This window comes from Daphnia pulex, chromosome 10 (genome assembly GCF_021134715.1).
Source record: "Daphnia pulex isolate KAP4 chromosome 10, ASM2113471v1".
In the NCBI taxonomy this organism is placed as follows: Eukaryota; Metazoa; Arthropoda; class Branchiopoda; order Diplostraca; family Daphniidae; genus Daphnia; species Daphnia pulex.
The window spans coordinates 3,926,323-4,177,173 of NC_060026.1; the positions used below are offsets into that span (position 1 = coordinate 3,926,323).

The 250,851-nt window shown below is 40.8% G+C and overlaps 40 protein-coding genes, 3 long non-coding RNA genes and 1 pseudogene across 76 annotated transcripts; 18 read left to right on the forward strand and 26 right to left on the reverse strand.

Moving 5' to 3' along the window:
• Window positions 1-6,756: 6,756 nt before the first annotated feature.
• Window positions 6,757-9,182, reverse strand: LOC124204910. The gene is made up of 2 exons (XR_006879160.1): window positions 9,144-9,182; window positions 6,757-7,002 (listed from the first exon to the last, which is right to left on the reverse strand). It is a non-coding gene; the product is annotated as an uncharacterized LOC124204910 (long non-coding RNA).
• Window positions 9,183-14,814: 5,632 nt separating this feature from the next.
• Window positions 14,815-15,436, reverse strand: LOC124204901 (histone H3). The gene has a single exon (XM_046602137.1). It carries the CDS (start codon window positions 15,394-15,396, stop codon window positions 14,986-14,988), a length of 411 nt encoding a protein of 136 aa, XP_046458093.1. The 5' UTR covers window positions 15,397-15,436; the 3' UTR covers window positions 14,815-14,985.
• A 202-nt stretch (window positions 15,437-15,638) lies between these two features.
• Window positions 15,639-16,068, forward strand: LOC124204903 (histone H4). Its single transcript, XM_046602140.1, has one exon. The coding sequence runs from the start codon at window positions 15,683-15,685 to the stop codon at window positions 15,992-15,994; it is 312 nt and encodes a 103-aa protein (XP_046458096.1). The 5' UTR covers window positions 15,639-15,682; the 3' UTR covers window positions 15,995-16,068.
• Window positions 16,069-16,774: 706 nt separating this feature from the next.
• Window positions 16,775-17,264, reverse strand: LOC124204906 (histone H2B.3). Its single transcript, XM_046602143.1, has one exon. The coding sequence runs from the start codon at window positions 17,201-17,203 to the stop codon at window positions 16,832-16,834; it is 372 nt and encodes a 123-aa protein (XP_046458099.1). The 5' UTR covers window positions 17,204-17,264; the 3' UTR covers window positions 16,775-16,831.
• Window positions 17,265-17,358: 94 nt separating this feature from the next.
• On the forward strand, window positions 17,359-18,624 carry LOC124204904 (histone H2A). The gene is made up of 2 exons (XM_046602141.1): window positions 17,359-17,531; window positions 17,591-18,624. The coding sequence occupies exon 2, from the start codon at window positions 17,621-17,623 to the stop codon at window positions 17,999-18,001; it is 381 nt and encodes a 126-aa protein (XP_046458097.1). The 5' UTR covers window positions 17,359-17,531; window positions 17,591-17,620; the 3' UTR covers window positions 18,002-18,624.
• Window positions 18,625-22,721: 4,097 nt separating this feature from the next.
• Window positions 22,722-23,205, reverse strand: LOC124204909. The gene is made up of 3 exons (XR_006879159.1): window positions 23,107-23,205; window positions 22,845-23,026; window positions 22,722-22,780 (listed from the first exon to the last, which is right to left on the reverse strand). It is a non-coding gene; the product is annotated as an uncharacterized LOC124204909 (long non-coding RNA).
• A 3,047-nt stretch (window positions 23,206-26,252) lies between these two features.
• LOC124204911 lies at window positions 26,253-27,439 on the reverse strand. Its single transcript, XR_006879161.1, has 2 exons — window positions 27,116-27,439; window positions 26,253-26,999 (listed from the first exon to the last, which is right to left on the reverse strand). It is a non-coding gene; the product is annotated as an uncharacterized LOC124204911 (long non-coding RNA).
• Window positions 27,440-28,565: 1,126 nt separating this feature from the next.
• Window positions 28,566-29,881, reverse strand: LOC124204905 (histone H2A). The gene is made up of 2 exons (XM_046602142.1): window positions 29,719-29,881; window positions 28,566-29,659 (listed from the first exon to the last, which is right to left on the reverse strand). The coding sequence occupies exon 2, from the start codon at window positions 29,627-29,629 to the stop codon at window positions 29,249-29,251; it is 381 nt and encodes a 126-aa protein (XP_046458098.1). The 5' UTR covers window positions 29,630-29,659; window positions 29,719-29,881; the 3' UTR covers window positions 28,566-29,248.
• Window positions 29,882-29,968: 87 nt separating this feature from the next.
• On the forward strand, window positions 29,969-30,501 carry LOC124204900 (histone H2B.3-like). The gene has a single exon (XM_046602136.1). It carries the CDS (start codon window positions 30,034-30,036, stop codon window positions 30,484-30,486), a length of 453 nt encoding a protein of 150 aa, XP_046458092.1. The 5' UTR covers window positions 29,969-30,033; the 3' UTR covers window positions 30,487-30,501.
• A 646-nt stretch (window positions 30,502-31,147) lies between these two features.
• LOC124204907 (histone H4) lies at window positions 31,148-31,624 on the reverse strand. The gene has a single exon (XM_046602144.1). It carries the CDS (start codon window positions 31,531-31,533, stop codon window positions 31,222-31,224), a length of 312 nt encoding a protein of 103 aa, XP_046458100.1. The 5' UTR covers window positions 31,534-31,624; the 3' UTR covers window positions 31,148-31,221.
• Window positions 31,625-31,794: 170 nt separating this feature from the next.
• Window positions 31,795-32,280, forward strand: LOC124204902 (histone H3). The gene has a single exon (XM_046602138.1). It carries the CDS (start codon window positions 31,833-31,835, stop codon window positions 32,241-32,243), a length of 411 nt encoding a protein of 136 aa, XP_046458094.1. The 5' UTR covers window positions 31,795-31,832; the 3' UTR covers window positions 32,244-32,280.
• A 1,455-nt stretch (window positions 32,281-33,735) lies between these two features.
• Window positions 33,736-34,252, reverse strand: LOC124204899 (heat shock protein HSP 90-beta-like). Its single transcript, XM_046602135.1, is given in 2 exon segments — window positions 33,736-34,149; window positions 34,152-34,252. Coding segments are annotated over 2 exon segments (480 nt in total). The 5' UTR covers window positions 34,233-34,252; the 3' UTR covers window positions 33,736-33,750.
• Window positions 34,253-34,296: 44 nt separating this feature from the next.
• LOC124205427 lies at window positions 34,297-36,403 on the reverse strand (annotated as a pseudogene).
• A 1,827-nt stretch (window positions 36,404-38,230) lies between these two features.
• On the reverse strand, window positions 38,231-39,114 carry LOC124204898 (extensin-like). Its single transcript, XM_046602134.1, has 2 exons — window positions 39,049-39,114; window positions 38,231-38,966 (listed from the first exon to the last, which is right to left on the reverse strand). The coding sequence occupies exons 1-2, from the start codon at window positions 39,064-39,066 to the stop codon at window positions 38,364-38,366; spliced, it is 621 nt and encodes a 206-aa protein (XP_046458090.1). The 5' UTR covers window positions 39,067-39,114; the 3' UTR covers window positions 38,231-38,363.
• A 3,374-nt stretch (window positions 39,115-42,488) lies between these two features.
• LOC124204912 (gonadotropin-releasing hormone receptor-like) lies at window positions 42,489-53,653 on the reverse strand. Of its 3 annotated transcripts, none has more exons than XM_046602145.1 (13): window positions 53,515-53,631; window positions 47,077-47,258; window positions 45,740-46,285; window positions 45,602-45,627; window positions 45,416-45,506; window positions 44,717-44,749; window positions 44,529-44,642; window positions 44,295-44,416; window positions 44,159-44,220; window positions 43,824-44,013; window positions 43,621-43,717; window positions 43,381-43,526; window positions 42,489-43,047 (listed from the first exon to the last, which is right to left on the reverse strand). In XM_046602145.1, the coding sequence occupies exons 3-13, from the start codon at window positions 45,983-45,985 to the stop codon at window positions 42,855-42,857; spliced, it is 1,320 nt and encodes a 439-aa protein (XP_046458101.1). In that variant the 5' UTR covers window positions 45,986-46,285; window positions 47,077-47,258; window positions 53,515-53,631; the 3' UTR covers window positions 42,489-42,854. The 3 variants fall into 3 exon arrangements, with proteins under 3 accessions (XP_046458101.1, XP_046458102.1, XP_046458103.1); XM_046602146.1 differs by having other exon boundaries at window positions 42,510-43,047; window positions 47,077-47,187; window positions 53,515-53,653; XM_046602147.1 differs by having other exon boundaries at window positions 42,510-43,047; window positions 43,824-44,010.
• Window positions 52,723-53,856, forward strand: LOC124204914 (mpv17-like protein 2). Its single transcript, XM_046602149.1, has 4 exons — window positions 52,723-53,017; window positions 53,086-53,232; window positions 53,306-53,459; window positions 53,530-53,856. Exons 1-4 carry the CDS (start codon window positions 52,912-52,914, stop codon window positions 53,717-53,719), a joined length of 597 nt encoding a protein of 198 aa, XP_046458105.1. The 5' UTR covers window positions 52,723-52,911; the 3' UTR covers window positions 53,720-53,856.
• A 339-nt stretch (window positions 53,857-54,195) lies between these two features.
• LOC124204913 (anamorsin homolog) lies at window positions 54,196-55,648 on the reverse strand. Its single transcript, XM_046602148.1, has 4 exons — window positions 55,323-55,648; window positions 54,869-55,255; window positions 54,684-54,805; window positions 54,196-54,620 (listed from the first exon to the last, which is right to left on the reverse strand). The coding sequence occupies exons 1-4, from the start codon at window positions 55,492-55,494 to the stop codon at window positions 54,507-54,509; spliced, it is 795 nt and encodes a 264-aa protein (XP_046458104.1). The 5' UTR covers window positions 55,495-55,648; the 3' UTR covers window positions 54,196-54,506.
• A 3,705-nt stretch (window positions 55,649-59,353) lies between these two features.
• LOC124204915 (probable sodium/potassium/calcium exchanger CG1090) lies at window positions 59,354-62,195 on the reverse strand. Of its 2 annotated transcripts, none has more exons than XR_006879162.1 (9): window positions 62,015-62,195; window positions 61,637-61,699; window positions 61,344-61,571; window positions 61,167-61,267; window positions 60,804-61,089; window positions 60,629-60,730; window positions 60,435-60,568; window positions 60,225-60,365; window positions 59,354-60,151 (listed from the first exon to the last, which is right to left on the reverse strand). XR_006879162.1 is itself a non-coding variant. In XM_046602150.1 (9 exons), the coding sequence occupies exons 5-9, from the start codon at window positions 60,916-60,918 to the stop codon at window positions 60,126-60,128; spliced, it is 513 nt and encodes a 170-aa protein (XP_046458106.1). In that variant the 5' UTR covers window positions 60,919-61,089; window positions 61,167-61,267; window positions 61,344-61,571; window positions 61,637-61,699; window positions 62,015-62,153; the 3' UTR covers window positions 59,354-60,125. The 2 variants fall into 2 exon arrangements, 1 of the variants encoding a protein (XP_046458106.1); XM_046602150.1 differs by having other exon boundaries at window positions 60,440-60,568; window positions 62,015-62,153.
• Window positions 62,196-63,444: 1,249 nt separating this feature from the next.
• LOC124204916 (inactive phospholipase C-like protein 1) lies at window positions 63,445-86,420 on the forward strand. Of its 4 annotated transcripts, none has more exons than XM_046602153.1 (20): window positions 63,447-64,748; window positions 68,361-68,510; window positions 71,320-71,619; window positions 75,995-76,215; window positions 76,684-76,860; window positions 77,378-77,471; window positions 79,368-79,571; window positions 79,727-79,844; window positions 80,273-80,435; window positions 80,534-80,729; window positions 81,649-81,831; window positions 82,019-82,197; window positions 82,329-82,437; window positions 82,503-82,679; window positions 82,772-82,869; window positions 82,962-83,051; window positions 83,315-83,500; window positions 84,085-84,438; window positions 84,521-84,831; window positions 86,034-86,420. In XM_046602153.1, exons 1-20 carry the CDS (start codon window positions 64,454-64,456, stop codon window positions 86,077-86,079), a joined length of 3,651 nt encoding a protein of 1,216 aa, XP_046458109.1. In that variant the 5' UTR covers window positions 63,447-64,453; the 3' UTR covers window positions 86,080-86,420. The 4 variants fall into 4 exon arrangements, with proteins under 4 accessions (XP_046458108.1, XP_046458109.1, XP_046458107.1 ...); XM_046602151.1 differs by lacking the exon at window positions 86,034-86,420 and adding an exon at window positions 85,129-85,404 and having other exon boundaries at window positions 63,448-64,748; window positions 84,521-85,018; XM_046602152.1 differs by lacking the exon at window positions 86,034-86,420 and having other exon boundaries at window positions 63,445-64,748; window positions 82,965-83,051; window positions 84,521-85,404.
• Window positions 86,421-90,675: 4,255 nt separating this feature from the next.
• LOC124204919 (probable arginine--tRNA ligase, mitochondrial) lies at window positions 90,676-93,000 on the reverse strand. The gene is made up of 4 exons (XM_046602161.1): window positions 92,657-93,000; window positions 91,237-92,595; window positions 90,947-91,179; window positions 90,676-90,879 (listed from the first exon to the last, which is right to left on the reverse strand). The coding sequence occupies exons 1-4, from the start codon at window positions 92,714-92,716 to the stop codon at window positions 90,729-90,731; spliced, it is 1,803 nt and encodes a 600-aa protein (XP_046458117.1). The 5' UTR covers window positions 92,717-93,000; the 3' UTR covers window positions 90,676-90,728.
• Window positions 93,001-93,058: 58 nt separating this feature from the next.
• On the forward strand, window positions 93,059-98,533 carry LOC124204917 (phosphatidylinositol-binding clathrin assembly protein LAP-like). Of its 6 annotated transcripts, none has more exons than XM_046602155.1 (14): window positions 93,059-93,416; window positions 94,253-94,395; window positions 94,467-94,542; window positions 94,724-94,744; window positions 95,021-95,123; window positions 95,265-95,473; window positions 95,624-95,772; window positions 95,856-95,944; window positions 96,018-96,187; window positions 96,263-96,577; window positions 96,910-97,263; window positions 97,494-97,677; window positions 97,740-97,959; window positions 98,070-98,533. In XM_046602155.1, the coding sequence occupies exons 1-14, from the start codon at window positions 93,287-93,289 to the stop codon at window positions 98,229-98,231; spliced, it is 2,325 nt and encodes a 774-aa protein (XP_046458111.1). In that variant the 5' UTR covers window positions 93,059-93,286; the 3' UTR covers window positions 98,232-98,533. The 6 variants fall into 6 exon arrangements, with proteins under 6 accessions (XP_046458111.1, XP_046458114.1, XP_046458112.1 ...); XM_046602158.1 differs by having other exon boundaries at window positions 93,062-93,416; window positions 97,102-97,263; XM_046602156.1 differs by having other exon boundaries at window positions 93,062-93,416; window positions 94,724-94,732.
• A 374-nt stretch (window positions 98,534-98,907) lies between these two features.
• Window positions 98,908-102,878, reverse strand: LOC124204920 (superoxide dismutase [Cu-Zn] 2-like). The gene is made up of 5 exons (XM_046602162.1): window positions 102,779-102,878; window positions 101,814-102,061; window positions 100,638-100,733; window positions 100,430-100,570; window positions 98,908-100,357 (listed from the first exon to the last, which is right to left on the reverse strand). Exons 1-5 carry the CDS (start codon window positions 102,834-102,836, stop codon window positions 100,145-100,147), a joined length of 756 nt encoding a protein of 251 aa, XP_046458118.1. The 5' UTR covers window positions 102,837-102,878; the 3' UTR covers window positions 98,908-100,144.
• Window positions 102,879-105,237: 2,359 nt separating this feature from the next.
• Window positions 105,238-119,998, forward strand: LOC124204923 (LIX1-like protein). Of its 2 annotated transcripts, none has more exons than XM_046602167.1 (5): window positions 105,238-105,812; window positions 115,433-115,596; window positions 117,731-117,871; window positions 118,677-118,934; window positions 119,102-119,998. In XM_046602167.1, the coding sequence occupies exons 1-5, from the start codon at window positions 105,482-105,484 to the stop codon at window positions 119,258-119,260; spliced, it is 1,053 nt and encodes a 350-aa protein (XP_046458123.1). In that variant the 5' UTR covers window positions 105,238-105,481; the 3' UTR covers window positions 119,261-119,998. The 2 variants fall into 2 exon arrangements, with proteins under 2 accessions (XP_046458123.1, XP_046458124.1); XM_046602168.1 differs by lacking the exon at window positions 105,238-105,812 and adding an exon at window positions 113,878-114,506.
• Window positions 119,999-122,708: 2,710 nt separating this feature from the next.
• LOC124204922 (sterol carrier protein 2-like) lies at window positions 122,709-125,488 on the reverse strand. The gene is made up of 9 exons (XM_046602166.1): window positions 125,209-125,488; window positions 125,016-125,145; window positions 124,749-124,942; window positions 124,500-124,693; window positions 124,203-124,437; window positions 123,889-124,144; window positions 123,559-123,707; window positions 123,090-123,294; window positions 122,709-123,024 (listed from the first exon to the last, which is right to left on the reverse strand). Exons 1-9 carry the CDS (start codon window positions 125,260-125,262, stop codon window positions 122,843-122,845), a joined length of 1,599 nt encoding a protein of 532 aa, XP_046458122.1. The 5' UTR covers window positions 125,263-125,488; the 3' UTR covers window positions 122,709-122,842.
• A 251-nt stretch (window positions 125,489-125,739) lies between these two features.
• LOC124204921 (nipped-B-like protein B) lies at window positions 125,740-135,723 on the forward strand. Of its 3 annotated transcripts, none has more exons than XM_046602163.1 (25): window positions 125,740-125,877; window positions 126,684-126,852; window positions 126,920-127,103; window positions 127,176-127,440; window positions 127,499-128,106; window positions 128,170-128,668; window positions 128,752-128,851; window positions 128,917-129,168; window positions 129,233-129,446; window positions 129,534-129,786; window positions 129,873-130,019; window positions 130,088-130,426; window positions 130,516-131,049; window positions 131,115-131,387; window positions 131,456-131,644; window positions 131,711-131,939; window positions 132,004-132,539; window positions 132,620-132,721; window positions 132,785-132,856; window positions 132,925-132,996; window positions 133,059-133,271; window positions 133,340-133,554; window positions 133,617-133,890; window positions 133,975-134,359; window positions 134,426-135,723. In XM_046602163.1, exons 2-25 carry the CDS (start codon window positions 126,789-126,791, stop codon window positions 134,845-134,847), a joined length of 6,441 nt encoding a protein of 2,146 aa, XP_046458119.1. In that variant the 5' UTR covers window positions 125,740-125,877; window positions 126,684-126,788; the 3' UTR covers window positions 134,848-135,723. The 3 variants fall into 3 exon arrangements, with proteins under 3 accessions (XP_046458119.1, XP_046458120.1, XP_046458121.1); XM_046602164.1 differs by having other exon boundaries at window positions 125,842-125,980; XM_046602165.1 differs by lacking the exon at window positions 125,740-125,877 and adding an exon at window positions 126,038-126,508.
• Window positions 135,724-136,062: 339 nt separating this feature from the next.
• On the forward strand, window positions 136,063-137,456 carry LOC124204925 (39S ribosomal protein L2, mitochondrial-like). The gene is made up of 5 exons (XM_046602169.1): window positions 136,063-136,468; window positions 136,527-136,775; window positions 136,841-136,901; window positions 136,961-137,221; window positions 137,289-137,456. The coding sequence occupies exons 1-5, from the start codon at window positions 136,195-136,197 to the stop codon at window positions 137,389-137,391; spliced, it is 948 nt and encodes a 315-aa protein (XP_046458125.1). The 5' UTR covers window positions 136,063-136,194; the 3' UTR covers window positions 137,392-137,456.
• Window positions 137,457-137,462: 6 nt separating this feature from the next.
• LOC124204926 lies at window positions 137,463-138,780 on the reverse strand. The gene is made up of 6 exons (XM_046602170.1): window positions 138,585-138,780; window positions 138,424-138,489; window positions 138,259-138,337; window positions 138,042-138,190; window positions 137,843-137,963; window positions 137,463-137,776 (listed from the first exon to the last, which is right to left on the reverse strand). Exons 1-6 carry the CDS (start codon window positions 138,661-138,663, stop codon window positions 137,545-137,547), a joined length of 726 nt encoding a protein of 241 aa, XP_046458126.1. The 5' UTR covers window positions 138,664-138,780; the 3' UTR covers window positions 137,463-137,544.
• A 568-nt stretch (window positions 138,781-139,348) lies between these two features.
• Window positions 139,349-140,933, reverse strand: LOC124204927 (phospholipase A2-like). 2 transcript variants are annotated; one of them, XM_046602171.1, is made up of 6 exons: window positions 140,507-140,933; window positions 140,277-140,437; window positions 140,051-140,210; window positions 139,785-139,934; window positions 139,624-139,726; window positions 139,349-139,550 (listed from the first exon to the last, which is right to left on the reverse strand). In XM_046602171.1, the coding sequence occupies exons 1-6, from the start codon at window positions 140,677-140,679 to the stop codon at window positions 139,548-139,550; spliced, it is 750 nt and encodes a 249-aa protein (XP_046458127.1). In that variant the 5' UTR covers window positions 140,680-140,933; the 3' UTR covers window positions 139,349-139,547. The 2 variants fall into 2 exon arrangements, with proteins under 2 accessions (XP_046458127.1, XP_046458128.1); XM_046602172.1 differs by having other exon boundaries at window positions 140,277-140,424; window positions 140,507-140,625.
• Window positions 140,934-142,326: 1,393 nt separating this feature from the next.
• On the forward strand, window positions 142,327-148,045 carry LOC124204928 (sodium- and chloride-dependent betaine transporter-like). 4 transcript variants are annotated; one of them, XR_006879167.1, is made up of 16 exons: window positions 142,354-143,038; window positions 143,106-143,295; window positions 144,286-144,530; window positions 144,602-144,630; window positions 144,717-144,822; window positions 144,896-145,051; window positions 145,165-145,285; window positions 145,349-145,476; window positions 145,543-145,682; window positions 145,767-145,995; window positions 146,138-146,250; window positions 146,315-146,458; window positions 146,557-146,757; window positions 146,839-147,015; window positions 147,088-147,660; window positions 147,720-148,045. XR_006879167.1 is itself a non-coding variant. In XM_046602174.1 (15 exons), exons 1-15 carry the CDS (start codon window positions 142,651-142,653, stop codon window positions 147,415-147,417), a joined length of 2,697 nt encoding a protein of 898 aa, XP_046458130.1. In that variant the 5' UTR covers window positions 142,327-142,650; the 3' UTR covers window positions 147,418-148,045. The 4 variants fall into 4 exon arrangements, 2 of the variants coding, with proteins under 2 accessions (XP_046458130.1, XP_046458129.1); XR_006879166.1 differs by having other exon boundaries at window positions 142,360-143,038; window positions 146,315-146,473; XM_046602174.1 differs by having other exon boundaries at window positions 142,327-143,038; window positions 147,088-148,045.
• On the reverse strand, window positions 147,836-151,131 carry LOC124204930 (protein tyrosine phosphatase domain-containing protein 1-like). 2 transcript variants are annotated; one of them, XM_046602176.1, is made up of 11 exons: window positions 150,588-151,131; window positions 150,027-150,107; window positions 149,844-149,959; window positions 149,645-149,767; window positions 149,446-149,573; window positions 149,315-149,370; window positions 149,131-149,248; window positions 148,904-149,066; window positions 148,728-148,834; window positions 148,377-148,646; window positions 147,836-148,310 (listed from the first exon to the last, which is right to left on the reverse strand). In XM_046602176.1, exons 1-11 carry the CDS (start codon window positions 150,908-150,910, stop codon window positions 148,035-148,037), a joined length of 1,761 nt encoding a protein of 586 aa, XP_046458132.1. In that variant the 5' UTR covers window positions 150,911-151,131; the 3' UTR covers window positions 147,836-148,034. The 2 variants fall into 2 exon arrangements, with proteins under 2 accessions (XP_046458132.1, XP_046458131.1); XM_046602175.1 differs by having other exon boundaries at window positions 149,131-149,370.
• A 971-nt stretch (window positions 151,132-152,102) lies between these two features.
• On the forward strand, window positions 152,103-152,747 carry LOC124205967 (copper-metallothionein-like). Its single transcript, XM_046603568.1, has 3 exons — window positions 152,103-152,219; window positions 152,361-152,459; window positions 152,530-152,747. The coding sequence occupies exons 1-3, from the start codon at window positions 152,135-152,137 to the stop codon at window positions 152,601-152,603; spliced, it is 258 nt and encodes an 85-aa protein (XP_046459524.1). The 5' UTR covers window positions 152,103-152,134; the 3' UTR covers window positions 152,604-152,747.
• Window positions 152,748-153,163: 416 nt separating this feature from the next.
• On the forward strand, window positions 153,164-154,918 carry LOC124205964 (developmentally-regulated GTP-binding protein 2-like). The gene is made up of 8 exons (XM_046603566.1): window positions 153,164-153,329; window positions 153,400-153,560; window positions 153,620-153,790; window positions 153,857-154,000; window positions 154,066-154,173; window positions 154,236-154,595; window positions 154,656-154,718; window positions 154,784-154,918. Exons 1-8 carry the CDS (start codon window positions 153,266-153,268, stop codon window positions 154,805-154,807), a joined length of 1,095 nt encoding a protein of 364 aa, XP_046459522.1. The 5' UTR covers window positions 153,164-153,265; the 3' UTR covers window positions 154,808-154,918.
• Window positions 154,919-155,149: 231 nt separating this feature from the next.
• LOC124205965 lies at window positions 155,150-159,048 on the forward strand. Its single transcript, XM_046603567.1, has 7 exons — window positions 155,150-155,775; window positions 155,843-156,010; window positions 156,073-156,198; window positions 156,270-157,231; window positions 157,439-157,653; window positions 157,919-158,006; window positions 158,132-159,048. The coding sequence occupies exons 4-7, from the start codon at window positions 157,078-157,080 to the stop codon at window positions 158,635-158,637; spliced, it is 963 nt and encodes a 320-aa protein (XP_046459523.1). The 5' UTR covers window positions 155,150-155,775; window positions 155,843-156,010; window positions 156,073-156,198; window positions 156,270-157,077; the 3' UTR covers window positions 158,638-159,048.
• Window positions 157,650-165,925, reverse strand: LOC124205963 (homeobox protein prospero-like). The gene is made up of 3 exons (XM_046603565.1): window positions 165,211-165,925; window positions 160,692-162,065; window positions 157,650-160,584 (listed from the first exon to the last, which is right to left on the reverse strand). The coding sequence occupies exons 2-3, from the start codon at window positions 161,928-161,930 to the stop codon at window positions 160,309-160,311; spliced, it is 1,515 nt and encodes a 504-aa protein (XP_046459521.1). The 5' UTR covers window positions 161,931-162,065; window positions 165,211-165,925; the 3' UTR covers window positions 157,650-160,308.
• Window positions 165,926-173,009: 7,084 nt separating this feature from the next.
• LOC124204227 lies at window positions 173,010-181,823 on the reverse strand. Of its 2 annotated transcripts, XM_046601272.1 has the most exons (8): window positions 180,999-181,823; window positions 180,026-180,055; window positions 176,091-176,287; window positions 175,855-176,015; window positions 175,550-175,739; window positions 175,289-175,391; window positions 174,732-174,835; window positions 173,010-174,624 (listed from the first exon to the last, which is right to left on the reverse strand). In XM_046601272.1, exons 1-8 carry the CDS (start codon window positions 181,379-181,381, stop codon window positions 174,029-174,031), a joined length of 1,764 nt encoding a protein of 587 aa, XP_046457228.1. In that variant the 5' UTR covers window positions 181,382-181,823; the 3' UTR covers window positions 173,010-174,028. The 2 variants fall into 2 exon arrangements, with proteins under 2 accessions (XP_046457228.1, XP_046457229.1); XM_046601273.1 differs by lacking the exon at window positions 180,026-180,055.
• A 12,175-nt stretch (window positions 181,824-193,998) lies between these two features.
• Window positions 193,999-196,447, reverse strand: LOC124206344 (lipoamide acyltransferase component of branched-chain alpha-keto acid dehydrogenase complex, mitochondrial-like). 2 transcript variants are annotated; one of them, XM_046604145.1, is made up of 9 exons: window positions 196,227-196,447; window positions 195,963-196,150; window positions 195,713-195,897; window positions 195,511-195,647; window positions 195,165-195,446; window positions 194,890-195,098; window positions 194,628-194,820; window positions 194,474-194,545; window positions 193,999-194,410 (listed from the first exon to the last, which is right to left on the reverse strand). In XM_046604145.1, the coding sequence occupies exons 1-9, from the start codon at window positions 196,284-196,286 to the stop codon at window positions 194,243-194,245; spliced, it is 1,494 nt and encodes a 497-aa protein (XP_046460101.1). In that variant the 5' UTR covers window positions 196,287-196,447; the 3' UTR covers window positions 193,999-194,242. The 2 variants fall into 2 exon arrangements, with proteins under 2 accessions (XP_046460101.1, XP_046460100.1); XM_046604144.1 differs by having other exon boundaries at window positions 195,511-195,650; window positions 196,227-196,366.
• A 17-nt stretch (window positions 196,448-196,464) lies between these two features.
• Window positions 196,465-199,225, reverse strand: LOC124206343 (pumilio homolog 3-like). Its single transcript, XM_046604143.1, has 5 exons — window positions 198,244-199,225; window positions 197,948-198,178; window positions 197,668-197,878; window positions 197,420-197,601; window positions 196,465-197,348 (listed from the first exon to the last, which is right to left on the reverse strand). Exons 1-5 carry the CDS (start codon window positions 198,889-198,891, stop codon window positions 196,524-196,526), a joined length of 2,097 nt encoding a protein of 698 aa, XP_046460099.1. The 5' UTR covers window positions 198,892-199,225; the 3' UTR covers window positions 196,465-196,523.
• A 693-nt stretch (window positions 199,226-199,918) lies between these two features.
• On the reverse strand, window positions 199,919-203,478 carry LOC124203454. Of its 2 annotated transcripts, XM_046600127.1 has the most exons (5): window positions 202,062-203,477; window positions 201,604-201,998; window positions 200,838-200,995; window positions 200,407-200,777; window positions 199,919-200,341 (listed from the first exon to the last, which is right to left on the reverse strand). In XM_046600127.1, exons 1-5 carry the CDS (start codon window positions 203,245-203,247, stop codon window positions 200,253-200,255), a joined length of 2,199 nt encoding a protein of 732 aa, XP_046456083.1. In that variant the 5' UTR covers window positions 203,248-203,477; the 3' UTR covers window positions 199,919-200,252. The 2 variants fall into 2 exon arrangements, with proteins under 2 accessions (XP_046456083.1, XP_046456082.1); XM_046600126.1 differs by having other exon boundaries at window positions 201,604-203,478.
• Window positions 203,479-204,709: 1,231 nt separating this feature from the next.
• On the forward strand, window positions 204,710-206,546 carry LOC124203456 (ADP-ribosylation factor-like protein 6). The gene is made up of 3 exons (XM_046600130.1): window positions 204,710-204,959; window positions 205,022-205,278; window positions 206,205-206,546. Exons 1-3 carry the CDS (start codon window positions 204,782-204,784, stop codon window positions 206,337-206,339), a joined length of 570 nt encoding a protein of 189 aa, XP_046456086.1. The 5' UTR covers window positions 204,710-204,781; the 3' UTR covers window positions 206,340-206,546.
• Window positions 206,547-206,639: 93 nt separating this feature from the next.
• Window positions 206,640-209,080, reverse strand: LOC124203455 (rab GDP dissociation inhibitor beta-like). Its single transcript, XM_046600128.1, has 8 exons — window positions 208,929-209,080; window positions 208,561-208,721; window positions 208,315-208,493; window positions 207,979-208,248; window positions 207,686-207,909; window positions 207,518-207,629; window positions 207,310-207,454; window positions 206,640-207,241 (listed from the first exon to the last, which is right to left on the reverse strand). Exons 1-8 carry the CDS (start codon window positions 208,971-208,973, stop codon window positions 207,046-207,048), a joined length of 1,332 nt encoding a protein of 443 aa, XP_046456084.1. The 5' UTR covers window positions 208,974-209,080; the 3' UTR covers window positions 206,640-207,045.
• A 1,312-nt stretch (window positions 209,081-210,392) lies between these two features.
• On the forward strand, window positions 210,393-214,185 carry LOC124205050. Of its 2 annotated transcripts, none has more exons than XM_046602353.1 (7): window positions 210,393-210,557; window positions 211,290-211,376; window positions 211,441-211,616; window positions 212,327-212,609; window positions 213,200-213,338; window positions 213,419-213,603; window positions 213,673-214,185. In XM_046602353.1, the coding sequence occupies exons 2-7, from the start codon at window positions 211,311-211,313 to the stop codon at window positions 213,769-213,771; spliced, it is 948 nt and encodes a 315-aa protein (XP_046458309.1). In that variant the 5' UTR covers window positions 210,393-210,557; window positions 211,290-211,310; the 3' UTR covers window positions 213,772-214,185. The 2 variants fall into 2 exon arrangements, with proteins under 2 accessions (XP_046458309.1, XP_046458310.1); XM_046602354.1 differs by having other exon boundaries at window positions 211,444-211,616.
• Window positions 214,186-214,590: 405 nt separating this feature from the next.
• Window positions 214,591-216,774, reverse strand: LOC124205049 (ankyrin repeat, SAM and basic leucine zipper domain-containing protein 1-like). The gene is made up of 7 exons (XM_046602352.1): window positions 216,490-216,774; window positions 215,986-216,429; window positions 215,562-215,924; window positions 215,391-215,491; window positions 215,184-215,307; window positions 215,011-215,112; window positions 214,591-214,943 (listed from the first exon to the last, which is right to left on the reverse strand). Exons 1-7 carry the CDS (start codon window positions 216,616-216,618, stop codon window positions 214,740-214,742), a joined length of 1,467 nt encoding a protein of 488 aa, XP_046458308.1. The 5' UTR covers window positions 216,619-216,774; the 3' UTR covers window positions 214,591-214,739.
• A 573-nt stretch (window positions 216,775-217,347) lies between these two features.
• Window positions 217,348-236,100, forward strand: LOC124205048 (membrane-associated guanylate kinase, WW and PDZ domain-containing protein 1-like). 11 transcript variants are annotated; one of them, XM_046602344.1, is made up of 17 exons: window positions 217,349-217,830; window positions 219,189-219,777; window positions 225,774-226,007; window positions 226,962-227,499; window positions 227,568-228,025; window positions 228,659-228,850; window positions 229,166-229,474; window positions 229,623-229,873; window positions 230,020-230,222; window positions 230,360-230,875; window positions 230,941-231,632; window positions 231,760-232,100; window positions 232,543-232,616; window positions 233,331-233,394; window positions 233,562-233,738; window positions 233,923-234,058; window positions 234,188-236,100. In XM_046602344.1, the coding sequence occupies exons 2-17, from the start codon at window positions 219,282-219,284 to the stop codon at window positions 234,634-234,636; spliced, it is 5,130 nt and encodes a 1,709-aa protein (XP_046458300.1). In that variant the 5' UTR covers window positions 217,349-217,830; window positions 219,189-219,281; the 3' UTR covers window positions 234,637-236,100. The 11 variants fall into 11 exon arrangements, with proteins under 11 accessions (XP_046458305.1, XP_046458300.1, XP_046458303.1 ...); XM_046602347.1 differs by having other exon boundaries at window positions 227,568-227,992; XM_046602346.1 differs by having other exon boundaries at window positions 217,349-217,599.
• Window positions 236,101-241,061: 4,961 nt separating this feature from the next.
• LOC124205055 lies at window positions 241,062-249,130 on the forward strand. Its single transcript, XM_046602361.1, has 4 exons — window positions 241,062-241,327; window positions 246,559-247,415; window positions 247,645-247,900; window positions 248,011-249,130. Exons 2-4 carry the CDS (start codon window positions 246,772-246,774, stop codon window positions 248,326-248,328), a joined length of 1,218 nt encoding a protein of 405 aa, XP_046458317.1. The 5' UTR covers window positions 241,062-241,327; window positions 246,559-246,771; the 3' UTR covers window positions 248,329-249,130.
• Window positions 249,131-250,851: the final 1,721 nt, after the last annotated feature.

A 250,851-nucleotide genomic window follows, 5' to 3' on the forward strand; every position in this document is an offset into this window, starting at 1 on the left:
ACTGGTTTTTTTTCGGGCCGATAGAGAAATTGACATTAAAAAGTTTGGCCGCCCTCAAACGTGCCGTTCCAGCTCGTCCGTGTACATCGAAAAGAGCATTATAGACCATAGAGAGGGGAGGAGGGGGGAGATAGAAAACCCCTCGATTGCGCAAGTCGCGAAACGCGGTGAGGGACCGATTAGAGCGCCACCATCGACTGATTCCAGCGCCTCTCCGGCTGCTGGGATCCCTTGCTCGTCCCTGACCATCACTGCAGCTCCAATATACACTACACACCCGCCCTGATCTATTGCCGGAACGCTTTTCCTATCCCCCCATGTACACACACACCCACCCACCGCTCGTGTGTGTGTGTGTAGGTGCCGCCTCATAGTTCGGCCTGCTGTGTGTGTGCTGTGCTGCTGCCTATAGAGAGAACGTGCTGAGTTTGTCTGTGTGTGTGCGTGCGCTTCGTCTTGCCATGGCGACGACGTCCATGGCGGCTGTTTCATCCGTTCCGTACTGATGCCACCTGACGTGTGTCCACCATTGGCCGGCCGCTATTTTCCAGCATCGCTGTTTCTTTAACTCGTTCAATTCTAAATCAATCAATTCTCGTTTTTCCATCCCGTGCTCACAAAAGAACCTCAAACCGGCCCGTCCGGAAAGAGAAAAAGAAAAAGAAGAGAGAACACACAGTGAACATCAACAAAAAAAAAAAGTGCTGGGCAGATTGAAAAAAGGAAGAGGAGAAAAGTTTCCTGGGGACGTGAAGTTCTTTTCTGGGTCCGGCAGCAGCATCGAATTCCACAGAAGAGAAGAGAGACGGACCGAATCTTTTTGACTATTCATAAGGTTTGGGCGGTTGCTCCTGCTCGTCCCTCGCTGTGTGTCTATGCATATCTAAAGGAAGAGCGGGTGTGTGCTGCTGCTGCTGTGGTTGCCGTGCCGTTCCCGGATCTTTTTTAGTGCTGGTGTAAGAGCGTCCGCCATCCAGAAGCCAAACAACCAGCGCCCTGCTGCTGCTGGCCGCCATTTATTCTCTTTTTGGCTCCTTTAGATATCCTCGCGGTCCCTAAAGTCCCGGCTCCTCCCCTTTTGCTGTTTTGAGCGGCGACCCAGCACGTTGCTGGGCAGCACCTTTGTTGACCTTTTTATAGAGGATCAAGGCAAAAGAACAAGGCAACGGCCTGTTGAACAACAAGCAACAACAAAAACAAGCGAAAAAGTCAGCTAGGAGCAGCACCACACTGTCATCATGTTGTTGGGCCGACACAGTTGCCGGCGGACCGCCTCCTCCTATTATTACTTGTTGACTGTTTGTTCTTCTTTGATCCTTGCTGTGACTCTGGTCGTTAACTTTTGCCCAGCTGGGGCCAACCCGGACGCCAAGCGTCTCTACGACGATCTGCTGAGTCATTACAACCGTCTAATTCGCCCCGTTAGCAACAACAGCGAAGTAGTTACCGTCCGTCTCGGTCTCCATCTGTCACAGCTGATCGATTTGGTGAGTTTTTCTTCATCCGCCCTTTACAATTTCGACTTGTTTTATTTGATTTTTATTTTATTTGATACCGGGGATAGAAATGTCTAAACGAAATGGAGACCTCGTATATAGAAAAAGACTTGTACGATAGCTACAAAAGAAAAGAGATGGGGGGAATATATCTATCTAACATCGATCCGGGGCGAGCTGATGATGCAGCTCCCTGCTATATACGCTGGATGTTCCTTTTTCTATGGAAGGATTTCGCTTGACTTGGTTACACACATTTTCCTATCCTTTGACTGGCATACACAAAATGGCGGCTCCGTGTCATCTTTCTCCTTCTTCGCTGGTAAGAAAGAAGAAGAAGAAAAAGACATTCAGCCAGCGATTCAGACAAACATGAAGAGCACATCTGTCGAAATAGAAGAGCGTATAGAAGAGCCAATATCTATATATCGCGAAATCACTTGAACAACCCGCCAAAAGTTAAATTCGCTGGAAATAAAATCCAGAAAAAGGGAACTATTTGAATATATATTACAGAAGAGAGCTGCTGATGGACGCTGGGCGCTTTTCTTTGAAGATTGAAGAACGTTTTCCAATTAATTCGGTTTTAAAAAATCATTAATTTCCCGCGGAAGCGCGCGCTCGATGGTACATAAAAACAAATCAACTTAATTTGATTTTTATTCTTTTTACATCAATTGATCAAAAGGCGAAAATGTTCGCGGAACGAGACGTTCTCAGCACATAGCGGCAACGTTGCGCTCTCCTTTTAATAACTTTTGGGAGCTCACGACACGAGAAGGAGGTCTCCCGCCGAGCCAAGAGGAGCTATATAGGGAAAAGAAAAATCAATAGAAAAAAAAAGGGGGGGGGGAAATAATACACCAGAATTGCCAATTTGACAATGTCTTTTCTCTCTCTTTTCTTGACGCTCTTTTCTTCTTCTTCCTTTTTTTTTTTGTTGGGTGGGGTTATATGATGTGTCCCGTTTTCTTCTTCTTCTTCTTCTGGTCTGCTGGGGGAAGGAGAGCCTTTTGAATGCCTGCGCTTTTATATATACAATGGGCCGAGACGTCAAGAACGCCAAAGGAGAGCCGGGGAACAAAAAAAAAACTCAAAGAGAATAGCTCATACATACATATCCTATCAAAGTCGGGAGGGAATTCCCAAATAGCTTTTAGATGTATATTGAGTAATATATATATACACCCGATGGCCATCGAAATTGCAGTTAGATTAGAGGCTATCGATTTCTTGTATCTCTTTTGTCAACTATCAAGTAATATAACGATGATGATTGATGGAACTCCGACCATTATCGTAATAAATAAATTTGATTCAAGCCCTGACACCGCAGCCACAGGCCTATTTAGAGTCTTTCAAAATTCTGTTAATGTGGTGGGCTCTATTATGCGGATAGAAATTCGGTCAAGCGACGGCACCACTCGAAATGAACATAGATTTGATTACTCGCGTTAATGAACACTAAAGAAACTTATGCAAGAAATCTGTTTTTCAAAAATTTGTTGTGCAACGCCAGCATATAAAGCATAATATTCGTGATTTGTTACGTTGTAGGGAATCACCTACATCAGAATAGATGGGACGTTTTATATTTCGACATAATTTCGATACCGCGTGCAACATAATAATTTCACAGATATCAAAACTCTGAATCAGAATCTGGTCGGGAATTTTATCAAGCCTACTTCCATGTTGGGGCAAATAAGCGATAATCTTAACTATCAGTTCTGATGTAGTAGTTGATATAATCTGTAATTTACCGCAGAAAACTGTCCTATAAAGTGACGGAGAATGCCAATGTTTGATTAACATATTTCATCCTAAAGAATTCCATCAAATCGAATCGCACTAATTAAATCCCAGCTTAAAAGCAGCAAAAATTCCTAGTAAAATCCCCCAAAAATCAAGTTCATTTAATTGAAATCAAATCCGACGCTCGATTCATCTATAAAGATCCCTCATTATGATAGGAGTTGACTCAATTTCTTACACAACACTCAAGGCGAACGGCGCAACTACAAATTCTGGCAACTGGTAGGAAATAAAAGACGAATTCACTTCGTGAAAACACGTGCATGAACTCAAAGTTGATCGACGTGGTATTCTGTTGTTGGAACCCCGACAAGTAATCGTAATAAATAAATAAGATTCAAGCCCTAATACCGCGACGTAATACCGTAGCCACATGCCTATTAAGAGTCTTTCAAAATTCTGCTGATGTGGCGGGATCTATTATATGATGCGAATCAAAAATCGGTCAAGCGACGACACACTCGGAATTATTTCTCTAATTTTTTCTCGCGTTAATGAACACTAAAAAAACTTATGAAATCAATCTGAATGTCAAAAATTTGTTGTGCAACGCTAGCAAATATAGAACACAAATTCGTGATTCGTTGGGTATTTTTACATCACCTACATCGGTGAAGATAGACTCCTTATATTTAGACACAACTTCATCTCTAATGTGGAAGGAAATTATCACAGTGTTTGATTGTGATACAGTTGTAACCCAATGCGCCGCCAGATGCATAGGATTGATGAGGAATCTGTTTCATTAAACTTACCACGTTACATCTCAGATTGCATCACAAATTCTCCCTATGAAATATTTAAAATATAATCAAATTGAATACTCAATTTATTTTTCGTACAATGTCAATGTCGATAAACATATTCCGTCCTATAAAAATCCATTAAGTCACATCGCACTAATTAAATTCCTGCCGAAGAGCAACAAACAGTTCTCGCATATTTCCCTCCAAAATCAAGTTCATTTTCTTGATAAAAATTCCGACGCTCGATTCATCGTCATCCTTGTAAAGATCCCTCAAATATCCTATCAAAGTAGTTGACGCAATTTCTTACACAACACCAAGGCGAACGCCGCAACTACAAATTCTGGCAACTGGTAGGAAATAAAAGACGGATTCACTTCGTGAAAACACGTGCATGAACTCAAAGTTGATCGACGTGGAATTCTATTGTTGGAACCCCGACAAGTATATTCGTAATAAATAAATTGGATATTCAAAACCTGATAACCCAACCGTAGTCACAGGCGCAGAGTCTTTCAAGATTCTGCTGTAGCGGGATCTATTGTGAAACGACGACACACTCGGAAGGACGCAGATTTTATTTCTCGTGTAAATGAACACTCAAGTAACTGGTGAGGAGAAACTGTTTTTCATTAACTTGTTGTGCAACGCTCGTAACTAAAGGTTTAATCATCGTGATACATTAAGCATGAATTGCGTCATTTATTTCGTTGGAGGATGTCAATATATTTTGACATTTCATTTTTCAATTTTGACTTTGAATCGTTCACAATTATCTGGGGCAGCGTGCAGAAAGTGCTTGATGTAATGTCTGCACATTAACCACAGCGCCATTAATGTCGGGACACAACATTAATTCATAATTATGAACTACTTCGTTTTCACTACAAGAAGAAGCCCTATTATTAGAGTCAATTGGCTATTCCAATACTCTATAACTTATTCAATCCTATGATATTGTATAAATCGCTTCCCACCAGTTTTAATCCCTGCCGAAGGGCAGTAAAAAATTCTTGCAAAATCCCATAAAAATCATGTTCATTTAATCGAAATCAACTCCAAGTTCGATTCATTATCATTCCGATCGGCCGCTCTATTTAAAACAGAAAAAAAATGGGCGGGTGGAGGTGGGCTGTAGGGTGTTCTGGAGTAGGCCTAGATGGATCTTATCTACTACGTAATTAAACCCGATTAAACCCAAGTTAATCAATAAACAAAGTGAGGCCTAAATCAAATGCTCGGGATTAAATCCTATCAAAGTTGGGAGGGAAAAAAGGGAATTCCCAAATGGCTTTTAGATGTATAGAAAGTAGGCCTAATATAGTATAGAATTATGCATACCCGATAGCCATCAAAATTGCAGTTAGACTACATAGGCTACCGATTTTTGTATCTCTTTTTTTTTTCCAACCATCAAGTCACATAACAAGAAATCGAAGGCCTAAACAAAGACAGTCGGTCTGGTCGTATTCGATATTTTGTTTGCCGAGGGTCAACATCATCAGATGGAAACAAAAGGAGCGGCTCTCTGCTGCTGCTCCTCTATATAAATGTGGATATTATAATACAATGTCTTTATATTATACCGACAATCTTCGGGGTTTGAAGGGGGGGGGGGGACACGCTGGATCAACATTGATACAGTCGCAAGTGCGCAGAGTGCACAGCAGCAGCAGCACTGGCCCGCGTCCTTTTATCTAATAACATTCCAGTCTGCTGCGTTATAGACTCTGCTGCTGTCTAAACTGACTCGAGATAATACTATAAGACGCTAGTATAAGCTATTCAACGCTGGCCAACCGGTAGCGGGAGAAACATTTTGGTGGATCGCCAACCACAGCACCCAAGGTCTATAATAGCAACAACAACGTCAGACACTTTTTCTTCTCTGCAGTGGCAGGCATTGGATTATTTGATGGATGACACAATCAATGGCCGAATAAGAGAGAAAAAGGTGATTTTTTCACGATTTTTTCCAAGATCTTTCCAAAATAGGGAAAGAAAAAAACAGAACCGGACACGCAGCTCCTTATTTTTTTGTTCTGTAGAGTCGCAACAGTGAAACTTGAAACTTCATTGAAAACGACAAAGTGACTCGAGCTGCCAGTAATTTTGTTCCGTGGGTGACGTTATTCTTCTTCTTCTTCCCCCCTTTACGTATAGAGTCTGATGTGGCGTGCAACGTGAGGAGGACTCAATTGGGAGCGAGCAATGCGTGTGTCTCCCGTTCGAATGCTAATCAATTTCAAAAGTCATTCGTATATTAGTATAGGAGCCACAGCTGAGAGGCAGCCAACACGATAAGGGAGTGGCGTTATTACTGTCTCGCAATAAACTCAACGAAAATCTCGCAGCTCTATAGACACCAGCCGTATCTCCCGTCGATTTGTTTTCCCAAATTTTCACCAAATTTCTTTCCCCCCTTTTAGTTTTTTTCTTTTTTCGTCTGATAATTCCAAGAAACGGGTGCCGATTAAATCAGCAGGGAGTTAATCATCGACTGGCATCATTTGCGCCCAGTTGCAGCATGTGTGCGCACTTTCGAATGCTGTTTGAAGCCCCCCGCTCGTAAATCTACATGCGCTGATGATGTCAGCCGACTAATTATAACAATCTCACGTGACCCCCTTATTTTATTCTCCCAATGGGGCCGAGTATGGTCGATCAACAAAAAAAGGAAAAAAATAAAACAAAACGTCTTGGAGGAATTCCAAACCAATTTATTTGACGGGTCCCCCTTTTTATAGATCGTAATAACCGCTGCTGGCTGGCCGGTTGATGAATGGGCCAATTCTGTATATTCCCTTATTTTTTTTCCCTTGAAATCCATTTGACCTTTTGCCTCCCCACATCAGCCGTCCGTTTATCTCAATACTGTGCACTTGATTTAACCGCTCTCTCCGTCGATGACTCTCTGGAGATCAATCTTCTACAATCTTGGAACTCTCAAAAAAAGGAAAAAAAAAGGAAAAACGGATATTATAAGGAACGACTCGATGGAGAGACTATAGCGCTACTGGGTCTTCTGGGAGAAAGTGCAATGGGGACCCAGCAGCAGCAAAGGGGGGCTCCAGAACACACAGACAGTGGTCAAGTTGCTGTGTGTGTGTAGCCGAGAAACTCGGAGATATCTCAGTCAAGTCATCGGAAAAGTCAGAATATGGGCGCGGTCAAACAGAAGCGATATATGTATGGGCTATCTATACATCCATATGGATACACACACACGCAGATGTGTATCCTTATTAGACGTTTCTAGCTATAGCTCCCATACAGCGATGTATATATAACGGGCGGGGTCGCTGTAAAAAGATGAACATCGCACCCCGGCAGCAGCAACAACAGTCCAGCAGCCAGCCCAAATATATTCAAGAGAGGATATACTATACAGCAATCAGCCCCAGTCTTTTCCTCTCGGCACAACCAACACCGGAGGGACTACCACTTATATCTTTATCCCCTTTTTTCTTCTACTTCTTCTTCTTCTTCTTCCAGCGCAATAGATGCGCATCGATGACTTTGACCCGACTCCTCCCCTTTCTGTATAGACTCCAGTGGGGCCTTTGTGACCGGCTATTTAAAAGAGGACCAGCACAAGACACATATCACCGAATGTGATATGAAAGAGAGAGTGGGAAAAGATGCTGCTGCTGCGGTTAGGAGAAATCAAAAACTCACGGGACCGATCAATACATCAGGCCCATTCATTCATTTGACGAGAGAGGGATGGGACAGATAGGACAGATATTGGACTCATCTTCCTTCTATGTGGTGGTGAGAGAGAGAAAAAGAGAATCGGAAGTCGCCAGAGTCGTAAAAATGTAGAGAGATATATAAATACGACCTCATCAATCATTTTCTTATTTCTCCGGGGCGCCCAGCAAGAACAACGTTGACGTATATATATACACGGCATTGATGGCCCAAAGGATATGGAGAGAGAATATAAGCAAAAAGAGACTAGGGAGAGAGAGAAAAAAAAAAGATAATTGATTGCCATTTGACACCTCCAAAAACCAGCGAGTTTCTCATCTTTAAACAGCCAGAAAAGATGAAGAGGACAACTTGGAACACAGAACAAGGGAATTAGGAGAAGAGGAATTTTTCTTTTAACAACAACACACACACACACAAACCCCTGGGTAAAAAGAAAAAAAGAAACGTCGACGTCGTTCCGCCCCATTCTCAGCAGCCCACTCATTTCCGTGTGCTATGGCGCCAGGCCGGAGAAATTACACTCTCATCTCCTCTCATACCCTGGGCAGCAAACGAAAAAAGAGAAAAAGATTTTTCTTTTCTGTTTTAACCGAGGTTTTAACCCTTCGCGACGATGAGAGAGAAGAAAAAACATATGTTTAACCTAAACACACACAGCAGGCAAGTGCCACATAGAGCGGATAACACGTGTTAAGAGATTCCCTCGTTAAGAAAAAAAGGAGAAAAAATCATCTAGCGAGACCCTGCCACATTGTAAATATTAGGCCAAGGCGTTACGGGCCACCGAACAAGCGTCTCTCTCTTCTCTCTATAACTAAACTATCCATCTATTATTGCGTAAAAGTATATACAAGAGAGACACTGTCATCTGAATATACACATGTCCGTCCGCTCTCACTGTCTTCCCCTCTCATTCATTCATCTTTGGGCTGATGTGTAATAAATAAAGATCGGATGCATCCGCATAGTTACATCCATATGTGGGTGGAACAAAAAAAGGAGGCCTGAAAAAAAGAGGATCGCCACAAGACACCGGAGATGATCCTGCTGTGCGTCCCTCTTGGTCAAAAAGTTGTCTAGTTGCACTTTGCTTCAAGTGATCAAATAATTTTTTTAATTCGATTGTTGACTCACAGAAAAAGTTGTGAGGGAAAAAAACAAAACAAGCCTGATAGTGATCTGCAGTCGTTCTACAAATGAGTTTTTGAATAAACCCTAACTGAGTAAAACAAAAAGGGCAAGAGAAAACAATTCCTGTCAACGGCCTAGCTCAGGAATAATCGTACTTGGTAGGCCCCTACTGTGCAACGATTTAGAATCAACGCCACTCAATAGTCAGAAAAGAAGGATAGAGATTTTGGTTTCCTACCTTTAAGCCTGGGAAATACAGCCAGGCTTCCACATGTATTCCATCCGCTGAAAAGTTGAATCCAACACCAGGAAGGATAGGGAAAAGGGTGTCCTCGTGAATACACCCACACTCGCATGGGCATACACGAGGACATTGAAAGAAAGGGGAAAAGGAGATCCGTAGCTCGGCCATAGGGAGGTTATCCAATCAAGTGGGATGCTGTTTATCTAAATAAAAAATTTAAAAAAAGGGTTACGAAAAATATCTGCAGAAACAATAAGTCAGAAAAAAGTTGAAATTAAGACAGCCGGTAAACCATAAATAAATTAACAGGAGAATTTCAGGTTTTGATGCAATACACTTATGCAAGTCATGCATCATTCAAATACCTAGCAGGTAACAGGTTAACAAAAGTTACGAAAAACATTACCCAAGTGATGAGATGAGATTGTTGCTGACGACAGGCCAATCCACCACCACAAGCAGAAACTGGCATATTCTGTAGTTATGATGGCTGGCTCAGGCCTCGAATCTGTACAAAGGAAAAGGTTACTGTACAGAAAGGTTATAGCTGTACAGAGCAAACATACTGCCATGCATCAAAAGCAGTGAGCTTACAACTTACATCATAAAAGTTAGTCAGAAACTAACTTGACTCTTCTATTCAAGCTCTCATAATCGTTCTAATTGTATTCATAGTTTAATTTACCTGTAAAACAGCATGGAGTGGATATTAACTATTAAGCGATTCCATAGAGAGAATCGACCACGAATTCACGCGACCACATTTTTGGAATTTTAACAGCAGACGACACTAATCGGTCTAATTAATTAGCTATGCCTAAGTATCGATAGAAATGATTTAAAATCGATTCTCCCGCCTAAATTCAAACCGCTCATAAAAGATAAAGCGGTTTTCTTATCCACATTATTTAAATATTTAATAGATTTCGTCTCATCAAGTTACACAGAGCCCCCTTACCAAATAATTTGCACGAAACCCTCAGATATTATAATTCCTTTTAGACCGAAACAGTTAAAATATAAAATCCTTCAGGGCCCTCTTGGGAAGCCAAGAGGGAATAATGATTATTCTCAATGGCAGAGACGGAATGAACCTCCATATTGAGACTCTGAGTATATAAACTCTGACATTTGGACTTTTGGACTTTGTATAGGTCTGGGTCGGGTCTCTCGATTATAGCATAGGACCGCAGCAGCAGCAGCCAAGAGTCGTATTATATAGACTAGTGCGTTCTATATTTATTAGAGATCTTCAGCAGGGGTCCGGTTCGGTTTTATTTTTTGGGTTAACTCTCAGACGACCGAGTTAGTTGATGGAATTGGTTAAACAAACGTTAGTAAAATGACACCGAACAAAGTCTGTCGATATTTTTACTCACTGGGGGTCCAAAAACCACCGAGTCGCATGTAAATGATGTACGAAGCCCAAACGCGCTCATCTTGCAAAAACTTTCTGACTTTCACCTCTCGTTCCTTATTAGACCAGTGTGTGTGTGTAACTGGTGGGTGATGTTGGGACACTTTTTTGGGGGTGTCAAGAACCAGCAAGAGCAGGTCCGAATATAAATCGACTGCGTGTCAAAGGGGCGGTGTGGGCGAGCCCAGATTTATGTGTGGAGGCGACCAAGAAGAAGAAGAAGTCACGAGCGCACACACATCCATAGACAAACACGCAATAACTATGTGTGGAACCGTCTGTGGCTGTACAGCTCCTATACAGGGCAATTGATACCATCTTAATAAAATGTTATCTCTGTCTACATGTCTATAGGGAACGATCGCAGCACGAGGACGGGATAAAAATGTTTGTTGACGACAGAGGATGGCCGGATCGGATTTTTTTCGATGAAAAGTTGGTCATAAAAATAATCAGCTTAGGCGCATGTAAATATACGCAGCGCTAGACCAATTATACATCAGCCAGCATAGGGCAATAAGTGCGTGGAAAGCGCGGGGAGACAGTTTTCCTCGTATCCAGCACGCCCGTAAAAGGTTATCAATATACAAAGGGGCTTGATAGACTATACGGGGGGGAAATGATAAACACATTGCAGCTTATTATATACACACACACATGTATAGTATATAGAGGAACGACATGCCTATATGCCAGTATGCGTGCTGCCGTTTGGGAGGTATATTTAATATCGCATCATCAAACATGAAAACGTATAGACATCCAAACACCAGCAGCCACTGCTGGCCAGATCCTGTTTCCTGTTGAACATTGGACACACACACACACAAAACAAACGAGAACTAGTTTGATTTCTTTATTTTTTCTTATATTCCTCATACTATACGCTGGCTGCTGATTAGGCGATACATGCTGTGTTATTAAAATATAAGGGACTATCGTCAACTGCAATTTGAAAATTTAATTTCATCAGTCTGTTGGTTAATTAATCAAATAAGATATTTTCTCGTCTGGAGAGATATTAGAGCTGTGCATATACTGCGATCCTTATACAATGCAGCTAATAAAACCAACAGGTCAGGCATCCGGGTCAAATTATAATTCTGAGAAAAAAAGTAATCTAAAATTTTATCGTCAATAAAAAAGATGTGGATCCCATTTGAGGGTGGTTAGCTAGCTAGCGAAGACCACATCACATTGTATATGTTGAGCTTTTCTTTTTTCCAGGGGGAATAAGGGAAGCTCATCGCGCACACTGAAGCAGTTAGCATTTCTGTGTGTGTGCTGCATGCTGGGGGGAGAGTAGAAGAAGAAGAAGAGATTAAAAATAAAAGGATTGGATTTCTCCGTCAATATAAGACGCGTCCTCACACGGAGTCGCGGGACCGTGGCGAGATAGTGCCACACATAATACGACGTTGGCACTAAATAATAATAATAATAATATTAAATCCCCTGATAAAAAAGAAAAAAAAAAAAAAAAAAACTTTCATCTTCTCCCAATCATCACAGCATAGCATATAGCGTTCCGCGTTTATAAATAAATGTTATTTAGTTAGTAAAAAATAAAATATGTGCGCGGTCCGGTCAAACTCGTGTCTGGTTGCGGCGAGATGATGAACGAGCGCGAGTATATATATGCATGTATAAAAATGTGTGATGTCTGGGACGGGACCCGTGACCCCCTTATACCCCCGTATGATCAACTTATATAGTGGAGCGATAGCCTTGGGTAATTGAGGGCAATGCTGCTGGCGCACTAAAGGGGAAACATATAAGAGAGAAATCAAAAAAATAAAATCATCACTCGACGTCCCGACCCGAGACGGACGCAATCAATAACACACTGGCAAGTAAATGTAGTCCCTATGTGCTTGCACACTCGGTGCCCTTTGTGTCGCGGGGGTCAACTGGTTTCTGCTCAAATGGATAAATGGATAATCGTGTATTTACAACAGATAGATGTACACACAAAAACCAAAGCAGCTGCGCTTATATAGAAATGTGTTGGCGATCGAGTGAAACAAGAGGAGACTCAAACTGGTGAGAGATGAGATGCTGGTGGGACTTGTTCGTTATTTCCCATCGGGGCGGAACCAGATTAAAACGTTTCGTCTCGTTTCCAGGAAACGTCATCACGAAGCGCTTGCGTCGTCGCTTCTCCGGCCAAAACTTATGAATTATATTCCAGAAAAGTGTTGGCGCTCTATAATATCAGTTTCGAGATTGCACGCATGTAATTATATTGGCTGGGGCTGGGGCTGAGCCAGCACAGCAGCATCTGCTCTTGCTGACTCTCATCCGCGTCTGTGATGTGCGTAGATCGTTAGACGTCAATAATAAATATCTATCTATCGTTCGATATTATAATTATCTTCACGTTTTTTTCCGTTTGTTGACCGAATTCTTAGATTTTTCCAGATAATTCTCGGTATTAAACAAGTTGCACACGGACGCACGTTCACCGTATTGGTTTCGCTTTCGTTTTGGATTTCGTCGAACCGATTTCTCGTACCGACCTCGTTACTAACCTCGTTACTAACGCCAGCAGTTGACACCAGAATAAAAAATGTCGCCCAATTAATTATTTGCGCATTATACATGAATCGAATATACGTTAACAAAGCCAAAAGGCCTGTGAAGTATATTGCGGGTGGATGTTGCTGAGGTTTCCGTTGATGAATGGCGCCGGGGTTGGGCCTAGTCGGACACATTTGTCCGTCTTCTGGCGCCCGCCGATCTCCTCCCACTGCCATGTCCCATGGTCCCCATCGTGCGCTGGCTCTCTTTTCACCCATAATCCTTTTTCCCTAGTCCCATCAGCCAAAAAGAATAAGATATAGTCCTCCTCTATTCTGTATATATATTTAACTGCTGCTTTCGGTAGTGACTGGGATATACAATGTTTTGTCAATTGAATTATTATACAGCTCCGCTTTTTTTTTCGTCCCCTTGCTGTCTCTACGGTAATGAGCCGGCCACAAAGAAGGGACGGGGCCAAGCAATAAGCAACACACAGCAAGAAAATAGGAGAGAGGAAAAAAAAGGGAAAATGAGGTTATTGATTGGGGTCGGAAGTGTCACAAGTGTTAAAAGAAGAAAGGTTCGACGCTGACTTGTTTGCATTCCACATAACATTTAGGCCCCGCGTGTAAAAAATCACGAATAGTTTTTTCTTTTTTTTAGAAAGAGATGGTAAAAACTATTCGGATGTTGTGTAACAGTGGCGCAGCTCCGGTGATAATAAATTATATATTTTTCGGGAAATGCTCAACATTTTTCCCTGTGTGTTGTGCGGGGCCTAAAGAATCTCCCGCTGCTGAAGAAATAACTGACAGCCCAGCAGCAGCAAATTCATCTCTTCGATGGGAGTTTTTTTTTTTTTTTTTTTCTGCGCCGGGCGCATATTTGACGGGAGGAGACGGTGCCCCCATTAGCGCACACATGCTGTGTATATATAGGGCTGATGGGGCCTGCTGGCCTACCCCTTCATTAGGTCTCATAATACTATATGATATATATATATAATACTATATGTCTAACATCTATTTACTTGCATTTGTTGCGATTGTATTTGTTCGAGACAAAGTTGCCTACCAGCAATGCTGCTTTATTCTTCTTCCAAACATTTTCGAGGAATCAATAAAGATCGCCAAAAAGTTTTATTTAAAAAGCTTTGCCAGTGAGAAGGAATTTTACTTTTACTAACTGTCTTATTCTCAGCTATATATGTTATTCACAGTCTCTACAAATAGGTTTTTGAAGGGTCGCGCCATAAAAAATGTTGGATGAGCTTGAAATGTTGGCCACCAGGTGGCTGGTTTTGTTTACTTGGTCCTGTCGTCTGTGTTCTTGCATGGTTTCTGTTTTTAAAATTTAAAAATTGTTTTTCTTATCTGTTTCTAGGAATATGGAAACAATTAGTAAGGGATTTGGAATGTGGTTGTGAATTTGAATAAAAGTGTTGGGATTGAAAAATAAGTGCTGAGGACCGCAAGGATAAACCGACTGCCAGATTTTGTTTGCTCATCAGGTTTGTTCAAAGTTTTCAGTTTCCCATGATACTAATTTGCAGTCTATACTGTTTACATGGTTTGGGCTTTACTTATTTGGGTGCAGTTCTAAAATAGGGCATGATTTAATATCTTTCCTTGTTTACCAAAATTTAGCAGTTTTCCAGTGCACATTGACACCATCGAAAAGGTTATGCTTGTGAAATTCTGGCATTTAGAAAGAAACCGTGGTTAGTGATGATTAGAGTATTCTTTATTTTAGGCCATTCCCATCAATCTTTGACGGTAAGAAAGATTTACAAGAATATTGAAATGAAAACAATGGTTGATTGGTAATTTTTTTCTTTAGTAAATGGTGGCCCTGAAAAGGGCCGATTGGTAAGTCAAAAGGGATTTTAAAAGTCGCTTAGGCACGTTCACCACGAATACGGCGAGCGAGCTGGATGTCTTTTGGCATGATGGTGACTCGCTTGGCGTGGATGGCGCACAAGTTGGTGTCTTCGAAAAGACCCACCAAGTAAGCCTCGCTGGCCTCCTGCAGGGCCATGACGGCCGAGCTCTGGAAACGCAAGTCGGTCTTGAAATCCTGGGCGATTTCTCTGACCAAGCGCTGGAATGGCAACTTGCGGATCAGAAGCTCGGTCGACTTTTGGTAGCGACGGATCTCACGAAGGGCGACGGTGCCGGGACGATAACGATGGGGTTTCTTGACTCCTCCTGTGGCCGGGGCACTTTTGCGAGCGGCTTTGGTGGCCAACTGTTTGCGGGGCGCCTTGCCACCGGTGGATTTACGAGCGGTCTGCTTGGTACGGGCCATGTCGAACGACTGAAAGTTGAGAATAGGATATAGTAGAGGGATGATGGGTTTATATAGGGCTGAGGGGAGACGTTGAGGAATGTATGGGATCTCTTTTTCAGCAATTGGTTGTTGGGTAAAGTGGGAGGGAAGTTGGGGAATACAAAGCTTGGGCTTTGTTGACCTGAGTTGGGGTGGCTGTTGTTAAGCTCAACCAATGCGGATGGATTTCCCACCGAAAAGGGGCCCTGGTGCAAACATTCGACATTCAGTTTGTTGTCAAACTTGTTCTGAAACCCATTTGAAAATGACTGGTCGCGGCAAAGGAGGAAAAGGACTCGGCAAGGGAGGCGCCAAACGTCATCGCAAAGTTTTGCGTGACAACATCCAGGGAATCACCAAGCCGGCCATCCGTCGTCTTGCCCGTCGTGGTGGTGTCAAGCGAATCTCTGGTCTCATCTACGAGGAGACCCGTGGTGTGTTGAAGGTGTTCCTTGAGAACGTGATTCGTGACGCCGTCACCTACACTGAACACGCCAAGAGGAAGACGGTGACGGCCATGGACGTCGTCTACGCATTGAAACGCCAGGGCCGCACTCTGTACGGTTTCGGCGGTTAAATCTGACTTTAGTAGTCAAACTCTGATCTTTCAATCCAATCGGCCCTTTTCAGGGCCACCATTTACTTAAAGAAAAAGATTTCTCAACCACTTAAACCATATTCTTAAAGTTGACTTTCTATTAACATGAATAACAAAAACAATCCGATTTGATACAGGTCTTTGGAGCAATACGTCCTAACTATTAAAGTATTAAGTAAGTGTTCGTGCATCATAGAAAATATTTTTCTAGATATTAAAGCTGGTATGAAACGCATTTCACTGTTTTCAGCCGAATAACATGAATCGGAAAATATCCAGATGCTTCTCAGATTTTACGGAGTATAATTTTTTGATACATCCTACTTAAATTTTCGTCAATTTCTGAAGTTGTTCTTAGCTACTGCAAAATTATTTCGTCACTATCGGTCGAACTTCATCTGAATCACCATTTGAATGAAATGAAAACGCTGTGGCATAGATCAAAACTGTTTTGATATGTTGATTTTTTAACGCTTTCTTTCAACTTCTACTTTTAAATGAAAAAAAACTGTGAATCCGAAATATTTAATAACTTTTCGTCGTATCTAACGATTTGCTTAATGTAAAAGTTACTCTATTGCTACGGAGACGAATTTCGTGATCGATTTTTCTCTCTATTCAACGCATTGTTCCGAAATACCTTAGAAGAGCGTACTATGTCTAGATACAAAGCGTTAAGTTCCGTCATAAAAATTGGGTCGAGTTTTGGACTGGATTAGAAAAATGCCAAAAGCAGTTAATTTGTTTTCATTTCTTGAATATTTTGGTGGCCCTGAAAAGGGCCGTTTGGTTTGTAGAGAGACCAAGAGGAACAATCTACTTGGTGCTGGTGTACTTGGTGACTGCCTTGGTGCCTTCAGACACGGCGTGCTTGGCCAACTCACCGGGCAAGAGCAGACGGACGGCCGTCTGGATTTCCCGGCTGGTGATGGTCGAACGCTTGTTGTAGTGGGCAAGACGGGACGACTCTCCAGCGATGCGCTCGAAAATGTCGTTGACGAAGCTGTTCATGATGGTCATGGCTTTGGAGGAGATGCCAGTGTCGGGGTGGACCTGCTTCAAGACTTTGTAGATGTAAATGGCGTAGCTCTCCTTCCTCTTGCGCTTCTTCTTCTTGTCGCCCTTGGCGATGTTCTTCTGGGCCTTGCCGGCCTTCTTCGCTGCTTTACCGCTAACCTTGGGGGGCATTCTGAGACTTGGAGTAAATCTGAGATTACTAGGCAAATACCAGTGACGGTTGTTAGTCTGGCGAGGGTATTTATTTCATATCTTGTTCACCCTCTTTACCTGACAGAAGCAAATTCTTCCGACCCGAGGACCAATAGGGTGGGACCCCAGCAGTGGGACCCAGCAGTGGGACAGATGTTCCGTGTTCCAGCGCAGAAGGAGGAGGAGCTTCTGGTAGTTAACACAATCTTCCTTGTGTTACACGAAATAATGGCGGGAATATGTTTTACAGCTGCCCTTCCGATTGGTTTAAAATGGTCTCACTGTGTTCACCATCAATCCGATCCTGGTGAGTATATAAGCCTCAACATCTTTTTCAAACTTTATCATTTCGTTCCTTGATTTTAGGAACCGCGTTCACTTACTCTACATCTCAACATGTCTGGCCGTGGCAAAGGAGGCAAAGTCAAGGGAAAGTCAAAGACCCGTTCCAGCAGGGCCGGACTTCAATTCCCCGTCGGTCGTATCCACCGAATGCTCCGCAAAGGATCGTATGCTGAGCGCGTCGGTGCCGGTGCCCCCGTCTACTTGGCTGCCGTCATGGAGTACTTGGCCGCTGAGGTCCTCGAGTTAGCCGGTAACGCCGCCCGTGACAACAAGAAGACCCGCATCATCCCTCGTCACTTGCAATTGGCCATCCGCAACGACGAAGAGTTGAACAAACTTCTCTCCGGTGTCACCATCGCTCAGGGTGGTGTCTTGCCCAACATCCAGGCCGTTCTCTTGCCCAAGAAGACCGACAAACCCGCCAAGGCTTAAACTTCTCCCGTCCTTAAATAAACGGCCCTTTTCAGGGCCACCAATTTATTTTGAAAAAAGAATTTGCTTAGTGCTACATTTCGTACATATCAATTAGGTTTTGGCAATGATTACTTGCGCAAATTTTCTGATTTATCGCAAGGTGGCACTCTTGAATTGTTTTGATTCAACCTAAATTGTCTGCTGGTATTTCGTTTGTCCAACTGTGAGAGAAAAACATTTCTTATGATATTTCGATGAAATGGATGTATTTTACATGTTATTTTCGTATAAATTCATTTTTTTTCTTTTCTGTTCTTTTTAACTCTTCTCTTTTTTTCTGATCCACCTTGTTCAAATTCATGCAACCTTGCCCACTCCCCCTCAACTCCAGTCCAAAATATTCAAAATGGTCGCCGCCTGGATTGCTGGTGGAAGCGATTCTCATGATAATTCTTATCTCAGTGATTCGGTAATTGTTACATTTTTCGTGGATTGTTCTATGATAGCACTATTAGAGTATCTGTCTGTCTGGTATTTCATTTTTACCATAACACTTTGCGACCAACTTGAAAAAGAAATTGGATGGCTGTAAAGTGTAAAGAAGAGTTTACTTCATATGAGATATTTTTGGTCTTTATTCTTAAAGTTGGGTTAGTTAAACTTTAAATTGTTTAATAGATGACACACTATTTAGATTCTCATTTCATTCTTGACCTAATATTTTCAGGTAATATCTTCAACTTAAGGTTTCGTGTGTCATGGGTGCTTGTGACAATAAAGATGAAATTGTCCAATTCAAGCTTGTGTCTTACAAAACTAAGAAAATTCTATTTGCAAGGTAGTTGTTTTGATTAACATTTATTTTTATTAGTGTGATATTTAAGATGGTAATGCATAATTAGGTAGAAAACCTTTCTGACAAAACATGGTTTTCCAGTTGTTGCTGAATGGATTGTTTTCGGGTTAGTTCCCATGTCTAAAGACAAATCCTAGCCCACAACTCACCAAGAGGATACTTTCGACATATTTATGTCGATACTTTGTATGCAGAGGTACTGTGCAATGTTTATTAATTATTTTTCAATTACCATTGTAGAGTTGAACCTACAGACGGGCCGGCCAGTTTGCATGTTCTTCACGCTTGAAGGGAACATATCGTGTAAAACTGTAAATGCGGTGTTGTAGAGGTTGGGTGAGAATGAAACGTGTTGCATCATTATCAAGCAGGTATTCAATAGCCATTTGGTATTCATTTTGATATTGGTTTTTGTAGACCCATCCCCAGCAACGTCAACCTAAAGAAGGAAAGGCCAGTTTGCATTTCCTTCACGCTCGAAGGTCACGGAGATCTTAAAGTAAAACGTGTCATGCGACGGGGGAGAGGTTGGGTGAGGACGACACGTGTTGCATCATTATCAAGCAGGTACAATAGCCGTAAGGCTTAAGAGAGGGGTCAGGGTGAGAAAAAGTCGTATAAAAGGAGAGAGAAAAGGCGTCGGAAATCAGTCGAGTGAGCATCTCCGACACGGCAAGAACTGCTGTGCACTATTTGTCACTAAATCGCAATCATGAGTAAATATTCTGTTACTTGTGTTTTTGTATTAATTTCTATTGTTTTTTGTCAGTTATTATTGCATATTAATGTTCAAATTATTTATTGTCTAGTCAATTATGGCGTTGTGCTGCTGTTTGTTGTTGTACACCACCACCAAGACTACAATTTATGCTGCCCGAGCTGCATCACCAAAGAGCCCTAGTACTACATCGTGATTCCATTTTTTTAAAGCAAAATCCATTGGGTTTTAATTTTGATATTGTTTTTTGCAGACCCATCCCCAGCAACGTCAACCTGCAGAAGGAAAGGCCAGTTTGTATGTCGTTCACTTTCAAAGGTCACGGAGATCATTACGTAAAACTGTCAATGCGGTGGTGTAGAGGTTGGGTGAGAACGGGAAGCGTTTGCCTCATTTTCAAGCAGGTAAATAGCCGCAAGGCTTAAGAGAGGGGTCAGGGTGAGAAAAAGTAGTTTAAAAGGAGAGAGAAAAGGCCAAAAAAATCAGTTGAGTGAGCATCTCTGACACGGCAACAACTGCTGTACACTATTTGTCACCAACTGCATTCTCGAACGTAATACCAGTTCGCAACCAAATGGTAAATTTTATTATGTTTTTACATAGTTTTGTATCATTTTTCACTTTATTATTTTTTCTCTTTGTTAATATGTCGGTTATTTTTGAAAATTAATGTTCAAATTATGTACCGTCTAGTTAACTATGGCGTCGTGCTGCTGTTGGTTGTTGTATCCTTGATGGTTGGGTCGACCACTGGTGTACCGATGTTTCGTGGGTATGGTTGATACCAAACCGCAACGCCGCCGTCTAACACAACAACAACGTGCGCAACAACCGCATACTTCACTACCAAGGCCGCTGAGTATTACACCACAACCTGTGATGTCCCGAACTACTTCACCGAAGCCTCAAAGTATAATTCTGCCTCGAGTTACACCACCAAGGCAGCGGAGTACTACACCACCAAGGCAGCGGAGTACTACAACCACCAAGGCAGCGGAGTACTACACCACCAAGGCAGCGGAGTACTACACCACCAAGGCAGCGGAGTACTACACCACCAAGGCAGCGGAGTACTACACCACCAAGGCAGCGGAGTACTACACCACCAAGGCAGCGGAGTACTACACCACCAAGGCAGCGGAGACACCACAAACTACGATTCCGCAATTTTCTACATGAAAATTTCTAAATACTCGAGCCGAAATTTCTGTCAGGTTATTTATATTTGTCGGTTATTTTATGATCATTGGTCACTGGAAATTAATTATTGATCTTAAAAGAGAAAATTAAAGTTTTAATACGGGTAATTCTTTTGTAATACTTTTGTTAGTAACTTCAAGTTTGTCAACTTTGCGTCAGTTGTCTATTGGTGTTGGATTTCTTCAAGACCGGTATGCTGAATTGTGAATTGTTTATTTTATGGTTTAGAGGTGACTACTGCCTTATTCATATGGACATGTTCTTGTGGTTCGACGATGATATTTCAAGGATTAGTTACGAAAGACACTTGTAACTGTAGATTTTATCATCTTATAAGTAATGGGGAAGTGACTGACCTTTGTAAAAATGAAAGACTTTGAAATTGAGAGAAATATATTGATACAATTCATAAACAAAACTTGGTATAAATTAGAAACAATGTACAAAAAACTTATAAAAAGAATTGTGTTATATTGTCCCACCTCCTCCCACAATTCCTCCACAATTTATAGTCAGATACATACATACACATATACACGATACACATATACATACACTTAAGTTAACCCATTAACTGCCACGCCATACAACCCGTAAGTTACTCTCTACTAATCTACGCGCCACGTCTGAAGGATCCATGACCAAGTGGGACTTTCCATTGCTGACAAGTCCGTGCTGAAAAGGGGGAACTATGGTGAATTGCCTAAAACAGGCGCCTTGCGGCAAATTTTGGGCTTGGCGACTCTCCGACCCCGCGGCTTGTAAACCACGAGACCAAACAGCGTGGCCCGTGCTAAGGAACTAGGGGAAAACAAAGGCGTGGCAGACAACGGGTTAACTAACACTAACACAAACATATTACCAACAACAAATGATGATCCACGCTGACATTTTGGAGATACCAGCGACGTTTTAGTGTCCATCTTCTCGACGTTTCCTCTCATTACCTGAATAGAATAAAGAGAAAACAATTCTTATTAAGTGACATGCCAATTAAAGTAACATAATAGTCACATAATACATATAGGCTCATTGTTCTGGTTTTTTGCTCGAAACTTTAAAGGCGCGCTTTAAATTGCTTAAAATCTACCTAACAATATTGAGAACTGTTCACAGAACAAAGCTCACATGCTAGTCTTCAAAAAAAATTCCGGAAGTAGACCGGAAGTAACCACAGCGCCTCAACCATTGAGCTGTCGTCAAATTAAACCACATATTCGTGATCTCCATGAAATTTGGGGTCGATTAGATGTGATTTAAACGAAATCCAAAATTTGGCCAAAATCGAGAATTTTCCTGAACTGTTCAGGAAAATTTTCGAAACCGGAAGTACGCGTACGTAAAAAAGATAACATGAACTTTACCACAAATTTGACGAGGATTACGAATATGTGGTTCTTTTGCTCCTCGAATGAATATTTACTGAACTACTGACTGAAATGAGCAAACCGGAAGTAGAAAAAAAAGAGCAATTATCGAAAATTTTACAAGTGAGCTTTGTTACAGGAATAGCAATCGTCAGTTATTACTTAATATTTCAACAAAATAACTGCCAATAAATGTTTAAATAGACGTGCAAAGTAACTGAAAATGACTGTTATGACAGCTGCAAATTATCAAAAAGCCATCTAGCGTTAGAAAAAGAAACGTCCAAGTAAAACTTCGTTGGCGCGTAAGAAGGGTCTGATTTTGAAAACTATTACACAGACAGAGTCTAACGCAACTAGACTATTAGTAGATAACCTACGAAAATAAGTCAATTGTTGGGTACCTGGGCCTAATCCCTTGGTGAGTGACTGCAGGTGCGTAACAGCGGACGGAAGCGATCACTGAAGTGGTCCAGAAACTCGCCAGTGAAGTAAAACAAATTGTGTTTAGAAGCAGTAAAGTTAGATGAGCGTGCGTCGCGAAGATAACGATGGACGTTGACGTGGAAGTCCCTCTTCCGTCATGGACAAAGGTCAGCATTGGCACAAGAATCTCCGGGCCAGGACCACACGATTCCATAAAGAAACTGTGTGCTCTGTAAAATAAAATGTTTTACATTAATAAAAATACAACAAAGAATAAAGCATATCAATCTTTACCTTTTCTAAGAAGCACACTTCAATTATCATGATGAAAAAACCGTAAAAATGGAAATAACAGGAACAAACAGTCTTACTCCTCATGTATAGATAAATTTCCTGATGCTAAGGAAAGTGTCATAATGTATTACAGTAGCATGGTGATAGGTGTTTCACTTCACACTCTTCATGTCACTGAAACTCTAAGTGGAAATGGGACAAGGAAATTCTCTACGTTATTTTCAAATTTACACAAATTTACCTGTGACAAATAAAACTTTACCTATCTCTTAGCTGGGTTGCCTTCTAAACACAAATAAAAACAGCCATAACAACAAACATGCTATTGCAGGGTACTCCATAAAAATTCCGAGATTCAGAAAAGATCCTATGGTTCAATAATACCTATGTTACATGAAAATCTGAATTGTAATGGACTGATAGTAGTAATGGGAAAATACCTTAACTCGGCAAATTTGTATTCCACTATATGTGAGCTTGAAACATGAGTTTTAGGTTTTGACATCATTATGGGTCTATTGGATGGAAATTGACTGAGCGCTAAGTCAACTTGTTGGAATGACTGACAGTATGCATCTAAAATTTGAAGAAATAAGTTGGTACAGTATAAAAATTATAAAATTAGGTCAAGATAAACCTACATAAGATATGAAGTTAAATTCGGTACTTGAAATCACAGGAATTTAAGTATAAATTAGCAACCAACTATTTCGCCCAACCTCGTTTCACGATGTAACAACAAGGACGACACTAGCGACATCTGGTAATAAGTTTTGAATCCTAAATTCCTAAAGCGACAACTTAAGATTCAAAACTTATTACCAGATGTCGCTAGTGTCTCCCATGTTGTTGGTGAAACGAGGCGAAATGAGCGAAACAAGTTGTTGCTAATTTATACTTATATTCCTGTGATTTCAATTACCAAATTGAACTTCGTAACATATGTAGGTTTATCTTACATAGTTTCCTTATTTTTATTCTGTATCATTTTATTTCTTCAAATATTAGATGCATACTGTCAGTCATTCCAACAAGTTGACTTAGCGCTCAGTCAATTTCCATCCAATAGACCCATAATGGTGTCAAAACCTAAAACTCATGTTTCAAGCTCACATATAGTGGAATACAAATTTGCCGAGTTAAGGTATTTTCCCATTACTACTATCAGTCCATTACAATTCAGATTTTCATGTAACATTGGTATTATTGAACCATAGGATCTTTTCTGAATCTCGGAATTTTTATGGAGTACCCTGCAATAGCATGTTTGTTGTTATGGCTGTTTTTATTTGTGTTTAGAAGGCAACCCAGCTAAGAGATAGGTAAAGTTTTATTTGTCACAGGTAAATTTGTGTAAATTTGAAAATAACGTAGAGAATTTCCTTGTCCCATTTCCACTTAGAGTTTCAGTGACATGAAGAGTGTGAAGTGAAACACCTATCACCATGCTACTGTAATACATTATGACACTTTCCTTAGCATCAGGAAATTTATCTATACATGAGGAGTAAGACTGTTTGTTCCTGTTATTTCCATTTTTACGGTTTTTTCATCATGATAATTGAAGTGTGCTTCTTAGAAAAGGTAAAGATTGATATGCTTTATTCTTTGTTGTATTTTTATTAATGTAAAACATTTTATTTTACAGAGCACACAGTTTCTTTATGGAATCGTGTGGTCCTGGCCCGGAGATTCTTGTGCCAATGCTGACCTTTGTCCATGACGGAAGAGGGACTTCCACGTCAACGTCCATCGTTATCTTCGCGACGCACGCTCATCTAACTTTACTGCTTCTAAACACAATTTGTTTTACTTCACTGGCGAGTTTCTGGACCACTTCAGTGATCGCTTCCGTCCGCTGTTACGCACCTGCAGTCACTCACCAAGGGATTAGGCCCAGGTACCCAACAATTGACTTATTTTCGTAGGTTATCTACTAATAGTCTAGTTGCGTTAGACTCTGTCTGTGTAATAGTTTTCAAAATCAGACCCTTCTTACGCGCCAACGAAGTTTTACTTGGACGTTTCTTTTTCTAACGCTAGATGGCTTTTTGATAATTTGCAGCTGTCATAACAGTCATTTTCAGTTACTTTGCACGTCTATTTAAACATTTATTGGCAGTTATTTTGTTGAAATATTAAGTAATAACTGACGATTGCTATTCCTGTAACAAAGCTCACTTGTAAAATTTTCGATAATTGCTCTTTTTTTTCTACTTCCGGTTTGCTCATTTCAGTCAGTAGTTCAGTAAATATTCATTCGAGGAGCAAAAGAACCACATATTCGTAATCCTCGTCAAATTTGTGGTAAAGTTCATGTTATCTTTTTTACGTACGCGTACTTCCGGTTTCGAAAATTTTCCTGAACAGTTCAGGAAAATTCTCGATTTTGGCCAAATTTTGGATTTCGTTTAAATCACATCTAATCGACCCCAAATTTCATGGAGATCACGAATATGTGGTTTAATTTGACGACAGCTCAATGGTTGAGGCGCTGTGGTTACTTCCGGTCTACTTCCGGAATTTTTTTTGAAGACTAGCATGTGAGCTTTGTTCTGTGAACAGTTCTCAATATTGTTAGGTAGATTTTAAGCAATTTAAAGCGCGCCTTTAAAGTTTCGAGCAAAAAAACCAGAACAATGAGCCTATATGTATTATGTGACTATTATGTTACTTTAATTGGCATGTCACTTAATAAGAATTGTTTTCTCTTTATTCTATTCAGGTAATGAGAGGAAACGTCGAGAAGATGGACACTAAAACGTCGCTGGTATCTCCAAAATGTCAGCGTGGATCATCATTTGTTGTTGGTAATATGTTTGTGTTAGTGTTAGTTAACCCGTTGTCTGCCACGCCTTTGTTTTCCCCTAGTTCCTTAGCACGGGCCACGCTGTTTGGTCTCGTGGTTTACAAGCCGCGGGGTCGGAGAGTCGCCAAGCCCAAAATTTGCCGCAAGGCGCCTGTTTTAGGCAATTCACCATAGTTCCCCCTTTTCAGCACGGACTTGTCAGCAATGGAAAGTCCCACTTGGTCATGGATCCTTCAGACGTGGCGCGTAGATTAGTAGAGAGTAACTTACGGGTTGTATGGCGTGGCAGTTAATGGGTTAACTTAAGTGTATGTATATGTGTATCGTGTATATGTGTATGTATGTATCTGACTATAAATTGTGGAGGAATTGTGGGAGGAGGTGGGACAATATAACACAATTCTTTTTATAAGTTTTTTGTACATTGTTTCTAATTTATACCAAGTTTTGTTTATGAATTGTATCAATATATTTCTCTCAATTTCAAAGTCTTTCATTTTTACAAAGGTCAGTCACTTCCCCATTACTTATAAGATGATAAAATCTACAGTTACAAGTGTCTTTCGTAACTAATCCTTGAAATATCATCGTCGAACCACAAGAACATGTCCATATGAATAAGGCAGTAGTCACCTCTAAACCATAAAATAAACAATTCACAATTCAGCATACCGGTCTTGAAGAAATCCAACACCAATAGACAACTGACGCAAAGTTGACAAACTTGAAGTTACTAACAAAAGTATTACAAAAGAATTACCCGTATTAAAACTTTAATTTTCTCTTTTAAGATCAATAATTAATTTCCAGTGACCAATGATCATAAAATAACCGACAAATATAAATAACCTGACAGAAATTTCGGCTCGAGTATTTAGAAATTTTCATGTAGAAAATTGCGGAATCGTAGTTTGTGGTGTCTCCGCTGCCTTGGTGGTGTAGTACTCCGCTGCCTTGGTGGTGTAGTACTCCGCTGCCTTGGTGGTGTAGTACTCCGCTGCCTTGGTGGTGTAGTACTCCGCTGCCTTGGTGGTGTAGTACTCCGCTGCCTTGGTGGTTGTAGTACTCCGCTGCCTTGGTGGTGTAGTACTCCGCTGCCTTGGTGGTGTAACTCGAGGCAGAATTATACTTTGAGGCTTCGGTGAAGTAGTTCGGGACATCACAGGTTGTGGTGTAATACTCAGCGGCCTTGGTAGTGAAGTATGCGGTTGTTGCGCACGTTGTTGTTGTGTTAGACGGCGGCGTTGCGGTTTGGTATCAACCATACCCACGAAACATCGGTACACCAGTGGTCGACCCAACCATCAAGGATACAACAACCAACAGCAGCACGACGCCATAGTTAACTAGACGGTACATAATTTGAACATTAATTTTCAAAAATAACCGACATATTAACAAAGAGAAAAAATAATAAAGTGAAAAATGATACAAAACTATGTAAAAACATAATAAAATTTACCATTTGGTTGCGAACTGGTATTACGTTCGAGAATGCAGTTGGTGACAAATAGTGTACAGCAGTTGTTGCCGTGTCAGAGATGCTCACTCAACTGATTTTTTTGGCCTTTTCTCTCTCCTTTTAAACTACTTTTTCTCACCCTGACCCCTCTCTTAAGCCTTGCGGCTATTTACCTGCTTGAAAATGAGGCAAACGCTTCCCGTTCTCACCCAACCTCTACACCACCGCATTGACAGTTTTACGTAATGATCTCCGTGACCTTTGAAAGTGAACGACATACAAACTGGCCTTTCCTTCTGCAGGTTGGCGTTGCTGGGGATGGGTCTGCAAAAAACAATATCAAAATTAAAACCCAATGGATTTTGCTTTAAAAAAATGGAATCACGATGTAGTACTAGGGCTCTTTGGTGATGCAGCTCGGGCAGCATAAATTGTAGTCTTGGTGGTGGTGTACAACAACAAACAGCAGCACAACGCCATAATTGACTAGACAATAAATAATTTGAACATTAATATGCAATAATAACTGACAAAAAACAATAGAAATTAATACAAAAACACAAGTAACAGAATATTTACTCATGATTGCGATTTAGTGACAAATAGTGCACAGCAGTTCTTGCCGTGTCGGAGATGCTCACTCGACTGATTTCCGACGCCTTTTCTCTCTCCTTTTATACGACTTTTTCTCACCCTGACCCCTCTCTTAAGCCTTACGGCTATTGTACCTGCTTGATAATGATGCAACACGTGTCGTCCTCACCCAACCTCTCCCCCGTCGCATGACACGTTTTACTTTAAGATCTCCGTGACCTTCGAGCGTGAAGGAAATGCAAACTGGCCTTTCCTTCTTTAGGTTGACGTTGCTGGGGATGGGTCTACAAAAACCAATATCAAAATGAATACCAAATGGCTATTGAATACCTGCTTGATAATGATGCAACACGTTTCATTCTCACCCAACCTCTACAACACCGCATTTACAGTTTTACACGATATGTTCCCTTCAAGCGTGAAGAACATGCAAACTGGCCGGCCCGTCTGTAGGTTCAACTCTACAATGGTAATTGAAAAATAATTAATAAACATTGCACAGTACCTCTGCATACAAAGTATCGACATAAATATGTCGAAAGTATCCTCTTGGTGAGTTGTGGGCTAGGATTTGTCTTTAGACATGGGAACTAACCCGAAAACAATCCATTCAGCAACAACTGGAAAACCATGTTTTGTCAGAAAGGTTTTCTACCTAATTATGCATTACCATCTTAAATATCACACTAATAAAAATAAATGTTAATCAAAACAACTACCTTGCAAATAGAATTTTCTTAGTTTTGTAAGACACAAGCTTGAATTGGACAATTTCATCTTTATTGTCACAAGCACCCATGACACACGAAACCTTAAGTTGAAGATATTACCTGAAAATATTAGGTCAAGAATGAAATGAGAATCTAAATAGTGTGTCATCTATTAAACAATTTAAAGTTTAACTAACCCAACTTTAAGAATAAAGACCAAAAATATCTCATATGAAGTAAACTCTTCTTTACACTTTACAGCCATCCAATTTCTTTTTCAAGTTGGTCGCAAAGTGTTATGGTAAAAATGAAATACCAGACAGACAGATACTCTAATAGTGCTATCATAGAACAATCCACGAAAAATGTAACAATTACCGAATCACTGAGATAAGAATTATCATGAGAATCGCTTCCACCAGCAATCCAGGCGGCGACCATTTTGAATATTTTGGACTGGAGTTGAGGGGGAGTGGGCAAGGTTGCATGAATTTGAACAAGGTGGATCAGAAAAAAAGAGAAGAGTTAAAAAGAACAGAAAAGAAAAAAAATGAATTTATACGAAAATAACATGTAAAATACATCCATTTCATCGAAATATCATAAGAAATGTTTTTCTCTCACAGTTGGACAAACGAAATACCAGCAGACAATTTAGGTTGAATCAAAACAATTCAAGAGTGCCACCTTGCGATAAATCAGAAAATTTGCGCAAGTAATCATTGCCAAAACCTAATTGATATGTACGAAATGTAGCACTAAGCAAATTCTTTTTTCAAAATAAATTGGTGGCCCTGAAAAGGGCCGTTTATTTAAGGACGGGAGAAGTTTAAGCCTTGGCGGGTTTGTCGGTCTTCTTGGGCAAGAGAACGGCCTGGATGTTGGGCAAGACACCACCCTGAGCGATGGTGACACCGGAGAGAAGTTTGTTCAACTCTTCGTCGTTGCGGATGGCCAATTGCAAGTGACGAGGGATGATGCGGGTCTTCTTGTTGTCACGGGCGGCGTTACCGGCTAACTCGAGGACCTCAGCGGCCAAGTACTCCATGACGGCAGCCAAGTAGACGGGGGCACCGGCACCGACGCGCTCAGCATACGATCCTTTGCGGAGCATTCGGTGGATACGACCGACGGGGAATTGAAGTCCGGCCCTGCTGGAACGGGTCTTTGACTTTCCCTTGACTTTGCCTCCTTTGCCACGGCCAGACATGTTGAGATGTAGAGTAAGTGAACGCGGTTCCTAAAATCAAGGAACGAAATGATAAAGTTTGAAAAAGATGTTGAGGCTTATATACTCACCAGGATCGGATTGATGGTGAACACAGTGAGACCATTTTAAACCAATCGGAAGGGCAGCTGTAAAACATATTCCCGCCATTATTTCGTGTAACACAAGGAAGATTGTGTTAACTACCAGAAGCTCCTCCTCCTTCTGCGCTGGAACACGGAACATCTGTCCCACTGCTGGGGTCCCACCCTATTGGTCCTCGGGTCGGAAGAATTTGCTTCTGTCAGGTAAAGAGGGTGAACAAGATATGAAATAAATACCCTCGCCAGACTAACAACCGTCACTGGTATTTGCCTAGTAATCTCAGATTTACTCCAAGTCTCAGAATGCCCCCCAAGGTTAGCGGTAAAGCAGCGAAGAAGGCCGGCAAGGCCCAGAAGAACATCGCCAAGGGCGACAAGAAGAAGAAGCGCAAGAGGAAGGAGAGCTACGCCATTTACATCTACAAAGTCTTGAAGCAGGTCCACCCCGACACTGGCATCTCCTCCAAAGCCATGACCATCATGAACAGCTTCGTCAACGACATTTTCGAGCGCATCGCTGGAGAGTCGTCCCGTCTTGCCCACTACAACAAGCGTTCGACCATCACCAGCCGGGAAATCCAGACGGCCGTCCGTCTGCTCTTGCCCGGTGAGTTGGCCAAGCACGCCGTGTCTGAAGGCACCAAGGCAGTCACCAAAGTACACCAGCACCAAGTAGATTGTTCCTCTTGGTCTCTCTACAAACCAAACGGCCCTTTTCAGGGCCACCAAAATATTCAAGAAATGAAAACAAATTAACTGCTTTTGGCATTTTTCTAATCCAGTCCAAAACTCGACCCAATTTTTATGACGGAACTTAACGCTTTGTATCTAGACATAGTACGCTCTTCTAAGGTATTTCGGAACAATGCGTTGAATAGAGAGAAAAATCGATCACGAAATTCGTCTCCGTAGCAATAGAGTAACTTTTACATTAAGCAAATCGTTAGATACGACGAAAAGTTATTAAATATTTCGGATTCACAGTTTTTTTTCATTTAAAAGTAGAAGTTGAAAGAAAGCGTTAAAAAATCAACATATCATAACAGTTTTGATCTATGCCACAGCGTTTTCATTTCATTCAAATAGTGATTCAGATGAAGATCGACCGATAGTGACAAAATAATTTTGCAGTAGCACAACTCCAGAAATTGATGTATCAAAAAATTATACTCCGTAAAATCTGAGAAGCATCTGGATATTTTCCGATTCATGTTATTCGGCTGAAAACAGTGAAATGCGTTTCATACCAGCTTTAATATCTAGAAAAATATTTTCTATGATGCACGAACACTTACTTAATACTTTAATAGTTAGGACGTATTGCTCCAAAGACCTGTATCAAATCGGATTGTTTTTGTTATTCATGTTAATAGAAAGTCAACTTTAAGAATATGGTTTAAGTGGTTGAGAAATCTTTTTCTTTAAGTAAATGGTGGCCCTGAAAAGGGCCGATTGGATTGAAAGATCAGAGTTTGACTACTAAAGTCAGATTTAACCGCCGAAACCGTACAGAGTGCGGCCCTGGCGTTTCAATGCGTAGACGACGTCCATGGCCGTCACCGTCTTCCTCTTGGCGTGTTCAGTGTAGGTGACGGCGTCACGAATCACGTTCTCAAGGAACACCTTCAACACACCACGGGTCTCCTCGTAGATGAGACCAGAGATTCGCTTGACACCACCACGACGGGCAAGACGACGGATGGCCGGCTTGGTGATTCCCTGGATGTTGTCACGCAAAACTTTGCGATGACGTTTGGCGCCTCCCTTGCCGAGTCCTTTTCCTCCTTTGCCGCGACCAGTCATTTTGGAATGAGTTTCAGAGATTTGAGCAAATACTGAATGATTAAGCTATCTAAAAGTACAAAGTTTATATACCCCTCCAGACCCCTCGAACGGAACGCCCATTGGTTGAACCTTTGCCAAGCCATCTCTCTGACAAAGAGAAATTCCGTTAGAAATTTTTTCCCTCCCATTTTTTGAACTAGCCAATCCCTAGCCGTAAACCTTACTTAGTTCCTCAACGTCCGTCTACTTCCTACATATACCAACCGCTTTTCTGTTCGTTTGTTCGATTAATTCGAAAATTTTATCAGTTTTTCGAAATGGCCCGTACTAAGCAGACCGCTCGCAAATCCACCGGTGGCAAGGCGCCCCGCAAACAGTTGGCCACCAAAGCCGCTCGCAAAAGTGCCCCGGCCACAGGAGGAGTCAAGAAACCCCATCGTTATCGTCCCGGCACCGTCGCCCTTCGTGAGATCCGTCGCTACCAAAAGTCGACCGAGCTTCTGATCCGCAAGTTGCCATTCCAGCGCTTGGTCAGAGAAATCGCCCAGGATTTCAAGACCGACTTGCGTTTCCAGAGCTCGGCCGTCATGGCCCTGCAGGAGGCCAGCGAGGCTTACTTGGTGGGTCTTTTCGAAGACACCAACTTGTGCGCCATCCACGCCAAGCGAGTCACCATCATGCCAAAAGACATCCAGCTCGCTCGCCGTATTCGTGGTGAACGTGCCTAAGCGACCTAATACTCCTTGATTTACCAATCGGCCCTTTTCAGGGCCACCATTTACTAAAGCAAAGATTATCAACCACCCATGTTTTTCATTTCAATACTATTGTAAATCTTTCTTGCCGTCACAGATTGTTGTAAAGGCAATGGCCTTTACAATAAAGAATAGCAAATAGCCTACTCTTACTTATCACTAACTACTGGTTCCTTCTGAATGTCTTTCCTTATCGATGATTTCAATGTGCCAATGAAAACTGCTACAATTTTTTGCTAAACAAGAACAAACATTGAATCATTATGCACTATTTTTGAACCAAATAAATAGACCGCAAACCATTTAAACAGTGGGAATCTGAAAATTTTTGAACCAACCTGGTTTGTGGTTTGCAAACAAGATCTGGCTGTCGGTTTATTCACGTGATCTTGTGATCGTCGCCACTCATTCTTTCGATCCAAACACTTTATTTAAATTCACAACCACATTTCAAACTCCTAATTATTTGTTTCAATATTATTCCCAGATACAAATAAGAATACGGTAGCATTTTTTAAAACAAGAACACAGACGACTATCAAATCTACAGTCTACACCACACAAGAAGGCGAAGTAAACAAAACAAGCCACCTGGTGGCCAATATTTAGAGCTCATTCAACATTTTTGACGGCGCGACCTCTCAAAAACCGATTTGCACAAAAACGAATTGTGCCTCGCGCCTAGCGTCGCCAGTTTCCCTCCGGGACTTTTGGTGTTTAACTTAAATGAGGAAGTGTGCATAATAAATTTTTGGGGGTTAGGGGTAAGGTTATATATAGGTTAAGTATTTTTTCGCGCAATGTAGGGTGTGCTCGGCGCTTATTATAGACATAATTTTTTTTTGTGTAACTATAATCCAGGAGCACGCCTAACTATTTTTTTTTTTCGGTTACCTTTTGACCAGTTTCACAACTTGTATCATTTGGATCCCTATCATGTTGGGATTGAAGTCATTTAATGCAACTTTAAAGCCGGACTATCTAGGCAACACATTTTGTTTTCTAATGAAGAGAGGCAGAATTTTCTTCAACTCACTTATAGATTAGCGAAGTGTGATTTATGGATCAACTTAGTTGAGTAGCCTAGTGAATTTCTTACGAAGCATTCTAAGCCGCATTCTAATTTATGCAACCAACTCAGCGGATTATCCTCCACGAATAACCAATTCCATTCGTCATCATTTTTCTAAAATCATTTCTCATGACCAAAATGTTAAGCTCTATGTACCGCTTTTCTATTCGAAACTCGGTGTCGTTGGATAGCTGTCACAAGCAGGGGTATGGAGAGAAATCGAACAAAGTTTTTATACGCAAACCGCGATTGGTTGTATTAAATTCCAACTCTTAACAAGTAGTTATACAATTCCAGGAATGAGGGAGCAACGCAATGAAGTAAAGCAATGATTTTAAGACAATAAGACTAGTTTTATCATATGAATGCCCTCATTCCAGTTCGCAAAAACGATGAAATAAGAACAATTTAGAGAAACGGAGTTTGTGTTTCATAACAGTATTTGACACGTTTAATCGCCTTTCTCCAGCGAGAAGCATTTTCATCATTCTCCAATGGCGACATCTCTTCTTCGGCTTTGGCTTCCTCACCACCAGCAGGGACATCATCTTCATCGATACCCAAACCCAATTTGATCATGCGGTAGATGCGAGAAGCATGGACGTCTGGCTCTTCCAGGGAGAAACCAGATGACAGCAGAGAGGTTTCAAACAGCAACATGAACAAATCCTTGACGGCTTTGTCGTTCTTGTCAGCCTCTGCTTTGACGCGCAGGGCTTCGACGATGGGATGGTCGAAGTTGATTTCCAAGTGCTTCTTGGCGGCCATGTAATCCATGGTGGAGGTATCCCTCAAAGCCTGAGCCTTCACTTCATGATACGCTCCATGTTGGCGGTCCAGCCGTACTGGGAGGTGACGATACAGCAGGGAGACTTGAAAATGACGACCATCTCGACTTTCTTGTCCGTTTCTTGTGGCAAAAATAAAAGAATTTCAATATGGAACATGGAAAACTTACATGAAACTGAAATACCCGATGATGGAGAACATGAAGACTAGGATGAGAGCCAAAACGGCAGTGAGAACGATGGACCTGCCGTTTCGCGTCACTGAGCGGATGACGTTGAGCAGCGTCTCCTCGCGGTAGACAACGTCAAATAAAGGACGGAGAAGAAGAAGGGATGGGTGCTGAGTCCGAGGAAGCAAAAGATGAGGTGAACGCCGTGGTAGACAATCTCCGTGTCCGTGCAGATTTTTCTGACGCTCCGCTGGAATGTCCCGGCGTTGCCCATGATGCTCAGCAGATGGACGCCCTTCAACACTACCGTGGCGGTGCCGAGGAGCATCAGTGTGGGTTGAGGGCCGGCTGAGTAAATAAGCCGGAGGATGACTGTCATGATGACGGTCCTTATACCCGACGGTTTGGGTAACATGATGGCCACAGCGGCGGATAGGAGCATGACGGCCCAGATGAGACCTGAATTAATAAAGGGAAAAGATCGTTGAAAAGATGGAAATGGGAGTTACTATTCCAAGTTGGGCAGACCTGAGAGGTGAGTGCCAGGATCAGGAGCCGGTCCGCCAGTGTCAAAAGGGTAAAAGAAGGCGACAATCAAGTTGATAATGACGGCCAAATTGAAGAGGATTTGACTCCAGATGAACATGTGCGAGCTGACCCAAAAGAGGAACGGCTGTCCGTGCAATTTCTTCTGCCATTTCATCTCGTCAAACATGTCGTCGACTCCTTCGAAGAAGGCGGCCACTTTCGATCCCTGGTCGTCGCGCTCCGCCGTGTGGAAGACGCGCACTTTCGTGTCGTTGGTCAAATACTCGCACATTTCCGGAATGGGGAAGACAATCTGCTCCATCGTCCGGTCGTGACGGACAATTTCGATTTGCGCCGTGTGATTGGCGTAGTACTGCACGGCCACATCACCACTGACTCCGTCCACTGGCGGCGGTTTCATCAGGGCGGCCAATTCTTTGTTGTGCTGCGCCAATTGGTGGCACAAAATGTAAATGTTCTGGCCGCCTCTTCTCCACCGACCAACTTTTGGTGATAGGCTTTGCAGGTAACGTCCACCAATTGGCGAGGATTCATGTTGTACAGGATCCTTTCCGCCTTCTCGCTGTCGCCACGACTCTCCATGACAGCCAGCAACAATTTGGAAGCGTTGTGTTTCAACTCTAAAACAAGATTTATTCTCCGTTGTCCTAAATAATTGATCAAATAATTATTAGAATCAAATGGAATGAAAGGAAACTGTTACCTAATGGATTGATGTCGGTAAGAAGAAGATCCGTGATGATGTCCAGTCCATTCGACTCGTGAGTGGCGATGCAGTTCTGGATTTCGTGACAAGGCCCTTGGCACTATTCCTTCAATGTTTCCAGGGTTCAGTTGATGAGGGCGACGTTGTGCTCATTAATGTAGAGACCTTCAAGTGGAGGATAATCTTGGTTCCTCTACTCATGTGTTCTCCGTGATCAGGCTTGATGGTGAAAGAACAACCAGCTGACGATTCCCAAACGTACTGCTCATCATCATTGTGCTTGGAATGAACTGTCACCTTGTCGGCAACCAGGTAAGCAGAGTAGAAACCCACACCAAACTGACAAATCACTGAGATGTCAGCTCCAGCAAAAGGCTTCCATGTAAGCTTTAGTTCCAGACTTGGCAATAGTACCCAAGTTGTTAACCAAATCAGCCTTGATCATGCCGATACCACTAAAGAGAAACAGAACATTCAAATTCATGTACAAATAGGAGGAACTAAATTTCTCAACTGACGTATCCATGAGAGTGAGAGTATGGTCATTCTTGTTGGGGACAATCTTGATTTCAAGATCCTTGCCGCTGTCCAACTTGCTTGAGTCAGTCAGGGATTCATAACGGATCTTGTCTAGGGCATCTGAGGAGTTGTAAATCAACTAAAAGGTGTTGATAATTAAGCTCATAAGCTGAGCACTCTCGTCCTGGAATGTGAAAGTCTCGGCTTCCATTTGAACTTCTCCAGGCATCTAAAAAGGAAAAGTAAAATATTTCAGTAAGAAAAGTTTGTCAATTGTGGTAGATCACACTAAAAAATTGAAATTCTACATATCTATGTACTTGAGGCATACCTACCAAAAAATGTGTAAATAACCAATTTGTTTGTCTAAACACGAAGGATTTATTATTTTAAGTTTATTATTGTTAAACGTAAACAAATAAACCGGACGCTTTTTTGATCACATTGAGTGGGGACTGGGGATCTACATGTATAGTGTATACAAGGCCGCCAGCCCAGACAGCCGTAAAAACTACTACCGAACTCACTTCTAGTAGGCCTGCAAACTAGCTTCTTGGGTTGACGCGCTTCAAGCCGGGAAAATGAGCCCCAATGTGGCGCATCTAGCGGCATAAAATAAAGATTAGTGCGTCTTTGGCGGGAATAGCGGTGGCCATCGAAAGCTAGTGGCGCGTCTTTGGCGACTGCGATTTTACAGGGAAAACGCTGTGTAAAAACACAGATACCCCTGGAAATTACATCTATCTGAAAGAGATTTCTGCGAGCAATCTATGTCTATAAAAAGTGAAGGCACTTTGCGTAACATTTCCGTACGTTTCGTGTTGAAGAATACAACCTTTTTTCGTACGTTTGAATAGCGATTTGTATCGTAGCGGTGGCGTGTCGAAACTGAGCCTCCTTCGACTGTGACTAGAATCCCTACGGGAAATTGCTCTCTCGTTTCCGCTTTTACGAAGAGAAGCGAAAAGAAATAAGAGGGATTCAGAGACTTATCCCTTACAACGAATTTTTACATTCGATACTTGATCTCACAGTCATTGATTTAGTTCTGATTTCTTTGATTGTCTTTTCCTTTGGCTTTCAAATTTCTGGTGGCGAAAAAAGTGACAGGGTTATTCTTCTCTTGTCTTTGTCCAACTTGTAGAAATTTAAAGTTTTTTTGACTACGTAAACTTTTTGCTGAAATGCCCCACCCTAGATGGCGAAATCATCGAGCTATGCGTTCGACTCATGCGGTATAGTATATAGTCAATCTTCGGACCATGCTACGGACTGAGCAACGGAATTCATAGCTTGAAGATTACCGGTTCATAGTTACGACCGTTTATAGCGGTTTAACGAACACGCTAGTGTCAGCTAGTGTAGCCTATGCTCATTTTTCTCTCCCCACCCGACTAGGTCGGATAGAAGTCGCGCCGAGGTACTACCGGTTCAATTTAATGAAAAACAAAAAGGCATTACACATACACAACTATGATTAAATGAGCCCGAGCGTGCTCTTTATTTCATTATTATTATACATTAAACACTATTAACCCATTACAAAAATGTGTGTATTCCTAAGTTGTTTACAATTGGAATTAGCATTACAACTTGTTTACTACCTTTCCATTTTCTGTGAAATGTGGCACGATTGGCTGGCTATAGTGATACCACCGTTCTACGTAGTAATATTTTTAAATATCAATGTAATCTTTTAATTTCTGTAATTTTCCATCTGGACACATAGGGCTCGAAACTCAATTGGACAAAACCCCGAAAAGCAAAGATCTACTCTATTGTACCTGAGAGGTTAATTGAATTTCATTGGGCTTGGTCCAGTTAATAATAATCTACCCACGATTAGATAACGATAACGTCAGGACAAAATGAAGAAGCATGTGCCGAAGATTACTTTTTCATTTGACAAGTATGATAAATAAGCCTATTGGACTCTTTCCAGGAAATTTGATAACCCCCCGCAGTTGCTACATAGAGCTTTATTAATTGCTGCAGACTCTCCTCAGTGTGAAACTCATATGTCATATTTGATCGTTTAACTCTTGTTTACAATTTTGCACTCAATGACTCACTTCACGTTTCACGCGGTTAAACTCCAATTTTCTTAGTCCGAAATTAACTCGAGACCCTTGAGTATATTTCAGTTATACCTCAAGGAGCACAGTTTTATGAAAACTTTCAGAAATGAATCAGATTCTTTACATCGGTGAATTTGTCTAGGAAATGCAATATTTATTACTTTAAACAACACCCTCGAAATAATTATAAAGAAGACGAAGTGGAAGTTTCCTAGTTGGACTGGTCATCGCTCTTGCTATCGCTAGTCGATTCTGTCGACGGGGCAGCATCGCTCAATTCCGTCTCGACATGTTTGGCTGCTGGTGGATCCGCTTCAGTCGGCTTCAAGTCTTCCTGTGTTGGAACAGGAACGCTTTCCTCCTGCTGTTGAGGCTCGCTGGCGGGAAGCTGTTGAGCTTGTGGTGGATGCATTGGAGCCGGTGCTGCTGGCGCATACTGCGGCGGCTGATACGGCGGCGGAGGAGCCATGTAGCTTTGCGGAGCCGGAGCGTAAGGCGATGGCGGAGGAGCGTAGGCTGGAGGTGAGTATGAAGGTGGCGGATAAGATGGGGGTGAATAAGATGGAGGTGGGTAAGACGGAGGTGAGTAAGACGGAGGTGCGTAAGACGGAGGTGCGTAAGACGGAGGTGGAGGACCGGGATAAGGATTTTGCTGCGGCATTCCGACTACTGTCGGTACGGGTTGATCAACGAGGCCCACCAAAACGATACTCGGGAATTTGGGTTTTTTAGGACCATCGAAAAATGAGCGACGATCACGTCCGACAACTCCAGCTTCCGAGGTAGAAATCAAGACTCCGCCCAAAAAGGCAACCTTTAATATTAAAAGGAATAAATGAACAACTGTTATTTTGATCGGACGAATAGACAAAGTAAGAAATAATTGAGTATGTTACCAATAAGAAGAACTTCATGGTGCTCTGCAGGGTTCTGAATAATGTTTCAAGTGCAGTGAGCTGAGTGGTTATGCTTACTCCAGCGTTCAACCGAGCTTATATATTAGTAGCCAGTGTGGTTCGGAAGTTCATCCTTGAATTCACCCGACTAATGAACCCTTTGATTGACTTCTGAGAAAAATCATTTCATCTATAGTTCCAGAGAAAATTGTTGATTAATCTTTGTAACTTGTACGAAAACTGTATCACCTTGCAAAGTATTGCACACAAGTCCCAAGGGTATCTTAGCCCTATGGGAAAACAATTTTCCTGGAAGCTATTATCCACCAATTGGAAATTGATTCGTTAAAAACGTTAGCTTAGCCTCCTTAGAACTGGTAGCTAGGCTAATATTGTTAATGATGATAAAGTCGCCGATAATAAAAGCTTTAAACCATTTTTCCTTATTCTATGCCTCCTCAATAACACGTTAATTAATATTTTAGTATAATCGTTTCAAAACTTAAAGGCAGAATATGAAAGGGGTGGTGTCGTTGGAGTGGTGTATTCATATTAACCATTTCGAATGTTATCTTTGTTATGCAAATGCAGCAAGCTAAAAAAGCTGTTTTGAACTAGCAGAAGTCAAAAGTTACCAAAAAATTATTGGTAGCTAAACATCCATTCATAAGGATAAGTTTCTTGCTGGTACTCAACGTACTCAATACACTCAGCAGAAACATATAACTTTGAACTTACACGATGATGCCTAATCAGAATTCATTACGTAACATCTTGAAGGCGTTGCTTATTACCTTTCTCTTTTGACGTTGATAATAATCTAGTTTAAGTTTTGACGATCGATCGCACTCGTCGTGTACGCCGCTGGGTTCGGTTGGGTTGCACATATGGACCACGCCCACATTTCCCTTGACAAGTTCGTTACGAAATTGAATTTAAACTAATATGGCCTGTTGAGCTGTCCAGCTGTCTGTGATGCGTGTGACTGTGACCTGTTCGGAGCAGTTCATTTTAATTTCGTTTCTAGACCCTGCTGCTGTGCTACTCATCTGCTAGCTTTTATTGGTTGTGTACGAACTCTTCAGATTGCGACAAATTAATCCGTGGACTGTGCACAGTTCTTTGTGTAAAGCAGCTGATAGCTCGCGACCTCAATGTCCAGTCTGAATCTATAGCTGCTGTTGCTCATTGTTTCATTTCTCCACTATTTGACCTGGTTCATCGTCATCAAGAGTTTTACAAATAATAATAGCCAAAGACCATTTTAAAAAGCATAGTGGCTTGAAGCCTTGAAAGCATTCGCCGTTCATTTGAGGTCTTGAGCAAATACATGTACAGCACAGCAAACATCCATATTTAATCTATACTGCTGTACAATATCGTATGCTGCATCCTCTGCTTGAGAACCTTATTTACGATCAAATATAGATATTATCCAATTATTAAAATATTATCCACGAAAGCAAAAATTTCATTTCGAATTGAACCCCCAACAAGTCGACGAGCATTTTTGTAAGCTATTGTCGTTTACTTTTCCCATGTATATTATTGAAATCCTCCTCCCCTCCCTACTCTACCGGGTACCAACAACTTTAATTTTTAAAAATTATTCCGTCCATTTAAAAGAACACTGTATTTTATTGCAGAACTTTCGAGATCTAATACATACTGCATAAGCTTTGGTAATAATGCGCTGTGTAGATTTTTGGAATCGAGTGACGTGCGAAAATTCACGAACGCTCTATATATATACGACAGATCAAATGCAGTCAGAGAAGGGCCGTTATTGTATCTGCTCCAACCCCTTTCTTTTATCCGGCAGCTTTTCTTGACCTATTTTTGGCATTCGATTTTGTTCGTGTGATTCACGTGAATTATTCAGTAAAAGTCATGGTGTTTCAAACTGTGCGTGCTGTTGCGTATATTTTAGCAAAACCGCCTCGTCGATAGACAATGCTAAACAGAATCAAACCAAATCCTAGCTCTATACTGCTGCTGAGGAAACGAATAGAGGAAATGAGATGTTTTACAAGGAAATTGCACGGACGTATATGTGTGTTGAAGCTTGATGAAATTGTGGCTTAATTAAATTACGAATATAAGAATTCCGTCTTATTATTTGCGTGTGTAAAAAAACGTAAAAAAATCACCCACCATTGTTCTTTTTATACATCATTATACTAACACGGCACCTTATAATTACCCACCTGTGTATTATTTAGGAGAAGCGCAAACTTTTGGCAGGAAAATGTATCTGCTCCCCAATACAGCAATGGATCAGACGAACTTATTCCTTAGGCCCGTAGTGGCCCAAATAAAGATATTGGGAAACCGTGTCCTTCGCTGCTCTTCGCGATGTACGTGAGTGGCTTTGATTGATTTCCGGGAATCAAATCTCAGCACGCGCAACTCAAATGATCAATCGGCGTATACTAATTCAAAATAGCTAAATAGTATAGTCAATAACACAGGCCGGCTTTTGATTGTTCACATTGTTCAGTTATTTTCTTGAGGTTGGGAATGACACGTTTGGCGAGATATAAAATCAATTGACAAAAATGCGTGAGCAAGCGCTTATATCACAGTTCTCCGAATTTGTGTTAATACATTTTTTTAAAATTTCAGTGTAGTTAATTAGTTATACAGCGTTTCTGCGTTTTTTATTTTTTGGTTCTGTTTCAGCCCCCTGTTCCGTATTTTATGTCAAGAAGCCGAATAGAAAAAAAAATGTTTCCGTCGCCTATAATAGCTTAGTTAAAGGCTATTATTTCTTTCAGAGAAGATTACGAACCGCTGTTTTAATCCCTAAATAGATACATTTTCGTATATGTTGGATTGCTACTGATTGCCATGTATCGTTAATTGGGTTGTCTGTTTCAGAGCTCCAAACAATATTTCATTTTCGCGTGACTTTACTCCCGTCGACTCCGTCGACTCCCACATACTTTCCATTTATTTTGATATCCTTTTCTTAGCATGACCTATTCAAACGAAAATTCGACTAGATAATTCATAATCAGTTTATAGTTCTCTTGTGACAAAAGCTCAGACATTCGCAGACTTTGCTCGTTCGTGCATTACGTATAAAGACAAGTTTTTCTTCAACTTCACCTTTTCAATGTATCCGAGACGAGAAATGACGACACAAACGAGGATCAAGACCTTTGCTCTAGCTGTGTCTTTCGAAATATAATGGGTCTAGGTGGCCTGAAGCTGGAGAGCTGTAGTTTGACGACAATGAATAGAACTAGCTCATCAATTGGGATTTTAAAATGATAATACGAAACAGCAGAAATCGTACATATACAACTTTTCCCCTTTGTCAAAAATTCATCCTACGCTTTGATCAAAGCCTATACATCTCGCGATATTTGAATATTTCTTTGAAAGTTGCTCTTTTTCACAAACTTGTTGTAGTGACGCAAGTCACGCAACGGAAGTTATAGACAAAAAAACAGTGTATAATATATAGTTCGTCAAATATATCAGTTGTACAGCATCAGCAATATTTTTCAACTAAATTTTGTACAACGAAATGGAAATAAAACCAGTTGTTGAGCAAACAAAATTTGACCATGGAAGCATAAGAAGAGCACCATACACACACACATGTACTGTATATATATAGACAAGAGTCGCATCGGCTTTGCGTCAATATTACATAGCGATGGACCCAAATGGATTCGATGGAATAGATTTGAACTGGGATAAATCAGAGCATTTCAAACAAAGTTCAACATTTTTCTGGGAGTGCGTGGTGGGATGATAGGTATGTATACCGAGACAATAAAAAAATCAGCTGCAAATCAGAAGCTAGTTGTGGACGTCCGATATCGGCATGGATGTGGGCGATTTTGACGATGTAACGAGCAGTGCTTGTGCGTCATGTGAATCGAGGCGGAGTCCACCGGCTCCGGATGTACCTCAACAGCATTGTCGGCAGCTGGTTCTGCTGTGCGACGCCTTTGTCCGACTATTAGTCCCGCTCGTACACTATCTCTATGGCAACAGAGTAATACGGTATAGTTGATTAAAAATGAATGCCCAAATCTAATAGAATATTTAGCAACGCGCAACATGATCTAGCGATGTGATTTTTATTTTCTCCTCTGTCTAAAATTTGTTCAGAGGACATTTGTAACAAATCATAAAAATTGAGTAATATAATAAAAATTGACCAAACAAGATTAAAAAAACAGAATCATGGACTGACATAGATAAATAAAATATGTTCAGTGGAAAAGTGATCAATACCTCAATAAAAAGTATGTAATCAAAATTGAGGAGTCAAAAGTTAAGGTGCAGAATAGCATGAGCAGACAGAAGACTTACGTAAAGGCAGTGGAGAAGGAGCCGGGAAGCTTTCGACTTCTGCCGATATTGGGCTGCCATAGATGGAAAGCGCCATAGATGAGAGGATTGACAAGTGAATTGCTCATGCCAAAAAAGAATATAGCCGACTGCATGTCCTCGCCCAACTTGAATGGAGAACACCAAAAAATATAATAAGGAAATCATTGAACCCAAAAAGGGAGCATCAAATAGAAATGCTGTAACTAACAGAAATGTCACCTTATCGTCAGGATTGAGAAAGATGAAAGTGATCATCATGAAGTAATACGGAGCCCAGCAGATGACGAATGCTGTAACGATGATGATAGAAATTCGCCTGTCAAGATTTTTAAAAAAAGAAGAAGAAGAAGAAGAAGGAAACACGCTGAGATGAACATCGAGATAATGTATGTAACGTCAAAAATATGCTTCCGTCATCGTACAGCGATTTCATTTTTGCCCGTTTGAAGATGTTGTTGCGTCGCCTGTTAAAGCTCGTGTGCTGGTATCGCTGTGGAGAATGCTGGCGATGTTGCTGATCTCTCGTTCGGAAATGAGACACGGTGCTCTCGGCCGGCCAGCGCTCCATCGACGGATGTGGCGCGCGGATGACGAATGCGCGCTCTTTTTCTACTTTGGTTCAAGTCAAATGTAATGAGAAGAAAAATACAAGAGCTTTGACTTTGACTGTAGGCTACTCGCTCGTTTTCTTTGGATAATGATGTGATATTATATTTTGAAGTAGCATGCAGAATGCAGAGACAATTTTAAGACATACTTGCAATTGTGCAGAAGATGCAGACGTAGCAACCAATCAGGACTATTAATGGGATAACAAACCTTGTAAGACGATAATGATAAGTGTTGTTTTCTTTTTTTCTATTTTAAGATTAAATCGCAAAATTGGAGCTTACATGGTGAGGAGACTGAAGACGGTGTACAGCTGCTCCTGCCATTCTTCGGTGTAAAAACCGTAGGTTACGCATTGATAAAACAATTCGCGGAACGGCCCTCTCAACACACGGAAAATGAGGAGCTTGAAATTATAGGAAAGAGCGAAAATACGAAAACAGAAGAATCAATGTTGAGTTGATTGATGGATTTGACTGATCATTGTCTTATTAATAATAACGGCGTGACGAACTCACCTGAGGAGAAGCTAACACGGCGCTAAGTATCCAAGCGACGCAGATTGGCTTTAAACACGATCGATGGCTTATCGGTCGACGGATGGCTCTCAGGCGGTCAAATCCTATCAGGACCTATATGTGGAGAAATTAACATAAGTTCACAGTTTAAGTTCCTCATCAGTGATGGGTGTGCAGGTTTAACTTACCATCGTTGAGGTCGAAAGATACAAGCTGAAAACCTGTTTGTTCATAACAGCAAATTTTATCCGGTATACGTTCGCAATAACATAAATAACATTTTAATAATTCACATATGTGAAAAAAAACGTGTATAGGGAAGTGTTCAACCAAAATTGAGCTAATAATCCCAGCAGAATAAAATCTATACCTATATAGCCCTTTAGACTTTTAGCTATATAGTGCCACATATGAAAAGATTCCAAGAAAAGAAACCGAACCTTGCAAGTAATTTCATTAGTTGAAATGAAAGCATACGACTATATATCTGCCAGCCATATGTTTCTAAAAGGAATACAAAAGCATCCCTTTCGCTATATTAGATGTTCAAATGGGTTATTGGGTTCTTTTTTTTATACCGAGAATATATAAGAGGAAAAGGAAAGTGCAGGCTGTTGTAAAGATCTCTTAGACATCCCACATCGTCCTATTCTAAGTCTCCAAAATACTGAACATCTTGTTGCTATATAGCTTATAGAAAGAAAAGAGCTATAGGATTCTAATTCTAATGAAAAGAGATTTGTTTCATGTCATCAAATGCTATGCAAGTGTATAGTCCTTATAGAGGTAACGAAACCTATATAGCCAGACTATATATCCTATAATATACGGTATACACTCTCGTTCGATTCATACGTCACAGCACGAAAGCCATTAATGGAATATACCTGGGAAAATTTGAAAGTTTTACACAGGAATTGTCCTCCCTTCCATTCGACGGTGTAAGTCCAAGCGGCTTCGCCAGATAAGCACCACACGCTGAATATACAATCACGTGGATGCATTACTGTGTTATCCAATTTGTATATCCTATAATGACACATTAAACATTGATTCAAGAGAGACTTACTTACCTTACCAAAAGGTCCGAGATGGCCAACTGTGCACGGCAGTCATGTAATTTGTTAGTAATAGAATTCGCATAGTATAATAGCGTATGTGCAGCAGTATTATCTATATAGGTAACAGATGACTGAAACTGAACTAAATACCTGAAAAAGGAGAGTGTACAGCGAGCTGCTGGTGCCCTTCTTCGATACGGCGATGCTAATTAGAGTCGCCAAGTTTCCAATCAGAGAAGCGACGGCCATGACGCACAGGACGGTCGCCTTTACCGAGGCGCTCGTAGTCAAAGTCGGAGCTTCTTCCAGCAGTGAAGAATTCTCGCGGAAATCCTTTGATGTTATGACATATGGAATGAGGATGTTCGGGTCGCTTTGATTGATGAACGCGGTCATTTGTCAGTTGTTTGAACCATGTATCGATCGAACTATATGATGTATGGATTGTATAGATTCCGCTGTCAATAAAGCGAAGTTTAGGTCACAAAATAACTGGTTTTCGTTGATGCTGCATCATTGGTCATGACGATTGGTCGAGTCTTTGAACCTTTTCCGTGGTGATGAATATCACAATGTAATAATGGCGACGATGACAGCAGACAAAAGGCAAACGAGGTTTAGCTAGTGATTTATAGCGATCAATTCAGCTCGTTGATTGCTCCAAAACATGCACAGCAGCCCTCTATAAATGGATGTCTATATAAAGAATGGAAATCAATTAAAATGTTTACAAGCTGCTGAAAAATGAAGAGTGATATTTTATCACATCACATTATAGACCCAATAATAATAGCCTGGGTCGTCGACAAATTTTTCACACGCTATATACATCATGTTCGAATGTGTCAATCTTCAGAATATTATAGGATTTGACATGTAAACTATATGTGGGGCATTCTGTAATATGGTCTATGAAACGAGCGCAACCTATCTCAGGCGACCGGTATTACATCATATACAGTTTCCTCAGCTTATCTCTTGTTAGAATCGATTCGAAAAGTTTGTAAGCCATCAAAGAATTATTATTTCCTTGTAGCGCTACATCAATTTTTTCTTGTTATGTTGTATATAACATAATAGCCTATAGGCTATTAAGTTTTCCAAAAAAAAACATTTTTGTTGTTGTTTTTAAATGAGAGTCACGGTCTGAATGTTGGTTGCCAACAGTTTACAGGCTATTTATATAGGCCAAGTGAATGGCTTGTTTGTCAACTACCAGAGATATATTGCATTTCTAATGTGACATATAATCGTTATAAACGACAAATAACTTAGTTTCTTTGATATACATATATAAATAGAGAAGTTGTAGCAGACAGGAAATGCTATCACAGATTTTTATTTTCCTGCTACGTTATTCAATATCAAATTGATGGCAATAAAAACTCATCCGAAAACTCATTTCGATCAACTTGCGGGTCGTAGTATTTGTATCGATTTTCTAACGTTCGATGATTTTATTTGAAAGAAAGATTAAATTTATTTACCTGGCCAAGTGAACTTGAAATTATTTGATGTGTGGAGAAATCAAAGGACGAAGGAAAACAGTCAGATGAACACACTCGACTGATTTTGGTTGTTATTTTTCCACGGAGACACTTGATGAATGAACAGAAGTGAACAACGTATTATTCTTTCTGAAATCCGGATATCTCTTTTTTTCCACAGTCTGTGCTGCCACACGGTTCCACGGTCGGCGAGTTTGGATCGAGTTATAATATAAAAGTTTGGATTAGATACTGAAACGAAATAAAGGCCAGCCAAACATGAAGGCGGCAGTCTGTGACGGCCGGTGTAAAATAAAATGGGGGCACAGTGTATCATAGAGAGAGAACCGCACTGCTCGACCCGATCGTATAGAGTTGTCGCTAGGTATAGCCGATCTGGAGCTGATGAACTATCGCTCTTATTTACTTCCCCAGATACCCCTTGCGTATTATTTCCTCACTTTTAGCGCATGTCCGCAGCACCCAGCACGCCTTATATAGTATGCTGCTGACAACAGTTCTTTTATAGCTTGTGCGCAGATTATATGTCACGACTTATTGGCACACATCAACTGTGACATGTAAAGCGTAGGCTGTATTGGATATGTCAAGAATTAAAATGTCTTATCATTTACTTGCCATAACAGAGCTTATTTACTTATAGAGCTCAAAACGGTTAGAGTGTCTAGCAAAGACAAGTTCCTTTTTGTCCTTCAGAAAATATGCCTGCATGCATATTTTGAAATAATTCAAGAAGATTGAAAAAGGCCTATACATACGTACATCAAAAGGTTTTTTGAATACAAAGAATCCACAACAAAGATTTTGTATTATTTCTTGTCGATATTGTTGGTGCGGTTCAAAATGGAACAAAATTGTTTTGAAATAACCGCACGTTTTGCAGATTTCGATTTTAATTTTATGCAACGGCGGAAATCTACCGAGAAAATCCGCGATAACCAGCATATAAACCACCAGCAGGCAATTAGTTTGTACATTGTTTTCCAATATGGTTGTATATTGTTGTCAGGGTGGCTCTGATGGCAGAAATTTCTAATTATGTTGAAAATCTATCATTTGGAATTTTTTTTTTTTTTTGTTTTTTCATTCATAATATTAACCATTAACTTTTCCCGTCAAAATTATAAATAAACAGGTAAGCTTGACATGAATGTATCCGACATTTCTCCCTCGACGTCGTCTATATAGGCCTACCTGTCTACTCTTACGTAACAGAACATACACCCATCCATTTTACCCGTGAAATTAAACGACCACGTATAGTTTGCATGCGTATGTATGTAGGCCGTATGCTACGTGGGCCTAATCCATAATTGTGTAGCCTATGGAATCTAAATTGACGATAACGTTTGTGTTATTTTATTTAGGACAGGTCTACATGCAGGCAATGCTATATAAATGCTTTGCTCAGATGCTCACTCGCTGATGTTACGCCCTTTTGAAACTAATTAGTTGGCAACATTGTTGCTTATATAGGGTAATAGCTGAATCTCTCCCTGGTGCTTTTGCCCGCTAGAACGCAGGCCTCGCCTGTCCTTACTTGATATCATGTAAAACTAAAACAGTAAAATCATTTCATTTCAATTTTGTATTTATTTTTTTTTGATTGGATTTGTAAATAAATCATTTTGGCGAATTTTCTTTATCACTCGTCCCTCTAGTATTGGCCTATATATGTTACTACGCCTGCCTTTTCTCAAAAATTTTAATTTTAATGAAGTACAACATCAAATGTCCAATTATTGGTTCGCGAGTGAAATGGAATTAGCTAGAATTCAGGGAATTGCATGTCATAGACAAACGAATTCCTTTTGATATCCCGTATAGTAGTGAATGATATGGACCGAGCCGGAAGTTCCGAGTTGACGTCCTATACGAGCTTACAGCACAACTACCTTGATATGCTCAGGACCGGGGAAAAAAAGGAATCAACTTCCGTCGAGAGCATCTGTTCATCGATCGGCTAGATGTGCCGAGATGTGCTATGTTGGAGATCTGATTTTTCAGCCCAATAATTTTTCATCCGATTTTTCCTGCTATTCACATAGTTAATCCCGCTCCTGCCTTAAAAACTTAAATATCTGAAGTTTGCTTCTGAAACGTATAAGTATAATATATACAGCAGCCATGTAACATGCGGGATCATGCTGAATCATCGGTCGAATCTCCAACTGAAACCGACGGTCTCCAAGAATAACTCAAATCAACAAAAGCGGAACCGGATGCTGTATAACAATAGTGTTGTTTGTTTTTGTACACTCCACAAAATTAATTTTCTCGCTGTCTAGGTAAATATTACTAGCTGTCGAGAAGTTTCTAAATATAGTTCTCAATAATGTTCACACTCAAAAAAAAAAGAAAGCAAACAAAAAAAAAAAAAAAACATTTTTGAGATTTGCCAAACCTCCAATCCCGTGCTGGTATAATAGGCAATCGCTTTGAGCTCACGGGCACGAAAAATAAGGAAGCGGAAGGATGCAATAGAAAAAGTAAAGCATGTACGAAAGCATATACTTAGAGTCATACGCACCCCAGAGATGATATTGGTATGATTATTATTTGCCTAGCATGATAAGGCGCAAAGTCCAATTTACAATTCACACTATTTTTTTAAATTTTAATCGTGACCACATATACACTTTTCCAGTGCATTCCATCTGTGAAATCATCGACTATGTATTGTCTGTTAACTACAGTATATTTTATCTGTATTTCGTTTTCATATTGCAATAAAGTATTTGCATCATTCGAAAATATTTTAGTTCCTAGTGGCCCCGATTTCTTTTGTACAATGTAGAAATATAATTAGCTCATATTGACACGTTAGAAAACGGTCCAGTATTTTTTATGCGTCCGTTATCAACATCAAAGTTCGCCGTTGATGATGAGTATAATAAGTAATAACGCGCTCAATAATAGCCTATTCCCTTCTCTCGGATGAGAATTGTTCGTGTAAAAGATTTGCCATGCGTAAAGGCTCCTACAACACGTACAACACGAAGCATGTCTATATGCCGCGGTATGCCAACAATTATCCTATTATTTTATACGAGTCAAGCAGAGATACAGAGAAATGACAAGGATTCAGGATGAAACCTTTTTGACGTAATTGGTCAGGTTGTTGTAGGACGCTGGCCGCTCAATAAAAAAAAAGATACATCACACCAGCAAATTCTTTCACAGAGATAATTGACCATTATCGATTAACGCTTCTGGCGCTGATGTATTGCATTTAATACGTATAATATACAAGAGCCAGACAAGAGCCAAAGCGTTTTGACAACTCTGCTGAATCAAATTTGTACACAGCAGAATCCCCAGAGGGTCGCATAGAGAGTACATATAGAACAAGTTATTCTGGGAATTTTGCAGAAGATTGCAATGAGGAATGAACCCTTATACCCTGTTGGGTCGACAAACTCTCTTGGCTGGGCAACCATGAATGAAAGTCAGCATTACTTCCCAGCAGCACAGTGTGAACCATACAAAAAGAAGAGAGACTATTTCCGCCGTTGTTGTACAATATCGGTTCGATCGATCACACATCGCTCGGTTTCATTATAAATCTCTTGCGCAGTCGTGCGTTTCGCACAAAAACCGTGCAATAAACTGGGTCAAGGCACGCGGATATACTAATGTATATACGATAACATACACGCGCTTTGCTGTAAATTTGACATTGAGAGGGCGATGTATTTATAGGAGCGCGCGTAAAACTCGTACGCGTTATTTTATAGCGCGTTTCTAATGTTTCAAAGGTCAACGTCGTCCCAGTAGGAAATATAGCCCAGCTTACAGACGAGGGCTCTGTTATTTGAAGCCAATTGGGCTGCTAACACATGATATAGATCATTTCTCTCGAGGCTCTTCTATTTAAACGAACGCAATTGAGCTCTGCCCACTTGCGTATAGTATAATGGTCAAGCGTCGAGCTTCGCTCCTCTTTCAGACAATCCAGCCCACCAGGTAACTTTAGACTCACTAGAATGGCCTGGGATTGTCACACTATATTTTAATCAGCAGTAATCACCATGACGAAAGCTCTTTTCCTGGTAGATGAAGACTCTTTCCTGGAGAAGAAAGAGACGTTTCAAAATTATTTTTTAATATTTCCAAGGCTGAACTTCTAAGTAACTTCGTATGCACACTCTTTCCACGTACAGGGTGTGGGAGTTGAAATATGTATAGAGTGCATGCGCTGACTCGCCATAGTCGTTATTATTTTAATCATCGTCATCAGGATGTATAAGTACCCTCCAGAATCCAGATGCTTCCTTGTGAGGAAAGTTGAACGCATACACGCGCGAGCTGATGCTGGTCTTCTCGAAGGAAAACTTGTTCAAGAAGTGAGAGATCATCGCAGGAAAAAGTTCAAGAGTTTTTCTATCTACTATTAATTTCTTCTTCAGCAGTATTGCTGGTGGGCGATCCAGCACTTTTATTTTTGCTGTCGCGGATCGTTAATTATCTCGCCCGGATGGTGGAGAGTTTTTGATCAAACAAGTTAGAAATAAGGGACCATCATTTTAGGTAACTACAGCAATAATTTAACTATTTATTATTTTTTGAAATTCTGAAAACGTGTAGGCCTCTTTCGGGTATTTTGAAACGCCTAAACGGCAGAGAAGCAGATTACAGTTGCTTAAAATGGGGCATCATTTCTAGAAAAAAGAAATAAAGTATGGCGACTGGGACGGAACGATTCCCTCGTCTCAGCTGCGGCTGTATAATCTTTTGCAGCGCAATAGTAGCGCAGATGAATCTGGCAGCTTATAGATAAGGCCTGCGAATGTTTCTCTTTAAAAATAAATAAAATGTATCTTATTAGGTTAGCCTTATTTGAGAAAACTCCACCTGCTCATTTCACATGAGATATATGCATAATCTTTATGAAAAAAAAATAACTATAATATTTGAATAGTGGACTTAATAACAGCTAGTCATGCTTATTTATTTCTATTGCAATTTTCGCCCACGGCCGCTTTCAACCGACAGGAATCACATTTTGGGTTGGCTTTATTCATGTACCCTGTGTATGTGGCGGTGAACTGTGAGTCTGTGAACTCAATGACATCAAGAATTTCGGGTGATTTTACATTTTAACTAATAGATATCTTAAGACGTTCTCAGAATTCTCTTCAATTTCAGCGCCGCTTGAAACTTGTAGTTGATTAAATTTCGCTCAACGCTTGAGCGCGATCGAAGCTCATCATCAATTTCATCATCATATTAGTGGCTGCGTAAGTTCTGCGTGTTTTGCTGTGGAATTCTAAAACCAACAAACAAATTGGTTTGCTTAATTCCTTTTGTCAATCACTCTTAAGTCCTTTGTCTTAATAAGTCCCAAGTCCACGTAATATGTATACGTGTAACAAAGTCTGTAGTCTACGGTTAATCTCGTGTATAATCTGAAATTGCTGTGCATCATTGTTTCTTTTTCATATATCATTTTTACGCCACAATCAAAACATCTTCGGCGATTATGTAGTAAACTAGTATAGTAACTATTAAGTAAGTTAAGCGGTATTTGGAAGGAAAAACCGTCCGTTTCACGGTTTTACACGAGTCCCTCTATTTTTCAGTTCGTTCACTACTCGTTGGTTATTGGCGTCTGCCCACTCCACTCTGAAAGCTGTCTGCTAACTTTATAAACACACAAAACGTGAAACGTGGTTGTTGTTAGTTTGTGAATAAGTAGATTGCATCGAGCCAGACTGTCAGAGCCACCGACTTTATTGGATCTGTTTAAATAGTTGTAAATAGAGAAATGTTTCACATCTCGTTTTAACGAAGAGTCCATCGCTAAGGTTAGGAATGCTAGTGAAATCGTTCGCGCTATCCTTAGCTCGTTTAAAATGGAAGACGATAGTTCAAACAAGCAAAGTCGCCGGGAAAACCTTGTTTGGCAGATACTTGTTGGGTAAATAACGGTTTATACTTTCCAAATATTGAAAAGTAATAATAAGAACTTGTTTATGATGATACTAGTTACAAATGTAACAATATCCACTACCCTTAGCGGTGTTGGAGACGCCTTGCAGCAACAATATGAAATTGTAACTGGTGATAAACCTAACCTGACTTGGGATAAGAATAGAACACTAGATATGTCAGCAACTGGAACTGTAGTAGGAGGTTATTACCGAAGCATTTCTATTTATTCCTTTTTTTTTTTTAACTTAAATTGTTATTGTTGTTCTCACACTAGTAATTTGCCACTTCTGGTACAATTGGCTTGACCAAAGATTACCTGGAAAAGCTTTTAAAATAATAGCAAAGAAACTATTGGTGGACCAAATATTTTTCTCCCCATTCCTCATTGCTGTGTTTTTTGGAACAGTTGGTGTTCTGGAACACATGAGGTACTTTGTACAGGATATTTGAATTTTTATAATTTTTAAATTAAAAAAAAATTACCTTTGTATTTAACAGCACTGAAGAAGTATTAGAAGAAATCAAGTCTAAAGCATGGAGGCTTTATGCAGCTGAATGGATAGTCTGGCCTCCAGCACAATTAATTAACTTCTACCTACTGCCAACCAGATTTAGAGTATTGTATGACAACACTATATCACTTGGCTATGATGTCTACACTAGTTATGTCAAACATGACAAAGGCTGATTTTATCTCTTGATTACTGTGGGACCAACAGGAATATATATAGTGCATATACCGACTTGAGCAATGAGCAACTATGTAATCAATTACGCCTTATCGTTATCATTACAAATCAGGGTTCAATTGCCTTACTGACAGTAGGGATTTTGTTTTATATTTTAAATGCCGCGGCATCCCAATGTGGGCATGCGCAAGGGATGTCATCTCCAAGATAGCGCCGTAATTAAAATTATTAAACAGAATAAATCTACACATAGTCGAATCAGTTATTGTTAATCTAACACTTCTAGAATTGACTCAACTCAAGAATGAACTAAATGCTCTGGATTAGCCTTAAAAAATCAAGCGAGCAATCAGTTATACCGAACTAGTTCATCTATGATGTAGGAGTTAAAAGAATGCGTTGTAAACAAAATTTTAATCTTACTTAATAGAAAATCGCATTTATCAAGTTATGCAACATTTTATAAAAGAAAAGCTTGATGAAAAAGTGTATATTTAAAAATCACCTGCATTTCATAGCACTGAAGAAGTATTCAAAGAAATCAAATATAAAGAATGAAGGCTGCCGAATGCACAGTTTGGCCTCAAGCTTAATTCATTTCTACTTACTGCCAACTAGATTTAGAGTTTTGTATGACAACACTATATCACTTGGTTACGACGCCTACAAATAGTTAGGCCAAACATGACAAAAGCTGGTTTTATTTTTGATTACTTTGGGACCAACAGATACATATTTAGTGCATTTACCGACTTGAGCAACCATGTAATTAGTTACTCATTTTCTTTACAAATCAGGGTTTAATTGCCTTTCTGAGAGTTGGATTTTTTCTCCTGGTTTAAAAGCCGGCATCCCAAGGTATGGACAACTTGCGCAACGGAAGGCATCTCCAAGATAGCACTATAATTAAATTAAATAAATAAAATAAATGTACACATAGCAAATAAATTGTTGCAATCTTACACTGCCACATGATGAGGTTGCAGAAGTTGTTGTTGTCTTTACTGCCTGACCTGCTCCTAGCTCTTCAGCTAGTCCACATGAGCAATCCTTGCAAGCCTTGCGCTTCCCAGTTGTTCCACACACTAGAAAAAATAGTATTAGAGATTAAATTTGACAATTTACATAAATAGAAAATAAATAATTACCTCTCAAGGATTCAGCATCAGGTTTTATCAAATCTGACTCATCCAGCAAATCATCTTCATTGATTAGCTCAACTTGGTCATCTACGAGGGCATCTGAAAGTGTCCATACAGAAGGTTTAGCAAATGAAAGTTTGGATGATGATCCCACTTCAAAATTTGGTGTTTGTGCAGAGAAGATACTGTTTGAAGAATCAACAGTTATGTTGCAAAATCCAGCAAGTTTGAGATTTGCTGAAATTTTAAGGTCAGTCAGCTCTTTTCCGCAGACAATCCCACTTGGTTTCATAATTCTAATGACTTCAGATAGGAGATCAAATGAGTGTGATGTAGCATGTGGTTCAAATAAATTGGAAAGAACCACACTAAAGGTAGATTTCGGGTGACCAGCTAATCAAAAACAAAAGATTTTGATTAAAGTTTGAAAACTACTCGAAAGAAAAATGAAGCAACTTACACACAACAAGCCGTTCAAAATGTTCCACAACTACACGATTACACTGTTGACTGGAAAGTTCTTGAGAAAATTTTTGCACGTCTTCTGGGGAGCTACCTGGGCCCCATAAAATGAGAACCGTGGCATCCTTGAGTCTACTAACAACTTCGGGCGGTATTATGGATATCGACATCTTTTCCTATGACTGTTTACTTAGAAATTTATAACTAGCCAAAAAGGCAAAAACTCTCTTTATTTATGGTGAGATGTGCTGCGACTGACAAAGACAGACTGTCGATGTTTGCAACAGTAATCCGTGGATTTGGAATGTGCAATGTCATGTGTGTTCTTATCTGGTCACGCCTATTGCACTCCGGAGTCCGGAGCGCTCTAGTGTCAAAAGTGGCTATTGCACTCCGGAGTCCGGAGTCCTCTAGCGTCAAAAGTGGCTATTGCACTCCGGAAAGGAAATATGAAGTCATTTATGGCGACGAATGGCAAATAACGACTGATTCTGTGTTTTGACTGGTTTTGAATTCATTAAAAATTCAATTAAGGGTAAGAAATAAATTTGCAATATATTTATAACAATCAAATATATTTGAATTTCATTAATAAACACAAATAGCCATTAGCCAATATAAAAGATGGGACTTAGTTAGTATTGTTAACTTAGCTAGAGTCGGAGAGTCCACCATTGAATCAGTACCTTAGATTCAAATTGCAAATAAACAGGAATAAAGTAGAATTTATAAACATATCAATTCAGGGTGATGTTTCTTGATAAACATTTCAACTTCTTGCTCTATTCTTCTCGGCGTTTGAACCCAAAGCAACCCATCATCAAAGGACAAGGCGCTTCCATATTCCACTCTTAAAGGATCTTTGATTGACGCCGCCATATGTGGCAATTCTTTCCTCTCTTAAATCAATTACTTTTTCATTGTCAGTTCATTCATGTGATGACAAAGCACCGAGTGAAACTGAACACGAAAATACCAAGTATTTTTTCGCACTCACAATTCAGTTAAAATGTCTTTTGATATTCTCACTATAATAAAGGAAACTGCATGTTAACTTAGTTATGTATTGTTTTGTTTCAAGATATGAAAGACGTGTCTAGCTATTAGTTTATTGGAATAAGGGACACGGACATTGAATGGTTTATAGCGTGAAATCAGCTGAATCACACGTTACGTGTCAATCAGCAGAAATAGTGAGTTGCTGGTCAATGCGTTTCAAGGTCACAAACAACCCCTCGAACTCGAAGCCCCGTTCTGAGAACTCCGGCTCGACCTTCAGGCAAGCAAGGGGGCGACAGAGGGTGACTCACTATGGCGTGTGTTTATAGCGTGTTTAACAACCTAAATTTATACTTTGAATAGAATGATCTCTGTGTAATATAGCTGAATCACACGTTACGTGTGAATCAATCAGCAGAAATAGTGAGTTGCTGGTCAATGCGTTTAAAGGTCACAAAGAACCCCTCGAAGCCCCGTTCTGAGAATTCCGGCTCGACCTTCAGGCAAGTAAGGGGGTGTCAGAGGGTGACTCACTATGTCGTGTGTTTATAGCGTGTTTAACAACCTGTCTAAATCCTTACTTTGAATATAATGATCTCTGTGTAATATAAACTGCAATGAATCCTTTTGGTGATATTGATATCGAGGCTTATGAAGAATTTTGTGTGAGTAGGAATTGTGGTAACACCTTAGCAAATAGAGCAAGAAGTTTAAATTGTTAACAAGAAATATCACCCTGAATTGATATGTTTTATAAATTCTCCTTTATTCCTGTTGCGAGACACTTAACTATATTTACAATTTGAATTTTAAGGTACTGATTCAATGTTGGACATAGTACTTTATCTAAGTTAACAATAACTAAATATAAATTCCATCTTACTACTATCATTATCCGACTATTTGTATTTATTAGTGAAATTCAAATATATTTGATTGTTATTTATTTTGAATTCAAATAAAAACCATTCAAATTTCAAAACACAGAAACAGAATGCCATTCGCCGCCAAATGAAAGTACTACATGTTTCCTTTCCGGAGTGCAATAGCCACTTTTGACGCTAGAGGACTCCGGACTCCGGAGTGCAATAGCCACTTTTGACACTAGAGCGCTCCGGACTCCGGAGTGCAATAGATTTTACCTTCTTATCTTATGGCCAGCGAAGCGACTGGAAAAATCCTGACCTCTGGCGACAGTCTGGAAAAGCAGCTTATTATTTGTCATAAACATTTTCGAACGAATAACAAGGAACTTTGCTTTATGATCCTCTATCTTCGGTTGACATTGTTTTCCCCCCTCGCATGGTCCTAGTAACAGTGTGTGTAACACACAGGGAGTGGACGTGATGACTTGGCGAAATAAGAAATAGCACACATTTATTTACTCGAGATACAATCTTTATATTTATAACCAAGTCAAAAGTCGCACTGCGATATGCGATTTTGTGCGTTTGGCCGTTTGACTATCGCTTCTAAACTATCACTCTTTTTGTTGTGTAATATGGCAGTGACGTAATCACACCAATTAAATTTTTCAAGAAATGGAGAAAATGAAACAACGTGAGTTGTCACTGAGTCGTTAATTAAGGAAATGTAGACTGTACGGATCTAATTATTAGGTGGCCCAGCTGACTTTATATCTAAACCCCCATGTGTTTTATTAAACCAACTTAAATGTCATTATTTTCAACGATGACTTTATAGTTTATACTGTGCATGTTTCAACCTAAATTTTAAGCCCGGCTGCTTAATTGTTGAAGTATAGACTTGCGATCTCCATTCCATCAACACTTTTAATGAATACCAAAAGTAAAAGCCAAAGGGGAGTGGGGGCCAAATGTCGAATGAATACATTAGGTCTGACATTTCACACGTTGAGTCGCTCTATAGGACAAAAGCTATTTTTGGCGCTACGCCCATCTAATATTATCGAAAGACTTGCAAAGGTTCAACAGTATAGTGGTGGTACCAACAAATCGACTTGCGCTATATCCCCCCAGATGATATTTCATTTCACGTTCGTTTCATCAGCCGCGTGTGCACTGTGCACTGTGTGTGTGTGTTGAACTTGGATCGATTTGGCACACGTCGCCGCCATCGGAAGCGACACAATAGTCGGCCCGACGAGTTCCACACACACACAATCATTCTGCGCTGTGCATCATCACTTTTCCATATCAATAATTCAATTAATCTAAATCATTCGTCAGTGTCTCTCCCCCTCTCTATAGCAGCCTGTACATCTATTTCCTGTTATTGTTGCGCGCGTGTGACGATTGTTGATGCACATTTGATTTCACGTGACCAAAATCGATCGACTTCTCTGTTTCACGGGCGTGAATGTATCCATCCATCCATCCGTCCATCCATCCATTCCTATATTGTATATCGCATATTGATTATGAAACATGTGGCCACTGCCTAAAAGATATCCATTGCAGTCTTCTTTTTTTTACGTTTGATTTAATTTAATTTTCGTAGCTTAAAGTGTTCGTTCTCACTATCGTACATGTTTAAAAAAATTGAATACATAAATAAATAACTTTAATGGCATTAAGTTAAGTTTATTTCTTTTTATTCTCTTAATTTAATGTTTTTCCTCAACTCATGTTTGGGCAAAGTTATAGCCGCCGGGTAATACTTTTTCTCTCTATTCTGTTTTTCACCCGTGACCCTCTTTTAGAATATGCCCACTGGCGAATTCCTTTTATTCTCCATTTCTTGTCTGGCCAAGGTTATAGCCGCGGGGTATAACCTCTTCCCACTATTCCGTTTCTCCCCCGTCACCCTTTTTCAAGAATATGCCCTCTGGCGATTTCCGTTTTCCTTCATTTCGTGTCTGGCCAAGGTTATGGCCGCCGGGTATAACCTCTTTTTTCTATTCCGTTTCTCCCCCGTCACCCTTTTCCTAGAATTTGCCCTCTGGCGATTTCCGATTCAAAGGCGAATAACCATTTTCAGCATTCTCCGTCTTTATACATTTGTGGCGAAACTATTTGTTTTTAATTGATTATTCCTCAAAACCACACATCTGACAGACGGTTGATTTATTAGCTTGAGTTGCTACTAACACGGAGTAGTACATTCAGCCTAAAATTAAGAAATGCGCTAGATTTTTCAGGTGATAAACATGCGTATTGTATGTAAAATAGGGTGATGAACGGTTATGTTAAATGAGAAAAGTGGAAATGAAAAATCAACATCGATTGCAGCTCACCGCTCGACGAACGTCAAAATTTTGCTGGTGTATACTTTGATTCGGAATTGTAAGTAGTGATTTACGATAAACAAGGTTTCACGGTGAAATAGATTGCGAAATATAACATTGAAATAAACAAAAGAGGAAAATGGAAAGCAACCTTACTTATTTAACATCAACAAATTGGCACACGTCGAGACACCGAAATACGAATCAAATGTAAACAAACAAAAGGACGATGGCGGACCATCGCAAAATAATAAACAAAATTTTAAACCACACAATAAATGAACTATAACTGTATAATTATTTTGAATGTAAACATCGTTGCAGTAACATCTGTATAGATTACTAGAATAAAAATTTTGAGCTCTACCAAGGACCATATATGTGCGGCCGAGAGCTGAACAGCTTGTAAGCTAGATAGTGCGAATTGTATATCAGCTTTATTCCATGTGGAATCCAGGTTACCATGAATTGATTCCCTATAAATACTGCATGACTGGAGTTGCCAAGAAGATGATATTTGTTGGTGTAAGATGGTCACCTAGAATAGATGCGCTTCATTTCTCATAATTCACTGTCACATTCCGGCTGGTTAAACTAGCCAAAGATGTTCATCTCGTACACTAGAGTAAAATTTATGAATAGGTTAATACAAAATTCAGCGTTAGTTGGAATAAAACCTAATTTTTAACGTACTAGAAGCGATGATCATGAAGAACAAATACCACCCCAGAAGGGCAACTCCGTATTTGCTATCCAGCTTCCAGCCATTCAGATGAGTGGCGCCCAACAAGAAAACAATGGTTGACAGCAATGATAGGGTTGAATATGTTAATCCTGCATTTGTAACAGAACAATATTTCATGGTTCCGTAAACGTGAGCAATGGCGAAAGTGTCGGTGTTACAGTATCTTTGCTGATGACTCGAACTACACTTCCCGGATCGACGCCCATTTGAAGAAACCAAGGTAGCCCCGGACAAATGAGAATATCGAAAACGTTGCTGCCGCTGGCGTTGGATGTAGCCATGTCACCGTAACCTGAAGACAACGAATGATTACTATTTGTATCAAATTTTCCTTTTATTCACTAATTTCCACCTTCTCTGGCGACAGCCAAACTGGTTAGAATGTCAGGAATACTGACACCAGCAGCCACAAACGTCAATCCCATCACAGTATCCGGAATTCCCATAGTGAAACCTGACCACAAAATAGTAAATTACTGTACCGTCTAATAAATACAAACATATTTGATTGAGTAAATATTACTAACCAATAATAGTGATCATCCAGACTATGACGTAGGAAAAGATGGGAATCCAGAGCATGCTGATGAGAAAAGAAACAAGGAACCAGCTGCCCCATTTTTCTAAACGGCAGTTAGGCATCGTGTTGTAAGCAGCAGCACGCAATGGCAGGCAGATCCAGTCTAGAAATTCTATTGGTGGCGAAAATAGCTCTTCCTCCTCCTCTTTAATCTTGCTTATCGAATGGCCGGAAGTGCCGCTAGCGTCACATGAAGATGGCAGAGCCAATCACGCCACTTGTTTTATGTCATCCTGTAACAAAATACATAGATCAGTTACATTAGTATTTCACTCTGATGAAAGAACCCGAGAAATTCATTCGACACTACCTTGGCTATGAATACTCCAATCACTGCAGTTGCAAGTACTGTAGCGGATGAACTAGCTGCCATATGCATATTCAACACGTCGTCCACTTCGGGTAACATACCTATTAATATCGATCGTAAAGAATAAAAGAATTTTAATCATGTGAAAAAGAAAATGGTGAATGAAAAAGGCCTTACTTTCGGTTTCGCAGTAAGCCCGAAATCGATGGAGATATTGATTGTAGGGCATTATAGCGTGTGTTTTGGCACAAAATCAAAAATTTCATTGAAAAGTGTTAAAGGGAAAGAAACACTATTCTCAGAAACTCTACAGAAAAGTGTTGGGAAAAGGAACACAATTCGCAGAAACTCTACAGAAAAGTGTGGAAGGGAAATGGGAGGAAGATTATAACAAAAAAGGCTCGCCTAATGAAAGCAAAGAGAAATATGAATAAGAAATTTTGATTTATGAATAAAAACTAGAAACATACTCAAAAGAATCGATTGGATCGACTGCTCACTGGTTGCATGTACATCTGTGATCATGGGGCCAACTGCAAAGCAAAACAATTAAACTATATGAGTGAATTATACCATAGAATCAAGTTGTATAAGCCATCAGCTGTTATCAAAGTAGGACAGAAAAACACCAAAGAGAAATCGGCCATATTAGTTACTCTCTCTACCAGCTATGGCGGACACAAAACTTAGTATTAAATTCAAGTCAACAATTTGACTAATACAAATCACAAATTTTATGAAACAATGAAAAAGAAGAATTCGGGGATGCAAGAACAACCGATATTTCAACAAATAAGCCGTAAATTATGTAGATGAGAGCAAATAATATTGTACAAATCTTCACTCACCGGTGTTGGAGTCCTTAGAAGAAATTTCTGATCCGCCATTACTCATTCCTTTCGTACAAATGCGTCATTCCGTTACAGCGTCTCACCCGCCACCCTTTTCAAGAAAATGCCCTCTGGCGATTTCCTTTTTCCCTCAGTTCATGTCTGGACAAGGTTATAGCCGCCGGGTATAACCTTTTCCCTCTATTCCGTTTCTCACCCGTTCGTCACCTCCCTCTAGAATTTGCCCTCAGGCGATTTCCGATCTAAAGGCGACCTAATAACGGTTTTGATCGTTTTATGTCTTTTCGCCAGACAAAAATATTTTGAGGTATAAAAAAGCTATTGGAGTGACCAACATAAATTAAGAGTTACTGTAAATGAAGAGTAACTTAATTCATGTATGAGTAACTTAATAAATATAGAGTTACTTGAATCATTTAGAGTTACAAAAAGTAATAAGAGTTACTCTTATAAAATAGAGTAACTCTACTTTATAAGAGTTACTCTATGTAATAAGAGTAACTCTATAATAAGAGTTACAATTCTAATATAGAGTGACTTAAATAAATGTAGAGTTACAATTGCAATAAGAGTTACAATTCTAATATAGAGTGACTTGAATAAATGTAGAGTTACAATTGCAATAAGAGTTACAATTCTAATGTAGAGTGACTTAAATAAATGTAGAGTTACAAAAAGGAATAAGAGTTACAATTCTAATGTAGAGTGACTTAAATAAATGTAGAGTTACAATTACAATAAGAGTTACAATTGCAATAAGAGTTACAATTGCAATAAGAGTTACAATTCTAATGTAGAGTGACTTAAATAAATGTAGAGTTACAATTACAATAAGAGTTACAATTGCAATAAGAGTTACAATTGTAATGTAGAGTGACTTAAATAAATGTAGAGTTACAATTACAATAAGAGTTACAATTGCAATAAGAGTTACAATTGCAATAAGAGTTACAATTGTAATGTAGAGTGACTTAAATAAATGTAGAGTTACAATTACAATAAGAGTTACAATTGCAATAAGAGTTACAATTGCAATATAGAGTGACTTAAATAAATGTAGAGTTACAAAAAGGAATAAGAGTTACAATTCTAATGTAGAGTGACTTAAATAAACGTAGAGTAACTCTATAATTGTAGAGTTACTAAAATTTTACAGAGTGACTTAAAAAAATGTAGAGTTACATGTGAAGAGTACCATGATTCATTTAGAGTAACTCTAAAATGAATCAAGAGTAACTACATTCAATTATTAATTTACCGATCAAAATGTTATATGCATTCCTTCTTGATCGCGGAGGCTTGATGCGATTGATTCGCCTCGTTAGATGGCGTTCCGATCGCAACTCGAGAGGCGTTTATAGTGAGAACGAAACCGCGACCGACTAGTTTTTCACAGCCAAGAAAAGTAAAAAAAAAGTCGGGAGCCGAGCGGCCCTGCCGCCCAGTTGCGGCTTCTCCGCTGGATCGTCAGGACGTGGACGCAACGCAATCTGCCAGCCGAATGACAACACAAGACAACGGCGAAGCCCGGACGGTTGGATAGTTGTTCAAACTTTTCTCATCTGGAATCCAGTTCAGTGCCGCCGCCGCCTCCGCCGGATTATACATTCCAGTTCCGCTGCTCCCGAGCTGATGTGTTCAGTCTGACAGGGCTTTTCTCTATACACACACAGAGACACGCTGGGGTTATATATCATCGATCGGAACGGCGGACGGGCCAAACTGAAGCTGCAGAAAACCCAAACAGGACGGCCAACTGAAGCCCAGCAGCTCAGTCTTCTCTTGCAAGCGCGTGCCGCCAGTCGAAACAACTAGCAGTTGCGTGTTGGTCGTCGTCGTCGTTTGTGTGTGTGTGTGTCTACGAACTTGCGCCTGTGCGGACCCCCACTCTGTCTGTGTGTGTTGGTGTTTTGTGTGTAGGCTATGTGTGTGTTAGAATGTGACTGTTTGCAGTCGACAAGAAGGATCCGCACCGGATATTGAACCGGAAACCTCTCTCTCTCCCCTCCTAGTCGCCCCAATAAGTAATAAGTGGCAAAGAAATACCAGACAAAAGGTTTTTTTCTTATTTAACTAGGTCGTTTGGCTATTACGGAAAGTGATGTAATTTTAGATTGGAAAAAGAAAAAAAAAACGAGATTACGTACACAGCCAACGAGATTTTTCCGATCATCTCCACGTTGCCAGCAGATGCCTATAGATGCAATTGCCAAATGCTCTGCCGGTTTGTGACATTGGGGCCGACATTTCTAATTGGATTATTCTTTTGACTGGGTCTTCAAGTTGATGAGGACGAGCTAAAAGGTCAACAATTTCCCATCGCCTCGCCCAAAGTGTGTAGCGATTAAAGAACTCTGACAAACTCCATCCTAAAAAAGAGACTGGAACCAACAAACAAACTACCAAAAAAAGAAAAACCAAAATTAAATTTCCAACATGGAATCGACGCTGTCGGTAGATAAAAGCCGGCCAGCCGTGCAGCAGCAGCAACAGCCGAAACAGCCGAAACAAGTCGAATTAGCCGAATCTGAAGACGTCAGTCATAACAGCCTCGTCAACGAGTCTGGCAGTTATGAGCGTCATGGCTCTTCATCATCTGGGCAACAGCTGGGCGCCCAGCAGCTTCCTCTCGAGCCCGGGCTACTCGTCTCGTACCAAGTCAAAGCCACCAAATCGGTTCTCTTTGACACCCGTTCCACGACTCACGCTCACAACAAAAAAGTCCAATCAGGTAAGAATCGAAATTTTGATTATTCCCAACCGACCAAAGTTTTTGATTATGTAATTTAGGCAGAAACTATATGACGTATATTAAACAAATTTACAACGCCAAGTCCAGATCCTCTTTAGTTTTGTTTAGGGGGTCGTTAACTCTTGTTATACACTTTGTACTACGCGATACTTAATATTATAAAGAGACTTGTCGTTGTTATTTTTAATACCGATCGTATGACGGCCAGCAGAGCTGGACTGAGTAAGACGAGACTTTCACAACATTTTGAGCTTTGCGATATTATAGTGAAACGAAACCGGATTTTTTTTTTGTTCGAAACGAGAATGTCCTTGCGTGTCTTTTGACAGGATTGCGGAAGAAGAACAGTTAAATGATCGTAACAATAACACGGTCACAGACATAAAATGCCAAGCAAGTTCCTTTTTGTTTGGTTTTTTCACGACCTGGGGGGAAATAATCGAATCGATTTCTTTTTGTTTTTGTGGCGGCTGTTGGGATGGATGTAATATCTAGGCTATATACACGGTGGTATAGTGGTGGTGGCCATTGTGTATCGCTTTTGATGAGAAGTGCTAAGCCACACAGCACGGCGGGCGACGGCTACAGCTATAGTCCTAACCGACCCAAATATAAAGAGGCGCTGATTGAGTCGCACACTGTTAGACGTAGCTGGAGCTGAAGTGTACCTTAGGGCTGTTGGATCCAGTGTGTCCTATAGTACACAGTTTCATCATTTATGCTCAGGCAGCCTCCCGTGGATAATTGAAAGACTCAGCATGCTCAGTAATCCCAAGTCTCTCTTTCCAGCTGTGTGTCGTGTGAGTGGCTCTGACTCTCCTTTTTATTATTATTTTTCCTTTTTTTGTTGTTGTTGGTCCACCACAAAACAAAAGGATCAATAGGCGCAACAACAAAAAATAAAACCCGACGCTGGATATAGTCACAGTCTATAATCAAGACCTTTTTTTTCCTGTTTCTTATATTCTCCAGCGCTCTGCTGGCTGTAGGACACTGTGTGTGTCATCTCTTTGATGAAATCTAACGCGTTCCTGGCGTCAATATCTCTCTCGGCTCTGATTTCATTTGCCGAAGCTATTATTGCGCGAGGTAAGGCAAACGTGAGCTGTTTAATGTGTGTGTTAATCTGCGTGTCTTTATACGCCGCACTTTCTAGCAAAGGGGAACTCGCCAGTTGTTATAGTGGCGCAATACGTTAATTTATACACTCGGCGGGGATTAGCACGCGTCGAAATATTATTCCGTTTTACAACGATTCTGTAAGAAATTTGAAGACGAAATTCAGACAAAATTTTCCATTAAACTTTAACTTTAGATTAAATTATTTATCCAATTATCTATGTATATCATAGCTCAGGATTATTTATGCACCGGGAAACAAACATGTCTTCCGTAATTGAAGCCCTACTAGAAATTCAAATAACACGGAATGCTGCAAGGAATGCCGGAACCTATATATTCAAATCCATGACGTGATTCCACAAAATAGTATTTGAAATATCAAATATTACATTTGAATACTATTTCCGCAAACGTGAAATTCTATATCTGATAGATATTCTGACGATCTGTGAAAAAACAATCTCAAAATACCACATCCCGTTTGTTTCGGGAGAATCTATAAAGAAATCGACTATATTTGGTAAAAGACAAAGTGGCAAAAGTGGAATGCATAAGTCATCATGATGGCATTGTGGGAGCTCGTCTTTTTGACAGCGCACGTATATGATTGATTAATATAGCCCCAGTTGTTGTTTTCTTTTTTCCTTCCAACCAAAGTCACTTCAAAAATTGCACGAGAGTTTTTAAGTTTTCGTGCGCTATAGCTAAAAATACCGTCTAGGTTATATATACTGCTGTTGTGCAGTATATTAGATGCGTTAGGGTGGTACTATAGGATATGTAATCCGTTATGGTAACATTGAAACGTATTGGCATTTTCTATAGTCTATCCTGTTTATGGATCGATTTTGGATTGCCCTTGGGCATTGCCTTTAGGTTCCCAGCTTGTACCGGTACAACATCGTGTGCTGCTATTACACATCTTATTTTAACAAGGAAGTCATCCAGCCGTCCTTCCCCCAGACACGGTTTGTCCCCCGTGAACGCGGCTGCGAACAACATCTGCGCGTGTTGCAAACTGTTTTACAGTTTTATACAGCAACAGTCAGGCGAGCGGGGGAAAAAAAACTTGTCTAGACCATTACGCATTCAAAACAGTTAGAAATTCCAGGACAATGTACGCGTGATGTTGGTCTTTAAAATTTGTTCCTGTCGTGTGCAGTTCAAAGTTTTCGCATTGTCATTTGAAATTTTAAAAAAAGAAGGTGTCGGTATTGTACCCAAGGAACTACAACAGGACTTTATAACCCAACTGATGAAATTTTATCTTCTTTTATGGTCATCCAACCATTTTTAAAACTGCTTACTCGTTGAAAAATATCTAGTTTTGCCGATATCTATAGTTTTTTCGTGTTACTATTCGGTTGATTTCGTTCTATTTCGTTTTATTTTATTTTATAACCCAATCATTTTGATTGAATCTTGATTTTATTTTTAAAATAAATTCAATTTACTCGATTTGTGTCGATTGTTGACTCATTTTCGCAATCTGGCAAAACCGACCACCACAAATTGCAGACCACAATTTAGCGAACGACACTTGAAATTGGAAGTTTGGAACTATTTTTTTGTGTATGATTAAGTAAAACCCGAGAATGAGTTTAAAGCATGGAATGGTAAGTTGAGTTGATTGCTGATTGAAGAAAATAAAATAAACTAGAAATTGTAGATAAAACTTAAAAGGAAATAAGTTTGTGCATGCACAAGTGACAACTATTTTGGCGGGTATTTTTGTCAACCTGAATTTTGTTAACCTGAGTGTGAATTATATTTTTCTGAGCTGGAAAACATATAGCTTTCTTTCTAATCAAAGGCCAGGCTTAGGTTACTCTGGGTATGAATTAGAAGAAAACTTGGAAGGAAAGGCCGAACTCAGTTCAGGCATCTCAGGGTTTTTCATGAACAACATCCAGCACGTGAACAGGCTCATCAAAGTCACTTGGTGGTTCTCAATGGTGAAGCAACTCAAAAATTTAGAACTACGTAAAGTTTTTCTTGTTTAAGGCAATAAACTACATTATCTCATTTGGTTAGTTTTTTCGATCAAACCATGTTATTTAATTTAGTTCTAGGCTACTTAGTTTCTTTCAATCCAACAACCCTACTACTGACAAGGCTTATTTAGTTACCCGGCTTGTCTGAACTGAAGAAAAAAAAGTATTTCGATATTCAGTCGCGAATCGGAGACATCGGAGAGTTCTCGAAATCAATGGGCGCTGCACATTCCACCGCGTATTTTTCAAGTCTAAAAGGAAATCTTTCGTCAAATATCTACAAAATGAAATTGAAAGAGTGAAAAGTGTTTTCATCTCCTCTCTCTCACATATTGGAAAAAATCTTAGATTTCAATACGTTTATTTGTAAGATTTACCCGTCTTTGATGTTGAGATGCAAGGTTATGTTTGAATGCTACTTTGGAAAAAAAAAGTTGACAATCTTTTTATTTTGTGTGTGTGTCTCTTTATGCAGTGGCCGACTGTTGGCGCTGGATGGTGCGCGGAAGCAATCTCGTCAAAGTTCGACCCAACGGTCGTACTTACAATCGCTTCTTTTCACTCGACGAGGACCTCTCTTGCATCCGCTGGGTCCCCACCAGCAAGAAAGCATCAAAAGCAACCGGTATGTGACACGACCAATTTGTTTGGTTATTTCTTCTCTTCCACAATTTCGCAATATCCCCACGTCCCGGGTTTTTCGTCAAATATGTAAATTGCTTCTAGCTCTTTTCTTTAATTAAATATCGCCCATCCAGTCCCGCCCAGGAGGATTTATCTACGTAAATTGCCTACAGCGTCTAAACATGGCTGCCGGGGAGTCGTAGTATAATACAGACGCAATATATAATACCGTTCCTAGTCGTACTGTACCCAAGAAATAACATTTTTTTCTTCTTCTTTATTCTTCAAATTTCTGTATAGTGTCAGACGCGTTAGCATTTATGTTGCGAATCACTTGCGGCAGTTCCATCAAGTGCAGTGCTCCCTGCGGGGTAGTAGCCGAGCTGTTTGACGAAGCCGGCGATGCGGAACAAATAACTTACAAATTGAGGATGTAATGAAGGAGAGTCCCTGATGCCTGCCACAGACCACTCACAAGGAAATTGATCATCGGGCTACTTTACTTAATGCTATTACCGTTTATCAACAAATGATTTCCAACTAACTACCAGCTCGTCTTATCGATTAGAGCGTTGCCCATCGACCGATCATTTCGATCCGCACAAGTTCGGCTCAATTCCAAGTTTTTCGATCCGTTTTTCGTAGTAAGTGTGTACGTCAACGCCGGCGGGAGTCATAAATAGTTAACTTCATACGATGGTGGATATCAAATCTAAATATTTCAGCGCTAGGCAATATCGTGAGAAATGTCTATAGATATAAACGCAGTAGCGTAACTTTTCACTATAGAAACAAGAGCTGATGTATAGGTGCGCGGGGTCATTGTGTCTATGCCACTTTGCAATTCTGTTCAAAGCTTATTCGTTCAAGTTTTATACACGAAAATGTTGGCCGCCCCGAAAGTTTGTTGTTCTTTAGAAAACACCTCCCCAATGAGATGCTCGGTGAAAAGGGAACAATGATGTTGAATGTCCCTTTTGTTTATGTTCTTGGTGTATAGTTGACGCATGCGTTGTGCTGGCCAGCATCGATTCCCATCATCGATATGTACAATGACGAAAGCGATATCGACACTACCAATTCGGACGTCATCAAATATTCATTGAAACTATTATTATTGCAGTGCTGTATAGTTTTATTACTATTTCTTTACTTCATCCGGAGAATGTAGTACTACGCTGCAAATGAGTAAAATTAACTAGACTCTTATTTTAATTTTTTAAAAGAAAATTTTTGTCAAACTTTTAGAGATTAAAGGAGTCGTGAAACGAAGCCTGTTGAGCCTTTTTTGCATCGTCGAACGAGTTCGGTATTCGGCGCAGTAAAACTTTGATCCTTTTCCAGAGGTTTCCGTCATCCATAGATAAAGTTCGGTGCCTTTGTCATTCAGTCGCTTGTACTTGGACGCGATTATCGACTGCATCATCTCGGATGGAAGAAGAAATTGAAATGTGCCACAGTATCCTAACATAAAAGGGAAAAAAAGAAATCGATATTTCTTTTTTTCGAGAGATTTGCGGTACGCCGAACTCAACTTCTTTTGGTCGGATTTCAACATTTTTGACGTATTAATTCATTTTTGATTTGTGTACATAGAAAAGGAATCGATATCCTTTGGGACGTACGCAGCGCTCATCCCTTTTAAGAAATACATTCAATGAAAAAAGCTCTCCCATATGTATGCCAACATCAACGCCAAAGTTTCACGATTGGCCAGTCAGGTCGGTCAGGTATCCATCCAAAAGGGAGGGGGGGGGAGATCCAGGATCCTCCCAGGCTATCATAATTTTATAATACTCTTTGGCGACGACCTTTTGAAGCCGACAACAAACCAAAGCCCTTTAATAGACAGCACACAGGGTCTATAGCGAAAATGTGCGGAAATCAAGACCTTCAGTTTCAAGATGAAGCCACAGAAGGAAAAATGGGTGGGTCGAAAGTGAGGGGGGCAGGGTTGGGGGATGTCTTCACGCACGCACGAAGAGAAGAGAATATCGCGCAGATCGATATATGGAACTGGTGCAGTGGGGGGGAAACTACTACCAACTATACTCCTATGCCAGCCCAAAACTAACAACTTTCCTATATACACACATCTACTAGACGAGCAAGCCCCGGCTGACAGAGATTTGGATCTAGACTAATGAGCTGTGTGTGTTTCGGACCCCCTCTGCGGCAGACGACAGTCAAATGTTTTCCGCTCCGGGGGAATCAGTATATACAGACAGGCTTGCATTTGAAATGTTCGCGCGCAGCTGATGGAGTTTGATAAGCCTCCCAACTTACAAAAAAAAAGAAAAAAAATGTTTTATAAGACGTCGGAAAACTTGTAATTTCGCATGGACGGTCTCGGCTTTCTTAAATAATTTTCTCGACTGGCTGATGGGGGGGTTTTGTCGCCAAGTGCGACAAAGTTATTTATTTTTTTTTTCTTTTTCGAAAATAAAATCAATATGGCGTCGATACAGTATTGATCGAGGTTTATATGAAAAGAAAAAGAAAACAAAACAATCTTTGGTGGAAATATGATAGCGCGTTTCTTTTTTGTTTAGCCGGCTTTTAATAAGCCTCGCTCAAGGGTATAGTCTGATAGATTATTCCTCTATAGTTGTTTGTTTTGGGAGAAGTCGAGCTGCGATTTTTTTGATCCTTTAATGTTCATATATCGATCCAGTCCTATAAGTTGTATTTTTATTATCACAGTCTTGGGAGGGGTTGAATGACCGGTGCTGGAAGAGATTGGAGACGGGACCACCAGTATAATCCATTTGATTTGGAATTGACGTTTTTCCTTTCTATTTTTTTTTCAGTTCCGATTTCGAGCATCCGTGAAGTGCGCTCCGTTCACACGTCGGAGGTTCTAGGACAAGGGACTTCATCGGTGCCGACGTCGGGCGCAGGTGCCGCCGCCGCTGCCGCCGCCGCTTCGGCCACTTCGTCGGCTTCTTCTGTTTCGGGCGTCGGCGTCGGCTGCGGCGCTTCGTCGCTCGACTGGACCTTTTCCGTCATCCACGGCGACGATTTCTCCTCTCTGGATCTCATTGCGTCTTCAGCTGAAGAGGCCACCATCTGGGTCACCGGCCTCAATGCCCTCCTCGGCACCCACTTATGTAAATATCAGACGTTACTTTTTCATCTTCCTTTTATTTTATGATGTGCCGATATATTCTTCAGCGTTTTGGCTGGGTTATATTCTCAGTTCTTCTCTCTTTCCACTCTTAGTATTAAGCCGAGCGCGCTCGTTGGTTTCATTAAGTCTTTTTTCTTTGAACTTTCTTCAAGATAGGATAAGACTATCCCGCGAGAGTGCCAACTTTGAAGAGAATAGAGATAACAAGTAGCCGATGAAACTTGCCCAAGTCGATAACATTTTTTTGACAATGATTTATAAAGAGCGGGCGGACGGACGGAAAGGCAAGCGGCAATCCATAAATATAGTCCCGCAAAACTTAAGATGTTTTCGCCACCCAGATATCAAAAAAAGTTTACAGCTTTGAGATTCGTAGTACTACTTCAAGAAGTCCATACTATTATATTTATGTAAGCGGGACTTGGATATGTCTGTAATGAAACGGAAGGTAATCAAAAAGGATTTGGTCGCCCATCTCAATCACGTAAATATCCTACCGTATAGCTGCAGGCGGCAACAGTGGTATATTTCGGTGATCAAGTTGCGTCCGTGTCGATGTATAGATTTTTAAATATTGATGTTGAGATATACTTTTTTGCTTATAGAGTCAATCCTTTTTTAATTATATGGACAGCAGATCAGGATTGCGGATCTTGGGAGAGATTAAACCCATGACGATTAAGCTGCGCCCTGAATATTTACTCGGCAGTCGGGAACTGATGTACGCTGAACTCTTGCAACATGTAAATTCGTTTAGATATTCAAATGATCCCTCGGGAGGCCAAGGATTTTTTTTATTTTTTTTTTGGTCTTTCCATGAAAGTTGTACATGCTCTGAATTGTTAAACTCTGTTCAACCCAGGCCTTTGATATTTCGTGTTAACTATACAACGGATCAATGATTGCAGAATGGGATTGCGCGATGGCGGTTATACAAGATTAAAGTTGTGGATAATGAACTTATCTACAATAGAGGTTCAGAATTGATTATCTTGCGCTATGGTGGAGCGGTTTGCGTGTTTTTTGTAATGGTCCAATTCCGTAAATGTCGGGATTGATTTTTTTCTTTTACGCGCGGTCGGAGTGTAGAGGATGCATTATCGCCTACACGGTTTCTCTCATCCCCGCGACCCGTCCGTCCGTCCCTATATACTCTTTTATATCGATGTAAGAACTGCCCGGGCTATTTTTAGAAACTGGGGGGGTCGCGCGGACGTGGGCATCCATATGCATGCTTTTTACGTACGTCCGAACGGTAACACAGAAAAGAAAAGAAACGACGTTGGACGCTCGGGTCCGTCTAGAGTTGCGGTAGTTAGACTAGCTACTACTGTATATTTCAAACGATAATATCTTAATTTCCAAATTGTCTTCTTTTCACCAAGACACTCGGCTGCTGTGGGGAAAGAAAAAAGAAAGTTGTAACGCACAAATCGTCGTGCCTATAGTTATTTTACATGTAAAATGGGCGCCGTATAATATTGAAACCAACCCAAGGCGGAATCATCCGTCATTCTCTATGGATCACCAACAACCAAAAAGAATGAAAAAAGGCTATTAATATTATTTTTCAAGGCGAAAGACCCAGTTTTTTATTTTGTTGTTGTTGACGGTTTTAGTCCTACACATAACGGGCCTTTTTATAGAATGTACGCATATAAGATATATGTGTGTGTGTGTGTGATGGATGCTACACACTGTGTGGATTGGTATATAGGCTATATGTGTCATTGTCTGTGCCTGACAACCCGAACCGGCTTGCTGGCAATAAGTCTTCCGCCTTACGAAATCCGAAAAGTGTTTTTCTATTTCTATTTTTTTGTTATTAGTATAGTTTCCATTTTGTATTATATTTTAATCTAGCCCACTATTGTATACTTTTTTGGGGTATAGAGTATAAGGGCAACCCGAACCGCATGATGTACATTAGTTGCGTGGTTCCTTTGGGACGAGAAGGGGGGCAACGCCTACGTACAAGAACTCTTTTTGGTTGTTGTTGTTGTTGTTTCGGTTGTTATAATGCAGGGAACTGTGTGTGTGGTTCAAAGGCGGCAATATTTAGGCTTATATATCTTTTCATGCCTCGTAGGATATCCAGCAATCGATGAGCTTGCATGGCAGCCCGAACCTAATGCCCGTCATACAGCACTCTCTAGCTCTCTCTCTCACTCACACAGACAACAACATAACACGCATATATACCTACTGCTGTGTGTACATCCCCCACGGTCGTGTATGGCCCACTTCCAAGCCGGCTTGGGCCACAAGATGTGTAACGTCTAAGCTATTTTGGGAAAGAAAAGAAATGAAGAAAAATAAAATCAAAAAGAGAAGAGTCCCCCGCTTCAAGTCTCTCACTCTCTGTTGTATTTATATCTATAGTATCTCTACGATTCGCGATAGTTACTACAACAACAACAACAACACAAAATAGAGACATATCCAAAAGAAAGGGAATACCATAATAGAAGAAGAAGAAAAAAGAGACTTTTTTGAATTGCACCAGCAGCAACCGTGCGCACTTCCTATTTTGTTTTTCCTTCCTTTTTATTTGGGAGGAGATGAGAATTCTTTACGTGTATGTAGACTTTTTCTTCTTCTTCTTTCTTTTGTGTATATACACAACATATACAGGGGGGTATTGGCTGTATATGACCGTATAGCTCATATAATCTTTCGTTGTATTTGGGATAGAAAACGGCGGATGATTTTATCTGGAAGGAAAGAAAAAAGAGGAAAGAAAGAAAAACCGTATTCTTGATATTTACAGAAAGTCTATCTAGCCTGGGCGCTCTCTCTGGTATATATAGAGAGAGTGGGCATGAGAAAAGGAACAGATGATGTAGCAGCATAACATGTATTATACAACGGGGGGGTCTATCATACATAGACGCGGCATATGTACGTGCTGTGTTGCCTTTGACGTTTGCCAGGAAAGCTCATCAGTAGAAATGCAATAGATCCTTCTTATATTCTTACATGTATAGTATACCAGCAGCGAACACGTATAATATACAACCAGATTAGTCTATACACACATATGCGGGGATATAGGATTTATTCGCGAATAAGGTATATGTCGCCCGAAACTTTGGATATGCCAGACGATTGTGCCCGTGAACTTTTGAGGGGGGGCCGGTTCATACGTTCCAGCCATAGCGCCAGCTGATTCACGCCTCTGCTATATAATAGTCATTGCAGTATATAACTCTGGGGTTTTCCCCAACAACAACTGTGGCCGTATAGAACCTTGTGGAATAACCTTTTGGCGGATTGATGTGACGTTTCTTTATATATTCGAGTTGAGTTTGCAGCGATTGATCGTCAATCGCCAACAAACCCAAATACAAGCGGGGCACGCGAGCATATCGAATTGCTTATTCACGGAGAATACACTTTTTGGTATTTTACCGAGGTACAAAGCCGAGCTATAAGACTTGAGTACTACTCGAGCAGCGCGACGGCGACGGCGGCGGCAGTGGTTTGACTTTTTGTGATCAATACGAGAATAGCAGAAGAAGAAGAAGAAGAAGAGACAACTGCATGTGCTGCTGCCGCTGTGCCTTTCCAGATTCGCATGCCTAGTAGCAAACGTGCGGCGGCAATCAACGACGTCACTGAGCTGAAAAAAAAAATTTTTCGGAAGAACACACGGGTTTCTTTTCTTTTTTTTCTGAGGCACGCGGTAGCTACACATCTTTAATGCAAAGAAAAGGATGAATACGTAAAATATGGAAAATATATTTATATATAACATTGTTGAGTGAATTGCCAAAAATTCCTGGAATTTTCTTTTTTTTTCTGCTGCGTGAGTAAAAAAAGGAAACAGAATTTTAGACTGAAACCTTTTAAAATCATCTTTCATCGCAGTTATTCTGGTTTTAGGCAATCGACGGGCAAACTTTCTCGTTTAATTTGTCTTTCCTCTGAGATGAAGCATGGAAACCTTGTTCGCTTTTTTCCCCCCCGTTCCAATGCAATTTTCGTTATGATTCAATCATGTTAGAGAGTTACCAAAGTGTGAAATCAATAATCTGATTTTTTTTCGGGGGAGCCCTCCCCCATATGCAATTACGGATAGACGGTAGGACTAAAAATAGAAGTGATTGCATCAATAATTTCCCCCCATACGCTGTTAGCTGATTAAATTTGATCTCTCTAGTACGTTCTTTTTTATCAAAGATCTATGGCACTAACTGAAATTTAGTCGGAGTGGTTTTTTTCTTTCATTCTGGTTCTGCTGGCGGAGTAAAGAAAAGGAGGAAAAAATGGATCGAACGATTTGGATCTATATTGTAGCTACTATATGTGCTTTTCGTTTCTTTCTTTCTCTTTTGATTGCGCAACACACACAGCGCCGAATGCGCTGGGCGAAACGGATGTGCTGCGAGAGCGCTGGCTGCGAGAGGCTTTCGAGAGAGCCGTTTCGGATACTTCGGCCTCTATCAATGAGATCGACAATACCGACGAGACATCTTCCAACGCCTTACTCAACCTAGACCAAGATGCTGCCATGGCTCTCCTGAAAGAGATCAACGCCGACTTGGCTGCCAGCCGAATACGTCAGAAAATGGCGGTAAAAAAAAGATCTTTTTTTTTTCTCCTTTTATTTCTTTAGTTTTTACGATAACATTTCGGCATTTGACTTGATGCGACATATAAAGCGATATTGTGCACTGGCTATATAGATCGAGTCGTTTTTATTTTTTATTCTTTTCTAAATTGAATGAAGAAAAAATTCCAAATAATTGGTCTATTACGTTATTTTTTTTTTAATAAAAATTTAATCTTTTGATGTAGACTCCAACGATTTCTCCATGACATTTCCAGTATTTTTTAAAATTTTTTTTAAAGATTAAAAAGTCGTTATACATACTCTGGTGTTTAACCCGCTCAGTTTAAAGAACCAATTTCACATGTCAAATGTCGAATGACGTATTTTTTTATTTTTAATGGCATTATTCTATGACATACTGTAGATCAAAGGAAATAATCACGGCATCGAGTTCTTTGTTGTGTGTGTGTGTGTTTTTTGTGTCCACAGGAGTTTGACTCGATGAAATCTCCCGCCGATCGCGGGCGGATCAATAGCGACGAGTTTGTCACCATGTTCCAAGAGATGGCCACCCGGCCGGAAATCTATTTCCTTCTCATACGCTTCGCCAATCGTGATTATTTCACAGCCGACGACTTTCTCCACTTTCTCGAGTGTGAACAAGCGGTAAAATTTCAAACGATTAATTTTTGACATTGTTCTTCTTTCCGCCTACCAACCCACCCCCGAGATTCATCTTTTGACGAATGTTGTGCAACAACTTTGAATTCATTTCTCCTTCTGGCATCGCCCGGTGTTGGCCAAAGTCCTATTTGCCACTTGAACAAAACTCACGTCACTGACAGATTGTAGAGACCTGTATTTCACCAGTGCATATAGTTTCTCTTTTGGCTCGTTATTGAATTTCCTGGGAATCATTATTGATGACAGCTGTAGAAATGATTTCGCCAAACGGAGAGACTCAATCTCCCGTGTTTGGCGTCACTATCAAACTTTTTTAACAACTTGCTAGCGGGCGACACGAATGGTCAAATGTTGTCCGACTTGTCCCAGAAGCACACTGGCATATTCGTGTGTGTGTTCCTATTGAGCGAAATGATAGTTGTCTAGTTGATCAGTCTAATTGCCATCATTATTATATTCGTTCTTTTTTGCCTTCTTCTTTCTTACCGATCGTTAACAGATGACGGGCGTGACGTTGGAAAAATGCTGTCAATTGATCCAGCTCTATGAGCCGTCGTCGGAAGCCAGAGCAGACAATCAACTATTGCTTGACGGTAAGTCCAAAGTCGCTCCCTAATGAAAGTGAAAATAGAATCTAGAAACGAGCGATCGATCACACACCCAAATGATCATGGGGGGAAGGAAGGAGGAGCTCATTATATCCTTCTATATGTTGTATTGTCCAAGAGGTCAGCCAAGTACGTTTCTATAAATAGAAATAAGGAGAGGATTATTTTGTCAAATTACATTTAATAGACTTATGTACCGACATAGACTTTTATAGTCACTCCCGGGAGATTAATAGATTTTATTTGTGTTTTATTGTTCACCTCAGAGGGGTTTGTTTTATTCCGGTGGCTTGTTTTGTTTTGCCCCAAAGGGACTGTGAATGATTGTTGCGCACCCCAGTGAATATAACACAAGGCAAAAATTCCCAAGTAGTCGCTAAAGGGCAGTCAAGTAGGCATATCTACTAACTGCCAACACGTCATATCTCCCCGTGTCCAGTGCGTTGGATGCATCATGCATGTATCAACCATTCATCGTTTTATCCCCAGCTTATACTAGCAGACTAGCTGCTAGCTGCTGTCGAGGGAGAGCTAAAAGGGCCTCCACAAACAGAATTATGAATGCAATTGTCTTTATTTATGGCCAATTGTTATTGCAGTGTCAATGTTTGTGTGTGTATGCACAGGATTGGGGGGAGGCCGTTATTCTCAGAGTGGTTGTCCGTATAAATGAATGAACATGTTAGTCTGCGCTTTTGTATCCTCATCGCTCGTTACAGTAATTGCTCGGCAAATGGGGGGAGTTGTTCTAGAAAGGCGGGATAATTCACTTCCATCTATTATTACGTCAAAAGTAGAGCTACTCAAAATAGCGGAGAAGAATTCCCAACTTGGCCGTCCATTAATGCCATACATTCGACTGTATGAAAGAAGACAAGAAAAGGAAGAAACACATAGAAAGACATTTGGATCACAACAATTGCCGGCCGGAAAAAAACAAAACAAACAAATAATATGATTGACTTGGTGAATAAAGTGTGAAAGGCCCGGCGACGCGTGCCGGAATCAACTACTTGGCATTGCGGAAAATCTAAACGATCAATCAAAGTCAGAGAAAAATATTCCCGTTAAAAGCCCCCCACCGTGTGTTGCCACTGGCGCAAATAGCGGAATTCATTGATCCGTCTCCGCTACAAGTGTCAAAATGTGTCAGACGTATCCAAATGCTGTTGCAAATAATAATGACCGAATTTTAATTAGATGTGTCTAGACACACACTGTGGACGCCTTCCTTTCTTATAGTCTGGCGAGGGGGGAAATAAGTTGAGCCTCAAATTATTTCCATTATTTTAAAATTGTCAACTCGTGAAAAAAAGAGAAAAAGGGAAAGTTTTGCTGGTGCTTCTCGGTAAAAGGTATTATAACAATACTCATTAGCCTGTAGCCCGTCTTTCGTGTGCTGTGACGCCAAGTTTTCACTCACGCAAGTCTCTCCGCGCGGCTTGGCCTTGTGACCCGGAGCTTCAACGCAACACGAAAAAAAAAGAGAAATAAATAATTAGATGTCGAGAAACCCAAGTTGAGCGAGCGCCGCAGTAATTGCAACATCTTGTCATTAAAGCGCACAGCACAGAACAGCGCTCGTCGCATTTTTTTCTTATTCCGTCGAGCTGGATTTTTGTTTTGTTTTAGAAAGAGAAATTATTTTGACGAGGGCCGAGAAATTGGCCATCAACTGGGCTGGGCGCAGCGCCTTTGTTTTCATCACACTCTTAATTATTTTGTTATTAAAAAAAAAAAACAAATAACAAGAGACAATCATGTACTTTTATAATGGGCTGTCTGTCTGCCTGCCAACGTGAATGTCATTTACAGAAGCTCATTTATTTTTTGTTTGTTTTTTGTTTGTATTTCTAATATTTCAATTTTTGTGTCTGAAAGGAATGACGCGCTTTCTACTGTCGGAAGAGGGTGACATTTTTCATCCGCTGCAGATGCACGTCCACCAGGACATGACTTTCCCCATGTGCCATTACTTCATTTCATCGTCGCATAATACCTATCTGTTGGAGGACCAACTGAGGGGACCTTCGTCGGTGGAAGGCTACGCTCGCGCTCTCCAGAGCGGATGCCGCTGCATCAAAAGTATGACGAGAGAAAACAACAGCTAGAGCTGGCTGTGCTTTCACTTTTGATTTGGTTTTGAATAATATTTTCGGCACCGCCAACTGCTGCTGCAAGTGACGCGTCGCCTTTCCGGACGCTATTGTCACCGTGTGTTTTCTTTGTATTGTTTTCAGTCGACGTGTGGGACGGTCCCGAAACGCCCATTGTCTATCACGGTAACACATTGACTACCAAAATCGCCTTCTCCGATGTAGTGTCTGTCATCGCCCAATTCGCCTTCGAAGCCTCCAAGTCAGTATCATCCATTTTTCAGATTCAAATGTCCCATATCTATAGTTTAGACATTTTGGACGGGTGCACAATTGTTTAATCTAGTTTTATCGTGTTACTTTTCGGTTTTATTCGGTTGATTTAGTTCTATTTAGTTTTATTATTTTTTTTAACCCAAGAAATTTTATTAAACATTCTTTTTTTAAGGCAATTAAAAATTCAATAAAATTCAATAACTTTTTTGGATGATATAAATAATATGGATGATAAAATAAATATATAAATTGATTAGACTAAATAAATATCATGTAGTTAACTCGTCTTGTTAAATGAAAAAAAAAAACGACTTTATTTCTTTTCTTAAGTTTTTTTTTTTTTTTAAACTAAATTATTAAAATTTTAGTTTTAACACTGATGCCATTGTCTTTAATTTTCTCTCATCAAATAAGGTATCCACTTTTCGTCCACTTGGAGAACCACTGTTCAATATCGCAACAGAAAACTGCCGCCCGGATCATAACCGAACTCTTTGGATCAGCCCTTCTGAGAGCCTGCGACAAGCCTCTGACTTCAACCAGTCCGGAAGATCTCGTTGGCAAAATCATCATTTTCGTACATATATAACATTTCCCGTCGACTGTCCGAGTTTTAAGAATAGCAACTCACATAAATGATTCTCTATTTTATTTGATCGACATCGCCCAAAACAGGGCAAGAAATTCGGGAGCGATCAGATGGAAGACGGCGGAGAAGTGACGGACGAGGACGAAGGAGCCGAAACGAACCGGACCCGAGCCGGGCGGGTGGGGCAAGCCTCGCGTCGGCTGCGGATTTGTCGCGAGCTATCTGATCTGATTGCCTTGAATCGTGGCAGCAGCATTAAATTACCCAGCAGTCGCGACAAAAGTAAGAAAAAAAAAAACCTTTTCTTTTTATATTCGTTCATTCTCGTGAGAGATTTACGACGTTTTAAAACCAAGTCGTGCGTGTGTCTCGATAAAAACCCTCCTCTTATTGCGCATTAATGGAGTCGTTACGGTCGTTATACGTATACACTTGCAGTTAATTCATGGACCGGCGACGAGTTTATGGACTTTTTTTTTTCCTTCCTCGTCCTCTTCGGTGCCGTATATAGTTTTTTATTTAGTATAACAAAACTTCTTTACGTTATAAATATATCTATACTATATGACCTACATTCACGCCCACACACATAGAACAATAAATATAAAGAGTCGGGTTCCCCCCCCAAGGGGGAGAATATAAGAGAGCTATAGGCGGTCTTTCATCGACTATGGGTGTGTAATGGCGTCACGTCGATATTTTTCGTGTGTGTGTCAGTTCTAATGAACACGGGGAAAAACATTCAAGTATCAAGGGAGCTGTCTCGGGCGAGGTACAAGCCCGAGCTGCGAGTACTACTACTACTACGCAGAGCCCAGCCAAATTCTGGGACTTTAGATATTCCCTCCATGTACAGCACTCGCTTCCTAGAACGTTGTAGTAATCAGAAAGGTCAAAGTTATATATCTGCGACTATATCATCTGACTTTATAGCCGTGTAGTATAAGTAGTACTAGACTGGATGCGCAGCTCTCGCCAGAATATTACGTACAGAATTCAAATGTCAACATGTTATCTATGTATGTACAGGGAGCAATTGATTGTCTATGCAAAGCCATTTAAGAATCTGCTAGAATAACTTTGTGCACTTGTGTGCGCGGGCGGAATAAGAATATATATGTAGGGTAAAATAATCCTGATAAGATATCTCAAAAGAAATAAAAAGAAGCTTTAACTGAAATGTTGGACTTGTCTATTGCAGAAATATTGCAGCAGTGCGGCTATTCGCTGAGTGAAAGCGCAGCGTCTCGATTGCACGCCAGCAGTCCCGGGATGTGGACGGAAATGGTCCAGCGCTCATTGCTGCGCGTCTTCCCCAATGGCAGCCGAGTCGATTCCAGCAATTTTAGTCCACTAGAATTCTGGAATGCCGGAGTGCCGATGGGTAAGTCGTCCAATGGATTTCCTTTCCTTTTTTCTCGATCCTTTTGGACGATTTATCAATCGAACGGATCCCTGACGTCTTTTTCCCGTCGGCTCGGCTGATATTCTTGGCCGGGACGGACGTGAACTTGAACTGGACATGATCCCTATTCAGGATCTTAACATTTTGCTTGTATGTCTGTACACAGTTGCGCTCAACTTCCAAACTCCCGGTCTGATGATGGATTTATACGATGGCAAGTTCCGCCAGAACGGCGGATGCGGATACGTTCTCAAGCCTGCCATGATGCGCCAGCCCGGCTTTAGCGTTCCGTCAAGCCTTAGAGAAAGTGCGCCCATTTCACCGCCTCAGCTTCTGCGAATCCGGGTACATCAAAATGCTTTTCTATATAACCCCCCCCCCATGTCCATAGATATAGATTTCCGTCATTCATCACGTGTAATGTGGGGGGCGCCTCTGCGATATCATTTTAACTTTGATTTTTCTTACTCCCGCAGATTATTAGTGGCCAGCAACTGCCCAGGCCAAGAGGTTCGGCTGCCAAGGCGACTATTGTCGATCCTTATGTACTTATTCAAATCTATGGCATTCCAATCGACTGTGCCGGTAATGTACAACTCTGAAAAAAATCTATAAAAATATTATACCTATACTTTGTTATTTATTTACAGAGAGAAAGACGCGGACGATTCCTGACGAAGGGGATTGTCCCATCTTCGAAGAAAGTCTCGAGTTTTATATTCACCATCCGGAAATGGCGCTCATCCGTTTCATTGTTCTGGATGACGAGTTTATCGGCGACGACTTTATCGGCCAGTACACCATTCCATTCCCTTGCATTCGGCCCGGTAACCTTTTTCGTTTCTTTTTGGGGCTGGTCGTTTACTTAAAAAAGACTCTGTTTATTGACTAACCGTGTGGTTTAATCCTAAACCGACAGGCTACCGACATGTTCGATTATTATCCAACTTGGGCGAGGCGCTGGAAAACACGACGCTCTTCGTTCACGTTGCAGTCAGCGAGAAATGGGCGGGAGAGGTATTCGATTTGTCAATATATTTCTGGATTTGTATAAATGCGGTATGCTGAATCTCTTGTTCTTCTTGTTCATTTGTTTAATGTTTCAATAGCAGTTATTACCCAAGAACCGTAGCAAACACGGCAAGAAACAAGCAGTGATTCGAATGACCGGCTTAAGGCAGCTCGACGAACATTTCAAGGTGCGTATTAAATTAGCCATAATTTGAATTGTTTCCTTATAACCCCAAAAATATTAATTTTCCAGTAGAATTGAATTAATATTTTATTCTCGCGTGTCGCGTGTGTGGTGCTCATTACGCTGGCAGGCACCCAATATGGCACATATATTAGATATAATTAGTCTTTTTTCTTCAATGACAGGGATGCGCACATCCCTATTGAATGTCAGCCGAAAGCTATACACTATTAGATAACCAATTTCATTTCTGCCTCCGATTTCCAGAGTTCAATCGGAGCCATGGTGGAATCGTCGAGGGCTCGCAACAACGTTGCCCAGGCGTTATTCGAGCTCCGCTCCGAATGCGGTCTTCCCATTACGTCCAACGTCAAGCAATGTCTGCGCGTTCTGCTCCAGCGCTTAGCCAATTGCCCGGAAGTCGTCAGCTGTCAACTCAGCTCAGAGAATGTGGTTCGTTTTTTGTCTTATTATCCAGTTAATAATAATAATATTAGGTCCAATGCAATATTAGGTCTTATAATCATACAAAGGATATTTTGGGGAGTTTCTAGTCACTTTTCTGATATCTATAAAAGACTTTGGCAGGCTCTTGACTTGTTATCTTGACATCCATAAGAGCATTTAATTAGCTGGATACTATTAAATGGACGTTGATGGCTGGAGGGGGGGGGGGGGAAACATGTGTTAATTATAGACCTAGTGGCAATGCTTTGTACTGTCAGGAAAAAAAATATGTATAGAAATAAAAGTAGCTATTATGAGTCTCTATACTGATTGACGTCATACCTAATCAATATTCTTATTAAGACTGTGTGTACTTTGAAAATGGCCTTCACAGTCGAGGCTTATCGTGTTTTTGCAGCAATGTCTGGTATCCAACCATTCATCAAGCTGACGTTTCACTTGCTGGGTGTCATTTAAACTTACAGACTATATATATAGTATGAGAAATCATTTGGGAATGTGAGTTGTTGGGAGTTACATGGCGCAGCACAGTCTAACTTTGTGTGTGTTTACCTTTATTTGTCACCTAGTTTCCCGTTTTGAAAATTGAGACCAATAGCGGAGGCGGCGTGAGCAGCGGCGGCAACGGATTGGGCAACTTACCAACACCTCTGTACCGTACGCTGGTGGCCTTTGAGAAATCGATACTGGAATGCCACTTTTTGAGGGACAAGAGCCCTGCCATCTTACGTGAGTTGGAAGAAGTCCTGCAGGCCCTGTCCCAATTTCCCGACCATCTCGACACCCTGATCGAACAGGCCGGATTAAAAGGAAAGCAATCGGCTCGGGTCTACGACGTCCACGGATGGAACCTAAGCCTCATCACCACTCACGTGGAATTACTCCGTCAGTGCCAAAGGGATTGCGGATTCATCCTCGATCAGGTATTATTATTATTATGACCCACCCAATCCGTCATACAAGTGTCTAGAAAATAAAAACACAAAATTCGGTTATATCTGATAGATCCGGAGCGCCAACATTTCGCTGGACGGATTGATCCGACACAATTCTGAGCGATGCTCCCAGCATCTTCAGGTGGTGTTGTCGTCGTCATCCGGATTCGGGACTGGCGATGAATCAGGAGGCGGTCCGCTATCTTCGACGTCATCGCCGGCCCGCTCCAACGGCAACGCTGCCCACTTGCAGCTCTCCAGATGCACCACGTCACCGATGCAGGCGAATAGTGAAGACGTTCAGAAGCTGTCCGAGCCCAAGTTGAAGGGAATCCTGAAAAAATCCAGCTCGGCTCAAGACATTACAGCCCCGACGGATGGGTACGTAATAACATCTAATCACGCTGGCTCAGCAGCCGCCGCAACAGCAGGCCATAGCCCCCACAACCTGTACAACAGCAGTCCCAGTCCAAGTGGTAGTAGCTGTACCGTAGCGCCGCTTGCATCCATGGCCAGCAGCATTAGCAGTAACAGCAGCGATGACGGTGCAGCCACATCGGCTTCTTAGGTATTGAATCCACACTCTCTCTGGATGGATGCGATCCATCCGCATCCATCCACGCGTCATACCCTGCTCATTTCGTCGATTGTTCGATTTCATAACCATTCCATCAAAAGATACAATGCTGCTTCCTTCAATAAGGACTTTGGGACACCTTCCTATATAATCACGACACGTTTGATTCAGTCATCGCCACCGAATCATTCCGGCCTATTCATTGAAGAGTGCAATAGTGCATTTTGAGTAGATATAGGCCTTCATAATATTACTTCACTAGTCCATCTAGTCTCTCCTTTTTTTGGTTGCCGTTCTCAATGGATATTTTTGTTTGTTCTTTTTATTTTTGGTTGTCGTTTCTGGTACCGTAGTTTGTCTGTTAGCCAAAATTTGATAAATTTCAGGGTTGTTAATATCGCAAAAAATAAGTATTTCCGATTGCGATAGCGATATTGGTGTTTTTTTTTATTGCCGACTATCGAACGATGAAGTTTCAAAAAAGTATCGGTGCGATAATCGCCGATAGTCGCCGATACTTTTTACAACGTTGCAAAAAAAATTACAAATTTATTAAATTTGTAATTTTTTTTGTCAACCACATACGCCTCCTCTCCCTCCTCGTTGATGAATTTCTATTCAAAGGAATTTATTCGTATCAAATTCTATTTATTGCTCTCTGTACAAATGCTTAACATCCCTATGCTATCCTAATGCTGGACTTGGCACCTGTTTTGATGTGATACTCTTTTTGATTTTGTATTTAACCGTTCGAGTGCTTCTCTGTTCTCTGTGCTGTTGAAAGCCAGTCGCCTGTATGTTTGCCGATAAAACAGCAGCCGACTTTCTTTTGATTAGCTCGTGATGGTCTCATTGCTGACGACGAATGAGTTGATCTTAATTTTTAATCTAAGACAAATTTTGTTTTTTCCTCCCCCCGTTTATCGTGCTTACTAAACGTTCAAACGCTCACTGAAACTGGGATGGTCTCTCAAATTGAATATATGTGCGGACGAAACATCCTCAGCTACGTACCGTGCCCGCCAAAGGAGTATCCGGAAGAGGAAGACTGAAGCGCCTCTGTTTCACTCTTGACAAGTTGACATTCAGTCAATGACACTGTGTGTCTGTTTTTGTCACAACAACAAAAAAAGAAAAAAACTAGTCTTATTTCAACACGGAACAAACAATTGTAAGAATGAATCATTCATGTTGATCGTGCGCCGCCCTGTCGTGCGTCCAAGAATAATGACGATGTTCTAGTTCAAAGATATAATATATTGGTTGAATATTACGTTATACCTAGCTATTATTATTATGACTGTCTGTATATCATTCATTCAAAAAGGAAAGCGTGTGACATGTACACGACTTGTTAACGCGTCAATAGCGAAATCTAATTTCAAGTCTGAAATGACTTTTTTGTGTCTTTTATTTATTTCTAATAGTCCAACCGTACTCAAATTCTCACCAGTATAACCCCTTCCGCCCTTCGCATGGCTGGGATCCCCCTGATTGGCCTGATATTCTTGAAAATACGTTACGTTATTGCGCGGTCGCAATCATCTTCATTTTTTGGTTTTTATAAAATGTTGTCTGCATGGTCCGAAATTGCTGGTTAGAGGGCTGATTGAGGTTAGATATCGCATACCTTTATTTAATTTCGAAATCTGGTCGTTTCTCTTTCAACAAAGCCTTCCAACGAATTCTCTATTACAAGGAAGTGTATACAGTTCTTATTTGAGAAAAATCGCTTCCAACGTGCACTGAATCATAAGTTTTCAACCTGAGCAGTTTGTCTGATGGATATTGCAAAATTGATGATAACGGCTTGATAATTAACCAAGGCGAATGCCGTTTTTTACACAAAAAGCTACAGGACAGCTACTCCATCTTTGATGAGCTTCCACTGGCTCAATTCGGTATCCTATATCAGTTTCCAATAAAAACGCTTTTCTAATTAATATATATTACATAATTGTAATTTCATCTTGACTTTGCCTCCATACAGGTAGTCGGTTTCGCGGGCGACTACACACATAATAATAAATGACGTATCGTCCAAACCGAGCCTGTATCTGTGTAGTTCGAGAAGCTCCTCGGAGATCAGTTTTCAGTCAACGGATCTAATCAATAATGAACCCAAACCTGAGAAGCTTGTTTTATGCATTTGCACTCCTATTCGAATATCCCACCATTCAAAATGGCAGTCAGGTGATTGGTCCTATTTTATTTGACCTGTTCTATAACATAAACGTTGACTTAAGTTAATTACGACGTATCACCAGATGCACTGATAGTGATTCATGAGGATCAAAAATATCATAATTTTGAGACATTTTCTGTCATTGAGACATTTTCTCCCCCAAAATTAGTTCAAAATAAAAAATAAATTATTGAAAAATAACTGTTGGTGAGATTTAAATAAATCTTACAGAAATCGATAGCTCTTGACAAAATCTATCGATTTCTGTAAAATTTAAGTGGAACTTATTTCAATTAAACGTAGTATAAGTTCTGTAATAGCTCTGATTATAAACTATAAAGAACTATAACTCTAATAATATAAACTATAAAGAAACATGACGGTCGACCAGCACAGAACATTTTTTTACGGCTCTGCAGGTTTTCGCAATAAAAAAAAAATCTTGATATTAAAAGCCCGCGTGGATAATTCAATAAGAAGTAAATCATTTTTCGTTGTGAAGGATTTCTTAAAAATGTAACAAATCACGGAAATAGCTACAATTAAGCGTATTCAAATTTAAAACAATTTACAGGCTGGTATAGTGTCAAATTCAAGCCAAGCGTACTTTTATCGGTACAAATTACGAGATAAGGGATTGTCGCAAGTTCGTTTTTTTTTCTGAATATTATTGTTTAAATTGTTAGTTAACGAAAAATCAAATTTAAAAATAATTTTGTTCAGTTGATTTTCCCCAAATCTACAATAAATCGCCATTTGGACAACTGCGGAGCAAGTTTCCGGGAACGGAGGGCAATATAAACGACCACTAGATGAAGCGGACTATCATCAAACTAAAACTTGATTTCAACATGACGAACTTCGAAAAAATGAAAAACCAATTTTCAAAGATGACTAGATTCTTGAAATCTAAAAAAGATTTTGTTGTATTCTTCATGCTCCTCATTGTGTGGATTTGTTTGCTGTGTCTTGTCAAGATACCTGACCATCAATCAGACACGGAGATTCGAGTTAAAATAATATGCAACGACATCAGTTCCATCAACTACCCAATGGCATCGGGGAGAAGGACATCGTTGAAAAAAATGTGCATTATGTCTGGAATAATTTGGCACAGTTGCCTCAATATGGCCATTATTTCCATCGCTGTAAAAGAAAGACTGGAAAGAGCGGAAAGCTTGCAGGCGTCTCTCAAGTTATACGGTCGCGCTCTGCTTTGGATTGCAACGATATTTACTGGATCCGTTTTCGTCTGGTTGTGGGGTATTAACAATCACTATTCCGAAACAAGATTGGCTCCAAACTTCTTGGCCGCCTGCCGACCACTCGATCTCCCTTGCAGTCCCGACAGCCCTATTGTTTGGGTGGAGTGTACAAGACGTGCTGAAATGTGGATGCCAGCCCTATCCAATTCGCTGCCCACCTTAGCGGCAGTAGAAGCTTACCTGATGGTTATAACGGTCATACAAATAGTGCACTACTGTCCCTGGAGCATAATTTCCTGGAGCCTGATGATGCCCCCCATCACTGTAGCGTTAGTGTGTTTGGGTTTTACCGTGACCACCGGCTACTGCGTCATCTACTGCAACGAAGCAAGCTTCAACACTGATTTCGTTTCTGGCTACATCAAGAGCTTGATTGTGGCTTGTGTGTGGGGATACTATAGTATACTGGACTTCCGAAGATCCATCAAATGATCTTCCACGCTTTTGGAATGACGTGCCGAGGAAAGAAATCATACCCGGAAAAGGACAACTCCCTACATCAAATTCGATACCTTCGCCACACCAACCTCAAGCGACAACATCAGGAACAACAGCCGGGCTTCAGTAGAAAATGTCAAGCCGCCACCTCAGGAAATGCACATCATTGCAAAGATACAATATTAACAGTTGGCAATACCAATATTTCTTCTCAGATTTAACTGTGTGATGATCAAATAAAATTCTTTTCAAGCTCACTATAGTTTGTTTGTTTGTTTTTAATTATTCAGTAGGGATATGCAAATTTCAACAGGAAGTTGAAATGTATGATTCACAGCGTTTGAAAAGACGGATTCTGGTGAGGGCATTTATTTGTTAAAAGAAGAAATACATCCATCAGAGTCCAAGACCCGTTTAACTAGGAACGGATTTTTGCTAACCAAGTTTCGCTAAATAACATTAATAGAACATAGATCGTCGTGGGAAAGCTTTTTTTTAAATTTTTTCATTGGCTGAGGTCATAAGTCCATCTATCGATTTTTTAAACGACAGATTCATTCTGCTTTGGATCGTCGCTTTCGACCGTAAATTTATTCTAAACTACTTTCAAAGCACTTTTGTCGAAAGCAATTACTTTCGAAGGGCGCAATTCGACAGCACCCTCGCCAGTAATTCCTATTTTAGCTTATTTCGTCGGGAAGCATTAAGTGAAATTAAATTTAATGTATACAGGAACCGACTTCTAAAATGATAATCGATTTTCAAGTGAGCACTTACAAAGGATATGTTTATATGCTGTGGTCGTGGGCCATCCACTTGGATAGAAGATTAGGAGATCGTTCAAAATTGCAATATACTAGCACACATATTTCTTACGTAGCTAAAAGCCAAATCGTTTGGTATTTGTAAGATAATATAATCAACTACCAAACGAGTTTGATTTAAAAGCGAATCAACTACGGAAGAAACAAATTGTCGTAGCCAAAGAACAAGAAATAACAACCATCGCCACGACAATCACAGGAACCAAACGCCACTGTACGACGTCACAAGACCACAAAAGTGTCACAACGACGAAAAATAAAAGTTTCAGCATAGCCGACGTGCCGATCCAACCAACCGCTCCCAGATGGGAACAAACTCACTCTTGCGGAAATCGATTACGTAGTGTGCGGCATAATCTTAGGCATTTGTCTAGTTACAAATGCAATAAGGGGTTTTACAAGAAGAAGCGGGATAGTCGTACATCTGTCCAATGGATTCTGAAGACTGTGGAGGATAGGGAAACGATCCTTCGTAGAGTTGCTGTGACTTTCACCGAAAATCAACGACCAGGTGAAAAAGATCAAGTGGGCCAAGGTTTGCCAGGGATCGAATGTCACGAGCAGCAGCCCGAATTGGAGCCCGAAAGTTAGCGAACAAAACACCAACGACGTCAACCTCCCAAAGCTTCGTCGATGGAATCAAATATCGATACAATACGAAAATAAAGTGCTTCCTCCGAAGGAAGCTGAAATTAGTAATCAAAGATCCGATAAGTTATATGAAATCGAGATATGAAATAAATACCTTGGCGATATCACCGTATTGTCGTCAAAAAATTGTTGAAATCAGGTTCCACTAATAACCTACCTGCAATCAGGGCGAAAACGTTCCGCGGCCAACTGTGCTGACGTCAATACAAATCAATAAGGAATTGCCAAATTATGAATAACTGGCACTTTCACAGAACACCAAATAAAGCAAACGTTTTCTCCATCAAATATCCAACCTAATGTATAATTACTTTGACTGGGGTAGCAAAACGGCGGGATTACATTTCTTCGAGAGGTTGAACACCGAGGATTTTTAGGCCAATACTCAAGATACGTTTGGAGGCGGAAAATATTGCAAGGCGGACTTGAGCCAATTCTGTTTCTTGACTCTTGACGGGTATGGTCTTGAGCGCTACGCCAAGTGAATGACTAGAGGAAAGCACATTCACGTAAAAGTTGTTAAAAAGAGTGTATACAGGTGTATCAATTCATTTACCTTAAATCGAAGAGATAACGGACTAGAGTGCACGGCTCGAGATGGATATACGAATCCTGCAGGACTTGGTGGAATCGGCCCAAATCCCTCATCAAATCAATCAACTCCTGTTCTTGAATCAAACTCGTATCGAGGCTATCGAGATCATCTGGTAAACGGACTCCACACATTTTCTCAAGGCTGTGCAGTCGGGAATGTGTGTACTGCAGCCGGATGCCAGTGTCTCCCTTGTCCTGCAAGTAAAAGTCAATTAAAATGCCTAGAGGAAAACATAGAAGTTGTGTTTTTACCTGAAGGGCGTCATCCCAATTAAAAACGTAGTCCCTTTGCCTTCGTTGCTTGAGATCATTGATGATGACGGCGGATACAGCTAGAATATCCGTGATTTGCGGATTTTCTTCGACGTTGACTCTTGTATTTTGGCTGGTAATTTGCTTGGCTTTCATCCTTGCGTGGGCTTCGTCCAACAAATCGCTAAGGAAAACTATCGTGCCCTTTCGAGTCGACATGCCTTTAATACGGCCGAATTTGACATGTTCAATGTTGCTCGCCCACGCATGACCCATAAGACTGAGAATACTTTTGAGAGCTACAAAATGGTCAGACTGGGCGTTATCGACTACGTAGAGCATCCGTCGAAAAGGGAATTTCCCCCATCGGTCGATGGCTGCGGCCACATCTCTTGTTAGATACAAACTGGAACCATCACTTTTGACCAATGTAACCATCTTTTTTTCATTTAATCGGACGACTTTCGTTCCTTCGCCGGCTCTTGTAACAAGATGGCCAGACTTTTCCAATATGGACAACACTTCAGTCGACTCCTTGATCCCGTATTGGGACTCCCAGTTGAATTCGTCGAATTTAACTCCCAAACGAGCATATGTTTGGCGCAATTCAGTCACAGTGTGCTGTCGAATCTCGGCCCAGTTTTTCGATAATTCTTGGTCGCCACTCTCTAACCTTTGGAACAGACTGCGCGCTGCTACGGAAACGCTTTCGTCCTTCTCGGCCAAAGCGTTGGCCTTTACATATATCTCTAGTAGCGAACGAATAGGGTTCTTTGATATCTCATCCCAACTAAACCAGCCTTGATCAAGCCCAAATTGGAGAAGCCCAAACTGAGTTCCCCAATCACCCAGATAGTTAAGTCGTTTGACATTATGACCCAGAGCAGTGAAAAGATTAGAAAGAAAGTTGCCATGGATAGTTGATCTCAAATGACCAACATGAAAGGGCTTGGCAATATTTGGGGAACTAAACTCGACAATTATTTGGTCTTTTGGTACAGAAAACAGCTTCTTGGAAACATATTCTTCTTCGTGGGTGCCTAGAATATCAAACAGTAAATCTCGACAGTAGTGACTGATGTCAAGATGAAAATTTACAAAAAGGTTTTTTGATTCTGTGGGAGACAAGGAGATGCCAGTTACGATTTCATCTGTCGCAAATCCTTTTACAATTTCACCACCTCTTCGAAACATTGACTTCTTGTCCACATGACTATCTCCTTGTCCAATCACAGAGTAAAGAGGAAGCTGCAATTCAATTCGATTTTTACTTGAACTTTGATTGACTTGTAAGGCACTGTTAAGTAGAGTTTCTTCTGGTAGCACAATATTATTGATGCACCTCAGACTTTGCAAAACCTGTATTTGCAGTTTACATTATTATTGCCTGTATAATGTATTTAAATTTATTTATATGAACCTTGGTTGTGAGAGAATGTCTCAGAGAGGAAGCCATTATTCTAGAAGAATAAAAACACATCAAGATCACTTCTTCATATTTATTGATTTCAGGAAATGGGATTTGTTTTGGAACATTGGCTCACACGCACACGGTTTTTGGCAGAACATCAAGACTACTTTACAGCTGTTTTCGTTTGTTTTGTTTTTCAAGCTAATTTTGAAGTAGAATACGATGTCTGAATATAATTTCTATTCTCAATAAATATTAAAAAAAAGAACAACAGCTTTCACTTGTGAAATACGTGAGAAAAATCGCCGAAATTGGCGGTTTGAGGAAAACATCAATTTTGTTACATGCATGGAACCACATATGTGTTTAGGGATCGACCAATGGGACCAGTTCGGAATGATACCTCGCCATCTTTTCTGTGACGTTTGTTTCGGGCATTTTTCTCATTGACGTCTGGTTGAGTAAGGGGAAAGATCATACACTGCAGTCGGGCTGAAAACCCTTCAGAATTGATCGTGTGATTTTCTGCTGAAGCTGTTAAACGTGTTCACGCCAGGGAAGTGAAAGCATTACTTTCCTCCCCATCAGTTAGTCTCTTCAACCCTTGTCGGCGTTTCGTTTCATCGTTTCTTGGCGAAAATGTCCGGTCAAACAATAAGCGATCGGTTGTTGGCCGCACGTCACTCGATTGCCGGCCAAGGTCTGGCAAAAGCCGTTTGCAAAGCAACCACCGAAGAAGTCATAGGACCAAAGAAAAAACATCTTGATTGTAAGCATTTGTTTTGATTATAATGTCAGCGTTGGGGAGTTGTCTTGTTTCTGCTCTCCCTCAGATTGTTTACCGTACAGTATTCTATTCTCAGCATAGGCAAGAATCTGCTAGGGTAAACTGGTTCCAATCGCTATACATTTCCGGCTGAAGGAATTGTTGATTACTGAACCGTATATGTGTAGACTCTCTTCTCTACTTAATTGGTTCACGGTCCAGAGAGATAAATGTTGCCCTTCAAAATAAGATTACTGTTGCCCAGCAAGTATGATTAGTCAGATTGTTAATGTGTTTATACATGGAATATGACAAAAACAGGTTTAAGCGTGGAAGGGTTAGTATGTATATTTGTGCAAATATACTGGTTTTGACACGCTCCAAACTGGTCCCCCACTTTTTGCGTAGTACTGTGGGGGATATCGATCCGTTTTGTCACCCCTAAACATCAACGCGCATAGTGAGCCGCCCATTGCCTTTCTTTGAGTCTGAGGAAACGTGGGGGTATATAACAGTCCCGTTCGATAATGAAGAGGGGCGTTTGGAATTCCTTTATACACATTATCAGTTTTCACCCACTGACGCCCCCCTTTTAAACGGGGACGTGCAGTACCGAAATTGGCCCTGTAGTTGGTGTAACTCGATTCCCATCACGTAGCGATCCTCCAGTAACGATCACGTGTGTCGACTTTTTTTCAACTCGTAATAGTGGGGAAAGTCGGGATGAAAACAAATGAACGGGTAATTTATGTCAGGGTTACGTTGTTTTATTTTCATTTTCGTTGTCGTTTTATTTATGGCATTGAAATTTTTGTTTTGTTTTTTCTGGACGATTGCAGATCTGTTGCATTGCACCAACGAGCCCAATGTTTCCATTCCGCAGTTGGCCAATTTGCTGATCGAGCGGTCGCAAAACTCCAATTGGGTCGTCGTCTTCAAGTCACTGGTCACGACCCATCACCTCATGTGCTATGGAAATGAAGTATACTATATCTGGTTTTCCCCAAGTTTCGTAATATACACGCTCAACATCTTTTTTTTTTCATCTGACAGCGATTCACACAGTATCTGGCCTCGAGCAACTGCAGCTTTCAACTCAACAATTTCCTAGACAAGGGCAATGTGGCAGGTAACAACATTTTTATTTGTTTGTGTTTTTCATTGTGAAAATGTTCACCAGTCGACAAAAAAAAGTGGAATACTAACTAGAGTAATCGTTGCCTCTGACGATTGCTCGTTATCGTCCTTTGTCATTAAAAACTAACGGTATTTTTGTGTCAACCATTTGGCCAATTTGCTATTCATTTTAGGAGCCACAGGTATGGAGAAAAGTAATGTAACCTTTCATCTCATCTACTACTACTATTTCTTTTTATTTAACTATCTATGTAGTTGCCTGATAGGTGCTCGTTATCATTATTCTATCGGTTTTCTGGGTTAATTCTCCAATCGCTTCTTTTTTTTTTACAACAAAATTTCCTACTGGAATGTCATTATTCTTAAATTTTTTTTTTTAATTTTGTACTTTTTTATGATTTTTTTTTTATACCGACATCCAACCCCCTTCTTTGCACTTTATTCTTCCTTCAACTTGTAATAACCAAAAGGTTACGACATGTCACCGTACATCCGCCGTTACGCCAAGTATCTCAACGAAAAAGCCCTGGCCTACCGGACCGTGGCCTTTGACTTCTGCAAAGTGAAACGCGGGTGAGTGTAACCAAAAAATAAAATTTGTGGTGCAATTTGGCGGCTGATGGGGATTTTGTGAGTTTCTCACGTTTTGTTTATATTCTCCCGCCACGACGGAAAACCTTGTTATTGTTTTTATTTTATTTTTTCCCTGGGCAGGAAAGAGGACGGCACGCTGCGTACGATGCCGGCCGACAAGCTTCTCAAAACACTGCCGGCCCTTCAAGGACAGATTGACGCCCTGCTGGAGTTTGATTGCTCGGCCAACGATCTGACCAACGGTGTCGTCAATACGGCCTTTTTGCTCCTCTTTCGCGATCTGATCCGCCTCTTTGCTTGCTACAACGACGGAATCATCAACCTCCTTGGTCAGTTTTTATTTTGAAAAGAATTTAAAACCGCATTCGCGTTTCAATTTAACTGATAAGCATTTTTCGGTTTTTCCAATTTTTATTTTCGGTGCTCTTCTTGCGGTGGTTGGAACATCCTGTCGTTTCAACATTCGTCGTCGATCGCAGAGAAATATTTCGAAATGAACAAGAAGCAATGCAAAGACGCGCTCGACTTTTACAAAAAGTTTCTCGTCAGGATGGACCGCGTGGCCGAATTCCTCAAAGTGGCCGAAAATGTGGGCATTGACAAAGGCGACATTCCCGATTTGACAAGGGTACGAGTCCTCGTTAAAAATGATTAATTACATACCGATGGATTAAGTCTTGAAGAATGAAACTTTTCAACACAACAAAACAGGCACCAAGCAGTTTACTGGAAGCGCTAGAGGCTCACTTGGCTACCCTGGAGGGCAAGAAACCGACGACGAGTTCTTCATCCAACATTAGGTCAGCAACTTTTTGATGATTATCTTTCTTGTCCGTCCGTTTTTTCTAACCGATTGTTGTTGTTGGTGCACAGCCTGGCTCAGCACAATGGCGCTATGGCGGCCAACGCGGAGCAGATTGATGAATCTTTGAAACGCCAAGCGCTGGCCGAAGAAGAGGCGGCCATGAACCAGTATAAAAAGAGCACCAATCCATTTCTCAGCTCGCCAACGTCAGCGACAGCTCCGCCCGTTTCCGCAACAGGTACAAAACATATTAATCAAATGATTGGCTCGCGTCTCTTGTTCAATTCCCGTTTTTTTTTTTCAAATTTTTTAGCGGCGGCTCAACCGCAACAGCAGCAACACCAGCCCATCCTGGATTTGTTCGGCAGCGACGTGGACGGTGGGTCTTCTCACACTACGCAGTCTGCTTACGATTCCTCGCACAAGGCGTCGGACGATCTGCTCCAGTTGGCTGCCAATCCGTTCGCGACGCCCACAGGTGCGGCACCAGTCATTCCCGCCATGCCAGCTCAATCGCAGGCCGGCTCCTGGGCCACGGGCACTTCACAGAACGGTTTCGGCGGCCACTTCGCCACGGACAATTCGTTCGTGAACGCTTTCGGCGCCTCGGCTAACGGCTCCACTAATGGTGAGTGTCTAGTTTTTCATCATTTCTTCCTTATTTATTTAGTTCTTCTTTTTATGTTTTTGTTCCCCCCAGTTTTGTTTGTTTGCGTTTTTATTTTCAAAAATCTTTTAAGAATTAATTTTTATTTTCAAAAAATTAAATAAAAAAAGAGAATGGTCCACAACTTATCCCCCAAAAATCTTCTCGTGGCTTTGGTGTCAAATTGTAATCGTCTTTAATTTCCTGTTTGTTTCTGTACATTTTTCTAAAAAACTAATCTCGTTATTGTCCATGTTCGGTTGTGTGTGTGTGACACGAACCAAAAAACTCCAAAAACAAAACAAAAAAACAAGTTCCCGACGCTGCCGTAGCCAACCTGTTCGGCCTTCCGCAATCCTCTCCGGCCCATCACCCTCCTCCGCCCCGTCCTCCTCCTCCTTCTTCCGCTGCTACTAATATGGGCGATCTCTTGTACGGTATTGACTCTGGTGTCGGCTCTATTGTTGCGCCCGCTTCTTGCTCTTCCGGCTCTTCGCCCCTACCAGCACGGGCCATCGAGATAAACATGGACAGTTTCGATTTCCTCTCGATGGACTCTTCTTCTACTACTACTACCACCAACGACACTTCTTCTTCTACTACTACTAACAACGCTGGGCCGGCTCCAGCTGAGGCTAGCGCTTCTCCGTCTAAACAAGCAGCTAAAGGTGCTCTTTGTTCCGTGTGATTTATGTGACAAGAGTCAACCACCACCACCACTAACCCAAGCACGCTGATTATTTCAGTCCCCTTCTTTTTGGCTTATTTATTTATTTTTTTTTTTTTTCTTATTTTTAAGTGTCTTGCGCTTATAATGACAAATGGTGGCTCTGATTCTTATTCATTCATTTTGTCTCGGATGTGTCTGTATGTGTGTGTGTCCGTCGTTTTGTTTTAGGTTTCGACGCCTTTGGTGACCTGTTGCAACCGTCAGGTGTGACCGGTGGTGTCACAGTTGGTCCCCAGGCGACAGCTGTCAAACCAGCGCCCGGCCCCAGCAATAAAGTCTTGACGGGCGACTTGGATTCGAGTTTGGCCAGTCTGGCCATGAATTTGACCATCAACAAATCAGCAGCGCCAAAGTATGAAATGTCAATTTGAATTTTGAAGAAATTGAAAAGTAAAATGTTATTTTCTGGTGTAGAACCGGTCAGTGGAATACTGGGCCGACGGCGGCCAACAAAACTGGCGCCCCCGCTCAACAGCCGACCGCTGGGCAATGGAATCCGCAGCCCATGATGGGCATGTCTATGGCCAGTGCGCCCATGACGATGCAATCCGGTCAAATGGCTTACAGACCCATGGTCCCGATGACGCCCATGACGGCCATGACGGCCCCTTACGCCGCAAACCAACCCATGAACGTGAGAGACATGACACTTTGTTTGTTTGTTTGTTTCCTTCTCCCACACGAGAGGTTTCCGTGTATTTATTTGTATTTTTACTTTTATTTATTTATTTATTTGATTTCTAGCCGACGATGGTTTCGGGTATCAGGCCGGGAATGATGGCTGGACCTTCTTCTGGCGCCGGTGGTCCTTTCGCCATGGGAGCCATGACTCAGCCTGGCATGCCCATGGGTTCTAGTATCCGCCCGGCTGCCAATCAGCAGCTCGATCCATTTGGCGCTCTATAATTGAAAAAACAAAATCAGAAGAAGAAAAAGGAAATATTTCCCCCTCTTTTCGGCACGTTTCCATTTCCTCTCATCACTGCTTGATTCGAAAGTTCAAAAAGCCGAATCTTGTTTTCGTTTTGTTCCTTTTTTTTTGAATTATTATTTTTCTCGGTACTATAGAAATCGATCTTCCTCGCTCCCCTGCGCACTTTTTTAAAAAAAGTTTCGAGTTGAGAATAACGATGAAGAGGCAAACATTCCGCTGTTTCCAGGAGAGACTTCTTGATAGATCTGAAAGTAGAGATATACAAACAAACAAAACTTTAAAAACAAAACAATTCAGCCGGTCCCAGTGTGTGTGTGTTTGTTACGCATGTACAGCAGGTGTGCGGGGAGTTATATGATTTTTCATTGTATTTTTTTTTTTTTTTTTGCCTGGGCTCTTGTTTTCGTCAAGTTGTCTTATATAATATCATCCCTAGTTGATTATTTTTTCTTTATATCGGGTGGTGTGGTTGTATTCTTTAGCAGCAGCCCAAAGAAAGAAGCTAAAAACAGAAGCTGAAAGAAGTAACAAAAATAACGACATAGTGCTATGGAGGTGTTTTCTACATGTAATATCTGTCTTTTTTTTCGTTTGCTCGTATCTGTCACTTTCTTCCTATCTCTTGAATTTTTCATTAGTTTTTTTAAACCAGTGTGTTTGTGTCCCCCCTCCCACTTTTGTTGATATACGTTTTTTTTTTGCCTCCGAGAGCCAGTCGGCATGTTTTATATGGGTCGTTGTTCGATTTATACCCTCCCCGTCTCCCCAATTGGAATTAAAGTTTTGGAAGTAGAACGCGAGACTACTACTACCTTTCCCCCCTGTTTCGCCCCTTTCTTTCCATCCCCAAACTGCATCGTCGAAGTTTCTTTATTATTACTATATTATCATTATCACATTTTCGAAAAAAAGTAAACAATCTTAATTGTCTTTCCCCGATTTCAAACTTTTTTTTCACCCTTTTTTTTATTTCAAAGAAAAAAGAAACATAAATTTTTTTTCGTATTTTTTAAAATCATTTCGTCCGAGGAAAAATGAAATTATAATCTTAGCGCGGTGTATCGCTTCTAATTAATTTATTGCCATTTTTTTCCGGATGATTAGTTATCGAGATGAAAAGTTCCAAAAAAATCAAATTTTCGAAATAATCTAAAAATAGCTTTGTGTGTCGATGTTATAACACACCGTTGCATGGCCTAAAGCGAATCCCCTTCAGCCAGCAGAAGCGTCATGTTAATGTTTGTTAATACCTGTTACATCACTTTTTTTCTTTTCTTATTCAATCAGGACTTTGAATCAGTTTTTAATTGTCACTTTGATGAAAAACCCACGAAACAGAAAATATTTCCAGGAATCGTTTTTTATTTTTTTTCATTCCTTCTTTTATTTTCGTCCGTATTTGGGAATTTGATTCATTTCGGCACTTCCGCGAATAACAAGAAGAAAGAAAGAATGATGTTTAAAACCTTTCCTTTTCTCCCATCTCTTGTCTCATTTGGCAATTACCACCACCACCACCACCACCAACCAGAGGAAGAAACAACAATAACACACCCGAAACAATGTTGTGAACGTCCCTCCCCTTAAACAAATTAAAAGCAAAAAAATTAAATTAAACTTCGATGGAAGAACGACGAATACGAAAATACACCAATAGTGAATTGTTGTCTTATATCAAAAACGGCCAATTTGTCTCGCCATTTTATTGAGTTACGCAATCAAAAAAATAAAATCGAAGAAGCACGCAAAAAAGTGTGTGTGGAAATTTGTTTTGAGCTTGGGGGATGGGTAAAGGAGTGTTAAGACATAGAATTATTTTAGCACAAATTGTTGATTCATTCATTAATTAATTAATTCAAAAAAATTATTGTTTTTTTTTTTGTTTTCAATCGGCACGACCGATGACGCCGCACAAAACGGCCCGTCGGGTAATGCTGGCCCGCCCGTCCCGCGTGAATAAATCGTCGGGTTCTTGATCGATGACGATGGATCGACCGATGATGGACCGCCCACCTGCCAGAGACAAGGTCTTGTCCGTCAACACGAAATCGGACGTCCCGTCTTCTTTCACGAAAATGTTGGATTCCGGCGTCTTGATCTGAAATTCCACATTTGAAGTCAAATCAATTCAATTCAAACACAATCAGCTTTTTTAAAAAATGTACTATACCTTGTAAGGATTGTAATGCGTTCCGGTCCTGTCGGCCCGGCAGTGGTCACGGATGTCTCCGAATTCGTGAATGCGGATGCCGTGCTTGCCCGGCGTTAATCCGCGGACGTTACCTTTCATCGTGACGCCTTTAGCTGCCGCCTAAATCAATTGAATTTCGGAATAAATTTAAAAGCCGAAAAATATCGATCAAAAAATTGACACGCACCTCTTGCGTCAGAACGACGACGCCCTGGACGGCGCCGCTGTTGTTGAAATAAGCCGCTTCCATGAACGTCGCCACCGCTTTAACTTCCTTTTCAATCTGAATGAATTAAATTTAAAAAAAAAAAAAATTGACATTCATCAACGGGGATATTATTATTATGCCAGTACAACACATGTCGGCGGTATAGTCATTATATCATTTTTCCCGGTGTGTAGACACTTTAACCGCAAAGAGTCTCGCGTGAGAACGTGAAGGAGGTCGACGGGGTCACAACGATGCCCACGTCCTTGCCCACATCGTGACAAAAAACGTGAACACAAAAAACCCCCAAAAATGTTCTGCACATTCCCGGGGGATAATCTTCTACCGTGAGTGAGAAAAAATAAAAAAGATTTTCGGCTTTTTTCTTTTGTGTGTGTGTGGTGACTGGTGAGGGACGTTCACAAATGATGACCAAGGACGTCTGGTTGAAAATATATAAATGACGAGACGATTCCAAATAGTTAAGCAGTAAGGACATTTCTATTGATGTTGTTGTTGTTGTACAATTGTTATAAAGCCGCAGAAAGTTTTGATTTTATTTTTTAAAAAAATTCAACCGGAAAGTTTTTTTTTGTTTTCTAATTGGTTTTCCCTGGCTGTCACCTGCGAAATAAATGATGACGACTGTCACAGTGTAAATAAAACGAATTCAAAAGTGACCAGGAAAAAAAAGAATAAAAATAAATCAAAAAAGTTATTTGAAAAAACTCCTCCCGTTTAGCCTTGGCGAAAAATTTTTATTTGGCATTTTTCTTTTTTTCTCCCGCTGAGATTTTTTATTTTAATTCCCGAAAGAATTTCAAATGACCGCATCAAAATACTTTTTTTTTCGGGATTCCATTTCCACTCGACTTGGCGAACGAAAAAAAATTCCGATAAGAAATTTATTTTTCCTTGCGAAATTTCTCGTTCAAAATCAGCTGACATTACACGGTTGCGTGATGTCGACCTTGGGTTGGTTTTATTTTTCGTGATTTTTTTCTTTTTAGAATGAATTAGGCAAAATAGTGTCATTGACATTTCCCCTTGGGTGGATATAGCGCGAGGTGAGATCACCCTGGCCAAAATGGCTGGACAACACACACAGCACACACATAAAACAACAAGGAGCAAACAACAACTATCTATACTCACGTAGCGGTAAGGAGCCAAGTAGATTTCGTGAAGGTCGCTGTTCTTCTGCCGACTCACGATGTTGGCGTGCTGGAGAGCCGTGCTTTTGATTAGCACTTTAGGTCCGTCGTGCATGACCCGCTCTTTGCCTTTGCCCTTGCCGGACAAGACGGCCGACTCTGTCAACTGGCCGGCAATCATCACGACGACCAACAACGACGACACAAATCGTTTCATTTCTTCTATTTTTCTGGGTTTTTTTGTTTTCTCTAAAAATAAAATAATGAATTCAATTATTAATAGATTTATCAAAAAAACATGTGTGAAACCTCAAAAATATGTAAATTTTCGGTGGGAGGTGGGGGGATATTATTTCTGGTTTGTGAATATATGGGAGCGGTGTTATAGCCGGGGGCTTGTCACGATCCGCGTGTTGGTTACACGAAAAGAGTCGGAAGAATAAGAAAGAAAATTTGAAAAAATAAAAAGTTGTCGTGATAATCTCGTGAGGATATCAATGTGTATACACACACACAAGGAGATGTTTGGCGTACGACTCCGGGATAACAACACCAACCAACAACCAAAAAACGAGTTTTTTTGGGAAGAAAAATGTTATCCTATCGAAAGGTGAAGAGAAGGACATTTGTCCACTCACGTTTCTTTTTTCACGTTCAAAATAATATTTACACGGCCATAGATATTATATATAGGCACTTTAAGGGCTGGCGAAAAATGTGATTCACGACACACAAACAAGAAGATTTGACAAGAGAGACTGACGTCAACTAACATGACGTCAGTCTAAAAATATAATCATCTAACAATAGATTATATATATTATTGAAGGATAGATCCTGTATATATAAAAAGGCCATTCGATGATGGCTGGGCAAACAGCCATCGTCCACAACGTCCTTGGAAATGATTTTGATTTGATTTTTAAAAAAATTCGAGAAATATAAAATTTATTTGTGGCTTCTTACCTGTTGTGGCAGATGTGTATTTCTCTCCGGTGGATCCTTGTTTCCGTGTGAGAGCCATCACTGTTGAGGCCGGCTATATTTATAGGCGTCCCGGCGCCCACGCTACGTAACTCCTCCCACTCCATCCGCTTTAAAGGAAGAGGATGTGTAAATACTTTTCGGGTGGAATATACAATTTTTTTAAATATTTTTCGTGAATTATTGAAGGAGGCTCTTTACTCACGTCCCCCTGCGTGAGTGTGTGAAGGTGAAACTCACGCAAATATTTCCAGTCAAAAAAAAAAAAAAGGAAATGATTTTTTTTTTAAATTGTTTGGCGCTGATCCCTAAAAGAAAAAGAAAAACTGTGCGTGAAAATAGCCGATGACGACATACAGCAGTGGCGGTAGTTAACATTTTTTCTTTCTTTTTTTCTTTGGTTCCCACTCGCCAATGGGAGTTTGATGATTGTCGGCGTGATTTTCATCGACTTTATGTATGCGCATTCCATTCATTCCGAGCGCGCACTTTACAGGTTATATATCGTGTATATTGCCAAAAAAATAGCAATTTGATGATGGGCTTCTTTTAAAAAAAAAAAAAAAAAAAGACAAAAAGTTGTCGATCAAAAGACGGACAGCACAACATTTATCCGCCTCCTGCAGGAATTTTTATCTTTTTGGCTGTTATTTTTCATTTGAATTTTCGCGCTTCAACAAATTCTGATTTTGGATTTTTTTTTTTTTTTTTATCCCGAAGGGGGAAATAAACGACACCTACCGGACTGGTAGGCCTTTCTTTCGAGAATGTTTTCTGTTGCGTAAGAAATCGTCAGGTGGCAGCATGTTCAACTCTTTTTTATTTTCTTCGGTTTATTTAATTATTATTTCAAATTACAAACAAATGTTCCAGAGTCGAAAATGTTTTCTCTTTTCATTCGGCATTTTGATTTAATTTCATTCGTGAAAAAAAATGATAATGAACTCGGTTAAACACTCCCGATGATTCCCTAAAGAAAATTAGAAAAAAAAATAAATACATATAAACAAAAATAATTCCATGGAAAATTAGGCAACTTCCAAATGGCATTTAAATATCATCGTCGAGAGCGGAAATCAGTGCACAGGTAGTAGCAGGTTGATTGTTTGACGACCTAGCTCTCCTCCTCCTCCTCATCTCCCCTTATACTCTAACACTTCAGCTACTACAATACACACACACGAAAGAACCCGTCGCACATGCACATGTATAAAATAAAAAGAAACAAGAAAAACAAAAAGATAGTATAGCCCCGAGCGCCACAAAGTCGCTTTAATAACAATCAGCTAGTTGTTGTGTTGTTGGAGATGGAAAGAAAGAAACTCTTGTTATTGTATTATATAAAAAGTTCTAAAAAATTTAAAAGGGAACAAAGAACACACATAGTTAAACCTCTTCTTCTTTTTTTAAAAATAATAATATAAAATCTACAACTTTGTGTGTGTTCTATATATTTATTATTTGAAAATATAAAATAATTTCTAGAATGGGCCGGTTGATGCCCGCGGTTCACGGAGAACGTGTCAAATCGCGTTATATATACATTTATAAATATAACCTTATATATACATGTACATACCAGCCAAGAGTGAAAGGTCCCCAAAATTATTTTTTCAAGGGCGTAAAAAGTCTATCGATTTGAAATATCAATAACGAATTTTTTGGTTTGGTTTCAAGTCTATAAGAAACCGGATTGATTTTTCTGTCGGGGGATGAAAGTAAAAGAAAAACAAAAACAAACGCGCACCGGTTTGGAATTGTTAATGAGTTTGACATTTTCTCTTTTGGTATCTCCATTCGGAATGGAAAATAAGAAAAAAGAAGAGGATCAAACAATCCACAGATGGCCTCTGTTATCGTACGAAAAAGAGATTTCGAACAAGTTTTACCTATTATACCGCTTCAATGTCAAAAAATTACGAATCAAAATTCCATCGGGAAAAATTCAGAAATGCGAGACCCGCTAAAATATAGAAGTGGAATATGGGCGAGCGTCAGTTGGCATTCACATAAAAATCTCAACCAAATTCTGATACATTTCCGCGTGTCCAGCAGCTGTAAATTCCCACCATCTATAAAAATATATATACATGTGTACCTGATGACGCTAATTGAGTTTGATCGTAATGAACTTGGATAATCACCAAGCTGCTGTATATTATTTGGGTTCTTTTAAAAGAAAAACCATCCAGGTCTAGATAGTACTACCTCTCTGCACACACGCAACATTCTTTTGAAGATAGCCACGAAAAAAGCTTCATCCGGATACGAAAAGTCTCTAGATGATGTAATAGGCTAGACGAAAAAAACCAGGAGGTGAGAGACTGAGACTGAGACTGAGAGACTGGAGGGGCTTTATAGAAGGTGGGAGGAGCTTGAACGGAGGGAGGAGTTTGACAGAGTGTATCCACTTATATAGTCGAGTTGTAATCATCCCGCTCGTCATTGCAGCGTGCACTCTCGTCTGTACAACGACACCCAAAACTCTGTGCTCAATTTTTTGAATTTCCCGCCAGGTAAAACTCTCATTCAAACCAAACCCAATCGGATAAATACGAACAGAAAAATGTCGCCCATGTGAAATATTGAAATTCTACCCAAAAGAAATTAAAGTGTTTAGTGCAAAGTGTTTCAGTGATCAAATTGAATCAAAAGAATCATCAAAAGTTAGATATTTCAGTCGACATGATGCAACATCATCAAAGTGGACGGCCGGTTGCCGGCCCGAGCAGCAGCGGCAGCAACAACAGCGGCAACACGGTCATCAACCGTTCGAAAGTGATCAAAGGTCCGTCGTCTCGGACCACCAACGGCGGAGAAGCTTCTTCGGCGTCGGCGTCGGCCGGCGGAGAGGCCGGCCACTACAACAACAACAACAACAACAACACGATCAAAGGTGGCGGGGCGACGGCCGCCAGCGTGTCGGCCAACGAATTCAAAACGAAAACGGTTCTCAAAGAGGCCGTCGACGCCGTCGTCAGCAGTTTCGCCAAGCACAGTCAAGGATACGGTCGAGGTGAGTGGAATTCTTCTCCATCAAATCATATCCGATCGAGTTACACATCCGCTGGAGTGGAATCGAAAAAATAAATAAAAACCGTTGGGGGATTTAGAAATATATGCCCATTATCTTATTACGTCACCGGGGTTCAGCACCTTACATCTCAGCTGTGGTTGAAATAGGAGCCGGTTTGAATTGATTAGGTAGAGAGAGAAGAGCAGCAGTCCATCATCTCGCTCTCCGGTGCGGATGGAAACTTTTTTCTTTTTTACCTGCGGAGGAATCAAAAAATAAAAGGCGCGATCCCATGCGGAGAAAATATAATCACAGTCTCACCAAATTTTTTTCTTCTTCTTCTTGATCGACCCCAAACCATAAAAGTCTCGAGCATTTCTGATCTGTTTTACATACACACACACACACGTGAAATTATATAGACATGTACGCAATGCTGCGCTAGCGCACAGAGAAATCGGCCATAGGTAATGTGAGCGGCGGCGGAATTCCAGGAATGAGATATGGGAAAAATGTGTTTTTTATTTTATTTTTATAATATTATTATTACCTTTTTTCCCCCCTCACTTGCACAAACGGACGGGTACATACACACACACAAAAAAAGTCTTATTTTTTCCAGACATGTCAGACAGCATGTGATTTGGCGTTTCGGTGAAGGATGATGGAAGAGCAAATCTCAGAGAAAAAGTAGAAAAATGTTTTTCACGGGTATATATGTATGTATATATACCCCGCTTGTTTTGTGTATGTATATATTATTGATGGTTTTGTGATAAAACTGGGCGTCTTTTTTTTTCCTTTTTTTTTTGGCTGGCCCGGCTGATGGGCCCCTTTTGATTTTTATGATGGATATTCTTTTGCGTAGAGATCCGAGAGTCGTGACGGCGGCCATCGGTGGGAGGGAAGAAGAAAATATAAGATTTGCATACGCGACAGACTAAGACGCGCTATATTACCTCAGTTGAGGAAAAGTGTGTCACACACAAATAAAGGTAAAAAGAAAAATTGAATTAAAAAAGATTTTTTTTCTGATTTTATTTTTTGGCTGGCATTCCAGACGGAATAATTGCCCATCGGGTCTGCTGTGCTCTTTCCCTTCTCTTTTTTTGGGTTGTTGTTTCCCTTGAGAAAAATGTGGATATAATAAAGTCGAGAGAGCTATAGTAGACTATATATAAGCGGCGCTGCTGCTGCATTCAATGAACTTTCATCAAAGTGGAACGAGTTCACCTGTTGAGGGGAAAAGAGACTCTTTGATAATCTTTGAGTTGGGGGGGGGGGATGATAAAAAAACAGAAAGAAAAAAGGGGAACAAGTCGTGCGAGAGTGAGTCTAATTGGAGACAATCACACAGGGTCAGACCGGAGGAAGCTCAGCGGGGTTTTTTTCAGATTTTAATACTACAATTTAAAAGAAATAGAAAACTTTAAAAAAAAAAGGATGTCACTGAGAAAATTAAAATTTTTATTTAAAAAATGAAATAAAATAAAAATGAGAAATAAAATTTTTTTTTTTACAAAATAAAATTGGCATTATATATTTTGATGGCGGAATTTATTTTTGTATTCTAAAAAAAGTTGAATCAAAATTTTTATTTTTTAAGAGAAATAAAAAAAAATAATTTTTTGATTCGCGTTTATATTGATGAGATATGCGTGTGACGGAGTCATTGGTTGAGGAATGTCGGAAAAATATTATATTTTTTTTTCGTCCGGAAATTACCATAATGAGGGGTGGAAGAAGAAGAAGAAAAATACACGACGCTTATTGTGCGAGAGCGTCTCTCTAGTGGAGCGTGACTGGGTGATGTCAGAGGTGGCGCCGCCGTGTTTGTGTTGTTCCGCGGTCTGTTCAAAAAAACTTTAAAAAAAAGAAGAACCTTACGGCGTAGTTTGACCCCATCGGTTGAACTCTCTCTCTCTGCTCTCTTGAGGGCTGTCGATGATTCCGATGCTTCCTCCGACCCCTCGTCGAGCGTGAGAACGGGATACAATGAAGCCAGAAGAAAAAATAAAAATGTTCCCCTTTTTTTTTCTGTGTGTCGATTTGTTCCGCCCCAGTCACGACGGCGCATTCCTCATCTCTTTATATTTTTTGGGATTTAAATAAATATGATGTATCCAGCAGAAAAAATCCGCGCAATTATTGTCTTGGTTATATAACTGTTCACGGAATGTTGTTGTGTCTATACAACAACCTGAAAAAAAACGAAAAAGTTGTTTATGGTTGATGGGCGCACTGTATTACGTGCGCAACACGAATTCTAGATATTTTTTGGTTAGATATTATATACCTTCTTCTTCTTCTTCTTCTGGGTTTGTTGTTGGCTTATCTGATTTGTTTTTATTTATTTAGATGTAGGTATATAACTCTCTGGGATATGATATGTAGACATAACTCTGCCAGGGCTCAGGTATGTGTGTGCTGTTGTGCTGTGTGTCGTTTTGTGTGATAAGGAGAGAGAAAAAATCCGGCGAAAAAATAAGAAAAAAGGGAGGAGGAGCTTTTGATTTGATTTGTGAAGGAAAACGGGCGGACTTGACTGAGCCCTTCCCAGTAGCCGGATAAAAGATAAATTGTATTTGTATTTATATTTGAAGAAATCATTCTTTTTTTTTAAAAAGACTTTGTATATTATAAAAGCGAATTGTTGACCGGCTGATCGATTTGAAATTTCCGGTATTATATTTTGGGCGTTTTGTGAATGGCTTTTTTTTCTCTTCAAAAGATGGGGGGCCAGCAACCAGCAACAACTTTTGTGACTGTTAGCTGGTCAATGGTCGCTGCTTGCTCGTTAAGTTTAGTTTCTTCGCCGCGTAGACAAGAAACTTGTCCACGACTTTTCTCTCTCTTCTGTGCTGTGTAGTATAGATATATTTCAAAAAAAGTTATATCGCCACATCTTTTGGCTCATTTATAATCCGAGAGCTTGATAACTTTTTTTGACTCTGTGTGGGATGATATTCTTTTAGGGGGAAAAATTGGAGGGTCCACACACACGACTTTCGTTTGTCTGGGAATTAAAAAAACTGGTTTTTGGGGTTTTTGTTTTTCGGAGGTCGTGCCAAGGAAAGAAGACGAGAAAAAACAAAAGACGGCATGAGACACATTTAGTTTTTATTTTCATTTATTTTCATTTATTTTTCGTTGCAATGCTGATGGACAAGAGTTGGAAAGGGGAGTAGCTGGGAGAGAATTTTTGGGTTTGTTTTTGTTGTTTGTTTTTTGGTGTGTGTGCGCCGTAAATGTCCGGCATGAATAAATCAAACCAACTGAATTTGTAGAATGGAACAACAAACAAAATAACAACAAAAATTAGATGAATATAAATATATATATAAACCCCAAACCATTTTGGAATAGATATTCAAGGGTCACACCCAAAAATTATACACGACAAAATTTCAGGATACAGGAAAATGAAAAAGGACATTTATGCCGTCGGGAATATAATTTTAAAAAGCGACGATTCAATCAGCGAGACCTTGTCTTGTACAAATGACACTCGCCACATTGATTCGCATTTGTTTGTTTGTTTTTTGGGTGGAAATTTAAAATGAATTTGAAATTAGATTTGAGCGAGACGCCCTTTTCACGGTTGACATGTCCCTTTTTCTCGCTATTTTTATTGCCATGTGCTATTTTTCGATGTGATATTCATCCTTTGATTTTTGCCTTTCTTTTTGACCAAAAGGTGTCTGCTGTCGCTTCTTTGAATTTTATTTAACGACCGGTCGTAACTCAAAAGACGCAAAAATTGTGAAGATAACGGGCAAGAGGAAGGAAGGAAAAAGGAGAAGAACAAAAGTTTTTTAAAATTTTTTTTCAATATTATATTTGACGTTTGAAGAAAAAAATCACGTACGATGTTTATTTTCGTCTCGCGGGTCGTGTGCCCATTTTCTATATATAGAAATTTTGAAATTTTGAAATTTTTTTTATATTTTTGGGCGCCAAAATAATTTTTTTTACAACCGGAACGCGCCGTTTTGATTTGATTTTTTGAAGATTCGTTTTAACGTGATTTTCATCCGGAAATTACCGAATAAAAAAAAGTGATTTATTTTAATTATTATCATCACCCCGTAGCAATGAGAGTTTTTAAGACACATTGAATCAAAAAAACATCACAAAAAAAGCTACAATGTGCATCTTTATAAATCTATTTGATGTGATGAATATAAAACTCGGTTTTATAATATTGGCGCTGCTGCAATTTCATAATTAGAAAAAAAAAAATTCTTTTTTGAATTTATTTTACAAAACCCAAAAAATCTTTTCCACGCATATCTTATTCCGCTCGCTCTCTCTCCACCACAGGATCATTTGCATATCCGGGCGGCTCATCTTTTGGGTTACCTGGGAAGAAGAAAAAAAAAATCTTTTCGCTTTGTTTTCTATGTAAATAATACTACTTCTTGTGTGTGTACGTATACATACACCTCTCTTCTTATTCAAATTTTTATTTTTTGTTTTAGCGATTTTATTATTTTTCGCGAAGCACTAATTAGCGGTGTGGGGGGAAAAATAGCGGCGGATTTCCCAAAAAAGGGGCTGACTCCTCCCCTTTTGGTGTATTTCGTGCAATCCCAACCCCCGGAAAAAAGGACATAAAAGAAAAACGCAGAGGTTAAGGTAAGGCTAAACACGACGACGGGCGTGAACTATGACCGGGAATTTCAAAATAAAATAAAAACAAATTCTTTTTTTTTTGTGAAACCGACGACGCTGGAATAATCGCCTGAAGGCGTCGTCGGCGCCATCCAGCAGTTTGAAAAAATTCAAAATGTTTTTCTTTATAACACAAGATGTGATACATACAAGAAAAGGTATATATCATTTACATAAAGCAATCATAGACGGAAATCTGAGAGGATAGCCCCCAAACAAAAGAAAGAAGAAAAAGAAAAAAGAGTTCTACCATGTGGAAAATATATTATATAGTAACCAACGCTGTGTGTAGTTTCACGTTGTGTAATAATAATTTAGATTCGATTATCATCTCCTGTGGCTCTCATTCTTATCTCCTCCACCAAGAAAAGAAAAAAGAAAAAAATCCCAGTGTACAACAAAATCTAAAGAAAAACTGGACAGAAATAAATCAAGGGCGGACATAGTATCACGGACCAATGAAAAAGATACGTGTATATATTATACATCTATCCTTGATTTCGGCATTTCGCCCAGCTTTTGTTATATTTAGAGCTATGATGAAATTGTCTGCTATATAGCCTCGCCCTTATTTTTATTTGCATAGACTCGATTTCTTGTTTTTTATTTTTATATTTTTAAAAAGAGAGAAAGTGTTGTGTAATCGTGTAGCGGAGACTAGTTTAATGCTGTTTCTGAGCTATATTTATACATTATATCGATCATATATCACGGGACCCCCTTTGTGCTGGTTTGCTGGTTGCCCAACATTTTGTACCTTTTTTTGTGTGTTTCATTGGGGTCTCACGTTTCTCAGGAGTTTTACCCGCGAGAGAGAAGATAAGAGATGCAACACATACACAAAAGGGTGGAAGAAAAAAGAAAAGAAAGAAAAAGGGTTATATGTTATATGTGTGTCTAACAAGGCGCAGGGTCATATTCACAGCACAAAAGGCAAGGAGAGTTTTGAGCGTGACCCCCCGTGATCAGCTGTTTAGATAGTCAAATGCCCGGCCATTTTCCCTTTAAAGATTTTTATTCTGCTGAGAAGAAATGAAAAATAATTTTCTATTTTTTCTTCTTCTTCTTCTTTGATTATCAAATAATATCATTACGCGTTTCGTAATTTTTTTGGTTTTTTTCTCCCCCGGGAGTGTCTAATAATCAAAGTCAAAATATTTTTTTCGGTTAACATTCTTTCAGCGCTAGCTCATCATAAATCAAAAAAGGTATATAGGATATATACGTGTATATATATACTGTGGAGGTAGGTAGGAAGAAAAAAGAGATTCATCAAAGAATTTGCATATGGGATTGGGAGAGATCCATCAAAAAGGGAATATCCCATCCCACATGGTGGTTGGTGTCTGACGCTATATGATTGTCTGCGCACCAGCACACAACATCACAAGAAGCCAAAAAAAAAAAACCCCAAAAAAAGTTGGATAAAAAGTGCGCGCCTATAGCGTTATTATTGTTGTATGGTATTATAGATGTACCAAAAGTCGTGATCAACACCCAGCGCAACACATTTCGTATTTATATTAAAACGGCCAAGGATCTTTTCTTTTTTTTCTTTCTTAGTTTGTATGTCGTGCACTCGAGAGATTTATAATATCATACGAATTTATATATATCTGATCAAGATTTCATTTTAATTTCCCACGATTTTGAGAAGAGAAATTTATTTTATTTTATTTTTTGCGCTGGTCGTTTTTTTTTCTAAATGATTAAAAGGCAATTTTCAACCCCCGGACGCGCTTACCTTCTGCTGTCTGTGTTATATATAAATATTATTTTTTCCCTTTTTTCTTCTGTGCTCAATTTACAGAAACGCCTATCTTTCTTCTTCTTTTTCTACTCTTCTACTCTCGCATCCATTAGACCTCCCCCATTGTTTTGGCGTTTTTCTTGCTGGTCTCTCTTGGTCCTAAAGGTTGGAAACAACATCCGCATCGACCGAATATGATTATGTGGCTCATTAAATGGCGGAAAGGTCCTAAAATAGCACAAAAACCCACCAATTATTTTATTTTTTAAAAACGAAATTCAATTTTATTTTCGAGCGAAAAAATAAAAGAAATATTTTGGCGATAATTTATCGCCCGCGTGCACATATACCTGATAGGTGCAATAAAAATTGGCGAAAAAATTTTCAAGACATTTTTGTTTTGTAGAAAATAAAAAAAAAATCTTCCGTGGGATTTGTTTGCTCTCCTTTCCGCTCCTCCTCCTTCTCCGGTCCTCTCTCTCTCTCTCTACATTATATTAATATTCTATTTGGTAAACTTTTATGGTACAATCAAATTTAATTACCTTGCGCGGGGCGAATGTTGTATCGTAAAATAAAAACAAAAAGAAAAAAAAAAGAAAAACGATGCCCTCTCTCGGCTCATTTATGATTTTATTTTATTTGAATTTTTTTGCAAAAAAAAAACAAAACAAAACCAAAAAAATAAAAGTTGCTGAGATTTATTCCTCTCAAAAAGAAGATGCTACTTCTTTTTCCCGTGTTTTCCTTTTTTTAAAACAACAATCTGATTAGTTAAACAACAAAATGGACACTCATCAGAAAAACAAAAATTTATTTGATTTAAATTCTTTTATATAATGTAACGCCGGAGCAATAAGATTATAGTCCAACTCGTTGGTCAGCTGTCGTATAGAAAACTAAAATAAAAAATCCAGTCAATTAAATTGTTTTTTTAATTAATTTACATTTTTAAAAAAATTCCAAGAAATTTAATTGGTGCTCGCAAATAAAAGGTGAACAAAATAAACAAACTCAAAAAAATAAAAAAATAAAACAAACTTTTGTGCCTACCAAAATCGGGGTCGTCGTGACTAGTGTTCTCATTCCTTTTTAGCGTGGCTGGTAGATTTTTATATATAAAAATATATTTTGTTTTCCTCTCTCTCTCTCTCTCTACTATCCACCTGTTTTTATGGAAAGAAGAAGAAGAAGAAAAAAATATTTCTTTGTCTCCGCCCGCAACTTGTTTTCTTCTTCTCCTTCCACCAGCGCTACACACAAACTTAGACACACACACAAGAACAATCTACCTCTCCAATCTTCTTCTTCTTTGGGGGCTCTCTGTGACCCCACGGTCCACCTTTCGGTAGTTGGAAGGCCCAAAAGCAGAGCTCGAAGGAAAGAAAAGAAAAGAAGAAGCGGAAGAATTAGAAGGAATGCAGGTAGAATAGAAGAAGAAGAAGAAGAAAGAGGTGGACTGGGAGGTGGCCTCCGCCATCAGTTTCTTCTTCTTCTTCTTCTTCTTCTCCGCGTCTTCATCAGATCCTCCGCGCGTTCTTCAACCTTTTCTCTCCCAAGTCCCAACCAACAACCCCGGCTGCGTGTATGTCTGTTCTTTCGTGGTTTTGTAGATGCACCCGGCACTTTTTGGGTTGACTCCGCAGGGCTCTTCCATCCTCATCAACCAGAAGAAGAAGAGGAGGAAGAAGTAAAGAAGAAGCTTTAAGCTATATATCCCCCCCCCTCTTTCTCCCTACCTCCACTCTATCCACCAGGTAGAGACTGGGAAGCCAAAGGTATGAGGACTATAGTCGTTGCTCGGCCTCTGAACCGAGTGCACACAGCTGCTGACCGATTTCTTTATATTCTTATTCTCATCGCAGTGCAGTTGTTCACCTTTTTTTCGATTTCTAATAGAATTAAATCTACCACGCCATTAGTGCCAACAGTTTGCGATGGTGATCGATTGAATTTGACAATTTGAATTCAATTTCAACAACATTCAAAAAGTGTTTAGATATAGTGAGCGTGTCGATGCGGTCGTGAATTGTTTGACTGAACGAGATCCATTTTCCCAGAGTTGTACAAAACAACTATCTACTGAAATCCAATCCAAAGTGGTTCATCTTTTTCGAGTTCATTTCAATAATAATAAGAAACAAAAAAGAAGTTGAATATTCAAAGCTCAACCCTGTCGGCTAGTGGCAACATGTTGCTCTCCGACTACGATCTGCCGTGGAATCCTAGTAGGATTTACGAAGAGATCGGCGTCCGCCCACGTACCAAAGGTATATTTCAACTATAGCTATAATAATACTGTACGTCATCATATATCCTTTAGATATAACCGATGGGTCGGTACTATTTAGGCCCTGGATAATCCGGGATTATCGCGTTAGATTTATCCGCCCCCGAAACTTTATTCTGGTTTCGTATTTCTATTCTATTTAAAAATGGGGAAAAGCGGATTTGATTCGGTTGATGTGACAGCATCAGAGAGGTTGCCATTGTTTTGTTTGGTATACATTTTTCCATTCAACTTTGGCTTCTTCTTCTTCTTCTCAGAGTTTTTATTTAAAAAAATATATTAAAAAAGGAAGAAAAACAAAATTTATTTTGACCGTGTAACGCCCCGGGTCATCCAGAAAAGGTGGTGGTTACCTGAAGAAGAAGAAGAAGAAGGGAGGCTCTCCGTTTGGAAATTGTTATATGGCTGTCGGGCACAAAAGAAAAAAGACTCTCGGCTGCTGCTGCTGGATGGAAGAAAAAACTTTTTTACAGATGGAAAAGTCTCTCTCCAACTTCTTTTTTGATCATATTCACAGCAGACAATTGTCTGTCGAGTATAAAAACCGGACCCTGCTGCTGCTGCTGTCTACCAGAGATTTTTTCCTTTTTCTTATTTTTTCCGTTACGGTTGGACGGTGTGGTGGTCACGCCATCCGGCACTCTGTTTCTCTGTTTCTCTCTCTTCGTGAGCACATAGTAGATCGACCCTCTCGAATCCAAATCAAAGAAAAACCCCGGAGCCAATCTATTATATATCAAAAGTCATCTGAACCATTTTTCTGATTATTATTATTATTATACGTGTGTAGTATATATATCCAAAAGGCCCTGGAGCTGTTGGATCTTGTATTCTGCACGCCATAGAGTTTTTGATATGATCAATTTCTAATTTTGATATTTTTAAATATTTTTTGTTTGGAAATAGTGAACGTGGTGGAAGCGCTGCAAGAGTTTTGGCAAATGAAACAGGCCAGAGGTGCCGATTTGAAGAATGGAGCCCTGGTCATTTACGAGTCGGTTCCGTCCTCGTCACCGCCCTACGTCTGCTACGTCACCTTGCCCGGCGGATCCTGTTTCGGCAGTTTTCAGGTAATCATCATCGTCACCAATCGATCCAGCGAGCAGCTAGCGCTCCTGGAAAGAATTTATTTGATTTTCTTCCTTCTCCATTTCTAAACCCCAAAGAAAAAGTGTGTCGAGTTACACGAACGGAGCTCTAGCCCTTGAGCGCCCGAAAAGAATTCTCTTACAAACCGTCGCTCTCTCATCTGCATCAACGGATGGATCGAAAGAAAAGAAAAAAAATGCCTCCTGCTGTTGTGTGTTTCTACCGAGAGACGACTGATATAAATGCGCGTCTGAGATATTTTTGTCGAAATAAGGAGAAAACAGTAGTTGGGATATGCTGGCCACCAAAGCCCAGGCTGCTCCTGTGCAACACAATATCATTTGGGGGAGGGTATAGAAATTTATTTATTTTGACATCTTCATGAATTTGGGTTTTTAAAAAAGTAAATTTTTTTTAAACCTTTTGTCCCTGTGGTTGGATGACATCCATCAAGTTGGAAGTTAAAAAGAAAAAAAGATGGGGGGGATATATATTTATGGGTGGGTCAGAGGTCGTTTTAAAAACCCCAACAAAAAAATTTATTTATAATTTTTTCGTTTCCAGGGATTTTTTTTTTCATAGAGCCCCATAAACTTTGTGTATTTTTTTTCCTCCCTTTTTAAAAAATCGTAAATACAAAAATTTCCCTTCAAACGATTTTTTTGGCGTCTGCCACGTGTGTTTGACGGCCGTCATAAACGTGTACAATCTTATAGAAAGCTTTTTAGAAGGGGGGAAAAATAAATTCCGCAGAGCTTTTTATCGGTGACATCAGATTCCCCCCCCCCAGTTGTCTAATGGCAGAGTTTGAAAGATTTCGCGCGTCGTTTTATTTCTTATATTTTTGAAAATGGAATCACCGGAAGTTGTTGGCTTTTTTACCTGGTGGTGTGGGCACACCCCCCAATAAAAATGAAAGGAGGGGGGGATTGTGTTGTCAACAAAGTTGATCTCTATTTTCGGGCTTTTAACTTTTTATTTTTAATTCCTTAAAAGGTTAAAAGTAAAAAAAAAAAAGCCAAGGACAAACGTGTCCATTCTGCAACCGGAGTCTATAATAATACCTGTGTTCAAAAAAATATATACGTATATCTAGAAAAAAAATAGGAAGGGGGGAGAAGAAATCTTTTTGGGTATATATTATTGGACGGATGATGGATGGCCTGTAAGAGAAAAAAGAAGAAAAAGTTTCTTTCCTTGTCCAGCCAAACGCAGCGTGCCTTATTTTTCCAACCCTGGCCGGCCGCCATTTTTAAAGAGCTGTGGAAGAAGACCCTTTTTTCTTTCTTTCTTTCTCAACTGTAAAGAAAAATACCTTTATAACCATTTCCCAGACACACCAAAGTTCACCCGGGGCTCTTATCTTCTCTTTAGGAAAAAAAAAAAGAGAAAATTATTCCGGGGGGTTATACAACATCCATCATTTTCGTTCCTAAAACCTATTGAATTTTTTTGGGGGAGTTTCTAAAATATCTATAAAATCAAATCGAAATATTTGTTGTGGGGGGAATGTGTAAAAAGGTATATATGAGCTAATAGATGGATAATGATGATGATGACAACATTAAACAATCATATCAGAGCCTGATCAGAGAGCTATGATGATGATGATGATGAACAAAAACACAAAAATTTACAAAGTAGCCAAAACGGTGTGTGTCTGTGTGTGATCACTTTGATTAGTCACGGTCTCCCGGCGATGTTATATATGCGCTCCTCATATCAATTTTTGTTTTTCTTTTCTTTTGTTGAAATTATATTGACTAAAAAAAAAAATGAAGGGGGGTCCCCTGTGTGTGATGATGGGGCCGCCGCCGTCGTCGTGATGATGAAGCAAAAAATTCAAAATTCCCGCTTCATCATTCTTTAGAAATAAATAATCAGTAGAGAGAGAGATGGGGGGTGTTTCAAATAGAATATCATGCGTTATTTTTATATGTATATAAATACAATATTTCTTTTTTCTTCGGCGGGGTTTATTTTAGTTTTGAATAATGGACTCGAATGCCCCCGGTCTCTTTTGTCGGATGATTTGTTTGTTTTATTTTTATTTTTATTTTTATTTTTTTTTTAAATGAAAGATTTAATTTGTTGATTTCTTTTGAAATATTAAAGAATTGCCCGACGAAAGCAGAGGCCAGACGCAGCGCTGCCAAAATCGCCCTGATGAATTCCGTTTTCAACGAGCACCCGTCACGGCAGATCTCGGACGACTTTATCGAAAAGGCCGTCGCCGAAGCCAGAGCCTCTTTTAAGGTAAAAAATATAAAAATTCATCTTTTATTACACATTTTTTGGCGGCATTATCTACGACTGGGCATCGCTGGTTCTATATTTTTTCAATGGGAAAAAATAAATAAATACCTGGGCGACTGATGTTTTACGAGTGTACGTCTGTCAAAACGCGCTGTGTCAGCTGTCAAATTCTGGTGGGGAAATTTCATTTTTCTGAAGGGCGGAAAATTTTTATTTTTATTATTTTTCGCGGGGACATCAAGAAGAAGAAGAAGAAACAACCCAAAAAATAACAAATTCTTTGAAGAGTCTTTCCCTCCCAATATGAGCAGGTGGTTCGTGTCCAGACACAACCGAATCTTTTTTTTTATTTTTTCCTCCCCTTCTCTGTTGCCTTTAAATGGAAAATATCTAAAAGAAACTCTTTCTTCTTCTTCTTCTTCTTCTTCTGTGACAAGGCGATGCACTCACGAAAGCCAAGAGCCTTAAATATTCTCTCCCAACCGAGCAGCAATGTCATTTCCATGTTGGCAGCCAGCAGCAGCTAGCAAGCATCACCAGGAGCCGAGTTGGCAACAGACTCGTTTCTTTTCTTGATTCCTAACAAACACTTCAACAATTCAACAACAGCACGGGCATATAAGGGGGGCGGAGTCGAGGAAAAAAATAAGAAAAGAAACAACTGGTATCTTATATTCAAATGAATCCTCTGGCAATCTCTGTCGGGGCTAAAAAAATAAAATAAAAATTGGGAAAAAATGAGAGAGAAAATAGATTCGTTTGCTGGACGTTTTGATTCTTATTACGTCCATGTACACGCATGTAGGGCGATCCGGACGAAGCGGACAATCCGAATACGGGCATCGGCGCCTTCCGCTTCATGCTGGAGGCCAACAAAGGGCGGACCATGCTGGAATTCCAGGAGCTGATGACCGTTTTCCAGTTGCTGCACTGGAACGGCTCTCTCAAAGCCATGCGAGAGCGCCAGTGCTCCCGACAGGAGGTGGTGGCCCACTACTCGCACCGCGCCCTCGACGACGACATGCGCTCGCAAATGGCCCTCGACTGGATCGCCAGAGAACAGGTTATACATTTTTCATTTTTACCTTTTTTTGAATTTACCGCCCTGATTGTGTACGCGGCGATATCTTCATATAGATTCACTCCCAACACTTTGTGTGCGTCTATCAATTATTGGCGCGAAATTTGAAATGTAAAAATTTGAATTTTTTTTGTACATTTTAAATTCAGGAAACTCCTGGGATTGTGAGTCGTGAATTGAATATGGCCGAAAGGGAATTGGAAGCGGCCCGGCTGGCCGGCCGAGAACTCCGTTTTCCCAAGGAGAAACGGGAGATCCTGATGCTCGCATGTTCTCAAGTAGCTCACGGAGACGGACTCTCAAGTTAAAGAACCAAACAGAAATTTTTTTAAATTCTTAATTCTCCAGCAAAGGACAACAAACAGCGCATCTTTATTACATAAAAAAATTATGACATTTTCTTGTTTAAAATCCCCTGCGTGATTGATCGTGAATTGTGTGTGTGTATTTTCGCCCGCGGTTAAATATGTGTGGAAAAATCAACTTTTTTCTTGTGTCTCATCTCGTTCATTAGGCGCGTTCTAATATTATTTCGTATACTATTTTACACATAATTAACCCTCCTAATTTCTCTGTAATATTATTTTTTTTTCATCAATTTTTTTCTTCTTCCCGGTGTTTATATAATTCTTTCCCGCATGCAAAAAAAAAGAAGAAACGAAAAATGATGGGCGATTTTATACAGCCGACAACGCCAGAAACATTCTTTATAGATTTTCAATTCTCCAGTGAAGTTACCACGACGAAATAATAACAAAAAAAGAAAAAAATGAAGAAAATCACGCAATGCATCCATCACGAAAAAATGCGCGAAATAAAATCGGGGGATGAGAAAGAGAGAGATACGTAATCGGACATTTTTTTTTTCTTTTTGTTGCGTGTGTGTGTGTGTCTGTATCATATATTTTACATAGAAAACAAAAACAAAAAGACTTAGAAAAAAAAAAAAAAAAAATGAATTTTTAGGTGTGAAAATGCTGTGTCTGCTGTGTGTAACTTTTGCAAATTTCCAATGTGGTCCACAATATAATTTTTATACGTGCAGAGCTGATGCTTGAGAAATTTTAATAAATTAAAATCAGATCGTGATTTGATTGCGACGCCATCTCTCAGATGTGACCGGTAATAAAAAATCACGAAAATAAAAAAATCAGCTCTAATTTTTTATTTGATTTAGCTGAATATATTTGGGCGTGGCAGAAACAAAAGAAATTTCTCACAAAAAAAAGTTCCCTGCCCATAATTCCCTCACTACTCAATTTGCGTGTTACTCCTAAAAAAAATTAAAAAATGATGACAAATTTGTATTATTTCCTCCGCAGCGCGCAAATGTTCATTACTCTGTTAATTGTATCGGTAGGGGAGTGCCCGATTTTTGATTAATGTTTTTTCTTCATTATTATTGGCCGTCGAAAAAGGGCGGCATTTTTAAATATAAAGAAAAAAATTTTGTAAATTGTGATTCGAAAAAAACAAAAAATGAAAAGAAAATGTTTTTTTTTTTTAAAGGAACGCCAAATAATACACAAAGCGGTGCGGCTGAATCGTCCGTCCAAGAAAAAAAAAACGATTTTCGTTTCTCTCGTCACGGTGTTTTTTTCTTTTATTCCATTCATTCAATTGCCAAGACATTTTAAAAAACCATTTCTTCACTTTAAGAACCTTTTGGGCCGTTATTTTCCGAATACGGAGGAAGGAAAAAAAAAGAGGACGGACAAGGGGGTTAAGGAGGTCCTCTCCAAACAGGTGCGGAGTGTGAAAAAGTCAAAAGTAGACAGAGCCCCAGTGAGATATGGAGCAATCAAATGCCCCTCTCTCTTTGACTTTTTGGAAAAAAAAATTTATTTCATTTTATTTTTTCCATTTTCACTCTCCCAAAAAACCCATTTCCATCAGGGGTGTAGTAAATTGTATTCTTGTTTCCTTTTCATCCCCACTTCTTTCTCCATCTGGTTGGCAGTCTAATTGCAGGTTATTATACCTGTCGAGGAAACTTCTTTAACTGGCAGCAGCAGCAGCAGCAGCAGCTGCTGCGGAGGATACGAATTCTTTTGAGGCTCTTCTTTCACACAATACCGCACCGACAATTAAAGAGAATTAGGACGGCGAAAGAAAGAAGATCCTATATTCAAGGAAAGAAAGAAAATTTTTATACACAAAAATTGTCTACTCAAATTCAATGACCTATTCAATTAATTTCAATTCAGAATTTAAAAAAAAAAACAAGAATTTCACGATGAAAAATAATAAAAACGGCCGGAATTTTTGTTTCTTTCTTTCTTCAAATATGGGGAATAATATTGTTAAAAAAAAGAATAAGGGACGGAACTGATGGCGATGACGGGCAAAAGTGGAGGAAAAATACGGTAGTAGCAGTCATCACGTGATGACGAGCCGATTCGGTTGGAATCAAATAAAAAGAAAAGAAAAAAAACAGCTCCTCTCGCCGGAATAAAATAATTTTAAAAAAGACGAAAAATCTTTCGGATAAAATCACCGGGTGGCAGTGAGCGGCATTCTTTGTCCACAGCTTGACGACATTACGCGTCGAGTGTGAATTCTCTTAACGAAAAGCCAAAAAGAAAAAAAGAAATTTATATATAACATTATATTATTATTTGATTTTTATTATATGATAGCTTTTTTGTGTGTGTGTCTCTGGACAATGTCACTGCATATAAAATGGCGGTCATCACACACAGAGGTCCGCCGTCTATTGAACACCGGAAGAAATATATATATAATAGCCATTTGGCAATTTCAAGAGAGAAAGAAAGAAAGAAAGAAAATATGCGATCGTCTATTTAGTTCTTTCGGCTTCATCAGCCTTTTTCTTTAAGAGTCTTTTCTCCTTCTTTTGTAGGAAATGATTATACCACATTGCCGGTTGTTATAATCCCTCCAGGTAAAGAATATCTGACTTTGGTTGATCGTTAACTCGCGCAAAAAAAAGAAAAAAAAGGGATGGAGGGTTCGTCACGGAATAATCAACCGGCCATTTGTAATCGGGACGGCCGTCAGGCAGTAGAGTTGGCTCATTATTTTTCGCTCGCGTTCCTCCATCATGTGCCTGCCTGCTGCTTTTTCGTGCTGTATATTATATGCCTGGCTGCGATAATTAGAATTCGAATCAACGCAAAAAATCTCAGCAACCGTAAAAGGGCAGCACACATTTTGTAGACGGAAAAGATGAGGGCCGCGCTCTAAAAAGAAAGAAACACATGGACGATTATTTATATGATGGCGTGATGAAACTTCATTTCAGTATACCACTTCTTATACCGAGACCACTGATGGAGTGTATAGATGCTGTAGAGACTCTCTCTCGGTCGTGAGTCAGATATGTAGGTCATCGACTCAAACATTTTTCGTTTCGCCCGCGGGATTAAAAAAAAAATAGTACGTATAATCTGCCAGCTTTGGCCGCGCTCTCAACAGTTGCCAAGGGACTACTAAATGCTTGCCCAACGGGGAATGCGGAAATCTGCGTTGATAGCCTGCGCATTCTTTAACCAATATAACATTCCACGTTAAATCGCAGCTTTCTTCGTTTCATTGCTGTTTAGCCATGATTAGATTCTTTCTTTCGACTTTTTCAAATGACTATCTTGTTTTTACAGTTCCACTATTTGCATTACTTGCAAGGCTTCATTAATCTAATGGGTAGATAATACAATAGCCATGGTTATCTCTGTCTGAAGTGATGTTGCATAATAAAATTGTTTTTTGTCTTTTTAGAATAAAGTGAACGATCAATTTGTAAACCCAACTTCTAACTTTTATTCAGAAAAGATGTAAACCAATATACCCTATCATATATAAACATATATCATCAACTTTTCTGTAACAGCAGTAGATATAAATGATGTGCTGGCTCGAAGGGCTGCCTCCTACAATTTCGCCTTCAATGGCTGGGCGTTCTTGGTCAACTCTTGCAATTTCATGGCAAGGCCCATGTTTCCTTGCACTTTAAGGCGTCCCTGAAAGTAAGCTTGTTGAGCAGCCAATTTACCGGCAAGCATTTGAGTCAAATCATCATCCTTCATGCTGATGGTAACATCTCCCTTGTCACCTGTGACGAAGAAGAAAGAAATAATGCAAAAACCCCATGTGTGGAATGCGTGAAAACTGTTTTACCATCTTTAGCGATCCTAACGGAACCGCCGTTATTCTTCGCATCGACAACCCATGAACCTTGGGCACCGCCATCTCCTGCCACCTTGAAGAGGAACACGCCTCCCACCTTCTTGGTTAGTTCGGCTCCACTCTGGGCCAAGGCATTTTGCATCAGCTCGAAAACATCGGACGACTTGAAGCCTTCAATACGAACACTTTCGGATGCCTAAAACAATATCAAATTCAATTAATAATTCATCAAATTTAAGAGGGCCATTTCTTACGTCTTGCACTGTCATTTTTTTTATGGCTAGAAAGCTGATAAACAAAGCGACGTTGCCATCCAAACTTTTCTACGAGCTATTGCGTTTCTAGCGCATGGACTTTGTACTCATTTTATGCTAATTCAATTAATAATGTAAAAAAAAAACTTCTGTCTGAATAATGAGCATCGTGGAAGACGAAGAAAAGAAACCAAATTCCAACCAACCTTTGGTTCAACGGCCATTTTGTATAAAGCGACGACGACTGCTCCACCGAGACCGATGTTGTGTTGAAGTGCAAGTTTGCAATTGGGCACCTGTCTCTTGTCCGCCTCGCCTCGAAGCTGCCACGTAAGCTCAGCGCACTGAGCTAAGCCTGGAGGTGTTATGATAGTAAGAGATATCAATCATGTTTGTCAACAACCAAATGAGATGCGCAGCACGATAAGGGGCGGTTTATAAAATGACAAGGTTCAAGGACCATCGCTAGTGCACAGTCAGCATGAAAAAACGAACTAAGGAATATTTGGATAAACCCAAAAGTTATTTATGTTTACCCGTTGCTCCTAAAGGATGGCCTTTGGATATGAGACCACCGCTCGGATTCACTACGTACTTGCCACCGTAAGTGTTATCGCCCCTGTCGATCATTTCGCCCGCTTTGCCTTCGGGACATAATCCCAACGCTTCGTAAGTTATGAGCTCGTTGGCGCTGAAGCAATCGTGCAATTCAACCACTTGGACGTCGGTTGGTTTCACACCGGTTTTGGCGAACAGCTTTTCAGCAGCCATTTTCGTCATGTCGTAGCCCACCTGAATGAAAAATGTTGATTTACTATTCTATGACAGAATGACAGCAAACGATGCATACCAGCTTCATGCTGCTGTTCTCAAAAGTGGAGCTGAGATCAGTGGTCATTTCCATTCCAAGAATCTCAACAGCTCGATCAAGGAGACCGTGTTTAGCGGCGAAAGCTTCGGATACTATGATGGCCGCAGCTGATCCATCTGAAGTAGGGCAACACTGAAGTTTAGTCAATGGGCCGTACACTGGTGGAGAAGCCAGGATCTGTTCCAGTGTGTATTCATCCCGGAATTGAGATTTCCTGTTATTATGAACGAGCATTTGTTATTTTCGGTGTAATACTTGAAATATTTAAACACTTACGGATTGTTGACTGAATGTTTGTGATTCTTCCACGCGATTTTGGCCATATGGACTTCCTTGGAACCATATTTTTTCATGTGTTCCAGTCCAGCGGCGCCAAACAATTGAGCAGCAATCGGAGCAGGTTCGATACCAACGTTCTCAGCCAAAGCTCCGACGTGACGATCCATTGGATTAACGCGATCATCATATCCCTACAAAATAAATAACAATCATGTCTAGTCTGAAAAGTTTAGACTAAACACACACCTTTCCAGTAAGAGATCCCCTCTTCATTTTTTCAAATCCTACTGCGAGGACACATTCAGCAACACCACCAGCCACAAGTTGCTGGGCCAACAGCAAGGCAGATGATCCAGTTGAGCAATTGTTATTGACATTGTAGATTGGGATGCCATTCATTCCCAAAGGATACAAAGCTCTCTGTCCACAGCATGATTCACCTATGATACAAAATCTTTTTAAAACTTTCTGAAGCACTATGTGTAAATTATTAAATTAAACAGTTTATCTTACCATCGACAAATCCTACTACAGCCTGTTGGATTTGCTTGTAATCTACTTTTCCATCTTTAAGGGCATTCGTAACTGCTTCAGCAACCATGTCTGGGTAATCAAAGTCTGAACGTCTACCGGGTTTCTCAAACTAAAAGAAAACATTAAAGCGATTAGTAAATTACGGATCATCGTGGAAAATTTGTTTGAATACCTTGGTCATACCAACACCAACAACGAGAACCTTCCTCAACATGTTATTAGCCATTTTGATTGAATTTGGGCAAACGCGTAATAGTGCAACAATGATGCTTGGGGACTCTTTGAAGAATGAACAATTGAACGAATGTTATCGTCGAAGGTAAAGAGACAAGACTAAATGTCATGAATGACATAACAAGTAAACAAATATTTTATCTTTTGAGTTCAAAGTTTACTACGCGACCGCTAGGTGTCTCGTTTTTCCACGCATCTGGACAAAAATTCAATTTCTTTGCATATAAAAATATTTTATCAACTAAATTAAACTGGAATATGAAATGAGCAAAGTGTTGCTAATTAGCATATGCATTTGAAAGGCACGGAACCATTTTCGTTTCTTTGCTAGAAAGAGTGAAAAAAGAGGTAAAAAGTGCCATAAGGTTACTGTTTAGTAGCCGACGCCATCGAGAATACACAAAAAAAAGTTTACAGAGGTTTGTGGTGCACTGATGGCGAAATTTGGCGCGTCCGAATCAACTTTACACCTGAAAAGACCTATTTATTGATCCTAGTTTGATGGTTGTTTAGTAAGAAGTTTTCAAAGTGATACGAAACATTTCCATCAGTGTCTAAATCAAAAGAAGACCAAAAGTGCTTGCGTGTGCTTCACCCGACCGTTTGTGTACGTAGATATTTCTGTGTGTATGCCCTTTGACACATCAAACTCAGCGATACTTTTACGCATTCAAGGGCTGTTTTTGGATTCCTTCTTTATCGACTGTGCTGTATGTTCAGTTTTGATATCAAACCAATGTGGCTAGAATATGCAGATTTATATTACATCAGATGCTATTGTATTGGTTCTCCCTGGGATGCCCGTCTAGGCCGCCATTTGTAGACGCGGCGGGATTTGAGTGAAACTCCCAGTTTGATCCGTTTTTTTTTCACCGATTTCTGTCAATACTTTGAAACATCTATCACTCCTATTTCCTCGTTATTTTGATTCCTTATTTGACCAAATTCTTTCCTTATTCGGCAAGGAATGTTGTTGGGTTTTATGACAGATAGGTAATTAGGGGGATGTAAATCATACCGTCCAGTCTAGGGGGCTGTACTGTTTGAAAAAGGGCTTCGACTGTTTGTAGCCGTCAGATGACTCTCCCAACGCCGCTTTATTTATTCTCTGATGTCTATTAGAATTTGTCTCAATATTCCAAAACACAAAGCCCAAAAACAGAATCGTCTGGGACGTAAATAGATTGAATCTATTTATTCCGTTTTCGCGAGTAAACAGTACTCTAAGCTAGATCAAGGTTAAATTTGCATTTTTAAACAAATAATCGTCACCTGTAGCCGGTATTTTTGGACTCATTGACCTCGTCTGATGTGTTCGTGATGTTTACAGTGTTCTTGTAACCTCTAATTACTACCTGCCATTTATTTGTCTTCTTCATTACAATTAATCTTTAACCTGTTTTTCTTTTTCAGTCTGGATGTTGCCATGTGAGCAGTGTCAGAGATCAAGTGGATATAGGTAAAGGAGTAGGTTGTTGATCCTCAACTTTACCAACAGTGGGGAAGGGGTCTTTCACGATGAATGGCGAAATCCCTACAATCCCCATTATCAGCCTGGCTGGCATTGCAAGTCTCAGCGACTGTAAGTTTTGTCTACTCATAAATTTCTTGTTTGTTCTGAATCATTACAACTCCCTATCTCCTATCAGTGCTACCTGAGATGCCATTGCCGGTGCCCCTGGCTTCCACACAAGCCAGTCGTTCATTACTTTTCCATCCAAGAGTCGCTGAGGAAGCTCACAGACTCCTGTCTACTCATGATGATGCCTTGGCAGCTCAACTTCAACATGCACTCACCACGACCTCTTATAATCCCCAGCACATAATTCTAAGGTACTTTCCACTTCATACAGCATATTTGTCTTCATTTCTTTAATTCATCGACAAATTCTGTTACACATCCAGAGATCAACGCTATGAGAATTTCAATCACCCAGAACTCTCACAACCCCAACCTGAGTTACTGAGTGCAATACTGCAGCGAAACCCACACGTCTTTCGTCAGCAGCAGCAACAACAACATCCACAGCCATGGAACAGCAATCAGAGTACTGCGCATCCCCATCAGCAGCAGCAGCAGCAAGCCGTGTACAATTCTCAGCAGCAAATTGGTTATGCATCACCTGCCACTCATGTTGGGGCTTATACACCAAGTGGCAATTCTGTTCAGGTAGAACCAAAGAATTCTTCTGCCACAAGTAGATGTTTTTACATTTCATTTTTCATAGGGATATGCTCCTCAGCAAAGTCCTGCTCCAGGATTGCCCGCGCAAGCCGCCATGAATTACGTTCCACAGGGGAGTCCATATTCCACGCAGACGAAGCTTTTGGCTGCGCAAAACAATGTATATCCTCAGCAGCCACAACAAGAGAACTACAATAGCCCAAGCTGGGGGTATGAAAAACCCGTTCATACTCCAGTACCAGCCCAGCAGCATTACCAGCAACAACAATCCCAGCAGCATTATCCACAACATCTTCCTCAACAACCGCAGCCAACACACCCTGCCATGCCTCTTGTAGAGCCGCAACAGCCACAACAACATAATCAGCAACAGCAAATTCATCCGCAGCAAATCCAACAGCAGCCTCTGACACAGCATCCAGTTCCACAACAGGCTGCACAACCCCAGTTGCCGGTATACAACCACCAAGAGTTCCCCAACGAGATAGCTTCAACGCATTCACACGAAAGAAAAGAAACTGAAAAATCTACGTTCCAACCCCAACCCATCGTACCTCAGCAGACAGCGAATAGCCAACCGTTCACCGCGTCCGTTAAATCGGAGCCCATCGCTACGTCGTCCATGAATAATTCCTCACAACAAAATAATCGGTACGTAATTTCATATAATCCTTGGTGGTCTTGTACCTTGTATTAATCATCTTGTTCCATCAGGATGTCCAGGAATCATAGTAGTGGGCGGCCGTCCTATAAAGAAGACTCGGATTCTGACGGTGGAGGACGTGGCAAAGGAAGTGTAGTTGTGAAACCAGTGGAACCAGTGAAGGAACAAAAGCCAATTGTAGAGGAGAGTAAACCCAAAGTGAAAGTGCGGAAAGAAGACAAAGACAGAGAGACTCCTCGTAAAAGAAAATCCACCGGCGGTGAGGTGACGACACCGACCAACGATGAAGTGGCACCGGCTCCAAAGAAAAAACTGAAAAGACTGGAGCGAAAGATCGTCCATGACGAAGGCAAATTGAACGCGGAAGAACTCATGGAGACAAATACGTTTCAAAGATTTACGCGCTTAGTCGAACACATTTTCGATGCTACGGAAGATGCTGATCTGAATGCCCCGGCTGATCTGGATAACGACACGGATATACCTCAGGAGGCCATGATTCCCAAACAGCAACTCCACGATTTGTGTGCAGAAGCAGCTAAATTAAAGGTATATTTTTATTTTTATTTTCTAGCCGAAAGCATGGTTTTAAACGTTTGTTTTTCGGAATTGTAATCTCATTTCTTTCTTAGTCAATGGGTGCCATGTCAGCTGTTCCTCCCGAGAGACTTGTTCGGTTACTCAATCTGCTCGAAAAGAACATACGTGATGGAGCCAAAATTTCCCTTCTCGGTATATTATCGCAAAGTTTATTTATTGAGTTCCAGTTTCATAACATGCGCCTGTCGAAATTACAGGGGATCCGGATGAAGATGAAGAGGAGAGCAAATTGTGGACGGAATTGTCTTCTGAGCGTGTACTCCGAGCTGTAGAGGCGGCGCTGGCAGCCCTTCATATCCTTACAGCGCAAAACATGCCCAAGCGAGCCTACCTCGAAGAAGTCATTGAGAGAATTGTTCAGCTGGCCAGGTTCCAGTTGCAGCATTCGATCTATCCGGCATACGATCCAGTTTACCGGACCGAGTCCAAAAAGGATGTCTTGATTTCAGGTATATTTTGATTGATTGATTCACAGACGCACGAAATCTAACATCGCTTCATTGCGCTTTACAGGCGGAAGTTCAAAGAAGAAAAGGGCCCACGTACGAGAAGTGCGGGACAAAACTGTTCTATTAGTCTATCATAAAATGGTGGGCCTAGTCGGTTTGATGGCTGAATTGTTGGCAGTCCAGACGTTAACGGATACAGCTGTACTCCACCTTTCAACCGTAGGTGTTGCACCGTTCTTCGTCGAAAATATTCCAGAATTGCAGTTGTCCGCTTTGAGGTATAAATTTGTGATTTTTAATGGAGTCATTTTCAGCGATTGTTAATGTTTTTTTTATTTGTTTGTTTGTTTTCGTGCCGGATATAGATTAGTGACGACGATCTTCAGTCGCTATGAAAAGCATAGACGATTGTTGCTCGACGATATCCTAGCTTCCATCGCACGCCTGCCCTCCTCTAAACGAGGACTTCGCACTTTCCGCCTTAGCGCCGAACAGCACATACAGATGCTCACCGCCTTAGTCCTTCAGCTCATACAATGTGTCCTATGCCTCCCAGAGAAGCTAGGGGCTCCTCCGGGAACAACCGTTTCGGCTGAGGACGTGGATAGCTCTGTCTTGGTAGGCTAATCTTTTTCTCCCCAATTTCTTTTTGTATGCTTGTACCTAAAGAAGCTTGTCTAAACTCAAATTAATGTCTTCCTTAGGCAATGGATCCAGAAGTAGTGGTGAATACAAGATACGACACCGCAGTCCGAACAGCCGCCAATTTTCTATCGGTCTTTCTCGGGAAATGTGGAGTTAAAAACAACGAGGAAGTTGATTATCGTCCACTGTTTGAAAATTTCGTACAAGTAAGAGTAGTATTATTTCCAGGGAAAGGTTAAGGTCAAAAGTATCTAATGAGGGTTGTTTTCATTAGGATCTCCTGAGCACCGTAAACAAGCCTGAGTGGCCGGCCGCCGAGTTGTTATTATCGCTGTTGGGCAAGCTGTTGGTGCAAAACTTTAGCAACAAAAATGTCGATGTGCTGTTGCGAGTGGCATCCCTAGAGTACCTTGGCGTAGTGGCAGCTCGTCTCAGAAAGGACGCCGTCAGTTCTCAACTTAAAACGGACACTATCGATCAATTGCTGAAGCAGGTTCGTGAAGATGAGGCTAACAACGCGGTGGAAGAATTCAAATCGAAAAAGCATAAAAAGAAGAAAAAGAGCGGAGACAAAGATCAAGAGAAAGAAAACATACCAGCAGATAAAATCGAGGTACTTGCGAAAACAAAAATTAAAGATGGGTTCTCATTTTTACTAGATCATAAGCACAAAAAATTAATTGCAATTTATTTTGTTTTTAGGTTCTTCAGTCATTGTTGCTCGATTATCTTGCTGTCAATTCTCAATGTGATCCTGCAATGCTTCATGCACGGCATTTCTACGTCGCTCAATGGTACATGGATATAAAAAACAGTGTGACCAAGAGATCCGTTTCGTCGGAAAATATACCCGAAACCGGTGTTGAGGAACGACCGCGGAATAAAGAAACACCTAAGAAAAAGAAGAAGAAGAAAAAGCGTAACCACTTTTCTTCATCTGAATCCTCGTCTTCGTCGTCGTCTTCTGAGGACGAAGACGACAATGCCAAGAAACCTGAACAGGAAAACACTGCCGCTGATTGCAATAACCACAATCAATCCCTGGAAATGGCCGATCGGAGAAAGAAGCTACTACTCTCAAAAATCAATCCTTTCCCAGAAGCAGCACCTGGTACAAGAACGCAGGTTTTAACAACGCCTCTTGATGCCGAAAGCTCAGAGCTTATCACACGTTTTTTGGCTTCCAAAAGACAGTTTTCTCAAAGCTTTGACTCGTATCTCAAGCACATTTTGAAGGTAAACAATAAAAAACTCTATCCGTATTATGTGTTTTGCTCAATTGCATCACTTTGTATTTTTAGGTCTTGACGGAACCGGCTATCGCTGTGCGAGCCAAAGCCATGAAATGCCTGACTCAAATCGTTGAATCGGACCCAGTCGTCCTGGCCCGGTCCGACATGCAACTTGGTGTTCATCATTCTTTCCTGGACCAAAGTACAGCAGTGAGAGAAGCAGCTGTTGATTTAGTTGGCAAATTTGTCCTATCACGCCCAGAGCTTATTGACAAATATTATACCATGTTGTCTGCGCGTATTTTGGACACGGGAGTTAGTGTTCGCAAAAGAGTCATTAAGGTAGTCATTAGTTATTTATTTGATAAAAATGACTCAAATTTAATGATGATTAATTCTTTTCCCAATAGATAATGAAAGACATCTGCACCGAATGTCCCGATTTCCCCAAGATTCCAGAGATATGTGTGAAGATGATCAGGAGAGTGAACGACGAAGAAGGTGGCATCAAAAAGCTGGTCATGGAGGTCTTCCAAGCCATGTGGTTTAGCCCAGTCAGAGATAAGCCGACACTTGACTTTAATGCTTTAATGAGAAAGGTACTTGAGTTAAATCCCGATAATTGGATTTCGAATTTCAAACTCATTTTTCATGCTATTTCTCAGGTTATGAACATAACTGACGTCGTGGCCGCCTGCAGAGATACCGGCTTAGATTGGCTTGAGCAACTGCTTCAACAGATGTTTCGACCCAAAGAAGACAAAGAAGACGTGACAAAAGCGAATGTTGAACCTTCCAAAGCCCTATTGATGGCCTGCCAACAAATCGTTGACTGCTTAGTCGAAAATATTCTCCGACTCGAGGAAGCTTCTCTTGCTCGAGGCCCCAGTTCCGGTGAGTCCATAATTAATTTTTTGAATTAAACGAATTTTATAACGATTTTCTTTTCCGTGTGTAGCGGGATCGGCGGATGGGAAAAACTCAAATGGCGGAGAAACGAAAGGAGCTTCTCAGCGATTAGTCGCCTGTATGACTACGTTATATTTGTTCGCAAAAATACGACCCTTACTACTTGTGCCACATGCCATGACCCTTCAACCGTACTTGAGTCTTCGCTGTAGGACTCAGGGTGACTATCAAATTATCAGTGACGTTGCCCGGACATTGGAAGTAGTAGTCCCCTTGCTGGAACATCCAAGTGAATCTTTCCTCGCTCAACTGGAAGAAGATGCTGTCAAGTTGATCTTGCAGCATGAAAAGGCAGTCGTAGCGGCTTGTTTATCTTGCCTTGGCTCGGTTGTTAATCATGTCACACGGAATTTCAAGCTCATTCGAGACTGCTTCCGAAAATATTTCGGTCCGTTGACTGAATACAAGCTTATGCACGAGAGAGACCCCGACAATCCACGACTCGTCCAACACCGGCCTTTTTTCCGAAGAGCACTTTTCACCGTGGGATTGCTACTGCGGCATTTCGATTTTACAGACGAAGAGGTGATTATTTTGTTTGATTGTTTGGATCTCAGGATTTCCATGTTGAGACCTTGTTTTAATTTTGTTTTCTATGGTTTCAGGTGCGTTACGGGTTACCTGACTCTACCAAACAACAAGTGATGGAGATACTTCTTTACTTTGTGTGCCAAAACTGCACTGATATGCAGTTCTTCACTCTTCAGGTATTTAGAAAATATTTATTTTCCTAAATTTGCCTTATATAAAACCTTGAATTTGTTTTCCAGGCTATTGGTTCTGTTTGCATCAGGCATTATGACTTCATGTTGGGAGAATCCCTGAAATCAGTTTATCTTAATGTAAGTTGAAATTTGTGGTAATCTTCATCAGGCTCTTACTTAACCTTTGTTCTTTTTTTATTATTTAGCGTTTATTGGAACCTTCTGTTCCCTTGCGACTGAAAGTTCAAGTGCTAAACAACATCGAAACCTACCTTCAGGTATATTTCTCCTGTGATTCATAATTTATGATACAATAGGTTAATACAACATTTCTCTGTAGGAAGAGGAAATTCGAATGATCAAAGAAGATCAGCAGTGGTCCAAGACGTCAAAGAAGGAGAATCTCAAAGAAATGGGAGACGTAACCTCTGGAATGGCCAGTACCGTCATTCAACTTTATCTAAAACCAATCCTTGATTGTTTCATCCATGGCGCGTCCAGTGTTCGACAATCAGCCTTCAGAGTGACGCAGTTGATTCTTCAGCAAGGATTGGTAGGCTTGTTTGGATTCTTGATTCTCGAATCAACGCGGCTTACTCAAGTGAAATTTCTTTCGAATAGGTTCATCCGGTGCAAATCGTTCCATACTTGATTTGCATCAGCACTGACGCGGAACGAGTATCGCACGCAGCAGACAAACAGTTGCAGGAAATAGAAAAGAAGTACCCCGGATTCATTCACATGAAAGCGTTGCAAGGCATTCGACTATCGTACCAGTTACAGTCGCTAATTGAAAGTGCTCCAAAAGAGAATTCTCCTGTCCAGTCAGCTTCAAAGTATGTTTTCGAAAAGATGAATTTGTAATTTTTTGGCTTACTTAATTATTTGCAATTTACAGGAGCACACCGGAGACTCCTAATAAGAAAATCGGTACCAAGTGTTCTGTGGCTAGTGCAATACAAGAAAGCCAAGGAATTGCTCGTGGTTTCCGGCTCAGGGAAGGGGAACATCCGTCTGCTCTCAATGGTTTCCTCTATTCCCTTCTTCGCGGTACTAAACAACAGCGAAGAGCTCTCGTGCTTTCTATGCTCAAACAGTTCGACGAGACCTCGAAGAACCCTCTCGCACAGCTTCTATACTTGGCGGACAATCTAGCTTCTTTTCCTTATCAGGTAAAATTTGGATCGCAATTGTTTGATTGTATCGTTTCATTATTCCGTCAACATAAAAGTAATTATTTTGCCATTATTTAACAGGTGATCGATGAGCCACTCTTTTTGATCCATCACATTGACATTATGGTGTCTGTGACGGGGTCTAACCTCTTGCAAGGATTCAGAGAATCTCTGCTCCCCAGTGCTGTACCTACTAGTCCGGAGGAGGAGGAAGACGATGAAGACATTGCGTCCATCATGCAACGGCTACCTCCAGACACAAGACCATTCGAAGAATTCTTGACGGCTGCTCAGGGTTGTCTCCTCCTTCTAATGCTTAAACAACACCTAAAGGACCAGTATGGCCTGACGGATGCCAAAATAACCCAGTATTCACCGTCAGAAGGTGCAAAGATTTACGAGAAGAACGCACCGAGGAAACTGGTCAACATATTTATGCCTAGACCAACTCTACATGCGTTGAAAGGTATGGAAACACCAACTAAGCCTTCCACTTGACGATAAATTAACCTGCTTTTAATTGTTCAAACAGAAAATCTCGGCTTAGGTGGATACTTGGAGGTGTCTAGTAAACAGAGTCTGGTGGAAAAGTATATCGAGTTCAAGCAGCTCATGCTCAAAATTGATCCTGCCGAAGAGGACGAAGAGGAGAGACTGGCTTCCGCCATGCGAACCTATCAAGTTACCGAATCACCAGTCCCGACTGACGTCCCCGCAATTGGAGTGCCCATTTTTGGAGCAGCGCCGCCGATAATACCCGGCGTGGCGCTTATGGGTGCGCCGTCGACACCAATGAAAACCCCTCGATCAAAATCGTCGAAAACTCCAAGATCACCAAGAGGCGAGAAAAGCAGCAGTAGTAGTAAAAAGAAATCCCATAAGAAGAAAAAGCGGAAAATTGAAAGCGACGAGAGCAGTGATGACTCGGATTGCGACCCGGACTTCAGAGCTTAAATGCTTTTGATACTGGTAACTGCAGTTTCTCAAAGTCATTTTTTTTTTCAGTTTGGGAAAGGTTACAACTGTCCCCGAATCGGCACTGCGGCATACAAAGAATTGAATTGTAAATGTCTACGGATCTATTTCCAAAATACTCTGTACCAGGCACTGTCGACTGTCAAAAGTCGGTCGGGTGAATCCAAGGAGAAATAATATGTACAGTTTTTTGCAGGGCTTATTTCTCATTTTCGCGATCTTTCCTGCATAGAGAACGACAAACTAGTGTTATACATATATATATCTACGCATACTAGAGAGGGATTGGGTTAAGTAGTTACAAAACTTTACTTTGAAATTCCCTCTCTCAAGTTCAAGGTGTTCTCATCTCTCGAATTCTACTGGGACTCTCCTCGTTCGCTGCTCTAGTTCACTCGCTTCATCTCGCGCCTGAATAACTTGAATCAAATTATTTTCGCACATGATGATGTATGGCAAATGCGAGGAATTTATAGCTGCCTGTGTTTGGTCGTATCTAGAACTATTTCCCCCCCTCCCGATTCTCTCGTTCCCGCCGCTGCGCCCCACCACCACAGATACACACCACAATTTTCTCTAAAGAGTTTAATTTATTATTCAGCTGGTTTTCCCAGTTGCTATAATCCTCTTCTCCCAATTTAGATTACCCTCCGTTGATCTATGATTGTTTATTTACTTTTTTTTCTTCCATTGAAAGAACGATATCCTTTTTTTTTTGTGTGTGTAACGGAAAAATGCGTTGAGGTGTAATTGCGTGTATGTATGTGGGCGTGTACCGTATTTTCTACTGTACCATAATTATGGACGTACGAGTTTATTGTATTTGAAATATAAATCGACACAGTTTTGGAAGTAGTGATGTGTACCTACAATTGCTAAAATATGAAAATAATTACTTCTAAATACTGTAAACTCCCTGGCTCATCGTTCTAATACTTGCCGACATTCCCTGTCGTCAAGTGCGGTTCAGCAAGTTATCTTGCACATTTACGTTAATTTGGAAATCTATTAAGAATCGGTGTTGAACGCTGTAGTTTGGTTCTGTAGTGGATGGAGTTTGGAAATTCAACGCTGACACGGTAAATTATTTGTTTAAATTTTACGTTATGCTGAAAGGCGTATTCAAAGTTTCCCGGCAAAAAGACAAGTGAAGCACGATCGCTCGAACTGAAGCTCCCCTCGGGTTTACCCTTTTCCCCGTGCGGCCGGTGTGAGTCGTCTGCTTGAAATTGTTTCGGTTTTGCGGCTAGCTTTAATGTAGAGAAATTGAAGTTAAAGCTTAAAGTTAATGTTTAGATACTTTTCAACCGACATTTTTGAATCAAGATGATGCAACAGTTGTTGAATTCCTTTTCAAGACTATGTGTCACTAATAATTGCCTTACGTTTTCACAATGTATGTCGGTTAAATTTCCAACACTCAGCCTAACAATCAACACACAACCCCAACTCCAGCAGATACGTTGCATAAATAAACTTGGGTATTTGACAGAAACTGGATGGAGAAACATCGGTAACAAATGGTTAGTGAAATTCCCTGAGGAGTACACTGTAAAGAAACTACCACTCATGAAGTTGGCAGGAAGAGATCCTACTACAGGTAACATTTCATTTGCAATTGAAGAAAGGATTTTTTAAACTGTTAATTCCTTCTAAAGGTAAAAAAGTGTATGGTGGTCTTGGAGGTGGACACAAGAAAAAGTACCGATGGGTTGATAATGTTCGTTCTGGACCAAAGGAAGGGCCTCCATCGGTTGAAAAAATCTTGAGACTGCAATATGACCCATGTCGAAGTTCAAAAATTGCATTGGTAGCAGCTGGAGACAGAGTAAGGTACATTTTAGCATCCTCAACTATGAAAGTTGGAGATTTAATATCAACATCTGGGCACATCCCCAGAAATGCAAGTATGTACATACAGTGTATAATACTGATCAAGACCTTAATTTAAAGTGTAAATTTATTTTTATAGTTCGACCAAAAGAAGGAGATGCTCATCCATTAGGAGCACTGCCAGTAGGCACTGAAGTTTGGTAATTGTTTTGATCATCTGTAAACAAGTATAAATTCTTAAAAAATCATATTTTGTTAGCTGTGTGGAAAAGTTTGTCGGAGAGGGAGCTTCAATTGCTGTAGTTGCCGGTTCCCGTGCTCTTCTTGTCCGTAAGGTTGGCGAACGCTGTATTCTTCAACTCCCTTCCAAACAAGAACTTTCATTGAAGCAAGAGTGCATGGCAACTGTTGGACATTTATCTAATGAGGATCACAATACCAAACATATTGGCAGCCCCAACCGTTTGAGGTGGCTAGGGTTCCGACCTCGTTCTGGTCTGTGGCATCGGAAGGATGGAAGGTATTTTATCATTTACCGAATATGGTTATTTTTGGCATAGTTCTACAGTGTTATTTTTTTTTTTCAGGCATGGAAGAAAAATACGTCCTCTACCTCCTATCAAAGTGTTAGATAGTAGGAAATCTGACAAGGTTATAGAGTTACCTCTAACAATTAAAACTTTTTTCTGAAGTGTTTCCCCAATTCAAAAGTATGACGCTTTAGTCAATACACCATAGGTAATTTCACAAAATAATTAATGGTATCTAAACGAATCTTTGCTGGATCTCCCAATTTATTGCTTTTTACCAAGAGCAAATATGAGTAATTATTAAACAGATTATTTAAAATTGCAGCATTACAGCAGATAATAACAGCGCACTAAGGCATATGACAGAAGTAGTTTTCTTAAAGACGATATTGCTTCCACCATTACATACTCGGCCGCATTCTGTCTTCGAGAAAAATGTGTGGATGATTTCATTCACGCCTTCTAACGAAGGAGAGCATCGAGCGCTGGCCAATCCTAAGCTGGTTGCTTTAACGTTACAGGTACTTATACTAATCATCAAACGGCTGCAAATAGAGAAAGGAAAACATTTTGTAAGATTCTATAATCCTGAGAGCCTTGCAATAACTTACTTGCACTGGTTCATGTCAAGGCGCAGTCGTAGTAAATCATTGACGTGGTCTATTCCGGCCATTTTTTCAACACACGAGACGAAACTCATTGGATTCCAGCAATCAGCATTTTGAGTCAAACCTATTACAGTTATGCCGTTAGCCAGTCATTTGAATTATAGTTAGCTGGAAAAAGAAAAGAGAAAAAAGAAAATTTTACCCAAGATGGCGAGCCGATCCTTGCCACAGAGTGAGTAGTACACAGCACGAAGTCCTCGTAACCACGCATCAAATCTATCACGTCCGTCTTTTTGGCCGCAGTCTGTATCTATAATGTCAGCTGTGCACTGAAGAGCGTCGTCGATTGATCTGAAATAATTCAAAATTTTAACTATTACCTTGTTTAACAACATTTCAAACTCTATTTTCATTTCCACCTGCAGAGATCGTTGCATTGCACCTTTCTCTTTGTTGAACCCAAGCAACGAAGATCTTGAGCTACGTCAGTAAAGCAGGCTGCGTTGTGTGGAGTGTTATAATTAGAAAATAATCAGTAAATAGTTTTGAAAAATTTAAAGGAGGACATGTATAGAATTTTGTACCGTCTGCCAGGGTGGGTTCACATTTTTCGTCGTCGTCGTCATCATTCTCCATTAGTTTTTGCCCATCTGTTCAAATCCCACGAGATTTTGGGTTGAAAATTCAGTAGAATTTAGAAAATTGAAAATCGCCTATTTACACGTAACAAAAAATTTAAGCTTACCAGTGGATGTAACAACAAGAACAGACATAATAAGCAAAGAAATTCCGAAGGACCAAATCAGCGAATTAAAAGGCTTCATTTTCGTTTTTTGGAAGTGGATCAAAATTCGGGGGAACTCTTCACCAGGATGCCTTTTGCTATTTGGTGCCAAAGGAACTCTTGTGCGTGATGGCACTGAATAATGACTGACGCCCCCCATATTTCGAAAGGACCTTCTTCAGCTATGTAAGTTGGCTTCATCATTGTCCGCTCCTCTCTTTCTCTCTCTCTTTTTTCTTTTCTAAACATTCCGGATGTACGATTTCGATAAACCGATGCGATAGCAGGATTGTAATGGCCGAAAAAGGGTAGTTCTTCTTTGGGTCAATAGTATAGTCTGTACAAAAGACATTTACCATCCTTAAAATAATGAACAAAATTCACCGTTAAGATATCGACTGGCCTTAATAGAAACCGATTAAAACCCTCAGCAAGGACATCTGATCTATTGTACTTTTGCTTTCCACCCACGACAGTCTTGTGCTAAATGAGTTATACTAGTTATAGTCATTAAATGATTAGTGAACAAAACGTTTGTCGGACAGTGGCGGTGTCTCCCCCCTGGAAAATCTGGAATTTCCACATTGCTTATCACACATACCTTATTTAAGATCTAGTTAGAGTAAATATGGTCTAATTTTGATCTGCAAACTTCGAAATCGAAAAACTATTTTCTTTTCACCAACTTAAATATACTAGGATAGATTGATTGTTAAAAGGGTGTATTACCGGTACCAAATCTGATTTTGTTTATTGTTTCGCGTAAATTGCATTTGCATAGTATTTAACAAAAATGTGAAGTGCAATAGGATGATTTCGCATACGAAAAATGTTAAACGACGCAGAGGACTAGAGGGTTACTTCTTTTCTTCTAAAACGGGCGGATCATCTTTTTTTAACCGGACCAATCTTCTTAAAACTCAATTACTAAATAAGAATACGTTTAAATTAAATAGCCAATACCAAGATAACATACACAGATAATTTGACTAAATTTTACATTTGGTTTTTTAAACGGACGCCGTTGAGGCCGGACGAAACACCAATCCGTTGAGCTCGCCATACCTGATGTTCGATAGTGCCGTCCCCTTCGCCTTGAGTGTCTAAAAACCATTTTCGTTGCTGGTTAATTTCTTTTTGGAAGACTTGACTTGCGTTTACCTCGAAAATGTATTCCTGCAATCAGGGCTTTGCCGATAACAACTTAAAGCGCTTACACTAAAAAAGATGAAACCCACAGACATACTAGCCTTGTCATTCATCGCGTTCAGCAAGCACTGTCGAAATTTGTCGTCACAATCGCAATGAGATCTTGCGTTAAATTATTCAAATTATCCATTTAAAAAAAAATTGAAAATTCATTCCATTTTAAAAAAGGAGATTATTTGCTGTGTCACAGTAGTGTGTCAAGGAAAGAACAAACGTACTTCGTGAAGATGGAATGGTTGCACAATCCGTATTTACAAGTTCCTGGTGACATGTAGTCATGACAATGATCATGCTCTCGGCAACACTTGTCCGCTGTTTCATGACGTCCAATATCGTCAAAATCATCCGCCACGTCTCCTAATCCACACCACTTCGTCCCTGAGGTAACGAATTATTTTAAAAAAAGGAAGTTATTTTTATTAATGTCTTTTTTTTGTCTTTTACCTGGATAGATAAAATGTCGATCAATTGCAGTCATATTTTGATTTAGGCCTAATGCCACCATCTGCTCGTGACATTCGGCAGCGATTGTTACCCATTCGTCTTGAGTAATCTTCCGTAGAGTTGGACCCGTCGGAAGATTTTCCATAACCTGGATCGGATCGCTAAAATGGATTTTCTCCTTGAGGCGCTTCGGAGAGTTGTAAATCGCACGAGTAATTTTTTTAACATACCTGTGGCCATAGATTCGACAAGGTTCGTTAGGATCGCTGTTCAAGAGCACGGCTCGTCTTCCTCGCGGATGTCCATCAAGTATTAATAGTTCGCTAGCGACTGTTTGGTTTGAAGCGATTGCGAAGGTTGCTTGAAAAAGTGACAACAAGACGGTTGCCTCAGCAAGCCTCATTGTCCAGTTAAGATGTGCCAGCCTGCTTCTTCCAAATCAAACTGCACTGTGAGACCACTACGAGGACGACTGGTACGGAGCGGTTTCAGAAGAAAAAAAAAGTCGGTCGCCATGTGTAAGTCGGACATCGCATTGAGATCACGCTGCGATGACCTGTTTTTGATCACAACTTTCAGTGTGGCTTTCTCAAAGCCATGGTTTCATTCCTTTTACGCGGTACCTTACGGACATACTTTCCCTTTGCATTATAGTTCCGAGTTTGTTCTTTACGTTGATTATTGATGTACGGCATAACTAATTAGTCATTTCTTGAGCGCAGCAGTTTAAATAAAGGACATCAGACAAACCAAAATTTGTCGAATCCAAGTTGCATTGTGTCACTTCTAAGCCCGATAAGGTGCGTGGGAGATGTTTCCGCCTAACTCACGAAATCAGGAAAAACGCGGCCACAAATGAATAACCCCCTAAAGAGGATCTAGGGAATTTCTGTGACTCTCGGAGAAATTCTTATTTCATGGGAACTTAACCAAAAAAATAATAATACTAAAACCAAACAAACAACAACAAAAGAAGCGACTTGCTGCGATTGGTAAGGCTACTTCTGGTAATGGAGAAAACGAGAATGGTGACACGGCCAATATTGGTATTAATCTCTGGACAGTTGCATCTCTTCTCTGATTACACTGCCTGGATAAAAAAAAAAGACCCATATCATCCTCCATCAGTTACAGCAGTTGGCCATTCTCAACGACCGAGAGTTGGACAAACTTCTCTCCAGTGTCAACATCACTCAAGTTGCTGACCTCTCTCTTGCGCAGAGCCTTTTTTGGCAAACTTTAACTTTAAAGGTATGTACTATGTACTTACACATTTTGGTGTTGTATAGCTAAATTTCGCGTTACGTTTATAACCCCGCTACCGAATCCGGCACTGCCGCAATGCGCTGTAGCAGTACTTCTATTTGTATAAAGGAAACAATGCTATTTTTCTAAGTTAAAAATTTACATACAATAGTTCTTTTTAATTTCTTTGTATTTCTTCAGTTGCACCATTTATGTTCTTTTAAAAAAGCAAAATTTTATCATTTTGTATCCCCACAGAATTATCCCCCCCCCCCGGACTATATTTCAGAAATTTTTCTAAGAATTTTTTTTTTCGACCTTGCTTTTCAGGATAACTTACAGTATTTCTTTAAAAACTAAGTCCGTTGTCTTTGATTTGGGTGGTGTTAACGCACTCCCTCACCTTTACGCCAACTGTAAAAAAATTGCCTTTTTGCGGAAGATTTTGTGATTACAGAATCATCAGCTGTGAAAGCTTGAACAGGGAAAAAAGTATCCATTGCCTCCATTGTCGGATGAGTTTTCAATAGCTTAGCAAATTTAATCGAATCCTTCGTTCATGAAGCTTGAAGAAAAACCGCCCATGCTTAGCAGTTGAATCACCGACAGGGAAAATCTAAGTTTTCTCTATAAGTATGAAAGAAACTATAAGATTTAAAAAAGGTAAAATTTAATAGAGTTACGTAACCATAACTTATTCATAATGCGTCCTGTTTTTATTATTGCCGGATGTTTTTGTGTTGATATTTGATATCGTGTTGAAATAGCCGCCAGAAGTATATCTTTGTTGTTCATTTCTTAAGCGCCAGATGGCTCCGGTAGATTTTGATTGTTATTTTTGTCTAAACTCACGCCTCACGGGTGCTCTGCGGGATTCATTTCACAACCACTTGTTGCCTTCCGCTAATAGTTGCTAGGTTAAATAAACTTTTCTCCCTTACTTTGTATCGGGAAAGTTTTTTTACATTTTGTCTGTTCCAATTTCTTGTCGTAAACTCAGTTTGCCTTCCGTTTAGAAACCAGGAAAGTGTTGTCGTATTGTCGTAGTCCAGGCAGTGTTGTGAAGACTGTCGGTTCAGTCTGATAAAACCTTTCCGGACGATAAAGTCATACGCATTCTTAGTTCTTGATGGTGTCCGTCGAAGGCGCATCAGCGGTGGAGCCCGCCAAGATCCACAACATCCCAAACCTGAACAATTTTTCTGGGACTGCTGACGATGAAGACAAATCAACAGCAGCTGATCCTTTAATTGCTCGACCAATAGTTATTGTTGCTCCAAAGCAGTATCTTTCCCCAGAAAGTGTTTGTCAGACTGCTGGGTTCATCAACAGTCAGAATCAACAGGTGGTGAAGTTTCCTAGCAATGTTCGCTTTGTTGTCCATCCAGTAGCAGAGGACGAAATCAGAAAAGCAGATGTGGAACCCCATGAGGAAAGTGGGAGCTGCCACCTTTCGGCACAGTCTTTTACATTTTTAGGTGGCCATTCATCTGCAGATGACATAAATGGACATTACAGTATGTATATGTTTATATGTGTGTTGCTGTGTTTTCTGTTTATTTGATGAAAGTTAATTTTTTATAGGTTTTTGGGGCTCTGATCCCCAAGCTCAGTTGACAGTCCGATCGATGGCTTCCATCGGCCTAGGCTCTTCAAATGGTAGGAAAATCCATTTGCGTAGAGTGCACACAACAGGGCACGATCTAGTTTCTCCTCTTTTGCTGTCTCCCAACGGCGAAGCCATCCAGCCTCCGTGGGCATTTTCTACCACAACGTAAGTCTCAATTTAACAATCGTACTTTATCTGTAGTTTTCATAATCTTGGCTATGCGAGGCTATTTTGCGAGGTCGCCAAATAGAACATTATAAAGATTAAGTAGCCGTGCGTGATTCGTCATATTAATATCCGTTGTGATAGAGAAAGCAAATGAAAGAGATACAGCGTTTTTCCTAAATATCCGTATAAAGGCCTTCGAATTATGCAGCATCGGAAACTAACAATGGTTGAAAAGCTGGTTGTCCTTGTGCTGGATCGAGTTGTCACGCGCTGATCAAAACAACATAAAAAGACCAATCATCCGTTGTTCCGAAAAACAAATTTTTTTTGTCGCCTACCGGCTGACGGGAACGGCTGGAAAATGTCGGTCACGGTATTCAAGTGTACTAACCTTGTCCTTCAACACCGGTCGTGATAATGAATGTGACAAGAGGCAAAAAAAAAGGAGGAAACACCCAATGAGTGAGAATATCCGAAACCGATTTCCCTATTTGGCTCGTACTACTCGGAAAAGAGTTTGATCAAAGGTTATAGGCTATAAAAATGAACGTTTCGGATTTCTCGAACTTTCGAAACTGTCCGAAACTGTCAATGAGGGACGTCCTTGTTACGTAAGTGGACACTACTGTTATCGCAAAAGTTGGTTGCGAGGAAAAGAAAATAATGCATTAAAAATGTGTCCCGGCGTCGACAGCTGATTGATCGTGAATGGCTTTTAATTAGACTATTAACGATGGCTAGACTGATAGACGTCCGTTGCGGTTGTCTGGAAAGCCAGGCGAAATATAGGTAATCTGTTATATCCGTAAACTGAGTTTCCCTAATCGGATATCTTCCGCACGACTGCCAAATGCCATCACGACTTGGTTCGTTGGTTCTCTGTAAAAAATGTAATCCGATTGTCGACGAGCTTTGTTTGCTTTTCGCTTGATTGTGCGGAATAATCCGAAACATTTGATATCACCTACTATGTTGCGTTATTAATAGGAAGAACGTGAGTGGGATGCTGGATGGGCCGGTGGACGACGGCTCCAGCAGCGACGAATCTTATTCTGACACTAGAAAAAACAGGCACAAACAAAGGAGCCGACATCGCCATAGTGCCCGGACAGATCGACACACTGGCCAGACATGGGGCTCAAAGGTAGAATTTCTGCTGGCCTGCGTTGGCTTTGCGGCGGGACTTAGCAATATCTGGCGATTCCCTTACACGGCGTTCAAAAGCGGAGGAGGTGATATTGTTCATTTCCACTTGAATTTATGTGTCACATTTATTTATGACATACTTAATGTTTTCCTGTAGGGGCTTTTCTCGTTCCTTACTGCATTATGGTACGTTGAATTCTTTCGTTTTTCTCGTGAAATCTTTCGTTGTTGACGTTGTGAAAGTTAATTGATGATGGATTGGATTCAATCAGGTCTTCCTGTGCGGCATTCCAATGCAGATATTAGAGTTGGCAGTTGGCCAATACACACGTGAAGGTCCTGTGGAAGCGATGAGAAACATTTGCCCACTTTTCTCAGGTCTCTCGACACGTTTTCTTTTCAATCCAAACTAGTCACAACCAATATGAAACGGATTTTTTAAATTTCGCAGGTGTCGGCGTTGGCATGGTACTCTTTAGCATGATGCTCAGCTGCTACTATAGCGTGGTAATGTCATGGGCTATGCTTTACCTGGGATCCTCTTTCAGTTCCCAGCTACCTTGGACCCATTGCAATAACACCTGGAACACGGATTTCTGCCACCAAGGTGCGTCACGCCGCACCGTCGATGACCAGTGTCTCAAATCCGCTAAAAGGGGAAAAGGATAGAAGGGTAATAGCGTTTCTGTTATTATTGTTTGTTTTTTTCCCGAATATCAGGTTCGCTACCTTTTCCTTCACGTCCGGATGACAACGTCGTCGGGGTTCAACGGCTTGTGGCGGTTGAAGTTGTCAACATTTCGTCACTCAACCGGACAACGCCTGGTCAAGAATTTTTCGAGTAAATATCGATTCAAGTTATCTGATCAATTGCGTAAATGATAAAAAAACAATTGTTTGGTAGTCGACGAATTTTGCAGATGACTAATGGAGTCACCGATATGGGTGATATCCATTGGGAATTGACAGTCTGCTTGCTTATCGCCTGGGTGTTGCTTTACGCCACCATTCGTAAAAGCGTCCGTTGGTCAGGTATTGCCGTGAAGGTTGCTTTCTGATTTCCTTGATCTAACGGGGTTTGATTACTTTATTTTCCAGGGAAAATGGTTTACGTGACAGCTACTCTTCCCTACTTTTTGTTATTGGCTCTGACTGGCCGAGCGCTAACGCTGGAAGGAGCCGACGATGGATTGCGCTACTTCTTCCACCCGGATTGGTCAATCTTGCTCAGTTCTGAGGTGAATGCTACTCTGCGTTTGATATTATAATTCAGTCCATTTCAATTGTACTTTTTCGATTGTTTCGATGGGGCGACCGTCAAGGTTTGGGTGAATGCTCTGGCCCAGGCGTTCATGTCCATGGGAATCGCTTACGGATGTCTGATGGCGTTTGCCAGTTATAATCGTTTTCACAACCCATTGATTCGTGACGCACTCTGCTTGAGCATGCTCAATTCCTTGACGTCATTGATAGCCGGTATCATCGTCTTTGCTGCCCTTGGTCACACTGCCTATGTTCAGAGCCTACCAATCGATCAGGCCGCCACTGACGGTAAAGGACCTTTGGATTCTCCGTCGATAATGATAACATATTCTTGGCGGCATCTCGATCGAACGCTCTTCCTAGCATTCAATTGGGATCATTCCGTTTCGAATCGTTTCGCCATCTAATATTTATGTCGGCATTTCGTCAGGTTTGAGCTTATCGCTGGTGATGTACTCGACGGTGGTTTCACAGATGCCCTTCCCACAATTCTGGAGCGTTTTCCTTTTTGTCATGCTCATTTTCATTGGTCTGGATACCCAGGTAATTCAGTCAAATGAATAAATAATGTTATCTGCGCTTTCTCATTTGAAATTTGGGAAATTAGTTCGCCACAGTGGAAGTGGTCCAGCTGACGTTGCACCGTTTCTTCAAGCAATTTTGCAACAAGAAAAGCGGTTTGATGCCTGACCTCGTTGTCATTGGCATGTGTATGGTGTGCTTCGTCGGAGCCCTTCCTTACATCACACAGGTTCATTATTTTCCAGTTGGAAAAAAACCCATAATTACGCAATGATTGCGGTTGGTTTTTTTTTTTCACCATGATCTTTTGTTGTTTTTTTCCGACAGGGGGGCATTTATTTGATGCATCTAACAGATTATTACATCGCCACTGTAGCCGTCACTTTACTAGCTCTGATTGTTGCATTTTCGACCGGAGTCCTCTACGGAGCCGGACGGCTGGCTCGTAACATTCGAGAAATGACAGCTCACAGTCCATCTCCCATCCTCATTATTTGCTGGGCGGCACTGACGCCTCTAATTATTTTGGTGAATTAAATAATAATTCACAGGTGTTTCCAGAGTTAATTGAAAATTTCATACGTCATTTGTTTGGCTTATTTACAACAGGGCGTGTGCGTTTTCCATCTCTGTGACCTTAAAGGCCTCGACTACAATCACGGCACGTACGTCTTTCCCGAATGGACAGTGGCGCTCGGTTGGTCCGTCGTGGCCTTTATTCTCGTACCTGTTCCGCTGTTTGGTATTGTTGCCATTTCTCAAGCCAGTGGAAAATCCATCATCCAGGTTATTCTAAAACAAAATCGATTGCGCAAGCCTGCGGGAGAAAATTTTGTTAAAAACATTTTAATTTTTTAGAAAATCGGAAACTCGCTGAAGTCACAGATTGCCGAATGTCCTTGTTGTCGTCGAGGCGTCCACGGGCTCAAGGATACCCATTCCATGGTCCACTTGGACGAAGATGCCCTGGGCAGCCCTCAAACCGCTTATACGTTCGCCGAGTTCGCCGCAGTTGCCTATCCGGATGATGGATCGCATACCGTCACTTCAGTGTCCTCGCTACCTTTTACGCCTTCCACTCTTAACTCGCCTCTCACACCTACCGTTGCCGTCCATTACCCATCAGATGAAGATTTGCATAGGCTAAGCAATTCAGTTGAAAGTAGGCAGCATCCTCCGACGGATTAGTAAATAACTATAGCTTCATTTAGGTCGAAACTATTTCGGAACTCTTTCGTTCATTTTATTTTTCTCCCTCTTATCAAATTTCCCCATTATGAAAGCAAATTTATTTTCTTGGTTCCGGATGATGAGCGTTTCATCGGGAACCGGTCGCTATCACAAAATCGTTTGGCCCTTGTCTGAAACCGAATACTCTCTATCTCATTTGAGGTTTCAACTGGAACGAGTAGGTTGCTATTTAAAAAAAAGGTAAAACATTCCTTTCTTTTTCGCCGAGCTTCTAGTTGAAAATCTTTTCCTTCACACAGTTTAGATTTGGTTTTTCCTTCTTTCTAAAGGGAGAGGAAGCGTGAGGAGGCGAGTAGACTTACGGAGTGGAAATACCCAGTGAAAACCCCTCGATAATAATTAAAGAAACTAGTGATTCGCATAATTTCAATTTATATTTTAGACGTGGCGATGGCTTGGGCCGCAGTCGATCAATAACGTTCACAAACTGACCTTTCGCAGATATATTGCCTGTATTGCGGTAATATCATAAAGACTTGTATATGTATTATTCTTTTCTTTTTTTTTAAATTTTGGTTTGACAGTTTGATTAAGGAACAATAATACAAATACCATCACTCTTGAATTGAACTAGCCGATTCTTCCGAAATCGTGACAACTTCGTTAACAAATAACTCGATAGCCGAATTGAGGAAATGCAGCAGCTGTGCAAGCGTTCCTTGACCCAATCTCTTCCGCCCGTCGCTTGGGAAATAGATTCCGCGAATGTCGACCGCTTGTTGCGTCAGAAGGCTGGCCAGTCGGCGATTCAGATCGAAACGGGCGTTATTCGCGGTCGGACACAGTCGCTGGATGAATCGTAGTAGATACTCGACAGTGTAGCGGGTCGCCTAGTTTAGTGAACAAACATTTTAGTTACCCTGCATAGAACATTATCGTAAACAATCAAATTTTACGAGATCGAAACGAGATAGGCAGATTGCTGGTTTGTCTGCGTAAACGACGATGTTGCTCAATTCCTCGTTGGTTAAAATGGGATTTTTCAAGTGCAGAAGCCAATAGAAGAGTAGCCGGCTCAAGATTTTAGGATCTCTTTCGGATGAGAGCTTCTTCCAACCTGATTGGCGCCCGTCCAGCGTTAAGCAGTAATCTTTAACCGTTGGGTGGGCCAACAAATCTGTTGGCGGGTTAGCCAGTAGACTGTTGACTATCTCTTCGAAAATAACCTGTTTTATTTGGTTATTACGCAAAGAAAAATGTCAGCTTTTCAGTCCAAATTAGAAAATCAACTTTCAAAGTCATTTTGCCTGGGTACTATCACAGCTGAAGAACGAACCACAATTCGTTTGCCCGACTGGCATTTGTGGTGCGTTTGGTCCATCTTTGAATCTCAGATCGTCCAAAGTATCCCATCCTTTTTCGAATATGTAAAACAAAACTTGACAGTTTCAATGATTAAAATGTTAATTTTTTGGAAGTTTACGTTCGTGTCCGCTGACTTGATAAGTCAGTTGTTTGGGGTCATCGAGAAAACAGAAGAAGGAGCGAGTAAAAGGCGGTCGACTTTCGTCCAGCCAAAAGTTGAGCGTTGGGGACGGATCTGCTCGGCAAAGAAACAGCAATCGCTCGCATATCACGTAAATGATCTAAATGGTTTAAAGTACAATATTCCCTCTCTCGCCGATATGACCGAAAGAAATCATTTTGAACCTTTGGAATGTAGCGCAAAGCTCTGGCTTCGTAGCCATGGAGAACTTCTTTCTGGTCCTCCAAGTGATGCGAAAGAGTGAACGGGTGTTTGGCACTCGAATTCTTGACGTCAGCCTTGCTAAAAAAGTTGATTTCATTAGGAAAAAAAAGGAGAAAGAATGCCGTTTGGAAAAATAGGAAAAACCTGGTGCTAAACACGCTGAAGCAGTTTATAAGGAACTGTTCGAATTCCTGAATCATCTGTTGAAAATTATTTTTTAAAAAAATCCAGTTAAGACAGCTCAAACAAGTTTGTGGCGAACGTTATTTGATTACCATAATCTGACTGGATGTCTGAACTGTATTAGGACGCTTCCGGCGAACATGGCGAATGGCCTCAACCGATCGCAACCGTTGGCTGTAAATGAGGTAACAGCAGAGCAGCACTCCAGTCCGACCCAAACCTGTGCAATTTTTGGCCGAAAAACAAATGAGCAAGGCAATTATTAATCAATCGATAACGCAGACGACATACCTGCGTGACAGTGAACGGCCACTTTGCCCTGATTAACGGCAAAAGTAAGGACCTTTACCGCATCCAGTAGCCCCTCCAGCGAACCGCTTTCGTAGTCTTTCCATCCGAAATTGTAGTAGAAAACTGGAGATCACGCAAATGGTTTTTTGAATTAAATCAACAAGTTCATGACGTCAACTAAAACAGCAATTATGCGTACTGTCTTTCTCCATGAAGCTTTCGGGTAGATAGGAGAATCCCGACGAGGTCAACGGTGGACCGCAGTGTGAATGTTCGCCCGCCGTCTGTAAATTGATGATGGTCTTGATTCCCAATCTACTTTCCCAGGTGTACAAATCCATTTGAGTGAAATTTTGATATTCTATTAATCGTGACATAATACCGTATGAACTGGCCGACGATATCATTTTTCTGGATAAGTTGGGCGTTCGGACGGGCCATAGCCAAAATGTCTTCGGTGATCCTTTAAGATATAAATAGTGAGAGTCTAAAATTAACGTCAATTCACGTGAAAGGAATGACTATGGTTCCGTGCAACCGAAAATCGATCCAATGAATATTTGATCATTTTCGGTGAATGTCTAGTCTACTGTACTGTTCGTCCGCGTTCTCTTTGTATTGCTGTCCATCTCGGCATTCCCCTTCTCCGCCCCCTTGCATATTTAAGTGGTAGCCCCTGTGTTTATCTATTCAGCTTGCGTGTGAGCACTGTTGCTGGCAACTGATCGCGTTGCTGTGGTCAATCGATTCACCACATCTCATCGACGACCAATTCTTTTCTAATGCGCTTACACTTGATTGGATATACTACTACTACTGCAAGCCATCAGCTAATGAAATTGACACGCTGGAAAACACGGTAAGGCGTCGAAAAATGTTCTTCTTATTTAAGTCCTTTTTATTAAGTTAATATTACAAATCCGCATTTAGAATGAAGACTCACCAGTGAGAATAAAGTCCATTGACGGCCATATCCTCCGCGGTCCAGCGATCACTCGTGTCGAAACGGCATTTTCTTCCGCCGCAAAAGGCCAGACAAATGACGCTGGCCGGCGTGTTTTTGCGCAAACCTTCCGACAATTTGGTGTAACTCGGTTGGACAACCAACGGAGGTGTGGCAGATTTCTCCGCGTTCTCCGGAAGTTTGGAAAGCGTGCTGGCGGCCGTGGAATCAGCTGGAACGTCGTTTTGATTTTTCGCGACACCTGGAGACACAACTTTGGACTTTTGGCGGAACAACATTGACATATGGCTCCTTGCCGCCATTCTGAGAATCGAATGATTCAGCAGCGAGCCAACGACTCCATTTCGTTTCCCTTTTCTAGGTGTACATACATGCGGGTTCGGTACTTGCGCACCACAAAATGAACAACACACATGCTGTCACACGCACCAATTCTATTGGTTCACTAAATGACGTCGAGATCGACGTCGGGTCGACATTTAGTGCAATGACGACTAACAAACGTACGTTAGCGATTGTCCATTTTTAGAATCTCCTCCAAGATTTATTTGATGCGCTTCCGTCAAACTGACAAGATCGATCATGCCTAAATTCTGTTCTCATTGCCAAGGTAAGTTAATTGCTGACAAGTCCCTTGATTTTGATCGAATTAATGTATTTGTATTCAAATGTTTTCATACTTTCTGTATTTAGGTCCGTGCACATGTGGGAAGAACTGCCCTAGGTGTGCCAGTAAAGAACCTTTAACTTCACCACAAGATGCGACTTGCAAGTGCTCAGCTTCAGGTGATAACCGCGTTGAAAGCTTTAACAGTCGTCAAACATTATTTGCTGTTTTTCAATTAAATATGTAGGGGGTTGCACTTGTGGTCCCAATAATTGCCGTTGTGGACAGAATTGCTTTTGTAAAGCTTCGGCCTGCTGCAAATGAACACCGTCAACATTTCGTCTGATCGAACGTTTATTCCAACATTTTCTTAACCATGTTTGGAAATTTTTCCCTGATTGTTTCTCTATCTCTAATGTCTATCCAGAGGTTCTTTTAAAGTTTCATGAAATATTCAATACATTTCGTCAGTATCACTGAGTATGTCTTTTATTATGACCTGATTTCCATATTCGCTCGATTTATAGCAGCCTATTAAGAGCGGGGTATAGTAGGCGAGTTCTAAAAAGCTTTATGCGACAGTTTCGTGAGCTGGATTATACGTTACTGCTAAATGGTCTAGCGCCAATTATACTCCTACACAGAAAATAATACCGCAGCAATCAGCTCACTTTTATATTGCTTCGAAGAATAAGTCCAACCGAGTGCTCTTTGTCACGAAATGCAAACAAATTCAAATGGTGGCCTACGCGTATTTATTTAGGATAATGAAGTGTGAAAAATTGGGTATCGTCTTGTGCAATTCTGGCTAAAGGGATGACGTCATAAATATCGACGGTAGGACGTTTTTAAAATAAAAGCAACGTTGTCATTAAATATTTTTTTCAAGAGGATCCACTTGTTAACGTCGGATCTGAGGATGTTTTCCAGCTGTATTCGATACCCTTCCGTCAAACTGACAACAACAAGACCAGCCATGCCTAAAGAGTGTGTTCGTTGTCAAAGTAAGTTACATTTAATTGCTATTTAGTGCCTCGATTTTGAATTTCATATTTATTTGTGCACCATCTGTTTCTCGAATGTCTTGAATCAGTGAATGACGTGTTAGATTTTTACCTTACAAACTGTTCGTACTTTCTGTCTAGATGGGTGCACATGCGGGGACGACTGCAAGTATGCAGCCAACTGTATCAAATGTCCCACAGCTTCGTCACAAGGAGAGACTTGCAAATGCTCGACTCCAGGTAATGTTCGTATTGAAAGCTTTAATCGCCGACAAAAAAATTAATAGCTTTTTCACAATTGGTTGTATAGGGGGTTGCACATGCGGTACCAATTGCCAGTGTGGAGCGAGTTGCGTTTGCAAAGCTTCGTCCTGCTGTAAATGAATATCGTTGACGTGACGTCTGAAGAATTAATCCAACATATTCTGAAATCATTTCTGGAAACTTTCATTACTATTTCCCTTTATCGTCTAGATTATATATCCAAATTCACAAAACGATATTAAAATACATTTCGTCGATCTATAATTCTTCGTAAGAAGTATTTGCTTTTTTTGTTATTACCTGATTTCCATACCCCCCTTTCGGTTGGCCATTTTCAGGCTGTTACTACACAGTGGAATAGGCAAGTTATAAAAGCTTTATGTGGTAGTATCATGGGATTGCACTAAGTGATCGAGCGACAGTACTTTTGCAACAGGAAAACCTAGCAAATGATAACGCATCAATCGAGAGTATCAGGCGCTGGTCTAGTGGTCTGGTATCTGTATAATTACCGAGGATAATAATAGCAGTTGAGAGCTCAAATGTAAAAAAAGTTCAGTGGGTTGTTAACGCGTATTTATTCAAGGATATAACGAGACATTTTTTTTTAAAATTATCATTTGTATTGTTTGTATTTGATTTTTGTTTACCGCCATTGCGTATCTTCCGAATGGCAACGTTGCTTTTGACTGCCATGCTGAAGGCCTAAAGTTGGTCTGCTGTCACTTTGATAATTCCAGTTTTTGTGTTTTGTTTTCGACGACCATTTCCCCTGAACGAAAATGGGAATTCTGGAAAAGATTTCCGAGATTGAAAAGGAGATTGCCCGTACTCAGAAAAACAAAGGTTTGCGTCCATTATTGCTTCTTTCTTATGCGGATGTAATGTATAACAATACTTTTTGTGCACCGTGCAGCTACCGAATATCACTTGGGGCTGCTGAAAGCGAAACTTGCAAAGTACCGTTCGCAACTATTGGAACCCTCCAAGAAAGCTGGAGAGAAAGGAGAAGGCTTTGATGTACTTAAATCCGGAGATGCCAGGGTGGCATTAATTGGATTCCCATCTGTCGGCAAGGTGTGTTAAGGTTTAAAATTGTTTAAAATTTTATTTAACACAATCCCTTTCTTTCCTAGTCCACCCTTCTTTCAACTCTAACCAAGACCCAAAGTGAAGCTGCATCATATGAGTTTACAACACTGACATGTATTCCTGGAGTCATCGAGTATAAAGGTGCCAATATCCAATTATTGGATCTCCCTGGAATCATTGAAGGGGCTTCCCAAGGAAAAGGCAGAGGAAAACAGGCATGTCATGAGTTTCTGGAATGCAAAATTATAATCTTTGAATGAGTTTTCTTTATTGTGGTTTAGGTTATTGCTGTTGCAAGGACAGCTGACTTGGTTTTGATGATGCTTGATGCTACCAAGGGAGATGTACAGAAAACCTTGTTGCAGAAAGAGTTGGAGAGCGTAGGAATCAGGTTGAACACCAAAAAACCAAACATTTACTTCAAGGTAAACTTGACAAATACATAGAGCAAATGATTTTTTCTTTACTGAAAAATACCTTACATTGATAGCACAAAAAAGGTGGTGGTATTGCCTTCAATGCTGTTTGTCCATTAACCAAAGTGGATGAGAAACTGGTTCAGCTAATTCTTCATGAATACAAAATTTTCAATGCTGAGGTACTAGTTCACATTTCCTAAATCGGAAAACCTGACGTTGTAACGTGTTTGTCTTTTCGTAGGTTTTGTTCCGCGAAGACTGCTCTGCCGACGATCTGATTGATGTCATATCTGATAACCGGATCTATTTGTCGTGCCTTTACGTTTACAACAAGATCGATCAAATTTCGCTGGAAGAAGTTAATAGGATTGCACGACAGCCTCATTCTCTAGTGGTTTCCTGTAACATGAAGCTGAACCTCGATTACTTACTGGAGACTCTCTGGGAGTACTTGTCCTTTATTCGAGTTTACACCAAGAAACCTGGTCAGCCCCCCGATTTCAACGACTGCTTGATTTTGCGACGAGGCGTTTCTGTCGAACATGTTTGTCACTCGATCCATCGCACGTTGGCCCAAGTCTTGAAATACGCGCTTGTTTGGGTAAATTAATTCACTTTACCTTATGAATGATGCAAATTAATGATCTTGTTCCTTTTATAGGGTACGAGCGCTAAATTTAATCCGCAACGAGTTGGTTCACATCATATAGTGCATGATGAAGATGTACGTTCAACACCATTAGAAAGTTGTTGTATTTTTAGCTAATTGGTTTTCTTTTCTCCTTCTAGGTAATTCAAATTGTGAAGAAATGAAAATTCTTCTTGAGCTTTCTGAAGAGGTTCAAATGCCGAAGAACGAATAGGGGAAAAGCTTTTTGTTATGGTTGGCTTGAGAATTCAAATAAAACACATAAACACCTCTCACATATTAGATCCGACTAATCCGTCGAAATTACCGCCAGAAGGAGTTTTGTGTGAATTCTTGATGAGCTTTAAACATGACTTTGAAATTAGCTTAAGTAGTGCCGGCGAACGGGCAACGTTGGAATATTTCGATTAAAATCATTGGGGGAAAAAATATTGCAAGAAAATAATGCAAACAAATTATTTGCCTTTTGATGAAAAATGGACAGTCATTCCCAGGGTCACACAGAAAGAAAGGTTTTTTAGTCCAAACCCAAGAAATTTGGCCTTGCTGTCCTTGGGTAATTTGACATGGCCTTCGTCTGCTACGATTACTGTTAGGAAGGAGGTAGGACGTCAAAGTTGTAGCTGCACTTCGACTCCTTTCTTTGATCCTTTTGTGATCTAGCTAGGCCAGTTAAAACAATAAGGGAAATCGAAAATATTTTAACCCTCCTTCTCAGTTCCAAGTGCTCTTTTTTTAAGCAGAGAAGCCATTTGAATGTGATGCTTCTTTGTGTTAACTTCTAGACTAGCTCCAATGTTCCCATTGTCTCAGAACCCATCTAATTCCAGTTCCAGTCGTGGAAATGGCCGAAGTTCGTCATCTTCTCATAATAACCCCCATAACCGAAATTATGGGGCAGCCTTTTTCCAGATGATGACTATTGCCCTCCTATGCACATCTTTGGCCCAACCATCCTGGCTTTCGCTCACAACCAGGACAAATTCTGCCTCTCCCAGATCGGGGGAAAGCTGTCCAAAACATCTCACATTATATCAGTTCTTTGACTATGGCTATTTTGAGACTGGAGATTCTAGAAATAGTACAACTATTGTGTCACCTGTGAGGCTTTATTACCACTCTGCGGTTGGGAGTAAGTTCATTTTCTTTTTCGTTTTTTCTCTTGGTTGTTTATTTCAACAATTGATCTTCTATTGCAGCAATGGGTTGCCTCACCCCAGCTATCGTTAACATGTTCAAAGTAATTCTGATGTTGGTGATTTTTGCCATCATTTTGTGTTTCATTGGTTTCCTGCTGGATGTGTTGGGAACTAAGAGCCGTCTGTCCCTCACAGTGAGATCTAATGGTTTGATGACCATTCCAATTGGTATTATAATCTTGTTTTATCTCTTTAAAAAAATCTTTTAAAATTCCAATCTTTCTGTGCAGTTTTAATTTGTGCGGGAGTAGTTAGTCTTGCCTACTACATAACTGTTCTCTTGGAAAAAGAAAATCGCCATTCTTATTTTCTCGAAGTCTCATTCGACTACGGCTTTTTCACCCTCTCATCTGCAGGTAATTCCCTTGAAACGACTAGTTGCTATGCATGAATAGTAGATTATCGTGTTGGTTTCGAATCCATCCAGGCGCAACAGCTTTACTTGCCACTGCCAGCGCCCTGTTCAAAAGAATGGGTGGACCAGAACGACGCAGATCTCGATCTCGACACCGACGTTCACGTTCTTCACGAATGCGTGACAGCCGCCTTATGCTCGTAGATACCATTGAATCTCCCCCATTGGTTGGAGACCCTCCACCACCCTATTCTCTTTGATGACCGTTTCGATTTTTATCATTTGCTTTTATTTTGGTGATGTCGCAATCTCACTTGACTGCATCTTTTATTTTTTATTTCATTTTTAGAACTGCATCGCCTGAAGTAACGATTGACTCCTCGATAATTATTCATATACTTTCTCGTCGCTTTACACTTATTTTACTTTATATATATATACATAATGAAATAACTGCTTCCTTTTGTCGCCCGACAATTTTTTTTAACCTCTACGCTCTACCGGCTAAACTGACCGACGCGCAAATACATTCTTTTGTATCAGTCATCATTATCTCGTGACTTTGGTCATCAAAATATTTTTCCCAGAAGTCTTCATTACTATGTAGTTATAAAAATGTAAAAGAAGGGGGGAAAAAAACTAGAAAAAACGTGTTTGTCACAAAAAAAAACTATAAAAATAAAAAAGGATTATTTCGACTGTTTAGTACAATAAATAAACGAGTTTGGCAATGTCTCTCATCCTTCTGTGTTATTGACCGAAGGACATTTGAACTGTTGGTTCTTTTTTTTATTTTTGGTTGTCTGGAGAGAAAGAACTGGGTGTTGAACTTGATATATACATATATTAATCGGGTTTATATAGCCAGAAACGATCGACCATGTATGGTGCTGAATCAGATAATGGAAATTGGGACCACATGCTTGATGGAACCATAGAAAGTCTCTTTAATAATGCAAATGCAGAGGAGCCGGGAGAACTTGGGAAACTCGATAACCAGCACCAGCTGCGAACTTCATCGTCAATGTTGGCCGGTATTATATAAAGTTTAGACCATTTCCGCCCTCATGAGTGACCTGATTAGTGTACGTTATTTCCGCCCATGTTTGTGTGATGATAGAATATCCACATGGGACTTTCTTCCTCACTCTTTCACATGAGGCTAATGGAAATCAGCTGATATGTTTTGTTTATGTGAAATGTTTTTTGTTTTTGTTTTCGAATTGATTCATCTTAATAAGGTGCTGAATGGCTGGAGGCAGATGGAATACAGCAGATGAATCAACGAGTGACCTCAATGTCAGCTGCACTAGATGAAATGGAGTGGGACAGAAGGAAGTGTAAATCATCTCTAGGTGACTGCATTCACCAATTTGAGCAGTTGAAAGCTGGAACTTCTCTCTGGATGTGTCGACTTGATTTGCTGCAGCAGGCAATCAGTTACGATCCTGATATGGTAATAGCATTGGCATTTTATTCAAACATCTCCAAACTTGCACACATGAAACACACACACACATAGATAGATAGATAGATAGATAGAGAGAGAGAGAGAGCAATGAACATCTGCATATACCAGCAGGATTTCACATCAACCATCATCAATTCAGCTATATGTGTCCCTGTCTTTTAAAAATGCATTTGTGTGTGTGTCTTTTCGTGTTGTGTTTTCTTCACATGTCTTTATTTCTTTTTTATTTTGCTTGCCTAACTGTGAACAGGTCAAAATGGGGAGGAGCAATGATGAGGGAGACCTGCATGTGATGATGAACCAGTCCCAGCAGATGATTCGCCCAGAGAAACGTGGAGGTATTTATCGATTTGAAAACGATTCAATTAAGGTTATTGGATTATTATTATGATTATTTTTTTACTTTCTTTTTGTGTGTGTGTGTGTCGTCTCTTTCTCTCTCTCCCGTTTCTGGTTTTTATAGACGTTGACCGAGAGGAGGAGGAGGAGAAGGCGGATGGAAGAAACTCGTCGTCGCTGCACTTGGCATCGTTTCAAGGCCCTGACAACGGCGAGATTCTGAGCCGGATTGATCTCTTAAAGAAGAACGCCGTCTCTGTTTCTAGCGGCAACCAGCCGCAGAGAGACGAGGCCCAGCAGCAGCAGCAGCCCAGTCATGTTGTTCCTCCTCCTCCTTGCTCGCTGTATAATTTCTCCTCTTCTCGGATGGTGACGATGAGCCCACCAGCAACGACAGCAACGAAAGCGCCCGGTATGAGCAGCAGCAGCAGTAGCAGCGGCCAGCAAAGGCAAAGAGCAGTCACGTCAACTGCTTCTTCTCTTGCACGAGGGGGAGGAGGGGGAGAAAGAGAAGCGGATGAAAATCGAGCCAAGTTGCCCCTGCCCAAGCTGCTCCTGCCATCATCCCGTCAAGTCAAATTGCCAGAAACGCTTGAAGCGACGTCGCTGCTGGAAACGGAGACGGGCTAAGCTGCTACACCGAAAAGAAGAAGTAACAAACAAGCAAATAGCAACGACCACGACGACGACGACGACGAGGGGTGGGGATGATGGGGGGGGCTGGAGGAGGACAAAAACTGAACGAATAAGAAAATAAGGACACAGAGCCGGAAAAAAGTTCTAAAATAGCGATCCACACGGGGCCCGCCCGTTTCTCTATCTACTCCCACACTTTTTTCTTCTTCTTCTTTCTTCTTGTTTCTCGGCAGCTACGAGGCCGAATCGATCAAAATAATATCCCGAGGTGAGGCTATAATTACTTGCGCACCCTGCGTCACCTTCTTCCTCTTCTTCATCGGGATGTGTCTCACAGTGTGTGTGTGTCTGTCTGTGTGTGTCTGTGTGCTGTATCTATAATAAAACTCACGAAAGAAAACTCAACGGAGATGCAGTTGGACGAAATGGAGAAATGGCGGTGGTGGGGGGAGGACGAATGGAGTTTTTCAGAGATCAGCGGGAGGGAGAGCAACTGGGGAGGGAAGGAGATTCTGGCGTGACACTTTTGACAGTTTTCCCATTCGGTAAAAAAAAAAAACGGGAGAAAAGGTTGCGTGACCGGTTGTTACCAGAATATTACGGAGGCAGGAGGAAGAATTAAAAAAAAACGAACATATACAACAATAATTAATTTCTGAAAAATTCACTTTCATTTCTATTCTACCAATTTTCTTTTTTTTTTTAGAGAGAGAGAAAGAAAAACAAATGGAAGAAGAAGAAGAAAAATCAACGGCGAAAATTCTGCATTGCGAAGAGACGAAAAAAAAACAAAATTTTTCTTTTCTTTCTTCTAAATTTCCCTGTTATTTTCCTGGACAAGATGAATGGTCTTGCGTAACTTGCCCCGTGTGTCTGTGTGAAAAGGAAATAATTCAGATTGAGAGAGAGAGGAGACAAACTCGACACGCAACCAAATGGAGGAGGAGGGTCTACAGCAAAATGGCGAGAGCTAACAAACAAACAAACAAACAGACGTTACATACACACACACACACACATCAGTTATTATCACAAGGCACTTGTCACTGTCGTCGTTTCTCTTCGTAATGGACACACTGACATACACACACACACACACAGAGTCGAGAGACGCTTTAACCAACAGGGGGTAATAAGGGTAGTAACGTCTAACAGGACAGATTTACTCTTTTGAAAATAACAATAGAAAACAAAAAGGAGACAATTAATTTCCTTTTTTCTTCCTTCCTTCCTTCCTCTCCTTGTTTTTACGATCTCCCATTTTTTTTTTTTTAACTTTTAACTTTTCTTTTTGTACACTCCACAACAGAGCAAACTCGTTCATGTCGCCGGACACGCAAGAGAAGACCCGTATTATTACACACCAACAAATGAGAAATTATGCAAACAAATCTGAAAGAAAAACAAAAATGAAAAAATTGCCAAAATTTCTGGTTTGTTTTTCTTTCTTTCTTTTCTTCTTTTAAATTAAATTAAATTATTACAACAGAGACAGAACATTTTTTGAAGGGGGCGATTTTTTGAAATTTGGCGGGAATTTTTTTCTTTTTTTTTTTAAACCTAAAAAAAACGATAATTTGTTTCTAAACATTTCGGGATGTTATATGTTAATTTCTTGTTTTGTTTTATTTTAAATAATTTTTTTTTTTCGTTTGTTTTTTCCATTCAAACGGGAGAAGGTGATCGCGGCGCTGGTGGAGATGAGGCGTCGTCGCTATTGATCTCCTCGTTATCGCCGGCGCTGGCGACGTCGTCGTTGGCGTTTGTCGATCCAGACTGGTGGAGATCTTCTCCGTTTTTGCCCTTGGGCACGGCGGCCGACGACGACGACCCCCCTCCTTGAGAACTGCGACTGGCCGATTTGAGCTGGGCAAGCTCGGCCGCCGTATTCGGATCCTGTTTCTTCCATTTGGTTCGGCGATTTTGAAACCAAATTTTGATCTTTTTTTTGGTTTTTTGGCGGGAGCGGGAAAAATTTAAAATTTAAAATTCGAAACTTTTGTTTTTTTTTAAAAGAATAATTTAGGAAAATGAGACACTGGACTCACCTGTGAGCCGGTGACGTTGAGCAGACGGGCCACTTCCTGGCGTTCGTTGGACGATAAATATTTCTTCTGTTCGAAGATCCGTTCCAGCTCGAAAAGTTGTTTGCCCGTGAAGGTTGTCCGCGTTTTGCGCGGACGAGATTGGCCGTTGCCGCCGGAATCGGCCGCTCCGGAATTGACCAGATCCGAGACCATGACCATGTGATTTTGATGCTGCCCATCTTTATTCTTCCGGCGTTTGTTGCTGCTGCTGTTGTTGTTGTTGTTGTTGTTCGATGGCTGTTGCACTTGCTGGACGGGCAACATGACTCCGGCCGACTCGTTGCCGGCGGCTGCCACGGCCGCCGCCACGACAGCCGCCGCTGCCGCCGCCGTGTTGGTGTCCGACCCGTGTCCGTCGTCATTGGCCTCACTGTCCGTCTCGCCGCCGGCCCTGGCCTGAGATTCCTGACACCGGATCACTTCACTGGTCTGCCACAGACGGGCAGCCGTCAAATAGTACTGGAGCACCGTCGAGAAATTGGCGGCCATCTGCAGGTGCGGCTGGACATTTCCCCACTGTCCGACGCCGTCCAGGTCGCCCTCGTCCGTGCCTCCGTCACTGGCCGGCTCCCCCATGGCGTCGACGGCCATCATCCCCTTGGCCCGCTTGATGGGCGTGGCCCCGCTGACCTCGCGCTCCCGCTCACGTTGGCGGCACTTGCTCTTGTCCAGGCTCAAGTCCAGCGGCTCGTCACTAATGTTCACCGTCAAGTCGGCCACGTCGACGCAGTCGGAAGCCATGACTTCCGCTTCCTCTTCTTCTTCCGGTTCCTCCTCTTCTTCTTCTTCTTCGCCTTCGGTATCGTCGTAACGACGACCTAACACGAGTTGCTGGAACTGATTGTTGTTGTTGTTGTGTTCACCTTGTTCGATTTTGCAGATGTTGCCGTCGACGGCGGTGGCAGCACTTGAGGGATTTTTCCAGCCGAGGATGTCGGCGATCGAGTGGCGGGACGACAGAGGCGCCGTCTGATCCGCCAATGTGAATGACTCGCTCCCGTAACGCACGTGATGCTGATGCTGCTGCTGTCGATGGTGATGGCTCCGCTTATTAGTGCCGGCCTTGTTGTTGCTAGCACCACCGTTGGGAGAGATGGGAGCCACTGGAGCTGCTGCTGCTGCTGCTGCCGTTCCCGTTGATGAAGATCCTCGACGATTCAAAGCAAAAGATGCTCGGTCCGGCCGGCACCACGTCGTCATTGCTCATCAACGGCAACGGATCACCGGCCATGGAGAGACGGACATACAATCAGCCCGGAGAGGAAAATAAAACACAAACAAAAATTGTTGTTTTCCAGCCCAAAAGGTATGCAGGTGTCCTCCAATTCAAAAAATCTGTTTCATTCAAGAAAAATTGGGAGAAAACAAAAAACTAAATTATTGAATGAACTGAAATTGTTATTATTTGATAAGAAATGATGCTATAGTAATATTAGAGATAGAGTTAGTCTAAGAAGGTGGGGTCTGGTGTGTGGGGCGCCTTTGCGTGCGTCCGTGTGTTAATAAGTGACGCATCGTTTGGCTTCTCATTTTTGTATTCTCATATTTGGTTGACGACGGTTCGATGATGTGGGCGACGTGAAGCAGCCGGATGGTGCGGTATACATTATAATAGTTCCCCCCCCCCTCCATTCTCTTTCTCTCTTCCTCCTCCCCCTTTATCTCGACTCACGCCAAATAAGGCCGTCCAAAAAGAGCCCGTTTGCGTTTGCCTCTCTCTCTGCTGCTCTGTGCAAGTTCCTTTTGTCGTTAGTTTTTTTGCGGGCGCCCTTTTTTCTTCTTCTTTTATCGTTTAATATCGTCGAGTTGAGTCATCATATCTCCGCCTCTTCTTTTTCTTCTTCTCGTTGTCGTCATACACGGAGGAATGATGGCGGTCATCCTCCCTCCCTCCCGTATGGCATTATGAAATCAAATCTCTTTTTCGCTTCCCCCCAACCACCAGATAAAAAGGATAAAATGACTAGGCGAAATTTCTACGGGTGAAAGAAAAACAAAAACGGCCAATTTATATCCTTATATTACGGCGCTCAATTGATGAATTTGAGTTGCGCGCGCTCTCTAACTCTCTCTCTCTCTCTGTTAGCTGGAGCTATTGATTCATGTGTACAGTATGGATATAACTCGCATATGGTTTGGTTTACCGACTCTCTACTTACTGTATACTTGGAATTTTTATTTTTTTTTAGTTACAGGGGAAAAAGTTATTTTCTATTTTCTGTTTTTTTCCATCCAGAGAGTTGACGGAGCAACTGTGGAAATCAACGAATTAGTGTGTGTGTGTAATAGTCACAATTTGGCGTCGGGTTAGACTACAGCTGGTGGAGGTGGTGGTATAGGGGACCTCTTTTTGATTTTGATAAATATAGGATGTTGTGCTGTGTGTATGTACGCATTCCGGGGTAGGAAAAGGGGAGTCACGCTCCAGGGATCTCAGCGGATGAAAGAGAAAAGGAATTCTTTTTTTTTCTTCCATCTTCTTTCAGAGAGAGAGAGAGATACCCTTATAACCGAATCAGAGATTCAGAACTGACTTCTATTCCCGGAATGAACGCGGGAGGAGTTTCTTTCTTAAAAAAAGTAGTAGGAAAAAAAATTGTGGGCGGAGATAGATATTCTCTCTCTTTTCAGAATGTATTAATGGACGTTACATAGACAATACGCAATCGTTCCCTTCTGTTTGGTTCGTTTTTCCCCAAAAAGAAATTTATTTCAAACGGAGTGGGGAGCTAATCGATGTTGTCTTTTTTAAACAACAACAACAACTTCTTTTTTGTTGTTTTGTTTTGTTTTATCTTCTGCCATTGTGGGAAAATGTTTCTAAATGGGTTTACACAGCGGGGTTGTTTTTTCTTCTTTTTTTTTAACATTTCACGTTCCCGGGGACGGTCGGGACCCAATTAAAAATGAGAGAAACAGTTGGGTCGACCGAGTGGATTTTTTTTTTGTCTTTTTTTTTTTATTTCTCGCATTTTGGCTGCGCGCATGACCGGATCGCACACAGCTGATTTGTGCGTGCCGGACGACTCACGCAACGACCGTAAGAAAAAAAAAAATGAATCAGACGGACAAAAAAAAAATCGCCCGAACGATGTGAGAGAGATAGGAGAGAAGTAATAAGGAGGGAATGGCCGTGTGCGCATGATGTAATATTCACGAGTGTGTGGCCAGCCAAAAAAATATATCTAAAGATGAAGAAAAAGGGGGGGCTGGGCTTATCCCTTATTTGGCTACACACAAAAGAGAGGATGGGGGGAATGTGTCGAAGCCAAACGAGTGTCTGAAAAAATTAAAATTAAAAAACAAGACAAAAACCAAAAAGTTCAACCGGAATGGTGAAATAGTGAAATACAAATATCATTCCCGCAATTGATTACGCAATGCCGTCCACGATCGTCCCGTGGAAATTTGGTGGAAATTTTTGAAACAGAAAAAAATAAAATAAAAAGATCTTTCAAATATATAAGCGCGTGGCGCTGTCGATCACGTTACGAATAAATCATTTTCCAAACGCCCACCCGAATCTAAGATTTCAAATTTTTTGGTGTGTGTGTGTGTGTGTGACTTTGTTGAACCAAAATTAAGAAATCTAAACTCGTTTGGATTTCCTTCGCTCGACCTTGCCAAATAATAGACTTAGAGCCAAAGGAGAAAAAATGTCTATCAATCGAGTTTCTTTTATTCCATTTTCGATCGACTCATTTCGGGCTAGGGATTTGAAAAAAACAAAACAACAAAACTGGACGGGATATTTCAATTTTTGTTTTTCTGGCACTGCGTAGTTGAAAGAATATAAGAAGTTGCTGTTCTTTTTTAAAAAAAAGTTTGGACGAAATGCTTTGATCTTAGCCAAGTAAACGCGTTCGGAATGCGGACAAACGGGATGATGAACAAGGAGCTAAAATCTCCTTGCCTGTTTATAACGAAACCCGTCGACTGAGAAGAAGACGAGGAGGAGGAAAAAAAAAATACAGTTCGTGTCAAGTTTGAACGAGATAGAAAAACAAGAGCTGCAGGGGGTTAAAAATGAAAAAGAGTCGTCAAGAAAATAAAAAAACGAAAATGTTTCTCGTCTAAATGTCGTGGGCCTGCCCGTCGAAGAAAAATAAATTCGTCCCACACACAAACGGGTCCGAGGCTTATAATACTCCCAAATGTTTTTTTAAAAATGAATAAATCAAATCATCAAATTTTTTTTTTCTTTTTTTCCCCCAACCAGTTTCTTAGATTTTTATAACTAGAAAATAGCTGGAAGCTAAAAAAAAAATTTTGGGTTTTTATTCCAATTTGTAATTCAGATTTTTATTTATTTTTTGATTGGCCAACTGTCTTTAAAAAAGAAAAGAAAAATTAATTTCCAAATTGCGCCACTGTGTTTTTTTCTTTTCTTTTGAAAGCGCAGACACGCGCGCCAAATATCAAATGAATACGAAATTACGTTTATCGGTTCGGTTCAGACACGTCAGGTTTTTTGACTCACCTTTTTTTTTGTTGTAATATTCTTTCGGCAGGGGCCGGTTCCTTCCAGCACACACACACACACACACACACACAAAAGAGGTGGGAGGGATTTCCAATGGGTTTTCGTCTGATGATGGTGTGTTGTGTAATTGGATGATGATGTCACTCGGTGGGCTCTCTCGCCAATCCCGATCTTCTTTCTGAATCAAAAAGGCCTTTACACACTCACTCACACACTTAATGTGTACACACACACACTCACTCACTCACTCAAAGAACAACCAAACTTTTTATTTTTCTTTCGTCCGAAGCGCGGGACAATTTGAAAACCAAACACAAAGTCTTGAAATTGGTTCTCCCGGGTCACACACACTAGACTAGACACTGAACCGTTTTGAAGTCATCAAAATGAGACGAGTTGATTGAATCAAAATATATCGACACAGCCCACTTTTAATTTGGTCAGGATATCTAATAGATGACGTAATAACAATAAAAATCAAATAAACGGCGCGACGACGACGGAGGAGGAGTAGTGAAGAATCGGGAGACTGACAAAAGTTTGCGGGCGGGTGGTGGTGGCAAGTGTGTGTGCCAGTTGCGTTAGTGTGTGTGCGAGCGGGCGCGTGACTCTGCCGCGACTGATGGCGATATAGCTCGCGTATGAGCGGGTCTATAAAAGCGACGAGTCAAGAGGAAGAGAGAGAGAGAGAGAGAGGACATGTATATAGACACGAATGGGTAGGAGAGAGAGAGAAAAGAGCTTTTTCATGGCCCCATTAGGCAACTTGGCAATGGCGCCCGTGTAGCCCGTTTCTCTCTCTCTCGCTATAGCTCTGCCACTCGTTAAAAATCATCGGCAGAATCATCTCTGCTGCGCGAAAAATCGTCAAACGAAATATATTTCCGTCGACAATCGCGCGATGTTGATTTGCTTCTTGTTTTTTATTCGTGTGATCGAATTTCTTTATATCGTCTAGCCGTGTACATATGTAATTGATTGCGTAACGTTTCAATTCCGGGGCCCCGGGTCGCCATGGAAACGATGAGAGAGATACAAAATGATTTGTCTTTTATTGACGAGCGAAATCTCTACACAGCACAGTCTGGGAATAAAAATAGAGGAGAATTTCGGACGAAATAAATAAGAGAGTGGCTCACGACGCCGATGGCGACTGACGCGTTGATTCTGTTCTCTTATTTATTCCACATTTTGATCTATATAAATATTCTTTTATTTTATTCAGGAAAACAAAACAAAAAACAGCAGCAGCAAAGAAAAAAAAAGAATAGAGACAAGAAAGAAAAAAAAAGGAGCTGATCGGGTTATATTTTCTTTCGTGACCGGCTATGATCCCTATCCCCTCCCTCCCCCCCTTTTATATATTATTACATTTACGTTGCCCATCTAGAGGAAAAAGAAATGGGTGTAATATAGATATATATACTATATATACTATAGATATATCTATCCATCGATGCCCATAGAAAGCCACGCCCACCCGCAGCACAGCACACTCGACTGTAAGAGAGAGAGAAAGAAAGAAAAAAGCTTTTATACTTATCATATCCCCTATACTCTGGTTTCATCGTCTAAGCACATATTCCTCCTCCTCTTCTTCTTCTTTTTCTTTTGGTGCTGGAGAGAATAATAAAAAGGTTAGATGATGAAGAACTTTTTTTTTAACCACGAGTCTCTCTCATTGTGTTGGCGTTCGTGATTGAAACAAAAGAAATAGTAGTCGCCGAGAAATCTCATTTTTTCTTCAAATTTGTCTGTAAAATGATTTTTTGAAAAAGAACGGCGGGAACTTGAACATTTTTTCAATGAGCTAATTGTCTTGCGGGTTTTATTTTATTTTATTTTTATTTCGATTGGCGATGGAAGGGACCCCATGACTGGGTTGGGTCCAATAAATAATATCGGCCGGGAGTTATTGACTCGAATGCGGAATCGATAGATTATACAATAATCACGGAGCGCGGTGGATGATGATGTGCAGCAGCAGCAGCTCTATAAGAACTAAGAAGTTAAGAGAGAAGCAGCTGATTTGTTTGGATGTGAGATTTGAAAATGTGCAGCGGCGCCATTTTGCAATAGCCGCGGGAGTTTATCCATTCTGATTGTTTTGTTTTCTCTCTCTAGTTCTCTCTTGCGTGTGTGTGTAAAATAAAAATAAGAACAAACCGGGAAGAAGAAGAAGAAGCTGCTGCTGCTGCTCCATCCAAAAACAACTCACTGACGTAATGATAGATGAATAGCAGGGCACCGAGCCATCTGCGTCGCTATCATTTCTAAATAGCCGCAGCACTCCCGCATCAGGCTACTCTCTCTCCTTCTCTCTTTCTCTGCTGGAACGTTTTTCTCTTTTCCTTCTTCTTTTCATTTTATTTTTTACTCTTTTAAAAATAAAAATCTCAAATTGTTCCAGTTTATTTTTTCAAAGTCGAACTTTTTGACTTCCCGTGTCATTTATACATATTTGCATTTGCCATATGATTTGATATGTAAATATGTATGTGTGTGTGTAAGTTAAGCCTTATTTGTACAATGTATTAAAAATCAGGTCATCGATCGCCGCCACCACCCCCCCCAGTCTGTGTGTAAATATTCTCCGCATTTGTACAAAACGGCATCCGGGTCTTTTGATTCTTATATTGTGCTGTGCATAGAGATCTATATTGCAACTCTCTTTTTTTCAGAAAAAAAAACGTTGATACATATAATCACGGCCGGCGGGATTGAGCGGGTAAAGCGGTTTCATCGTATCATTTGTTCACGGATTTCTAAATAACCGAATCAAAATGTTTTTTTTTTTCTTCTTTTCTCTTTCCGACCGATGATGCAACCGGATGTTACTACACACCGCGAACAAACTCCCTTATAAAAACCAAACCAAAAAAAACAATTTCCTAGAAAAATCCGTCCTGTTTTTTAACACAAAACAAAAACCAGTCGTGAAAAATGGAGAGAACAAAAAGACAACGTCATCAACGTGAATTCGTGTCTATCTCGTCGATTTCCCGCCTTCCTTCTTCTATACTATATACCAAATAAAATATATTATAAAAAGCCACTTGAAAACGATCGTCGATACGATCAAGGAGCATCCAGTGAGCGGATGGGATGGATGGATGGGGGGGGGGGGGCGCCAACACAAAGACCATCTCATTGCACATCATCCACCCAGGGATGAGAGAGTCTATAGCTGCCAGCCCAGCAGCACAGGCTCTCTCACTGTGTGGCTGATGAACTTTGTCTGGTATAATATCGACACTGGGTTCGTCTCTCATCGGCGAGAGACAAAAACCGTCCGGGGCTATATAGAGGAGGGCGAACAACAGCATAATAGGAGAGAGCCCATTGCAACTCTCTCTCTCGTCATCGAGCCAAGGGGGTGCATGGGAGGTGAATCTCCCTCCCGTATAGATATGGTCCGCTTTTGATGCCCACCACGTTCATTGATTTATCGGCAGGAGAGAGAAGAGGAGCGCGATGGTTGTATGTATTATATAGTCTAGCTGCTCTGCAGCAGCAGCAGCATCAGTCAAGTGCTGTGGGGGTCCATCAGCACGGAAAGGGACTTGACATGGGAGGGGCCTCCATCATTTCCGTATCGAATGTCGCCATCATCTCAAGCCCTATAGATCTAATACAAGTCGGGATTTTTTCGTACGTGTCTATAAAAGAAAAAAGGGTTGATCGACATATATCCCCCCCGACTCTCTCTCTCTCTTCTAAAACAGCATAACAAAAGGAAAGAAGGAGAGATAGAGAGAGAGAGAGAGAGACAAGTATATATATATAAGAGTGGGGGGGTTGCTGCTGTGTAGCCAAAAAGGAGGGTACGCGGATGGATGTGATCTATATGCCGTCATCATCGATCGGCTCTCTCCTATTTAGTTTCGGCAGCACAGAGAGAGAACGGCACAGGAGGGGGGTCGAATAGGAGGTCATTCCACGCCCTCTCTCTCTCTCTCTTTCGTGCTGCACAAACGGTTGTGTGTATGTATATACTATATATATTCTCCCGCGTGCCGATTTTGGCTGCTAGTATTGATGGAACCCGCCTTCATTCTCCCGTTTTTTCTGTTTTGTTCTATCTATCCCGCGTGCTGTGTGTCGTCCTTTTGCGCAGATGTGGGGGAGGTCATGTGACTCGCATGTTCACCCAAACTAATTGGATCCGGCATTATCGTGTATATATATATACTTATAATAGAGTTTATAGATATCTAGATAGTTTTTTTTTTTTGAGGGGTTGAACAATAAGAATAAATCTTATCGTTCAAATTTTTTTTTCCCTTCTTTTTATTCTATACTCTACTCCTCCCACACCGCCATCGTCGATCTATTCAACCGACGGCACACAATGTCATGGAGACAGAGTCTATTTCAACCGGAGGGCCCCATATAATCACATGCGCAAAGCTCTTTCGGTACAATACTCGTTCGGGGGAAAAGGAAAAAAAAGAACCGGTGACATTCTGCGGTTTTTATATTATATCGTTGACGATTGACGCCCATTTGACGAGGTTTCAATTAGATCCAGATAGATACATCTATACACAATGTCTATACTTTAATGTAATAACAAAAGGAGAAAGAGGAAGTCAGAGGGGGAAATAGAGTATATAGAAGAAGAAGAAGAAGGACGGTTTGGATATTTATAGCCCTACCCTCTCTCTCTCCCTCTACTGCTGGTATCTACAGACAAATAAGCGCTTGTAAGACTTTGCAGGAGGCCAAGGAATTCGGTCTGCAACTTCCTCTCCCTTTTCTCCCGAAAGGAAGGAAGGAAATTGATCATTTCGGTATGATGAACCAGCAGCGCCCGAGTTTATGCGCTCCTACACCAACCACCAGCATGTACGTAATAATAATAATAATAATATTAAGAAGCAAAAAGGAGAAGAAGGGAAATGAAACAAAAGCAGCCGAATATAACAGACTAGAGAGCGAAAGACGCGCTGCTGCTGGTATATAGTAAATATAGTGAGTAGTAGACGCGTATACTACATATAAGAAATTATAACGTCCATATGATGGCAGCAGCGAAAGAAAGGAAAAAGAAAAAAAAATATAAGGCAGAGAGATGCAGAGAGAGAACCCATAGAGCGTGTTGACGTTGTGCCAGCCATTCCATTAGCCGAGCCATTTAACCTTCAGCTAACCAAGCACTTTAACACACATACACACACACACACACCCTTGCTTTATTTTTTTATTTTTTGTCTTTCTTTGCGCGCTCCTTCGCTATATATGTGTGGCCGGGAGCGATTTATGGCTTCTTTTCGGGAGCAACGGGAGCGCGCTCTCTCAGCACGACTCCCGCAACCCGAAAAAAAAAACGAACGAACCCGTCGATTCATTTTCTTAAATTGTTTGTTTGTTTGTTATATATTTCCTTCTTTTTTTCTTAGTTTCCACTGGTGCATTTATTATAGATATATATATATGTGTGTGTGTGTACTAAATAGTGACTCGTTCCAATGGTTGACAGCTTCGTTTAGATCCGGGCGGCCCTCGGGCGACGAGCCGCTAGTTTTTTCTTTTCTTATTTTTTCCCCGATCGTATTTCAGGTCGATGACTGAATTTTTTTTTTTTCGTGTATAGCTGCAGCTTGTTTATAGATTTGCTTATTTGTTTGACGGTCGTGAGAAAAATAGGAGATGAACGATTTTTTGTTGTTGAAACAAATGAGAATGGCGCGTCCATTGGCCCGCTGCGGTCCCCTCCACCCGTCATAATTCTCGTTCGATGCGGGTTCGAGTAGACGGGGGGGGGGGGATGACGACTTGAAAGGTTGCACACACATGTACACACGGAAAGGAATCCATTCAATAATGCAGGCCATGTCGCATGTGTCGCCGTAGTTTCGTCAAAAGTTGAAAAAAGGGAGGAAAAAGGAGAAAGAGGGAATATATAAATAAATGAAAATAATATGGCGGGAGAGAAGCCATCAGGAAATCAATCAATTAACGAATAGCCGTCGTTGTCCTTAATATCACACTATTATTACACCTTTTGCTTGATTTTGTCAGGCGATTTCGGAATTTTCGTCCAAGTTTGGAGTATCCACCGACATCTAGCGGGGTTTTCAGAGGTTTTTTTTTTATCACGTTAGATGTCGTTTTCGCGGTTGCTGACAGTAGAACTCCAAAGACAGAAGAACTCCACCGACAAGCCGACAATAGAACCCCAAATAAAATTTTAAAAATAATTTTTTTTTATGTCTTTGTATGCGACAGTAAAACTCCAACGACAGTAGAACTCCAAAGACATAAGAACTACTCTTTTAAATATTATTAAAAATACCAGACAATAGAACTCCAGTGCCCGACAGTAGGTATAGAACTCCACTACGCGACAATAGAACTCCAATAAATTCATTAATTATTTTCATGTTCGACAATAGAACTCCAACGGTTTTAAAATTACATTCCTCTCGGTCAATCATTTGTCTCTTATTTGCCGGTCTTGCCGAATGAATCGGATGTATCTCAGAGCAGGAACATGGCATTGTACGGGCAGGTCCAGTGAGTCAACTTTAATCATACCATTGACCCATCACCTTGATCATCGCCTTTTTTTTAGAAATCATCCCGCCAGATGAATTGATCAATCGCGATCCGGCGTATTTGGCTTACGCGGGACTCGGAATAGCACGAAAATTATCCTCTTCACCGATGGCCGGAAAACATTGGTAAATGTTCACAACGAGCCACTGGTGAGCGGTTCGTACGAGCGACTCACGAGACTGTCACAAACGGGAAAGTCGCTGAAGCTCTTGATCCGGTCCTTGCGTTCGATTCATCCCATGACTGATGTCAAAAGAAGCACCAATAGGATCCTATCAGCGCCAAACGTGACGGTCGCAATAATTCCGCGGAAACGATCGGAAACTGGGCGCGCGGATGGCTTCAGGAAACGTGCTGGAGGCTCCAAAGAATTCTTTTTTTCAGGCGGATGGATCCGGATGGCATTGGAAATGTTTGACTCCAACTCTGGAGACCGGAATGCGATAGCGTCTTTTGGACACTAGAGCGCACTGCATATTTTATGAAAAGTGGAGTTCTACTGTCGGGAATAATTTTTGTTGGAGTTCTATTGTCGGACATTTACTGTAATATATTTAAAATTTAATGGAGTTCTATTGTCAAACATGAAAATAATGAAAGCATTTATTGGAGTTCTATTGCCGCGTAGTAGAGTTCTACTGTCGGGCACTGGAGTTCTATTGTCGGGTATTTTTTTAATAATATTTTAAAAAGGAGTTCTTATGTCTTTGGAGTTCTACTGTCGTTAGAGTTCACCTGTCGCATACAAAGACATTTTTAAAAATTATTTAAAACATTGGGGTTCTATTGTCGGTGGAGTTCTACGGTCGCCATACCGTTTTTGCGACCAACAGAACGTGTTTATTCCCAGTTCCCACGAAACAGCAATCCTAACAAAAAAGTGTCTATGCGAACTTTTGTCTAATTTTAATCAGACAAATCAGAGTTTAGAATTTTACACGATGTAGAAGCAGGCAATTTAACAAAAACGGGAACCCGCGTAATATTGATTGGGGCTTCCAAATTTTGCCGTTCCCAGTGTCACATATGCCCGCACATATGAATAAATTCTTAATTTTCATTAATAAAGTTAGAGTGCAATTAAAAAAAAAAGTGTCTTTCCTTCTTTTCCCTTGCCTTTTCTTTACGAATAGAGCTCCCACAACAGTGTTGCACTATTTCAAAAAAATCAAATATTTAATCGTGCAGAAATTATTTTTTTGTAAGAATAATTTTGTTTATGAAAATTTATGGTGTATGTTTTTCACGTTTATTCACATGCAAATACCGTACAACGATATCAAATAAGTAACAAAAACTAGGGGTTTGTGAATTAAGAATGAAGTATTACAATAACGTAATGTAGGGGGGCGCCAATATTCTTGTTATCGATTTGGATTATTTAATCGTTTTATGTTTAATTCTGTATATAAATTAGCATAGGGCAGTACACGCGATACCTTGCGCGCAAATGATTTTCTTCACTTATATACATAGCCGATTTCTAATCAATTGGTAAATTTGAAAAGGCTGTGGCGAGTGTAGATGAGATGGTGAAATAGTGTGGCACAGAAGCGCAGCTGTACAGCGCAATTATAGGGTAGAACGATATCGCTATATAGCATAGCAAAATAGCAAGATCGAATCAGATATTGAATGTCGAGAATAAGATAATATAATGAGTGAATGATGGGCTATTGGAGAAAACAAATCGTAACCTATAGCGTTTGGCATTATAATCTATTATCCGCGAGACTATCTGGGTTTCAAAATATTGAAAGAATACCTATTAGGTAATAAGGAATGGTTGGCCGTGGCTGTTAAACAGTTGCAGTCTAGTCTAGGACATAGATGGTAGTTCTAGTTAATCTAATATGTACGGCACAAACATTTTGATTTACACGGAACGGGTAACATAAACAATAATAGCCATAGTTACAATCAGACAACTTAAAACCTTTTATTTTTTTAATATTTTTTTAAATTATTGTTATTATTATTATTAATTATTATTTTATTTTGTTAATATTTGATTGACATTGAACTTTAACTTTTGGTAATTGATTAAGCGATATGAATTATAAGAGGTCTGGGCAAAGACGGGAACGTTCTATATCAGACAGGCGAGGAGTAGGGGTTTACTTTGATAGTATAGCAGAATACCCACCCCAGAAATTCGAATTTATTTTTTACACGACGTTAACCACTATACATCCTTTTTGTTCTTTAATCATCCTTTCTAGAAGCGAGTGGATCAAGGGAGTTATTTAGATATCTAATGTTTTCGGTTGTCTTTATTAGTCCGTGGATAATGTGTCATCTTTGAATGATGCTGCTGCTGAGGTGGCTGTTGCATCAATCTCTGCATAAAAATTCTGGTAGACCACGACATGTTAGGTGACTCGTCAGCCTCGGGTCGAGTCGTTTCTTCTTCTTCAGTCTCTCGGAAAAGATCGTGATCTTCTAGAGTTGCTAAGGTTGGCACCGCAGATGAGGTCGGACGATAGTTTGGTGCCTGTTGATTGCCTGTGCGATGTGACGTCCTGTGCTTCCCTACTGTGGCTGCGCCTAACACTCCGTCGCCCTTCAATGTCCGGAGCACTGCTTCGTCAGCCTGCTCTTCCTGGGAAGTGTGAATAATACGACTCGAGTGCTGGTGTCGATGCTTGCGCGATGTCGGCTCTTCCAGTATTTCACTCAATGCGTCGAGATCTTCACTGCCGGCGCTTTCCATTTCGTCAAAACGGCCTTTGATGACACTTGATGGCAACTCGAACACACTCCTACCTTCGGGCATTTCAATGACGGTCAGCTCAAGAACGGGCGAAGCGATGTTTGTTGGATCGAAAATTTCGTCGGATCGGATGGAACCTATACACAAACATGTAAAGTCATGGACTATTAAATGGATATCCGTTCATATTACATAAGTCGTGATTATGGTGGCTAAAACAAAATTAGGGTGGTCTCTTGTATACCTTCATTTTCAGAAGAGCAGTTACGCGATCGGAAAAAGCGGCTAACTGGCTTGCGCTGGCCGTCTGTATCTTCGACTTCTATCGCGAGCCCAAAGTTACGGCCATCACTGTTAATAATACCTCACGTTTTTCGAGACATACAGTCCTCGGAAACCGGGCAACTAGAAACGTATATTATAATCTACGATAACCGAGACGTGTTTTCCGTCTCGGAAATCGAGAGTAATAATCGTCCATTCTCATATAAAAGATTAGACTTCGGTAGGAATTGAACTCGGATCTCCGACATCACAGTCGGATGCTGATCCGCTGTGCCATTTCAATATGTTATAGGGAACAGTACCTTTTTGATACATTTTAGGCTGTTTTTTTAACTAGACAAAAGGAAGGGAAAAAGTAGGAAACAAAAATTGAGAATGTACATTTTTGGTCGAGACGTGCTATTGAAAATCGAAGGTTATAACTACCGAAACGGAGAACCTACCGATTTTCGATACATAGTAACAATTTTCGGTAATATGTATTTACCCATAAACGAGACCTTTTTTAACAGTGCACCTGGAGCTAGCCACCATCGAGCGGCCAGTTTAATGTCCAGCTTCATATAATTCTCTTCTTTAGCCATTGCCATTTGAGAGTCTAACAGCTTCTTTTTCTGGGCTATTTACATCGCAGAAAAGAAAAGGAGGTTATTTTCGTTGGCAGAAACCAAAAAATATGTTGTAATATTCTACATAAAGTATAATTTCATATTGCTAGACGCAGATCTCTCAGTATAAGCCTAAAACGAAATATGAGAATAGAAATGCCATATGTACCACGGTTTCGTTTGAGAGCGCGAGTATAATTATGAACCGAGACGCGAATTTTCTCTTCGTCCGAAGGCAGCAACGGCGGGTCAAAGAACGGTGCAGCTTTTAGCGTTTGCAGAGGTTGTTCTAGACCCGCGTATCCTGAGCTGGCATCTACTTTTTCAGGGCCAAAGTTGGCTGAAGGAAACGCCTCTCCCTAAAAAAAAAAATAAATATTGTAGTTAATAACAAGAGCAATAAATGCGCAATCTATAAAATCACTTCCACATTGGTACAGTTATGTTTGCTTTGGCAATCGTTGTTGGACATACCTCAGCGAATTTAAGTAGACGCAATTTAGCTCCAGTGACGTACAGTTGGAAGCCGTCACGAGTCTGAGATTGGATCCCGCTTAGGTTGAAGAACAAATGGAGTGACAGTGGAGTGGATCCTGACGACCAGATCTCTTCGTCCGCGTGTTTCGGCCCGTCACCTGTGACATTGAAAACGTGAGAGTCAGGTATGAAATAATTTACATCAAAAGCTATTAAAATTTCATTCATCGTACATGATGGTTGCAGATAACGAGTGCGTTCCTGAAGGTCGACTGTTGCTTCAGGGCGCTGGAACGGGGAGAAAAATGGGGAAATTGGGGGAGCACCAGGCGACGTCCCTCCCGATATGGACGGAACTTGAGGACGGCCATTAAGGTTAACAAAACCAAGAACATTTCGGAACACCTCTTGTTTACGTTGGAGAGCCGACCTAAAAATTAACAATAAAAATCTTTAACATTAACATCATTAACTTCAATTAACAAAAGGATCGGTATGATGAAAGAAGTGAAAAATTAATAATATAGATTAACAAAGCGGTATAAAATAGTATAAAATTGATGTGATGAGTTAGTAACAGAACCGCTGTTGGTCTGGGGGAGTTAAACCGTTCAAAAGATATGGATACAGCGGTCAAGGTAAGAATTAAGAACAAATAAAATGCAAACTAAAGAGAATGTTCTTATGCAGGTCTCTACGAATCTTTACAGCACTTGCAATTACGGATCGTATAATATTTCATATCGAGCCCACATACTTTGGCGTCAAATACAAAATGTTTTCAATCAAACGTAGGAAGCATTAAAAAAACAAAGCAAATAAAATTGAAATTGAAATATGAATATGACAAGTACAGGAGAGGAGTCTATAATAAATTACTGTATACTGAAACAGACTGTCTAGTAACAATAAATTATCTGATTCGATAAAAGATTGAAATAGCTTTGGTCGCGTCTTTAGTGGTACAACGTGTTCACGAAGAGCGTGAATTCATACTGAATATTTTTTTACGACAGCTTAAATCATTTCGTTGATAAACGTTTAGATTTTTTATCATATTTTTATTAATTTGGATAAATTTCTCGTAGAAAAACAGTTATAGCATAATATACTACGCTTACATGAATTTTCCCTTGTTGTTAATCGCTAGACTAATAGTATATTGTGAAGTAAGCCATTTTATCCCCAACAAATTGTTATTAGATTTTTTTACAAAACGTTATTTGATAATTTAATTTTAAAAAAAATACTTAAACAAATTCTAATCTTTTTCATGTATCGTTTGATCGAAACATGTGGTAGGGAATTTGAGACTTTTGTATGCCATGGGAGGACACAATTGGACCATGGGACACGTGGAGCGTTGGATAAAAATTTATCGGAGCGCGAGATGGGCGCGTGCATCATGCGTCTCCCAGTCGGGCAGTTCCAGACAAGAAAAACCTGGAGCGGTCTGCTTTTTTTCCCTTGATTTCCGTCACAGACACAACCACACGGGCGCAGAACACGTAATGTAAACACAGACGCGTCCATTCTATGACGCACAAACTTATCGGTCCAGACATGCTACTTTTCGACGAACGATGAGGAGCACTGTTTGAAAGCCGAAAACATGCGACGTTGGGAAAAGCCGAAAAGAAGGAGAGAGGAAGGGGGAAAATGAGAAGGAAAGCGAGACACAAAGGAGATGGAGAAAAAGCAGAAGAGGAAAAAGAGGAAGAAGAGGGGAGATGGCGGATGGAGGGGGTTTAGAGGAGCGATGAGGAATGCAGACAGGCCGCCACCACCACCAGCCGGCAAGGGGAATGAAGGACAGTGTCGGCAACACTTCGCACTTCTCAGAAGAGAAGAAGATGAACACAAAACTACCAAAGTCTCTGGCTCTTAAGGGAGGTCCAAACATAAAGGAGGGACCAAGAGGAGGAGGAGGGGTGAGGGTCAGCATCACACACAAAAAGACGAGTACTACACTATACACTATGCGGGAGGAATAACTCAATAGAAAAAATGTAGAGAAACCGTGAAATGCTTCCCTGTCGACTTGTTTTTGGTCTTGACCCCACTTTCATTTCACCACTTCCGTTATAGTATAGTGGCTAGTGGCCCACAGTGCCGAGACATTTGAAAGGAAGAAGGGGGGGGGGGGGGGGAGAGAGATCTCTGGTATTTTTAGTATTGGTATTTTTCACAAACATCCAGTCGTACCAGGCACGAACGGAGCTATTGCTGCCCTTTTTGAGGGAGAAACCAGGGGAGAGCCAAAAGGAAACAGAAGGCATGCAGTCATCATCCATGACTGCTATATGTACGAGGCATCCGACGGGAAAATGTTGGCGGGAAGCGATAGCGCGGGCATGGCCATTGCGCTGGAAATCGGGGGAATAAACTATAAGAGCTTCACAAAAAGCGTCAATGGGCTCATCCATTCATGAACTATTGTGACAAAAAACTGTCTGAGTTCTCTGTGTAGATTGTAAATCGTAGAATAAGAATTGCGTAAATTGTAAGATCCTCGTTGTTTCTTTCCCATTTTGATGAAAGAGCCGAGATCGGGCAGATCGCCTATAGTTCGTTCCCTTTTCCCCTCCTCTTCCCACCAACCCTTTTTCCATTCTTCCCCATTGTACTATGTAGATTGATCGGCCCTTGTCTGCCTCGTGCAGTCTCTACGTCTTTGGAGAAGAAGTGAGTAAATACGAGATTCATTCATCCATCTATTCATTCATTCCAACCTAAGAACTAGCTAGCCCCTTCCCGCCGAATACAAATTCAAGATGTCTGCTGTCTGGCCAAAGCCGCAGCGTTACTAAACTTGTAAAACAAGAATAGACTACGTAGCTATTGATAAACGACGACAAACTATTCTCGAACTAAATAATTATAGCTTGTATCTAGAATTCCCACAGCAAGTTTGGAAACACGCGAATCTTTGCGCGCTTTTAACATGTCGGCTTAATATACGGACTAAAATGTTCGCCTTTTTTGCGCGATAACTCACGTTATAGACGATTATCGCAAAAAATTTAAAATACCCTCGTTAAGAGGAAATAATAAGCTTTTACCAAGAATTTTTTTAATATTATGGTAAACTCCCGCAATGCTAAAGTGTGTGTTATTTTTAAAAAATGCAATTTACATTCAAATATGAAAATTTATATTTAAAGCTAGCACAAACGGTAGATGACATAGCCATCTACAACTGGGTAATTGTAGCGATTCAATCACGGTGTAGGTCGTCACACTCTCGGCGGTAAAAGAGACGCCCAGCAGAAGCCAAAAAATCATGACGCTAAAAAAGTCAAGAGTTTTGGCGTGATTATTATCGACCCGATTTACCGAATGGCTTTTTTCCTCCCACGACTGAAAGTGGCCACCACTTGACTGGATTGACGCAAACCAAAACTGCCAACAAAAAACAGACAAGGCGAGACGTGCCACGGTGTGCCGCGAGCGAAATGTCACAGACATAGATTTGCGCACTCTTTGGCCGTCATCTATTCATACCGGGCACGACATATCTCAATTTAAAATCGGAGCAACAATCAGCCTTTTGTGTGGGTTGACAAATATTAGGGAATCAAGTGAGTGCATTCAGGGCTTGTTCTTCAAGAGAAAAACTATAGCCCGCTCAATTATTCCTTCACTGCTGCGACTATAAATCTACCATCAACTCAAACTAAATAAGCAGTTTAACAGGCTAGACAGGTGACTATAAGTAGGTCTACACAATATTAGCAAGAAATGTCTATAGCAACGGAAGAAAAGTAATAGCGCTCAGCTACTTTGATGCAACTTCCGGCAGTGGCATGCGCGTCATTCATTCGCTAGTTTATTCGAATGAAAAACGGAGCGACGGGTGAATGAATTACCCTTGCAAAATAAACTGGTGCTTTAGTATAGTCTATATATAGCTGTAGCATTCAGAGCATTCGCATACAAGTTATTATTGCATGTCATTAACTTTTCATTCGCTAAATGACGAGACGAGTCGCCATTCTTCAGAGGCAAGTCAAAATTTCAGTATAGCGCAAAGCTGTATAAAACATCGCACTACTTTGCTGTTATACAGCCTACTTGCTACTATAGATAGAAATAATACATTGAAATGCTTTTTGCTGAATGCAAGATAATTACGAAATGGGGCATTGTGATGTCAATGTTTCCTTACCTGCTGTTCATATTAACAGCCACATTTGATCTGAAATTTAAAAAAAGGAAACAACAACAACAACAGAAAAACTATTTTAGAATCAATCAGAATTTTTAAAAACCTCTACTATATAATAATATAATGGCTATATATATTTGCAATACCTAATATACGCAGTGAAACTAATTAAATAGGCCGGCACTTATTGGAATGAGTAAAAGCCATTTAATCTGTGCAACGTTGACGTCTATAGGTACTGATATCAGTACCTATAGATGCCTATCATCATTTATGTTTTTATGAATTTTTCTTACGTACGACAAGGCAATTTACTCGTATCCGATACATCTTATCTTGTCTAAAAATTTATATTTCAATTGATATTTCTTATGCCACTTATTATCAATGAATTGGCAAATACGGATTGGCAGATTAATATCATTCAATTTGGAATGTTTGCGTGTCAGCAACTTCCTGTGCGTGAGGGATTGCGCCTTTAGCGTTCATGCAATCGAAGTCCGCAATATAGACCCATGAGCCACCCACACAGTGAAATGTAATCAACTAAACGACAAAAAGACTAATTATTATACCATCAACCAAAATTAATTAAAGCGAGTTTAGGTGTCTAGGTGATGGGGTGCAACTTAAACAAGTCCTAGGCCTAATCAAACAAAATCACACAGAAATGATTAACTCCTTTGTTAACTTATATTTACAATCTAAGCAGCAATATCATTTTCTAATTTGAATTTCTAATTACTAATAATGATCGTAGAGATCTAATTATTTATTTCCGCAAAACAAGAAACCAAATTATCCCGTTAACAAAAAAAAAGTAAAGCTAAAAAATAAAACAAACAAAATGAGCCTAATTGCCCGAAATTATTGATACTCCTACATTGTATCGAGTGTAATAGAGAATAAATAATAACGTGATGGACACTCAGGGTGAAAAAAAAGCTTCAACTATATTTTAAGAAGCTATTACCTGTTGCGTTGATTAATGATGCTTTGAGCGTCATAAGCGGACGCAGATCCGCCCGCCGCTTCCGGATGAGCAACATGCAGCGATGAATGCTGATGGTGTTGTTGATGCTGGCGGCTGTTGGTGGGGAAATTGTGATGATTGACACTGCTGGAATGGCGGATGGCGATCTGCTTTTGGCGGGAGGCTTCGACATCTTCGTTGCTGACGTTGTACAAACGAAGGAGGTCTTCGACGAGCGGCGACGAAGGGGACGAAGCAGAAGGGTCGGCCGCCGTGTCGAACAGCGGCAGACACTCGATCGTCGTCAACACATAAACCAGCACGAAACATATCAACAAACGCCGAGCCGCGACTCGCTCCATTGGACAAACAAACGTTTTCATTTTTTAAAGGGCCCGCTTTTGATCGCTCTGGTCAACCGAAGTAATTGCAAATGAAAAACAAAACGCAGGGAACTATAAGTTGAAACGCGGTTGAAAACTATTGAAACCCAAAACGAATGCGGCCAATTGCCAGAAGGAATTCACAAAATGACAATCAACTGGCTGCTGGATTATGGAATCTAACGAATGAATGGTAAGAGTTAACCTGTCAATGAATGAATGAAACCCGTCAAGTGACAAAAAATCAAATCTGATGTATAAGAAAGAGAGGTGCAAGTGGGCGCAACTATTTCTGGAACGCCGCGCGGAAACGGCGGGAGTCGGAGTGAGAATGGAGAAAAACGATAGCCAAAACCCGACTATATAGACTGGCGGAGTGATGCTAGAGCTAAGAATGGTGAGACACGGCGTGCGCTCAAGTGGAGGCGGAAGGATGGACTGAAGGCGGGCAAAAGTTTCGGGCCGGTGCAAAGTCTTGAGGTGCTGGTCTGGGACACACAGGCAGCTATAGCAGCAGCAGCAGCCGAGAGAGGAAGAAGGAGGAGATGAGAGGCGGAGGGAGTGAAGAAAAAAGAAGAGGGGGGGAGGAGGAAAAAGAGATGGTGAATGGGAAAGAAAGAAGGAAACCCAAAATGATGGAAAGAGAAGAGTATCTATATACTATGTGCTGCTGCTTGTGTGTATATATCTGTCTGGATTTATACTCTCTCACACAAGTCTGACGAGGTTGCTTGCTGCGCTTTCGTTTGGTCGCTCTGTCTGTGTGTATATGCTATATGGCGAACGTGTCTGATGTGCGTGCGTGTGTGCCTGGTATATGATGGGTATGGCTGTATGCATTGGTGATATTTTCTATGTGGTGATGATGACGGATAATCAGCCCAAAGGTTATTCTCTCTCTCTATCGCCTTGCCAGAGCTTAAGCACTTTGGGTGTGTGGGCGGTGGAATAATATAAGAAGACTCGGCAAGGAGAGGGAAAAGTTTATATAAAAACATACATAAAAGAGAAAAAAAAACGGGCTTGAACGTGTTTTTAGTCTCTTGGCAAAGCCACAGCACGGATGAGTGAATAAGTGAATGAAGCGGGCGGGCGGGCGGGCCGTCAGACATTTCACTCGACTTCTTTTCTCCGAGACCAAATGCCAATATATCCGACGGCCAAAAAAGCCAAAATAAAAAGTGATGCATTGATAAAAGTAAAAAAGAGAGAGAGAGAAGGGCATCAGCAACAAAAAAATCAGATAGAGTATTATTTAAGAGAAGAAAAACTTGATTGTGTATTATAGAAGAGAAAAGAGATATAGGAAAATAGAAAAAAGAGGGCGGGAGTGCTGCTGAAGAGAGCGTGGGATCTCAGCGTTGACGGCCTGCTGCGGAAAGACAGCTGCTGAAAACACACGTCACGTCAAAAGACATGTGGTTGCGTCAGTCTTTTATGACGATCATCCAGTATTGTTATATATCCGACTGCTCTTACAGTCTCTTGCTGAGATCTGGTGCAAGTACGTCGCTCTATAGTCTCTTTTTTACTTTGTATTAATTTCTTTTTATAATAGAGGCACGCGATGTATATGAAAAGGTGACTGATCGCAAGATATCAGGTGGAAATGGCAAACATTATACGGTACATTAGTAGATTTGTATCCAGATATTGTCTTCAATTTATTTTGAATGCGTTGCACAGTACTTTGGATATTCGTAATTGGATGTTTATCTTAGTTTACCATCGACTTTTTCTGTCGTTCAATTGTGGATGTATTATTCGATTTCATACATTTTGTATGAATCATTTGATAACTTCAAAGGCTTCTTACTTGCTGGAACTGATGTAAATGTACTATATATCAAGTGCATTGACCGAAAAACTTAACAGGTTTCTCTCAGCTCAAAGTGTATAATGAGAACAATAATAGCCTATATTTTACCAAGAATATAAATCCGAACAAATCATTTGCTCTCAATTATAAGGACTAGACTTCTGCGGCTTTCAGTGCCTGAAGATAATACATCAGTCTAGCCTTATTTCCAACAACTCTCATGTCATTACGAAGCGACTCTTGGAAATGTAGACCATAATTTCAAGGTAAACTTGAATGATTGGTGGGCGAGTATAGGAGAGGAGATGCTGGTGGAGTATATAGTTGAATTGCAGGCTTAATGGCTAATTGCCTAATACGCCAGGGCATATTGTGAAACATCTAGCTGGCAATAAAAAAAAAAAACTCACAGCCTTGACATGACAAGATTATTCAGCTTATTTTTTTTGTTGCAGGTCCGTTATCAGAAACAAGATAATTTGGCATCGTGCCATACTTGAAGGTTGGTGGACGGTTCTTAATTATTTAATTTAATCAAATCCACAATATTTTGTGAAGCATTTCAAGTGAGATTGATGGTATATGTTTGTGTACTATATATGATATGTTTGCCCTTAGTTTAAGTGCTTGGAGGCAGGAATTTTCCAATGAGATCCCCCTCCCCCCCTCTATTAACATCGTTAAGATCTGAGTAGGTATGATGAATTCGGGATGAATTGAATTACAACGTTTTATTCTTTTGCAAAAAAAAAAAAAATGTCTGCTTGATTGACGCTCGCTCCGTGGAGTGCCAGTAAATTTGTTACCCGGTCAAGAGCGGACTGTTCAATTTTGCATTGCATAATCATTTTAATAAACACTGTGATTTGTGATTTCGACTATAAAAGCGTCTAACAATTAATGATGTGTATTTTAACCTTGAAGGTGTCCTTGATAAGGCAGAATCACAGGCTGATTTCTGATTCCCGTTGGCCCTCCAAAATTTTTACAAACAAACAAAACAAATTCAAATAGATGGACGATAATTAGACGGTCAGGCGGAACAGGCGAAACCTTTTTGAAAGCAAAAGCTTCGGGGGAATTACTATACCTAACAGATGGATACCGAGAAAAATATAGTTGATTTTGTATTACACGCTATACAACTATTGATAGTGCATTATATACTTGGAAGAATGAAGTCAGCCATTCATATTTAATCGTGACTATATTTTGTTTACTACTTTCCGGATATAGATGTCTGCAGGTCCGCAGCAGCAACATTCAGATAGCTGATATTACATCATCGTGAAATCGTGAAGATCCGGGGCCAAACAAAACAAACGTATCGGAGAGCGTGACTATGCCGTTCTCATTTTCATGAAATGGGACCACCTCAAAACAAGTAGACTATACTATAGTAAATGCTGTTTAATCATTTTCGATTGTGAAGGTAGGCCTAACATGAGTCACAAGAAACACCAAATTATTTAATGTATAAAACTTACCTGTTATTTCGTCACCGCTTCATTTTCACGTGTCACAGCAGTCTTATTCGGAATGCAATTTGATGGGGGGAATCAGCACAAATAATGAATATAAGTTTCCTACAGACAGACATAATATAGTACTGATGTAAATCGCCCTTCTTTGAGTCTATATGGACTGTGGACTTTGGTGGCTGGCCAGTGGCCACAATCACAGCAGAGGCTCGACTTGCTGCTGTCCCCCCGAAGGCCTTGATAGTACGTCGCGAGCACGGCCTGATTTTGATTTCCAAAGCTCGGAGTTCGTTTCCAGGAAGTTTGTTTCATGAAACTGATTTGATTTTTACATCTCATGGTGCTGGTGAGTTATTGTGATATGGGATATGGCAAGAAGAAATGTTCTTCTTTTTTCTTCTTCTTCTTCTGCTCTTACAGCTGATGCAACTTCTGCGCGCATTGCAGGGCGTTGGGTGCACATTTGAGCCATTGCGAAGGTCCCAATAAGAAGTTAACTCCAACGGCTCTATCCGTCATCGCACCGACCCGATTCCCCCTATACATAATCGAGTGTGGAGTTACATCCAACCCCCCTTTTTTCCATTACATCCGCATCCAACCCTCCAGCATTTTCTTTATGCGGAATGGCATCGATACAGGCCAACTGCGAAACTATTCCACGTAATATACACCCAGCAGCAGCACTATATAATATAGTCTCAACATGCGACTTATGGGCTTTTCCACATCATATAAAGAACGCATCACCCGTGCGGTTATACAGTCCTTTTTATATCTGCGATCATTCGCCAAATCTACCGCGATGATGTGATGAGAAAATAAAGGCCGCCAACAGCACCACACGTCTGCCAACACATCGTTGAAAATCTTCCATTTATGACCGCGTTCTTCTTCATTTATAGTGTAATCTTATTGTAGCCAAACTTTTCTTAAGTTTCGTTCACATATTTTCTTTGAAAACCACACCGCATTTGAGCCCCGCCGTGCAGCGCAGAAGCACGCAAGTTCGTGATGGAAATAAGGGCCTGTATAATAAATATAGAAACATATAGAAACTTGTTCACGTGCGTCAATTATATTTTCGTATGCTTTTATTGTTGGTTGATGCGGAAATTCTTGGATTTGATCCTTTCTTGTATAGAGAAGAATTTTATTAATTTTGTATAATATACTGTACATACCGGTAATACACCCACACGGCAGTTTTTGCCATCTGCGTTCGAAATAGATTTCACATAAGATCTTCTTAAATCTGTAAAAGTATAGCTTTTTGAACCAATAAAATATGAATTGGGAGTGACGCACTGATGAAAGCGTAATTATTAGTATGTACAGGCTATATGTATAATACGTATATAATATAATATATACAAGATGATTTTTGATATTTGCATTTCGTTAGAATGATGAGCGCTAAATATAGCAGCTATATATAGGAAACATTTCGTCATAGAGGTAAAGCACCTGGGAACAATAAAAATCCGATAAATCCAACAGCAGCATGCCAGCCGTTGTAAAATAGCACGCAATAGTTTGGGGGAAACCAAAGTTAGAAGAACTTTCTCTTCGCCAAAAAACCTTGTAGTTATAAACCTGTACCGAAAGTAGACAAAAATGTTGGTGTTGCAATTGCCAGTCGAAGGGATTAAGCAATAAATGTTCCTCGATTATTTTCCCGTTGACTAAGTAGCTCGTTAAATCTCTTATTCGTCTAAATATATATTCAAGAATGAGCACGACGCGGAAGCTCGTGACGCGATACCAAGTCAGACAGACAGACAGCAATGAGCAGTCTGCTAATGTCGTAGATCCTGTTTAGCCAACCAGCGATGGAATGTCATGGATTTCTTTCAATGGAATGACCACGACGAAAATACACAGCACACACGCTACTTTGATTTCACAGCGGCTTCGTGCATGTCTGGCATGCAAGCAGCACACTCACAACGCGCTGATCCAATGGTTCTTTCCGTCGAGATTACCACAGTTGCTTATATAGACAGAATGTCGAAAAAAAGAAAAATAATAACAACATTATCAATATACGTACGTAGATAAAATTAAAAGTTGAACGGGTCCAGTCTATATAGCAATTTATGTTTGCGGGAAAAACCAGCGCAGCAGAGTAGTAGCTACACAGCTGTCGTTGTTAACTGACCTTGCTGACTGCGTGATTTCAAAAGAGATTTCGTTTCTTCTAATAATTAAAAATAAAATAATTCCAGACGTTTACAACGTAATCGTTCATTTGGTTTCGTTTCTTCTTTTTAATTTGTCTTATAGAAATAACAGAATTTTAAGTTTAAACCAATAATTTCTGATACCTTATTGCTGTTATTGTCATCATTTTTATTTAGCTCGCATAGTTAGAGCGTTGTAATTGTCCAGGGAAATACTCGTCTGTAAATAGCGCCCAATATAATCCCCGTATGCGCTGATTATTATTGTTTATGCCAGTTTATATACGAGCGCTGTGTGTGTCCTGCATGCTTGTTGCGTTGTGTGCTGTTATCTTTCGTGTATACGCACGCGAGTCGTCTAGCCGCGATGAAGCAACAAGCCGATCCGTCGCAACAGGCGATCCGCTGATCGTGTCGAATTTCTTGGCCGGATATGCATTCACACGACTTTGCTGGTGCACGGCTCTTTTACATTAGAGTCGCATCGGATATCTTATATACAGCCGTTATAACCGTCAACCGTACATTCCGATACCAACAGTGCTGGGCAGTCGTCTCTAAATTTGTATATACGCATATCTGATGATGGCCTGGTTGATACGTGTGAAACTGTTTAATTATCAAAGTTACCACCGTAAAACAGTTGAGCAACTGTAAGGGGCCAATTAGTCTTCTGTATTTATAGAAAAAAGATTGATTTGTATAGGCCTGTGTATAGAGATGCTGTCAGGAGTAATCGATTCCCCCCAAACCAACAGGGAATCAACAAGTCTATAGGCCTGTGGGCTATTTTCTTTGCTTGCGCAACCAGCAGCGTGTATAAGAGAAACGAAAGAAGACGGAACTGAAAAATATCTGCATGTCCAGAGATTTCTTGCCGTTGTCCAGCCATCAGCCATTACGCAGTCTGCCGCTGCCGCAGAGTTTATACAATCAACAAACAGAAAGGTCACTGACGCGCGTCAATGCGCCTATCGACACAAGAAAGTTTTACATAAGAATCAAAGATGTGTGAAGAATCATTTTCAAATGTTATACGTTATACATATTTGCTTGTTAGTGTTGAAATCTTCTCTTTCAGTTAACGATGTCTGCTGACAGTGTCGCTTAATAATTATATAAGGCTACGTGACTTCGGTCATCTATGAGATGAGTCGATGGTGCATCAAATAACGTATCAAACTTACAGTATTATCTTGCTTTGAATCCTTTAACAAATGACCCCACTGCTGCATGTGCACTGTTCAGAAGCCTTAATAAGGTGCCTTGGCTCTGAATAACCAGTTAGATACAATGGTATTGACTCTATACCTATAACCAAAGGTTCGATTTCTTTTTTCCTTATTATAGTGAGTTGCAACATGCTCATGGAATTTCCAGCACCATTTTCTTACAACACGAAATTTTGTGATTTGTGTCCCGCGGGTCCCGCGACAATCTAGATAACAACAAAAAAGAAAGGAACCAAAAAATATTACTACATGCCGAAATCAAATATATTCCATTCGGCATCACCCCTATTAATGTACAACAGCTTTTCTATATGCGAAGATGAAATATAACACGAACGTTCGGGTTCGGACGTCAGCAGTTGACTCCGCGCACAGACAAATGAAAGGAAAAGAATTAAGTGCGTATGGTAATTATAGTTGACAGTGTCTTATATATAAGTTGGTGTCGGTGCGTTGGTGCTGCCTTCCAGCCTTGCTAATAAATGATTGTATTTCAGGAAATAATCAAAAATGTATGATAGTTTTCTATACCGTGGTATCATGTATAGCTTGTTGATCTCAAATGTGCTGGATGTACAAAGTTTGGTTTGAATATGTATACAGTATGTTTTTGTTGTATATTCAATCCCCTCTTATATATTGGCTTCCACTCTGAAAATTGCACGCACCTCCGCGAAAAGTCCAATTAACCTTTTGAATGCTGCTGCAAACGTATTAACTATTCACAGCATGAAGGGGCGCAGCAGGAATAAGGAATAAACTTATATACAGAGACAGAATGGGTGATGGGGTGCAACGAACTCACAGGTTGAAAGCAAAAGCGGGAGCAAAAGGCGTTTCTCACCAAGTCACCATTTTCAAACTGTTTTCCATAACTGACAACCGCTCTTGTAACTTTCCGATCAACTATATATACGTCTACGTGTAAATATAGTTTGAAACAAGCTGTATAGGCCTATCCAATATGAGTTGGATAAAGTCGCCGCCGACCGTCTCCGTGGTGATAAATTGGACACCGTCTTTCGATGGTGATAAATGTACAGTCATGAGTCGACGACCTTTTCAACAACCCCAAAGTTTCTCCTGCAAAGCATCTGCTGTCTTCTAGGAGCTGCTTCTGTCAGAATTGTCAGAAATTGCTTGGCTTCTCGGAAAGTCGTCTGCTGCGTGGGCGGCCCAGACATCATCTCACCAGAGCAGCAAAATGTGCACTTCATCTTTCGATTTGTATATTTATTTTGTGGATAGATAATAAGTGTAAGGAACTAATTATCATTTGATAATTGGGATTTTATCTGTATATTATTTTTACAAATGAGTACTATGTACACAGTGTGGTTGTTTATTTGTTTAAAGTCCGATCAGCTCATCAGTACATGGTGCGTTCATAATTGACATAATTCAAGCCAGGAAGCTGAAAGTCAAACACAGAAATCCGAGGGAAATTTCTAGAACTGATTAGAACAACCGCAGTTCTGCAAAACATCCATGACGAGGGACATATTATTAAGCGAAAATGAAAGAGAGGCGCATGAGGTCCATTTCCGTGACGTCATTCTCGGTCGTATTTTCCCTATATCAATTTCCGAAGTTCTTCATGTGTATAGTCTTAATATCATAGATGCACTTGGCATGAATCACGATTCCACCGTTTGGTGGAATATGGCCATGAGGGGCCACGTTAAAAGGGCCAAAAAACGGCCAAGTATACTATAGAATAGTTTGGGTGGGTACTGTATGCAAATGGAAAGTGGATAAGGTGTTGCGTCATCTAGAGAACCCAATGTCAAAGAGGGTAAGATTTCACTTAATTTATGACTCCGCTCCGGGCTCCGCTCGAAACAAAGGCGCCCTAGCTCGGTGTTCCGGATATTGTTGAACAACACGATGGAGTGGTATACAATATCAAAAAAGAAATAATTACAACAGAGAAATACGAGTAGGCTGACTAATGTGGTCCTTACAGACGATTTCGACAGGATTTCAACGGAGTTCGATTACTAAGTAGCTTTGCATGACAGCTTACAGAAAGTACAAATTAGCTCTGTGCAATAGCTCTAATAGCTCTATAAGAGCTATTGGCCAGTGGTTTCACTGATTGTACCTTGACTCATAAAAAAATAAGACTCATAAATAATAATTTCAATATAAGTCTAATGAAACTATACTAAATATTCGAAAATATATCCAACGAAGAGTTGGAATGCTTGAAATAATTATCTTTTAAACATTTCATAATTTGCTGTTATAAATATGCCCCTTCCGCTCCACTCTCCAGCTGGCATTATAAATTAGATGTTGCGAAAATTCGAATCCAGATGTGATAGCGCTGTTATTTCAGACCATTTACTGGTGTACGTAAATGTTGTGATTTCAAACCGATAAGTAAACCTCGTTTTGGCAATGAAACTTATAATTGATAATAACTTTTTTATGACAGAGGAAACCACCCGATTACAAAAATTAAAAATTGAGCCATGTCTGCGATCTTGTGAAATCTGATCTCTCGTAACGCGTCGTAACGTTGATTCCATTTTATAATTAAATCATTTTTCCTCATTTTATTTTCCAGTCTCAATTTCACGCCGTACTGTCGAATATTAGTGGACGCGTGTGTTGGCTGGCTGCCGACAAATATCATCAGCATGCGATGTTATTTCGAGACTAGTAGACTAGTAGACGCAGTAGCTAGCGTGTCCAAATCTAATAACGTTGAATTATTTTTATTTATTATTATTATTGTCACGCTGCGTCTGATCAGAGCAATAATCGAGCGGCTATCAGAAACCTTCGCCGTTCACCCGAGAAGATATCAATCCATTTCTGAAATCTATAAGCGAGCGATGATGAAAGGCTCGGAATAGAACTGGCAAAGGGAAACGATTTCACAAATAAAAAATACCACGACTAATCTAGAAGGCGCTTTTTCTCCGAAAGGTCAAATGGGTGTCATCGATTTATTCCGGTATTAGACTATTAGGTATACGATACATGCATATAGCAATACGAGCTCGAGTCAAAAATCGTATCCTGAATAGATACGTACTGTAAGTTCCCGTCAGACAGCAAAAATAATACCAGTGCGTTCTTAGCGGTTCATAGACACAACATATCGCATACTGTAAATAAATCTTGTATGTTAATTTAATACTCTGTGAATGCACAGTTCCGTTGGAGATGTCAGACGTGCATTATATAGAGTGCGTGTATATAGCTTATTGTGAACCCAATAAAATAACCGACTTTCATAGCGGGCGGAAGCAATATATATATAGGAGCGATTCCCATGCATCACTCGATAGACACGGTTGAAATCATATCGAGTTGATACCGTCGAGACGCTTGAAACGCTATTGAAACCATTATATAGGCTCTTCTCCTGTTCGAACAATAAAAAAGCCTCGCGTGACCAGATGAAGGCTGATTTCAAATAAGCCAAAAGGTCGGTAGCCGGCCGGCCCTCTTTATATGGCGGGAATGTCCAGCGGATGTCTAGCATATACTGTTTCCTCCTTTACATATTATTCGCCATTCAAATGAGCATCTCGCAATCAACGGCGGAGTCATCGATCAAATAAAAGGAATTGCGGTTGGGCGCTTGACGACGAGGTGATTCAGTTTCCTATGTACATCATTATACTTGCGCGATCTATTCCCGCCATCCTCGGGCAATGTTACACATCCTGAAGGTCAGCTTCCAGTCGCCCGCCCGCCCTCGTCATGCAAGCTTGCTGGCCTAACGGCGGGCGGCAGCATGACGCCATTGACGCCCTGATTCGAGAATTGACGTATGCTGATCCTTTTGCCACGGATTATTTATCTACTATTACTGCTGTTAAGGAACATCGTGATTTTTCACATTTTATTCACGCGGGTTATTATATTGCGTTTGCTTATACAGAAGTGAAATTTACTACTATCAAGTTCATATTTTCTCTAGTCAGTTATTTGTAATCTCGAAAACTCGGATTCATTATAAAAACATGTTTGCGTGTGTATAAACTATAAAGCCATATCGTCCAAACAGATTTTCTCACAACAGCGAGCACAACAGGCCTGCATTAGGTCATTCAGGGTTTATTTCGAAGGTTATAGGTGCCCTGCAGATCCCAAAATCAAAGGATAATGTAGATGATGACGCAGGCTGTTTAATAAGGCGAGCTGAACATAATATACTTCAAGAAACCGGAAACTCGATTAGTTATCTTAAATATTTACTTTCTTTTTTGTTTTTCAATGTAGATTTATTTTCACGCCTGACGTCCTCAATATTTTCAAGATTATCCCAAGCCTCGTTTCCTTTCAGGCATCGTAACAGCCAGGTCAGTGTCGTCCGACCGGCACAATTTTCTCCGGGCTGTTTCAAGCGACGCCAGAACCAGTCCCGCACTCCCGCTCGTCCAAAGTTATGTAACAATAACAAATAAACATATCGGTTGATTGTGGCTCGCAATCACACGGCTGTTGAGGCAACCGAAAAGGATATAAAGCAGTTAAAAGGCAGCACCATATCTCCGCGCCAGCACGAAATCATATACTGTAAACAAGCCGCAGCTTTCTTGTCACGGTCGGTTTAAGCAAGTGGAATTAATGGTCTGCGCCCGTTTCGACATGTAATACGCAAACCAAAACAACCAGCACGTCTGGATGAAACCAGAAAAAAAAAAACGAAATTCCAGCAGCCGGGAGTAAACGGATCCTTAAACTAAATATGTGTCTACACACACACACACACACACACAGCACACACACAAATAGAATTATTTTTGTTATCGACACGTATTATTTTTTTTCAGTAGCTACTTTATTTGGATAAGACATGCTTAGCTGTCGTGAGAAAAATTTTGGTATAGTATAAAAAGTAGTCTGTGATGTTGTGAACTCGATTAACGGAGAGCGGTATCATTTCAGATGATTTGATTTCCCCTGTCTCGACTATAGACACCCAACACAGGCAGCACGGGGTGTGGGTCAGTGCGGTCAGGCGGTATACTTTACACGCAACAGAATGAACTATTCAAGGAGATCTACATTTCAACCTACATAGGTTGGGTTGTTGTCACAGTTGGAAAATATTACATTTCATCTTTCCTTTCCAGTGTAAATTTAAATTTCACAATTTTGGGTTTTTGTAAGGCCCTCAACGGTCCGGTGCAACCGTTCGGTTGCCGGGACCGGTCACCCCCTGAAAAAATCCTAAAAATTTCGGACCGGGCCACAGCAACGCTATTTGACATCAGATCTTCTAAAAAAGATGAAAACATGTTTAGAGAAAAGGCTAAAAAACATTTCCCAGCCCGCCTAGACCTGATTTCGTTTATTTGGCGGGGTTGTGGCTTCATTCGATGTAATCCATTATCCCGCTAGGGGGCTCGTTGGCTTAGACGGTTATTGTGTAGTTACTGTTTTTTGTGTTTGGTTAGGTTATTTAACGATTTTAGGGAGTATTTGAATATTTCATTCGGATTGAGAAAGTCATTACAAATGTTTCTGTTTTGCGCACAACAAGCTTCTCTATTTGCTCAATTTTAAACCGACGCAACCGCGCACACCGAACCGAATCGTAAGTAATTGGGTGATTTACTATTTCTGAGGGAAATTCCCAAAACATTACGAAAACTTACGAACAGGTAATTCATGACAGATGACAGATACGTTGGTTTTCTTAACCTAGCGGGCAGACAAGTGGGCCACTGACCAAGTCCGTCTCCACTATCTCCTGTTAAAGTTGCATCACATAAAGTAAATAATATTAAAAATTAAACATGGCATTACTAGTACAAGAAAATGTTGTTCACACTGGATAAATAGTACATAAAACTACAAATTCACAAACACAGTCATATTGTTTGTTTAATTTAAAATATTAAACTTAAGTAAAAGAAAAACATTTAAAAGAAAATTTCACGTGTAGGACTAATCTGTTATCTTAGTGAAATAACAGATAGGCAGTATATTATATCAAGTTTCTTTTTTTTTCATACACTGATGATCATACTGACCATATGACTGAGTCCCATGCTGTTGAGATTTCACTTCGCGACCATTATACACTAATATAGATCCTCTTTTATTAAATTTAGAAACGTACCCTTCCGCCAGGAGGACACGGATTGTAGAGTACTTCATTATTAGTATTTGAATATTCATTTCAAGTCTAAGATCATAATGCTGGGATTTTCTAGATAAGCCTTCCACAAATTGGAAAATCGCGCCATTGAGGCGCCATCAATCACTCGATGGTCAGCAGACCAACTAACTTGCATGATGGATGCTCTCACCACCTCACCTTTGTTGTTGAAACGAGGAAGTACCTAAACAATTCAATACTACTGAATCATCTGAATAATTAAAGGTTGCCGAAATTTAAAAACTACCTGGACACGTCCTATTGCTCCAATAGCAACCTCCGGCGGCATAATGACGGGTTTGGCATAAGTTCCTCCTATCTGAAATTAAAAGGGAAAACGTTTTAAACGAGGAATTTATAAAAAGTAATCAATAAAATATATTAAGAGATTTATATCCAACCGATCCAATGTTGGATAAGGTGAAAGTTCCACCGGTTAAATCTGCAGTGCCCAAAACTCCTTTATTGCCTAGCTCCTGCAGCCTGGCTAGTTCGATAGCAACATCCATCACAGACAATGATTGGACATTTTTTACATTCGGCACAATTAAACCGAGACTCGTATCCATGGCAAATCCAATATTATGAGAGGCTCTAAATAAAAGAAGTTCAATAATTATTTACGTGAGAAAGAAACTTTTTTTTTTTTTTTTGGTTACATACTTGTAAGTAATATTTTCGCAAGCTTCGTCAACCGAAGCATTAAGAACTGGGAACTGTTGCAGAGCCATGGATGCAGCTTTAATGAAGAATGGCATGAAAGACAACTTAATGCCTCGCTCTTTAACCATTGGATTCTCTTTCAGAGAATGTCTCAGCGTAGCCATTGATGTCATGTCAATTTCATCACAATAACCAAAATGAGGAATTCGCTTTAAAAAATAAATATCTTGAAAATTATGAACCGAAAATATGAACGTGAAATCTCTTGATCATACCAGTGCATTAGTCATGGACTTTGCCATAGCCTTCTTAAATCCTTTAATCGACTCAGTGCGGTCCACTCCAACCGGACAGGCTGGTCTCACTTGCTGTGGGCTTTTTGTTGAAGGCGACGGCTGTTGGGAGGTAGCTGCAACAGGTTTAGGTTGTTCCTGGGGCGCCTGTTGTTTAGCTTTCGGGGCGCTCTTAGAGCTACGAAGAGTTTCAATGTGCCGAAGCATATCTTCCTTCAAGATACGTCCGTCTCTCCCACTTCCTTGTACATCTCGTAGATTTATCTATAATATTAAAACCAAGTTTTACTGACAGAATTTCTATTAAAGTTCAGTCGCTAAAACATACCTTATGATCACTGGCCATTTTTCTAACAGATGGTGTTGTCAATACCTTTTCTGCTGGAAGTTCTAGAGTATCCAAACTCTCGTCTTCTCTTTCACCGAGGGGTATGGCATCTTTTTCTTGCAACTCTTCAACAGGCTCTTCTAAAAAAAAAAACTATAAGCAACACAAAATCAAGTGAAACAAGAATCACTGTTTTTTGTACCTGTGACTGAACCACTGACTTCTATATCTACCAATGGTGTACCCACTTTGGCCATATCGTCTGTAGCATAATGCAACTTGCTAATGATTCCATCATAGCGACTGGTAATGGTAACTGATGCTTTGTCACTCTGAACTTCACAGATGGGGTCAAACTGAGCCACTTTATCACCTTCCTTGACATACCTTTAGAATTGATTTCAATCTCATATAAATACAGTGAACAATAAATGTTAAACAAAGACTATTACCATTCTTTAACCGTAACTTCCGTGATTCCCTCTCCAATATCTGAAAGTTTGAAGGGTACTTTCTCTCCATAAAAAGGTTTCGAAGAATGAAAAAATCTAGTAGTTATTGGATGAAATTGTTCGACGTGACCGCAGGGTCCGAAACGAGAAATAAGCAATGGAACGGCATTGTATTGCAATCGTGATTTCTAGGTGTTATTTAAAACGGGATAAATTTTTAAATTATTCTATCGAATCTAGTTGACAAATTAAAAATCTAATTACCAGGTAGAACAACTTATGTTGTCGAAAACTACAAACAATTCGTCGTGAAGCAGAAGCCATGTTTACTCGCAGAGGAAAAATTCTACACTTATCACGTCCGACGGAGAGAAGATGGCGCTGAGCACACACTTATATTTATTGAAATTATTTATAAAATAATAATTTAAAATAAATAAATTTGCAAATATGGCAACACAAAATTCTTATTTGTTTTAAATTAAAAAAAAAATACAAAATGTTCCAGAAATTATTTTTTATTCCAATGATTTTTTTTCGATTACAGTTCAACAGTGAAGTCTAGATTGGTTCCAACTTCGCCAATTTGGAATCAAGGATGTCAGAGCCTTTGTTGGTTTGTTTTTGTAGAAATTTCCTCAAATTTTTAAGTTTTTCTAAAACTGCTTGTATGACACTGTCAATTTCGGTTTCAACCATTCCAACGAGCAAGAAAGAACCGCGATTGCAGCTTAGCCAACCTTTAATCTCATCAGAGTCTACTTCATCGATGATTGCCTGGCTAAAATAGGGAGGTTGCGTTCGTAGCTTGTCAAACTGAATTAGCTTTTTAACCGTCATATGAACAGCCGACTGTTCAACCCAATATTGAACTTTTTCGCCACTAGAGCTAAACGCGTTTCTCAGATCTTGGTCGAGTGGGTTACCAATAACTGAAGCCACTGCTTTAAAAGCAGCTTGCAATTCTTCCCCGACGCAAAATTTGAGAATGGAGCCAAGAACAAGACAGTTTTTGCTATCTTTCAACCACATTTCAGGTTCGTGTGAGACAGCTTCCAACCAGGAAGGGGAGGCATACTGGAGAAGTTCCTTGTGACGAGTTTCCATATCTTTCTTGCTGTTGGGATTACCGTCTCCTTGCTTCAATATGTCAATAATCTGTGGATGGGTGAACTTGGGATCGCGGCCAGCAAGCAAGTACATGACAACCTTTCGGCCGTGCTCGTGAACAGCAATCTCTCTCCAGTTGGTAGCAATTTCTGTGACAATAGCTTTGGCAACGAGTTTGGTGTCATCCACGGAATCGAAAAGCGCCATCAGCACCATGTGGCCGTGCTCCTCTAAGCAGATCTTGGTTACGTGACCTTTGAAACTTTTGATGATATCCTATATAATTTTCAATAGACAGGCGGGTGAGATATAATTTCGAACACAAAATAAATAAAATTTAAATTTACCTTTCGATCTTTTTGGGTACCATACCAGAGGCACGTCATTCCAACTCGAGCTCCATCGCGAGTGTGCAAAACTTGAACGACTGCCTGACGAAGACTTTGGATCATTTCAGAGCGTTCATTCTCTTTGCAGTGAGTAAGGTACTCATTAGTCAAACGATGCAATAAACTGTGATTGAAGACACCTTTTCCAATTAAAAAATCGATTAGACGGTTGAATACAATCGAATATTGGTATCAAATCAACAAACCTTTGGCAATGATTGGTTCGATGGCCTGGTTCATATGCTTTAGGAATACTTCTCTCTTCTCGGGATGTTTAGCCAGAGCGGCACTCAACGTAGTAATGGACTCATCTTTAAAAAGTTTAAATTCAGGTCCATAAAATTCCTGGCTCAGCAGAGCGCGTTGACTTGCGTTAGCCCAATCGTTGTATGCCGTTTCAACCACTTTGGAGGCGAACTGATAAATAATAAAGAATTAATTAGCCAAATATTGAAATAAAGAAGATGGTGTTAAATAGATGCATACCTTGTGTTTCATAAGAAAAACAACTTTTCCGCTTAACGCAGTGATGACATAATTTCGCTGTTCCTTGTTACCATGGCGGAGAACTTTCATCAAGTAGAAATGTGCGTACTGTGATTTAGCCAAATTAACAGTATGGCTTTTAAGTTCATTGAATAAGGCATCTCTGATATCCTGAGATGATTTCTCAAACAAGCATTCAATAACTCTGGCTGTATCATGGGCAAAGACCAACTAAAAGGAAAATTTAATTATACAATTTGTAATGAATTACAGCTTTTCATCAACTTTTCACTTACCTCTGCTGCATGAGTTTTGATCAATCCATAGAGATCAGCACTAATGGAAAGTTGACGTTCTTTGGTAGTGTCTTCCCTTCTGAGTTCCTCCCAGAGCTTTTTGGCTTTAACAGACAGCAGATAGCGATTTTCATTCTCCTTGGTCTTTCGTTCAACTTTGAGTGCTTCTTTTTCCTTCTTCTTGAATACACTTGTCTGTTCTCCAACAGTCTTTTTGGCTTTCTTACCATTGACTTCTTCTCCTTCATGTTTTCTTTTAGGTGCTACCTTTGGTGCTGAGAAGCCAGGGATGACTACATCACTTGAAGACTCTGTTTCTTCAGTTTTCTTTGATTTCTTTGAGGGCTTGATAACTTCGAAATCTTCATTATCCACTTCCATTTTCTTGGACTTTTTCTCCTTTTTAACAACGACTTTCTCTTCTTCTTCTTCAATGTTTTCTTCAGCATCAGCAGTTTTCTTTTTCTTTTTGAACATGTTTCCAACTTTACCGTAATCTTCTTCGACTACTTTATCATGTTTGACTTTTTTCTTGGCTTCTAACTGGTCGATGAGTTTGCTTTCTGAATGAGTGAAACCTGGGGCATCTGCTACGACAACTTGCTTCTTGGTTTTCTTGACAGCCGCTTTGTTAATTTTGAGCGTCATTCTTGTACTTAAAAGTTCACAACTGTTTTAAACTTGATTAAATAACCTACGGTCAATCTCGAGAAAGAAAACAACGCGTTCGTACAGAAAACTATGGTAAACTTTAAGCAAAAAGTCAGCACGGCGCACGCAATATATTCCTGTCAAACACGTGGTTTGAGAATGCTTTCTGCTAAATTGTTGCCAGATTGCTCTGCAGCTGAGCAAGTTTACGAAGGAAAATTTAAAAAATTTCTATTCAAAACAAACTTAACCATAAATACTTTTGTAATTAATTTTTAAAATTTAAATGACATTAATTTTGATTAATCAAAGGAGTCATAAAAACAGAGCTCTGATGCACCATATGACATTTGCGGGAAATTCAAAATCTATCATAATCAAAAGCTTATTTCCCACTTTCACATCATGAATGCACCACTACCGTGCCAAAGAAAATCGATTTGAATACATTTAAGATTTTGATCGAAAAATTTGCTAATAAACAAGCTTTCATTCCCCTTGTATCGACAGTGAACGTGCGACAGAGGGCAGTATGGCAGTATCATTCGCAGATTTGCCACTAGTGCCACTGCTACGTTAATCATTTTTTAAATAATAAAAAAAAATGTATTAGTTAAGAGTTGTTTTTCTACGATTATCAGAATTTGTTCTATTTAAAAAGTAAACATACTAAATTTTATTATTTTCCATGATGGATGGGCAAGAACAGATTTAGATTTTCCGAGGCATTACGAAATACGTATCATATTGACTTGATTTTCGCTTAAGAATAGGCGAGCATTGTTCAACGCTGTCTTTATGAATTGAAAAAGAACTGGAGCCAAATGTGTCTATGTCTTATCAGAATACTTCATCTCACGCCGACTTCTCAATCGTTGCAAAGGCCATCAGTTATCAAGCCTTTTGCTTGTTATTTGGATCTTGCCCTTTGCTTCCAGAATTCTTATCATACCAGCAGTTCATAAGTTCATAGTAGTAGTAATTTGAAATAACGACACTTGAAAAAGATCGTAAGCAATTGAAATTTACGGGTTGAATATGTATTGTTTATTCGCATTCCTCAAGTTTTCACAGCTACATCACCAAATATAAAGTAGGCCACAAGTCAGACATAATATGGCTGGCGGAAACGATACACATTCTTGTGCACCATGCAATCATCCGTTTCCGCCTAATAGCCTTTTTCTCTCTAGGAATGATGAATCTTATTTTGAACCCATGTAATAACAAGAAGAGGTGATGTATGATATTTATCAATCTAGAAACTACAATAGGAGGCCAGAGTGGCAGGAGAAGTGGGGAAAAAAAAGACAAATTAAAGTTGCGGAATATCCGAGGTCAGGTAAAGAGGACAGAATCTATTCGTTAGAAGCCTCAAAGTATTCTTTGCTTCCAGCAGGATCAGCCTTCATGGATTTCTTGCCAGGAGTCCAGCCAGCAGGGCAAACTGAAATTGGCAAATGAACAAATTAAAGCAATGCTCATATTGTGTCAAGGAATTATAAAAATTACCTTCTCCATGTTTGTCAGTGAATTGGAAAGCTTGGACTAGACGCAGAGTTTCATCAACGCTGCGACCGACAGGTAGATCATTAATGGTGACTTGACGGAGTCTCTGCTGCTCGTCGATGATGAAAAGGCCGCGGAAGGTGAGACCCTCGTCCTCCTTGTAAACTCCATACGACTTGGAGATGGTGGCTGACTTGTCGGCCAAGAGAGGAATGTTGAGCGAGCCCAAACCACCTTGCTTGCGAGGAGTATTGACCCAGGCCAAATGACAAAAGTGGCTGTCGGTCGAGCAGGCAATTAGTTCGCAGTTGATTGCTCGGAACTCGTCAGCACGTTCGGAAAAGGCAATGATTTCAGTAGGGCAAACAAATGTGCTGCAAATAAAAATGAGATTTAGCATATGGCATATGGAACGAGCAGGTGAAGATGCTTACAAGTCAAGAGGGTAGAAGAACAAGATGACGTATTTGCCCTTGTAGTCTTCGAGTGAGATTTCCTTGAACTGTCCATCCACAACTGCGGTACCTTTGAAAATAGGGGCAGGTTTTTGCAAATCGGGGACTGGCATTTTCAATTCAGAAACAACGAGGGACTGTTGAAAAAAAAAAGAGTTGGTTAGAAAAATGGCACAAGCAATACACGGTAAAAGTAGATAAGACTTGACAAATAAGCCTGTGACTGCTAGATTAACTGAACAAACAAATGTCACAATAACTACGCACTACTACCGGCAGGAAATATGGGAGCTAGGCAACGGGAGCTTCGATTGTGCCAAGTCACGTTACTCGTTTACGTAATCAAGACGAATACATCTTAAGTTTAATTCCAAAAGTCAACATGGAAAAAAGTATTAAACAATGTCAGAAATACATTCTTATCAAAAACTTAAAAAAAAACTTAAACTTAAATTAATTAAAAACTTGAAATATAAAAGCACGATACCGGCAAAGTGTTCAACTGGCTTCATAAATTGACAGACGAATGGCAAGAAGACGATTCTAGAATGTCTTACAAAGAGGACGTGAAACGCCGCTAGGGGTATTTATTATTTAAGCAAAGGGGAGCAGCGGTGAAAGGAACAAGAAAAGAAAGCTGTACAGCAGCGCCAAACTAGGTCACAGCGGTATCGGTAAGTACTAACGGGATCGATTGCTTAGCACGCACGACGCGCAAGATTTGAACGAACAAAGAAAACGTTACCTTTTTGTGAAGATCGAGGAGCGAGTGAAGGCACGTTGTGAGATCATTGAGCTGAATAAGTTGAGCGGCATCGGCTAATGAACACTGGGGCGATCCCTGTAGAACTTGATGCATAGCGGCCACAAAGCTCTCTACAGGTTTAGCCAAAACGGTACTAGGACTTTGAGCGTAGCTGACGAGCGATGTCGTCGAGGAAGCATTATTATTATTTTCAGCAACTGATGGCACATTAAGATGAGCAGGTACATGGAATTGAGCAGGCGATGAGGTACCCGATTTACGGGAAGTAGAAGAACCGGCCGAACTGGTGGCACTGCCGGCCGGATGGTCGCCATCTTCTTCAGCGGGACTAGGCACGGAATGCTGGCTGGTTGGCGTCAATTGACCACCGTTCACTATCAATGGAGAGACGCCGTCAATAATAGCCTCAACAAATTGTTTCACAAAGTTGGACCTACTCTGATAACGGTAGCTGTCGACAAGATGGTGGTCGGGACTGGAGATTCGTTCACGTTTGACAGCCGGTGGGTCGTTGGCAACGTGAGCCAGCATTTGTAAATTAGCCTCAATGTCTGGATGATGGTGATGGCCATTTCCATTGCTGCTGAATGTGCGATTGGACGGAATGGCACGATCGGGATTGGAACGTTTCCTGGGCCGACGTGTCGATCCCGACGAAGAACGTGACGCCGGAACAATAGAGAATCGAGAAGTTTGTTCGTTTTGATTAGCGTCCTTGATTAGAGAAGAGGACCCGCCATTCTGTTGTTGCTCCAATTTTGCTTGATGGCTAATGTTTAATAAAATATGATCAACAATGCTTTGAGCTTTACGACCCTCTGGAATTGCATCATCATCGTGGTCGTTTGGTTCCGGAGAAGACGATTTCTTCATGGCCAAATCGAGTGCAGAGTCGGCCATCTTGGGCGAAGAAGAACCGCCATTGTGGCGATGGTGGTGATGGTGGTGGTGGTTCTGCTGTAGGGGGTGGTGTTCAGAGATCGGCGGGAGCTGCAGTTGTTGCTGATGTGCCTGAGGGTTGTTGGCCGAAGAAGAGGATGAGGTGCTGAGGTAGGGGGAACATCGCGGGACGATGCCCTGGAGGGCGGCGAATGCGCTAGCGATCGACAAACCGCCAGATGGCAATCCTGCAGAATTGCTCAAATCAACTAGGCCTTTTTCGGCAGCCCACATGGTCAGACTAACTGGAACGGTTGCTGAACGTCGAGATGAAGAATTGCCATTGTTAGCTGCTCTCGATCGAGGTGATGCCGCCGCCGACGACGTTGATGTTGCGTTGTTGTCGGGAGTAGCCGCTCCCGAACCGTTGCGTTGATTCTTTCTGGCGCCACTGTTTGGTGAGGGCGTTTTAGATTGTGTCAAACCCGATTTGGCTTGTGCCATGGCCACCGTGAGCGGGCAAGCGTGCCGTCTCAATCCGCCCGTACCATCTCTCGGCGTGTAGTGAACGGGTTTGAAACATCCATTACAAACGGCGTAGGGTAAAACGGCACCGTCGACTCTGACACGTTTGAACCAACGCCAAGCTTCCGATTTACCAGCCTCGAATGAAACCAATTCCAATCGTGGAGACTTTAACCGGATCATATCAATGATCTCTTGTTTGTCAACCATGCTACTCATTTTCAAAATATTTTTTAAAACAAACAAAATAATAATAACAAAATAAAGAGATCACGAAAAAATGGCGCCTTTTGGCGCAAACACACGCACACTCGCACACGAAATATTTTAATCAAAGTTGATTGTAGTAGGGGTGGGAATAAATTTTCGCGTCAGTTAAAAAAAATTAAACACGACACGTCGAGCGTTCGAAAGCAGAATGACCGTGAGTTCTAGGCTTCGGACTTTTCGTAGGGATTTGTAGAGGGGGCTGCTTTACACACACACAAGGGGTCGGGGTTGTTAGCCCCCTCCCTTTTTTTCCCTTCCCTTCTCTTTTTTTTTTGGCTCTTCCCGCCACCCCGCCACCCTCTTGTCAACTTTTATCCGAGCCCCCCTCCTATACCACCCTCCCGGTTGGTTCAACAGCCGCCCGGTTGTTGCTTATGGATTCACCCGATTTTCTGTCGACCCACTTCAGAGCAGGCGGGCCCCCAACCCCCCCTTTTTATTTTTCCCTTGCCCTTTTTTCTGTTCTTTCTTTCTTTCTACTTTTTACCCTCGTTCGCTTCTTCCTTCCATTCCGGGGGTACAGCAACACAAAGGGGCCCCCCCTCTACCCCTCGGCCGCCCGATTCCCGTTTCCTCCTCCTCTTCTTCTTCTTCTTCCCCCCTCCTTTTGACCAGATATCGGATGGCTTCGCTTCACGAAAAGCATCCCCCCCCCTCTTATTCTACCCCCCTACCTCCTTGCGCTTTTTCTCCACTGACCTCTGGACGACTGACCGAAAAAAATAATGCGGCCAAATGTCGGCCATCTTGGATGCGAAAAAAGATAAAAATTCGATTTTTAAATTAGACGTTCAAAATTATTTGTCGTGAATAGTACCGACCAAATTGTTACCCTCATATTTACAAATTTGGTATCCCCTTACTTTTATTTAAGAAAATTTTCGTTCTGTCTGCCGACCGAGCAAACAAATATAAAAATCCTTGGGCCCCCCCTTTTAAGTTTTAGTTTTTTATTGTGGAAAATTTGACCGCCGCCCTCTGGCGACCGGGAGCCGGGGGTAAAGAAGAAAAAAAGGTTTTTTTTTTTACCCAGCCCCCCTCCCGCAGCCTAGTTCTTCCAACCGACATTTTCTCTGCCCCCCCATTTCTTTTTTTTTCCCAAAAAGTTCTCCTCCCAGAAAATAAAAAGGGGCTTTTAAATGGATGACAAGAGTTTTCTTCTTCTTCCATCTCCTATTTTTATTATTCTTTGACCATCACCAGATGCAAGAAACGGAATTGAAGAGGAAGAAGGTCATTCTAGGTCGTTCCCACCCACCGGAATGTTTTTTCCGAACCATCCCGAAAATGACCATCATGTTTTTCCATTGCGTCATTAAGGTCATCTTCTATGGAAAAACGTTTACGCGGAAATTGGGGGAATAAATTGGAAGCTTCCAAGGTTGTTGTTGAGTGGACTGCCGTTGTCATGACAACTTGTTACCGTTCATAACAAATCCCGCGGGTTTTGCTCTCAGACGGCCATTGAAAACCAAGTTCTACGATGAAATTTTGGGATAGTTTTTTAACGTGGTTGAAAATTAAAAAGAAAGAAGCTAATATTTTAATTGTAGGTTTAGATAATTCGGGAAAATCGACTGTTGTTCAATATTTCCAATCGGGAGGCAAACGAACGGAGGTGACTGTTCCCACCATCGGATTCAAAGTGGAAAAGTTTCAAAGTAAATTGTAAAACATTTTTCTATCTTTTAATATTGTAAGTTTAATTTGAAAATTTAATTAGATGCCGGGTTAACTTTAACGGCATTTGACATGTCTGGCCAATCAAAATACCGGTCGTTATGGGAACGTTATTACAGTGATTGTCACGGCGTCATTTTCGTGATCGACAGCAGTGACACCATGCGGATGGCTGTCGCTTCCAACGAACTTTTACTCATGATCCAGCATCCGGAGATGGTCAAAAACCGTTCAACTGGTGTACCTATTTTAATTCTAGCCAACAAGAGCGACTTGCATCTGGCCATCCCGATCGGTCAGGTAAAGAAAAAACGGTCATGGCGCCGGACATTTTGGAATTTTCTCCTCCTACTTTTTTTTTTTACTCCGTCACACAAAAGAGAAGGAAGACCCTCTGTTCATGGGGAAATTGTAGAAGATGGTTGACTCTCTCACGTGATAAGGTTTCCCTACCACCACCCCCATATATATTCCAGACAATTCAGAAGCATCTCGGGAAATATCCGCCATGTTGTTTTCGTGAAGCGAAAGAAAAACGTTGGGGAAACAACCCCCCCCCCCCTTTTTTTTCTTTGTGTGTGTGTGTGTTCCCGGAGGCTCTATTTCCACCGAATCTTTTGGTTGAGGGGAGGGAAATCGGCCGCTTGGCGGGATTGCACGTAGGCTCGTCTACCCACCATCTGCTGTTGTATTTCAATCTAAAAAAGAAAAGGGATATGTATGATGAAACGATCCCCCACCCCCCAAAACCCTCAGGCTGGCGTGATGTAACAAACGGTAACGGTATATAAAATACGTCATCGTGAATTGCTTTCAAAAAATATAAACCGGTATTTTTTTTAAAACAATCAACCGTATCGATGATTGCAGGGTTAAATAACCAACACCTGTTTGATTGTTGCCAACTTGTTGATCTGGATAAATAAGTACATTAACAAATGTAATGACCAAAGAAAAATTGTTATCTTGGATAACAAAAGAAAAAAGCACTCGGGAGTTTCATTGACCCTGCGCGTTGGCTAAACGTCAGCAGCCCCCCCTTTCCATCACCACCCTCTTGGGTGTATGGCGAAGATTTAACGAAGGTCAACTGCAAGGTCATTTTTTTAAAAACCCCAACCAAAAAATATTTTGTTCCCAATCAAAACAAAAAAACAGTTAATCGGCTTATTACTCAGGTAGTAAACGCCATGATATTTTAAGAATTATTTTATCAAATTTTTCAGATTCGTGCCGAGCTGGGATTGGACGAAATTGACACACACCCCATCCATCTTGAGGCTTCCAACGCTTTGACCGGTGTCGGCCTACACGCCGGACTTGAATGGCTCTCTGACCAAATTATTAAATTAAATTTTTGACTATAATTTTTCCAGCTCCAGAGTGTGTGTGTTGTATTTCTTTTATGGAATGAAAGAGAAAAATTACACACTCGAAAAAAAGAAAACGATAAATAAAATATGAAATTGATAGCAGCAGAGCAAAAAGGTGCACACTCACACATTGAAAATATTTTTTTCCTCGTGATTATTGAAAATGCCCAAAGTATAATTGAAAATAATGAGGAAGCTTGAAATGTTGTTTTCCTTCTCCCGAAATTGAATTTTTTGAATATTAATTATTTTAGAGCCAGTTAAGGGAATACGACTGGAGATATCACGAAACACAGCCAATGACGTGTAATAACAATAAGCTTTTTTGTTGTTGTTGTTTGCAAGTGTGTGTGTGTACCATATATGCCAGAAGTAAAAGGTGGGGGAGAGCAGAAAAATAAGAATCGGATAAATGGGGGGCATAATAATTCACACAATTATTTTTTGTTTGTTTGGGAGAACAAATATTCAGAGATAGCAAAATTAACCAAAAATTTCCATCTTCTGCACTTGGTTAAGACAAGAAAAAAATTTGACGTTTCCCCCTAATTGACTTTTTTTTATTTATCAAAGAGTTGAACGTCATATTCAATGGGGGAGTCACGAAAACGGAATATGCCTTTTTTTCTTTCTTTGTTATTTTAGTTAGCATTCCTGAATTGTAATCTGGTTAGTGTGTCTTTTGCTAAATTTCCTACTGTTCCTCGTCACCAAGATCGTGACGGACTTTGGAAAAGTCAAAATCTTCACCAGTACCACGACGGTAAACATCCAAAACGTCCAAGCAGGTCGTTTCAAAATGAGTGGTGGCGTCGTAAGACTTGGAGATGAAAACTTGCGAATCACGACCATCTTCTTTGGGAGTGTAAAAGTCAGTCACCGTCAAAAACCTGCATGACATGAAAAAATTTAATGAGCAAAAAGCAAGAAATTTTGACTTGAAAATAATCATTCATACTTTTGCTTGATGGGACCGAGAAGATCCAAAGCCGGTTTGATTTCAGCTTCTGGGTTATTGGTCTCTACAGTGGTAGACACCATAGCGATGAACCAGCCCTTGGCGGCCACTTGGTGCGTGTAGCTAACCATCGATATGTAAATATCTATTCAAATATTTCAATTAACCATCGACAAAGGAGGAAAATTCAAACAAAAATTTTGAATACCCGAATTGCGGTTGACTTGCTTCTGTGGAATGATAATTTGAGTGGAGAGAGCGTCCTTGGTGTTGGGAATGGGATGATCCATCAAGCAAACACAACGGACCACCTTGCTCACCTGAAATATTCAAATTGTAAAAATTTCTATCGTCTTTTGTTATTCACAAAATTCACCTTTTCGACGCGATCAGGGACATAAGTAGGGTCACAATAGAGTTGCTTGCACCGGGCCATTTCTCCACCAGACTTGACGCCGACCACCTTGCCGCTCTCATCGTAGACGATTTCGTCAATGGGTTTATCCAGCATATAAGTACCGCCGTAAATTGCGCTGAGACGGGCGAAACCTTGCGGCAATTCACCCAAGCCGTACATCGGATACAGGTACGGCGATTTGCCTGTAAGATTTCAACAATGACGAGTTAGCGGAATTCTTTTTGCACATGATCAAAATGCGTATGAGGTACCGTAACGGGCCAGCGAATCCGAATAGAGCTTGATGCGCCGGATGGTATCGTAACACGGCTTGGCTAGATACTCGTCATCACGGTGTAGGGCTAAAGCGTGACCGGTAAAATCGGCCGTGTTCTTATCCAAGCCAAACTTTTCGTACACCTGGGCCATGTTGGTGTTGTTCGGGTCGACATCCTTCCACGTCTTGGGGTCATCCTCACGGTAATCTTGAACAAAGACTAGGAAGTTCTTGAAGCGGCGTTTTTCAAACATGCCCATCAAATCTACAAAGAATAGGCTATTAGTTATCAGAGAAAGTTGGATTGAAGGGTGTGTGACAGCTGAATTACCCGAAGCAAGAGCTTCCCTCTCATCCACAGGGACTTTGGAAATCTTTCCACCTTTGTAGACGTAAGAGCCTTCGACAGACTTGAACTCCAAGTAACGGGTGACACCCGTATGGATAAGTAGCTTGACCAACTGACCGTTGGCCATCAAGAACTTGGGGATCAAGTCCACATTCCAGTCCCTTTGAACAATCAAAGAAATGTGTGATTAACATTTGTATGAGAATACAAGTTGGAGAAAAAACACACCTTCCTCTGCCATAGCTTTCATTGGGAGCTGGCGCCTCGTACTTGGTGAAGAGCTCCTCCAACGGGGTGATGGAAGCAGATTCTCCTCCATAGTACTTGTTCCGGTCCATATGGAGAACTTTCTTCCCCGAAACAGACAGCATACCGCTGATGATGCATTCCTATCGATCAAATGACCATAGATTAGAAAATAAATAATAATAAACGTCCAAGATGGCGGTGCCGACACGACAAGAGCACCCCCCTTCGACTTTGGGCTCACCGTTCACCGGCCAATAACTCGGCCACAGTTTTTAGCAATTAAAAGTTTAAAAAAAAAGGTTGACATTTCATTTAAAAATGAATAAATTATTGAAAAAATGACTCACTTTCAGGCCTGTTCCAAGGACGATGGCATCGTATTCTTCATCCATGGCGAATGACAGGAGCAAGTCGACAACGGGTTACGGCAGAAATAACACTGCGAGGGGCGGTCCGGTTTCGATCCAGCGTTGCCAGTTCTTTGGAAATCGCCGGGAAAAAATAAAAAAAGAAAACGAGGAAAAAGAAAATGTCACGATCGTAAAAATGAATGTAACGAAAAATTGGGGAGAAATCGACTTTCGATATAAAATAAACGGCCCGTATCAATTGTCAACGTATATCCCGGAATCAATTAAATTACACACACACAAAAATCTATAATGAATAAAAATAAAGAGTGATCTAGTTTTTACGACCAATCCTTAATAACAATATATTTACAAATAATTTTGTTTTTTTTTCCAGTTTTTTTGTGGCTCGTTTGTCATTTCCACACGTGTGAAAATTGGCTTCTCAGATGATGACGCCAGCCCGAGAGAAGCTGTTTCTTTCGATGTTGGGTAAATCGTTCATCCGTGACTTTTGTGCGCCGCAAGCGCACGCACACACAGTCTAGCTATAGCACATCAGCCACCACAAGAAGCCAGCCAAAAAAGAATAGTGTATATATACACACACTATATAGGCGCACCGGAACTTACGGTTTATTGGTTTTAGTGTCTTGGTGTTTAGGGGATGAGATCCAGCCAGTTCCATCATCCGTACCGCGTTCACCGGTTAACGGATCGTAATATTACTTTAAGCCGTCTATAAGCTTGTTCTTGTTGTATCAACCACACACACGTGGAACACACACACAGAATGAAAGTTGTTGCTATAAAACACCCAGCACCACCCGGAAGATAAAAAGCCACCGGTACAATGGTGATTCATTTTTTTTTAAAAAATAAGTGTATAGATTATCTATTCAATTGAGGTTGTCATGGCGACCTTCTTTGGGGTTGTGCATGATGCTGGTTATAAGAGAAAAAAATACATCTTTCAGAATGTATCGCTGGCGGAGGGATTCCACACATTCCTAACCGGTGAAACACACATACATACGAGTCTGTACTTTTATAAACACAAAAGAATTCTTTTTATCGTCTGTCCTGTCTAACCCGTCCCACTTTTTGGGGGTTCGCCGCGGGATCGGGACTCTGCTCCTCCGGGGTTTCGAAGAAATCTATTTATGCATAATATAACATTATTCATCTTTTGGTTGAAAATCATCTGATCAACATTTTTCCAAGTTGGCCAATCGCATTTGCAACAGCTGTTTTTGTTTTTTTTTCGGGATTAATATCACGGCCAATCGATGAATCAGTATAACGTTGCGGGTAGCAGCAGCAGCAGCGGACGAACGGGTAATTTCATTTTCATTGTCTGGAACATACACAAGAAGGTAGGAGGAAAGAAGACGAAAAAGAAGGAGGAGCTGTACACAAGCCAGCAGAAGCAAAAAGGGGGATATGACCCAGCTTCGTCAGCGGCAGGTGGGCTTCATTCACTCACGTGATTTCCCGCCTTCAACAGGTGAATATAGTCTCTCTCTCTCTCCAGTCGCCGGTTCGTTTAAAAATTCAGATAGTCTCCAACACGCGTGCAACTCAGTTTCAACATTCCAATCGCTCCACCAAATATAAATCAGCGGGGTAAGTCTCGTATAAGAACATTTTCACGATCGCATATTAAACCCAATTGGTTTTAATTGCCTTACCTACTACTACTACTGTAAATGGTGCGCTTAGTGAGTACAAAAGAAACATTTTTCGGCGTGAAATTTATTGGCGCAATTTTATAACCAGATGATGGCTCAATTATTTCAACCAATTGCATACATCCATTCATCTTCGTTTTTCTTGTATAATTCACGAACGAAATTTGGCGTTATCCTTTAAGAAAAAAGGTTTTTAGTCTACATCATGCCAATGTCAGCGGTAATATGATGGATGAGCAAAAATGAAATCATCATCTTAAATGTGCAATAGTTTAGCCTCTCCGTCAGAAAAATAGCCCTGCAAGTTTTTAGACCCCACCCCTGCTATCACTCTTGTTTGTCGTGTAATCAGGGAGCATAGAGCGAGAATGCGGTCACACTTGCCGTGTGTACACACACCTTTATTAAAGTAGGTCATCATCTACATTATCTGCTACCAAAGAAAAGAAAAAAAAAGAGTTAAGGGTTACAAAAGAGAAAAGACCCAGGTGTGTGTGTGTGTGGACGGGGTTAATAGCCGCGTCATCTTCCCACGACCCAGCAGCAGCAGCAGCCGGGTCCAGGGGCTATGTATATTGGAATGTGTCACGTGAAACTTTCCTTTTATAGTTAAGATTTATGTAGATATTATTTAAATTTTGTATTTTTTTTCGTCTGATATATACAGGTATAATATATAAGAGTTAAAATGGCGAGACCACAAAATCATTTCCTCATTGGTCTCCTAGTCTCAGCAGCCGCCTACCTGTTATTGGTGAAAAACCCCTGGAAATATATTATATAAGAATCCAGTTATACTTATCTGGCAATCTATTCAGCAGGTTGATGGTGCGGATTTACGAGAGTTAAAAGTCCAATGTTCACGCTCGGGTCTTACGGTCCATGTCAAATTCGATGGTCCCTTCTACGGGATTGTCTACTCGCAGAATTATTACCAAGTGCCTCAGTGCACTTATGTGACGTCGGACAACAGCCAGGGCCGCACCTCTTTCAGGTAAGTTTCCGTTTCTTTTTCTTTTTCTTTTCTTTTTCGTGATAAACGTCTGGACCATCTCACAACAACGATATATATCGGTTGATCCGCTCTCGTGAGTTGGCCAAGGGAAAAAGGCAGCAGCCAGCCAGTCAGATAACAATAAGTGAAAAACAACGGGATGTCGGCTGATGCGCTTCTTTGCCCCGTGTACAGACAACAACAGAGAAGAAAAAAAAACATTTTTTTTCGCTCGTAACGGCGTCTCTCTCTCTCAGTCGTCTAGATATACTGTAAATATTGAAAAAAACCTTGAAAAGGGTTGGTAACTTACCAAAATGTCCGACGTGTTCAACCAGCCGGAATAGGCGGCGGGGGAGGTCCCACCGTGTTCGTTCATCTCTAAACCGATATCGAGGAAAAGAATAATAACGTATTATACCTAAAAATATATATGACAGCTAATATAGATTGAAACCGGTCGGGAATCTAAAAAGAAAGTTGTGTTGATTTAGTTGTGTATACGAGTTCACGTTGAATATAGCGGCCGGTCAGGTTTATACTACTTGATGGAATTCTAGATTATTCAGAAGAAAATCAACTAGCTATTTGGTTCATAATTATTGCGGTGTGATGGCCTCTTTTCGTGATCTGAATAATAATATTTCCAGACGTGATTTGATCATTTTCCGATTGATGTACACAACAAATTTGGTTTGTTTTGCGGCCAGTTTTAACGTGCCACAAAAAGGTTGCGGAACCGTCAGCCAATCGGGTTACAAGAAATCCAACAATGTCAACACGTTCCAGCGATCGTTGGACGTCCAGCCGGCAACAGCAGCACATCAGCTCGAAAACGAGGAAATTTCATTGGAGAATACCATCGTTATCCAGCACGATCCCGACTTTCAAGAGGCCGGAGATACGGCCCGCCGTCTACGTTGCGTTTGGGGCGCCCATTCGCTACAGAAATCCGTCAACGCCAAAATGCCTGAAGTCTACCAACCCTCGACGGTAAATATATTTTAAATTACTAGTAGGCCTATTTTACAATTGCGTGACCCAGTTAGCCACTGATATGTGTGTGTGGCCTCTGTGTGTGTTGTACAACTTCCCCCAATCACCGCGTTCCGCTTCTATGAATGAATTAAAGACTTTCAAGACAACAATCTCCCCGCCTTTGGGGAAATAATATACTTTAGACAAGATTCTTTTTTATTTTTACCAGAGTAGTATATATAAGATGGTCATCTGCGGGCTGTGGCCGCGTCTGGCACTAACAATGTTACGCTCCAGCGTCTTTTACTTCCGCTTTTTTACAGCCCAGCGTCTGCTGTTTTTGTAATAAGCAGAGAAACTCGTTTAACTTATATATTTCACAATTGGCCGTGAAGAATGTTTTTATCTCATTTCTGGCATGTGCTGCTGCGAAGCCTGTGGCGTCATGATCGTAATTTTACACGGCCATTTGCCTTATTTTTTTTCGCGTGGTGAAACAAAACACGAGAGATCGAGACTCTAAATTATAAACGAATAAAAATGGACGTTTTATGAATGTTTAAAATAATAATTTTTTAAATATTTTTTTTTTTTTTTTGAAAAAGATTACGGTAAAGTACGATTACCGGACCGTAAACCAGCTGGTGGAGGTCCAATCGGACAGACGTGGACCACTTAGCTTACCGGCCAGAGGTTTCATTAGCAGTTCACCGGCCCATTCATCGCTTGTCATTTACTTGAAAAGTTTGTAGTTTATATAGTAGAAAAATGATGATTTGATTCCATTTCTAAAAATTTCATTTCGCGGAAATTATTATTATCAGATTCAGGTCAGCGATTCGATGCCAATGTCCTGTCGTGCACTTATTCCGATGGCCACAAGGGTGAAACTATCCAATTGACGGATGAAGAAGGATGTTCACTCCGTCCCGATTTGACGACCGTCTTTTACAAACTCAAAGAAACTACCAATCCCAATACTGATTTAACCCTCTACACTTACTTCAGGGTAAAGACGCTACTTTCACCTCTTCTTAATCACGAAATTGAAATATTTAAAAAATGATTTTTCTTCCAGGGATTGAAAGCGCTCCGTGAAAGTTATTTCTCCATTACCTGCAATGTGGAGATTTGTTTCCCTCGATGCAGCGAACGTTGCCGCAACCGTCTTGCCTAAAACTCATATTCTATCTTTTCTTTTTTTAAATTAAAAATTATTAAGGCGTGAATGCTGTGCGTGAACGGTTGCTGCTTGCTTGTGCCCCATCATCATTGGAAGAAAAAATAATCAAGTTACAACAGCTAATTATTAGTACACCAAATAGTACATTTGTAGTAATTAACATAAGAAAAGGTCAAGCTGGATTTGGCTTTCTTAAAAAACATGTGGCAAAAAATTAACACTATTAAACACCTTCTTTAATTATATTCATCTTTTTAAAAAAATTGCTTTTTTTTGTCAAACTGATTTGCATTTTTATGTTTTTTTTCCCCCCACCGAGTTTGACATCGTTTTAGCATATCTATCGGCCTATTTGCTTATTATGTATTAAAAATGAATCGAAAATACATTACCCATGTTTTGAAATAACAATCTCACCCCGCCTAGTTTTATAAATGACTAAAACGAATTCACTGACCTTAGCGAAAAAATATACTCAGGTCGTTACGGAATTTGTGTGAAACTATTTTTCGAGTTGAGCTTTATAACGGCTAGGAGGAAAACGAGAATATCAAGGAATCGTTTTTGGTAATGGCATTATTACACCAAAGTTTACGATCGCACGGACCTAGCAGACTTTTCCCATTACCGCTCTCCGATTTTTAATTGTCGAATGAAATCAAAGGCGCCAGACGTTCATTTTTTTTCAAGTCCCGAGGATTCACGATTCAGTTTTAACGACTCAAACAAAAATAATTCACAAGGAGATGGACCTCGAAGCCATCTATCGGTGCGATTGCGAAAAATCTATTTGAAAAAATAATAGACTAAAAGTTAATCAGATATTGCCGAGTTTAATATTCTTGAGGTACAACGTATTTTCCATCGAGGTATCGAGTCATACGAGAGAAAAAAATAATAAAGAGAATTCAAATGAGAGAGACTATATGACTTAATTCTTTGTTGTTTTGGCTGGGGGCAGACTATGCAACTAGGAGAACCGCTGTGGAGTGTTGGAGTAAGCGGGACGGAGTGGTCCACAATACGAGTCCTCCGGTGAAGGCCACGATTGCCATAACAATGTAGCGACCCCATGGACGTCGCCAGAAACTTTGATCTCTTTTATCGCGATTATTGTTCTTCTCCGTGATCAAATCAGCTGGAACGAATTCAGATTTATCCTGAACCTATTAAAAAAAAAAGAAAAAGGATTAGGTTGAAATTGATCTCATTGGAATGAGGAGAAATTCAGACCTTGTCAAGATAGAGTTTGAGGAACTTGAGCTGACTTTGTAATTCGTTGATTTGTTTCATGGCGTATTGTGTTTGAGCGGACAGAGCGTGGACGGACGCAGTCTAACCATAGAAAACGAGAAAATGATTAGATATTGAAGTTCAATAGTCTTGTTTTATTAACTTTAATTTACCTCCATTCCTAGTTGGAGGATCCTGGGTTTGCGTTGAATTTGATCGCGAAGGTACGCCACGCTGGCCAACATGTACCGTCCGTGAATAGCTAAATTACCAACGAGCGCGGTTGCTTCAGGACAGCTAAAAAAATGATAGCCCACAAAAGAACATGATCGTCACGCAATACTCTGTCATTCATGATTCATGGGAACAAAATGTAATACCTGAGGTATTTGCTGTATTGTATGGCGGGCAAGCTACCACGCTCCCACTCTTTGGTGTGGATTTCTTTGACAGCGCTCAGCAATCTCGTTCTGTAGCCAACCTGTAATAATGATCATGTAGCTCGTTATTGACTATGTACGTCGATGGGAAATGAGCGAAGAGCAACTTGCTTGAGTGATGCCCATTCGATCTAGGTCTCCATCGTCCATGAGTAGGAAAGAATCGTAATTCATCTTGTGCTCGTAAAAATTTGGTAGGAGGCACGTCAAATCCAGTCCCATCAATACCGTTTCCAGTTCAGTGACTGTGGCAATCGAGTCGGTGGATGGCGGAGGGGCTGGCGCCGGAGATTCTTGCGGTTTCAGTGTTAGATCCAAAAGGGCCGCCACGTCTTTGTGTCCGGCTATCAGGGCAACGTCAACGGCTTTCTGTCCGCTTGTAGACATCAGGTTAGTATCAGCTCCTTTTTCACCGTGCTCCAAAAGAGCTCGAACGACGGCTCCGTCTCCCTTATCGGCAGCCCACATTAAAGCCTAACGGAAAAAGGGTATAGATTTCTGAACTGTTGTGGGAAATGGTTGAGAGTAGACTTACACTCCAACCGCGATGATCCTGCAGATCAATGTTGATTTCTTCCCTTCTAAGTAATGTTTGAACTATTTTGAGCCTCTTTTCTTTACAGGCAAACATCAACGGTGTCACTTTGTGTCTCTCTGTGGCATTGATGTTTGCTCCATTGGAAATCAGGATCTCGACACACCTGACCAAATCATCTTCAACTTCGTGGGAGGAAGCACAGGCAGCCATGAGAGGTGTGAATAGTTCTTTGTGGAAATTTGGATTGGCTTTCATCTCCAGCAGATATTCTGTCACTTGCCATCTACCGCAGCTCACAGAATACATGAGCGCTGTCCAACCTGATCTCAAAACTTGGCTGACGGAAACACCATTCTCTACGTAAGACTCGACTGTCTCAAGGTTCCCCTTCATTGATGCTATTCGAAAATCGTCCAAATCCACTTCTGATTTTCTCACAACCTACGTAGTAATTGTGAAATCAGAAACAGAAATTTTAAAAAAGTATTCCATATTATGTACCTGTGCTGTTGGTACAGGATTGGACGGTGGCCGGGCCCGCAATTTTGGTAAAGGTGCCGGTGCTTCAAACATTCCAAAATCATCATCATCCGATTCCCCATCAGAAAATCCAGCGGGACGACCAGCCATCTTTAAACCCACGACACAAAATTAAGAGAGCAAAAGAGTGACAAAAGAAAACGAAGAGACTAAGCTACTTAGTGCTTCTAAAAATAACTAAATTTCGTAATAGAATGCACGTGCATCTAAAACTAAAAAGCTGAAAAAAAAAGAAAATCAAAAAAAGATACACATTTTAGTCTGCTTAAAGCAGCGTTGCCAATTTGCATGAAAACAAACGTTCTACACCTGAAGGCGTGCCCCCAGGCTGCAGAACAACATGCACGAAACTAGCGCCGTGAAAGGACGTCACGCACGGTGCCAGGTGTCCCCGTCGTGTAGGAGCCACGAACGAGCTTGAAAGGTTAACCATCTTTTTCCTCCCCTCAGTCCGGCTGCATTGATCAAACACGAGCGAAAAAAAAAATATCATTCACGAACAGATGGAATGTATTATAAAAAGCCTTTTTGAAAAATATTCCAAGCTCATCACAAAGGCAGCCGAATTCTTTTTCATAAAAATATTATTCATATCGCAAAAATGGAACTTTATCGACCAACACCTTACGGTATGTTCCATTCATTTCTTCGTCCGTGACGTACACACAATGTGTACAACATATTTCTGAATTGGGTAAGAAATAATTCCAACACGAAAGATGACCGTCTCCCCTCCGCGCCCTCAGGTGTCAAACATTCATGGCGAGGAGGAGCCTATCTCTAGTCTTCTCTGTAAGAAAATATATTCGATATTCAGTCTGCACCAAGGTGTGTCGTTGCCAAGACGCTCCATAGTTACACTCCCGGTTATTATTATTATTTGTGCAGTGTGTGTGTGTCTTGTTTTCTCTCCACATTTTTCGTGTGTGATTAAAAACACGTTGCAGTTTCCTTGAAGAAAATAGAAAATTTCCCAATCATTTTGTGTTTTTGTGGTGAAATTGTGTGGTGGACCGGAACTCTCTCTCTGACGGAACACATCCTGTGGCTTCTTCCATCACACACACGCAGGTGCAACTGTGTGCATTTCATAATAGAATATATAAGGATATATATATATACCTCGAGTGTGTGTGTGTGTGTAGTGCTCATCACGTCATCACCAAATTGATTCGATGAGTGACTGGCTAAGGAATTTAGTAACCACTTTTCGAGTTTTTGTGTCTGTGATCGTAGAATTATCGTTGTTGTGTTAGAAAAACCGCCAACCAGCAACGTTATTTCACGAATATAATTATCCAGGTATAGTAGTAGTAGTAGCATCGTGACTTTTGCAGACGACGTTTCAGCACGAAATGTGTGTGTATGTGCTGCATGTCGTTTATCGGTTGATTTATTTTTGACACAACAAATAACCAAACGTCACGAAACGGATAAACAGCTCTGAAATATCTCATCGTGATATTCAACTCGAGTCTCATATCGAAATGAAACACATGAAAAAGATTTTCACGTGGAATCAATTGTTCACCCACATTGTCTGCCGTGTGTTTCCCTCCTTTTTCTACATGTAAAACTAAAAATAGTTTCTTCTTTTTTTCTTTTAAAAATGTAATAGCTAGGCGCCAAGCATTCAAACAACAGTCACGAGGAATAGCAGTAAATAAATACAACGCAGGTATATCCAGGAAGAAGAAAAAAGGCCGAAAAGTTTATTTGACGATATAAAAAGAAAAAAGAGTCAGCAGTCGGTACACCGCGTGATTTTCTCTCCTCTCGAAGAGACACGCGTCTAAAAGGAAAAAAAAATAAAATAACTGGGTCATCTCCGTCGTTGTGCGGTTGTCTCACGTCAAACATTTTTCTTTAAAAGTTAAAAAAGAGTTTTCAATTTTCGCACTAAAGTTTTTTGAACTCTCGTAACCGGTTGAAACGGTAGCAATCATGTAACGTTCAATCGACAGTCTTGTTGTAAAAGAAAAACTTGTTATCCAGTTTTGAACGAACGAACTTGGTTGTTACATGTTTCGTTTGTGTGTATATTACCTCTACTACTACGTCTATGTGTGTAGAAAGGTGAAAGGGGTGGGTTTTTTGTGTCGTGAACCGCTCCCGAAGATCGCCCCGGGGTGTTGTTGGGAAAAAAAAGAGGGTTAGAAAAAAGAAGATGGTGGAGACTGGCTGGCTGGCCCCTGTCTGTGTTAACACACAGAGCGCCTTATATGCATATGGTTGTGTGGAGGAACCGTTGGATATAGCCAGAGCCAGCAGGTGCGTCCGCGTGTGTGTGTAATCATCGAAAATGTAGGTAGAAGAAAAAAGACGCTGAGAGAGAGAAAAAGAAATGTGTGTGTATACATCTACACCACATATACATATATAAGAATATATACGACCTAGTCAGCAGCCAAGGGGAGAGAGAGAAGAAACAACTAGCCGAATATTATATAGCCGAGACGACGACTCTCGACTCTTTTTCGGGAGGAATCCAAAAGTGGGCTGAAAAAAAAGAAAAAGATATTGAGGTCGAGCTGTTAGACGCTGTGTTGTTGCTTTTATTCTTTTCAACTACTTCCTTCTTCGCAGTTTTCTTTTTTTTATTTTATTTTGAAAATTCCATTTTTGGCGGGTTGTGTAATTTTTTGAAATTTTTCTTACAGGAATCATTTTGAAGACAAAAGTTTTGTGAACTGAACAATTTTGACAGTTGAATAACAAAAAAACCGGAAGTGGAAAAAGATGTCGAGTTCAGGATGTTGATGAACAACCGCCCGTCGTCGGTAGTTCCCGGACCGTCGTCGTCATCATCCGCCACCGGAAACCTGTCCCACCACCATCAACAACAACAACAACAACATTGGAGTTGCGAGTACAGGAGCCACACCTTAACGCACCTCGCCCGGCTGCTTCCGGATGAGACGGTCCTTCAGAATGTGTTGAGCGAAGCCGTTAGCGGCGGATCGGAATATGGTCAACTCATCGTCATCTCGGCCGACCTCTTCCGCGCCCATTGGCTGCACATTGAAGCCGAGAACGACGCCGATCCGGCCATCCAGCAGAACAACCACAACACATTTTTAGCCATCTTGGATGTCGATGGCCGGCCCGTCTCGGGTTTCACTCGACGCGACTTCCTGGCCTGGCTAATTCACCGGCTCGTTCACCACCACCACCACCACCACAACCAACAGCAGCAGCAGACGGACATCAACAGCGGCGGCGTTCAACTCACCACCGCCCCTCTAACAGGTCAGAAATTCTCCTTTTAATTTTTTTGTTTTGGCGTAAAAGTAAAACAGGAAAATGGTGAAATTTTTTGATATAATAACAGTAATGATGATGATGATGATCTTTTTTTAACAACAACAAAACGGCGGATTGACACAAATGAATAGGCGCCGACGACATGAATGAGAGATCATAAAATGATGAATGGTTTCAATAGACTCGACGATGAAAGAAAGGAAATTATTTGTTCGACGGCTATTTTTCTTTTTGGGTTTTTTGTAATTTTTTTTTTTTTTTTTTATTATTGAAAAAAATAATATTCAGATCTTATCAAAGATGGGTTTTCTCTTTTTCCCCTCGGACGGGAATTATTATTATACACACACAAAAGATTCATCGACTTTTTATGATGATCGCCCTTTTAGCAGTTGAGAGTCTTCCCTAGATCAGAGGGGAAATTTTTATTTATTCAAGATGAGTCACGTTCCACATTTGTTTTTTTTTTCGGTGAGAAAAAAAAAAGAAAAACGATCGGTCGTTTTTTGTTGTTGGATTCAGCCCTTTATTGCCGTGTACTTGTCGTTGTTCCCCTTTTTTTTTCCACCGAAAAGGCGGCCGAACATCATCAAGTAGTTTTTTTTCCTTGGTTCGTTTAGAGAAATCGAGGATGCGGAACGTCTTTTGAGGGGTGTGTCTCGTTTCCACCAACTCCCCCTTCTCTCTCCATCATCATCTGTGTGCGCGAAAGCGATTACGATTATAGCCAGCAAATTGTTGTAGAATTGGTCGCTAGATGGCGATGATAATGACTTGACAAATCGACCGCTAGATGACGCTGGTGGTTGACAGCTGGAAGCACATTTGAGAAGGAGGAGGGGACTTGATTTCAAAAAAAAATTCACCCGCAGGGGGTATCGGTCCTCTAGCCGTCTCGCACTTGTTTTCTCTTACTACGTGGTTTTTTTCATGTTCCCTTTTCTCTTCTCTCTTCCGTTCTTCTTCTTCTTCTTCTTCTTCTTGTTCGTCCTATCATTCCCCTTCAGCCAACAACTGAGCGCCGCCATCCACAAGTCGCCACCACCAGCGCCATCATGGCCAACCAGCCCAGCCAGCAGCCAGTTGGTAAAAGGTAGTCGGCCAACACAAGAGTGTAGCGTCAACGTGTTGCTAACTCGTCGGGGGCGAAACAATTTTTTCGAAATATTTATTTCTTCTCCAACTTGTGTGTGTGTCTTGTCTGATCGACATTGCTCAAATTGTCGACATTTTTTCTTTCTCTATTGCCAGCAACAAGTTTATTCACCCAAAAGTGTGATCGCGCCATGTTTCAACAGTGTGCCTCGTGTGTGTGAATTTTGGTGGCTACAAGTTTATTTCTTTTTTTGTTTGACAGTGAACAATTTGGTGTTTTTTTTTTAAAGAAATTGTTGAGTTGTGAGTGTGTTTGTGAGCCTTAGTGTCTTGGAAATCTCCCCAAAAAGGATTTTCTTTTTTAAGTTTGACACATTTCCGCCTCAGGTAAGGAAATCAGACCGCGCCACTTGCAGTTGTATATACGAAATGTGTTTCTGCTACATTTTTGTGTGTGTGTGTTTGATTGTCTATTTTTTCCCATTTGAAATGGCGTGTGTTGTGCAGAGTGATACACTAACGGGTTGATTTCCATATGGGGTCGACCGTTGGCCACCACCACTGCTGCTGCGTAGAGAGAAAATGTTACGACAATCGAAAAATGTTTGTGTTGGTGTCCCTTTTAAACTTGCTATCCTATTTGGAGATATTTTCTCTCGAATCTTTTATTTCTACCAATATGGCGTACACACACATAACGAGTTTTTTCTCGGCCCTACCCACCACCACGGCCATTTTTTCCTTCGACAACGGTCACTCGAGGGGGGCCCTACATGTGCCGGCCATATGGGGTCGACCTTGATTCTCTTCTCTTGTTTGTTTCAAACATCCAGCGGAAGTTTTATTTTTTCGGATGGGGGACCCGTTTTTTCTTGAAATATGATCATCTCTTTCACCCCCAGCAATTTGATTTTTATTTTAAAGTAGAACGCCGGTCAGGTCGTCGTCGCTGCTCGAGGTTTTGATTATTTTATTTTCGACTCGGTTTCTGTGTCGTATCGGTCAGTTAATCAGTTGGGAAACGGACCGCACGGCCGTTGCTTATTTATCGGGATTGTGTCTGATGTGTCTGTTTGAGGTAAATGGGGCGTGGCTAGTTGCGAGGTGGAGAAAAAACAGACACCACACACACGAAAATGATTTCGACGGCGTGTTTTTGGCTACTGCCCTTATGGCCGACTGGTGTAAAAAATAGCCACCGTCTATTTTACTTTGAAAAAAAAAGTAGAGCATCCGCCGCTCCTTTTCGGTGCGGATGGATGGATACCAGCTGTACACCCCCCACACCCACACACATTTTTTCCAGATAAAAGTTGAACCATGTTTCTTACAAGTGAAATTACAAACCACTTTGAGAAAAGAAAAGAAAGAAACAAGTTAATATAAACCAGACGCGCCAGACGCCAAAAATATGTTTCTTATGATTCATGATTGGTTAGAGTGAGGAAAAACGAGGCCAAACGGATAATGAACACATTTTTTCCTTTTATTTTTCTCTTCGAGTGTGTTGTGCGCAAAAATTATTCTTTTTTTAAAAAAAGAATAAAAGAAAATTTGGTTCTGTTCTCCCGACTGCGCACTTACCGTTACCAGCCGCAGTGTGTTACGGAGTTAGCGCGTGAACAAAATGGAAGAAGAAGAAGAAGAAACAGCACGTAGCTGCACTTTTCTTCTTCTTCTTCATTTTTATTGAATTTCCTCTTTTTCTTTTTTCTGTGTGAATTTTTTCGTTTTTTCCGTAGCGACTAGCGACACAACAAACAGCTGACCGACCGACCGAGAACGGTTTGTGTCGTCGTTACGGAAGCACGATGAACCCGGTCCCGCGTCCGATTTTTATTTTTTATTTTCTTTTCTTTTATTTTTTGGGTTGTTGCATCGTGGCGTGCCCATGGGTTTATATATTTTTGAAAAAATAAAAAAATCCTTGAACTTGGTTGCGTTTCGGCTCGCTAGGTGGCCACGTTGACTCAATCACCGGCGGCGCCCCCCACCAAAACTGGCGGGCGCCTTCTAATCTTTTTATCCCAGCTGGTAAAACTTATAAGATAGGGGCTAGACTTTTCTTTCTTTTTTTTTTCCACCGATACGTGTGTGACTGTGAAGCCCCACGTGTGTCAGTAGTAGTTAGGAGTTGTTTGACTGTCACAGTCCTTGGGTGAGCCCCGTCGTTTCAAAGTCTCCGTTTCTCGACACACACATTTTCTACTTGGCAGCTGCAATTTCTCTCGTGTGTTTTCTGTGTTTTATTTTCTATTTGATCAATTTTGGAAGTTTGTGTGTGTTGTGAGGCCGTTTTGGAATATTGGAAATATTTGACGAAATAGTGTCCCGTTTTTTCCCGCCAAAAATTACCTCAGAAACCAGTTGGATTTGACACATCTCACACGAAGGAGCGCCATCTTTTTCGCGTTTGTTTTGTTGTTGATCTGCGCCATTTTTTCGGTCGGCAGCGAAATCATTCAGGTGAGAAAACACACACACACTCGAAGCTATCGAGATGCTTCAATTTCTTTTATGAATAGAAGAAAAATAAAGATCGACAGACCGTGGTGGAAAAGAAAACATTTCACACGACGGATGGGCTACTAATCGGCCATTCAATCGTCTCACTCGACTTGGCAAAGAAAAGACAATCGATCGAATTCCGGATTTCATTTTTCTTTTTTCCCCTTTCAAAAAATATATTATTTACCTTGAAAAGAAGAGCAGATAGAACAAATGGATGAAAAGAGACCCTCCTCTTTTTCTTTCCATCTTTTTTTGGTCACGCACTCCAAAAACATTCTCTCCGCCATTGTTCTTAACTTTCTGCGTCCACTTTTCTTCCTTCTCCCGCCAAAAAGTTGAAACATTTAAACAACATTTGAACTGTTGTGTGTGTGTATATTTAGGGGTTGTTTCGAAACATTCTAAAACTCTCTGACAGAAAGAAAAAGTTTTATTTTATTTTCCACTCAAATGGAGAGTTGAGGGGGAGGTTTTTTGAATTTATTACGGAAACTACTACAACCACTACCACTTCTTTTGTATAGAGAGGGGGGACGGAAGCTTTATTTCTAGACCTGTGTGGAACTTTTTTTTTAAATATTTCATTTTCTACCTGGGGTTAAATAAAAAGATAGTAGAAGAGACTCTTTGGGGTTCATCCAGCAAGAGAGAAAAAAGGGGGCGACCTGATTAGTGTGAAGGGGGGAGAAAGAAGGTGGTAGTGGGGGGGGGATAGATGAAAGGAGATTTTGTTCACCTTGCAGGTAAAATGCCTTGAAGGCATGTCTTCTTCTTCTTCTTCTCCTTTCATCCCGAAAGAAGCACAAGAAGAAGAAGAAGAAATAATAAAAAAAGGAGCCTCCGAGTGGTTGTTTCCAACTTGTGCATGTGCCTTCCGGGTGGGTTCCATCCACACACATTCCTCAACTCTCTCTCGGTTGCTTTAACACACGGCCAAAGAGATTTTTTCTTTTTTTCCAACGTAGTATATACAACACAGACAGACAACCTTTTTCTTCTTCTTCTTTTATACTCTCGGCTGTTTCGTCAAAAAATCAGACGCGCCCAGTTGGTTCGCAGTCGCCAACCGATCCGGTTGTTGGCCCGTCTGGCATCCATCGAGAGAAGAAGATTTGTGTGTGTTTCCAGTTTTTTTGGTCTTTTGACCATTTTTAGACATAAAACAAATTGGTTAAAAGGGGTTTTGGGGGGTTGGTTGACTAATTGGACGAGGTGTGACGCACACACACACTCGAGTGTGCGGAATAGCATTTCCGGTTTGTGGAATGACTCGGATGACTCTGTCGAAATGCGTCTGCTGAGAACTTGCTGCGTTTGCCAATGTCGTAGCGGCTCGAGGAGTCCTCGTCATCAGCGTAAACGAAGGAAAAGGAGAAAAAGTGGCGGCGGCCGTCACGGTGGTGGTGGTGGGAGTAGCGATCGAGAGTCGGTCAGTGGGAGTGAAACCGGAGGAGTTACTGGTGGGACTGTTGTTGCGGCGGCTGCAGCACAGCACAGAGCGGAAGCAGTCGATCAACAGCGGACGAGTGGTGGCAGTCGACGGTCCGGTGGCGGGAGTAAACGCCGCCAGCGTGCTACTTACCGCTACGAGGTGGTCTATCGTCGTGAAGAGTTCAGTCACGACTATTTGGACCATCCAGAAATAGACGAAGAAGAAGAAAAAGTCCAAAACCGCCACCACCACCACCAGCAACTCCCGGTATTCCGGCCGGTGCCGGAAGGACAGCCAACCGATTCGCAACCACTGCAGCAGCAGCAACAACAACAACCGTCTGCAGTCGTTCCGTTCCAGTCGGCTGATTACAGCCTTTTGAGCAATTACGGACGGCTGGAGGATTTTCATCCGCCAGCTCTCCACAGTGCCGTTCATAGCTGGGAGCAACAACAACGTCAACCACCACAACAACAACAACATTCGTGCTATAACGATCAACCTCTATATCAGAATTTTGGTGGTACTTAGTTGTTGTTGTCCATCTTCTTTTTTATTTTTTTTACTACGGAAAATTCGATTCCGGCTCCCATTTTTTGGTCAGCCCAGGAACAACTGACACCATTTCTGAGCACTTCGTGCTGTCCGGTTAAGAGTAGAGAGCGAGTAGAGAGAGAGGTGGCGAGATGTTTGTTGGCAGGTGGCAGCACCGATTTAGGCCTCTTGAAATTACCTTTTTATTTTATTTTTTAACAAAATCTTTTTTTCGTTTTTTAACTAGCAACTTTTATTAATAATAAAACGCAAAAAATAACGGGAGTGGCGGTCGCATTCGAACGTGCCCAGATGTTTCATTCTTTTTTTGGCAGACGCGAAAGAAAAATTTGGTTATTTTTTCGGGAAACTAAAATAAAACTAAAATTTTATTTATTTATTTTGACAGGTGGATTGACGAAGGATTTACGCGAGTACCTGACGACTCGCTTTGCTAAAGGCTCTGTGGACCATGAGCTGCAGACGACCATTCGAGACAACTTGTACCTGCGGACAGTGCCCGTGACGACTCGGCCGAGGCGGCCAGGAGAGACGGACGGACTTGACTACACTTTTCTCAGTTTGGAGCAATTCCGGCTGCTGGAAAAGAACGGATCGCTGCTCGAAAGGGGCATTTATGACGGTAAAAGAAATTCCCTCCAAACTCCGCATTCCGCAATCGATAATTTTTTGCCTTAATTCAAGCGCGACGGTCCGATGGATGGACGATAGTAATTGGCATTTCGGGCTTCTGCCTTTTAAGACCCTCTATAGATGGAATTAAGTCTTACGCATGCGGCTCTTCTTATCTCTCCCTACAAAAACCCCTTCCGCTCTAGCACGTTTGAATGGCTTCTCTTCCGGATGGGATTTCATTGATTTAACCTCCTCCTCGTTCACCCTCCGTCCCACCTACTGAGCAAATATTTCTCCTCTTTCGGAATTCTTTCTTTTTTAAACTATCAACCGCCTATGACTTTACTACGGCGACATTTGATCCGGCCGCCGCATGCTGATGAGTTGCAACCCAACCAGAATAGACAAAACAACAACGAGATAAAATAATAAATACAAGACAAGAAAGAAGAGAATGAAATACACGCCCAAATCGTGGTCGGCTTCTTTGCCGAGATCGACCGCCCGCCGTGCACTGGGCCGGATTGTCGCTACTCCGCCGGTTCTCTTACGGCGCGCCAGGAGGAGATCCTTTTCCGACCTCTACACGACGACGCCTTTCGATTCCGATAACTTTGCCACCGACTCGGCCAGCCTCTTGCAGTTACTAACCACCGACGATGACCCCAAACTAACCTTCTCTTCTTCTACTTCTTCTTCTTCTTCTACTTCGACTAATGACGTCACAACTGCCAATCGCACTCTATCCGCACTCAATCCCGTTTTCTTAAACTCACGATGGTCGACAGGTAGTTTGGTCGCTTTGAGTTGTCATTGTGTGTTTGTGGGTCCAGTACAACTCGCCTCTTTGTCGTCCATCCGCTTCTTTACACAACAGTCCAGTCCAACAATCTGGTCCAGAAATGTGATGATTGATTGAATTTTGGTTGATCTAATTTTTGTACTGTTTTGTTATTTTTAGGGAATTATTACGGGACGCCGAAACCTCCGTTGGATTCCCCGTTGGTCTTGCCATCGACACCTTTAGCGCAGTCATCGACGACGGCGTTGCTCCAGCACAACAACAACAACAACTTGCCGTCGAGTGGTGGTGGTGGTACCACTTCATCATCGTTGCTCCTGTTGGCCGGAGCACATCCCAGCTCGGAGGGTAAACGTCGACGAAACCGCTCGAATGTGGAAGCGATGGCCGCCGCACAGAACGACGGCGATCCAGACCCCAGCAATTGCAGCGGTGGAGGAGGCCTTGACCACCAACCTGTCCACTCTTCGATGCAGCATCTGAATCCATCGCAAAGAATGGGCGGCGGTGCTAACGGAGGAGGAGGAGCTCCCAACTGCAACAACAGCATAGGAGGCAGCAATAATAACATGTCGATTCCCAGTTACAGAGAAGATGGAGGTGGCGCCATGGGCGGATTATCCGAAGCCGAATTGGGACCCCTTCCGCAAAATTGGGAGAAGGCCTACACGGAACGAGGCGAAGTCTATTTCATCGAGTAAAAACAATTATAAACATTTAATTCCGGATGATCTGAATGATTCAATTGATTTTTAATCCCAACAGCCATAATACTGGAACGTCTCAGTGGCTGGACCCGAGACTGTCTAAAATCCAGAAAAAGTCGCTGGAAGAGTGTGCCGAAGACGAGTTGCCTTACGGATGGGAGAAGATTGACGACCCGACGTACGGCACGTACTACATCGACCACGTCAATCGCAAAACGCAGTACGAGAATCCGGTGACGCAGGCCAAGAAGGGCGGAAGCAGTGAGCCTGGAACGGGCAGCAGTCCGCCAGGGCCTCCCGGAGGATTACCCACTGGCAACGCCAGCAGTACAGATTCCGGCAACAGCACCTACCCTCGCCTCAAGAAACAACAGCAACAACAACAACAGCAGCAACAACAACAATCGAACGAGAGCGGCGGAGTCGGAGGAGGACACAATGGCAACAACCAACCACCGGCCCCATTACCCAAACGCTCCAATAGTGAGTCCAGATTAAATCTCCACGGTTACGGAGGTAACTGGCGCTCTCTTTTTCTATCATTAACATTTTTTTCCCGTTCGTGATTTTTTATTTCATCTAATATTGTTTCGGGTGGATTGGACTAGTTTTAAAAAATTTTCGTTCTGACCCGGAATTCCGAACTAAACTTTATTTTAATAGTCGCCTCGTGAAAAATTTTCGGTTGAGGAAAAAATAACCCGATGCTGAGCGGAGAGAGAGAGTGGCAATAATATCAATAACTATTAACATTTTTGGTGCTTTTTAAAAAAAAAGTGCCGATTGTTTCGACCTCAATTTGGTCGGAGGGGGGGGAGAGAACCAGATGAAATGTAACTTGGTGTTTAATGACGTATGGCGGACGAAAAGGTTTCGGGATTTTTATTTCGTCTGGTCGTTACGTCAGCCATTCGAGACGGGCTCACGCAAGTTCCGCTCTCTAATAACATTCTCGGGACCCCTTTTCTTTTTCCTTTTTACACGTTTCCAGCAACAATTTGGTTTTCCAGCTACCAAATGGGTTTGTGTTGGCTCGGTGATTAACAATTGGTTCTCATTTGAACCGTCTACACCCAACGGTTTTTTTCCTCAACAATTCGACGACGTTAAACCAAATTCTTATTTTCTTTTTTATTTTATTTGTCTCAGGTTACAACCGGCCGTTCTTCACGAGAAATCCGTCCGAGTTGCAGGGCGAGCGGATCTGTACGACGTTGCTCAAATCCAACCGCGGACTGGGTTTCACCATCGTTGGCGGTGACGACAGCGAGGAAGAATTCCTCCAGATCAAATCGGTCGTTCCGCACGGACCCGCCTGGGTCGACGGACGCCTACAGACGGGTAATTATAGAACTTATTCCTTCCCACTTCCACCCCACACGAAAAAAATATGTGATGAATCATCCGATTGTGAAAAAAGAAAAATTCCGCTTTCCTCCATTGGTGGGCATCATCACCCGCATGTTGTTGACGGTTGTGGTCCCGAAGTTCTACCCCGGCCATACACCAAAAAACAAATTTGGAACCGCCCACTTTTTTCCCTTTGATAAATGTTTTATTGTTGTGCGATTGTTACATCACGTTGAGAAATTTGTTGTGTTTTATCTTCTTATCTTTTTGAAATTTTTTTTTAAATTTGAATTGATAAAAATCCAGGCGACGTTTTGGTGTACGTGATGGATCAGTGCGTTCTGGGCTACACCCACCACGATATGGTGAACATGTTCCAGTCTATAGCGCCGGGCCAGGCCGTTGCGTTGGAAGTTTGTCGAGGATATCCTCTGCCCTTCGACCCGAACGATCCCAACACGGAGATCGTCACCACCGTGGCCGTTGCCCAGCAGGACGGCAACAAGGGGCCGTCTCGTCCCGGAAGTGCCGACCTGCTCATGCATCAGGGCTCCTCTTCATCCGAGCATCACCACCACCACCAGGATAATAACGACATGGCTCACCGATTTGACGGTGAGAAAAAATAAGAATTCAAAATATATCAAAAGTGGGGGAATGGATGGGAAAGAGGAAACTTTTTCTAAATTCTTCAATTTATTTATTTTGAACAAATAACCAACAATTGCGGATGTTTTTGGGTTGGTGTCTTGGTTTATAACAGGTGATGAATACGGCGATGGCGGAGTCAACGGCAATCCATCAGGAGGCTCGATTGGCAAGGTTGAATTCCTGACGGTGCAAATTACCAAAGGTGCTATGGGATTTGGATTCACGATCGCTGACAGCGCCTACGGCCAGAAGGTCAAGACCATATTGGACAGGCCGCGCTGCAAGAATCTCCAAGAAGGCGACATCCTGGTTGACATTAACGGCATCAACATGAGACACATGAGTCACGGCGAAGTTGTCCAGGTAAATATAAAATAAATTAGGGTGGAGGATGTCCAGGGGAAAAAAAATAAGAAAATAATCGCTCCTTTTGCGGTTGGACTTTGGAAACACAATTTCTCGGTATTCCCGTTCGTAATTTTTATTTTATTTCATTTTTTCCGACGCAGGTGCTGAAGGACTGCGCTTGGGGTCGCGAAGCGTCCATTACAGTCCAGCGTGGCGGAGCGGCAACGCCCACGAAAAACAAGTGGAAAAAGGGTGGAATTAAAGACCAGGACCAGCAACAACAACAGCCGCCCGTCAGTCCGCGCAAACCCCCAGTCGGCGCTGGACTGTTTCGCAGTAAAACGCCCACGGCTGACCTTTACAGGTTTGTACCGGAAAATAAGAAAAATTACATCATGTTGTTGTTGTTGTTGTTGTTAATGGCAGTTATTTACAGACAACATTGTGACACTTGATTGCCGACTCATTTGTTTTTCTTTTCCTTTTTTTTATTTTTCACAGCGCCCAAACGAAGGAAGTGGTGCCCATCAGACCGAAAACGCCACTGGTAGACACTCGCAACCGGCCCAAAACGCCTTCAATGGGAGTGGGCATGAGTGGCGGTCCGTCGTCTCAGCCGTCGTCACTGCCGGATCATTTGGAACAGCACCGGGAAATCAACCGGACGCCTGTCAACGCTCTGGCGGAGCAGTTCCAGAACGGCATGAACTTCCAGGACAATAACGGAGTGGTGGGAGGTTACAACAGCCAGCAGCAGCAGCAACGGAACATGATGAATCGAAGTCGGAGTCCGGGCAGAGAACTGGACTCGCATCCGTCGATGCAGATGCACTACGAGAATGGTCTGCCGCCGGACGCTGGCTACGGTGGCATGCCCAACGGCTACCCACCGGCTTACGAGTCCGACTACGGCCGGATGGGTCAACCCTCTCGCAATGCCCGCTCCGATCCTTACGCTCCTAATCCTTACACCGGTGGATCTTACTCCATGGACGCCTCACGTCCGATGGATTACGGGTACAGAAATTTTAATTCAAATTCATTTGAATCTTTTTAATAATTTTGTTTTTACATTCCAACAGTTACGGTTATTCAGGAATGAATGGACCGAACGTTCCGGATTATCCGGAAGAGAACCTCGGCCAGTTCCACCGTCAGGATTCCGGCTACGGCACTCAACCGCAGTCGGTGGTTGTGGGTTACAGCAACAACAATAGCAACAGCAGCAACAACCTCCTCCGTCAGAATGCTGGGCCGGGCTCGTTTGCCCCGCTCAAAGAAGGCACCAGCTTCGATCACGAATTGTCGTCGTATCCGCCCAGCATGTCGACTGGCGGCCGTCCGGATGTGGCGATGAGGAGGCCGGGTCCCAACAGCGTCAACAGCAGCGGCGGTGGCGGAGTAGGAGTAGGTGGAGGAGGCAATCCAGCAGTCAATTCGTCGTCGGGTCAGCAATCGCTGCCGCCGCCCGGCGAGTGGATGGAAATGAACGTGACGCTTTTGAGGCACGAAACGGGTTTCGGCTTCCGCATCGTCGGCGGCACGGAAGAAGGGTCGCAGGTCTCTATCGGGCACATAGTTCCGGGCGGAGCGGCCGATCTCGACGGCCGGCTCCGAACCGGTGACGAAATCTTGGCCGTCGATCTGATGTCGGTCGTTCACACATCTCACCACCACGTCGTCCAGCTGATGGGCGCGGCCGCTCTCAACGGCCGAGTTTCCATCACGGTCCGGCGCTGGATACCCCTCCATCCGTCGTCCATCTCCCCACAAGGTAAAAGACTATACAAAATTTGGCCAATTCAAACTCCCCAAAGAAAAATAGAAATGGGATCAATCGGGTTGTTTTGAATGAATTGATAAGTCACGCGTTTGCTCTCGATTGTGTTTGACCCACATAGATACTGGATATCCGAGCGGAGTTGGCGACGGCAGCGGCCTGATTTACCCGTACGACGTGACGGTGGTGCGTCGCGAGGATGAAGGTTTCGGCTTCGTCATCATCTCGTCGGTGACGAAGGGCGTGTCGTTCATCGGCCAAATCATCCCCGACAGCCCGGCCAAGCGCTGCTCTCAGCTGCACGTTGGCGACCGCATTTTGGCCGTCAATCACCACGACATATCGAGGCTTCACCACGGCGATATTGTCAACCTCATCAAAGATTCCGGCTACACCGTGACGCTCACCGTCGGACCTCCTCTGGACGACACAGCCTCCAGCAACGCCTCCAACTCTCACCGGGTAAGTTTCTTTTTGCTTTCTCTCATCGGGGGCGATCTCTGATTATCTAGATCGTCTATCTTCTACTATAAAACAACGTCAAACGTTAATTTTGATGCCAAATACAGACTGCGGCCCAATTGATCTGACATTTTTATTGTAATCATTTTGTTTGGTGACGCTTAAATTAATTCATTCAAATGATTTTTTAGAAAACAAAACAAAACACATGTAATATTTAAACCATAAATAATTGAATGATTAACGGGGGTGGGGTTTGGTGTTGGTTAACACGATTTTGCCTGCCGTGTTTGTTTGTGTGTGTGTGCTTTTGTTTGAATCTGCTTATCTAAATTTTATTTTTAAACATATTTTTTTTTTTCTCTTCTCTGCCACTCTGTCACTTCCTGCCTCTTTCTGTCGCTTCCTATTTCATTTTGTTTCTTTAAAAAAAAAAAAAAAGTCTTCCGATGCCATGGTAACCGCCCAAGCCTTGCCTGCTCCTCCTGCTAGTGACGGTACTAGGAGCCCCAGCAGGTATTTTATTTTATGTTTTATTCTTTTTCTTTCTATCTTTCTTTCTTTTTGTGAAAAAACAAAACTACAAATATTTTTTTTCTTCCTTTTGGGTCTTTTTATTCCGTTTGCCCGAGGCATTTATCAAACTTGTTTCATTTTGATTTGATATCGGGAAAAAACGTTGAAACATATTTTTACAGTCGCTTGACCCTTTCTTCGTTCGAATCGAGTCATATTTGGTTATGAGCGATCTCCCTCTTTCGCTCCAGTCATTAATTATTCATGAGGGACCAACCGAAAAAAGATTCCGATTCTAGATTTTTCCGACTCGATTTCTTGGAACTCATTAGCCGCCCGCCTGATTATCCAGGAACCTTGACAACAACACAAAGTCAACAACAACAAAATTCATTTTTTTTCCTCCTCCTGTGGGCATATTAATTGATAAAAGATGCGGACGAACAAATTTTTTTTTTCTTACCCTCAACTAAAAAAACAAAAAACAAATTGGTCGCGCTTTTTTTTCGTTTGCCGTTGGACTCGTCAATGTCTTAATCACGCCTTTTTACACGAAAATAAAAAGACCCAAACAAATCCGTAATTAAGACGTCTAATAACTCCACCATCTTTTTTTCTTTTTCTACTTTCTTGCATTTTATTTTATTTATTTTTTCCTTATGGCTTTTTGTTTGAATGTGGCTTTATTTGCTGATGGGTTCATGGTTTTTACAGAATTGACGCTTATCACCAACAATATGCCTACAACCAGGAAGATCAGATCGATGGGCCGATGATTGTAAGTTTTCCTTGTCCCATCCGGCCGTCGTCACATTTTTTAAATTTTTTGTTATTATTATTATTATTTTCAACAGAAATATTACTGATTTTGTTTCGCTGGATTAATTTAGTTGTTTTAAATTTTTTAAATTTATTAATTTTTTGTTTGAATTCTTTTGACAACAGGACGGATCAGAGGCGTACCCTCCGATAGAGGAAGACCAACTTTACGCCGTGGAACTGAGCCGAGGTACCCGAGGATTTGGATTCAGCATACGAGGCGGAAGGGAATTTCATAACATGCCTCTCTTCGTTCTCCGCATCGCCGACAATGGCGCCGCCGCTCAGGATGGCCGTCTAAGAGTAAGTTAATGGATTATTACGGGCCTCCCTTTTTTTGTTTTCAGGACTCGTCCGCACGGACTCGATGAACTTTGGGCCTCGTTCTTTTTCATATTATATCGTTCCGGAATGTGGGAAAAGTTTTTTTAAAAGGAAAGAAGCTTTCGGATGTAAAAGATTTAATTTTTTTGTTTTAATCTTTTAGGTAGGCGATCAGCTGATTGAAATCAACGGCATCAGCACCAAGAATATGACGCACGCAGATGCCATCGAGTTGATTAAAAATGGCGGAATGGTGGTCCGTCTTTTACTCCGGAGAGGCAACATCGCTCCTCCCATGGGTAATTTAAATTACAATAATTATAATAATGAATTTTTAAAACAAAAAGTGGAAGATAAGATATTGATATAGCACGTTATGTAATCATCTCTTTGGATTATAAATTAAATGTTCCTATTGGTTGCGACAGGTGAAAATGGGCAAATGTTATCGCCGTCATCAACGGGCTCTCCTACGACGCCCTCTGGCATGATGGAAATGATGAGGCCCAACAGCTCCATGGCCCAGCCTCACCACGGCTCTTACGGCAGCAACGGGCCTCTCTCTCAACTCCATCAGGCGGACAGCCGGATGCCCAACGGCATTCCCGTCGGCCACCAACAGCAACAGTCTCAGCAGCAGCAGCAGCAACAGTTGCAACAACAACAACACCAGCAACAGCAACAACAATACACGGGACCACCGCCGTACATGATGGGCCCGCGCGGAATGCCCAACGGCGGCATGCGCGGACACGTTCCCGCTCCTTTGAACGTTCCGCCGAGTCAACGGAATTTGAACGGGCCTCTGAGCCACAGTTCACCGCGGGTCATTGGTGCAGCTGGCAACGTCGTTGGCGACTATTACTGGGGTTCTTGAAATTAAGAACTACAACAACAACAACAACAACCATTTACAATTTTTTCTTTCCTCCTTGATGACATAATTGACAATCGATCGAACAAATCGCGCTCTTGTTCTTGGATGTTCTTCCACTCCAACACGCCCGTACTCCTCCTCCCCCTCCTTTCCAAATGTTACAATTTTTGTTTTGAAACGAACACACACACACACACGCGATCCGATAAAAAGATTAAAAATAAGTTTGTTGCGTGTCTCCGTGAATAATTTGTTACGACTAGAGAAATAATACCGTTGGGGCCACCATTTAATCATCGATTCCGACCTTTCTTTTTCCCCAAGTGCCTCTGAAATATTTGACTCGAATTTTCTTTTTTCTCGTCTTGCCTTCTAGAGTGATTGATCTTACATAACTATTTCGACCACCCCCCCCCCATCTATTGTAATGTAAATAATAATTTCCAACCCCCTATCATGGCCAACCAAAGAATGATTGTAACCATCGACTTTATTCACCTTCCTTTCATTCTTGCTAATTTGCTAAAGAAAAAGAAAAAAAGAATCTTCCTCCTCCTCTTCTCTTGTACTCCCGAAAATGGTCGGTGTTGTGTGTTGACACGGGCGAACGCAGTTATCACGATCTCAAGTCACCCAAACAACATGAGGACGACATTCAAATTCATTGCAGCTTTTCAATCCTTTTTCTTTCTTTCTTTCTTTCCCATTTAAAAACGAAACACACACACGACATTCACAGAGATACTTTTTGGAAAAAAAAAGAATTCACCTTGAGACAGTGTGGCCTTGATAGCGACAAGTTGACGAAACAATTTCTCCCGACAAACGCGCAATCGTTCGACCAAAGTATAAAATTTTTTAAAAAAGAGACGCGCACGCACACAGCCATGTCTGTGTGCGTGGAAGATCACGGGGTATAAAAATATCATTTCCTCGATGCCTTGTTTGCTGCTTTGTCGGTTAGGGAAAAAATATTCCGAAATCCATCATATCGTGTCTTCTTGTCTCGCTACCCTCGGATTCCCGCTGTTTGACAATAGTATTACGTAACTGACACGAAGAGACACCCACCTGCTTTGTACTTTTTTTGTTTTAATTCGGTGATCGATTTGTTAAGGGAGAAAAGAGGAGAGAAAAAAAAAGGACACGACAGAAAAACCTGTACTTTTTGGCTAATTTGACTTGGGAAAAAGAAAAAGTTTATTTTTCCCTTTGAAAAAATTTCGCCTTTGACAAGACCAGATGTTCGAGAGAGAAAAACGAGTTTTTTTCTTTTTCTTTATCATTTTAAATAGCGACCCCCGTTGTATGTGCGGCCTTTTTCAAAAATTGTTTTTTCTTTTGGTCGGGTGAGTGATTTGTGTGTTTTTTAAAATTCAATTTGACCGCGCCGTGCTCACTGTGTACGCCTTATATGAATTATTATCAATTATTATGACATAAATAATTTTGTTTTTCTGTTGATTTTTTTCTAAAATTCGCCCATCAGTATATTTTGTATAATGTCACGGAATTTCCACCCTCTTTGATGATTGAGCTCTAAAAAATTAATTTTTTTAATTATTATTATCATTATTTTGTGGGGGGGTGAATCATTCTTTTTGGAAAAGAAACAAAAAATTATCGTTTTGCAATGACATGGTTCGTGTACAGTCTTTAATAGCTGTGCCAATTTGAGTTTTGCCCCGTTTATAACAACAAACAATCCATTTAATTATTTTTATTTTTGAATTATTATTATCCTCTCTTATGCAATCATTTATTTTGTGTGACTGGAGATTCCTATTATCTTCCATGCAGAGTTGAGAAAAAAAATAATTTTTGTTGTTGTGTGTATGTAAGTGTGGGAGACATATTTCTCGACTGTTCATGTGGAAATTTCTTGTTTTTTGGACGTAAAAAAAAATAATTGTTTCTTTTGTTTTCTCTCGACGATCGTTATCAAATGAGAAAGAAGAAAAAAAAATGACAAAAAAAAACCTGAGATTTTAAAATAAAGAAAAAGAGTAAAAAACTGGTTGATGGATCTATCAATTCTTATTTCAAACAGCCTTATTAACCGAGTATATACACAGCACATCATATAGCCTAGTTGCTAATTTTTTTTTTTAGTTTTCCCATGCTATTCAAATAAAATTTCCGGTCGGGTGGATCTGTTGGAAAAAAACAAAAGATTGGGTCCACACAGACGATGTCGCCAACTGATTTCTACCGTCTCTTTCAAACTGACAAAATAGACTAAATCAAACAATAAATAGAAATGTTAATCTTGTATAGTGTCCAACCAGCCAATTTGTTGGTCCCAGAATGTGAAACATTTTGTTGTCGACATTTCCAATGATGGATATCGATACACATCGGACAAACTGACAAGAGAATGAAGCTAAACAAAATATAAAGGGTTCTCTCTCAATTGAGTCTGCTCTTCCGTCTGGATGATCCGCCAGAAACCAACCAACACACACAATGTTCACCCAATTGATCCTTTTTTTTTCTTCCAACGGTTCAAACCCTGCATCCCCCGGAAAGAAAAAGGATCAAACATATTTGATATTTTTTCTTAGCTCTACTCTTCCTATGCGAAAGGGGGGAAAATGGCGGCTGATCCGCAGAAAAACCGTCGGAGGGCCGAGGATCAAATGGCAATATTTAGACAAGCGCATAGTGTGTACAGTTCTTTCTCTCTTCTGCAGAGGATCTATACCGAAAAGAATGCGCAGCTCACAAATAAAAAGAAGGGGGGACTAAACAACAACAAGAAGAAAAAAAAGGGTCATGCGATACGTCCGGTATGTTGTTTTGCTGGCCCATCTCGACCAATATATATGCGCACGCCGAATAAATTCACAACGCAAAAGCTCCGAGATTTCTTAACACACAGACGGAGTTATTGGTCAACTCTCGTCGTGCATTTTTCACTTGGAAAAAGAAAAATAAAAAAGTTTGTAGTTGTCTGTCCGCTTATAACACACAGCGCACGTTGTAAAAAATCAAAAAATAAATCAAAAAAGGAATCCAACAGGTGTGGATGATGAAGAAAGAATCCAGCCCCGAAATAGTATAATCGCGCGCGCGGAGAGAGACATTATTTCGAAATTTCAAAAAATAACTCATCGACTATCTGTCACAGAAAAGTTTCCAAAGTTTTTGCACACGTATACATACGACATAGTTTGTTGTTTTCCATCATATGTAGTATATAGCTTCCAGCCAGGTATATATGCACGTATATATAATGTATAAATATAGCAGTCTAGGTAGTCTGGTCTATACACGCGGAAAGATAAATGGCCAAATTCCACAAGAGTCTCTCTGCTCCCTTCGCTCTTCAATCACTAACCCCCTCTGATTCTCTATATGTACATGACGGACGGCTAAATCGTTTTGCTCGACACGACCGTTCCCTGAGATTCTTTTTCATTCTTTTGTTAATTTTCAATAGCAAATACTCTTTCTTGTTCTTTTTAATTTGGAAAGAAATAAACAAAAGAAGGAATAACCGGTGGAACAACACGAAAATTTTGGAATTGACAGAACTCACCAATCAAGTCGACATTTCACGAATGTGTACGTATGTATTATTTCAGCTACAAGAAAAACATAATAATAATAAATTTTTTTTCGAAAGTATTTAAATTAAACCCTCCCTTGTTTGGGGAAAAAAACAATTTTTTTTTGTTTTGATGAAATTACATGTTTACCTGAAAAGCAGAAGATACATCACGTACTACTTAACTTACTATAAGTACTACGTACTACCTGTGCGAGGAGAGGGGGCCTAGGAGGAGGGCTTGACTCTTATATTATTTACCCCAAAGGAAGAATATAACCATCATTTGATAAATTTGAAATATTTTCTTCTTACTTCTGAACAATAGAAACGCAGAAAATGCTTAAGTAGGAGGAGTCAAGCTCGTTTTTTACTTTTGACCTTCGAAGGTTATATACTTCTTCTTTAAAAAAAAAAAATAACCAAATTGAAATCATGAATAAAAACGGACGAAAGTAAGAAAAGAAATAACCATATTGTGCTTTATTGATTGGATGATTCGCCAGAGAATAGTATACACACACACAAGTCTCTCTCTCTCTTTTTTCTCTCTCTTTCTCTCTCTGGCTTGTGTATGTGTATACTTACACGCAGAGTATACCTGCCGGCTGTGTCGGGCTAAATTTAGAACTCTGAGCGGGCGGAGAGGCGACCGTTCCAAAGTATCGATCGACCCTTTTCAGTAGATCCTTTCTCATATATATATGTATATATACCAACGCATAAAACATTTTTTTTTCTTTCTCTCGCCGTGAGCGTGATCAGTCCCTGTTAAAATATTCTCCAGGTCTAGAATTGTGTATAATATTAACGTGGTCGAAAAACACTGTTTCGTAATAATAATATATGTCTATACAAACGTACCCCGAATTTTGTTGTTTTTTATTATTACAGATCATCATCATAAAATTTTATGGCATTTCTATTCTGGTTCTTCTCTATTCCGTATCTAGGTATATATATAAGGATGATGGAGCTATATAGTCCTTGGGGTTTCGGGGGATTATCGTCATCTCACGCTGCTGTTGGGCCCCGCAGTTCATTGTGTACGTCCTTTATGCCCACACCGAAACGAAGGCAAAAATTAGATATACTGGGTGTTGTGTGTGTTTCACCAGGCCGGAGAACAATCAAAAGATATTATATGCAGCACACATTCACAGATTACAAAAAAACTTAAATAGAGTCGTTATCGTCTTTGACCAGACTGTCGACCTCTTTCTGATATTTAATCGTTTTAAAAAATGTGTACAAGACCAGCCACACATAGAAAACGAAAAAAGGTGTACAAAACAAGTATTACATCATCGCTTATTTCGGGTTTGTTATAAAAAAAGAATTTTCCGGCCTCGCTATATAGCTCTTGTGTGTGTCTATGCGGATACCACACTGAATGATAATGAGTTGTAAAAATATGAACCAACCCATCACCACAACCACCACCACCTTATATCAAAGATCACGGGCGGGGGGAATAAATAAAAAGATTTTTCCCAAAATAACTTTTATTTTTTCTCTCCACTGTGTGCTGTGCACGAGAGATGTGATATATTCCGCCTCTCCCAGTGCAATGTGGGTTATCTTATCTGGACAACCATTGGGTTTTCAGCTCAGGAGAAGGGAGGGGGGTTGAAAACGTCAACAGCCAGATATAGCTAAACATTTTTCGCTTGTTTTGTTTCCTTCGGAAAGTAGCGAGACTGTTTTTAATAACAGTTTCGCTTTACACAAGTTTGTTTAGCTTTTCAATAACGACTGAGGGAGACGGAGGAGCACGCGACTGATGATGATAACTCGACCTCGCCATTGGTCCAGGCCCATGGTGAAGGTCACACACAATTTTGAATAGATATGCAGTGGCCAGTCTAGGCTAAATATAAACTATATGTATGTGTACATATACTGCGGTCGAAACCCACAGTTCTAAAGAGAGGACCCTCCTATATATCCCCGGCGGAACGAATCCTGAGAATTTGACGTCCCCGCCCGCTGTCAATTTTTGTGTGTGTGTGTGGAAATGACGAGCGTGAAACGATAAGAAAGTAGCGACAATTTAGGTTTTATATGTTGCGGGACCGACTTGTATACGGTGTGGGTCGAGTATTGCTGTCAAGTAATTCAGAGAAACGTTATGTTATTTCATTTTGGGGAGGACAAAAAAGAAAAAAGAAAAAAAAAGACAAAACTTTCGGTCCGTTCGTTTCTAACGAGATTTTCCAGCTAAGCGGACACGGCCAGGAGACGCAACTGGAAAACAATAAAACATTGGTGGCGTCGTGATTCCAATGACGTCAATGAGCAATTTTTCTTTTTCCCTGAACAAAAAAAATTTTAAAATAAAAAAAAAAAAATGTTGTGGGCGTAGATTAAAACGGAATAAAAAAAATAAGGTAGAGTGTAAACTTGTGGATAATAAAGGGGAACGAATAAAGTTGCGCATCTAAAAAAAGAAAGAAAAACTATTCTATCCGGGGAAATTCTATTATTGGCAAGAAAACAATTTCAAATTGCTGACGTCAATCCGAAAAAGTCTAAAACTTTCCGAAGCGGATCATTTCGGGTTAAAACACAAAAAAAAGATGGTGGCGACGCGCGGGACTAAACCTTACAATAATTTTTTTTTTTTTAATGAAATTTTAAATTTCTGGGGGTTTTTTCAGTGTTTTTATTTCGCCGATTATCCAAAAATAAAATGAAAGAACAAGAAAAAAAAAGGAGGTGGGGTGAGGAAACAGGTGTTCCACGTGCGTGACAATGTCAAAAAAGAAGCTCCAAACTCTTTCGGCCCAAGTGGCTCTACTAGAGTTTTGCTCATTCCGCCGCAGTGGCGCTGCTGTTCCGCCCACCGAGTTCTTTTTGCTGGCAACTCAGGCAGGTGTCGCGTCAGTCGTGCTCCAACCGCCTCGGTGGTCGTCCGCATACGATTTCTTTTCTTCCATTCGTCGCACACTCTCGGCGCATTCAGCGCACAGTCCAGTCACGAACGAGATCGTTCCCCAATATTTCATTATATTTTTTTCTGTGTGTAATTCCACAACATTTCCACTTGAAAATTCGGATCGAATTTCAGGGGAAAAGAAACGAAATAAAATCCCGAATTCAACACGTTTTCTGTTACACCACTCGGCGCGCTTCTAACCCGTGAGTAATCACTTTTTTTCTATTTCGTCACGAATTTTGGTCAGGAAAAAAAATACCGAACCCCCCCCCCCTTGTTTTTTTTTGGGTGTTCTTTCTCTGGAAAAATAATTATTACGAAATTAATGGCGGCGGGTTCTGTTTCACGATTGAGAAATGGGGACACACAACAAAAACCCGCGTTGATTTCGCCTTTTTCTCAACTTCTTGTCGGTGGTGTGTGTGTGTGTCTCGCCTGATGGGAGACGGAGGACTCATTTGTTTTTGTTGTCTGTGGTGCGTGACGTCATCTTGATAAAAAGTCTCGTCGTTCTCTTTTCTTTTTGGTTGTTCCGAGTCTCGAACGAAAAATTGTTGTGTGGACTTTTTATTTATATTTCGCCGCTTTGAGGGAATTATACTATTGCACATAAATAACAGCCAGTGGGTCCCCTGTTTTGGGTGAAAAATTGAAAAAGAAAACGGTAAAACTTTATTTTTTTTGTTTCTTCCACATTTTTAACGAGCTGATCGTTTTGCGTTACACAAACTAGTGTCGGATATGTTCCCGAGTCCGTGAACTTTAAGCTCGCCCATGGTCAACAAAGTTCACACACACACACAGAGAGATTTGTTCCAAAGAAGAAATGAAGAAGAAACAAAAATGGTGTAATCTTATATTCGTTTCGAAGGATAACGAGATCAAGTTGAAACGAGAAACGAACAGATTGCGGGCGAATGGTTCGATTCTTGCCAACAACTATGGCCGCAACGCCACCAGTCCAGTTTCCGTTTCATTCTTAGCAACAAAGTCATAACAACGTTTGTGTGCTGTTTGAAATCAGCCCTGGCGTCACCAAGGCACTGTTGGTTCTTCGTGAATCACGACTAGTGTGCAACTGCTGGGCCTACCACTGGGGGAAACACGTGTCACAAACCCTCCACTTGAGGCAACTTAAAAATAGTCGGGTCCTGTAACAAGTTTAATTGTAGTGAGGAAGTGTGGAGGGGGGAACTGGATTGAATTATGCGTGTTAAAGTGTAGTTTTTGACTTTCAAGATGGCCGCTTTTTTTCTCCCGAAGTTTTGGTTTGTGTGTGTGTGTGTGACAACCGTTGGGTTTGGGAGGATCCTGTTGCTACCGGCGATTAAACAACATCCCCTAGACAAACGAAAGTTCGCTCTCGATCTTCCGCCAAGTATGCGTGAAAAAAAGGACACGACTTTGCCATTAGCCGGCGGTTTTTTCCTCCTTCTCCTGCCCTCCGATGTTTTAAAACAGCAGACGACGCTAGTCGCTACTATCGTCGTAAGGAATTTTTGGGTGCGCGAGCTAAGTCTTCCGAGAAGCCAAATAAGAAGAAGAAAATAAAACACACACACACCGAAAAGACACAAATTTTATTATTATACAATAAAATAAAAAAACAAAACCTAAAAGACGGTCACGGCTCAGACATTGACGAATTGTCTGCCGGGCTCAACCATCCCTGACCCACATCAAACGATTAGATTTTTGTATTTCTTGTTTGTTTTTTAATTCTTTTTTTCTTGGTAGGATCATTATTATTTAATATGGTGTGTGTGTGTCGTGATTTTGTTTTGTTTTTCCCTTTCGTGTCATTTTTTCGCTTATTATTAACATCCGGCGCGATCGATCTACCAGATGGTGGAGTCACACATTCATTCGTCAGCAACAACTCAGCATGCGATCGTTAAACAGCGATTTCGATTCTTAACTTTCGATTCATTATTCATGTTGTTGATTAGAATTCCACCAGAAATTTTAAACCTCGCTGAAAATTGTTTTTCGCGTGTGCAACTTTTTCGTACTACCATAACTTCATTAGTCTCTCCCCCACCATCTACTTATTTTTATTTTTTTCCAACCCAAAAAGACACACAGCTGCGCTCGTTAAATTATACGCGGCTTCCGTCATTTGTAACCGTCACGTCATTATATCCTCCCAATTTTTTCCTCATAGACTCGCGGTCCCCACACACTTGTTGATTTACATTTTTCTGGTTCTCGGTTGACGAGAAAAACAGAACCTAACCTAATCATCATATTTTTGGGTTCGTATTTTAAAAAGGGCAAGTCGGAACAGATTGTATATAAACGAGGTGATGAAAGTCCGTATTTGTTAACTGTTCGTTTTAGAAACGAGCCGAGAGAGACTATTACGTGAATACTGTAAAGCCTTAAATATTAATAGATTGATTTATTATCTATTACAAACCCAATGATCTGCGCGGTTCGTGAACTACGTGATTAAGATAACGTGTGGCACTGTTTCAATTGTTATCTTCCATTTGGCCGTCAAAAAAGGGAATCAGGGAAGGTACCCGGTCAACTCTCTGCTGGCCGTGTACACTAGCACACAGTCGTCGCTCTGTGTGAACTAAGAAAATGTATATACATAAAGCCAAATTTGGTCGGCTGGGCTGGTTACTAACTGGCACTATATGTGTGTGTGTGTGTGGGTGGGGGGATTGTCAATCGATAACATCAAAAATGTCGCAGTAGAAAAGTTTTTTATTTTTCAAAAATACAATTTTATTTTCTTTCATTTTCGGGTGGCATGTGCGTTATCGACTTCGAACTTTGTAACGATAGCAAACGGCCATTTTGATTGTTGAATCATTTTTTCTTATTTTTCTAAATTTCGCCTTTTTTTTTTAAATTAAATTCGACGAAAAATTTAAAGAGAAAGAGGTCAGAATTGAAGTAGATTTCTTGTTTTTCTTTCTTTTTATTTTTCCACGATAAACCCGAAAGAGAGTAATGTAATACCAGTTTTTTCGGTTATTTTCTTGTTGGCTGCTATTGCTATATGTACACACACACACTCGTTTGCGCGTAGATAGATAATGACCAATTGAAAAGGAAACAAACATGCGCTGGCTCGATGGCACTGGAAAAAAAACGGTTCGTTGACCGATATTATTTTTTTCCTTTTCGTAGACGCCCTGGTGTAAGAGTGCGTTGAACTTTTACGGGGTTGTTTTTCGACCGTTTTTTCTTTCTTATCTGCGCGTGTGAAAAAATTTTTTTGCGCGATTTCTTTTCTGCCAAAAAACCCCTTTTGCGCCCCTTGTGTGTTAGGGTGGAGGAAAAAGGGGGGAGCAGCAGGTTCAAAAGTATTATAAGTGCTGTCCGTCTATAACAATCCGTCACGCGAATAACTTGGACAATAGACGAACCCTTGGAAGAAAAATTTCCTTCTCTTCTTCTTCTCCTTTAACACTTCCCCCCCCCCATTCCACTCCCATTATAAATGCACCCTCTCCGACCGAAAAAACCGGTTTACCTGCCTCGGTCGGTTCTTCTTGTGTGTGCGACGTAAACATGTTTGCCAAAAAAAAGTTCCTTTTCTCCTTTTCTTGTTCGTTTCTTTTTTACAACGGTGCTGGATGTTGTGTGTGGCGAAAAAACCCCTTTTTCGGTGGTGACTTAACGATCCGCCATGTTTTGTAACCTTGACCATTTCCCCCCTCCGTCCAAAAGTTGTTTGTGTGCGTCAATTCTCGCGAAGAAATAACAACAAACTCTGCAACAGTCTACGCACTACGACTAGACGCATTTTAAGGATTACAATTTTTGGTTTCGGTCAAAAACGGCATTTTGATCAACATTCGATTAGCGGGAAAATCGGAGATTTTTATATTAAGGAGAGCTCCGTGAAAAAAAATGTCACGACATTTTTCAATTAAAAATATTTTCCCCCGACACTCTGTCGGTTCCGCGCGGCCTGTTTACAGGTCGTCGGCACCATTTTGTCTCGTCGGTTTTGATTCACGATATTCTTCAAAGTTTCCAAATTGAAAAGAGGAGAAACAAAAAATCTGTGTACACGTTTGTTATTACAATCCAGCCCGCTTCGTGATCCCGCGTGACTACTCTCTCTCTACTATAGGTCTTCATCCTCCTCCTCCTCCCGCTTATTATACACAGATAATGATGGTGGCGCATTGGAAACCGGTTATTGCGGGGTTCAATCCAGTGGCCAGTGTCTATTTTATTTTTTTACAACTAATATCCCGACAGAGACCACCTGTCACATGGGGGGGAATTGTTTCCAAGACGGGAGAAACTAAAACTAATTCAACTGGTTTTATTTATTTGTTTTTTTGTTGTTGTTGTTATTCCGATTGTTACTAGACACAAAAGAAAGAGAGAGAGAGAGACACTGTTAAAATAGAGGAAAATGTCAGGGACAATTATTACATTTCTGGCGATATTATCTAACTGTTTCGGCAACTCAACGCCAAGTTTTTCAACTTTTTTCTCTCCCGTAAGTTTTTTTCTTTTTCCTCCAACTCCTAAAATGACGTCAAATAAGATAGGAGTCGACCCGTGTTTTTGTGTGTGACGTCAATCGCTAGTTCACACCGCACCTGGTGTGTCGCACCTGAAAACTCTGGAAAGGTTTCGGCAAGGGCAAACCTTAGAGTATTGGCGTCATAGAGAAAGGACTGAAAGGTGATGGTGGTGGTGGTTATGGTGGTTGTACTAAATTTAGAAAACAGAAACAAAATTCTACGCTGAAATTAAATTGAAATTATTCGCACAAGGTAGGCGAAAGTTGATTGTATCATTCCCGGGTAGCAATCAATCGACCCCCCCCCCCCCGCATCTGTTATGTTATTTCCCCCGATGGCCTTTTTTTGGTATTCGAGAAAAAAAAAACACATGGAAAACCGGATAGAAAATATTTAGATTCAAAACTAATTCTCTTAGACGTCTTTTTAATACTCAAACAAGAAAAATAATTTTAAAAAAATAAAGTAAAAAATCGACCGCAGATGACAGATGGATCGTGTTGTGTTTCCACCACCGCATATAACTACGCGCCATGATGATGATTATTATTATTACCCAGAAGGTGGTAGGGAGATATATATAGAGAGAGAGGGGGTCTTCTTTTCAAGTCATATCGAAGACAGGGGGGCTCTCGCATTTCTCCGCCCTTGCTGATGGTATTATCGCGTGATCCCATTATTACATCATCCATCAAAAAAAGAAAGAAAAATACGGCGGCCCCTTCTCCACCAGACCGCGGAGCCATTTTCTTTTTGTTTTTATTGTCTAGAAATGAACTAGAGAGAAAAAGAAAAAAAAATATTACGTGTGTATAAAAACTCTCACCATTAAAACCGCCGCGTTCGTTACTTGAAAATTTTATTTCATTTTTGTTTATTATGAAAAAACGCCCTTCAAAAAATGAATTTTGTTTTTGTTTTTATTATTTCAGAAAAAAAAGGAAACAACAGAAAAACAACCAATTATTATATCATGCGAATACAGTGACGATGCGATCCGCCGGCGGACGTACTCGGCGATTTGGATGTTCCAGTGAATTTTGAATATTAATATTCCAACATTCCTCCCTTACTGGCAAGCGAGAAAATTGCAGACATTTGTTGAGAAACGGTTCATTAAAAAATAAAGAAAAGACAAATTTTCAATGATGGATTTCGAGAAAAAAGAAAATCGCGTGTCCATGTCAGAATGCGCCCAAGTGACGCCGGATTCGCCGATTGATTTGAGCCAACTGTCGTCGAGATGCCGCAGTGTCGACCTGACGAACCGCTCCGTTTCCGAGAGCTGTTTGGCGCCCACTGCGGCCGTTGCGGCCAAGAAGAGACGGATCCACGGATTCAAGGATCCGCTTCCGCCACCGGCTCCGCTGATGGCCGACCACACCACGACAGCCGCCGATTCGTTGAAATATCGATCCATGTCTCACGCCGATATTGCCGGATACAGGACGCCGTGGCTGTCGGCTGAAGTGACTGAATCCTCTTCCTCTAGGATCCCGTCCCAAACATCCGCATCCGCAGCTCCGGTCGCCGAGCTATCAACCGCAGCCGCCGCTTTATCCGCCGCTGAAACGTTGAAATTTCGTTGCATGAGCGAATCGCGATTGGCCGGCCCCGGCAACGCCGCTTTTCATCCGACGACAATCTTCCAGGGAAACAGCACTTCCGGCGGAAGGAGTCGGAATTTGGGAACGACCAGCAGCTCGGATCTTCTCCGGGCGGCCACCGACAACAGCCAACTCGAATTCCTTTTGCGGCGCACCAACTCTGAATCTGTCCTACCGTCCAGGTGAGATATTAAAAATTCTTCCAATTTAATTTTTATACTCCGGCCGTCATCATTACGGAGGAGAAAGTCTCCAATTAAACATTTTTAGAAAAAGAATAGAGAAATTTAACGAGTCGGAGTATCGTGCGTGAATAACCGGTTTGGGTTTTCTTTTTCTGATTATGATGACTATAATACGGTATCTAATAATAATGTTTCTTTTTTGATGTTGTTGTTGTTGTTGTTGCAGGTCGGGAGAAATAGCCGGATCGGCGGCCCTTGAGATATTCATGCGGCAACAGCTGATGCTTCAGCATTTATTCGCGCAGCCGTCGCAGCAGGATGGAAGCGATCCAGGCAGTGGTTCCAGTAGTTCGTCTTCGTCATCCTACCTGTCATCGGCACCCAATTGGCTCCTAGGCATTTACGGCTACGGATACACGCAGCTCCTTCAAGCATCTCAGCAGCAACAGATTGCCACCGATCCGGCAACCGGTTCCGGACAGGTATGTTATAAACTCGTTTTCTTTTCTTTCTTTTTTATTTTGGAAGATGGAGGGGCAGCAGAGATTTATGAGTTGTAACTTACCGAGTCTTCTCCTAAAAAATGGCGCAGATTTCGGGTGGGCCAAGCTCACCGGCTGTTGGCGCAGTATCCATCAGCGGATCGGATGGTGAAGGTGAAATGGAAGAGGAGGATATGGAGGCTGGCGAGTTCTCTCACGGTAAGAAGCGATCACCGCGAGCTCTGACGGGTAAACACGTCAAACTGGGCACGGGGGCCAGCCCGGTTGTCTTGAGCAAGTTGAGACTCAAAGTCCAGGAGAGCCAGCGAATGAAACTCGTCAAAAAATCCATGCCGTCGGGCTCCGCCTTTGCATCCGCCGCCGCCGCCAAGAAGAATGGATCAAAACTTAAGAGTCGAGCCAAGTGAAAAGCTTTTCACATCAAATGTTCACACAAGAGTTTGGGACGGAAAAAAATTAATGACCTGTCGGAAATCCAGGGTGACACAAAAACAAAACAACAATGGTGTTTGTTCTTTTGTTTTATTGTTTTTTTGAAATATTTATCGAATTGAATTTTATTGAATCGAATTCCAAGTATGGCGAGAGGTTTCGCCATTTCTCGAGTCTTCCGGATCAAAGTGGCCAATTTCATAGTTTTTCATTATCAAACAATTTTTTTTATTTTAATTATCCGGAATTTATGGCTTTCCCCAAATTCGAATTTCTTTTTTTTTTCCTTAAAGAAAAACTAATATTCGTACCCTTAATGAAGAAACCCAGTCATTCCACAAAAATAAAATAACATGTTTTTGAAAAAAATCAACCAATCAAAAAATTCCTCTTTTTAAAAAATATTTGATTTTTTTTTTCAAATCGATGATTTTGAAAACGGACGATCCAGTGACGATAGAAATTGAATTAAAAAAAAAAGCTTCACAGCCTTTTATTTTTCCTTCAAAATATAAAAAGAAAAATTGCCTCAGGATGTCTAAAGTTTGTAGAGCCCGCCGATCTCATTGTCTCCACCGTTGAATCATTCGATTCCCAAATTATGATTCGGCGATTATCTCTTGCGTATAATATTTTTTTAATGATTATGTGTATTTTTTTTCTCCTTCCTTATTTTCTCCCATTTCTTTTATCTGCAAAATTCGCATCGAAAAAGTGCGACATCCGGCACTTGCGGACCAAATGAATTAAAACATAAGAAAAAAGTAATGAAAAAAATAATAATAATAATTCCAAATGTGCGTTCCCATCAAACATCATTGTGTGTGTGTGTGTTTCTGTATAAAAAAAAATTACTACTGCGCCTCATGTTATTTTTATTTTCTACATATGATATCACGCTGGCGTTGCTAAATAACTGTGTGTGTTCAACCATCAATAAGCGATTGGGAAAAATGTCTGTACAGATTTCTGCGCCATGAATACATTTCCAACTTGTTCCTTTTCACAAAAAAGAAATAAAATAAATGCGCGCACTGAATTGATGATGGCGCGGACTTTAGTCTGGTCTTTCCCGTCGTGCGACGATCGCACGGGTTCATTGTGACGGCGGGAGCAATCAACTTTTGTTTATTCGGGGAAAAAAAAAGGACGGGAAATGTGTACACACACAAAAAAATCGGGAGACTGGAACAAAGTTACGTTATGTAAGTATTACTTTTTTTTTTCTTCGGTTGTATAACATTGGGATTGTGATTTTTCTTTCCACTCTCTTGTTTGTTTGTTTTATTGAACCCAGACTGACGCAACATGTTCCGGATCATTGTATTTAAAGTTGCATTCTTTTTTATTTTGTTATTATTATTTTTTTTTGGGTGTATCTTTTGCATCGGCTCGATTCACACAGCTGATTTCCGGTTTTCCCCTAGGGCTTACGACATTTTTTTTTCTTTATCTTTTATATATATATATTTATATATATATAAAACTATGTACGATCTCTGGAATGTTTTCTTCACCAATGCCTCGAACCGGTCTGTGGCGCGGAAAAGTGCAAACTCATTTGAATAAGAAGCCGGTTGGATCCAGTTCGACTGAGAGAGAGAGAACAGCAGAATGACTGAACGAGACAACAGACCATGTCCGAGTCTCGCAAGTTTTTTTATTTAATTTTCTGTGTCTGGCGGAGCGTGATAAAAAAGCAGACTGTGAAGGAGAAAGAAAAAAAAACTGTGTCGTTTGATTTCAACATGTTTTTTCTTTCGATTCAGACAAATAAAAATCCACCAAATTGACACATCCTGCGACACAACACCTGAATTGGTTACATGTCGTTGCCAGGTGAACGAAGGTCCTGTTGGCTGCGTATTTCTTTTGAAATCCCGCTAGTTCAATATGGTAATTTAAACGACACAATTTACGCCTCATAGACTACTGATATTTATTTATTCTTTTTTTTTTTTTTACTGCGTCCTTTTTATTTTTTTTCCAGCGGGAGTTTCAACGCACTAGAACCACCTACCGGTACATCGTGAAAACTACGGATATTCTTTTCTACAAAAGTCAACGAAAATGGTAATGATATAACTTATCAGTTGGAAATGATTTCCGTCGTCAAATAATCGCAATCAATTTTCGCGGTATTTTGTTTGGTAAAGCTGAATTGAGAAACGTTTAATCTTTTCATGGTATCATGCCAAGGCTAGCTTTATCGAATGAAATAAATATGTATGTAGTTGGGGTATGTGACTGCGAAATGTCACGAATCGTTCGTAAGTTTTCGTAACGTGTTGTGTGAATTTTTTCCCAGAATTCACCCAATAATTTACGATAAACATAATAATTTAAACGGGATATTTTCTGTGTGCGCAGTTGCGCACGGTTAAAAAAATTTAAACTAAAGAAGCGTGTCGTGCGCAAAACAGAAATATTTTTAATAACTTTCTCATCGAAAGTCATCAAAACGCCTCAACATTTTATAAATTTTCCCATCCAGTCCG

What these genes read in the sequence shown, in the direction of transcription:
- LOC124204923 (XM_046602167.1), top strand. Translation starts at nt 105,482, where the DNA reads ATGATGCAACATCATCAAAGTGGACGGCCGGTTGCCGGCCCGAGCAGC. An exon ending in CAGTCAAGGATACGGTCGAG is followed by an intron (nt 105,813 to 115,432) that starts GTGAGTGGAATT and finishes GTTTGGAAATAG; the next exon opens with TGAACGTGGTGGAAGCGCTG. An exon ending in AAGCCAGAGCCTCTTTTAAG is followed by an intron (nt 117,872 to 118,676) that starts GTAAAAAATATA and finishes ACACGCATGTAG; the next exon opens with GGCGATCCGGACGAAGCGGA.
- LOC124203456 (XM_046600130.1), top strand. Translation starts at nt 204,782, where the DNA reads ATGAAATTTTGGGATAGTTTTTTAACGTGGTTGAAAATTAAAAAGAAA. An exon ending in CAAAGTGGAAAAGTTTCAAA is followed by an intron (nt 204,960 to 205,021) that starts GTAAATTGTAAA and finishes AAATTTAATTAG; the next exon opens with ATGCCGGGTTAACTTTAACG. An exon ending in TGGCCATCCCGATCGGTCAG is followed by an intron (nt 205,279 to 206,204) that starts GTAAAGAAAAAA and finishes CAAATTTTTCAG; the next exon opens with ATTCGTGCCGAGCTGGGATT.
- LOC124204912 (XM_046602145.1), bottom strand. Translation starts at nt 45,985, where the DNA reads ATGACCGCGTTCATCAATCAAAGCGACCCGAACATCCTCATTCCATAT. An exon ending in TGTACACTCTCCTTTTTCAG is followed by an intron (nt 45,628 to 45,739) that starts GTATTTAGTTCA and finishes TGCCGTGCACAG; the next exon opens with TTGGCCATCTCGGACCTTTT. An exon ending in CCGTGTTAGCTTCTCCTCAG is followed by an intron (nt 44,417 to 44,528) that starts GTGAGTTCGTCA and finishes TATAATTTCAAG; the next exon opens with CTCCTCATTTTCCGTGTGTT.
- LOC124204922 (XM_046602166.1), bottom strand. Translation starts at nt 125,262, where the DNA reads ATGGCTAATAACATGTTGAGGAAGGTTCTCGTTGTTGGTGTTGGTATG. An exon ending in TTGGTGTTGGTATGACCAAG is followed by an intron (nt 125,146 to 125,208) that starts GTATTCAAACAA and finishes GTTTTCTTTTAG; the next exon opens with TTTGAGAAACCCGGTAGACG. An exon ending in AGAACAGCAGCATGAAGCTG is followed by an intron (nt 124,145 to 124,202) that starts GTATGCATCGTT and finishes TTTTTCATTCAG; the next exon opens with GTGGGCTACGACATGACGAA.
- LOC124204904 (XM_046602141.1), top strand. Translation starts at nt 17,621, where the DNA reads ATGTCTGGCCGTGGCAAAGGAGGCAAAGTCAAGGGAAAGTCAAAGACC.
- LOC124204227 (XM_046601272.1), bottom strand. Translation starts at nt 181,381, where the DNA reads ATGAAAACGTTTGTTTGTCCAATGGAGCGAGTCGCGGCTCGGCGTTTG. An exon ending in GTCTACTTAAATTCGCTGAG is followed by an intron (nt 175,740 to 175,854) that starts GTATGTCCAACA and finishes TTTTTTTTTTAG; the next exon opens with GGAGAGGCGTTTCCTTCAGC. An exon ending in CGCTCTCAAACGAAACCGTG is followed by an intron (nt 175,392 to 175,549) that starts GTACATATGGCA and finishes CGATGTAAATAG; the next exon opens with CCCAGAAAAAGAAGCTGTTA.
- LOC124204905 (XM_046602142.1), bottom strand. Translation starts at nt 29,629, where the DNA reads ATGTCTGGCCGTGGCAAAGGAGGCAAAGTCAAGGGAAAGTCAAAGACC.
- LOC124206344 (XM_046604144.1), bottom strand. Translation starts at nt 196,286, where the DNA reads ATGGCTTCTGCTTCACGACGAATTGTTTGTAGTTTTCGACAACATAAG. An exon ending in CCTTATCCAACATTGGATCG is followed by an intron (nt 194,546 to 194,627) that starts GTTGGATATAAA and finishes TTTTAATTTCAG; the next exon opens with ATAGGAGGAACTTATGCCAA. An exon ending in GAGCAATAGGACGTGTCCAG is followed by an intron (nt 194,411 to 194,473) that starts GTAGTTTTTAAA and finishes TGAATTGTTTAG; the next exon opens with GTACTTCCTCGTTTCAACAA.
- LOC124205048 (XM_046602340.1), top strand. Translation starts at nt 224,264, where the DNA reads ATGTGCCTTCCGGGTGGGTTCCATCCACACACATTCCTCAACTCTCTC. An exon ending in AAATCTCCACGGTTACGGAG is followed by an intron (nt 228,026 to 228,658) that starts GTAACTGGCGCT and finishes TATTTGTCTCAG; the next exon opens with GTTACAACCGGCCGTTCTTC. An exon ending in AGATCGATGGGCCGATGATT is followed by an intron (nt 233,395 to 233,561) that starts GTAAGTTTTCCT and finishes TTTTGACAACAG; the next exon opens with GACGGATCAGAGGCGTACCC.
- LOC124205963 (XM_046603565.1), bottom strand. Translation starts at nt 161,930, where the DNA reads ATGACGACGTGGTGCCGGCCGGACCGAGCATCTTTTGCTTTGAATCGT. An exon ending in TCAACGTCACCGGCTCACAG is followed by an intron (nt 160,585 to 160,691) that starts GTGAGTCCAGTG and finishes ACCAAAAAAAAG; the next exon opens with ATCAAAATTTGGTTTCAAAA.
- LOC124205965 (XM_046603567.1), top strand. Translation starts at nt 157,078, where the DNA reads ATGTATGGTGCTGAATCAGATAATGGAAATTGGGACCACATGCTTGAT. An exon ending in TTCATCGTCAATGTTGGCCG is followed by an intron (nt 157,232 to 157,438) that starts GTATTATATAAA and finishes CATCTTAATAAG; the next exon opens with GTGCTGAATGGCTGGAGGCA. An exon ending in TCGCCCAGAGAAACGTGGAG is followed by an intron (nt 158,007 to 158,131) that starts GTATTTATCGAT and finishes TGGTTTTTATAG; the next exon opens with ACGTTGACCGAGAGGAGGAG.
- LOC124205964 (XM_046603566.1), top strand. Translation starts at nt 153,266, where the DNA reads ATGGGAATTCTGGAAAAGATTTCCGAGATTGAAAAGGAGATTGCCCGT. An exon ending in TGAAATACGCGCTTGTTTGG is followed by an intron (nt 154,596 to 154,655) that starts GTAAATTAATTC and finishes TTCCTTTTATAG; the next exon opens with GGTACGAGCGCTAAATTTAA. An exon ending in ATATAGTGCATGATGAAGAT is followed by an intron (nt 154,719 to 154,783) that starts GTACGTTCAACA and finishes TTCTCCTTCTAG; the next exon opens with GTAATTCAAATTGTGAAGAA.
- LOC124204901 (XM_046602137.1), bottom strand. Translation starts at nt 15,396, where the DNA reads ATGGCCCGTACCAAGCAGACCGCTCGTAAATCCACCGGTGGCAAGGCG.
- LOC124204926 (XM_046602170.1), bottom strand. Translation starts at nt 138,663, where the DNA reads ATGAAGCCTTTTAATTCGCTGATTTGGTCCTTCGGAATTTCTTTGCTT. An exon ending in TCTTGTTGTTACATCCACTG is followed by an intron (nt 138,490 to 138,584) that starts GTAAGCTTAAAT and finishes GGATTTGAACAG; the next exon opens with ATGGGCAAAAACTAATGGAG. An exon ending in CAATGCAACGATCTCTGCAG is followed by an intron (nt 138,191 to 138,258) that starts GTGGAAATGAAA and finishes GAATTATTTCAG; the next exon opens with ATCAATCGACGACGCTCTTC.
- LOC124204900 (XM_046602136.1), top strand. Translation starts at nt 30,034, where the DNA reads ATGCCCCCCAAGGTTAGCGGTAAAGCAGCGAAGAAGGCCGGCAAGGCC.
- LOC124204916 (XM_046602151.1), top strand. Translation starts at nt 64,454, where the DNA reads ATGGAATCGACGCTGTCGGTAGATAAAAGCCGGCCAGCCGTGCAGCAG. An exon ending in TTCTCGAGTGTGAACAAGCG is followed by an intron (nt 76,861 to 77,377) that starts GTAAAATTTCAA and finishes GATCGTTAACAG; the next exon opens with ATGACGGGCGTGACGTTGGA. An exon ending in TTCGCCTTCGAAGCCTCCAA is followed by an intron (nt 79,845 to 80,272) that starts GTCAGTATCATC and finishes TCATCAAATAAG; the next exon opens with GTATCCACTTTTCGTCCACT.
- LOC124204920 (XM_046602162.1), bottom strand. Translation starts at nt 102,836, where the DNA reads ATGGCTCTCACACGGAAACAAGGATCCACCGGAGAGAAATACACATCT. An exon ending in ATACACATCTGCCACAACAG is followed by an intron (nt 102,062 to 102,778) that starts GTAAGAAGCCAC and finishes TTTTATTTTTAG; the next exon opens with AGAAAACAAAAAAACCCAGA. An exon ending in TCGTCGTTCTGACGCAAGAG is followed by an intron (nt 100,571 to 100,637) that starts GTGCGTGTCAAT and finishes CAATTGATTTAG; the next exon opens with GCGGCAGCTAAAGGCGTCAC.
- LOC124204902 (XM_046602138.1), top strand. Translation starts at nt 31,833, where the DNA reads ATGGCCCGTACTAAGCAGACCGCTCGCAAATCCACCGGTGGCAAGGCG.
- LOC124204917 (XM_046602155.1), top strand. Translation starts at nt 93,287, where the DNA reads ATGTCCGGTCAAACAATAAGCGATCGGTTGTTGGCCGCACGTCACTCG. An exon ending in CGGAATCATCAACCTCCTTG is followed by an intron (nt 95,474 to 95,623) that starts GTCAGTTTTTAT and finishes CGTCGATCGCAG; the next exon opens with AGAAATATTTCGAAATGAAC. An exon ending in TCCGCCCGTTTCCGCAACAG is followed by an intron (nt 96,188 to 96,262) that starts GTACAAAACATA and finishes CAAATTTTTTAG; the next exon opens with CGGCGGCTCAACCGCAACAG.
- LOC124204903 (XM_046602140.1), top strand. Translation starts at nt 15,683, where the DNA reads ATGACTGGTCGCGGCAAAGGAGGAAAAGGACTCGGCAAGGGAGGCGCC.
- LOC124204914 (XM_046602149.1), top strand. Translation starts at nt 52,912, where the DNA reads ATGCTAGTGAAATCGTTCGCGCTATCCTTAGCTCGTTTAAAATGGAAG. An exon ending in GTTTGGCAGATACTTGTTGG is followed by an intron (nt 53,018 to 53,085) that starts GTAAATAACGGT and finishes TGATGATACTAG; the next exon opens with TTACAAATGTAACAATATCC. An exon ending in AACTGGAACTGTAGTAGGAG is followed by an intron (nt 53,233 to 53,305) that starts GTTATTACCGAA and finishes TTCTCACACTAG; the next exon opens with TAATTTGCCACTTCTGGTAC.
- LOC124204906 (XM_046602143.1), bottom strand. Translation starts at nt 17,203, where the DNA reads ATGCCCCCCAAGGTTAGCGGTAAAGCAGCGAAGAAGGCCGGCAAGGCC.
- LOC124203455 (XM_046600128.1), bottom strand. Translation starts at nt 208,973, where the DNA reads ATGGATGAAGAATACGATGCCATCGTCCTTGGAACAGGCCTGAAA. An exon ending in TCCTTGGAACAGGCCTGAAA is followed by an intron (nt 208,722 to 208,928) that starts GTGAGTCATTTT and finishes TTTGATCGATAG; the next exon opens with GAATGCATCATCAGCGGTAT. An exon ending in GAAAGCTATGGCAGAGGAAG is followed by an intron (nt 208,494 to 208,560) that starts GTGTGTTTTTTC and finishes GATTGTTCAAAG; the next exon opens with GGACTGGAATGTGGACTTGA.
- LOC124203454 (XM_046600126.1), bottom strand. Translation starts at nt 203,247, where the DNA reads ATGAGTAGCATGGTTGACAAACAAGAGATCATTGATATGATCCGGTTA. An exon ending in TCCTCGATCTTCACAAAAAG is followed by an intron (nt 200,996 to 201,603) that starts GTAACGTTTTCT and finishes TTTTTTCAACAG; the next exon opens with TCCCTCGTTGTTTCTGAATT. An exon ending in TTCTTCTACCCTCTTGACTT is followed by an intron (nt 200,778 to 200,837) that starts GTAAGCATCTTC and finishes TTTTATTTGCAG; the next exon opens with CACATTTGTTTGCCCTACTG.
- LOC124206343 (XM_046604143.1), bottom strand. Translation starts at nt 198,891, where the DNA reads ATGACGCTCAAAATTAACAAAGCGGCTGTCAAGAAAACCAAGAAGCAA. An exon ending in TCAAAACTCATGCAGCAGAG is followed by an intron (nt 198,179 to 198,243) that starts GTAAGTGAAAAG and finishes TTTTCCTTTTAG; the next exon opens with TTGGTCTTTGCCCATGATAC. An exon ending in GTACCCAAAAAGATCGAAAG is followed by an intron (nt 197,349 to 197,419) that starts GTAAATTTAAAT and finishes AAAATTATATAG; the next exon opens with GATATCATCAAAAGTTTCAA.
- LOC124204915 (XM_046602150.1), bottom strand. Translation starts at nt 60,918, where the DNA reads ATGCCTAACTGCCGTTTAGAAAAATGGGGCAGCTGGTTCCTTGTTTCT. An exon ending in CTGGATGATCACTATTATTG is followed by an intron (nt 60,731 to 60,803) that starts GTTAGTAATATT and finishes TTTTGTGGTCAG; the next exon opens with GTTTCACTATGGGAATTCCG. An exon ending in TTTGGCTGTCGCCAGAGAAG is followed by an intron (nt 60,569 to 60,628) that starts GTGGAAATTAGT and finishes CGTTGTCTTCAG; the next exon opens with GTTACGGTGACATGGCTACA.
- LOC124204907 (XM_046602144.1), bottom strand. Translation starts at nt 31,533, where the DNA reads ATGACTGGTCGCGGCAAAGGAGGAAAAGGACTCGGCAAGGGAGGCGCC.
- LOC124204927 (XM_046602171.1), bottom strand. Translation starts at nt 140,679, where the DNA reads ATGAGGCTTGCTGAGGCAACCGTCTTGTTGTCACTTTTTCAAGCAACC. An exon ending in TCGACATTTTATCTATCCAG is followed by an intron (nt 140,211 to 140,276) that starts GTAAAAGACAAA and finishes TCGTTACCTCAG; the next exon opens with GGACGAAGTGGTGTGGATTA. An exon ending in TGCAGGAATACATTTTCGAG is followed by an intron (nt 139,727 to 139,784) that starts GTAAACGCAAGT and finishes AATGGTTTTTAG; the next exon opens with ACACTCAAGGCGAAGGGGAC.
- LOC124205055 (XM_046602361.1), top strand. Translation starts at nt 246,772, where the DNA reads ATGATGGATTTCGAGAAAAAAGAAAATCGCGTGTCCATGTCAGAATGC. An exon ending in GAATCTGTCCTACCGTCCAG is followed by an intron (nt 247,416 to 247,644) that starts GTGAGATATTAA and finishes TTGTTGTTGCAG; the next exon opens with GTCGGGAGAAATAGCCGGAT. An exon ending in CGGCAACCGGTTCCGGACAG is followed by an intron (nt 247,901 to 248,010) that starts GTATGTTATAAA and finishes AAAATGGCGCAG; the next exon opens with ATTTCGGGTGGGCCAAGCTC.
- LOC124204928 (XM_046602173.1), top strand. Translation starts at nt 142,651, where the DNA reads ATGGTGTCCGTCGAAGGCGCATCAGCGGTGGAGCCCGCCAAGATCCAC. An exon ending in TGACATAAATGGACATTACA is followed by an intron (nt 143,039 to 143,105) that starts GTATGTATATGT and finishes AATTTTTTATAG; the next exon opens with GTTTTTGGGGCTCTGATCCC. An exon ending in GTGGAAAATCCATCATCCAG is followed by an intron (nt 147,016 to 147,087) that starts GTTATTCTAAAA and finishes TTAATTTTTTAG; the next exon opens with AAAATCGGAAACTCGCTGAA.
- LOC124204930 (XM_046602175.1), bottom strand. Translation starts at nt 150,910, where the DNA reads ATGGCGGCAAGGAGCCATATGTCAATGTTGTTCCGCCAAAAGTCCAAA. An exon ending in AATGGACTTTATTCTCACTG is followed by an intron (nt 150,108 to 150,587) that starts GTGAGTCTTCAT and finishes TATATCTTAAAG; the next exon opens with GATCACCGAAGACATTTTGG. An exon ending in GGCCGTTCACTGTCACGCAG is followed by an intron (nt 149,574 to 149,644) that starts GTATGTCGTCTG and finishes AAAATTGCACAG; the next exon opens with GTTTGGGTCGGACTGGAGTG.
- LOC124204913 (XM_046602148.1), bottom strand. Translation starts at nt 55,494, where the DNA reads ATGTCGATATCCATAATACCGCCCGAAGTTGTTAGTAGACTCAAGGAT. An exon ending in TTTTGAACGGCTTGTTGTGT is followed by an intron (nt 55,256 to 55,322) that starts GTAAGTTGCTTC and finishes GTTTTTGATTAG; the next exon opens with CTGGTCACCCGAAATCTACC. An exon ending in CAACCTCATCATGTGGCAGT is followed by an intron (nt 54,621 to 54,683) that starts GTAAGATTGCAA and finishes ATTTAATTATAG; the next exon opens with TGCTATCTTGGAGATGCCTT.
- LOC124205049 (XM_046602352.1), bottom strand. Translation starts at nt 216,618, where the DNA reads ATGGCTGGTCGTCCCGCTGGATTTTCTGATGGGGAATCGGATGATGAT. An exon ending in ATCCTGTACCAACAGCACAG is followed by an intron (nt 216,430 to 216,489) that starts GTACATAATATG and finishes ATTACTACGTAG; the next exon opens with GTTGTGAGAAAATCAGAAGT. An exon ending in TCCTCCAACTAGGAATGGAG is followed by an intron (nt 215,113 to 215,183) that starts GTAAATTAAAGT and finishes TTCTATGGTTAG; the next exon opens with ACTGCGTCCGTCCACGCTCT.
- LOC124204925 (XM_046602169.1), top strand. Translation starts at nt 136,195, where the DNA reads ATGATGCAACAGTTGTTGAATTCCTTTTCAAGACTATGTGTCACTAAT. An exon ending in GCACATCCCCAGAAATGCAA is followed by an intron (nt 136,776 to 136,840) that starts GTATGTACATAC and finishes TTATTTTTATAG; the next exon opens with TTCGACCAAAAGAAGGAGAT. An exon ending in CCAGTAGGCACTGAAGTTTG is followed by an intron (nt 136,902 to 136,960) that starts GTAATTGTTTTG and finishes ATATTTTGTTAG; the next exon opens with CTGTGTGGAAAAGTTTGTCG.
- LOC124204921 (XM_046602163.1), top strand. Translation starts at nt 126,789, where the DNA reads ATGAATGGCGAAATCCCTACAATCCCCATTATCAGCCTGGCTGGCATT. An exon ending in CAGAAGCAGCTAAATTAAAG is followed by an intron (nt 128,669 to 128,751) that starts GTATATTTTTAT and finishes TTTCTTTCTTAG; the next exon opens with TCAATGGGTGCCATGTCAGC. An exon ending in AAAGGATGTCTTGATTTCAG is followed by an intron (nt 129,169 to 129,232) that starts GTATATTTTGAT and finishes TGCGCTTTACAG; the next exon opens with GCGGAAGTTCAAAGAAGAAA.
- LOC124205967 (XM_046603568.1), top strand. Translation starts at nt 152,135, where the DNA reads ATGTTTTCCAGCTGTATTCGATACCCTTCCGTCAAACTGACAACAACA. An exon ending in AGAGTGTGTTCGTTGTCAAA is followed by an intron (nt 152,220 to 152,360) that starts GTAAGTTACATT and finishes CTTTCTGTCTAG; the next exon opens with ATGGGTGCACATGCGGGGAC. An exon ending in TTGCAAATGCTCGACTCCAG is followed by an intron (nt 152,460 to 152,529) that starts GTAATGTTCGTA and finishes TTGGTTGTATAG; the next exon opens with GGGGTTGCACATGCGGTACC.
- LOC124205050 (XM_046602353.1), top strand. Translation starts at nt 211,311, where the DNA reads ATGGCGAGACCACAAAATCATTTCCTCATTGGTCTCCTAGTCTCAGCA. An exon ending in AAGTCTACCAACCCTCGACG is followed by an intron (nt 212,610 to 213,199) that starts GTAAATATATTT and finishes TTTTTGAAAAAG; the next exon opens with ATTACGGTAAAGTACGATTA. An exon ending in CCCTCTACACTTACTTCAGG is followed by an intron (nt 213,604 to 213,672) that starts GTAAAGACGCTA and finishes TTTTTCTTCCAG; the next exon opens with GGATTGAAAGCGCTCCGTGA.
- LOC124204919 (XM_046602161.1), bottom strand. Translation starts at nt 92,716, where the DNA reads ATGTGTTTTTATTCTTCTAGAATAATGGCTTCCTCTCTGAGACATTCT. An exon ending in ATTGGGATGACGCCCTTCAG is followed by an intron (nt 91,180 to 91,236) that starts GTAAAAACACAA and finishes TTTTACTTGCAG; the next exon opens with GACAAGGGAGACACTGGCAT. An exon ending in CGTTATCTCTTCGATTTAAG is followed by an intron (nt 90,880 to 90,946) that starts GTAAATGAATTG and finishes GCTTTCCTCTAG; the next exon opens with TCATTCACTTGGCGTAGCGC.